Genomic DNA, 236,782 nt, shown 5'->3' with positions numbered 1-236,782 from the left:
TTTGGGTTCCAGCTGGATACTGCCCCGGCTAAACCCCAGGGCCGCCAAGGTGTTAAAGACACATTAGCACCCAGTAGAGATTTCTTCTGGACCTTGAGCTCTGGCAGGGACTCGAAGACTGGGCTGCCTGCTTACGGGTCCCGGTTCAGCCACTTGTTACCTGTGCCTCGACCTCCCCCTCTGTAAAATGGGAATCATAGCCCCACCTGCCTCGAGTTTTGCAGAGTAAGTGGGTTAAAATAGATACATAGATAATTCTAGGAGAATCAGGCCTGGCTCCAGTTAAGCGCTTTATAAAAAATTATTAGATGGCTCAGGAGAGAAGCCAGTCATGTGGTTTATTAGAAAAGGAAACAACTCTTTCATCACAGTGATTCTCTGTTGCTGCCCAGGAGCCCCTGAAATGTAAGTTTCCCACCCAGGGGAAGGCTGGTCCAGAAAGGCCAGCTCCAGAAGCGAGCTGGCCCGTGGTCCTGCAAATTCTCTTCTTGGGGCCTGCCTGGCCCCCATGAAGGGCCCCTTCAAACTCCCCCAGCTTCCATTTGGACTCTGGACTCACTACCTCAGTTTCCTCACCTGGGAAGCAGGGTTTGGGGGTGCTGTTGGCTCAGATGCCAGCCCCAGAGACGCAGGCAGGCTTGCCAAGGCAGCGAGCTCAGGGCCGCCCCCAACATGCGAGCCCCAAGCTATTTCTGACATGGCCCCCCCAACCTAAACACCCCTGCAAGAAGAGCCAGGCGGGGCCCCGGGCACAACTCCCACCCCAGCCCCGCCCGCACGGCCCCACTTTCTGCTGGGGTACAGCCAGCCCAGGCACAGGGGGGCCAGCGAGTTTGTCAGGCGCTCAGATGGTGTGACTGGAGGCAGAGGATTTGCGAGCAGAGCAGGTTGCTCCCGTGTGTGTGCGTGTGCGTGTGTGTGTGTGTGTGTGTGTGTGAGCCCCTGCAACGCCTCTGGGTCTGTGTTTTTACTGCACTTTCCTGTTGGCTTCCAGCTGCCCTGCCAGTTCCGGGGAGGGCCCTGGGCCAGCCGCTGTCCCCCCCCCGCCGCTTTCATAAAGTCCCGGCCAGCCTCGGGACACCGCGCAGCTGCCCAGCCTGGGGAGACTGGACGGCCCGGCCCTTCCTCTGTTTCCCCTGCGGGCAGTTCAGACCATGGGAGGCCCCCGCCGCCGCCGCAGCTTCCTTCTCCTCCTTCAAGGTGAGTATTTGGGGGCCCCGCGGGGAGGGACGAGGGGGCTGTGCGGAAAGCACCCCTGGGCCCCTTGGCGCTCCGTGCCCCGTGGAGAAATGGAAGGTGTGGCTGGCAGCTCCGGGGCCCCGCGGCGGAGGAAACCACATGGCCGGGCGGGCACATGGGGAGAGGGGCTGGCAGTGCTCTCAAGGTGCTCTAGGAGCCCCCACTGCCATGCAGATCTCCGAGCTCTGTCCCAGAGACCCTTTGGGGGCTGCCTCCCTAAGAGGGGAAACTGAGGCACGGGGGAAGGAGAGGGGGCAAAAAGTGAGTGCTGGGACCCTGTAGGCAACTGCTTTTAACAGAGGGCATGGGGGATGCTGGGGAGCTAGGAGCCAGGACCCCTCCAATGCGGGGGGGGTACTCCCAACATGTCCCCCACTGTCTCAGTGACAAGGGCAACCCCAGAGACCCCCACCCTTGCTCCCCCAGACCCAGCCAGGACTCCGCCGTGGGTTGAAGGAATTTTGCCAGCTGTGGGTTTGAACTTGATTTTTCACTGTGACTTTCCCCCACCCCCACCCCTCCTCCCTTCCCGCCCCACCCAGAGCGTCTCTAACCGTTATTGGGACAGCTTGTTGCCTGAGCGACCAGGCAACAAAGAGAGTGAAGAAACGACATTTGGGGTGCCCCAACCAGAGCTTCCCTGGGCCACAGGGACGGGGGTTCCCTGTGCTGGCCCAGTGTGGCAGGCATGAGCGCAGGGACTCCCCCAACATCCCCACCCTGGCTTTCCTCAGGAGCAAGGACGGGAGTCTAAGTGGGACACAACTAATGGGGGGTCGTGTGTCCCTGGGGCCAAGTCATGGAGCCGCTGAGCTCATTTTCCACAGCAGTAAAATCGTCTCCACTTTATAGGGTTAAGTGTTGAGTGAGCTCGACACAACTATTCTTGGTTCACAGTAAGAATTAAGCAACAGCACTTTATTTTTTATTTTACTTTGTCTAATTGCCTTCTGGGCAGGACACTGGTGGGTCTGGGGTCTGGGCTGGGGGTCCTTAGCAGGAGGAGCAAGAGGAGGGTGACTGCCCCGCCCCCTGCCCCCAGGGTCCCTAAGCAAGAACCTATTGCTCAGGGCTGCACAGGCAATGCAAACCAGATGGGACCCAGAGCGGATGACCAGCAGCTCCTCTCCTGGCTCCTGTTTGGGTGACTTCCAAGGCCCCAGATGCAGAACGCCTGGCCCAGCAGCTTGGTGGTGGGGGAGGAGATCCCAGGCCAGCCCCAGTGGAGGGGATGGGGCACAACAGAACCCCCCCCCCACACACACACCATGGTCTGGGGAACTTGAACTCGATTCCACTTTCCTCAGTCCCCCTTTTTTCACCGGATTCTTCCTGAGCTGTTTCTGGGCTCCAAGCCTCAGTTTGTCCATCTGTAGAATGGACATGACCAGAGCCCCTGCCTCCTAGGGCAGTTCTGAGCATGACGGTTGCTATTTGGGGCTTTGGGAGCTGGGGACAAATCAGTCCGGGTCCCACCCTGCTAGGGAAGGTCATTTTGTGGTCTGTCCTGCAAAGAGGAAGTGGGTCGAGGCTGAGGGTAGAACTAGCTAAGCCCTATGGCCAGAGAGGAGGAAGAGAGGGATCCTCATTCGAGGGAGGGGAAGGGCATTCCAGCCTCAGTTTACCTTGGCTGGGAGGACCTCTTGGAGGGGGATCTCTGGACCCCCACTGGCCTGAGGGGTATCCAATTTGGACATAGGGACTAAATGGTTGGGGTACCCTCAAATCTGTACCCCCCACAGCCCCTCAAGCTGTGCTCACAATGGCCAACTCCAGAATTCCCCTGGGAGCCCCATCCAGGGGCAACAGAGTGTGAGTCATCCCTTCCCCTTGGCCCAGGAAGTGACTCATGCCCTCCCGCCCTCCCTCCCAGGCCCCATCCCTCTGCCCACCACCCCGCTTTGGGTCTCCCTGGATAATTGGGGTCTCCACAGCTTGGCCAGCATTCCCAGATTGGCAGAGACACGGACGTCTCCCCTGAGCCCTTCCCATGCTTCCACCTGCTGCTGAGGCACCCTCCTCCCTCCCTCCCTCCTTCCCTCCCCCCCTCCCTCCCTCCCCGTTTCCATTCACCCCCCTCCTTCTAACTGTGTCTCTGTCTCCCAATCTTTCTCTCAATCTCTCTATCTCTGTATCTCTCTGTCCAATCTCTGCCATCTTGGTCTCTCTCTTTCCATGAGTTCCCTATTTCTCTGTCCATCTCTAGCACTGCCTTAACTTCTGCCTGTTTCTCTCCCCCCACCTGTCTGTTCCCTCCTTCCTCTTTCTCCTCTCTCTGTGACTCTGGCTCCTTCTCTCTCTCCCTCTCCTTATTTTCTCTCCATCACTATCTCCTAGTCTCTCTCACTGGTGAACAAGGAGCTCCCCGTCCCTAGAGCCCCTGCTGACTTGAGGAGGACCCCCAAACATATGCCTGGGGAGTAGGGTGCCCCTGAGCAGGAGTGGCAGGAGAAGAGCACCACCCCACCACCCCAACGTGAGCCCACTGTGTCTTCCTGTGTGCCGGGAGCCGGGGGTGAAATGTCACCACTGGGTCTCAAGCCGGTCGTTGGGCTGACAGATGTCGTGGGTGTGGTGTGCACGCACCTTTGTCCCCCAGCCAGGGTGCGGGGGCCGGAGCATCTTACATTCGGGGGCATCTGGTCCCCAGATGAACACCTGGTCCAACCCTTCACCTTCACATAAAGAAACGATGATAGTAAACACTCGGACACACCAGGCAGTATTCACGCGCTTAGTTCTCACACGCCTCTAGGAAGGGCGACCCATCATCATTCCCATTTGACAGATGGAAAACTGAGGCACTGGGAAGAGAGGTCACCTGACCAAGGTCTGGGATTTGAACTAGGGCCATCCATCTCCCGTCTGTCTACTGAACTGTTGTCACAGGTCAGCAGGAGCCAAGACCCCCAGGGGCTCGGGCCCCTTCCCCACCCTCAGTCTGAAACCCATCCCCAGGCGATGGTGGCAGACACTCTGACTGTGGGCACTGGAGTCCAGGTAGGGCTGCTTGCTCTTGCATTAGAGACGGACAGAGCCCAAGCCTGGGAGGGGTCAGCAGCCCCTTTTCCCTCAGATGTGTCACCCTTAGTTCTCTGTCAATCCTTCCCTACTCTGGGCAGCCCCCCAACACACACCCTCTCTCTCTGTTCCAGTGCTGGGCGTCTCGCTGATTCTGTTGGAAGTTGGATCCCAGAAAACCAGTGGTGAGTCTGCTGGGAGCAAAGAAGTCCACAGCCAGAGCCTGGGGAAGGGGCCCTGGGCCCCCACAGCCCAGGCAGGGGGGAGGCCTGCTGCAGGGGGAAGGCCAGGGCTGCCCCTCCCAGCAACCCCTCCTTTGGGGATGATCCTGTCCCCCTCCCCAGCACCTGGCTCAGACCTCACCTTCCCACTGTGGTCACCATCCCCACAGACTGTGCTCGCTGGTGCCCTCCGAAATCCACGTGTGTCAATGCCACCACCTGTCGCTGCTTCCCGGGATTCAATTCTTCGTCCGGGGAGATATTCACCAGCCGCTTGGAGAGCTGTGATGGTACAAGGACTTGGGGTGGTGCAGGGGCGCAGAGATGGTGGGGCATAGCCCAGTGCCCATGGGGGATGTGAGTGGTGGTTGGGGTCTCAGCCTTTGGCCTTGGGACTGTCATCAAGGGCAGAGAAAAGAGAAAGGAAAAGATAGAAAAGTGGAAAATAAGTGAATAAACATGGCTTCCTGGAGAGAGAGGAGCTCTGGAGTCTGTGCTTCACTTTGCCCTTCCCGGACTGGGCGGGAAGATGCAGAGCTGCCACCCCCCACCATTTCAGCACTCCCTACTGAGCTCAAGTCCAGGATGCCAGACAGAGGGCAGAGAAGAGCAGAGCTGACTGATTCGGCTTCAGGAATGGCTTGCTCCAGCTGCAGCCCAGCCTCTACAGCATAGCTTAAGAGTCTAATCCTTTCCCAAAAGACACTTTAAGCGTCGGCCCCGTGCTGGGGAGTCAGGTGTGGGATAGGGATCTCTTCCTGAAGGAACTCATGCCTTTGGGAGGTGACCCTTTACCCTGTTGTGTTCCAGACATCAACGAGTGTGGACCACCCCCGGCAGTGTCCTGTGGAAAATTCGCAGATTGCCAGAACACAGAGGGGAGCTTCTACTGCACGTGCATCCAAGGATATGAGCTTGCTTCCCGGGGAAGAAAGTTCAGGAATGAGAGTGAGAACACGTGTCAAGGTAAGAGCCACCCCGCACTTTCCATCTCCCCGTCCATGAGGTTTGGGGTCACCAGAGCCATTCCTGAATCATCCCACGTCCGCCTGCCTGTTCCTGAGCCTCCAGCACAGAGAGACAGGGTAGTGTGAAGGCCAAGGGCCCAAATCCTGACTTTGCCACTTGATAGCTGTGATAGCTGTGTGTGTGAGACACTGGCCAGGACACTTATTCAGAAATCACCGTTAATGTGCAAGATGTGATAACATTATTGTGATTTGTGTGTGTGTGTGTGTTTTTAAAGAGTCCCTATTTTTTACAGATAAAAAGAAAAGTAGCTTTGCTTTTTGTTAACTGTGTGACCTTGGACAAGTTCTTTCACCGCTCTGTGCCTATTTACCCATCTGTAAAAAGGGGGTGATAATGGTGCTTACCTCATAGAATTGCTGGGAAAATAGAGACAGCAAAGCACAGAATGGTGGCTGTTGGGTTTTGAATGATCCTCATCATGATCTAATGCACCCCCTCCAAGATGGGCACCCCTGGGGTCCGCCCCAGGATGGGCATGGAGACCGGCTGCTCCCGTCCACCCCCCACCACAGTCACATCTCTTGCCGTGGTCTTGCCGGGTGATGCCACAGTGTGGGCCCAGGTGAAGCCCGGCCTCTGTGCATCACCAGGACTTGCCCCCCTCCCAGGGAGAGCAGCAAGCACAGGAAGGGGCTTCGGGTATCCACGGGGGCAGAGAGGGCCAGCAGCGAGTGGGCAGGAGCGACCACTTGCCCAGAGGGAGGGGGTTAGCGCAGAATAGAGAGAGAGAGCAGGGGAGGAGAGCAGAAGTGAGAGGTGAGGACGAGGTAAGCTGGGGGTCCAAAGGACTCTGGGGTGGGTCCGTAGGCCCTCCCCGCTGTGGAGAGAAGAGCCTACAGCCTTGGTCCCCAGCGCCGTCCTGCCCTGCGTGCAGACAGAGGGCTGCAGAGCCTCGCCGGTGGGAGGGAAGGGAGGACCTGCGCGTCCGTGGAGCCCAGGGGGAGGGCTCTGTCCACGGCTCTGCTGCTCCCTAGGGGCCTCTGGGTGAACGCTCGGCCCCAAACCTGTGGCCTGGCCAGAGGACAGAGCCTTTCCGTGACATACGCCTGGACAGGGGGTGCCGTCCCCCCAACTGTGAGCCCCCAGCACGGGTGGTCGCTGTGGTTACGGAGAGGCCGTATTGCTGTATCAGAACAGGCCAGGGCTGAGAGAGGGGCTCGGTCAGGCCGCTGCGCAGGGACACGGGTGCACAAGAGACAGGAGAGGGGCCGCTGTGGACCTCAAGCTGGGTGACAGGGCGAGAACAGTCTGCTGGCTTGGCCCAGGGCCTGCTGCCTCAAGACCTAGCTCTGGGACGGGCTCAGCCTTTGCCGCAGCTGAGGACACATGCCGCCATGTCGTGGCAGTGGGATCTGCTGCAGACGGGAGACCCAGGCCCTTGCTCCACCTTCCCCCAGGCATCAGAGGACGTCCTGGGCACCCACCTGGTGTCCCGAACCTCTCTGAATCCCAAGGCTCAGAACCCTCCCCGGAGGGTCACTTTCGGATGTTTGGACTGCCCCGCTGCCTCCCCAGCATCTTATTTGCATAAAACAAGAGGGGAATGGCATTCAAGATACTTGGCAGGAGGTGCAATATCCATCCTCTTCACCACCATCAGTAACCGCCTGAATGAGACCTGCCCCCACCGGAGCCCACATGGGCCTGGCCGTACCAGGAGCCCTCTCAGGCCCTCGGCCACGACAGACCCAGGGACCCCATCAGGAAAGGTGGGAGGACGGAGATTTGAGGGCGGGTGCGCGGCCGGCCCTGCCCTAGCCAGCATCCCACCTGGAGAAGGCTCTTCCTGACACCCTGACCCCGGCTTCTCAGCCATTCGGCCTTCCTCTGTTTCCCTGCGCAAGGCTCTGTCCTGACCCTCCCTGGTAGCTTTGATTCAGCCTGGATGACCAGGACCCAGAGGATGTTGTGTTTGGGGTGGGCCAGGTGACACCAACCCCCCACCCCACGCACACACATGCACACACACTTAGAGAGTCAGGTGAACCCAGAAGCTTCTGTCTGGACCAGATGACAAGAGAGGCTGTCATCCAGGACCATTGCTCCGGGTCTAACCCTCTCCTGAGGAGGTCAACTCAGGTCCCATGGAGCACTGGACCGCTCAGGGACAGAAGACAGAGGCTGAGCCCCATTCAGCTGGGCCCAGTGTGTGCATCCCTGGTGGGAGGCCAAGGGCCAAGAAGACAGAAACATGGGCCACCTCTCGCCCATCAGCACCTGCCAGAAAAAGGCATCTTCACTGCCCCAAGGCTGCCTGACTGGACATCAGTGACACTGTCCACCCCAGCCTGGTGCCCACTGTCCGGACGGCCCTGACCTGTCTGGCACCATCCTTACTCTCCCTGCCCCACCCAAAAGCCTCGTCCTTGGAGGGCCTGGCTCAGGGGTGGGTCTTGTCCATCTCCGTGGAGCTGGAATCTCAGAGTTTGCATGGATGGGAGTGTCCTGCAAGGATCACCGGGATTCCAAGCACGAACTCAGCCAGTGAGCGGCCACCCTGGGGGAGTTAGGACGAAGGCCATCGCTGGGAGCCATGACAGGTCCCGGTCCGGGAATGCAGCATTTTCCCTGCACTTGGTTCCCAGGAAGGCCCACCCTGGACTTGTCCAAGTCCTCAGGCTGGGACACAGGTGGCCGTGATGTCCCTGCCCCAGCTGGGAGCTGCCCAGAGAGGCCGAGGGAGCCAGGGCTGGCAGACGGGGAGGACTTGGACCACTTCTGGCAACATCTGGAAACAGAACATCTGGGCCACCATGCTCGCCCATAGCACGCCTCCATGTGAATTAGAAAAGGCACCCACTCACCAGAGAAGAGACAGTGGGGCCTTCCAGATGCTTCTATCCCAGGACACAGCTGCAGGCACCCATCACCCTCTCCTTCCCCCTGCAGACGTGGACGAATGTCAGCTGAAACCCCGAATCTGTAAAAGCCGCGGCATCTGCACCAACACCCAGGGCAGCTACACCTGCGAGTGCCCGCCCGGCTTGGAGCTCAGCCCGGGCGACCCGAATCTGTGCACAGGTAGAGGCCCTGGCAGACGCTGTGAGGCTGCGCTGGAGCTGGGGAGGGGCCGAGGCGGATCCCGCAGCCCCAGGAGGAGGGAGAAGACCCTCAGGTTCCAGAAACACCAGGGGTTTGCTCTGCCCAAGGATTCATCTCCCCGGAAGGTCCCACCACAGAGCAGGGAGGCAGCAGGGCCTTCTGGACCTGGGGTTCCCTTGTGGAGCCCCCAGCCTCTGCGCACACCTCCCGGCCTCACCCCTCCTCATCTGTCACATGGAAGCAGAGGAAGATGTCACTTCCAGTTCCCAGAAAGGGAACCTGGGCCAGAGCTGGGGAGGGAGTAGGCAAGAGTCCTTAGAAAGAAAGTTCAGGCTCCATGACTCAGTCTCCCTCCTGGTTTCACAGCCTATAAACTGGGGACCATGGTCCCTGCCGTGCCTCTCTTGCAGGGAAGCCATTGTAAGGTGCTTTGAGGTTGAAGTTGAAGGTCACCAGGCATAGCATGTGCAATAATGGTGGGGTCCTTGGTGCCAGGCAGTAGAAGAGGGGCAGTGAGTGGAGGGGACCCTGACCCTCTGGCTTTGTCCTCAGATGTGAATGAATGCACGTCAGGGCAGAACCCATGCCACAACTCCACCCACTGCCTCAACAACATTGGGGGTTATCAGTGCCGCTGCCGCCCTGGCTGGAAGCCAGTTCCTGGGTCCCCCAACGGCCCCAAGAACACCGTCTGTGAAGGTAGAGCTCAGACGCCACATCCTGGAGACCCACACTCAGAACATCTGATCACATATTCAGTGGCACCCACACAAACCAAGCAGAATGACCCCTGGGGGTGCCCTGCTGTGCCAGGCGTTAATTCTTTTGAGGCTGGTTGGGAAAAGATCTGGGGGGTCTTGGGGACGGAGCTGGGGTACTGAGGAGCAGGCTCCTTGGAGACCCCAGACAGCAGCTAATTACTACCTGGGACAAGGGTATTTCTATAGTCACAACCTGCACATCTGTACAGGGCTCACGTGCTACATGCCAGGCTTCCCACACTTCCCATGACCCCTGCATCACCAGGATGTGGGTTCAGCGGGTGATAGCACCTCCAGCCAAGGGGAGACACTAACACAGGAAAAGGGGGAGGGCACGGAGGGGAACGGGGTCCTGACTCCCATCTTTGTGCCCCCAGATGTGGATGAGTGCAGCTCTGGGCAGCCTATGTGCCACGAGTCCACCATCTGCATCAACACCGTGGGCTCGTACAAGTGCCGCTGTCGCCGGGGCTGGGTGCCCAAACCTGGATACCAGAATAGGCAGCCCAACACCACCTGTGAAGGTACCTGGTCTGACCTGACCCCAGACCCCGCCCTGACACACACAGACACTCTCACACCTAATGAATGGTGTTCTATCCCCTGCAGAGATGTCCTTCCCCACCTGGACCCCACCCCCTGGAATCAAGAGCCAGGTGAGTGGCCCCAGCAGGGACCAGGAGGCAGGAATCCCTCTGTGCAGCCCGCCTGATCCACCCATTTTCCCCCAGCTCCCCCACCCACACATGAGGCTCTCTGACCCCCCTCATGTCCCCTCTCCTCAGAGCATGTCCCACTTCTTTGAAAGAGTCCAAGAACTGCACAGAGACTTCAAGCCAGCCTTGGCTCAGGACACCATGCAGGTAAGGGCAAGAGCTGAGGGGACCCCTGGACAGCATGGGGGTGGCTGAGGGATGCTTCCATGCGGGTGGAGACAGCCCAAGCAGGGGTTACACAAATACAGATGTACATACACACCCCAAAACGTGTACACACACACACACACACACACACACACGGAAGGAATATAATGCCAAAAGAACGGAGCAGTTAGGAATTTCACCTCCATGGTTAGACCACGAAGGTTCAAATCCTCCCCAACACCCCCCTACCCCCACCCATTGCCACTTTCTGCTATGTGACCTGAGGCAAGTGACTCCCCCTCTCTGGGCCTCAGTCTCATCTGAAAGTAATGCCTGCTCTATCTAGTTTGAAGGTTTTACGTGAACTAATAGAAGGGAGGTTCAAAGAAAGAGCGGGGCCTGGCATGCGGTGAGCATGATATGTGTTTGCCTATGTGCTAAGCCGGGTAGGAATGTGGGAGCCCCTGTGTCATTTTAAATATTCTAGGAGCTATGTTAAAATAAACAAGTAAAATTACACAAGTGAAATTAATGTGAAGACTGCATTTAATCCAATAGATTCAAAATATTACCACTGCAACGTGGAGCCACATTTCGGGTGCTCGAGAGCAACCGTTCTGGACAGGGCAGACCTAGACCACAGCCTGGCAGGAAGCCCGCGCCTGGGACAAGTTAAGCACCAGTTACGGTCCATGCGCGCAGGCCCATACTCAACCCCCTCACTTGTCTTCTGACTACTGCACCGTCTCAGTGATTCCCCTGTCACCCCACTGACCCCCAGGCCGCCCCAGGTGGTTCTGCAGTGTGCCCCTTGGTAGAGGGGGCTGGTGAGGTCAGGGTCCTTTGGGCAGCCCCTGAGGGACAGTGACCCACCAGCTGTCACCCGTCACTCCCAGGACCTCATCAAGTCAGTGGATGAGATGCTGGAGGCCCCCAGGGACCTGGAGACCCTGCCCCTGCCTGAGAGGCACCTCATGGCCACCCACTTCCTCTTGGGCTACGAAGCAGTCCTGAGGACGCTGGCCAAGGCCATGCCTGGAGCCTCCTTCACCTATCTCTCCCCTTCGAACACAGGTGAGACCTTGCCCTGTCTTGCCCCAGCCCTGGACCCCATCCCACACCCAGAGCCCCCAGTCACTGCCCCTCTCTCCTCAGAGCTATCCCTGATGATCCAGGAGCGTGGGGATGGAAACATCACCATGGGTCAGAGCCATGCACGGATGCTGCTGGACTGGGCTGTGGCGACTGGAGCCAGGGATTCGGGTAACGGCAGGGAATCCGAGGGGACGCCAGCGGGAGAGGGGAGGGGAGCGGGGATGTGGCTAGGGGTGAGGTTCTGAATATGTAACAACTGGAAATTGAGCTATCGCCAGGGCCCCCGGGCATCCTGGTGGATTGGAGAGCCTGAATCAGAGGTCTCAGGAGGCAGGATGGGGCATGGGAGGAGGGAGGGCAGGAGAAGGTAACCAACCTGTCTATCCCCCAGGCCCCACCGTGATGGGTATCCTCTCCAGCTGCAACATGCAGAAATTGCTAGCCAACGCCTCCTTGGAGCTGGAGCCTGAGAAGAAAGTTGAGCTGAACAAAATCCACCAAAGTCCTTTCCGTAGCGCCGAGCCTAGGCTCCTCTCGGCAGTCAACTTGGTCTTTCTGAGCAACACAAACACAGAGAAACTTGACTCCCCCGTCACCTTTGCCTTCTCCCACCTGGTGAGTATTCAGGTGGGGAGGAATCAGCCCTACTCCTCACCCCTTACTTAGCCAAGGTCACGGTGGTTCCTCTGCAGCCTTCATTTCCCCACTCTGCTCCTTCCTCGGACGGACCTCAGGGCCTTTGCACTTGCTGTGCCCGCTGTTTGGGACACAATTTTCTCCCACGTGACTCAGTCCTTTACCTGGTTCCAGTCTTTGTTCAAATAGTACCTCCTCTTTTAGGCCTTCCCTGACCTCCTTATTTAAAATTACAATTTGTAGTTATGCCCCATCTCCCTCTATGCTGTTCCTTGTTTTAATAGCACTTACTCCCTTCTAACACGCTATCTAGTTTACGTGTTAGATTTATTATTTACATCTGTCTCCCCCACTAGCATGCCAACCCCAAAAGGGCAGGGACTTGTGTCTGCCCTGTTCGTTGTGTGCCAGGCTAGGGGACAGAGCAAAGTAGGTGCTCAGTAAATACTTATTAAAGGAAAAGCAGCCCTCCTTGGGCTCAACCCAAGCCCAGGACCCAAGAATGGCTCCAGGCTAACCACTCCAACCATTCCCACCTGCCCACAGCCGGAGACACCTGGGCCACGGCAGGAGCTGATCTGTGCATTCTGGAAGAGTGACGGCAACAGCAGTGGGCACTGGGCCATGACAGGCTGCCAGACCCTGGGCACCAGGAATGGCAGCACCACCTGCCGGTGCAACCACCTGAGCAGTTTTGCCATCCTCATGGCCCACTATGACATAGAGGTGAGCAGCCAGGGGCCACCCTCAAAAGCCCACAGGTGGCAAGGTTGGCTTAGGTGAGACAGGCAGCTGGTTCTTGATGGTTAAGGCCCAACTGGCCCTATACGGTCACACAGACCAGGTGGCCCCACCCCATGCCCCCCAGCCCCTTCCCTGGGACCACCCCCCCCAGCCCTCCCCATGGCTCAGCAATTAAGCGGTGTGGCCTGGCACTGCAGACCCTGCTCTGACTGTCCACTTCAAACCAGTTGTTAAATATTGCTGAAAGCTCCTAAGGGAGCACAACTTTCTGTATGAGACCTCAGAGACCCATAGGCAAGCTGGTCCGCATGTTTAATTGGAATGGGCCAAGCAGAGTAGGGGCGCTTGTGGTCGAGGCCAAAAGTCCAGGAAGGACAAAAAGGTGGGTTTCAGTGAGTTGACAATGTGACAGGTGTAGAAGGAGTAAAATTTGAGATGAGGGAGAGGAGGATCAGAAAGATGGGACCATCAGTATTAGAAAAGAAGGATGTGGCCTTGAGGCTTCACTGGGGACCTTCTCAGAAGTCTGGGTGTTCAGTGGGGAGGCCCATCAGGAGGAACTGGGGACCCCTGCTGCATCCATGGTTGTTGGGGGGGCCAGGGCGGTATTTAGGATGAGAGACACACAGCAGGCTTGCTCAGGTGTTGAGGGCAGAGGATGTGGGGGGAGGTGAGCGGCATGATCAGAGACCTACAAGGCAGGCCCCAGATGGGTCTGGGTGGTGATGCCCACGAGGGCAGGAAGTCCTCAGGGCGCTGACCCAGCCCCGCGCACCCCATCCTGCATCTAGGACCAGAAGCTGGCCCTGATCACCAAGCTGGGGCTGGTGCTGTCGCTAGTCTGCCTGCTGCTGTGCATCCTCACCTTCCTGCTGGTGCGGCCCATCCAGGGCTCGCGCACCACCGTGCACCTGCACCTCTGCATCTGCCTCTTCGTGGGCTCCGCCATCTTCCTGGCGGGCATCGAGAACGAAGGCGGCCAGGTGAGGTCCGGGCCGGTGGAGGGTCCCACCCTCACCAGAGCGCTAGGCCGGCGAGGCCCGGGAGAGGGGGAGACCCGCCCACTCCCGGGGCTCGGTGAGGACAAGCCCGGGAGGCACGCGGCTCCCGCCCCCGCCCCCCTCCAGGCCGCGGCCCCGCCCGCCCGAGGGAGGGCCCTGCGGAGGCGGCCCCTGGCGGCCCCGCCCCTCCCCGCCCCGCACTGACGTCGCCCCGCCCCCGCCCTGCAGGTGGGGCTGCGCTGCCGCCTGGTGGCCGTACTACTGCATTACTTCTTCCTGGCCGCCTTCTGCTGGATGAGCCTCGAGGGAGTAGAGCTCTACTTCCTGGTGGTGCGCGTGTTCCAGGGCCAGGGCCTGAGCAAGTGGCAGCTCTGCCTGATCGGCTACGGGGTGCCTCTGCTCATCGTGGCCATCTCCGCGGCCGTCAACAGCGAGGGCTATGGCCGCACCCTCTAGTGAGTGCAAGCAAGCGAGCGGTTCGACTGGAGGGCAGGGGACCCCAGTCCGGGCCACAGTGCCCCGCCCCTCCGGGGCTCTGACGGGACCCTCCCCTCTCACCCAGTTGCTGGTTGAACCCAGCCCGTGGCTTCCTCTGGAGCTTCCTGGGACCTGTGACCTTCATCGTTCTGGTAAGTGCCCCCCAGGCCCCCAGCCTGAGGGGCGTGGCCCCACACTGAGCCCTACTAGACCAGTTCCCTCCCTGCAGTTCCAAGGACTCCCCCTAATGCAAATTCTATGCTCCCCGCTCAGTGCAATGCTGTGGTCTTCGTGACTACTGTCTGGAAGCTCACTCAGAAGTTTTCGGAGATCAACCCAGACATGAAGAAACTAAAGAAGGCCAGGTGAGAGCAGGGGCCAGGAGGGGGCTGGCAGGGAGCCTAGGGTGTGTGAGGGGGGCCTTCCCCACTGAAGCCCCGCCCTCCCCGCAGGGTGCTGACCATCACGGCTGTGGCTCAGCTCTTTGTGCTGGGCAGCACCTGGGTCTTCGGCCTCTTCCTCTTCAACCCGCAGAGCTGGCTGCTCTCCTACACCTTCACCATCCTCAACTGCCTGCAAGGCCTCTTCCTCTTCGTGCTCCACTGTCTGCTCAACAAGAAGGTGAGCTGCAGCCGCTATGGGTGGGGTGCGCGGGGGCCCCCGTCCCGGGGCCTGCCCCTTCCCTAACCTGGCACCCTGGGCCCCACAGGTGAGGGAGGAGTACAGAAGGTGGGCCGGCAGGGTCACGGCGAACAGGTACTCGGAGTTCACCACATCCACGTCTGGCACCAGCCACAATCAGACCCAGGTAAGGGCTGAGCCTGGCGTCGGGGTGCTGGGCCAGAGGGCACCCAACCCAGACTCCGTTCTCACAGTGCTCCTTCCTCACCAGGCCCACAGGCCCTCTGAGTCCGGTATGTGACAGCGCGGGTCTGGCCAGGCCGGTAGCTCCTGCGGCCTCAGCAGCTTTTGCACATGCTAAAGACTGTCCCCTCCTCCTTCACCACTCCGCTCCCTCTGCCCTCCTGCCTTGGCCCCCACGTGCATCAGCAGAGGGCAGCAGCTGTAGTCTGGCAGCTAACCCCAGAACACCCAGCCAGGTGGGGAGTTGGACCTGCCGGGCCTGCTTCTGGCGGCCTCTCGGCTGCACTCCAGCCGGGACCCAACGTGAGGGCAGCAGCTGGCCCGGGGCTGCAGCCCGTCCCTGCTACACAGGCCTGGACAGACAGACCAAGGACTCCTGTGCCCGGCCTGGCCTTTCCCCTCATCTGTCTTTGCCACAGAACGAGAGGCCAGGGTGCTGGGGCCCAAGCTGCCCCTTAAGCTAAGACTGAGGCCAGGGGTGGGAGAAGGGCAGGGGCCCTCCTAGCCCCGGCGCCTGAGGTTCACGGTACAGAGGCCCATCTGCCCCTGGAGGCAGAAGGCTCTCGCTGTTGTGAAGGTTGTGGATACTGTATGGTTTTTTTTTAATCTGTATAAACCTTTCAATGTTGACACTTAAAAATTAAATATCACACTGATAACAGAAGCTAGCTGTGGGGGATGGCTGGAGCTCACTGGCCAGGCCTGCTACCTCCGTGAAATGCTGAGAACTGACAGACAGGGCGGGAGCCAGGATTCCGTAATAAAACTTTACTCATACACAAATCTACAGCTTTTGAACAGTAAAAAGGAAGGCCCGCTGATGCCTAGAAAGAGGCCTGGAAGCAGCACTCAGGACACAGGGCAGCTCTGGCCATCAGGAGCGTGGTTACCGGCTCTGCTCAACTGTAAGACACACAGAGGGGAGGCCAGTGAGATGGGGAACAGGGGATCCTGTCTGGGCCCAGGCCCTCGGCCCGCCCGACACTTACTGTATGTGGAGATGTCGATTTCTTCAGGAAGTTCTGCCACGTTCACTTCAAACCTGTCCTGAACGTCATTAAGGATTTTGGCATCATTCTCGTCAGATACAAAAGTGATAGCCAGACCTTTGGTCCCAAAGCGACCTGCACGGGCCACCTGCAGGGTAACAGAAGCAGGGGGTCAGGCCACAGAGACATAGCCTGGGGATCCGATGACAAGCAGGGCCACATCCCCACTCACCCCCCCCCCCCCCCGGGAGAGGGACGTCAGGGAAGTGACACGTCTGTGGAACCACTCACTCGGTGGAGGTAGGTGTCCGAGTCCTCGGGCATGTCATAGTTGAAGACGATGTTGACTCGCTCAATGTCCATCCCTCGGCCAAACAGATTGGTGGCCACCAGGATTCGCCGCTGGAAGTCTTTAAACTGCTGATAGCGTGACAGACTGGATGCAGGAGGAACAAGAGGCGGCCATCAGACACAGGGTTCCTGAGCGGCACTCCCCACGCGGTGCCTGCCTGGGCCTCTGAGGGCGGCACGCACTCACCGCTCCTCCTGGGCCATGCCCCTGTGGATAGCAATGGCCGGGAAGTTCTGCTCCACGAGGAGCTGGGCCAGGGCCATGCAGCGCTGCACTGACTTCACGAAGATCACCACCTGCGAGGGAGGGAGGCAGGAAGCAGCAGTCAGAGTCAGAGCGCCCCCTCCCCCGCACCATCCTCACAAAGACCCAGAACCCCAGGAAGGGCCACACAGTGTCACCTGGTTAAACTCCAACACGTCCAAGAGATCAAAGAGTTTGCGGTTCTTCTCACTGTCCTTGAGCTTGACGTAATACTGTTGCAATCCATGCAGTGTGAGCTTGGTTTCATCGTCTACAAACACCTCCATGGGCTGTGCAGGAAGGGGCAGGCAGGGCTTACTTCCGGGCATCTGCCTGCCCAGAACGTCCTAGCGAAGGACTCCATGCTGTGATGCTTCCCGGAGGGCGGGCTGTCTCCCAGTAAACGCCTCTCTCCCAACAGCTGACCTAAGCCCTGGTCTGACTCAGGTATAGACCAAGCTCAGCTCCCAGTCTGACAAGACACAGGGGGGAAAGCAGGCCCCTGGGCCTCCCAGCATTCTCGTGCAGTGAGGGAAGGGTGGGTGTCCTGGAGCAGCAATAGCTCAGGCCCTAGAACCCAGCAGGGCCAAAGCTGTCAGTCCCAGCCCACTCACGTCTTGCATGAACTTCCTGCAGACAGGCCTGATCTCCTTGCTCAGGGTGGCGCTGAACATCATGCACTGCTTCTCGTGGGGTGTCAGACGGAAGATCTCCTGCACATCCCGCCGCATGTCTGGGTGGGGAGGACAACAAACAGGTGCGCATGAGTGCCTGGCAGACCACGACCCCCACCCGAGACCAGCCCCAGCTCCTCCCAACCTGTGCCAGGGAGCCGTTAGCGCCTTGACGAGGGCGGTGTGAGCCGAGGAGTGGAGGGAGGGGTGAGTCCCAGGTGCCTGAGGGGCTGGACTCGGGGCGAGCACAGGCGCGAGAGGAGCTGCCATCCACTTACACGCTGCCAGAGCGGAGCAGCCGTGCCAGCGCGCCTCGAGCCACGCTTCAGGGAGGGGAGCCTGAGGCAGAGACAGCCGCTGGGGTGAGAGCTGCAGCCGCCTCCCAGGACACAAGCCCCATCTCCCACCGGCCCTGGCAGGGCTCACTGAGGGCAGGCAGGGGGCTAGAACTAACTCAGTAGGCGGCGAGGCCACCCCATTCCAAGGGCTAATACGTACACAGGCCCGGACACGGCTCGTTTGGGCCCTATGGCCCCACTCAGCTTGGGCTCAGAAGCAGCAGGTCACTCTGCCAATGCTAGAACTTTCCCTAAAATCATGTATAGAAAACCTGTGTGCCAGCTACCCACCTGACCCCTCTCTGAGGCAACCTTTGGCCTATCCTGTCAGGGCCCACCTGGCTCTGCAGTCTGGGGGGCTAGGAGGGCTGTGAGGGTGGGGAGGGTGCGGCTGGGTGGGCCTCCGGCAGCTCCCATACCCAAAGAGGACACTCACCCAGCTGCTCCAGCATCTTGTCACACTCGTCCAGCACGAAGTGCTTCACGTTCTTCAGGTTCAGGCTCCTGTTCCGCACTAGTGCCAGGATCCGGCCTGGTGTCCCCACTACGACATGGGGACAGTTCTTCTTCAATACCTCTTCATCCTTCTTGATGGAAAGGCCCCCAAAGAACACGGACACCTACGTGGGTGGAGAGAAAGTTGCTTTTGCCTGTCTAAACACTGAAGGCTCACACCCACTCCAAGCTGATGGCCACCCAGCCTGTAGCCCTACCAGCTTCTGCTCCAGCGGCCCCCTAACCTCCTCCCCCGGCCCCCCCGCCCCGGCCTAGAGCCTGAGAGCCTGGCCATGACTCCAGTGGAAAGCAGCCCCATGGCTGGGACCAGCACAGGCCTCTGGGGGCCATGCATAATTCATCAGACTTTTAAGGAACATAAACCACCGCAAACCTCAAAGGCAGCCTCTGCAGCCAAGCTTGGTAAACACTGGCTGGGCGAGAGCTGGGACAGCGAGGCTGCAGAAGACCATGCAGCACGCCCAGCCTGGCCTGAGGAGACTTACCTTGACACTGGGCATGTACTTGGAGAAGCGTTCGTACTCTTTGCTGATCTGGAAGGCGAGCTCCCGCGTATGGCACATGACCAGGACTGTCACCTGCAGGGCAGGTGGAAGAGAAACACTCAAGTCAGTGTCCTAAGTCCTGCCCCAGCCCCAGCCCACACCAGTGCTCTCCCATGGGGGCCCATGTCCCTCAAGGGTGCCTGCCAGACTGCTCCCCACACCTCCTGCCACTGGAAGGTCCGGTCCAGATGCTCCACCTTCTCCCCACCCTTCACCTGCCATTCACTCCCTGTGTCCCTTCAGCTAATGAGGACTGTCTCCCGCTGCCGGGATCCACAGGGAGACCTAGCTGGTGAGGTAACCCATGCTAACAGATTCCTGAGAGTCTGCTCTCTGGCTGGCCCATGACCACCGAAGAAGGAGGCTGCTCCCGCCTTCATGCCCACGATGCCAAGTGCTGCGACCACACAGCCTCCCCGTGACTCTCCCTCTCCTTCAGTCGACCCTAAGGAAACCAGGGCTCGTGCACCCACACGCAGCCCACGGATGTGTGCCCCAGTATGACAAAAGCACAACACAGGAAGGCACCTCGATTCTCCAACAAAATTCATGTGTGAGGAAGTAACTGTCAGCAGCAACGGTAGTAACAAATCTTTATTCAGTATAATCTCACCTGAATAAACTTGTACAATCTAGAAAAGCACATGACAAATTAACAGCTGTACCTCTGGCAAGGAAAATCATGGGCCCTTTTCAGTTTTCCCTCTCAGGTGGTCATTTCTGGGGGGATTCTGTCACAACTAAGTACGGTACTTAATCTCAAAAGCCCACAAAGAGCACACAGGATCGGAAACGTTTAACACGGGGAGCGGCAGACACTGGCGCCTCAGGCAGCTCGGGCCCAACAGGGACGGCGCCCACCCACCTGTCCGTTTACTGGCTCGATCTGCTGCAGGGTGGCCAGCACGAAGACTGCCGTCTTGCCCATCCCAGACTTGGCCTGGCACAGGACGTCCATGCCCAGGATGGCTTGGGGAATACACTCGTGCTGGACTGAGGGAGAGAGCACGCATGAGCGACCAGAAACCGGATGCTCCCTGGGTGCAGGCTCCTCGCCAGGTGGCTGAGGAGACCACAGTGAGGGCGCGCAGAGGAGGCTCTTGGCAGGGAGAACCAGGGAGGCATACCCTCAGATGGATGCTCAAAGCCACAGTCCACTATGGCCCTCAGGAGCTCTGGCTTTAGCAGAAAGTCCCTGAAGCCAGAGCTGTGGATGGAAACATAGGAACCCTTGACGTCTTTCTTGGGGGGAGCAGGAGTGCTCTCTGGAGGAGCCTGGGGCTCTTCATCTTCCTCATAATCCAGAAGCTCATTTTCCACATCCTGTTCTGCCATGGTGCTGAGAACAGAGGAAGGAGAAGAGCTGAAGGAAGCGAATGAAAAAAACCCACCCATCGAGGGTCACTGAGGGAGAAGGCTGCCCAGCAGCTGCGGTCTGTTGTCACAGGTCCAAGAGGAGCAAGGCACTGGAGCCGTCTTACAAGCCGGCACAGAAAGGACCCAGATGATGAAGCTGATGGCCATCACTCTCTGACCCCTTTCCCTCATACCCTCCCCCCACCCCACACACTCCTGCAGAAAGTCCCACCAGCTCCACCTGGGAAGCACCTCCTAGCCTAGCCTGTCGTGGTCACACCCTGCCCTGCTGTAAGCCACCTCATCTTTCTCTGGGCTCCTGTCCCCCATGCCCACACATGCACACACCCCTCCACCTCCAGGGCCTCCCTCTGCTCTGAGTGAAATCCCCACACTTCCCTATGGTTCTCACATCCCTCCTCGTTGGCCCTTGCACACCTCATTCTACACTACCCCTTTCAAACCACTCCCAGCCTTGCCTGGCTGCTCAGACTCATCAAGCCCCTACCCCCAAGCTTTTGCAGCACATTGACACCACCAGGAAAACTCTAATGAGCCACCTCAGCCCACCTAACCTAAAGGAGCTCGCTCCCCACCACTGCCCAAGGAGTCCACCAGGCCTGCATGGGGTAGGACCCCTGAGACCAGAAGATGTGGCTGCCAGAATGCTGGAGAGACCTGAGTCTGTGAGAGAGCATAGTCTGCCCTGCCCCAGCTCCTCCCGCTATTTGTGGTCTGCACAGGGGAATAATTAAGTACTCTCATGAACAGGCCTCCCACTGGGCCCAGGCCAATAAAAATAGAGCTGAGATGGTAAACAGAATTAATACAAAGCTTGCTCACCTCCTGGCTTTATTTAATCCAATACAGCACCTACTGGGTGCAAGCTACAAGAGACCCAAAAGTGAGAATATGATTTTTTGTCCTCCCAACCCCACCCCAGCCTCCAAGTCTAGAGGGAGGAAGAGCTGAAGCAGTCACTCTTCTTCCTGAGCTGAATGTGGAGGGTCCTGGGCCCACTTTATGGCCCTCCCTCTCTCATTCTCTCCATGACTTCATCCAGCCCCAGGGCTTTAACCACCTCTGTGTGGGAGACCTCCCAAACTTCTGTCTCTATGCGGTGACAGCTCCCCTCAACAACAGCCTCTGTTACCCAGCTTCCTCGTCCACATCTCCCCTTGGAACCTGAACGCAAAATACCCAGAGCAAACCCTCTGTTTCTTCCTGCAGACCTGCTTCTGAAAAAAGGCAATTCCATTCTCTCAATGGCTCTTTCTCTCCCCCTGTCCAGTCAGCCAACAGGTCCCAATAGGACAATTAGGCCACTTCTTGCCCCTGCTACCTCACTGGTCCCAAGCTACCTTCACCTTTCTTTCTTTTTATATATTTACTTAAATAATCTCTACACCCAACGTGGGGCTCAAACTCTGGACCCCAAGATCAAGAGTCGCATGCTCTTCTGACTGAGCCAGCCAGGTGCCCCTTCACCGTTCTTTTTTAAAATTAGAACAGCTTTACTGAGATATTTACATGCTATACCATTCACCACTTAAAATGTACAACTCACTGGTTTTTAGTATTCTTAGTACAGTCAGAAATATGTGCAACGATCACTACAGTTGGAATGCATTACACATTTCACTTGGTCTTCAAAAAGACCATACCTTTCACCTATTATCCTCCCCATCCCAACCCCCTTGGCTACCGCTAACCTACTTTCTTTTCCATGAATTTGTTGTTTCAGACATCTCATAAATGGAATCATACAACATGTCACCATTCATCCAGCTTCTTTCACTTGGCATGTTTTGACACTGATCCACTTTGTGGTATGCATCAGTACCTCATTCCTTGTCATAGCTGAACATTCCCTTGCATGGCTATACCAGTTGATCCACTGTCAGTTGATGGATATTTGGGCACCATCACCTCTTGCTTGGATTATGCTAATAGTCTCCTCACTGGTCTCCCTGTTTTCCATCCCCCTCCATCTTCTCTCCCCACAACAGCCAGAAGGAGCCCATTAAAGCTACGTCAGAGAATGTCACCCCTCTGCTCAAAACCCTCCACAGGCTCCCACTGTGCTCTGAATAAAACTGAAAAGAGTCCTCACCATGACCTACCAGACCCTACACGAACTGACCCCCCCTCTACGCTCAAACCTCATCTCCTCCATCACCCTTACTCACTGGCCTTGCTGCTGTGCCTCAAACCTGCCTCAGCACCTCTGCACTTGCTGTTCCTGCTGCCCACAACGGTCACGAATCCCTCTGCTTTCTTCAGGACTCTTGCTCCGGAAGGGCATTTCTTGCAGGCCACAACTAAAAAAGCACCCTTTTTTTAGGTCATGCCTGTCAGCCCTTTTGCCCAGCCCAGAGCCTAAAACAGATAAGCACTCAACAGCAATGGCTGAATAAATAGAATCAGAATTGAGGCCTCAAGGCAGAGTTTAGGGGCTAGAGCAAGCATATACCCTTATCTGATTCTTGAAAAAAAAGTATTCGGAACAGGAAGGGGTTACTTCCCATGCAGCCAGGCCCTTGTGAGGAATGGAGAGCAAGACTGGCTGGTAGAAGTAGAGGCAGAGGACAAAGCTGGGAAAGCTGTTTAAGTCGAGGACATCCATACTTTGTTAAGCAATAAGGAATCGATGATTAAATTTTTGAGTTGAGTGACTCAATTGTCCCAGAGCAATTTACTCCAGAGTAGAAGATGAGTAGGGAATGAGACCAGCAACAGGGAAAACTAGTCACCAAGAGAGGATTAACCAGGGTGGGGGCGTTATGAGGGAAGAATAAGGTGGAACATTCAACAGGGCAGGGCTATCTCCTGGGTAATCTCTGGGCAGAGAAGAGCTAGAGTCACCTGCTCTGACCTTCAAACCTGAGCGACCAAGAGGAGATGATGCATTTAAAAGATACAGGTCAAAAGAAATCGTTTTGTTCTTATGGGGAGACAGATTCAGGGACAGCCTGAGTTTGAGGCACAAAATCTAAAGCTCAAAACAAATTAGAGGGGGCAAGGACTGCTGGGGTTTGTCCCACCCAGCGGGGGTGGCTGCGACGGCTGAGGCCCCAGGAGCAGATGAACTTGAAAGCTGACACCGGAAAAGTGACAATTCAGACACGCCCACGGGTACCCACTCACTCTCAAAGTGCCCCCAGGGAAGACTTCCACCTCGGAGTTTGCCTCTTGAGACATCTTTTTTGCTCTAAATCTCTGGAACCCCGAATCCCTTAAACGCAGAGCAAGAATATAACAGAGTGGGGGAGGGCAAGTCCCTGGGACCTGAAGAAGCCTGTCGCGTCTACAAGCTCGGGTTACTCCCACCGCAACCCCAGACCCTGGCGCCGCCCCACCCCCCCGAGTCCCTCCCCTAAACGGCCTAGGCGGTCTCCTCGGACAGACAGGCTTTCGCCCCAAGTCGGGTTCGACCTGTGGGCCGCCATGACAGCCTACTCCCGGAAGCGGGCATGCTCCCCGCGCGCCAACAGCCACCGCCCCCCTTTGCGCATGCGCTGTGGCGTTCAACGGCCACTGCCGCGCGCGGCGGACGCCCCAACCGCCCCGCCCCCCCTTGTCTCGCGCCCCCTCTTCTTCCTCCTCCCCTTAACCTCCGGCGTCTCCCCTCGCCCGCTCGCTCGCCCGCAGGTCCGAAGTCTCCGCACCGCGGCCCCGCGCCCCGGGCCCATCGCTCACCTGGTTCCCCGTTCGCCTCCGCGTGCTGCGAGGAGCGCCGTCCGACTGGGGTTACCGGTCGCGCGCCTCAACACGAGCTGCAGCGCTTCCTGCCTCCTACGTCGGCCTGCGGCTCTGCTCACTGGACTGCTGGCTTTTCATTCAAGAGAGGCGGAAGCGATGATTGGATCCTGCAAGAGGCGTCTGGAGGCTATTGGTGAAGAGAGGAAACAGGGCGTGCCTCATGCCTCAGGTTCATTGGTCAATCTAAAAGTAGGCGCCCTGGGCTAAGGCCGACGTGGGCCCGTGCGCTGTCACGTGATTGGCGGTTTGCCTTCGGTGGGCGTCGCCATATTTAGTACTGGCCGCCGAAGCCGGGGATGATTTGCCTTTGGCGAGTGTCTCGCCTTTATGTTACGTGGCTTCTACGTCTGGCATGGAATTCAGGGCCTTTGAAGTGGGCGTTAGCCCGCGGCCACTTGGTTCTCCAGGGTGGAGGCTCTGAAAGAGTCCTGAAAAGGATTGGGAGGTCGGAATGACTCCTGCGTGAAGAGGACAGTTTGCACCCGCCGTTGACGGTTCCCATTTGCTGAGAGTCTTGTCCTGGGGCAGACTCCGTGCTGGTGGCCATGCAGGTTCGGGCCACAAAACCCAAACCAGGATGTTTTAGTCATGAAACTTTTTTTTTTAATTTTACTTTTTCCTTCTATTACATTTTTCCAACCTTACCTGCCCACCCCCCCGGTACTTTACTGAGGTAAAGTTTATAGTAAAAAAAAAGGTCCACTGATTTTTGGAAAATTGGCAGCCAAGTGACAGTTGCCCAGTGAAGATGCAGAACATTTCCATGACCCCAGAAAGTTCTGTTGTGCCCCTCTCAGGTGAACCGCACCTCTTCCGCCTCACCAGGCAAAACACTATGTGGATTTCTGTAATTATGGATTAGTTCTGATCTTGAATTTCATAAAAACAGAATCATGCAATAGATTGCCTTTTGTATCTGGCTTCTTTGGCTCAACAAACTGTTTTTGAGATTTGTCCGCGTGCTGCATGTATCAGTAGTTCTTTTTCTTTGCTGAGTAGTAGTCCACGGTATAGCCACAATATAGCCAATGTAGTTTCTCCATTCACCCATTAATGGACATTTGGTTGTTCCAAGTGTTTGGCCACTATCAATGAAGCTTGTAGAAGTATTTTCATGAACCTAAGTTCACTTCTCTAGGGCAAATGCCAAGGAATGGAATGGTAGGCTGTAGGTCATTTGTGTGTTCAATTATAGTAGATCGTGACAGTTTTCCTAAGCTGATCTGCTTTACACTCCCACTAGGCACCCTGTGAAAGTCCCAGTTACTCCCACTCCTTGCGTATACCTGGTGTCATCCGTCTTTCTCAGCTGTGTTTTGATTTGGGGATTTGGGATGGTGGGGGGAAAGGGAGGAGAGATAAGCTGGTCAAACATGATAATCCTGCCACAGCATTCCAATCTCCCTAAGCCCCTGACACAGTTAAACCTTCCTCCACAGTTTTCCAGGGAAATTCTAGCCTTTCAATTTCATTTAGTGTAGGCTATCTTGGGGTCCATGTTCTAGACAACAAATTCAGAGCTGATACCACCAGAGGTACAACTTCAGTCAAAAAGCCCAATGAAGAGAAAGCAGTCAATTGAGAGGGAAGCTTTAAATAATAAAGGGTAGATATTGTAGGTAATAATTATACCATAATGCTTAGCACCTCCAGTGTGCCCAGCAGGGCCAGGATGAGGGTGAGGCATGCAAAATTTAAGGGGGCACCAAAAACTGTCATCCAAATAAATAATTTTAATACACTATTTTAAAATCAAAATTAACTTTTAAAATCTATGATGAACAAAATACCAAAATGTTAAGTAAAAACAGGATCAGTAACAGTGCTGCATGGAGTAAAGCCGTATTAGTGCCCGAGGCAAAAGGGAAAGATCAGGATTACTGATCCTGTCTTTATCTGGACTTTTTGCATTGATTTTGATTTCAAAAATTATTGCATTAAAGCACTGTGTGTCTTGATTTTTGGCACCCCCTTAAATGTTGTACCTGAAGCGAATGCCTCACTTTCCTCACCTAGTTCCCACCCTGGTGCTCAGTCTTGTTCTGAGAAAGCTAAGCTATCAACTGACTGAATCCCCCACCTGGAGCAGATTAGTGCATATATTAGCATATCCATTGTCAGGCGGGTGACCTGAGGTCCAGAGAGGGTTAGTTCCAGCCCCGTGGTCACACAGATGGCAGGGATCCAAGCCCAAGCCATCTCCCTCCATTAGACTTGGCTACATCCTACAAAGGTGGAGATAGAAGCCAAAGCCAGGTAACTTGGAAGCCCAGAGAAAACCTGTCCCTGGGGAAAGAGGAGGTGCCCCAGGAAAGCAGAGGAGAGGCAAGCTTGGAATAATTAAATCATCTGAGGTGAGTTACGGAGGAGACAGCCAAAGCCAGTTGAGTCCTGTTGACAAGTGTGAAAATTAATAAAGGGAAAGCTCACTAAAATAAAGTTGGGAGGCCAGAAGAGGGAGCTCTCTCACAATACCACTCCTTGTCAGCCCTTTACATTCTCACCTGGAAGCCTATACTTTTACTGCCCTAGCAGGAGGAGGAAAGATTTTTCTCCTGAGCCAGCAACAGCCCAGCCAATGAGAGACAGTCACGACTCAGCCAATGAGAGACAGTCACGACTCAGCCAATGAAAAGCCACTACACTTTGAGGGGCACCTGGCTGGCTCAGTGGGTGGAGCATGGAAACACTCCATCTCAGGGGTTGTGAGTTTGAGACCCGCATTGGGTACAGAGATTACTAAAAAAAAAAAAAAAAAAAGTCTTAAAAAAGAAAAAAAAAGAAAGAAATAAAAAGAAAGGAGGGAGAAAGAAAGAAAAAGAAAGAAAGAAAGAAAGAGGTGCCTGTGTGGCTCAATCGGTTAAGCCTCAGACTCTTGATTTTGGCTCAGGTCATGATCTCAGGGCCGTGAGCCCTGTGTCAGGCTCTGCGCTGGGCATGGAGCCCGCTTAAAATTCTCTCTCCCTCTGCCCCTCCCCCATCAAAAAAAAAAAAAAGCCCCTACACTTTGAACTCCCAATTTATTCCAATGGAATTTTGTTTATAATATCCCCTCCCAACTCCCTCTTTCCACTGTGAAAGTGCATTCTTCCATCTTGTACTCTGGACTTGCCTATGGTTTTGCCATAGCTTGCTTGTCACAAGTTAAAATTCTCTACTATTGCCAAATAAACCGATTTGCTGGTAAAATAACTGATGGTTTAAGGTTAACAAAATTCTGGGGAAACAGGAAAACACCCCAGCACACCCCCATCCATGCAGCCAGGGGGAGCTTCTACTATTCAGAAACAAAACACCAATTTTAAACCCGGAGATGATCAGAGCCTCCTAAAGTACATCCAACCACTCAAGATAAACAAATGTTAACTAACTTTGTCATATTGGCTTGATTCACTTCAGAATTATTTTAAGATATAAACTATCTTAAAGCGTACCCACTCGAAAGAAAGAAAGAAAGAAAGAAAGAAAGAAAGAAAGAAAGAAAGAGAACACCCACTCAAATGGCTAAAAAGAAAAAAAGTGACACAACCAACGGCTTGACCAAGAATTCTCATCCGCTGCTAGCAAGCATGTAGAATGGGGAAAATACTTTGGAAAATGATTTGGCAGTTTGTAATAACCAGGGTTTCTCAATCTTGGCACTACTGACACTTGGCCTGGCACATTCTTTGCGGTGGGGCTGTCCTGTGCATTGTAGGATGTTGAGCAGCATCCCTGGCCTCCCCCCAGTAGATGCCAGTAGGGGTGACAACTAAAAATGTCTCCGGACATTGCTAATGTCCCCCCTGGTGGAGGGGGCAAAATCACTCCAGATGAGATCTTTTGGGCTAAATATCATGACATCATGGCTAAGCAATCCTCCTAGGTATAGATCTAACAGTTAATGAAACACTTTTTGCCCACAAAAAGATATGAACAAGGAAAGTTCTTTCCATAATAATCCCAAGCTGGAAATAACCCAAATGTCCATCAACAAGTAAATGGGTAGGGGCACCTGGGTGGCTCAGTTGGTTAAGCATCTGTCTTCAGCTCAAGTCGTGATCCAGCGGTCCTGGGATCAAGTCCTACATTGGGCTCCCTGCTCAGCGGGGAGTCTCTTTCTCCCTCTCCCTCTGCCTCTCCCCCTTGCTCATGCTCTCTCTCTCTCACTCTCTCTCTTTTAAGTAAATAAATAAAATCTTAACAATCAAAAATTAAAAGACACACCTTATAGTTAAAATGGAAGTCACCTGTGTTCACTTTCCCACTTCCCCTCCACTCCCCCACTACAGAAACAACAACCTAAATAAAAAGAACTATACTGAACTGACCGCTTGTTCTGTGCTTTATAAGAATAATTCATGGGGCGCCTGGGTGGCTCAGTCATTGGGCGTCTGCCTTCAGCTCGGGTCGTGATCCCGGGGTCCTGGGATCGAGCCCCGCGTCGGGCTCCCTGCTCCGCGGGGAGCCTGCTTCTCCCTCTGCCACTCCCCCTGCTTGTGTTCCCTCTCTCGCTGTGTCTCTCTCTGTCAAATAAATGAAATCTTAAAAAAAAAAAAAGAATTAATTCATTTAAGCTCCCCAGCAATCCTATGAGGGCAGGTGCCACTCTGTCATCCCCTCTTACAGATGAAGAAACTGAAGCACAGAGCAGAGGAGTAACTTCCTCAGAATCTTACTGTTGGTATGTAGTGGTGCCAGGAGATGACCTCACTCTCCTCATCCAGGGTGCCAGGCACACCAGGAACACACTACTCCTGGAGTTTTTTAATAAACTTGATACATAGTGTCACTTTCTGTTTTCCAGTAATTGATATAAACAGTATCAAACTGTATCATTTTTTTTTCTACTTTTATTTATTTTTTTTTATCCCCCCTCAACCCAAAGTTTGTGAGTTTAGCTTTGTTGATACATTTAGCCTTTCTGGTATCAGATGAATATTTCTTTTTCTGGCCCCCAGCTGGCTGGTGGGAGACTTGGTTTGCAAAGAGCCTTTTGAGAAAGAATCCTCATTCAGTTCCTCCCCTGCTAAGAAGCCATCAGCGGCTTCCACCATTCTCAGGGTCAAGTTTGAACTCTGGGGAGGTGCTGGACCCCCTCCATCCCCGCCATCTGTGGCATGTGGAAACTGTCCCTACTCCAGGTTCATCAGCACTAAACACTCCAGCCATACCCCATGATGTCCTGTTTGTTCAACCACTTGTTCATCCAGCAGCTATTTATTCGAGCACCTTCCATGTGCTAGACACTGTTCTAGGAGCTGGGGACTCAGCAGTGAACAAGACAATGATCTCTGTTCTTAGAGAGCTGACATCCTGATTGAGACAGACAAGGAAGAAAATAGAGTAAAATCTATTAAAATTTGCAGGGAAGAGAAATGGAGCTATGTGAGGGGTAGAGTTTGGTAGCAGGCAGGGAGTACTCTCAGAAGGCATTTGAGCAAAGATGGAAATGAAGTGAAGAAAGAATGCCAAGATGAGAAGGAAAAACACTGCAGGCAGAGAGGAACAGCAAGTACAAAGGCCCTGAGGTAGTAATGGGCTTTTTTGAGGAGTGGTGAGGAGGCCAGAGTGGTGTGAATGAGGGGAGCAGAATGGAGATGAGGGGAAGAATCAGGACGTGCCAAATTCTCCCTCACCCACTTCTAGGGCTTTGCCCCTGTTGTTCCTTCAACCAGACACCCTATTCCTCTTTATCTACTTTGTGGTTTCCTAATTTGTCCTTAGTGCCAGCCCTTCTGCCTCTTCCACAGTGGGGCAGCTGCCTCCTTAAGGCATGGGTTGTCTTGGGATACCTTTCTCCTGACACCTCACACTGTGTCCACTCACACATTCTGCAAAGATTGAGTGAGTGTAGGCCAAATGTTGAGCAATTTCAGAGAGGAGTGACAGTTAAAATAAATAAAACAGGGCCATATTTATAATAAATATGATAGGGTATGGAAAGGTCTCTCAGAAGAGGTGACATTTAAACAGAGACCTAAATGATCAGAAAAGGCTAGCCTTGGGGAGATGGGATGGAAGGGCATTCCAGACCGGAAAACAGCCAGTGTAAAGGCCCTGTGGTTGGAAGTAAAGTGAGAATATTTGAGGAACAGAAGGAAGGCCAGTGTTGCTGGATGGGGATGAGGGGAGTAGAGGGGGATGCAGCTGGACAGGTGGGCAGAGGCCTGACAAGACTACCCTGTAGACCAGGTAAGGGGCAGGTGTTTTTCCTAAGACCTTCAGAGAACCAGGGACAGGTTAGAGTTTCCGAGGCCCCAAAGCAGACTGGAGAGGGGCCAGAGCAGCTGCAGGGAAGTGCCAGTGCAGTTACCATATTTAGTTGAGATTGCACAATGAGTCCTTGGTCTCCCTCTTTCAAGCCTGAGTGCGGCTCTGTTTCCAGTGCCACCAAAGTCCCCAGCGGGCATCGATAAATATCCACTGAATAAACGAATGTTGGAAGGTTGGAGTGAGAATTTGGCAGGGTTCCCCAGCTCCATCCAGGGAGGAGGGAGCCTGGGACCTGGCAGGCAGCAGAAAGCCCATCCCTGAACACAGTGGCCCAGTCCCTGGGCCAGCTTGGAGCCTAGCTTTGCCACATCCTCCCCACCTGTAACACAGATGGGCTGAAGAATTAGAAGAAGACAGGGCAAGGGCTATAAACACACCAGCTCCATAACTGGGGATTCTCCTCAGTTATAACTGAGGACACCTCACCCTGTGTCTACTCACTCATTCCACAAAACCTGAGTGAGCATAGGCCAAATGCTGGTCAATTTCAGAGGAGTGACAGTTTAAATAAAACAGGGCCATATTTTAAATAAATATGACAGCATAGAACAGTCTCTCAGAGAAGGTGACATTTATTTCTTTTTTAAAGATTTTATTTATTTGACAGAGAGAGAGACAGCGAGAGAGGGAACACAAGCAGGGGGAGTGGGAGAGGGAGAAGCAGGTTTCCCGCTGAGCAGGGAGCCTGATGCGGTGCTTGATCCCAGGACCCTGGGATCATGACCTGAGCCAAAGGTAGACGCTTAACGACTGAGCCACCCAGGCGCCCCAGAGAAGGTGACATTTAAATGGAGACCTAAATTATCCAAAAGTCTTGGGGAGATATGTGCCTCAGTTTCCTAAACTGTAAATTGGGAGCAAAAGAAATAACTCAAAGGGTTCTTTAATTCAAATGATAAATAATCGAGGGACAGCGAGGAGGCTGGTGTGGCTGGACGGAGTGAGCAAGGGGAAGATGTGAAAGCGAAGGTGAAGGAGGTAAATAGTGCAAGGCCTGTGGTCTTCCAGCAGGACTTTGGCTTCTGCTCTAAAGAAAGTGGGAGCCACGGAGGGATCTAGGCGGAGAAGGGACGTGACCTGACTCAGGTGTTCACAGGCATCCTTAGGCTGTTGTGGGGAAAATAAACTAGGAAGTAAAGATCGGAGCCCAGAGTCCCGGGAGGAGGCTACTGCGCTGGTCCAGGTGAGTGATGAGACCGGACCAGGTGGGGGCCTTTGAAGGGGTGAAAAGTGGGCGGATTCTGGATCGGTGTCATTCTCCTCCTCCTCCTCCTCCTCCTTTTTCTTTCTCTGTTAAAACCCTCCAAATAAGAAAAGGAAAAGAAAACATCGCGCCCTGGTCTCTAGGTAACCAAGGTTCCCGCAGCTCTCTGTGTTTTGGCTGGTCCCTGCAGGGCGCCCATGTTCAGGCTCAGTCGCCAGGGAGCGCTCCCCGCCCCGAGCCCCAGGGACCAAGGTTTGGCTCACTCACCGGATTTCCAAGGGAGTGCGGGTGGGCCAAGAGCCAAGCTGCACGCTCTAGAGACTCCACAGACCCTGGAGAAGCTCCGTAGAGGCTTCCACTCTCCTCCTCCGCTCGGGCAAGAGTCTGCATTTATGGAACGCCACCTGCATGCAACAGCTCTGAAGAAAAGGTCTGCATTGTACAACGGGGAAAATTGAGGCTGGGCGGCCACAGGATCCTTAGGGTCCACAGCGAGTCAGTGAAGGAGTCGGGATTCAAGCGATTTTCATAACAACGGCAATGACATTAAAAATGACAGCAGTTATCATTTATTGAGCGCTTACTGTGTTCTCAACAATTGGCATGCACGATCTCATTTAATTTTACCAACACCGAGGGGTGGGTGGGTAAAACCCGTTTCACAGATGAGGCGCTCTTAGGACTTTGGGGCTCCCCCAAGGCATGGGATGTTGGGATTTGAACCCAGATCTGTCCAGAGCTTGTCTCCAGGTAATGGGGGATCCTTCCCAGGAGACCTGAGCTTGCAAAGGAGAGGCGGGGGGATATGAATTGTTCTTGTTTTTAAAGGGGTTTCGGGAGGCCCAAAGGCCTCTGCCACTCCCCGCTTTAACGTGGTTCAGTCTTTTCTTCGGGTTCCCGCGCGCTCAGATGGGGGACCACTGGGCAGAGAGAGGATGCAGAACCAGGCAAAGGCGGGGAGGGCGGCGGGGGAGCAAACGCGGTGATTTCAGTCGCGGACGGGGAGAACCCTGCAGGCAAGACCCTGCAGCCCCGGGGGCCGCCGGGAGCCGCGCCCCCTCGGCCCCGCCCCCTCCCCCGGAGCCGACCTCGGTGGTCACGTGACCGGGCCCGGCGGCCGCTGGGGCCGGAGGGCGCGGCGCGCGGACGCGGCGGCCTGGCCAGGCGGGGCCCGAGCGGAGCAGGCCGGAGCGGGCCGCGCGCTGGCGGGGGCTTGCGCCGCGCCCGCCCCTTCCCCGCCCCGTGCGGGGCGCACGCGCGCTCCTCTTGCCGCCCCTCCCTCCGCGCGGGGACCCCTGGCGGGCGGCGCTAGGACATGGCCAGCGACGCCGTGCAGGTAGGCGCACCTGCGTCCGCAGCCGCCCAGCGGCCGGCCAGCGCCGGGGACCCCCGCTCGCGCGTTGCCGGGGCCCCCGGGGCCCGGGCGGCCAAGGTGGGGGCGTCCCGAGCGCCCGGCGCCCCCTCCTTGGGCCGACACCGTGGAGCCAGCATGGTCCACTTTTCGGCAGGTGGAGGTACGCACCGAGGGGGAGCGGGGAGGTCCTGAAGGCCCCCGCCGCACCCCCAAGCTCCGCCCCTTCCCGAGAATTAGAGGGGGCGCGGCGGAGGCTCTACTCGAGTGTCTGTGGCTGGCCGTGCGTCTCGGTGCCTGTCGCCCCCGCCACTCAACTCGGCACTCCCTTCCCCCCCCCGCCCCGCCCCCCGCGTTCGGTTCCCAGCAAGTGCCACTCCACCTGGGGCAGGTGCCTGGCGCAGTGGCTCGGAGGAGAGGAGGCCGCTCGGTCCGTGCCCCTCCCCCGCACAACAAAGCTCTGGCGGCCCCCCCGCCTTCAGACTGAGCTTTATGATGGTCCCGACGCCACCCAGATTGGCACCTGTTGGCGGAAGTGCCCGAGTCACCTCATTAGGTTGAGGAATGGGGGACCCACACGGCCACCCTCAGGGCTGCCAGGTGGAACCTTATCCCAGACAGGGGATTCTCTTGTACCTGGAACCCTACCTGGGCATGGGTGGCAGGGCTGGGTCACCCCCCACACACACACACGCAAACACACACAGCCTGGCACCAACCTGCCACCAGCCAGGTTCTCCATGTACCACCTTGTGAACATCACAGCCTTGGACTCACCTTCCACATCTGTGACAAGCAAGGCCAGGGTGACTTCTGAGCTTTGGTTCAGAATCGAGGCACATCCTGTGCCTCTGGTGTCCTCAAAATCCCTTCGTTGTCCTGTGGTTGCTGTGTAACTGGGTTTTCGTCTCCTTCTGCACCTGCCCCCATCCCCTCTGTGTCTCCCCCATGCTCCCTTGTCCCCCACCCCAGTCCTGCTGATGGCCTGTCAGCCTTGCCGTGGAGCTGGGCGTATCTGGTGTTGCCGATCACATAAGGTCAGACCTTGGGGCTGGGGTGGGCTGGGGTTTCTGCCTCTACCCCCAGCCCTGGAAGGGCTCTACAGGAATCCTCCGGCGCATGCATGCACTTGGCATGTGTGAAACATGACCCGGGTGGAGGCTGTGATTCCTGGAATGAGGCTGGACCTGTGCTGTGGTCCCCCCCCATCTCTTCCCCACTTTCCTTCCCCCTCCTGGTCATCCCTTTCTTGTGCCTGCTTGGGCCTGCCACCCTGTCCCTCTGTCTGTCCCGACGTATGGCTGTCTGTTCTGTGTCCGGCAAACGGATGTCCTGTCCAGATTCCGGAAACGCCCAAAGCATTGAAATCTCCGGACGTGAGGGTCTAGGTCCCTGGCTGCTCTGGGAAGGAGGGGATTCTGGGAGGTGGACCCTCTGGACCTGGGTCTCGTGTGCCATGGTGGGAAGTGGGGGAGGAGGGATTCTCCAGGGCTGGGCCGGGCTCCTGATCATGGGTTTGCCTTGCTGGCCCATGGGTGACCCCTGCCCTCTGGGTAGGAGTGAGTCACCCAAGGGAAGAGAACCCAGGAGGCTGGGCCTCCCTCCTTCCCTCCCTGCTCTGGGTATTCTCAGGCCTCAGCTTCTATTCCTCTCTGCCTGGACTTTCCCTATTTGAGCTGGCTGGATCCTGGCTGTACCCTGCTCTGCCTGCTAGGGATGGAATGGGGCTGGGTGATGGGGGGGGACGGGTCACCAGCTGGTAGTATTAGGTGAACTTGGGTTTAAATTCCAGCTCTGTCACTTTCTCACTGTGTGTCCTGGACCCAGAGCCTTTGCCTCTCTGAGCCGTGGTTCTGCCACCAGAAAAATGGGCGCGTTCATCAATGAGGGTGTTCATTATCCAAAGGGAGAGATGTAGATGGGCCTGTCCTCTGCAGGTGGGGCTGCTAGGAAGTCCTTACTGGTGGTCATGGTCAGCAGCCCAGGGTGTGATTCTGTGTCCTTTAATGCACGGTTCCTCAGTCTCAGCACTGTTGATGTTTGGGGCTGAATCATTCTTTGAGGTGGGGGCTATCCTGTGCACCATAGGATGTTGAGCAGGCTCCCTGGTCTCGACCCAATAGATGCCAGGAGCATACCCTCCCCACCCCCAGTTGTGACAACCAGAAATGTTTCTGGATGTTGCCCAGGGCCCCCGGAGGTGTGTGTGGGGATACCCCCCCCCCAGCTGCTGCTGTCACCTCTCTCAGCCTGTTTCCTCGCCTGGAAAATGGGGGAGAATAGTGGCAGTGGCTCAGGATTCATGTGATGGGTTGGTAGGGTGTGGGAGTGACACTCTTGGCCTGCACTAAACCTTGCTGGGGGCAGCTGCCCTCCGGGTTGGCTGGGAGCCAACAACGACTTTCCTGTCTGTGAAACGGGTTCTCCTAGTGGGGATTCTCACTTAGTGCCAGGCCTGACACTTAGCTGGTGATCAGATTGTGGGTACTCCCCTTTTAAATCCCAGCCCTTCCTCCTGCTGGCTATGGGGCCTCGGGGCAAGCTATGTCACCACTCCAGGTCTCAGTTTCCTTGTCTTGAAAATGGGGTGATAACAGCACCCACCTTGTGGACTTGCATTAGGTGACCTAGGCGGGGCTCGTAATAACTGCTCTTATTATTAATAGTCATACTTGGCCTTTACTGGGCCGCTGGCTTGTGGGCACCCTCACCCCAGTCCTCCGGCACTGTCTCCTCACGATGTGGGCCTCAGGGAGGTGCCCCTGGCCTGGGTGGGCCCTAGCTGTGGTCACAGCGGTGGGTAGACCAGACTGAGAGGAAGCCGGAAGTTGGGACCGCCTGCATCTGCAGGAAGGGGGCTGCCCATATGAGCACTCATTGGCCGGCATATCAGTGTACATGGGGTAGGCACAGGGGCGTGCACACACTTGCCTGCCTGTTCTGTGCACATGCCTGTAGGTAAACGAGAGGGTGTATGCACCCAGGTGAGCCCCTGGAGCGTGTATACACTCAAGGGAGCCTGGTCTCCATGTCTACACTAGTGAGGTGTGTGCACACCTTAGCAACCTCCTAGGACATAGAGCGAGGGCTGTCCCTGGTTGCCTCCTGAGAGGCAGGCTTAGTCCTGGAGGGGGCACTGAGGGAGAAGGTCCCCTAGATGCCCCAGAGCCCCGGAGCTGGCCCCACGCAGGGGCTGCTGGGAGCTAGCAGGAAAGAGGAAGTGGCGGTCAAGAGGCCCTGCAGGGCTGAGGTTCAGGAAGAGGGCGGGGCCCTCAGCCGGGACCCAGGATGGCGGAGGCCAATCCCCCTTTGGACCAGGAGCTGGAGGTGGGGGCTGGGGTTGGGGTGGTGGGGGCAAAGAGGACCCCAGTGACACAGGCTGGAGGCCCTCCCCTCTGTACCTCTTGATTTTGGACCAAGGGGAGGAGATGGGTTTGGGAGTTTTCTGTTTTGGGAGAATGAAATATGTGGGGTTTTTTGAGGCTCCCAGATCGGGGGAATAGAGAAAGAAGGAGACAGGGCTCTGCTCTTTAGGATCCAGTTATAGAGGACGAGAGGAGGGGAGACAGCGCTTGTCCCAGGACCTCCTACTTTGAGGGTACAGCAGGAGAGAGATGGGGCCTGTCCTCAGGACGTAGTTTGGGGGTATAGCAGAGGGAAGATGAGGCCTGTCCTTGGCACCTCCCAGTTTGAGGGCATAGCAGAGAGGAAAAGGGCCTGCTGTCTGGATCTCAAGCCCATTGTTTTTTTTGGGGGGGGGCGGTGGGCAGCAGAGGCCTACCCTGATACTTCCTTGTTTGAGGAGCTGTGTGGGGGGAAAATGGAGCCTGCCCTCGGGACCTGGTTTTAGGGACAGTAGAGGGGAATTGGGGCCTATACTTGGGACCTCCTAGTTTAGGGGGACAACAGAAGGGAGAGGGGTGTGCTCTCAGGACCTTGTTTTGGGGGGCAATGGGAGATAGGGCCTGAACTTGGGGACCTCCAAGGGCCTGTCCTCCAGAATCCTACTGTATAAGGAATAGATGAAGGGTGACAAGACTGTATTTATGGGGTCCCCTAGTCTGAGGGGACAGGGAAGGAAGAAGGCCCTGCCCTTGGGACCTCACAGTTTGGGGGAATGAGGAAGCAGGGACAGGACCTTGTCTCACCCCCCCCAGTTTTGGGGGTGAGAGTACGTCTCGGAAGCCCCCAGGCCAGGAAGAGGCCAGGCCGAGCTGGCTGAGCGTGGCGGTCCGCACCCTGGACTCCCGGCCCCACTGACCGTGCTCCATCTCCTGCAGAGCGAGCCGCGCAGCTGGTCCCTGCTGGAGCAGCTGGGCCTGGCAGGTGCAGACCTGGCGGCTCCTGGGGTGCAGCAGCAGCTGGAGCTGGAGCGGGAGCGGCTGCGGCGCGAGATCCGCAAGGAGCTGAAGCTGAAGGAGGGCGCCGAGAACCTGCGGCGGGCCACCACCGACCTGGGCCGCAGCCTCGGCCCCGTGGAGCTGCTGCTGCGCGGCTCCTCCCGCCGGCTTGACCTGCTGCACCAGCAGCTCCAGGAGCTGCACGCCCACGTGGTGCTGCCTGACCCCGCGGCCGCTGCCCAAGGTGAGCTGGGGCTTCTCGGGGGTTCCACTGCCGGGGGCTCACCCACACTCTCCCAGAGCAAGGCTAGCCCTGTCTCTGCGGATCCCCAGGGAGACACACCGGGTCCTGACAGCCTCCGGCCTCGACATACAACCAGAAAAAAACACCGAGGCCGACACCCAGAGAAAGGTCTGCACAGTCACACCACCCCCCAGACAACACCCCAGGACCCACGCAATGTCACACGAGTATCTAAGGACTCACGGTTGTACTGACATGCGGACGGCACCCAACGATTCTTTTAAAAATTCCTTTAATGTTTATTTACTTAAAAAATTCTTCATTGTGGTAAAAAATAATGCGTAACCTAAAATCGATCATTTTTAAGTGTACAGTTCAGTGGTGGTCGGTAGGTTCCCATTGTCATGCAAGAGATTACAGAACTTTTCATCTTGCGACTGAAGACCCCTCCACATCACGTCAGCAGCCAGAGACCCTGACACACAGCCAACACCAGCACCCAGACGACACCCAAGGACCTAGACGCTATCGTGTGAATACCCAGAGGCCTCCGTGCTGCCGCCCAGCACCCAGAGGACCGTGCGCGCACGCACACACACGCACGCACACACACGCATGCACACACGCACACATACACACACGGCTGTCCGGCCGGTACAGACGCACATTACCTTCTCTACACAGTCACACCAACACCAAGGACTCACGTACACCTGGGTGCTTGCCCACGCTCATTCCTGCTGGTCCTGTCCCAGGGCTCAGGGGGTTTCCCTGGGAGGGCTGGAGTGGGGGGACCTTCTGGGCCCTGGCCCTCATTTCCTCCTGTCCCTGGCCTTGGGGGCAGAACCCAGGCTGGGCAGAGGGTGGATCCTTTCAGGTGGGCAAAGCCTCGTAGGCAGACGGAGGTGAGGGCCGTTTTGAGTCTGTCCCACCCGCCCCTCTTTAGATGCCCCCCAGTCCCCTGGTGCAGGTAGCCAGGCCTGCTCGGCCACCAACCTGAGCCGCGTGGCCGGCCTGGAGAAGCAGCTGGCCATCGAGCTGAAGGTGAAGCAGGGGGCAGAAAACATGATCCAGACATACAGCAACGGCAGCACCAAGGTAGGGGCAGCGTGCACGCCGGGGAGCAGATGACGGGCTGTGGGGTGGGAACCGGGGTGCCATCTACATCCACCTGCCCCTTGGGAAGCTGGGGCCCTCTGGGGTGGGGACAGAGGGACTGACGGGTGACTCGGAGGCAGGACTGGGGTGTGGGCAGCTTGTGGGGGCATATGAGAAACAGGATGGCTGTGTGTGGTGTTAGACACAAAGCAGAGGCTGTCCCCCCTCACTCTGTTACCCCAGAGACTCGAGGGATGTCCACAGTTGGGGCAGCTTTCAGCCTCTGCTGGTGGCCTCTCTCTGACACACATACACATAGTCAGGTCGACACTTAGATGCACACATGCTATCATCCTAACATCCAGAGACACACCCACGGTCCTAGCAGCATCTAGAGACGCACAGAATCGTATCAACACTTGGGCACACACGTGCGCTGTCATACCATCCAGAGACGGCGTCGGCGTGACAGCGCTTAGAGACACGTGGAGGCTAAGCACCCCGGCCACCTCTAGACACAGAGACACGCACCATCGTATAACACCCAGGACACATGGCACAGGCCAGCAGCACACCTGGACACACACACAGACCGTGCGGTTCACACCCAGAGACGAGTTGGCACACAGACACCCCCACACCCCAGTCCCGGTGTCCCTGGGCGCCACTGACTGCAGGCTGTCGCACACACCCACCCCGTCCCCCTCGGACTCACCTATGTGGCTGTGGTCAGCAGGGCGCCCTCACCCACACGTGTGGCAGCTGACAAACACAGAGCGTCCCGACGCCAGGCACGGCCGGGAGCCCTGCACGCAGGGCAGCTCCTTCAACCCTCAGCCGGTGCCGTTCCTACTCCCGTCGCTGCAGATGAGGGCACAGGCCCGGGGTGGGGGGTGGGTGGCCTGCCTGGAGGTAGCCGGGTGTTAGGTGGCAGGGCTTCCAGCGCCGTGGGCCGCCTCTCCCCTCGACACGCGGGAATGCACGGATATTCCTGCGGTCACACCCGCACGTCCTCCTCTGTGACACCGTCAGCACCGCCTGCGCAGTGTGGCCAGAGGGCCAGCGGTCCGACCCCGGGTCCCTAGCCTTGCCCTCACAGCCCGTCCCCGCCTCCAGGACCGGAAGCTGCTGCTCACGGCCCAGCAGATGCTGCAGGACAGTAAGACCAAGATCGACATCATCCGCATGCAGCTCCGCCGCGCCCTGCAGGCCGGACAGCTGGAGAGCCAGGCAGCCCCGGACGAGGCCCAAGGTGAGCCCCGCGCGCCCAGACAGGCTGCACCCCGCCGGGCGGAGCGCAGCCCCCAGCCCCGTAAGCGGACGCTTCCTGAGCAGGGAGGGGCCCGCTGCGACACGCAGGTTGACCGCACCCAGCGCCGACCGGCTCTGGGCCCGTGGCCCGTTTTGTCCCTGGAAGGTCCGCACTGGGTCAGGTACCGGCAGACCACAGCCCGGGGCCCAAAGCTGCCACTGCCTTTTTACTTGCGTAAATAAAGGTTTACTGACACACAGCCACGTCCATTCCTTGCCTGGCTCCGAAGGCTGCCCTTACGCACGACAGCAGCGCGAGCAGGGGCCGCGGAGCCCGTGCGTTCCACGGAGCTGAGAACGCCCACTCCCTGGCTCTTTAGGAAAAGACATTGCGGACCCCTGGACCTGGACCAGGTGGCCGCCTTGCCATGTCGGCCCCGGCTGTGTAGACCTGTGGGTGTCCACCGTGTGTGTCCATTCCCATGGGAGTGTCTGCATGCGAGTGCCTGGGGGCGTCTCAAGCTAATTGTCCGCCTGAATTGGTGACAGGATTTGAGGTGTTGTGTGCAAGGGTGACAGCCGCTGTGCTCCTCGTGTGTGCGGGTGGTAATGTGACATTGACCAGCGTCTGGCGAGAGCCCTCTTCTGGGCCCGTGGACGGCTGCGTTCTCTCTCGCTGTGTGTGCCCTCCCGTGCTGGAGGGTGGAGGGGCTCTGCGGGGCCTCCCTTACAAGGGCCCTGCTCCCACTCACGAGGGCTCCATCCTCAGGACCTGATCTCTTCCCGAAGGCCCCACCTCCTGACACCTAATACCATCACATTAGGGGTTGAGTCTCAATACATGAATTTTGGAACAAAAACATTCAGCCCATAGCAGTGGGGTCTGTAACCCAGATGACAGCGTGTGTCTTTGGGGTAGGGGAGGGGTCGGTGTGATGGTTCCCCTGGACGGGGAATACCGACACGATGGGCTTCTCAGTGACCGTATACGATGGCGTCATCATGTCCCTGTGCCTCTGGGTGCCAGCGTAAGCTTGACTCCTGGTGCGACTTAGTCTCCGTAAGAGTCTCGGTGACTATCTGGGCACATGGGACAGCAGGCCTGGGGGCGAGAGTGTGACTGTGTTTGTAAGACGATGTGCCGCCGGATATCAGGGTTCCGGTGACGCTGTGCCTATGCTCTCGGTGCCTCGGTGAGTGTCACACACCCGTGAGTGACAACGTGGCTCTCTCTGACGGAGTGCCAGGGTCTGAGTCGGGGTCAACGTCCAGGACAGGGAGACTGTCCTTGGAACCTACAGCCATGGATAGTGTGGCCACGCCTTGTGCCTCTGGCACCAGTGTGTCCTCATGCCCACCCTGTGCCATTGGGTGACCGTGGCCATCCTATGCTGGGCCACGGCTGTGTCCCTGGGGCTTCGTACTGGGACACAGCCGGTCTGTTTCCCTGCACCACTGGGTCTCTGAGCCCGTGGGTATCGGTGATGCTGCCCTGCCTGTGTGACAGTGTGATGGCATTTCTTTGCCTGTCCCTGTACCTTAACCATGTGCCAGTGTGATCATGATTCTCCCGGCGCTGGAGTTAGAGGCCCAGGAGTTTTGCCACCGTGTAAACGCGTCCCATAAGGATGTCTGTGTCCTGTGATCACATCCCTCTGCCCTGTGACAGTGTCCCTGTGTGGCGGCGTGACTGTATCTTGTGAGAGTGTGTGTTCCTCCGCCTGTGGGGGACAGCGTGCTACCCTGGTGGCAAAGTGATGCTGTTACCCTGCGAGTGACAGTGTGATGATCTCTGTGTGACGGTGCCCTTGTTCTCCCAACTGCTTTATATTTCACCTGTGGACGGCCACATTCACTCACCGGGGCTCCGCCTGCAAGAAACGGGTTATTTCCAATCTTTTGCTCTGAGAAAGAAGGCTGCAGTGAATACCCATGTACATGTGTCAAGTGCAGAGGTGTTTCTGGGGGGTAGAGTTCCTGACCTGGGATTGCTGAATCGAAGGGCAGTTGAGTTGTGATTTTGCATGTGTCCCTGTGCCTGCGTGACTGTCTCCTTCTGGCTGTCCAGATGGCCATAGTGTCCCTGTGACAGTCCCTGGGGATGAAATGGGACCCTGCCAACACGTCTGTCCTTTGAGCCTGTGTTGATAGTGTACCTGTGTCTATGACTGTCCCTGTGTGACAGCCCAGCTCTGTCCCTGGGATGGTCCCTGTGGGTGTTTGGAAAAAGAGTGATTGCATCTGGGTGGAAGTGTGACTGACCGTGACCCCTCGCTTGGGAAAAACGTGATGCAGCTTGGTGGTGGTCTGTCTGTCGCCAGTGCCTGTTCCTGCCCATGAGTGCATGTCTGGGGCTGGGGTGGTTGGACCTGGGTCTAGGCTGGCCTCACCGCCTGGCGCCGCCCGCCCACAGGGAGTCCAGACCTGGGGGCCGTGGAGCTGCGCATTGAGGAGCTGAGGCACCACTTCCGAGTGGAGCACGCCGTGGCCGAGGGTGCCAAGAATGTGCTCCGCCTGCTCAGCGCAGCCAAGGCCCCGGACCGCAAGGCGGTCAGCGAGGTGAGGGGTGGGGCTTCAGCGAGGCGAGGGGTGGGGCTTCGGTGAGGGGCGGGACTTTGGCGGGGGCGGGCCCCAGCACAGGGGCGGGAATTGGCAGGAGGGCCTTGAGGGGTGAGGCTTCAGCAAGGGGTGGGACCTCGGTGGGGCGGGACCTTGTCCAGGGGTGGGGCATCAGCCAGGGGCGGGGCCTAGCTTTCTGGGGAGCCCAGGGATAGGACCCAGAAGGTTTGAGGGCTTGGGCCAGGTAAGACTTAGCCAGGCCCCACCCCCAGCCCCACTCTGTCCCTCCCATTACAGGCCCAGGAGAAGCTAACGGAGTCCAACCAGAAGCTGGGGCTGCTGCGGGAGGCGCTGGAGCGGCGGCTCGGGGAGCTGCCCGCAGACCATCCGAAGGGGCGGCTGCTACGCGAGGAGCTTGCTGCGGCCTCATCTGCAGCCTTCAGTGCTCGCCTGGCTGGGCCCTTTCCCCCCACGCACTATAGCACCCTGTGCAAGCCCGCGCCCCTCACAGGTGGGTCCCCACCTCCCCCACCCAGACCCCACCTACGCAGCTCTGTACTCTCGACCTCTCCCCCAGGTCCTGAGACCCCTAACCTAGATCTCTGCTCTCCCTACCCCTGGACTCCCATCCTACTGTTCCTCCATCCTCCATTCACCCCAGCCCTGTAGCCCTGGGTCCCATCTCCCTAGGCCAGACAGCCCCGTGCACTCTGGACTTCTGGTCCCAGCTTGCCCTCTGATTCTGGACTCTTGCCCCCATGCCCACCATGTCCCCATCACTACCTCTCCCTACCTGGCCGTTTTTTCCTCCAGCCATAGCCCCCCAGCCCAGTCCCACAACCCCTCACTCACAGAACCCTCACCTTGAGCCATTGTCTGCCCCCCACCCCGAAGCCAGCCAGGTGCTCCCTCCTTAGACGCCCTCAGCCACTACTTCTCCCTTAGACCAGCCTTACCGTAGACCCCTACCCCCATCTTGAACCTCAGGTCAGCTCCCTGAATCCTACCCTGGACCCCCTAGTCCAACCCGACTCCCCATTGCCTTGATCATCGACCTATGCCTTGAACCTATCTTCTGTCACTAAATCCCAAGCATTCAGAGCCCCTCCCCAGCCTGGCGCACCCCAGCCTCGCCCCTCCCCCTTGCCCCATATTTCTCGCTTCTGGGCACAGCCATCCCAGTATCAGATCCTGATCTGATCTGATACCAGTATCAGTCCACGCTGATTGTCTCTCACCAACTCCCACCTGTATGCCGACCACTTCTGGACATGCCCACTTCCCCTCCCTTTGGCCTGGCCCAGCTGTGGCTCCCCCCCCTGAGCCTGCCCCTCCCTCAGGAACCCTGGAGGTACGTGTGGTAGGCTGCAAGGACCTTCCAGAGAGCATCCCCTGGAACCCCTCACCCTCAGTGGGGGGGCCCGGGACCCCTGACAGCCGCACCACCTTCCTGAGCCGCCCAGCCCGGGGCCTTTACAGCCGAAGTGGGAGCCTCAGTGGCCGGAGCAGCCTCAAAGTGGAAGCCGAGAACATCAGTGAGTGGGCGTTGAGGCCTGGAGGGATGAGATGCCGTGGGGATCCTGGGATGTCACACACTCGTAACACTTTAAAAAACTAGTATATTATAGTCGGTAGGATGGATTCTGTTAAAAAAAAAACAAAAAACAAAAAAACACAAGTGTTAGGGAGGATATGGAGAAATTAGAACCCTCTGCAGTGCTGTTGGGAATGTAAAATGGTTCAGCTGCTGTGAAAAACGTTATGGCAGATCCTCAAAAAATTAAACATGGAATTACCTTATGATCAGCGATCCCACTTCTGAGTATATACCCAAAAGAGTTGAAAGCAGGGACTTAAGTTGATATCTGGACACTCATGTCCTTGGCAGCCTTATTCACAATGGCCAAAATGTGGCAGCAACACGAGCGTCCGTTGACGGACGAACAGATAAACAAAATGTGATATGTGTGCGCAGTGGGGTGGTTGGTAGTCAGCCTTCAAAAGGAAGGGCATTCTGACCCAGGCTGCCACACGGATGAACCTGAGGACATTATGTGGAGTGACATAAGCCAGTCACAAAAAGACAAGTGCTGTATGATTCCACTTCTAGGAGGTACCTAGAGTAGTCCAGTTCATAGAGATGGAAGAAGGGGGAGGGGAGAAGGGGAGGCAAGAACGGAGAATTGTTGTTTAATGGGGACAGAGTTTCAGTTGAGGAAGGTGAAAAAGGTTCTGGAGATGGATGGTGGTGTAATTGTACAACAGTGTGAATTGTACACTTAAAAGTGATTATAATGGTAAATTTTATGTTATGTGAATTTTACCGCAATTTTAAAAACCTAATACGTACAAAAAAGTATGTGGAAAGAATAACAATGGAGCAAACACCCATGTTACCACCACCCACGTCAAGAAATAGAACTCTCTGGAAACCCCCTTGCCCCTCCTCCCCATTGTAGTCCCTTCCTCTGTCCAGAGCTAGCTACTGTCCCAATATATGGTTATCATTTCCCTGCTTTTCTTTGTAGTTTTAGCATCTTTGTACATCTCAAAACAACATAATTTAATCTTGCCTGGTGTTTGGACTTTATATACGTGGAATCATACAGAATGTATTGCATGGTAATGGCTTCTTTCATTTAACACTATTTGGGAGACTTATCCATGTCATTGCACGAAGCTATAGTTCATTCATTCATTTTAACTCCTGTCTAATAGCCCATTGTCTTAGACTGAGCCATATCAAATTGTTGGGGCTTTTTAAAGTAAAATATAGTAATAGTTGAATATCAGTTAATAAGACTATAGTATAGTTTATATATTAATTCTTCTATTAATAGATATTTCTATTTTGGGGCCATATATATCTCTCAATGTATACCTTTTTTTTTTTTTAAGATTTTATTTATTTATTTGAGAGAGAGAGAGAGAGCACAAGAGGGGGCAGGGTCAGAGGGAGAAGCAGACTCCCCGCTGAGGAGGGAGCCAGACGTGGGACTCGATCCCGGGATTCCAGGATCATGACCTGAGCCGAAGGCAGTCACTTAACCAACTGAGCCACCCAGGCGCCCTCCCAATGTATACCTGCATGCATTTTTCCAGGGTAAATTCTTAGGAGTATATTGCTGGAAGTTGCATATAAAGTAAAAGTGAATTTGGATCTCTACCTCACACCATACACAGAAATCCACTGGAAGCTGGTTAAACGCCTTGTGAAAGGCAAAACCATAAAGATTTGTCAGGGTAGCATGGCAGAATTTGCATTCTGGATAAAGGTAAAGGATTTCTTTACTAAGATATGAGCTATGCTCCCCCCCCACTCCAAACATTTTCTGACACCCTCCCCCTCCCCTCATTCCAGGCGAAGTTAGCACTGTGCTCAAGCTGGATAACACAGTGGTGGGGCAGACATCCTGGAAGCCGTGTGGCCCCAATGCCTGGGACCAGAGCTTCACCCTGGAGCTGGAAAGGGTGAGCTAGGTGGGGGGATGGCAGAGCCTGGAGGAGGAGGAGGGGTTCTGGACCTCTGGCACCCCCAAATGATGGCCCACTTCCTCTCCCTCAAGGCTCGGGAACTGGAGTTGGCCGTGTTCTGGCGGGACCAACGGGGCCTGTGTGCCCTCAAATTCCTGAAGTTGGAGGATTTCTTGGACAACGAGAGGCATGAGGTGCAGCTGGACATGGAACCCCAGGGCTGCCTGGTGGCTGAGGTACAACCCCGACCCCTGACCCTGTGAAAACACTTCTTGTGTCTCCTGCTCCCGGTTTTCTAGAAGGGGAAGATATGTTTTGGATGGGTCTCTGAACCTTGATAGAAAAATACATGTAATTAGTTACGTCAGTGACACCACTTAAGCTGGGATTGGTTTTGTTCTGAGGGAAGAAATTTAAAAAAAAAATTGCAAAATTTTGCCAAGCCAAAGCAAAAAGAAAAACCTGGTGACATGTCAAGAAGATTGTTATCAGAGCCACAGTCCAGTAGAGAGAAATTCCTTCTGCAGTGGTGTCAGGGTCAAGGTCTAAATCAGGGTGTCCCGCCCTTGGCACTATGGACAAGTGTGCCCTGGTGGGCTGGATCATTCTCAGTTGCCCTGTGGGGTTTTGAGCAGCATCCCTGGTTTGCACCCACAGGAAACCAGCACCACCCTTCCCCCAAGTTGTGACAATCAAAAATGTCTCCAGACATCGCCACTGTCCCCTGGTTGAGAACCCACAATCTAAATAACATTCCTACCTGACCCCTTGTGGTGTGAGCCAAGCCCCGTCCTACGAGCTTTGCCGGCATTAACGTGTTAATCCTCACAATGACCCACTTCGACCCAATTCAGGAGGGAATCGTCATTAGTCATATCTGACAGAGGAGGAAACAGAGGCAGGGTAGGAAAGCCACTGGCTCCCCTCATTCAGCCAAAATTGTCTTAAAAAATTCTTTAAATGTGCCCCTAACATATATGTGTGCCCTGTTACATATCCATGTCTCCATGTGGGAATTCTGACGGGATCTCATAACCGAGGACCACTGAAGGAAAAGAGCAGGAGAAGGGCTGACTTCAGGGGCAGGGCAGTGAAACTGTTCTTCCGTTAGGAAGACCGGCCAAAACCAAGCAGGAAGGGTGGTGGTGGTGGGGGTGAATTCTGAAGCAGTCCTGCTCACCCTCAGGGTTCACTTACAGCTTTCTGTTTGGTTTTTCCGCCTCCCCCAAGTGCCAGCCAATAGAACTTTCTAGAGTTCTGTTGTGGATGAATCTACAATAGTTGCATTCTGTTGTAGGTGGAAATGTCCTATATGTGCACTGTCTAACATATAGAGGCCAGCCACTGAAGCCTGGCTAGGGTGACCTGGGACCTAAAGTTTTAACGTTACTTACATTTTACTGAATTTAAATGGCCTTATGTGGCTAGTGGCAACCATATCAGACACACATAAAGTCACACAGTTCTGTGACTTTAGCACCTTCTAGAAGATGCTTCAGAGTTGGGAGAATTTAGCTAGACCAGTGGCTTCCCCACATCAGCTGGAGGGCTTGTTGAAACACAGACTTTGGGGCCCCACCCTTGTGTTTCTGATTCACAGTGGGTCCAGGTGCATCTCTGGCAAGTCCCCAGGTGATGCTGCGGGTCTGGGACCACATTTGGGGAATCAAGGCACTAGATGATGTAGGACCTTGCTGGAGTTGCATGTACATCTTGTTGGGTCAGACCCCCGCCTCCGTTCCTGGAGGAGGGCTTGGTTGCCTGCCTCTTGCCTTTGTAAGATGGCACTTCGGGAGGTGGCCCTACCAGGCAATGGGTTGGTTTTATAACCCCTCACTATGTTCCAGCTTCTTAATATGCTGTGTTTGGATGTGGTGCCTCAGTGATTGGAACCCCCAAACCTAAGGGTGTGCATGCCTATGCTCCTAAGGGCTTCCCCGCCACCTAGAGGTGGGAGTTGGTTCTTACCCATTGGCCCCTCTCCCCAGGTTACCTTCCGCAACCCTGTCATCGAGAGGATACCCCGGCTCCGAAGGCAGAAGAAAATTTTCTCCAAGCAACAAGGTGAGGAGGTGGGCAAAGTGGGGCAGAGGCCAGGGGGTCCCAGGGGCATCATGAGCGGTGACCCCTGTCCCCATCTTCCCCAGGGAAGGCATTTCAGCGCGCGAGGCAGATGAACATTGATGTCGCCACCTGGGTGCGGCTGCTTCGAAGACTCATCCCCAATGCCACGGGCACAGGCACCTTCAGCCCTGGGGCTTCTCCGGGACCTGAGGCCCGGTCCGCAGGGTAAGGAGGGGGTCCCTGGGGTCTGGGCTGTCCCTGGTTGCTTGCCAGGGTGCTGGGTCCCAGACACACCCTCCTCCCTTGTTCTACAGTGATATATCTGTGGAGAAGCTGAACCTCGGGGCTGACTTGGATAGCTTGCCCCAGAAGAGTCCTCTGGGTCCTCCTTCCAGCCCACTGAGCCTGGTGAGTGTCCCACTCCTTCCGCCCCGAGGCCTGGCTGGGGCAGCGTCGAAGATTTCCCCTCCAGGCCTCTCTCCCAGCTCGAGGCCCAGAGGCCACCAGGAACTTCCCTGGGTCACGCATCTCTGCTAGAAGCGGGGTCCCACTCTCTGTCCTGAATAAAAACATGAGCTCAGGAGCCAGGCCACCTGGGTCCATGTCCCTGCTCTGCCAGTTCTTAGCTGTGCGACCCACGGCAAGCTGCTCTCCCTTGCTGTGCTCTGTGCACTGGCCCGTAAAACAGGCATGTTTAAAACTCACTTCAAGGATAGAAGTCAGGATGGTGGTTTTCTCTGGCTGGGGGGTTATTGATAGGAGGGAGATACAAGGGAGCCTGTCGGGGTCGTGGTGTTGTGTATCTTCATCTAGGTCAGAGATCAGCACGTGCGCCTTTTCCATAAAGGGGCACGGAGTCCGTATTTTTGGCTTTGTGGGCCAGAGAGTCTCGGTCACAACGACTCAACACTGCCCTTGTAGAAAGCAGCCGTAGACGATGCGTACAGACGCAGTGGGCATGGCTGGGTTCCGGTAAAGCTTTACTGATGGACACTGAAGTTTGAATGTCATATCACTTTCACAGATCACAAAATATCACTCTCCTTTTGATTTTCCCCCAACCCTTTAAAAATGTAAGAGCTATTCTCAGCTCACAGACTGTACAAAACCTGGTTTACCCACCCCCGCCCTATGCGACGCGTACCCAGGAGGACAGGTTTGTAAGAGCAGGCCCCTTGGCCCAGCTCACTGAGTGCATTTGATAACCTCATTTAAAAAAAATGAAAATAATAGTCTATGCTTCTGTATTCTATTTATAATAGTAATAATAATATAATAAGCTACATCCTCAGATGAGTTGGGCAAGACAAAATCCAAAAGTTTAATACTACCAGATGCTGGGCAGGACGCGGGGAAACAGGCAGCCAGCGGAAGGCGTGCACGCTGTTCCATCTCCTTGGGAGGGCATAGCTGGCTGAGCTAAAAGTGGACATCGTCTTGACCCAGGAGTTCCAACCCTGGACGCTCACACACGTGCGCCTCCAGGCAGTTCGCTGCAGCAGCTTTGTGTAGGCGGGAGTGGGCAGGTCAGCGTCCATCTGTGGGAGAGCCGGTGCTAAATAAATGGCAAAGTGGGATAGTGCATGTCTGTGACGAGTGAGGCTGGCCTCCCAGGGCTGGCACAGAGGGATTTCCAAGACAGATTGTCCAGGAGGAGAGGCAAGATGAGGATATCGTCAGTAGTGGGTGCGAGGAAAATGGAGCCTCTTCTGTCACTTTCGCTTGTGTGGGTATAGGATATATCTAGAAAGGTACTCGGGAAATCATTAACGGTGGCTGGCTCTAGGGAGGGTGGCTGGGGCACGAGAGGCCCGTGTGTCCCACCAGACACCTATTTGGACTGATTGCCTTTCTAGAACTGTTTCTGCAGTGGGGGATGATGAACCGGTTGTCCTATGTCCCCATTTGCAATAGTAATTTTGACTCTTTTCAAAGTTACAAGCACACATGTAGTGTGAAGCATTAAGTCGCTCTTAGGGCAAATACCCATAGAGGAAATAGGGAGGTAAATGATAAAATGTATTTACAGCATGGGAAAAAAAAAAAAAAGCAAAAGGGGACAGGGAGTATGTGTGTGTATGGTCGGTGGTGGGTGGGGGTTCTGCTAGTTATTTACTGTGATGGTCAGCTGACCACCCGTGAAGGTGACATCCGAATGCATGCCGAAGGGGGTAGGGGAGGAGCCGACAGTGTGGCTGGAAGGCCGTGAGCAAGAGGGCGGAGAGTGGGAGGAGAAGTGAGGTCAGAGAAGTGATGGGAGCCTTGGTGGCTATTGTGGTTATGGGGTGCCTCTGACTTCCCTCTCTCTGCTGCAGAGTTCCCCGATCCAGGAAACTGCCACCACCCCCGAGCTGCCTTCAGAGACCCAGGAGACCCCAGGCCCCACCCTGTGCAGGTGACACCCCTCCCCCACTCACCACCCCTCCCCCCGCCTGCTGTCCTCGTCCCCACCAGTGTCCTCTCTCCACAGCCCTCTGAGGAAGTCACCTCTGACCCTCGAGGATTTCAAATTCCTGGCAGTGCTGGGCCGGGGTCACTTTGGGAAGGTGAGGCTGGGGGGCAAGGAGTTGGGGGAACAGGGAGTCCCCAGGCTGGCCACGAAGGCCATCGTTGCCCACTGTGGTTCCAGGTGCTGCTCTCCGAATTCCGGCCCAACGGGGAGCTGTTCGCCATCAAGGCTTTGAAGAAAGGCGACATTGTGGCCCGAGATGAGGTTGAAAGGTGGGGACTCAGCCCAGGCCCTCTGAGAACCTCAGTCTTTTCTTCTGGGAAATGGGAGCCAGGGCAGTCCCCTCTCTGGAGCTGCTGTGACAGTGATTCATAATAGTCACTGGCACTTATTAAGCTAGGACTTAAGAGAATAACGTGGAAAGCACCCACTATGCGCTTTATGTTCAGTAACTCATTTGTTCTCGACGACAGCCCTATGAGGTAAATACTGTTATTGTTCCCATTCTGCTGATGACACAGAAAGGTTGAGCAAGTTGCCCAGAGTCACAAAGCCAGTAAGCAGCAGGTCGGGGATTCAAACCTAGGGACTCAGGCTCTGAAGCCTGTACCCTTCACGGCACCATTGTCCTGCCTCTGCTTTGGGTCAGGGCCATGGGTTCAAATCCCACCCCTGCCACAAATGTGCTTAGAGACCCTGGGGAAGTCACTTTGCCCTTCTGATCCTTGTCCTCGCCCTCTATGAAAGGGGAGTTATAATGCCTTTCTTGCAGGGTTGTCAGGTGGATTAAGTGAGAGGATGCATCTAGAGCATTCTACAGTACCTGGCCCCCTGTAAAAAGGTCCAGCAGAGGCACCGAGATTGTCCCTAATCTTCCTGACATCCTTTTGTCAATCAGGAACCCAACTCAGATAGGCTTAAGCAAAAGAGGAATTTATTGGTCTGGGTCCGAAAAGTCCAGGGGTGGACTACCTTCAGGCATGGCTATATCCAGGTGCTCAGATGACGTCTCTCAGTTGGCTTCCCTCTGTGGGCTTTGCTTGCAATTCTCTCATGGCGGCAGAGATAACCCCCTACACCGCAGTGTAAGGCTCATCCACTAGTTTTAGCCCTTCTTCCTTAATAATTCCAGCAGAAACCCTGAGATTGAGCCCCACTACCTTGGCTTGCCCATTCCCAAGCCAGTTCTTGGCCAGGAAAATGGGTGCTCCAATTAGCCCACCCTGGCTGGTCCCTAAAGGGATATGGGGGAGCTGTTACTAGGATGACATGTGGCTTCTGGGTACCTGTTTAGCAGACAAAGCTGCTGGGGTGCAGAAATATTAAGCAACTTGCCCAAGGTTGCCCGGCCACTCGAGGTCCTCAGCAAACAGCTGACGATCGAGGACTTCTTGGGAGTGTGGGAGTTGAGGGTGGGGGTGGGGGGCTGCTGTGGTCTCTGACCCGCGCCCCCTCCCCTGCCCAGCCTGATGTGTGAGAAGCGGATCTTGGCAGCAGTGACCAGAGCAGGACACCCCTTCCTGGTGAACCTGTTCGGCTGTTTCCAGACGCCAGAGCACGTGTGCTTCGTGATGGAGTACTCGGCGGGCGGGGATCTCATGCTGCACATCCACAGTGACGTGTTCTCCGAGCCGCGCGCCGTGTGAGCTCCCCCGCCCGCGCCTCCACCCCCAACAGGCCGTGGCAGCCCCCTTCGGCCCCGCTTCCCCCTCCCCCCGAGCCTCCTGGAGCTTTGGGGCGGGGGGGACCGGGGAGCTTTCGAGGATGTGGGGCCAGGCTTCCGTGGCCTGCGTGCCTCGCTGGGAGGCCTGGCTCCGTCACACCAGCTTCTCTCTGCAGCTTTTACTCAGCCTGTGTGGTGCTGGGGCTGCAGTTTCTCCACGAACACAAGATCGTGTACAGGTGTGTGCCCTTGCGTGTATGTGGTGCTGTATGTACGTGCTGCCCGCTGGGGGCCCTCAGGCTTCAGGCAGGGCCCAGACCCCCCTCATCCCTCTTTACATCCCCCCAACCCATCACAGGGACCTGAAGTTGGACAATTTGCTCCTGGACACCGAGGGCTATGTCAAGATCGCAGACTTTGGCCTCTGCAAGGAGGGTGAGGGGCGGGGCTGGGATTTGAAGGGCTGGCCTCTGGGGATTAGACAGAGTGGGGGAGGGAATGGAGTCCCCAGCCCTACCTGGGTTACCCCCGACCCTGACCCTGGGATGGGGCTGGCTGGCTGGGCCACCCGTGCTGGGCTGGGAGCCCCCCCTCCCCACATAACCTCACGTGGCCCTACTGACCCCAGGGATGGGCTATGGGGACCGGACCAGCACATTCTGTGGGACCCCGGAGTTCCTGGCCCCCGAGGTGCTGACAGACACATCTTACACGCGGGCCGTGGACTGGTGGGGGCTGGGCGTGCTGCTCTATGAGATGCTGGTTGGCGAGGTGAGGCCCCAGGCTGCCCTTACCCTGCCTGACCCTGGGATCCTGCCGGAAACTGCTTGTGCCTAGGGGTGGGATCAAACGGTGCCTCCATGTGCTGTGTGATGGGGACAGCTGGCTTTGCCTCCCTAGCCTCAATTTTTGCATCTGTAAAATGGGGTACTTACCTTCCCACATCAGCCAGCACCCGGGTGAAGGTGTGCTGGAAGCAGAGGGCTCAGGTGGGGCTGGGAGGGGCGTGGCCAGGAGGAGGGGCCTAGTTCATCCTGGCTCTCCCTGGCCCCAGTCCCCATTCCCGGGGGACGACGAGGAGGAGGTGTTTGACAGCATAGTCAATGAGGAGGTTCGCTACCCGCGGTTCCTGTCGGCTGAGGCCATCGGCATCATGCGCAGGGTGAGGAGCCCCCCTCCTGGGGCCTGGGGAGGGGCTCTGGGGCCAGGAAGGGCAAGACTGACACCTCTCCTTCCCCCAGCTGCTGCGAAGGAATCCAGAGCGGAGGTTGGGATCCAGCGAGAGGGATGCAGAGGATGTGAAAAAGCAGCCCTTCTATAAGGTGAGGTCACCCCAAGTGCCTGGCCAACTCCCCACCAGAGACCTGGTCATCCCCCCACCCCCAGGGCCTGTTCATTTCTCCCCCACCAAGATCTAGTCACTTCCCCTCCAACATTACCATCTCTATTTCCTCCCCCCTCCTTCACACCCGCTGACCCTCCTACACCCACATCTACTCCAGGCTGGCCTGGTGGGGCCACTGCCGTGTGTATGAACCCAGGCTCCCTCTCCCCCACCCCGGGGCTCCCCATACTCACACTGTCATCCTTACTGGGCCCCCAGCCCCCCACTTGACCCCTCTGTGTTGTGACCCCTATGCTAATCGCCACAGATGCAGGGCTGGGCGGGCGACGAGGGGCTGGCCCCTCCTGCAGTCTGCCCCTCTCCCCCGCCACGCTGACCTCTTCCTCTCTCTCCCCCTTCTCCCCCACTTAGACGCTGGGCTGGGACACTCTGCTGGCCCGGCGCTTGCCACCTCCCTTCGTGCCCACGCTGTCAGGCCGCACTGATGTCAGCAACTTCGACGAGGAGTTCACAGGGGAGGCCCCCACGCTGAGCCCGCCCCGCGACGCGCGGCCCCTCACGGCCACAGAGCAGGCAGCCTTCCAGGACTTCGACTTCGTGGCCGGCGGCTGCTAGCCCTCTCCCCTGCCCCTGCCCTGACCCAGCTCTCAGTAGTTTTTAAGAAGGCCTTTGGGGTTTGCCCCATCCATGCATCCCTCGGCTCCTCTTGTGTGCAGTAATGGTGGCATGGGGGGTGGGGGTGGGGTCGTGTACTTGGAAATGGGGAGAGTTGGTGGGGGCTGATCCAGTGGGTGGCCAGGGGCATAGGGAGTGACGGGGAGATGCCCTGGGTTCTGGTATGGGGGTCACTTGATGAGGGTTAAGGGAAGGTGGGGACTCCGGGCTCTTACTAGGGTGGGGAGCGTGGGCGGGCTGAGATGGGACAGGCTGGGAGTTGTGTTTAGGGACACTGGAGTTTTGAGGCCCTGCTGGGGTGTGGTTTGGGGGTAGGGCCTTGGGGATGTGTTGGAGGAGCTCAGGGCCACAATGAGAGAATTGTTGCTAGGGTCAGCCCTGGCGGGCGGTAGGAGCAAAAAGCGCCTCGGACTCTGGCTCCGCCGCTCTGCCCTCGACACAGCCCGGGAGCTGGGGTTGGGGCCGTGGCATTCTGCGCATGCTCCAGCGGCTCCAGCTCCGCGTCTGGCCTCCCCGCGCCTCTGCGTGGAAGGTCCCAGAACTGCACACCCCGGAGGCTCAGGCGGCACTTCCATCGCCCCCGCGCGGCCACAGGGGTGCTGCAACCCCGACCCCACACAGGCCTGCGCAGGTCCGCAAAATGGCTTTATTCCCCGAAGGCTCCGCGCTGCGGTCCTGGGCCCGGCCCGGGGTGGTCCGACTTAGCCGCTGGGACTCCTGGCTCGCCTACAGGTGGCTGAGGCTGCTGTGCCTGGAGCTGCGCAGCGAGCTGGCCTCCCAGGCGCTCCTGGTTAGGCGCAGTCCCGCGGGGCTGCCCTTGGCGCCGGCCCTCGGGGGCAGGAGGCGAAGCAGTTGGCGCAGCACCGCCTGGCGCAGCAGGATGTACACCCAGGGGTCCAGGATCTGGTTCCAGGAGGCGAGGCGCACAGCCAAAAACAGCGGCCGCTGCAGGGAGCTGGAGCCCCAGCCCCCGACGGCCAGCACCACTAACACCTGCGGGAGAAGCCGGTGTGAGCGGTGGGGCAGGTGTAAAGAGAAGGGGACTGGCCAAGGGTGGGGCTGGGATGGATGCGAGCGTGGCGGGAAGGCAAGGGAGCTGTGAGGAGGAGCAGAGGCTCACGGCGGACGCGGGAGGGGGGGGTGGGGGGGGAGGCACAGAAGTCTTCGTCAGAACGAACTACGGAAGGAGGGGCGAAGAAGGCGTGGCAGAAGCAAAGGCCTTCCGTGAGTGGGGGCTCCAGCAAAAAAGGAGAGAAGTCCCAGGTATCCTGAAGGACTGGGGACCAAGGGGAGAAGAGAAACGGGGCGGGGTGCTGGTGGAAGGGGCTAGGGAATGAAGCATCCGGGTCTAGAGGAGTGGGGCTGGGAGGAAGGTGGCCTGGGTAGCGTGCACTACAAAGACCCCAGGTAGGAGTAAGAGAAGGGGACGGGGTGGAGGGGATGGGATGTCAGAGAGAGAGGCCAAAGGGCTGTCTCTCCTGACTGGTGGGGCCTCGAGGGGGTGGGGCCCCGGCTGGGGAAGGGAGGGAACCCAGGTGTCTCAGGAGGGAAAAGGGTGGGAGGGGCCCGGCCCGAGGGGCGTGTGCGCCCCTCACCAGCAGCGGGCTCCAGCAGATGCACGACACCACCATGATGCCCACGAGCTGGCCCACCATCTCCACATCGTGAGCGCGGGCTCTGCGCGCTGAGCCACGGCCCGGGGAGCCGCCGGGGACCGAAGCGACGGACGAGGAGGACGAAGCTGAGGCCGAGCGGGGCGCGCGCGCCCCCCAGCGACGGCGGCCGTCGGGGCCACTCGCCGAAGGACGCCGTAGCGAGCGGCGGCGCCAGCGGGCGCGCAGCAAGGCCAGGCCGCTGAGCGTGTTGCAGACGAGCGCGGCGAGCAGCGCGGCCAGGCCGAGGCCGGCGAAGAGGCCGGCGAGCAGCGCCTGGCGCCAGCCGCCCGCGGGGCGCAGGCCGATGAAGCACCACGTGCCCGGGTACTGCAGCTCGTAGCGGCCCACGCGCGCCAGCGGCAGCAGCGCCACCGCCAAGGCCACGGCGGCCAGCGCGGCCAGCGCCAGGCGCGCGCGGGCCGTCGAGACGCGCGCCGCGTGCAGCAGCGGCCGCGTGAGGCCCACGCAGCGCTCCACGGCCATGCCGCAGCCCAGCAGCAGCGGGCACAGGCCGAAGAAGACCATGCAGCCGCCCAGGAAGTGGCAGGCGCCGCCGGCCGGCGGGCGGCCCGCCGCGTACAGGCGCAGCACCAGCGCCCCCGGGATGACGTGGCCCGCCAGGTCAGTGGCCAGAAGGCTGGCGACGAACAGCAGGAAGGTGGCGGCCGAGCGGCGGCGCCGCAGGCGGCCCGCGGCCTGCGCCAGCAGCGCCAGCGCCAGCACGTTGGACACGGAGCCCAGGGTCATGGAGAAGATGGGCAGCGCCGGCGAGGTGCCCGCCCGGCCGGGAGGCGGCACGGCCGACGCGTTGGGAGCCCCGGGCTCCGCGCACGTGGTCGCCTCGCCCGCCAGGCTCAGGTTGAGGGGCCCGCAGAGACTCATGTCAGGTGCTGGGGTTGGGGCTGGGGAGAGGAGAGGAGGGCTCCGTGAGGCGGGCCGGGAGCACAGTGCCCACCATCCCCACGGGACTAGCAGGCAGCGCCACCTCGGGTCATCAGGCCCCGTTGGATGCCATGGCATTCTTCTGTCGCCTCTGCCCACGGCAACTCCAAAGGACCCTGGCTGCCCCATTCCCGACCGCTTTCTCCTCTGCCTCATCAGCCCATCATCTCCTGCTCCAGGCCTCATTCTTGCCCTCACCACCTTCTCTGTCCACCTTGGTTCCCCGGGCTCCGGCCTTCCGTGTCTGTCCCCACCTGTGGGCGTCACGGATCTACCTCTGACACCCACCTCTCATTATTGCACCACAGCGAATTTCTCGCCCCTGGCTCCATCTGACACCCCCTGGCCCATTTCTGATCGGCAGGGCCCCACCTGACCTCACTGCCCCATCTCTGCCCATCACATGTCACCTTTTCTCCAGTCCCATGTTGGATGCTCACAGCCCCACCTCTGCCACCACGGGCACATCTCTCTCCACCGCATTGTCCTTTTCCCCACAGCTACATGTCTGTCCCCACCGTCCCTGCCCCCCACACTCCCATCTCTGAGTTCTGTCACTGGCTCACCCTGGCTCTCCCCTGACCACAGCTGCCTCACCGTGGATGCCCCCCGGCTCCCGTTCCTGCCAGCTCCAGGTCCCTGCCCCAAAGGCCTCAAGGCGGACCCAGCACCACCCGTCCCTTGATAACCTGGAGGTGAGGGCTGAGAGGGCCGAACTGCCTGCTGGCCACATGGGAAAGGCAGATAGACAGTAAGACTGACAGGGACAGACAGATGGGGCTGAGAGTCAAGAACACAGGACACAGAGACTGAACTAGCCACGGCCCCGTCCTTCCAAGCCCTCCTGCCCCACCAGACATCCTCATGCCCCAGTCTTCTTACCCACACAGCTTGGGACTCCAGGTCCCCATCGCCTGCTGCTTGGCCCCCGCTGCCTGTTGCACCCGCGCCCGCTCCACCAGAGCTCTCCGGCAGGCCAGGCCGCTCCCTCTCCCTCCCTCCTGGGGCGGCTCCTCAGCTCCCTGCCTCCTCCCGCTGCCCGCTCTGGCCTCCAGGGGCCGCTCCCGCCATCTCGCACCCAGAGGGGGTCTGGGGTGGCAGAGACCCCTCTGTGCTCCTGGCAATGGGCAGGGGCTACACTGGACCCCAGCTGCCCCACCAGGAAGGGGTCTCCCGGGGAGTTGGCCTGGTTCCCCATGACCCCCACCCCCTGGCGGGGCGGGAGTAGCCCTCTTCCCCCCCCTTTTCCCCCCAGGCGTGGGCCTTTCGCCTGCCTCATTAATAAAGTGGATAAAATCTAAACACTGGAAAATGTGAACATGGCCCAGGGCAGGCTGGGGCGGCTGCAGGGGTGCCGCTGCCCCATGGGGACTGCGAGCTTGGGGGGCGAACCCTGCTTGGGGGCAGCAACACCCTCTCGCCCTACCAAAGCCTGCATGGATGTCGGCTCGGGGGTGGTGGGGGGCAGTGCCTCGTGTGGCCCCGTGTGGACCAGCTTGGGTCGGGCCCAGCTTGGCCAGGAGACCCGCCCATTATTTACACAGGGGCTTAAAGCTCAGGCCAGGGCCAGCAGCGAGTCATACCCTGGGAGGGGCAGGGGAGGAGGCTGAAGGGGGGCAGGGGAACCAAGAGGTCTGGTGACCAGGGGACTCTCTCTTGAGACACACGAGTCCCAAGCCACCTGTGGACACAACTGCAGCCTCACGTCCTGCCCTGAGAAGCAGGGGCGCACGCACACACTCTCACCTTCTAAGACACACCGTCATGCCTCTTAACACCCTACGACCAGATGCCATCAGTCTGTCCCCAGCACAGTGGCAGCCACGCTCCTCAAAGCTTTAGGGTCAGCCTTCGTCATACCCCTGAACGCACTGTGACTGTCACCTCCAGGACTCCCACAGGTGCCCCCATTGTTACTGGCTTTAACTTCTCTCAACACGCCGAAATGCATCCCCCCGAGAAGGCGCTGGGAGATCCGGTCTCGCCTAGCACCGAGACGCACACACCACCCCTCCCTCTGAGACAGCCCACCAGCCCCACGCCGTATCACCCACAGACACCCCGCAACGGTCCAAGACAGGCCCTGCGAATGCACTCCATACACCCACGGCACAAGGAGTCGCACCTCCTGGACATCTCGAGACCCAGCTGGTCAACACCTAGCCCACAAACAGAAAACACCCGGAGACACTCACACTCACAGCCTTGGACACCCCCCGAGCTGCACCTACACGGCCACACTCCACACAGGGGTGCTGCCGGTTACCCCCACAAACACCGTGGAACACAAAGACAGTCATTCATCCCGTTCCCTCAACGGAGTCAAAAACCACCAAAACTCCGATAGACAGTCTTACCGTCTCAACACTGAGACACCCCGCTGCACCCCTTCGCGACCGGAGCGGTTTACCAGCGCAGACAGGAGGCACCCGTGGGTGCCCAGGGATGTTGAGAGGGGCCCCAACAACAGCTGTCTCCATCCCACCCCAAGAACACAACCGCGGCCTGCGCACACACCCCGCGCCCCGCCAGGGCCCCCAGCTCCCCTCTCCCAGGCAGGCCCAGCGCCCTCCTGTCGAAAGTAGCGATGAAAACGGGGAGCGGGCTGACCCCAGACATTCCTGCAGGGACCTCTGGCCTGGCTCCCCTTGCTTCAATTCCTGCCCTTCCCTCCAGGTCTGGCCAGGGTCCCACCCCCCCTTCCCTGATCCCCACTCAATCCTCGAGGATGAAGTGGGTTGTCAAAACAAGCACACTGGGTTTATGTCCAGTGCAAACCATGGTGGGCCATGGATGCCAGCGGACCCCCCGCATCCAGAGTCAGCAGGAACGGGGGCCACGTCATTTGCCCTGGCAGGCCTCCATCTTGGGCCCCCCACCTTTCTTTTCCCAAGCCAGGCTTCCGCATCTCCCGGCCCTGGTGTTGTCCCCTATGGCCCTGGGCTGTAACAGCCTGGTGCCCACTGTTCACATCAGGCTTGAGGTGGCGGGAGGCCTTGTTCGAGAGGGAGCAAGATTTGAACCTCAGTAGGCCAGGAAGCTCCGGCCTTTGACTGGAAGCCTGGTGGCCCGCAGCCAGAAACCTCATCAGGCGGAACGGGTTGGGGGGGGGGCGGTGGCCCAGCCAGGCTCCTAATTCAATTTGGAGCCCGAGGAGGATGGATTTCAGCTGCTACATTCTTTCCCAGCCTTGGCTCACCCCCTTCTCCCACCCCAAAGCTGAAGCCGCCACACAGGTCCAACAGCAGATAGATTCTTTATGTTCAAGACAGCAATTCAGATACAAAAGCCCACCGCCATCGTCCCTCCTGCCCCTTCTGTCTGGGGCTGGGCTGAGGGCGACACAGAGAGCAGGGGAGGGAGGGAGGTTGGGGGTTCACAGCAGACTAGTGTTTCAAATGCGGAGGTAACAGACTCTGAGGTGAGGGGGCTCCTCTCTGGGTGGGGCATGGGGGGAGGGCATTATTGCATTTGCTGAGGGGGGGCATGCCCCCCTTCTGCATTCCCTGCAGCAGGAAACTAGGGAGGTCAGGACCCCCAAACAGGCCCCAGGGAGATGAGAGACCAGTTTGGCAGCTAATGCAGAAAGTGTTGGGGGCGGGGGTGGCCGCCCAATCTGGCTGGTCCCTCCCCCCACCCCCTGCGCCTGACCCGGCTGAGGTAGGTGGGGAACAGGGCAAGGGGGGACCGGGGACCCCAGCCAGGGTGGGAGCTGGGGAGGGGTGGTACCGATTGGAGTGGGGCGGAGGCCTGGCCCCACCTCCACTCTGCATCGTCCTTGGGCTGCTGAGCAAGGTCCAAGCCGGATGCTGCGGTCCAGGCCATGGTGGCCCTCCCACTGGGGGCTCCCACCAAGCGGAGCCAGGTCACTGAGAGGTCTGCAAGGGGGCCTAGAAGCGGCCGACCTTGGCATCCCCAATGGCACCCCAGACGTCAAAGACGAACTCATCAGGGAAGGCAAAGTCACCAAGCCGTTCATCCAGGGCCTCGGCTAGCTCATCCGGGTTCCTTTTGTCCTTTCCAAGCTCCACCATGGTGGCCGCTGGACAAGGGTGGGGGGCGGGGCACAGAATGGAAGCACAGATGACAGAGGTACTCAGGGTAGACCCAGCCCCACAGGACCCAGAAGCCCCTTCCCCAAGGCTCGCACCCATCCCCAGATCCAGGCGTCCCCACTCACCCAACTCCGTGTCCCTGATGCCCATGTAACTCTCCAGCAGGTCATCTACCTTCTCAATCGCCTTCTCCTCAAAGGCTGAGGGCTGGGGGGGTGGGGGAGGGCGGGGTGGGAGGAGGGACAATGACATCACAATAATGTGAATATATTTGTAATTGTACTTAAGTGCGGGATGCTCTTTTCACCACTTTACATGTATTAACCCACAGCTCATTCTCACCACAACCCTGTGACAGTATTACTCTCCCCCTACTTTACAAACAAGGAAACTGAGGCCCGCCTACCCAACAGAGGTCCCAGAGCTGCTACGTGGCAGAGGTAGATTTGAATCTAGTGCCCAGAGCCCCCTCAGCTAACAGAGGATGCAGCCACCTATGGATGCCCAGGGAAGGAGGGCTGGGGCCGGGCTAGAACACTCACCACATCCTCTACTGTGGCGGGGCCGCGGGATCTGAGCCGGAGGGTCCCTCGGCCAGTGCCCAGCTGGGGGCCAGAGCCAGGGCGGCCACCCCCTGAGCGCACACCGATCATGTCTGTGGGAGGCAGGGAAGGGGTGAGGGTCTGGGAAGCCCAATTTCAGCATGCCCTGGGCAGGACCCCAGGCAGCCTGGCCTCAGATACCCCCTTCTACCTTCTCTAAGTTTCTGCAGGCTCTGGGGAGTTGGGGCCTGAGGTGACCCCGGGAGGGCAGGACTCCTGACTCCCGCTTGGCATGGATGCGGGAAGGACAGCCAGGGGCTGAGAATGGAAAAGGCTGGAGGGGAGACAGAAGGGGGCCCTGTTCCCAGGGCCTGAGGGACAGGAAGGGGGTGGGGCCTGGGTCTTGAGCTGTTCTCCCCAAGGCCAAGGGGATCCAGCTGCTGGGCCAAAGACCAGCCCTATCTGCCTGGGGAAGTGTTTGAGAGTCCCCTACCCCCACCTCAGGGGCCTCAGGCCCATTCCAGAGAGTTAGTGAAGTCAGACGGAAAAGTGGGGGTGCAGGAACAGGGCAGCCAACCCTGGCTTCTCAGGACTGGGGGGGCTCGCCAGGGTTGGGGGCGCTTGGCTGGGCTAATGGTTCCAGGAGGCTGGGTGTGGGGGCAACTTCCTCCTTGTCCTCACCCTCCTCCCAGGCTGGGCGGAGAGCCAGCACCCCCTCCCCAGGGCAAGGCGGAGCCCCCCCCACCCCTTCTACTGCAGCTGGCTGGCCTTGGGTGCCACCTGCTGGTGTCTCCCTGCCACTGTGGCCTGAACCCAAGCGAAGAGCAGTGGTCCAGGAGGCAGCCCCCTCACCAAAGGCCTTGCGGGGCTCTGTGAGCTTGAGCGTGAAGGTGCGGCCTCGGGGCAGCTCCTTGAGCAGCCGGGCCACCTCGTAGTGCCGGCAGCCCAGCAGACTCTGCCCGTTGATGGCCTCAATCATGTCACCCACGCTGATGAGCTGGATGTGGTCAATCACGCTTCCCTCCTTAATGCGCTGTGGGGAGAGGAGCTGTCAGCCCCCATGGCTCTGCCCTTGGATGCCATGGGCCATCCTTACCCTCAGGACTCCGGGTGCCCCATGCACCCCAAGCACCTTGATGAAGGCATAGCCGGCCCCGTTGTCAGTGATGGTGAGCCCCAGCGCCTCCTCCGACTTGAACACCTCCACCTCCTTGCGCTGCCCCTTGACGTGGGCAAAGATGAAGTCCTCCAGCCCGATCTGGCCTCCCAAGAGCTTGTCCATGTCCACTTTGTGGGTGTTGAGGGTACAGAACATCACCTGCATGGGCGGGAGACACTCAACCCTCACCTCCTTCCCTTGCCCTTTGCTAACAACCACCTGAGGGGGAGCGGGGGGAGCTGGGAAAGGGCTGGGGGTCCCCACCCCAGAGTGGCCCCCACTAGGACGCAGCTCTGCTGGGGCTGGGATTTCTGTCCTAGCAAAAACTCCCTGCGGCCCCCAGGGCACAGAGCCTGGCACACAATGGGTGCTCAGTAAGGGCTTGTGGAATGAATGCAGGGGCAGAGAAGACCCCCCCACACCTACTGAGACCCCCGCATCTACTTCCTGCTCAATCCTACGGTTGCCCTTTTTGCCTCCCTTCCTTCAGCTCCCAGGTCCTCCGGGTAAGGCCTCCCAATGCATCACAGAGAAATGAATCTCGCATCTGACCTCCAGACCCCGTAATCAACTGGGGCGCAAGCCTCCCCATGCATGCTGGGAAGGTCACATCCAGCCCTGGCCACCCATTTCTGCAGGCCACTGGGGCACAGGCCTCCCGATGCCTGAAGGGCGCTCAGCACCCAGGCTTGGCCTCCAGTTCCCCGTAAGTCACTGGGGAGCAGGCCCCGGCATGTGCAGCTCCAGCGTCTGAGCCGCCGCTCCCGAGCAGGAGGCACGCCCGGGCCTCAGCCCTTCATCAGGGACCCCGGGGCCCGGCTCCCCCGCGGGTACCTCGGCAGCTGGCAGCCGGAAGGCCTCGGCGATCTTGCCGTACAGCTCCTTGACGTTGGTGAAGCCCTCGATGCGGCCCGTGGGACTGCCGTGGGCCAGCTGGGTGTGGAACACGAGGCGGGGCCGCAGGGCCGGGGGAGGGGGAGGCAGGCCCATCTGGGGCCCCCCTGCCCCACCCCCACCCAGGGGCCCCGGCTCCCCCACGCCCAGCCCCCCACGGCCTGGCTCCGCCTCCTCATTTTCCACCAGAGGCGGCGCCTTTTTCCGCCGCCCCAGTCCCAGCGGCATGAGCAGGGAGACGCGGGCACGCTCAGGAGATCTGCAGGGCAGGAAAATGGGCTCAGGGCCTGGGCAGTGGCCTCGGGCCGCCTCTCCCACACTATTAGCACCCTACTGGCCTTATGAGATATTTAGAGAACAGAACAGCCTCGGTTCGAAACCCGGGCCCAGCACTTACATACCTTGTACAGAAGTAATAATGGCAGCTATTACCTACTGAGACCCCAAGCAAACCGCGCTGTGACCTTCCTTCATCCTCACATCGCATCGGGACGTGGGGACTATATTATGTTATGATTATGCCCATTTAACAGATGAGAAAATGGAGGCTCAAAGTGGTTACATTCCTCTTTATTTTTCTATTGGCACTGACACTCACTAGTGCTGCGCTCCAAAAATTTCTGACTCTCCCTTCAAAGCACACAGGCGGGTGACACTTGCTGACCTCCTTGTGACTGGGCAGGCATATGACCACTTCTGACCAATGAGCTGTGAGACACATGATGTTTCTGGGCTGAAGCATTTAATCACTGGAGCAAGAGACTCCGGGGGATCTATATCTCCCAGGCAGGCTGCATTTGATAATGAATGGGACCTCCTGCTGAGCTGCAGTGACGTAGCAGGAACAAAAAAAATAAGCCTGGTGGAGTTCGGCCACTAAGATTTGGGGGGTTGTTTGTTACTGTAGCAAAACCTGTCCTGACTGATTTACTCTTTTTCTTTCCTCTGTTTTCTTTTCTCTACCTCCATTCTCTGTTTCTTTCTTCCTCCCTCCTTTCAAACAAATATTTTTTGCATGCTTACTATATTCCATGCACCACTGTAGATATTGCCTTCAGTAAGATAAGCAAGGTCTGTGACCAGGGCCACTCTGTGCAGTTACACAGGATGTTCACTGTGCAAAAGCACCAGACCAGGGTTGCAAGTGGGACTGAAATTCAGCCTGTGCTCTGCTTGCCGAGCTACATGCCGAGCTGATGTGTCTGCCGGGAGGAAGGGCTGCCTCCTTCCAGTTCCCTCCTAGGTGCCACATATGCTAGCCGGGGCTCTGTCCATGCCGTCCAGAGCATACAGTCCAGAGAAGATGCACAGTGAGCAAGCACATGTGTAAAAGTCTATTCGTGCTATGAAGACAATCAAACAAGACAAGTTCTTCTACAGACAAGGTCAAAGAGGGCTTCTCTGAGCAGGTGAAACTGAACCTGAGACCTGAGTGACAGGAAGAAGTATCCATATGAGGATGTGAGGCAAGACGGCTCCAGGCAGAGGGAACGGCCAGTACGAAGGCCCTGAAGTGGGGACGTGCTTGGTGTGTTTGAGGAACAGCGAGGAGGCCTGTGGGGTTGGAACAGACCTGCTAAGGGGGACAGCAGGAGGAGGTGAGGGCAGGGAGGGGATCGGGCAGAGCGAGCAGGGCCTCGTGCGCCCAGGGAGGACTTAGGCCTTTGCTCTGAGTGAGGCGGCGGCCACGGGAGGGTTCTCAGGCTCACAGATCAGCAAGAGCCCACTGTAACCGCAGTGCAGCGAGCAGTGAGAGACCAAAGGGGTGCGGTACAAGAGGTGACAGGGGGTGTGAGGGGTCGACTTTGTGGGCCTTCCAGACTGGGAAAGAGTTCAGATTTCATTTCGAGTCACACGCCCTAAGTCACAGAAGCCAGCTGCACTCTCGGGTCTGTCTGATGCCCATGCAGAGTGGCTCCCTAAACAACTCCATCTCCCTGGGCCTGGGATGTCTGCTCTGCAAGTGGGGACACTCCACCCACCTGGCCAGGCGAGGTGAGGATCCCATCATGCCAAATTCTATTTTTTGTGTAAAGGGGACTTCCTGCTCCCTCCTTTAAAACCTCTTCCTCCAGGGGGCCGTCCTGGATTCAGCCAAACCCAGTGCGCTGCACCCACTCTCGTGCCTCCATTTGTTCGCGCCCGCATTCCTTCGTCTGTTCTCCCACACCTCCTCCCGTAGCAGCTGCTCCAGCCCCCAGCGTCTCTCACCTCCACTAGTGCAGTTGCCTCCTCCGAGTCTGCAGGCTTCTGCCCTCGCCCTCCACGGCCTGTGTCAACACAGCAGCCAGAATGATCCTGTAGAACGTAAGTCACGTCACACCTGTCCTCTGCTCCGACCCCTCCCAGGGCTCCCACTTCCTTCAGAGTAAAAGCCAACGTCCTCCCCTCTACCCACAGGCCCCAAAAGATCTGCCCTCATCACCTCCCTCCCCTCCCCTCCTCCCACCCTCTGCCTTGCTCGTCCCTCCCAGGCACATGGGCCTTGTCCCTGCCCCTCTGGTACACCAGGGGCAGGCCAGCCTCAGGGCTTCTGCACTTGACTCTGCCCTCTGGCATCCCCGCAACTCATTCGCGCATCTCTTTCAGGTGGGATATATGTTTCATCCACTGTTCTTGTTCACTGTTTTCTGAAAGGGCAAGGAATTCTGTCTGCCTTATTCATCCCTATTTTCTCAGGGCAGGGAACAGGGCCTGGTGTGTAGGAGGTGCTCAATAAATATTTGCTGAATGACTGGATGGATGATTGATCCTAATATTCACTGGCCCACCAGTCCCTGTGCCTGGCTCCGGGGAGAGAGAGGGGCAAGGCTGTAGTCCCTGCCCCAAGGGGGTCTTGTCTCACCAGCAAAAGCACAAGCCCCACCTCTGTGGTCCTCATCCTTTGCTTCCCAGCATAGTGCTGGGGACAGGGTAGGTGCTCCATCTACCCACATAGACACAGAGTATCTCCCTCATCTTTCACTGTGGTTTTGTTTTCACTCCCTTCATAATCAAGGATGCTGAACAACTGTCTTTTTTATAGGGTGGGCAGGGAAGGGCAGAGGAAGGGGGAGGGAGAGAATCTCAAGCAGGTTCCACTACCAGTGCGGAACCCAATGCGGGGCTTGACTCACGACCCTGAGATCATAACCTGAGCTGAAATCAAGAGCTGGATGCTTAACTGACTGAGCCACCCATGTGCTCCATGCTTAACAACTTTTAAGACATTTATTAACTGCTTGGATTTGTCCCTTTGTGAATTGCCTCTTTAAGTCTTTACCCATTTTTAAAAATTGTACAGTTTGTTTTTTATTGTAATGCCTGTCTTTTTTCTTATTGATTTGTGGGAACTCTTTATATATATTCCGGATACTAGTCTTTTATTGGTTACCTTATCTCTCTATTCACAGCACCCATCACAGTAGGCATTTGCTGAATACTTGACAAAAAACAAATTCTGAATGAATAAACCAATGCTGTCTCCTCAGATTATTTCATCGCACTCAGCGATGCTTAAAAAGAAAAAAAAAAAAAAGAAAAAGAAAAAGAAAAAACAAAAAAAAGTCCCAAACCCCTCATCATCACCTCCTCTGGTTCTCCCCCTGCTGCCCCTCACATATCTTAGCAGGATGCTGCGAACAGGAGTCTGGAACCTGGCTTCTCCTCTTACTAGCTGTGTGACCTTGGGCAAGTGTCTTAACTTCTCTGAGCTCCAAGGAAATCATATATGTGCCTGGAACAGTTCCTGGCATGTGAGAAGGGTTCCATAAATGGTGATTTTTTTTTTAACTACTATTTCCATCTGTACCACCTTTCAGTCAGTTGACAAGATTCAAACTTCCTCCTTTACCCAGGGCCTCCACATCCTGATCACCCAATTCCCAACCTCCTTACTCTGCCTAGGCTTGCTGCCCTGGTTCAGGCGAGTTTCCACATCCTCACCTGTGAGGAGGGAATAATGGTAGTGAGGAAAGTAAGTGATGAATGAATTTGCCTTCCAAACTAGAAGAGGCAGGGTGGCCTGGGTTCAAATCCCACCCCTGCCACTTACCAGCTGCGTAGCCGTGGGCAAGTCACTTCATGTGATGGGGCCTCAGTTTTCTCATCCGAAAAAACAAGCAGAATTCCTGTCTCTCAGGGTGCTTATGGGAAGCCAAAGAGATTATGCATACAATCTGATTAGCATTTTGTCTGACATTCGCTATAAGGAAACTGTTACTATTATTGTCATTATTATTATGGCCTCCTCCCCTGCCCCGCCCAGGAACATCCCAGTCCACTCTGCCTGAGGAGGCCTAGTCTAGGCCACCTCCTCCAGGAAGCTTCCCTGGCTTGCCCCAGCCTGTTGGAACCGCCCCTGTGGTCCAGACGGCTCAGGCCCATGAACCTAATTACATGTTGCCCTGGCAGAACTCTTGTCTTTCAGTCTTAGGCTGCTATTTCACGTCGTGTCTCTATTTTAAAATGTAAACCAGATCGCATCACTGCCCGGCTTCGAATCTTACGATTTCCCACCTTACGGAGGAAAAGCTACACACTCCTTAATATGAGTCACAGACCCCTGCAGAACTGCCACTTTGACTGCAGCTGGTGCCCCAGCCACACTATTCCAAGCTCCGTCTAGCCTCAGAGCCTTTGCCTGGGGTGGGCCCCCTGCCTGATCTTTGCAGGGCTACCTCCTTTTTTCATTTAGATCTTGTCTCCAAAGTCACCTCCTCCAAGCCACCCCCCTTACCCACAGATTCTATCATGCCACCCCCTCATATTTTATTCATAGCACTTTTATTCATAGCACATAGCACTTACTACCATCTGCAGATACCTTCTTTATTTACTCGTTAACTTGCTTGTTGCCTGTTTCCCCCCAACTAGAATGGCAGCTCCCACAGAGCAGGGATTTTTGTCTTGTTCACTATTGTGCCAAGAACAGTGCCTGGCACATGGTAGGTGCTCAATAAATGTTTGTAGAATGGATGAACGTGCCTTCTGTCCTCATTCTGACTACTCTCTAAGCCCTCCTATCCTCAGAACATGCCGGGAGTTGCTAACTGCCACCCCCTCCCCAAGTTCCCAGTCTCCGCTCAAACCTGAACATAGGGTTGGAGGAAAAGAGTGTCAGCCTGGGCGCCAAGCGCATTGGCTGGAATCCCAGCATCCCCACCCTCTCTTCCCTGCAAAGGGCCTGAAACTGAACAACCCCACAACCACGCAGAATCACAGCGGGGGCAGCAGGAAGTGGGGAAGGGGGTTCCTGGGAGCTGACATAAACTGGGGGAGGGGGGCCACCACACCCAGCCTCCCCTTTCTAGTAGGATATTGCTTCGGAGAGGAGGGCGGGAGGCCTCTGATTCAGTCTTGAAAAACCGGCTCCTGGGTGTTTCCGGGGAGAACGCCTACTGCCCAGGCCTCAGCCCAGGCTTCCCAGAGGGGCCCAGGGGGCAAAGGATCCCCGGGCCCCCATCTCCCCTGCAGGTGTCACTCTCTACTTAGAACTTAGGTATTCAGTCCTTGTCTTTCCAGCTCAGGGGAGGCAAGGTAGGGCTGGTGTCTGGTGACCCCTTAGGGGGAAAGCAAAGAGCAGCAGGTGTGGCCCACATGTGTGCATGCCTGGAAGTGGAAGCAGCAGCAGGGCAGCGGAGCGGGTCAGGAACACCTGAGCCACGGGAACACTGGGCCACTGGGCCACTGAGCCACGGAGCCATGTAGTCTAGTGTCTGAGACTCCAGTTCTGGACTCTGAAGCACGGGTTCGAGTTCCCGATCTGTCACTTACTAGCTGTGTCACCTTGAGCAAGTCACTCCACCTCTCTGGGTCTGTTGCTTCACCTCTGAAAGAAGTAACAGCACCTCCAATAAAGTGTTTAGACTCAGTGATACGCATGGTAAATACCTGACACGGAACCGTTCAAAAAATGCTAGCCGGAGTGATTTTTTCATTATTGTTATCGGGACCTCGGTCCTCTCCAGGTCCCTCTAGGCCCTGGAGGATTGGGACGAAGCCGGCTCCAGGGAGGTGCCCAGGCAGGGCTCAGAAATGCCGACCCCGCGCCCGTCCCCGTCGGGGCGGGGACTGTCCAGAGGAGCGCAGGGAGCGGGGTGGGCTGTCGACCCCATCCCAGCGGCGGGAGGCGTTTGACCCTGCGCCGGGCGGGGCGATAGGCGCCTCTCTGGGAGGGGGCCTCGGGCATCCTGGAGGCCAACCTAGACCTCCAGCCCTGTCCATGGGGCCGGCCCCACCCCGCTCGATCCGCCGGATCCCCGCTGCTCTGCGACCCCGCAGGTCCGCGCTGGGGTCCCCGGGAGCGGCCGCGCCGCGCCCCGGCCGCGGGGCCACTCACCTGCGCCGCCGCCGCCACCCCGCGCGCGCCCGGCTCGGCCCTCCGCAAACTCCGGCCCGGGCCTCTCCCGCAGCCGCGGCCAGGGAGGGCGGGGCCCGCGCCCGCGCGCCGCCAATCAGGAGCGGCCGTCCGACGTTCGTAGCCAATCCGCGCCGTGCCGCCCTAGCCCGGGTGGGCCCGACGGAAACATTCCACAGGGATCCCTCCGCCTCGCCCGGCTCTTCCCGACCCCCCCGCACCGCGGCGCAGTGGACCTTCCCACCCCGCCTAAAGCCACGGCAGGCTGTACCACCGCAGGGCGCGGAGGGGGGAACCTGAGGCTGGGCCTCTGCCAATCGCGGGGAAGGAAGGAGACGAGCAACCAATGGGAAGCTGGGCCCCCCGGACCACGTGCTGTTGGCTCGGTGTCGGTCTGGGGTGTCCGGGATGGTAAGGGGCGGGAGGGCTGGTCGTGGGAGTCAGGGACCGGGGCTAAGTTTCGGGCAGAAGCAAACTCCCCACGTCCGGAAAAGCTGACCCTTTAGGAGACCTGGGAGGGGGCCGAGGGCAGCCCCCAATCCAATCCTCCTCCCGGTCTGCCCCTGCCCCAGCCCGGCCATCCTCGGAGCGGATAAAAAGGATGCATTCATTCCAGGCGGGCGAGCGGGCGGAGGATCGAGATGAATAGGGAGGGTCCCGAGTGTCCCTGCTTCCTGGGGTGTACAATGGACAAGGGCATTTGTTCATTCATTCATTCATTCATTCACTCGTCAAATATTTCATGTGCCCCTGCTCCGTGCCAGGCGCTGTCCTATCTCTACAGATACTTCAACGAGTAAGCTCAATGTGCTTCTGGTAGAGGTAACAGCGCGTGCAAAAGGCCTGGAAGCCGGACCGAGAGATACAGCATATTTTGGGAGAGTGCAATATCCTAGGAGCTAGCAAATCTGTATGAAACGGTGCACGGAAGGGAAGACAAGGGCGAGATGGACTGCTCGCTTGTTGGTTAGACCAGCGAATATTTACTGAGCACGTATGTGCTAGGCTTCAAAGGGTACCCAACCAATCCAAGCCTCTGCCCTTTCATGACGCTGTCTCCTCCACCTAACTGCCCCCCCCCTCCACCCGTACGCCTGGGTCCGGAGACTGGCACCGAGCAGCGTCTCAGCGCCCACGTGTGAATGAGAGGACAGGTGATCTCACCATCGTCAGGTTTGCCTCCTAACTGGGATTTCTCAGGCAGGAGTAGGTCCAAGAAACAAAGACAAAAACGCACCTCGTACAGACCAGGACTCTCAGTTCCCAGACAGGTGAGATTTCCTTGTTCGGCCTCAAAGCCGGCCGCTGGGGAAGTTGGGGTTGGACCAGGAGCTTGCTGTGTCTTCTGGGAATTGTAGTTCTCTAATGGCTGCGACTCTGCTCAAGCTTCATTGAATGACTGGGTCTCTGCAGTGCCCAGGGTGAGCTGTTGTGCATCCCAGCCCTCCGGAGGGGCGAAGGGAAAGAGGAGAGCGGGGCCTGGGCTTAGCCTCTGAGGGCTGCGAGTCTCGCCCCGCCCAGCCAGCAAACACTGCCACTGCCTGGGCAACAGGCACAGCTATTGTCCTTCTCTTCCTGTTCTGCTGACCTCTGCCATCCCCACTGAGTGATCAGTTGCAATGGCTGGGCCAGTGTCCTCTGTGGGACTGTAACCACTGCCCTGCTTGCGCCTGGCATCTGAGCTGCCCTCTGCACACCCTGCAAAGGACAGTATGTGGGGCCACGGGGACCACAGAGTCCTGAGCAGAACCCACCGGAATCCACCTGTTGACTGATGAGGAGTCCCCAGGGAGGGGTGAGGGGGTTGCCCAAGGGCACAGAGCAGGCCACCTCTAACCAATTTTATACTTCAAAAGGCTGGGAGGCCCAGCTGCTGAGGAGCTCAGACTCAGTGCTACCTCTGCCCCCTTCGGAAAAAATAATCTGGAACGACAGCTAATATATGCAGAAGGGAAGATTGAGTTAGAAAATCCCCATTTTGCAGCCAGTAGAGAAATAATTAATTCAGGCGAGGCTAATCAGTGGAGGAAGTAGATATTCACACAGTCTCAAAGGACCAGCCCACAAATTACTTGTTAATTACAGTGGGGGAAGGATACCTTGGTGGAGAAACCTGTCACAACTTTAACCAAGTGATCAAAACTAACATCACTAGTGATGGGACAGGTCGACCTCACATACCCCTTGCCGTGATGTACTGAGGACACAACATCACCTGCAAAGCACTTGGTCCTGCCCAAAGTGTTCAACCTGGATCTACTCATGAGGACATAACCGGATACTTCTGATTAAGGGACTTTCTGCCAACAAACAAACAACCCAAAACCAAAGAACAAAAACCAAAAATGCCTGGACTCTTCAAGTAGATCTACGTCAGGAAAGGAAAAATCAATCCATTAATTGAATGAATGAATGAATGAATGAAATGCTGGGGAACAGTTCTAGATTGAAGGAGACACAGGTGACAACCAAAATGAATGTATGATCCTTGATTGGGTCCTTGATAAAAATTACAAAAAAAAAAAAAAGGATAGAACAGCTATGAAAGATATTCTTGGGATGATCAAGGATATTTGAATGTGGAGCAGATATTAGATAATACATCCATGTTAAATTTCCTGAATGTGAGCATTGTACTGTGGTTAGATAAGAGAATGTTCTTATTTTGGGGAGAAACACACTGAATTATTTAGTGGTAAATTTGTGATGGCTGCAACTGCCAAATGGCTCACAAAAAATATATGTATATATTTTATATACACTATCAAAATACGGTATACATTAATATTAATATAGAGGAGGGATGGAGAGAGGGAGTGGGAGGGAGAGACAGTGCATACACATGAGCACAAATGTGGCAAGGTAGTAACAATTGCCACCGAATCTAGGAGAGTAGTATGTGGGTATTCATTTTACTATTCTTGTGAGTTTTCTATGCCTTTGAAAATTTCAAAATAAACATTAGGGGAAAATACCCCCAATTTCCTCCCATCTCTGGTACAACACTGTAGTAGGCTCAAAGTGCCCCTTTTTGTGTGTTTTCTTGAAAATGTGCATTGTTTTTTCTTTTAAGATTTTATTTATTTATTTGACACACAGAGAGAGACACAACGAGAGAGGGAACACAAGCAGGGGGAGTGGGAGAGGGAGAAGCTGGCTCCCCACTCAGCAGGGAGCCCGATGCGGCACTCGATCCCGGGACCCTGGGATCATGACCTGAGTGGAAGGCAGACGCTTAACGACTGAGCCACCCAGGAGCCCCTGAAAATGTGTATTGTTTTATGTGGGTGTTCCATTATACTTGGCTTCTTACTTTTCTTTTCCAGTTAGCACTGTATTGCCTTGCTTGCTTGTTTGCCTGTTTTGCAGTAGGCCTTAAAGATCCATCCATGCTGCCCATCTCTTATATCTATTTTCTTCTAATTTCTACTTGGTGCTCCACAGATGTATCCCTCACATCTTACTACTGTGTCCCCCGGGGATGGACACCAAGCAGCCTCCAGCTCCTCACACTGCAGGCTTGGACATGTCCCCTTAGAGACCTGGTGGGAATCTCCCTAGGAGAGAGACCTGGATGCAGAGATGCTGGGTCACAGGACACAATCAATTTGCTCTGTGACCTCCTGGACTCGCTGTCCCCAGTCACGTCTTCTGGCAGTGCAGAGGGGCCCATCAACCCACATCTCCTCCAGCTGTTGGCTTTATCCAGTTTCTAATTTTTGCCACTCAGACTCACTGTCAAGTGACATCAGCATTGCTATCTTTCACATTTCTCTGATTTCCAGTCACTTTGAACATCTCCTCATTTGCTTGATGGCCTTCAGTTTCTCCTTTTTTGTAAATTGCCTGTTCATAATCTTTGCCCTGTTTGCACTTGGGTTGCTCTCTTTTACTTGTTGATTGCATGTGCTCCTCATGGAGTTGAGATCTGCACTGTCCAGTCTGATCTATCTCCTCGAATTCTCCATATGTGGTTATGAGCACTTGAAATATGGCTAATACAGGGGCGCCTGGGTGGCTCAGTCATTAAGCGTCTGCCTTCGGCTCAGGCCATGATCCCAGGTCCTGGGATCGAGCACCGCATCGGGCTCCCTGCTCGGCGGGAAGCCTGCTTCTCCCTCTCCTACTCTCCCTGCTTGTGTTCCCTCTCTCGTTGTGTGTCTCTCTGTCAAATAAATAAATAAAATCTTAAAAAAAAAATATGGCTAATACAGATTGAGATGTGCCAGGGACGCCTGGGTGGCTCAGTTGGTTAAGCGTCTGCCTTCAGCTTGGGTCATGATCCCAGGGTGCTGGGATCAAGTCCCACATTGGGCTCCTTGCTCAGTGAGTAGTCTGCTTCTCCCTCTGCCTGCCACTCCCCCTGCTTGCACTCTCTCTCTCTTTCTGGCAAATAAATAAATAAAATCTTTTAAAAAATTGAGATGTTCCAGCAGTGGAAAATACACACCAGATTTCTAAGACACAGCACAAAGAAAAGCAGATGTAAAAGATCACATCTCATTAATTCATTTTTATGCTGACAACATGGTATAATAATAATAATGTGGATATATTGAGCTACATAAAACGTGTTACTCAAATTCCTCTCACCTGTTTCTTTTATTATTTTAATGTGGCTGCTAGACGATTTAAAATTACACGTGTGCTTGCATAGTTCTACTGGGTAGCGCTGGGATATTGAGCACTTGGCAGGTTCAGTAATGATAAATAATGTTTAGACAGAGCTTACCACGTACCAGACACTGTTCTAAGAACTTTACACTTATTAAGCTGTTTAACTCTCCTAACGACCCTGGGAGGTAGATACAGTATTAGGCGTCGCAAACATATTCTCCAATTCCGCCACGTGATGATTAGCTTCACCCATCATATCCTTCATTGGGAGAAAATTCCTAACTGAAATATAACAGGACTTATCTGCTTGTGGTTTGCACCCATGAAATTTCATTAAGGAGGCTCTTCTCTTAAATCACAAAGTTATTCTTCCATATTTTCTTCTATTCCTTCTACAGTTTTAGTTTCCCTGTGTCTTTTATTCCATCTCTAGTCCACCTCACGTTGTGGGGTAGGATACAGTCTTCTTTTTCTCTATCACCTGTGCTGCTCACCAGCTGTGTGACCCTGGGCTTCACCCTGTGTGCCTCAGTCTCTTCCTCTGTGAAATGGGGATAATAATAGCACACACCTCCTAAAGTTGTTATGATTATGCTAGAATGAAATGAGCTATTCTGTATCAGATGCCTACAGTGGTACTGGGTAGATTGTAAATGCTCAGTGAACACCAGCTGGTGTTATTGAACAGTGTCGAGGTCAGAGTGATGAATGAACACAGTATGTCATAATAGAAATGGATAGAAACAGACGCTTTTATTAAGCTCTTACTATGTGCCGGGGCCTGTGCTGCCTGCTTTTCGTGAATAATCACACTGGATATCACCCCCATTCTATAGAGGGGGAGACTGAGGCTCAGAGAGGGGGGAGCCACTGACTCAAAGTTGAAGAGTGACTCATGGGTATGATGCTTTAGCTTCAACCCCAAGACACGTGACATCCCTCTGGGTGGGTGGGTCGTACCTGCCTCAGTGTGGGGCCTGACAATGAGACATGGGGGGGACAGGGAGGACCAAGGAGGGACAGTGCTGAGGGACAATACCCTGGCAGAGTGATCTCGGAGTTTAATTGCCTGGCTCTTTGTGGCTTGTGGTTGGACTCCCCCTGTCGGCCTGGCAGGAGTGGTCTCAGTGGGATGGACCTGGAGGGGAAGCAAAGGAGGTGGCCTTTACCGGGCTGGGTCCTATGGCCCCAGGTCCCTCAGACCCAGTGCAGGCACCTGCCTTTTGCTGCTGGATTTCAGAAAGTCATGTTAAAACCTGGAAGCACTGCTGTTTTCTGGAGGGCCAATGGGCAGCTCTCTTTTTGAAATGCATCTCTGGTAATTTCCCACCACCGCCTTGGCGCCCACCCGGTTCAGCCCCATCATCCCCAGCAGTTGACCTCTTGCACAGCTCCCAGGTCTGCAACCCTAATAGAAGCCAGAGGGCGCCTCTGAGCTCCTGAGTCAGGTCCTGCCCCTCTGTTGCCGAAGACCCCTGCCAAGAGGCCATCTGCCCTCAAAACACCCTTTGCTGAAGTAGTCCATCTGGAGACAGGCTTAAGCTATGTTGATGTCCACCAATATCTTCCCAAGGAAAGGTGGGCCCCCACTGAGACAAACCACCCAGGCCTCAGCTCCAACTTCCCGCAAAGGCAAATCAGGCCATGTCCTTCCTGACTCAAACTCTTTCAACAGGCTTCCCTTCTGCCTCAGGCATGTAGGCCTGCCTCAGCAGGGCCCTGGCACCTGGCCTGTCTCACCCCAGCCAGGCCCCACCCTACTCTCTCCTACTGTCTGTTCTAGCCGCGAGAACCTAAAATCTCTGTTTTAGTTCAGTCTGTGTTTCCGAGAAGACGATGAGCTTCCCGAGGACCCCCCACATTGCCTTGTCACCGGGTGTCCCAGGGCCTAGCGTTGACCTGGCACTCAGGAACTGTGCCTAATGACTAACCCATGAATCGTGAATTAGGAACAGGCCAGGAAAGAAGGGCTTTCCTGGAGCCAGAGAACCTCCACGTCTACCAGGTGGGCACTGGAGGAAGTGGGGCACGGGGGACCCTTCCCAGGGGGATCCACCAGCAGCCCCCTAGGGCTGGGTTGTCTTCCTCTGCACGTGCTCTAACATGAAGGGTCATAGGATAGATGTTGCCGGTCCTCTTGTCCGAATCAGTTTGTCATTCAATTACTTATTCAACAAACACTCAGAGGGCAGTTCTGGGCCAAGCACTGCTCTCCGCGCTGGTGATGCATAGATTACCAGGGCATGGTTGGCGACCTCCAGGAACCAAGGGTTGTCCTGGAGGGGGACCCTGTGGATCTTTCCTGAGGTTTGTCTCTCCTCCCTTCATGACAAAGGAGGATGTCTGGCTGAATCATCACCGTTTGAGAACTCAGAAGTCAGATGTCGCAGGCAGGCGTGGAATCAGCAGACCAGGAAAGCATTCTCAGGTCTGTGGGAGGGAACATGAGTACATGTACTTTGAGGACTAGATTTTAATAGAAAATATAGACACTTGTTGTTTGTGTTGTGCTGTTTTCAGGTGAAAGTTTGGTGCATTGAAATTTCAAGAGACTGATGACGTTATCTCTGGGACTTCAAGTTATATAGTCAAATGACACTCTCCACGCCCCCATCCTAGCAAAGGAAAATGAAGACAAAGCAAAAACCCAAATGCTTGCAAGCTCCTACCTCACTCTGAGGAAAAGCTGAAGTTCTCCCAGGGGCCCACCAGGTCCTTCACCATCTGCTTTGTCACTCCCTGCCCTCACTTCCTCCCACTCACCCCTTGCTCACTCTGCTCCAGCCTCACTGGGCTCCTGGCTGGTCCTCAAACAACTCAGGCACATTCCTGCCTCAGGGCCTTTGCACAGGCTGCTCCCTCTGCCTGGAACACCCTTCCTTCAGTATCCACCCGAAGAAGTTACCTCCTTCAAGTCTTCACTCATATGTCATCTTCTTGGGGAGGCATTCACTGACCATACTATTTAAAAAGTGCCCCAAACTTTCTACCCCCAATGTTTTATATTTCTGCATCACTCTCCCCACTATCTAGTACATTAGATGTTTTATTTATTTATTTATTTTTTTATTAAATTTTTTTTTTTTTTAAGATTTTATTTATTTGCGAGAGAGAGAATGAGAGACAGAGAGCATGAGAGGGAGGAGGGTCAGAGGGAGAAGCAGACTCCCCGCCGAGCAGGGAGCCCGATGTGGGACTCGATCCCGGGACTCCAGGATCATGACCCGAGCCGAAGGCAGTCGCTTAACCAACTGAGCCACCCAGGCGCCCCATTAGATGTTTTATTTATCTTTATTTTCTTTCTTCCCCCAGTCAATCCTGAGCTCTAAAAGAGCAGGATTTTTTGCCAGTTTTGTTTACCACTGTGTCCCCAGCATTAAGCACAGAGCAGGGCACATAGTAGGGAGTCAATAAATGTTGATGCAATGGACAATTACTTATTATGTGTCAGGTGCTATGTGGTGTACTTCAATAATTAACTAATAAGAATAATATTTAAGAAGACCTGGGACATGGGGTGCCTGGCTGGCTCAGTCAGTAGAATGTCTGACTTTTGATCTCTGGATTGGGAGTTCAAGCCGCACGTTGGGCATACAGCTTACTTAAAAAAAAACTGGGGAACCTGGGTGGCTCAGTTGGTTAAGCGTCTGCCTTCGGCTCAGGTCATGATCCCGGGGTCCTGGGATCGAGCCCCACATCGGGCTCCCTGCTCAGGGGGGACCCTGCTTCTCCCTCTCCTTCTGCCTGCCGCTCCACCTGCTTGTGCTCTCTCTCTCTCAAAGAAATAAAATCTTAAAAAAAAAATTGAAAAGACCTGAGAAAAGCTTTCTGCTAAGTGCTTTAGAAATATCTGCTCATGTTAATTGCACACTTGCTCTGGGCCATGCCTGTAACACAGAGGCCTTCTCAGGGGTTAGCTGTCTGAGCTCCAACTTGGCGGCAGTGAGAAGGCTGAGCTGCGGTGATTGTCCTTTTTACATGGGACAGACCTGAGGCCCTGAGAGATTTTGTCATTTGCTCAGGGGAATGCAGTGAGCAGAACTTGAACTCAGCACCTCCTGAGGGGCCACAAAAGCCCAGTTGATAATGTCATGTTCCTTGCTTCCCTGATGCATTACCTTGCCCACCTTTCACTTAGACTGCCATGAAGTCTGCACCTCATTTGTCTCATTTTTAAAAGGAGGCCACTGAGACTCAAAGTGGTGAAGTCACCTGCCCAAAGACACATGACAGCAAAGTGACACAGCTGGGATTCAAACTGGGGGCTGCTCAATTCTGGAGCCTGGTGCTCTCCGGCATCTTTCGAGTGAGCTGGTTGTCACGATAGCATGGGAGTGAGCCTGCTTCAGGTATAGCTTCCTCAGGCTGGGTGGGGGCCAGGACGGGAGCTGAGTGTCTCAGGGGATCATCTGGGAACTGGGTTCCTGGAGCTCAGCTGAGGGCACTCACCCCCAAAGACGTTGGACTTACCTCAGCCTTTGGGGTTGCCAGCTGTGGACTAAGAAACCTTCACACGATAACTGACACACAGTGCTTATTCTGTGCCGGGTCCTGGTGTGTGAGTGTGGGTGGGTATCTCCATCTCTGGAAACCCTTACAACCCTAGAAGAGGTACTATTATTATGCCTGTTTTACAGTTGAAGAATTTGAGGCACAGAGAGGCTAAGTCACTTGCCCAAGGTCACACAGCTAGAAGGTGGTTGTCCTGGGATTTAAATCTGGAAGCAAAAACGATGGCTAAGGGAGAGGTAGGGGCCACCAAACACTGATCTGGATCTTCACACCCAGGTGAGTAGTCCTGGCAGAATAAAGGTGTACAATAACAGGAATGAAGAAGCTCTTTATTTCCCCCATACGTGAGGGGGCAAAATGCAGTGTACAGTACATACCATTTGTATAAAAAAAGAGAAGTTGGGGGCGCCTGGGTGGCTCAGTCGTTAGACGTCTGCTTTCAGCTCAGGTCATGATCCCAGGGTCCTAGGATTGAGCCCCACGTCGGGCTCCCTGCTCAGCGGGAAACCTGCTTCTCCCTCTCCCACTCCCCTGCTTGTGTTCCCTCTCGCTGTCTCTCTGTCAAATAAATAAATAAAATCTTAAAAAAAAAAAAGTTGATTTGTGCGGCATCTCAGGAAAGGTACATGAGAAACTGGAGACATTCCCTGAAGGTGGACTTGAACTGCAGGGTGGGGGAGAGGATTTTCATTCTGTCCCCTCCAGAGTTTAGTACTGTGATTACATAGCCAAAAAGACCCTAGAAATTTAGAAATTATGCTTATGCTTATATAAACAGACTCTCAGAGAATACCCCAAAGTCTATTTTCTTCTTTTTCTAAAGGAAAAGCTCTCTGATGCCATGGCTTGCCCATACTGCGGACAGCAGGAAAGGGAACTGTAGGCCCAGAGGATGGAGGGGACTCAACTTCTCATCACAGGCCAAACGTACATTGAGTTTCGTACTGTTTAAATCACGTTATAACGCGACCCTGCAGGTATGGTGGATTCAGGTGAATGGGTTAAAAAGAGGCAGCTCCACACGTACCGACACAGAAGGGGCTCTGACATGTGCTGCGAGTCCACGTGGGAAAGTACAGCCAATCTGTTCCAGGGAAGCCGAGGAGGCGAGGGTAAAGTCTGCCAGCACACACACCGGCCACCTCTGGACACACACAGCTCAGTCCACTCTGGCCAAGTAACGGGTCTGAGGGGCAGGCTTTCTGCCCACCCGAGTCCTCCCTGTCCCCTTCACTATGAACAGTTTCCTCAAGAGACCCACTGCCCCACGCACCGCTCTAGGTAGGTTATTTCTAGTTCTCAGAACCATGTGTACTTAGAGGCTTTGTGCACTTCTGTGTCGGTGACTTTGACGCGAAGGTCACAAGGACCTGCTATGTAAGTAGAGACTGGGGCGCAGGGATGGTACTCCTGGGGGTCTGTGACCCCGACCGGGGCCAGGGCCAATTCTGTAGTAAATGTCATCTTGGGTGCCTGAGGCAGTTCGGTAAACCTCTTTTGGCCCTGATGTGCAGGGTCACCTCCCAACTAGGATGGCGTCCTCTGGGCTCACTGCGGCACAGCCTACATCCGGGGACAAAGCCCTCTGCGTTTCCGCCGTCCGACAGCCACCCCTGGCTGTGTGACTGCAGCAGCTGAGAAGCTCAATGTATTTTATTGAATCTTAAAGCATTTTCATTTAAAGATAGAAAACATTCCCATCACTTGCAGAAACTTCTCTTGGACAAGGCAGCTCCTACACCATTTTCAGTGGTTAGATTGTTTCAGTAGGAAGGGAAAGCCACTCCTGGGTTGATTTTAAACACGCTGTTATTTAAGTTTTTACTGCAAGACATTTTGTAGCAAAGTAGCAATACGTTGTTTTAAGCCTATGTAATTACTTACCTTGTAATAAAACCAGTTCCTTAAAAAAAGTTACAAAGGAAAAGCAGCTTCAGTGGCCTGCCAATGAAGCCAGGGCCGGAAATGGGTCTTCTCCAGGGCGGAGTCAGCCCTGGGCTGGAATTCCAGTCTGGTTTGGCCAGGGCCTGCCTGACACCCAGCCTGTTCTAGCAAGAAAGGAGTGGAGGGGGATCATAAGGGCAGACCACGCACCTCCCCTGGGCCCCAGCAACTGGGCCCTGGAAGACGGGGAAGGGAATTAACTCCGGCCCAACCTTCCTAAAACCAGTTCTTAAATCCACAGGGCTCTTTGGGTGCCTGGATCGAGTCCAGATGGGATGACGTTCTCTACTCCGCATGCAGCCCAGGAAGGGAGACTTATCTCTCCCTTGCAGAGGACTCCTGCCTCCGTGCCCACCCACCCTCCCCTTCCCCGGCCCTTCCTTTCCACCCTGCCTGCCTCTGGAGGGACGCCCAGCCACCGCACCAGCCCGTCAGCAAAACCCTCAAACAGAGTCGCAGGACCGCTCCCCTGAGGTTTAGCATCAGTCTTTAATGCTGTCGTGCTGCACATTGACAAGTCACACGCTTTGGTCTCGTGTTGGCAGTGGCAACTTACAATGAGTCTGAAGGTCTGAGCACCAGACTGGCCTGCAGGGAACAGACACTTGTTCCAACCCGGCCCCCCTCCCCAACTCCCAAGGTTCCTTCTGAATTCCATCGTGGCCCTGTACAGAGAGCAGCAGCTGCCGTGGACTGGTTTCCTTTGAGGGCACACCAACATTACACAGAATTATAAAAACATATTTACAGACGTTCCACAGTGCTCCTGCAATCAGAAGCAAAGACCCTTTTATCAAAAGGGATTATATCTAGAGCTGTGCAAAATTCAAAAGGATCAGATCCTTTTGAAAGAGTCCAGAGTTCATTAAATGAAAAATCACCTGGGCCACCTGTAAGCCCCAGGTGTGCCAAAAGATTGCCTTACAGATAAAAGAAAAATAAAAAATAAAAAGTGTGACCCATAAGTGAGTGCACTCGGCCTCAGAGTCAGGGGTCGAGAAGGTCCCCTGCTCTGTCCAGGGCCCCTGGCCCTCCAGGGAGAAGTGTCTGTGCAGCTCATTCACATAAGGCTGGCTCCCTTGGTCCTGCTGGAACAAGAGGTATTGCTTGTGGGCGCCGGCCGGGCAGTTTTGCAAAAACAATCTAAGTTGGTTCTCAATTTGAGATGGCAAAAGAGAAAATAGGATTCTTCAGGGGAAGAGCAAGACGTGGGAGACTATTTTACAGAATACAACACGAAGCGATCACACAACAGAAACTGAGGAGTGTACAGGGCCTGGTAACCAAGACGGCAGGTTGACACCACCTCACAGCCACAAGTCGAGGACTACAGACGCATCAAGTCCAGCTGTGGGTCTGCCTCGCTCTCGCCCATGGGCAGGGCCTGGAGGAGGGTGTGGGCCCATCCCGGGAGGGCTGCAGGAACCAGTGTGACAGACCGGAATGCTTTCTCCTGCTGTCCCCACCACCTGCCGCCCTATCGCTCGAAAAACCACTTAAGTCTAGTGCACGACTTTGAAAGATTGTAATATATTCTCTGGAAAACATTCAGCAGTACGAAAGCCCTCCCTGGGCCCTCCCGCCCTCTCACGGGTCCACAACTGGTGGAACGGTCCGGAAATCCTTGAGCTCTGGAAAGGTCCCTGGTCAGTCCTTGGGAAACACAGGTGACTATATTGGAAGAACTTGCTCAAGTACGGTTTTTGACGTCTGGGGAATCCTTTCAGGGAAGATTACTTCGAACTCAATAATGAGGTCCCCGCGTTTCTCGGGCGTTTTGGGGAGGGGGAGGCCTTCTCCAGGAACTTTTCGCCGCATGCCAGGCCTGATGACATCTTTGAATACAACGGGTATGGTCCTGCCGTCCAGAGTGGGTACGTTCACTGTGCAGCCACACAGAGCCTTAGAGAGCAAAGAGAGAACGTTAGATGGAAGGTAGCTTAGGATGCTCAACTCCTGCCCAGAAGCTTTTTGATGTAGGGGAAGCACCATCAGGCCCCTGTAGCTAGGACCTTGCCCCCAGATCTGGAAAGCTCTGGGAAAACAGAGCCCTGGTCAGTCTTGTTTTTGCTGCATCCTCCCAAGCCTGGCTCCAAAGTGCTCAGACATACCTGTCAACCAAATACCTAACAACTTCAAAAACCAACCATCTCCCTCCACACATACTACTCTACTTATTAGTATCCTACCTCCCGAAGGCTGATCCTGGCTGGGTAAATGACATCAGAACCATCTCTCTTAAAGATATTGTGTGGCTTGTCCTTTAAAACAAAGACAATGTCAGCTGGAATGTTGTTGGAGGTCTGGTCACCTTCCTTGGGGAAGGTGATTTTCGTCCCTTCTTTCCACCCCCGCTTCACTTCGATGGTCAAGATCTTGTCTTCATTGCGAATGCTCTTTCCATCGGGGTTCAGCCGCTTATGGGAGATTTTCATTTTCTTGGTACAGCCGCTATAGATCTCTTCAAGCGAGACCCTAAGGTCGTGGGTGACGGGGGGATCTTGCTTCTTTCGGGTGGGCTCTTGGGCTGGACGGGAACGGCCAAACTGCACGTTGGTGAAGCCACCCATGCCCATGGGGAAGCCAGAGAACGCGTCATCAATGTCCATGCCTTCCTCCCCATTCCGCTGCCCAAAAAAGGTGTCAAAGGGATTTCGGCCACCGAAGAACTCTGCAAACATGGCATGAGGGTCTCCATGGAATGTGTAGCTGAAAGAGGTACCGTTAGCACCACCACCGCTCCCGACACTGTGGCCACCACCCTTTAGACCTGAAAGGCAAAATCAGAAGAAATCAGATGGTTGGTGGTGAGCTTCTCTCTTTCCTCTCTCGAGAAGCTTTCTAAAAATTTTTTTTTTTTAAAGATTTTATTTATTCATTTGAGAGAGAATGAGATAGAGAGAGAGCATGAGAGGGGGGAGGGTCAGAGGGAGAAGCAGGGAGCCCGACGCGGAACTCGATCCCAGGACTCCAGGATCATGACCTGAGCCGAAGGCAGTCGCTTAACCAACTGAGCCACCCAGGCGACCCTAAAATTTTTTTTTTTTTTTTTAAAGATTTTATTTATTTGAGAGAGAGAAAATGAGAATGAGAGAGAGTATGTGCGCATGAGAGGGGAAAGGGTCAGAGGGAGAAGCAAACTCCCCGCTGAGCAGGGAGCCCAATACAGGACTCAATCCTGGGACTCCAGGATCATGACCTGAGCCAAAGGCAGTCGCTTAACCAACAGGTGCCCCCATCGAGGAGCTTTCACTAAGGGAAAAAGACTTGAGAACCATGAAGGGTGGGGGGGTGGAATTTTTTTTTAGCCTGTCAGGAAGAGTAAAGAAGAACCCTAAGCCAGAGTCGGACTCCCAATCACCCCCTCCAGGCACTTCAGTGTGCCAGGACAGTGGCAAGGGGCTCAAGGGCTCCCTGCAGAGGCCACGGAATTTCCACTTCTTGACTGACCTATCCTCCCCACAAAGAGATGAAAACTTACAAAAAAATTCATTAAGAGATCAGATGAAAAAGGCACTCCAGGATCAGTGCTCAGTAAGTGTTTACTCTTAGAAATACTCAAGAGCTAAGAACGTGTGAGGAGCAGAAATGAAAGCAAAACCATAAACGCAGCTTTTCAAATTCTCACACCCTGGCACTAATTGCCACCATCCTTACATAAAAAGCCACTTTATTTCTTAAGACCCAGCCCAGAAACCAGTCTGAGTCATCCACGGGCAAGTGGACAACAAGACAGCTTCCTTCTCTTGGCCCGAGAGGCCTGCGCCGAGGAGGCCGGGCAGAGGCGGGTGCCACGGCTCCCCGCACCTGGGCTGCGCTCGTGTGCTGGCTGCCATCTACGTGCCTGGCACCAGGTTAGGTAAGCACTTTACGGGGATTACCTCACTCCGCCCTCACAGGGGCCCCGGAGCGAGGTCGGCGCTAATCGGCGCGCTCATCCGCAGGCTCGCCGCTCGCAGGTCGAGCCCGACGCGCAGCCAGAAGCCCCACCCTGCGCCCCTGCATGCCAGGCCTGCCACCTCGGCTCAGGTGAGTCCCGGACTGCCGAGGCCGCGGTGCCACGGGCCCGGCTCAGCTTCGGTCCCCCCTCCGTCCGCACCCGCACCCCCGGGACCGCTCGGGGACGTGGGTGGAGGCGCCTAGGGAGGGGCAACCGCAGACATGCTAGAAGCTTCTGGGCATGCAGCGCGGCCAGGACTCCTCCTCCCATCGGGAGGCCGCCAATCCGAGGGCGGAGGCCCGCGTGGCCGGAGGGCGGGGGCCGCTCGCCCACCGGGCCCGGGGCGTCCCCCGGGGATGCCACAGCCCGGCCGCGGGGCCTGGGTTTCTCCTCCTGTCAAACGGCGAGGGCGCGCCCCTAGCCGCGCGCGCACGCACCTTCTTCCCCGTAGCGGTCAAAGATCTCGCGCTTGCGCGGGTCGCTGAGCACGTCGTAGGCCTCGGCGATCTCCTTGAACTTCTCCTCGGCGCCGGGCTCCTTGTTCTTGTCCGGGTGGTAGCGCAGCGCCTGGCGGCGGTAAGCCCGCTTGATTTCCTCGTCCGACGCGCCGCGGGCCAGGCCCAGCGTCTGATAATAGTCCTTGCCCATAGCCCCCGCCTGCAGCCCACCGCCCAGCTGTCGCCGCACCCCGGCTTCGCCGCCGCCCCGTCCCGGACTCTATATACCCGTCCGGCGGAAGCTTCCAGAGCCCGCCAGCCCCCTCCAGAACCTTCCGCCCCGCCCCCAGCGCCGCTCCGACCAATCGCTGCCTCCCAGTCCGCGACGCGCGACGTCCGGGGCGGGGCTGCGCCGCCAACGGCCGCCCGCGCGCGGCCATGCCCCTTCCCACTCCGCCTTCGGCAACGCCTCCCCGCGGCGCGCGCACCGAGCGGCGAAGGCCCCGCCCACCTTATGGGGAGCCAATCACGACCTTCTTTCACTGCCTTCGCTGACCCCGCCGGCTGCGTGTGCTTTCCCCAGCCTGGGTCAATAGGTTACGACACACCGCTCGGGAAGGGGCGGGGCTGAATGCGGCCCCGCCCCTCGAGGCTGCCCCGCCCTTCCCCAGGTGACAGTAGAACCGCTCGCCCGCTTCTCACGGCCTCCCCCCCGCCCCGGGTGATTCTGAGCAAGGTGGCTAACCTTGCCTTGCCCTAGGTACCCCCCTACCCCGACTTCTGTAACAAAGCAATAAAAATACCCACCCGCCCTCTTTTCTTGGCTGTGGGGAGAATGCAATTAGGAGCCCCAGGACTGTCCCTGTCCTCACCTTACAGGTTCCTATAAAGCAAGGTGAGGCCCCGGGACCAAAGCTCACCTCCCCGGAGTGATCTCTCCGGGGAAAAAGGCTCCTCATGCCTTTCACTTTACCATTTTCTCAATACCAGCTGTCACTGAAATCTGAAATTATCTTGTGCTTTGGTCTTCATGCTAAAACACCTCCCTCCCAACCTGCAGTTGCCAGTATTTGGCACCCAGTCGCAGTGGACACTTCATAAGTATTCCTGCCTGTTTTTAATGCACCTGCTTCATTTTTATCCCCACTACATTTATGATTTGGGGGGACATGGATGTGTCATACACCTCTGAGGGTCTATGATCCCCTTTGGCTCTGAGAGTCTGGGGTGCCTGTGGTCAAACGGCTGATGGGGAAAGGAGCCTCAGAAAGGGGTACCACCTGAGAAGGCCATAGGAAAGAAGGGGTAGGTGGTGGTGGTTGAGGTGGGAGGTTCCTGGAAGACCTACTTGGGAGGGCAGGGTGGTGTGACGCTGGCTCTGGGCCAGACAGCAGGTTTCATTCCCAGTTTCAGCACTTCCTGGCTGCATGACCTTGGGCTGGTTACTGAACCATCTGGGGCCTCAGTTCCCTCATCTGTACAATGGGGGTAGTAGTTGTACCTGCCTTGTGAGTCAACATTTGTAAAATGCATAGGACAGACCTGGCACAGAGGAAGTACTATCAAAGGGGTGACTAACCATCTTGCTGAATGATGGGCTGCTGAGCCACCCCCTTTCTGGCAGCACCACAGCAAAATGCTTCTGGTGACTGCCGCCCTGGTGTAAGCTGAGACTTCTGAGAAAGAAGACCATGGCTTTCCCCTGCTTTCCAGTTGGGGGATGCTTGCCATCCTTGGCCACTCACTGACCCCACCAAGGGTAACCATGTCAGTAAGGACTGGATTAGTGCATACACTGGCCAACCTGGGAGGATGATGGGTCTGGGCTGGGCATTCATCAGTATAGTACAGCAGGGGTCCTGAACCATCATAGGGGAGAAATAATTCAAATTTTAAAAAGTTACATAAATAAAAAAATAAGTTACATAAATAAATAGCAGGAGAGTTCTCATCATGAAGGAAAACCCAGCACTTGTGAACTTCCTCATGGTTACATGCTAGTATTTCATAGTATAAATTTAATTTAGAGTTACAAATGTGAAGACCTCCAAAGGTCTTCACAAGGCTTTGGGTGTCTTTGTATTTGGAGGCAAACTTAGGGCTGGGGACTCCCCCTTCCTTGAGTAAGCCTGAGTCATGTTCAGAAATTTTTGTATGCTCCCCAAAATACACAAAATAACCCCAACACCTCTCCTTAGGATTTTTTGTCCTGGACACTCACTGGACACTTCAGTATGTTACTGGAAAAGTGGCCTCCACAGACCTTGAGCTCTCAACTCAGAGAAGATGAGATGGTTAATTTTATGCATCAGTTTGGCTGGGCTATAGTACCCAGATGTTCAATTAAACACTAATCTAAGTGTTGCTGTGAAAGTATTTTGTAGATGTGGTTAAGTTAATGTCTATAATCAGTTGACTTAAGTACAGGAGATGATCCTGGATAGTGGGGATGGGTCTCATCCAATCAGTGGAAAGGCTTTGAAAGCAAATAATACTGAGGTTTCCCTGAGGAAGAAGTGTCAGCTCTTGGCCAAGAGTTTCTAGCCTGCTGATCTGCCCTGCAGATTTCAGACTTGCCCTGCTAGCACCCACAATCATGTAAGCCAATGCCTTGAAATACGTCTTTTAATTCACACACACACACATTCACAAACACATATATCCCAGTTCTGTTTCTTTGGGAGAACCCTGGCTGATATAGGAACAAAGGAGGTGAGTCTAGAGTCAGTCAGCCTCAGCTGAAATCTGGGACCCACTATTTACTTATTTACTGCCTGTGTGATCTTGCACAACTTGCTTGATCTCTTGGAGCATTAGGTGTGTCCTCCATAAAATGGAGATTAGAATAGATCTTAACTCCCAGGGTTGCTATGAGGATGAAATTGAGAGGGGCCAGGAAATGAACATTATAATAACAGCTGACACTGACACGGCCCTACTATGTGCCAAGCTGGCTCCAAGTGCTCCATATGTATTAATTCATTTAATCTTTGCAATAATCCTATGGGGTTGGCCTAGTGTTACCTGCATTTTGCAGGTAGGAAAACCGAGGTTCTGCGAGGTCATGGTGACTTGCCTGAGGTCACCCAGTGAGCAAAATGCTGAAGTGTAAAGTGTTTAGCACACTCAGTGTTTATGGTAAGCACTCAGCTCACATACAGTGTGATTCAGATGATGATAAAGCCTTCCTTTTTAGAAAATGAGTTTTCAACTCTGCTTCTCTTCATCAAAAAGACCTTCAAAAGCACTATAGCCATATGAACCAACAATCCCACCCCTGGTGGAATACCATGTGAAATAAAAACCTACCATGAGAGACCATGGACTCTGAGAAACAAACTGAGGGTTCTAGAGGGAAGGGGGGTGGGGGGATGGGTTAGCCTGGTGATGGGTATTAAAGAGGGCACGTTCTGCATGGAGCACTGGGTGTTATACGCAAACAATGAATCATGGAACACTACATCAAAAACTAATGATGTAATGTATGGTGATTAACATAACATAATAAAATAAAATTAAAAAAAAAATAAAGACAGTGACTCTCTCAAAAAAAAAACAACCAAAAAAACCTATGTTCACATAAAAGCCCATGAGCGATGTTTATCAAAGCTTGATTTGTAATTATCAACAGCCATTAAAACCTAAATGTTCTTCAGTGGGAGAATGGATAAACAAACTGTGGTCTAGCCACATGATGGAATATATTCAGCCATAAGAAAGGACTGAGCTACTGGTACAGAAAACAATGCAGATGAACCTCAAATGCATTATGTTAGTGAAAGGAGCCGGACTCAAAAGGCTGTCTGAGTCCTACTCTTGTGATTCCATTTTATAAGGCATTCTGGAAAAGGTAAAAGTATTTAGGCAGAAAGCACATCACTGGTTGCCCTGGGCTGGGATGTGCTACAAAGGGAGACAGGGGAATTTGGGGGGATGGTGGAAATGTTCCATATCTGAACTGTGATGTTAGTTACACAACTGTATATATTCAGAGCTGTACACTAAAAAAGGTAAATTTCACTGTATGTAAATTATAGCTCAATAAAAAGAAAATTCTATGGACTTAAAAACAAATAAAAAAGGCAAGACAGGGTAGGACTTGGGTAGCCTCTCTCTGGGGTTCCTGACACAGTGGAAAGTTGCTAACCAGCCCTGGCTTGTCCACTCTAGGCTTCACCTTCTCTCACACAGCTCGAACCAGCTCCATCACATACCCTAAAACAAGCCAAGCCAGGTTCCCAGAGAAATCAAGATCCTACCTTACCTGCACCTGGGAAATACAAAAGGCGCTTGTGAGACAGACAGACACACCAGAACTTCAACATTCAAATGACCATGGGTTCCCCCCAAATCTGAGATCCAAGGAGCCCCCTGCTTATCCTTCAGCACTGCCACAGCACCAGACCTTTCTGGAATTTCCCCTTTGGAAATTGCTGTAAGGGGCTTATTACAGTTGGCTCAGCAAACTAGTTGTGACTGTTATGAATTAGCCACTGTGCTGGGGGTGCTGAGGACACAAGCAGGGTCTAGCTGTCCCTAAGTGACAGGCATAGTGCATTATGTTAGTGAAAGGAGCCAGACTCAAGAATGGTTTGAACAAAGTGGCCAGTCTTCATTCTGAAGGTGGATATTATTTCTGCTGACAGCCTGGTTACTGGAAGCCAGATGAGGCCAATAAGGAGTCCCTGCACCTGCAATATCCGTCAAAAACAAAGAGGAATTGTCCTTTCTAAGCTGGATCCTGCCTTTCTATGAGCTTCTTGTGGGTGAGGAGAGGGTGGAAATTATTTGTATGCCCTTGTCGGCGCACAGCAGAGTAGGTTCACAAAATGATTTGGTGCCTAGTGAGTGAGCGTGGGGCTCAGGAAAACAGTCTTGAAGGGTAAATTCCAGAATGTTCTGAGTCTGTAGGAATGTATGTGGACTCTGCCCCAAAAGACACCTGTTTGGACCCCGCACACCTTACCTAGTTGGGATGCAGCAATACAGAAGACACACCAACCCAGGCCACATTAGAGAAGCTGGAAATTGACAGGGCAAAGTAGCAAAACTTGGCTGAACTTTAGGGGTTCAACTGTGCCCCTCAGCGCTACACAATTAGATGTCTCAAGTAAGTCAACTGGTAAGATTTTAACTTTTGGTTTCTAAGTGATTACTCCTCCTGTCCCCCTCAATGAGGGCAGGGAGTGAAGCCTGTCAGGACACAAAGGATCTCAACCCTATAACTGCCAACAGAAAAAAGATCTGTGTTTTCAGAATAAATTTTTTTTTTAATTTATTTATTTGACAGAGAGATAGCACAAGTAGGCAGAGCGGCAGGCAGAGGGAAAGGGAGAAGCAGGCTGAGCAGGGAGCCCGATGCGGGGCTCGACCCCAGGACCCTGGGATCATGACCTGAGCTGAAGTCAGTCACTTAACCAACTGAGCCACCCAGGCGCCCCAAGATCTGTGTTTTTGAAGCACAATTATAAAACACTTTCATGTTTTCATCTCTTTTGCCCAGATAGGCCTGGTGAAAAAGATAGTGACTTTCTGAAGACCATAGCCACAGGTCCCCAAAAGTTGTAGCTTTAGAGGTTTCCAGAACTGAACCTGGATGACTAAGTGCTAAGCACTGACTCACCTTGCCCCACCCTGCTCCTCTGTGAATCAGTGATTTACCTTTGAGGACTTCTCACCACGTCTCTGATGTCCAGCCTCTAAGTTCCAGAGGGTTCCACAGTTGATGAAGGTTCAGGGGCAGGGTCTGGAATGAGAAAGGAGAGAAGGTGAGGGAGGGTGCCAGGTGCTACTTACCTTGTCCTGAAATCTTGAGTGTGTGCAGGAGGCTGTGTGTGTGTGTGTGTGTGTGTGTGTGTGTGTTGGCATCCAACTTCCCCAGCCTGCTCATGACAAATAATCAAAGGAGCAAAAGCATGGCATGACCCCAGACCAGCAGTGTCCAGTAAAGCCAGTGTGTGGCATAACTGCCAACCACAAATGCAAGCCAGTTCTGTGATTTAAAATTTTTTTTTTTTAAGATTTTATTTATTTATGTGAGAGACAGAGGGAGAGGGCACAGAGGGAGAGGGAGAAGCAGATGGGGCTCGATTCCAGGACCTCAAGATCATGACCTGAGCTCAAGGAAGATGCTTAACCGACTGAGCCACCCAGGCAACCTGATTTTAAATGTTCTAACAGGCATTTAAAAAAGTAAAAAGAAACAGGGGAACTTAATTGTAATAATCTGTGTTAATCCAATATATCTAAAATATTATCATTTCAACTTATAATTAACATAAAAGGTTATTAATGAGATTTTTTTTTACAGTCTCCTTTTCATACGAAGTTTGAAATCGGTGCGTGTTTTACATTTACAGCACATCTCAATTTGCACCAGCCACATTTCAAGGGCTCACTAGCCACCTCTGGCCAGTGGTGACCATACTAGACAGCACAGGTAGACAAGTGTCCGCCCCCGGCCTACGGGGCGGGGCTTGCATCCCCCAGAATGGGGCCAGGACTCAGGTTGTAAGCTGGGGGATTCCCCGAGGGCTTTTCGTCATTTCCCCTTTCTTTCCCTCCCATTCATGGCAGATGAGGGTCCCCGCGCCGGAAGGCCTCTCCATCCAGGCTTCCCAGCACACGCCCCCAGCACCTAGCCCTTTCAGGTTGCTCCCCATTACCCAGGGGGCTGCCCACCTGGGAATTCACACAGTCGCGCCTCCCGCCATGCGGATGCTGCCCTCCCTGTCACTCAACTTTTTGCTCCCGCCCCCAGCTGTAAGGTAACCGTCGCTTCCCTTGGTTTCCACAGCGACGTCACCAAGGGGCGGGGAAGGGGCGCGCGGCTCCGAGGCCTCATTTTTTTTTTTTTTTTTTTTAATTTTATTTATTTATTTGAGACAGAGAGAATGAGAGAGAGAGAGCACATGAGAGGGGTGAGGGTCATAGGGAGAAGCGGGCTCCCTGCCGAGCAGGGAGCCCGATGCGGGACTCGATCCAGGGACTCCAGGATCATGACCTGAGCCAAAGGCAGTCGCTTAACCAACTGAGCCACCCAGGCGCCCGAGGCCTCATTTTGATTGGTGGGTGGCCAAGCACTTTTCTGCGAGTCCCGTCTGGCCTGCGCTCCTCCCCCTCGGTGTGTTCCGCAAGCTGATTGGCCAGCCTCATGGCGAGAGCGGCTAGTCCTTGCTCAAGACCAGCCTCGCGGGGCGGGGTCGGAGGTGAGCGCCCCGCGCGCTGATTGGCTGTAGGGGCGCGCGCGGCGGGGAGGGGCGGGGCCGACGCGGAAGCGAGGTTAGTCTCGCGCGGCCGTGGCCAGCGCGTGAGGACTTCTGTTCCTGGTCGCGCGCAGGTAGACAGCGGCAGGAGCGCAGTAGGGGCCGTTTGAGGGAACCATGAAGCACTATGAGGTAAGGAACGAGAAAACCCGCACTGAGCGGCCGCCGCAGACTCGTTCGTTTTTCTTCTTCGCGGGACCACGGGACCCACCTTTCTGCTCCTGTGCCCCAAACGGCGACCGGGACGCGCAGGCGCAGTGGGCGCGCGTTGTGCCCCGCGGCCACTCGTAAATTGCAATGCGCATGTGCAAAGGGTATTTATAATTCTGCAACCCAGGCTGTTTTGGGGTGGCCTTTTCTTGGGGTCTCTGCAGGGCCTGGGAAGCTGGCAGGTTCCTTGTAGCTCCCCCAGCGGGCTGGGACAGACTTGGCAGGGGAAGAACAAAGCTACGGGACGCTTGCTCCCGATTCGTGGGTGTCTTGTACAAGCTTGCACCATGCCGACTCCTCAGGTTTAGGAAGAGGATTTGCAATCAGCCTTCTTGCGCATGACCTTTGGACCCCTTTCCTGGACCGGGGTCCCCGAGAAGCTTAGGCGGTGAGGGAGGTGCAGTTCCAGGGCTGGCTCCCGCCGAGCAGCAAAGCTGATCTTGCTCTTTGATAATCTAAGAGATCATCTCAATTCCTCCGTGTCACCAGGGAGAAATCTCACGGGCACAGCCATTCGAAGCCCAGGTCTTCTGACTCCTAACTTGGGCTTCTTTTCCCCTTAAAACGAAGTCTTCTGATGCGCCTAGCGAAAAGCTGATAATATAATATTAATAATTTAATTATTTGATCATTACTGACTTTCAAGTAACATTAAGTAATAAACTAATTTATTATTTAAACGCATAATAATAATTTAGCATGTGATTATTCTTGTGCTGTGAGATTCTGTTACTTTATTTTGTTGTCCTCATAGGCCTCTGAGATCGGAGGCTATTATTCCCATTTTTATAGATGAAGAGATAGTCTCAGAGATGTCAGATGACTTGCCCAAAGGCCTCCAGATGATAAATGCAGAAGAGAGGGAGGAACTCAGGACTCCAGAGTCTTAGTTGCCAGCTCCTAGGCCATGCTGGTCCCCAAATGAAAACTAGCAGATAGAGAGATCTTTTTTTCTCTCCTCAATTTAAGAAACTGGCAAAATACACATAACATAAAATTTACCATCTAACCATTGTAAGTATAAGTGTCCAGTTCAGTGGCATTACGTACATTCACATTGTGCAACCATCACCACCATCCACCTCCAGAACTCTTTCCTTTTGATTTTGCAAAACTGAAACTTTGTACCAATTAAACAGTAACTCCCTGTTCCCCATTCTGCTCAGCCTTTTGCAATGCCATACTGCTTTCTTTTTCTCTCTCTCTCTTTTTTTGAGTAGGTCCCACACTCAGCGTGTAGCCCAATGCAGGGCTTGAACTCATGACCCTGAGATCAAGACCTGAGCTGAGATCAGGAGTTGGAACCTTAACCGACTGAGCCACCCAGGCGTTCACACCATACTGCTTTCTATCTCTATGAAGTTGACCACATTAGGTGCCTCACATATAAGTGAAAGAGATTCCTTGTTTTTGTTTACAAGTTGAATACCACTACCTGTGTTTGTCTCTTTTATAATTATTATTTTTGGTAATTTACCCAGAATCTTCGAAAGCTTTACCCCAGAAGTCCTCACTCATTTTTGACATAGTACCAGGGGTGAGGAGATAGGATCCAATCTCTGATGCCCCATTCAACTCTATGATTATAGAATAAAGTTCTTTTTTTTTTTTTTAAGATTTTATTTATTTATTTAATAGAGAGAGAGAGAGACAGTGAGAGAGGGAACACAAGCAGGGGGAGTGGGAGAGGGAGAAGCAGGCTTCCTGCAGAGCAGGGAGCCCGATGCGGGGCTCGATCCCAGGACCCTGGGATCATGACCTGAGCCGAAGGCAGTCGCTTAAACAACTGAGCCACCCAGGCGCCCCTATAGAATAAAGTTCTAATCTAGTTTTCCCTCTCAAACCCTGTTACAATCCTGGGGAAAAAGCCACAGTACAAAAGATGCAGGATGGAAGATCCTTGTGGCATCTTGCAAAATGTAGTTTTAGCTGTCTTACTTAGCAGTCAGGTAAAGGAGGCCTCTGAGGACCCTTGACATGAGCACTTTTCTTCCAGAAGCTGGGTACAGCGTGAGGCCCATGGTTTGGACTGGAGAACATGTTCTATCTTACTGAAGTCTTTTCCCTCCCAGAAGGAAGGGGGAGCTTCAAACCCACTGTTCAAAGTGACCTGGGAGGGGCACCTGGGTGATTGATTCAGTTGGGTGTCTGACTCTTGGTTTTGGCTCGGGTCATGATCTTGGGGTCTTGGGATAGGCCCCCCGCATCTGGCTCTGTGCTCAGCGTGGAGTCTGCTTGTCCCTCTCCCTTTGCTCCCCTCCACCCATGAGCATGCACGCGTGCTCCCTCATCTCTCTCATAAATAAATGAATAAATGGATAGAATCTTAAAAAAAAAAAGAAAATGTATTAAACAAACAAAAACCCCAAAGTGACCTTGGAGGAAAAAAATTAGGTATTTTGCTGTGTCGTCTATTATTCTTTGCTAACATTTGCCAAGTACTGTCTGAGGTGATAGCTACAGTTTCTGTGTGAGAGGAGCCCTTGTCTTGCGGCCCAGTTTCACAGCAAGCAGATTAATTTTACTTCAAGTGTTTGTTGCAGATCTATAAAAATAGCAGGGATGCTTTCACTCACATTTAACAAAGTTTGAGTAAAGGTTTCAATGATCTACATCAAAGAATATATTTCAGGGTTCCTGGGTGGCTCAGTCGTTAAGCGTCTGCCTTCGGCTCAGGTCATGATCCCGGGGTCCTGGGATCGAGCCCCGCATCGGGCTCCCTGCTCAGCGGGAAGCCTGCTTCTCCCTCTCCCACTCCCCCTGCTTGTGTTCCCTCTTTCACTGTGTCTCTCTCTGTCAAATAAATAAATAAAATCTTAAAAAAAAAAAAAAAAAGAATATATTTCTATTCAGGACTAAGTCCATCCTTCCACCCCAAGTGACCCCCTGTCCACTGAGGGGATGGCCTTCCTCAAAAGACCTTTGTGGCTCCGAGAGAGACCTCGAGATTATGAAGTGCAGTTTACAAAGGGTAGAAGTGATGCTCAGAAAAGTGTGAATCACGCCGAGTGTCATGCAGTGAGTTAATGAGGGCTGATGTCTGATGTTATGGCAGGTAGGGTTCCAGCTGGAGGGGGGATTTGTTGCTGTTTCAATAACAGTTTACTGTCACTGCCAATTTCCCCTCTTTGATCCAGCAGGAAAAAGTATCCCTTCAGGCCTGAGATGAAGCAGATAGAACAGGTCACCCTTGAGCCCTGGCTGAAGTTGTCTCCTTGGAAGGCCAGAGCAGACCTTGGGATTGTCTTGGGCTCAGAGCAGGGTTGATAAGGGAACTGCTTATCCTGCTTATCCCAGGCTACAGGATATATATTTTTTGTTGCTGTTTTTGCCATTGCAGATGAGAGGTCAAAGTAATGATTCCAGTGGTAACTGGAAAAACAGCTGTTGCATCTTATAAATTAGCCTGTTAATTCCCTGGGAAGATCAGTGCTTCTCAGTCTCTTTGAGCCCAGATCACTGCCTACTTCCTTTAGCTGGGTACCTGGAGATGAGGAAGCCTCATCCTCTCGGGGTCCCCGCTGCCCTCGTTTAGGATCTTCCACTACCACAAAAAGGGTAGTTCTATTGGTGCTTATTTTGCAGATATCCTAGACCAACATAGTACCTTGTCTGAGGCAAGTTTTGCTTCAGCTTCCTCCACAGGAATAAGTATGTGGAAGCTCTGGAAGTAGAGTTCTGGTCTAGGGGCAATTGTTTAGAGCCAGAAAACTGGGCAGGAAGGCAAAAATTAAGGAGAAAGGAGACCGACCTGTCATTGTGTCATAGGTGTGTGGGCTTTGGACAGCCTTGGGGTGGAATCCTAGCTCTGCCACTTAGTAAATAATTGTGTGACCAGGACAGCTTGAGCCTTTCTGTGGCTGCTCTTTGGGGGCAAGTGAACCTGTTTACTTGGGAAAGCAAAGATTAAAGAACATTACGAAATTGCTGGAAATATATCATGAAAGGATATGCATAAAAGCGGAGGTGCTACATATAGCTCTGGTTCATTTATTTTTACTGTTGTGCACAATTCCAGTATATGAAAGAAGATCTCGTTTGATTACCCAGTCCTTTAATAAATCTCCAGACATCCTGTTGAGTGGAAAAAAGCGGGTTGCAAAAGATTCTATACATTTAAAAAAGTACCAAATGAGATTTATATGTACTGCTCATGGATATGTATATAATAAAAGGATAAATTGCAATTAGAGGTCAGAAATGTGTGGGAATTACACAGGGGAACCATTGCTTGGGGAAAGAGGGAGTGGAGAGAGGGGGGGTGGGGAGGGCCTCAGCTATGTCTGTTTTATTGAAAAAAAAAAAGGAATCTAATGTAAATATCTGTTAAATCTGGGAGGTGGGATCTTGGGTGTCTGCTATTTTTTGTACTTTTTTTCTTGTGAATTCTTGTGTCCTTTTGCAATAGGTGAGGCGTAATTAGGGTTTTTCTGGCTATTGAGCCTCTGTTTCAATATGTGGGTCTCTTTGAACTTTTGTACTTTAAATTTGGTGCCTGTTTGCAGAAAGGTGTGTTCTGACACGGGCACTACTTGTTCTCTTCACTCTCACACCCCTCTGCGTGTTGCAACGAAAGAACAGGCCTTCCAAAAATGCCTTTGGGATTGATTTTGCATTTGCAGATAGGCTGGGATGCTGGTTGTGATCCCCTCTTGGGCTGGATAATCCTGCTGGATTAATAGCAGGAACAGGTTCGCATTTATTGTGTCCATCCAAAAACCTGAGAGGTGGGTACTCTTTGTCCCCCCATTTGTGGATAAGGGACCCGAGGCTCAGAAAAGTAGGGAACTTGCCCAAGATCACGTCGTGGTAGAGACGGGATCCAGACCCAGGTCTGTCTGATTCCTCATCCATAGAAGAGGAATCACGTGGGCACAAGTGTTACTTCTACTTTACACATAAAGAAACTGAGGCTAAGAGAAACAAATTCAGTTGCAGAAGGTCACAGAGTCAGGAAGCAGTGTAGCTGGGCTTCCACCTGGGTTTGCCTGTTTGTTTCTGTGCCTGCTGATGCTTCCAGAGGCTGCCGGTGGCAGGGCTGGGCTGTTCCATTGTTCTAAGAACAGAACATCCCTGGGGGGAGGATGGGAGGGGCTCTGTGGGTCAGTGTGGACTGCTGGCAGAGGGTCTCCCTTGGCCCTAAAATTGGATGGACTTGCCCCCCGGAATTCTGGAGGTGAGAGCCTGATTGGGGCTGGCAAGCCAGGAAAGCCGGTGGGGTTTAAAGACCTTTCTTGCGTTGGTGTGCCTCAGGCCAAGAGCCTGGGGTTGGGAGGGGTGGGAAGGGCGGGGCTTAGGTAGGGAGGTGGGGCTGAGGTGGGGAGGTGAGTGGGAGGATCTGAGTGGTGGAAGAGGTGGGCGTGGGTGAGCTCGGGGGTGGGACTCCCCTGAGCCACGCAGAGCCTCTTGAATAGCTGGTTCCTGAGGGGAGGTAAGCGGAGAGTTGACAGCCCTGAGTGGGGACCGTGCTAGGAATCCCTGCACTTTCACTGGCAGGTTTGGCCAGAGACCTTGGGCTGGTTGGTTGAGTTCAGCCTCCGTCCTAACACCTTGCAGACGTTGCCAGTGGCAGCTGAGGATGTTTTAATACCCGGGGACAGCCAGAGCATCATCATCATCATCAAGCCACTACTAATGTAGTACTTATTCTTAGTGCTTTTTATCTGTAACTCACTTTATCCTCATAATAAGTCTATGGGTGGGGACTGTTCTTATCTATGTTTGACAGATGGGGAAACTGGGCCACAAAAAAGTGAAGTGATGTGCCCTTGGTCCCACAGTGAGTGGCAGAGCCAGGGGTCTGCTAGACCAAAGTGGGCTTCACACTGGGTGGGCCCAGGTGCTTGTGCACTCAGGGAAGAATGAAGTATGTGGTCGTGAAGGACATGATCTTTGGTGGCCACCGTGTCTGCCCTTGGGACAGGCATTTTACCTGCTTGAGCTTCAGTGTTCTCACCTAAGAAGCCAGAATAAGGACACCTGTCTCGGAGGGCCACTGGGGGCTGTAAAGTGCCCAGCACACTTGGTGGCCCACAGTCAAGATACAGAGCATTAGGTGGTTAAGGACAAATCATTGGACAGATGTTCGGTCAGTCAAGTTATCTGAGATGCTTTCTGCACGTGACCTCTTTTGAATGACTTCAAACTTGCCTGTGAACAAGGCCATGAGGCTTGATTCATTGAACATGCTGCTGGGGATGGGTTCATGCTAAATAATATGCCCAGAAGATGGAGGGAGAAGCCCGTGATCAGTCTTGGTACACTGTCACACACATGGGAAGTCACATTTTGGGATGATCTACTCTTAATCTATGGGAAGATCCCTGGCGAAATGCAAGCACAGTCAGAACCCACTTTTTGCCTTATTGTGACGAAGAGCCATCCCAAGAAGTGGGTGCTTCAGGTGGGCCTGGTCATCTGATGTCAGTCGTACCCTACTCACTCGAGGTGGGCAGCTTCTCTTCTTGCCCCTCCCGGCCATGTTCCCCACCCCGCAGCAGCCAAAGGGTCTTCTCCCATGTAAGTGGGAAGATCTTAGCCCTTGTGGCTCAAAACCATCCCTTAGAGACTTGTCGTCCTCTGTCCCCTGCTGTCCTCATTCATCACGACACTTCTGGTTTTCATCTCAAACACCCGCAGCCACATTCCTGCCCTGAGCACATGCCAGTTCCTCAGCCAGAAAGGCTCTTCCTCTGTTTTTGCCAGTCCCTTCTTACTATTGAGAGCTCAGCTTCAAAGTCATGCAGAGAGGCCTTCCTGGACCATCCTACCTGGAGTATGACCCCTGCCCCCTCCCCCCAGCACCCCGTTCCTCTCCTTCTGGCCCATCTCTGGCTGTGGTTACACTTTCATTTGGGGACTTCACGGTCAGACTGTGAGCTCCGTGAGGGCAGGGACTCCTTGTGTCTCATTCCTGCAGCTTCCCCAGCATCTGGCCAGTGCCTCCTTGTTGAACGAATGATTGGATGAATGAGTGCATCTTCTCCCTGTGGTCAGGCTCCCGGAGAGCAGAAGGGTGAGTGTGGGGCCGCTGCTGGGACCTGGCTGAGGACTGTGTCTCATGTGTTGGGCTGAGCCAGTCCTTAGTGATCCTGATCGAGGGAAGCTGGTTTCTTGGTGGCCCGCTGGCCACGAGCCCCAGGTCCAGCCCAGCCACGGTCAGCCTGTTCTGCATCATCCTGCTCCTCCTCACACTTGGTCCCGCGGCAGGCTGCCAGCACTGCACCTGCCAGTGGCCTGCCCCTGGCCGCATAGGATACTGGCAGCCTGTCCTGGTCCGAGCGTTCTCCTGTTTGGGGTTCCACTTATCTGTTTCCGTCTGTCATTTACTCATTAGTTCATTTGTTCCAGTGTATTTCTCTGTACCTGTCCTGCACCAGGAATACTGGGCTGAACTAACCACAGCCTCTGCCCTCAAGATCTTTTCATCTAAGCTGAGGCCTGAAGGAGAAGGTTTTTAGGGAAGGGATATGGGGCAGCAGGTGCCGAGGCCTGGAGGCCAGACTTTGTGGGTGTCCCATGTTGAGTGCTGAGGCCAATTGGGCAGAGACCTGTGGACTTTATCCTGAGAACTGTGGACTTTATGAACTCCCTTTTCTGTTGATTTTGCCTGAGTTAAAATTTTCAGAGGGCGGTTTATTTTATTTATTTATTTATTTTTTTAAAGATTTTATTTATTTATTTGAGAGAGAGAGAATGAGAGACAGAGAGCATGAGAGGGAGGAGGGTCAGAGGGAGAAGCAGACTCCCCGCCGAGCAGGGAGCCCGATGCGGGACTCGATCCCGGGACTCCAGGATCATGACCTGAGCCGAAGGCAGTTGCTTAACCAACTGAGCCACCCAGGCGCCCGAGGGCAGTTTATTTTTAAGTCCTTGAGGGGCCCTTGTGTTAGGTGTTTGTTACATAAATGCACAGAGTAGTTGTTCCTTATTACTGACTAGTGGGTGGTGGATGGTGTTTGGGGCTCCTCCCCGCCCCCCCGCGCCTTCCAGTCCTGTGGTTAGTTAGAGATGGGCCACGAGCCTTTCCCAGCCCTCTGAGGGATAAAGGGCCTCTCAGTAGGTCACGGTGACTGGCAGGCTGGCACGGCCCTGTCCCTGCTCGAACCAGGCTCTTATGTAAGCAGCGTCCCCAGGCCATTCATTGGGCCCTGTAGACTGCAGGGCCTGTGTCATTGTCTGGGTCTTTCCGAACTCTGTTTTATCTTTTTAAAGGGACCAGGGAGCACTGGCTGGGGCCATGCCTGTTTTGTGGCGGGGCCCATGGGAACGGTGCCTGTCCTCAGGGTGAGGGCGTATAGGCCGAGTTTGGGGGAGGGCGGTTTAGCACTGGCACTGGAGTGTCATGGAGCGTCAGGAAGCCCGTCAGAGCTTGAGGGGCTCACAGAGCTGGAGCCTCCACTCTTCTTGTGGGGAGCAGCTATTTCCCAGGACTCCTTAGGAGTCTGACTCCGGTGGGGGTGGGGTGGGTTTGGGGGAACATATCTCTTGGTGGGGAGTGAGGGTGGTATCAGAATTCTTGGGGAGATGTGTGTAGTCTGAAACAGTATGTCGTTGAATATTATTCACTGCGGAGACTAAAGTCTAACAGAATCTCCTGGCTGGGGATGGGGATCCACCCACCATCTACTCCAGGACAGGGCTGCATTGAGCCACGCCACCCCTGTCCTAATTCAGGAGAGGTGGCTTTGCCCTTCCCATCTGGGAATCCCGTCATTCAGGGCTCAGCTTGAATGTCACCTCCTCTGAGAGGTTCCCCCTGACCCATCCAGGCCACACTCACCACCCTGGCGCCTCTCCTGTTTTAGTTCTCTGCACGTAGCACTTAGCACTTACTGACAGTTTGTGTATGTGAGACCCGTGCTGTCTGTAAGCCCGCCCTGGCGGGGGCTTCAGTGCATACCTTGGAACAAGTGATGATGTGCATGTCTTTTAGAGCCCCTGGCCTACAGAGCAAGGCACAGGGCAGGCTCAGGCAGTTAGCCACATCGCTGATGCACTGCCCCCCACCCCCACCCCCACCCCCACCGGCACTGCAGTCTGATGATGAGGAAGGACCCTTGCATGCTTGGGTGCACGGCTGCGCCTCGGGACTGGCAGTTCTGGCTCTGAGCATGTGTGGCTAGCTTCACTGTGTCAGCATGGGTTCCTGTCCTTGGGTCATGAAGCTGGTCAGTGCTCATCTTTTGGCACTTTGGAGTTTGGCCCCCTTTCCCCCCACTTTTGGCCCAGAGTTACCTGAACTCTGAGTTTTCATGTAAGGATAAGGTGGGGATCCCATGGGTAGTGCTAAGCCATGGATCAAGAGACCCAAAGAATGTTTCCTGCCAGGCCCTTCCAGGCACAGTCTGAGGAGTGGGCCTAGGGGCTGCACTCTCTGCCACGTTCTGCCTCGCCTGGGGTGTCAGTGGATGGCGCACGGAGGTGCAGTCGTTGCCAGTCTCCCTGGCTGGGCCCCGGAACATGCACCCCGGAGGGAGAGGGCACGGGGAAGGACGTGCATATAGAACTCCTGGGTTCATTCTCCCTTGCTTCATTTCACTCTCCACCAGAGTGGTGAGTGGAGCCAACAGAGGCCTGCGGGGCTCAGGGTGCTGCTCACAGGTAATGCTGCGGGTGGGAAGACAGCCGAGAGCATCTTCCTGGACCCCTCTCTTACCTGCGAGAGCCAGGCTTTTCCTCTTAATTCACCATTCCCTTTAAAGACGCACGTAGGCCTGTTAAACATTCCAGAAACCCTGCACTTCTTTGCTGAAATCCTCTTAACTTGTTACTGCTCTCCCCCCTCCATCCCAGGATACACAGTTTTCCCCCTTGGTGTTCTCATGTTCCTTAAGTGGGGCTGCATCTTATATATATACATCTCATATTTACATAGGTAGTTCATTCCCCCCCCCCCCCCCATTGGCGAGTTGGTTTAAATCAGTGGTGTCTCAGGATCCAGGAATTAGAGTGTCTTTTTCCCCACTTGGCACCTCTGTGCCCTAGTCCAGGCTCCACTGAGATCTCTGGCCTGGGTTGTTTCTGAGACTCACTGCTGTGTCTGCTTCCACACTTGCCTTGGCAGCGGGAGGGATCCTTCTCAAAACCAGAGCAGGTTGCGGCACTCCAGCAGCTTCCTGAAGTGCTTGTCTCTCCAGCCTTCTCCTCAGCTGCTCACCCTCAAGTCCATTCTGCTCCAGCCTCTGCGTGTTCCATAGCCCTGCCAAACTCTGTGCTGCCGTAGGGCCTTTGCACTTCCCGCAGGGAGCCTCTTCCTGGTCCTCCCTTTGGCTTCATTCTGGCTGTGGCTCAAATTACACTTCCTTGGAGAGGCTTTCCCTGACCACCTCCTGTGGCGCTCTGGGCCCCCTGCCCTGCTTTCTTTTCTTCACAGCACCTGGTATATCCTGACCTTGGGTTAGGTGATAGATGATTTGCCCCTGTTCCCCTGAGCAGGTCCAGTCGGGGAGCATGGCCTCTCAGCTGTGCCCACCATTCTGTCCCCGCACCTGGAACGCTGCCCAGCACCCTGCTGTCACACATAGATCTTTCCATTCATCAAGCCCAGCACCTAGCACGGGCCCAGCACATCGAGGGGCTCAGTAAGCGTTTCCGGAGAGAACGAATGGGAACTTCTCAGCTGGCAGAAAAGGCTTGTGGAGCTTCCAGAGACACCGCCCCTGCCCCCAACCTCTGCCTTACGTGCTTTCTCAGAGCTGGAGTGCTCTGTGGGGCTGTTAATGGGCATTTCCGACTTAATATCCAAACCTGAGCCCCAGATTTCCCTTCAAACCTGCATTTCCCCACTCCAGTTAATGGCACTTCCAGCCTTCCGACCACTGCACTCCTAGGCTGTTTGACTCTGCTTGTTCTCTCATCCCTGGCATCCTGAAGTCCGCAAATCCTATGGCTCAGCCATCAGAGGACTTCTGGAATGCACCCACTTCTCATCAGCCCACCCCCTGCCATCATCAGGCCCAGGCCCGGGGTCGGCAGGCTTTATCTGTGAAGGGTCAGATGGTAAATATTTTGGACTTGGCAGGCCATACAGCCCTGTGACATCTTCTCAACTCAACCATTGTGAGAAAAGCAGCCGTAGACGATACATTAAGCAACGAGTGTGGCCATGTTCGATACAACTTTGTGGATACTAAAATTTGAGTTTCATGTAATTTCCACGTCATGAAATAGGCTTCTTCTGATTTTTCCAACCATTTAAAAATGTGAAGACCCCTTAGCTTGTACAAAAACTAGTGGTGGATCAGAGAATTGGCCTGTGGGCCATAGTTTGCCGACCCCTTGGTGTAAGGCATCTTTTATTTTGACAGAATTCTTACTGGGCTCCCTGCTTCCACTCTATTCCCCTGTAGTCCAGAAGGATTCTTTAAGTCAGGTTGAATTCCTGTTCTGCCCAGAGCCCTCCAGGGTTCCCACCTCACTTGGAATAGAAGCCAAAGTCTTAACATGGCCTCTGAGACCGTGCACAACCTGTCACCTCCCCCCAGGCCCCTTCTTGCTCACTCCCTCCAGCCACACAGGCCTCTGCACTGTTGCTTGAACATACCAAGAATGCCGTACCTCAGGGCCTTTGCACAGGCCCTTTCTCTGCCTGGATGCTCTCCTCAGATTTCTCAGTAGCTCTTTCCCCCACTGCATTCAGGGCTTGTTTCAACATTTCCTCAGGAGGCCTTTCTTGACCACTTGCTATAAAACCACACACTCCCCCATCTCCTTCCACTGCCTGTACCCTTTTCCCGCTCTGCTTTCCCTGTGGCACATGGCATCTTCTGTTATGTGTAACTTTATTTGATTGTCCTCCCACCCCCCGCTAAAATGTCACCTGCATATAGGCAAGGATTTCAGTCTCTTTCCACAACTGAATCCCCAGAGCCTTTAACAGTGCCTGGCATGTAGTGGGTGTTCAGTCAATATTTATGCAGTGAATGAATGAGCCTCAGTTTCCCCAAAAGGGGATTAATAGTAAAAGAGATAATTTGTGTTGAGAATGTGTCTGGCACATGGTGAGCGTGTGGCAGGCATTAGCTGTTGGCTGTGTGTATAAGGCTGGCCATGGGGATCCCAGGGCGGGCTATTCCGGAAGAGCTTCTGGGTTGGACTAACCTGCCTGCCACACTGGGCCGGAAGTGCTGGACGCAGGTGGGGGGTCAGCCTGGATGAACTCCTCCTGCTGCTCCCATCAACCTGGGTTTGCAGGGCTCAGTGTTTCCTGTCTCTTCCAGCTTCTTGGCCTGAGATGCAGAGACCAGACATGGTTACCAACCTCGACCTGGCCCGGCGGTGCGGGGGGTGCAGACCTGGGCCATCCCCTGAGTGTCTGGGGCCAGGGACAGTCAGTTCTTTTTTTTTTTTTTTTTTTAATTTTTTATTGTTATGTTAATCCCCATACATTACATCATTAGTTTTAGATATAGTGTTCCATGATTCATTGTTTGTGCATAACACCCAGTGCTCCATGCAGAACGTGCCCTCCTCAATACCCATCACCAGGCTAACCCATCCTCCCACCCCCCTCCCCTATAGAACCCTCAGTTTGTTTTTCAGAGTCCATCGTCTCTCATGGTTCTTCTCCCCCTCCGATTTCCCCCCCTTCATTCTTCCCCTCCTGCTACATTCTTCTTCTTCTTTTTTTCTTTCTTAACATATATTGCATTATTTGTTTCAGAGGTACAGATCTGAGATTCAACAGTCTTGCACAATTCACAGCGCTTACCAGAGCACATCCCTCCCCAGTAGGGACAGTCAGTTCTAAGGAGCAAAAACAGATGGGGTCCTGCCCCTGGGGCTTGTAGCCAGGTGTTGTTGGGCTGGCGACTTGTGCTCCTGAGCCTCATCCTCCCTGTCTGTGAAATGGGTTAACAGTGCCAGTCTAACAGGGCCAATGTGAGCTGGTGGTGACTGGGTGCTCGGTGTTCACAGCCCCCAGGGGGCAGGGCAAAGAAGGGGTGGGGAGCCACTACAGGAAATGGCTGAGGTCCCATTGGGAGGGCCTGGGCTGGCTGAGTCCCTCAGGGGAATGATGTTGGGCTTCTTCCAGAGGGCAGGGCCCATTTGAGGAAGGCAGCCTTGCTTGAGGCTGTCCCCATCTGTCACCTGGGAGCTTTTGAAGCTGTGGGCACCGGCTCCCCCTTCAGAGACCCTGGGCCCCCTCCTAGGTTGCCCAGGCCAGGGCTCCTCAGCTGAGTTGCATGAGCAGGCAGGGTTCTGGACCACCGGGCAGAACTTCTGCCACATGTGCCACGAGAATCATCTCTGTTATGTCCTCTTTCTTACATTCCCACTGACCAGATGGAGAAGCTAAGGCTCAGGCAGGGAAGGCTGGTCTGACCCCGGCCTCAGCAGCACTAGTCTTGCTCAGTGTTGGGAACTGCTCCCGCCGGGGCACTGCTTTTCCACCCATGGTGGCCTCAGCCCACGACAGGAAAACGTGCAGGAAGCATTAAGATAGCTGCTGAGTCTGCGTGGGCCCCTCTGTGTGGTGTCAGGAGGTGACAGGCCTTTCACCCTTCGTACCCTGAGTGTGCTGGGGCCACGGGAGGCTGAGGCCTGGGGAGGAGCAGGCTCAGCCCTTGGGCTCCCCTGCAGGGCACTCCTTGTGGAGGTGATGTGTTCTGCAGAGTCTGGACCTTCCAAGACTAGTGCGCTGGAGTTGGAGTGTCAGCAGGGAGGGGCGTGCCTTCCAGATAATCAGATCCAGGGGCCCCTCCCTCCTTTTTTCCCTGTTAGCATTTAACCCTGCTCTTCAGAGTGGCGGTGGTATTGCATCATGGTGGTGAGGGGGTGGGGGGGCTTTGGGCCCAAGCAGGCAGGTTAGCACTGGCCCTGGCACTTCCTGGCTATGTGCCTTGGGTGAGGGCTCCCTCGTTTCTGAGCTGCCTATCTGGGGTCACAGTCCTTAGCTTACAGACCCAGGTGAGGCTAGGTGGGTTATGCAGGTGAAGGTCTTAGCACAGTCCTTGGCACAAGGTGGGCATCTGATAGATATTACTCGCAGAAGCACTTGCAAATGGCACAGACCCCAGCAGCTCTGCTCTCGGAGGGACAGCGCTCCCTGGAGGCTGGGGAGATGTGGCCTGTGCCCGCTCAGGGAGGTGCGTGGGCTGTGGGTGCCCGTGAGCAGCTGGCGAACAGTCCTGAGATCCAGAGTCCCTGCCATGTTGGTTCAGTGTCCCCTTCAGGTGCGGCTTTGTGTGTTTGCAATGACCAACCTGGGCTCACACAAGCACCCAGAGAATGTTCTCCAGGATGCTGCTGGGCTGCATGGGGCTCCGCCAGCTTCTCTTGGCCCCCATCCCAGAGCCTAGGGACGTTGGCATTCACACACTGACTCCTCTTGTCTGGCTAGTGGGGGTGGGAGGTGGAAACTGGCTGGTTGAGGGCCTGGGAGTGGGTGGTCAGTGTCTCCCGGCCTTTCCCAGCCTTGGTGATGTTCTGTCCCCACCGTGGCACATGGGGAGGCTGGGGCAACTGCCCCGGGCATCTCAGGAAATGGGGTCATGAGCTGAGGCCACTGGGGAAGGAGGTATTTCTGGCGGAGCAGGTGCGGCCTGTGCTGGCTTCTTGGCAGCTGAGCCCAAGGTCTTCTCAGCCACCCTGGCATGAGCAGTGTGACTTTGATATTTCTGGAAAGTGGAAGGGAAGAGGAGCTGCAAGTGCTGAGTCGCCGAGTCCAGGCAAATGTGCCCAAGCCTCTGCATCTGTGAAGTGGATGAGCCGGTTGGGTGCTTTGCTGCTCAAGGCCAGGCCTCCACCCTCTGGGTGCCGCAGCCCTTGGACCCTGAGTGGGGGCCTGTGGGGGCCACGAGTGCCTGGGCCAGTCAGCTAAAGGACCTGTCAGGGCCTTAGTGTCTTTGCCTAGAGTCCTAGGTTGCACCGAGCAGGGCTCGCACCCACAGCGGGCCTCTTGTGCCGCAGGCCCAGGAGAAGATGTTACCCACCAGGGCGCACGCTTCCTCACAGCCCCGGCCGCCCCACACAACGTGACCCGGTCGCAGGGCCCTTTCCTGGCAGGCAGACCTCTGTGGTATGCTGCCTCGCACCATCTCTGCAGGGGCCTCTGCAGAGGGTGCGCTGGCTGGGGGTGCGGCCCCAGAGGCCTGTGTGTGGTGGGGGCTGGCCTTTCTTGAATACACAGGAGTGTGCACTGGGCTCAGGTGTTTACTGCGGCGTGACCTGGGTGTGCCCTCACCCTTTGGAACTTGGCTTCCTCATCTGAGGATGGAGCTAACAGCCCTGCTCCCTCGGCTGCTGTGCAGTTGGAAGGGGAGGATGAGGAGAGGGGTCTGGGAGGCTGCCGCAGCTCCAGGCCTGCTGTTCTCAATGCATACTCATTGGGCAGGGCCCATCTTAGGGTGCACAAAAGTTCCAGGTGTGTAAGTGGGAGCTGATGAGGGCGATCTGGAAGCCAAGCCGACCCTCAGGCCTGTGCCTGCCCCTTGTCCCAAGGGGCCCTGGGGTGTGCACTCTGCCCTGAGGCCACTGAGTCTTATTCACAGATGGGAGGGGGCTGGCTGTGTTGGTAAAGATGGGGACACTGAGGCTTGAGAGGGGCTCGAGCTCCTGGCCTGGAGGCCTTGCGGGCGCTGTTACCTTGGCCCTGGGTGCTCCTGTAGGAGCAGCACTTACAACCTGGGCTTAGGTGGTGCCAGTCTTCCCGCTGCCCCTCCCTTCTGGGGCTCAGGTCAGAAACTTCAGACCCCCCCCCCCCCACTTTTCACTCCTCCATGGACACCTCCCTGCTCCCGTCCCCACTGTTGCCTCTGCCCTGGTCTCCCAATTCCCCAGGGGTGCCTGCGAGCACCCGGTCCCCTCCCTCCTCTACTCACAAACCCTCCCAGGCCCCCACCTCACTCAGGGTAAAACCCAGAGCCCTCCCTGTGGCCCACAAGGCCCTGCATGACCTGCGCCATGCCTTCATGGCTTTGTGTCCTCTCCCTTGTCACTCTGTTCAGGCCACTTGGGCCTTCCTGCTCCTCAGCCGTGCTTAAGCACAGTCCAGCCACAGGGCCTTTGTACTTGGCGTTCCCTCTGCCTGGTGTGCATGCTGTTCCCTCATGTCCCACTGGCCTTTGCTCAGCTGCCCTTTCCTCAGGGAAGCCTTCCCTGACCACTCTGTGGAAAATGGTCTCCCCCCCGCCCCGCCCCGGCCCCGGCTCCCCGCCTCCATTCCGTTTTTCTCCACAACTGTTGGTGACAAAACATGTGGCTGTTGTCTGTCCCCCCTCCGCCACAGCACACGCAGGCTGGGGTGCCATCCTGTGAAGGCAGGGGCTTGGTTTTGTTCACTGCAGTGCCAGAGATGTGGGAGGAAGGGAGGCAGGAATGGATGGAGGAAGGAATGAATGGATGTGGGGCAGTGGCTCCTGAGGCCTCTTGGCTGGTAGGTGGCAGAGCCCGGTTAGTGCTCACTCTCTTGGTCCCATCCTGGTCCCATCCTGCCCTGGAGTTGCCTGCTTGGCAGTTGACGAGGCTGTGTCTTCCCGCAGGTGGGAGTGGAGTCCACGGCCACAAGGGTGCGGTGGAGAGCAGGGCCGCCGGCACAGCCCAGCTGGGAACCGTAGTGGGGACAGCGCTGCAGCCCTGCCCCTCTCACCCACACGTGTCTTGCTGTTGTTAGGGTTCGGGCGCACTGTCACCAGCTGGATGGAGCATCATCACCCCACCCCTCTGACCTTGGAGTCCTGTGGTTGGGCCCCTTCATGGCCATGGTCAGGATCTGGGGAGAAAGGGCCTGGCACCCTGTGTATCTGCCAGTACTATTTTGCAGGTATTGGTCGAGTAGTATTTATTCTTTACAGGATCACTTTTAGGCTGGGCATGTTCATGTACTTTTTTTTTTGGTTGTTATTATCTCTGTAAATCTTACAGTAGTCCTGTGAGATGGCAGGTGGGGGCAGCCCATTTTATAGATGAGAAAATGGAGGCTCAGAGAGGTTGAGTAACTTGTCCAAGGCCACACAGTCAGGAAATAGGTGAGTCTTTTTGACCTCAGAGCCTGGGGAATGTGCACGTGGCCAAGAAGGCCCTTGAGCTTTCCTTGTGAGGAGGCCACTGGGCCTGTGGTAGTGCCTCTGAGGGCCCAGGCCTTGTAGAGCCTGTCACCGTGGAGCCCCTTCTGTGTTGGGATTGCGGGTGAGGAAAGACAGCAGGCTTCCCCAGGAGCTGGAGCTGGCTTGGTCATTGACCCTTTCCCTTGGTGAGCAGTGGCCCAGAGCCTGGGAGGAGGGTCCAGCTGTCAGAATACTGGGTCCGCCAGGGTCACTGGAGCCAGGTGGGCATGTCTGTGGGCCTCACAGAGGCTTCTCTGGAGCTAGGTCCCGGCTCAGGATAGGGAGAGCTCCAGGCAGCAGCTTCCACCCTGCCGCTCTGGGGTTTGGCAAGGTGGGCACGGCCCCCTGGCGTGTGGTGAAGGAGGAGCAGGGAAGGGCCTTGGCTCAGAGGGCAGTGGGGAGGGAGTTTTAGGTCCTGGTGTGTGTGACCTTGGGCAAGCCCAGTTGCCTCATGTAGGTGTTTGCTGAGTCCAGCTCCTTGCTGGGCTGTTCTGGGTGCTGGGAAATGATTGAGAACAGAACAGTCCTTGCCCTCAGGAGCTGGTATGTGGGAGTTGCTATTTTGAGTCAGGAAGGGCCTCACTTGAGAATTTGTCTGAAGGCCCAAGGACGTGGGGGAAGGAGCCCTGCAGGGTCTGGGGGTGAGCGGTCCAGGCAGTGGGAACAGCGTGTGCAAAGGCCCTGAGCCTCTCCTGTAGTTGCGTAACTGCTCTGCTTTCCCACTGCTCTGTGTTTCTCATCTGCTAGGTGGGGTTCATCCCCGGAGCCTTGCTCTGGGCACCGGCACTGGCTCAGAACGGTGCTCAGAAAACGTCACCCTCGTTTCTACCAGTGCTATGTTGATCTGCAACATCTTTTATTTCCATGAAGACAGGGAAGGCCATGGGCGCTGCTGCTCAGCAGTGGCTCTGGGTGCTCCCCTCCAGGCTGGGGAAGGTTGCAGCCTGGTCCCCACCCCTCTTCAGCGTGGGCTGCGGCCCCACCCTTTGTCCTGCCCCCTCCCCCCACCCCCCATGCCCTGACCTCGTGGCATGCCACGAGTTGCTGTTGGCTGGACCCTGGAATCTCAGGCGCCCGGGTGAGAATTTGTCCCAGGCTAGTGGAGCTGTCATCGCAGAGCCACTCTCGGGTCCCAGGCCAGCGCGTCTGCCCTGTCCTTGTCCTCTGTGTCCATTGTGCCCGAGGCTGCGGTGCCACACCCCCTGCTTGTGGTCAGTGCTGGGACCTCAGGCTCAGGCTAGGTGACCCTCCTCACCCATCCATCGAATATAACACTCCTCCCAGCCCTTCCCCTGCCTCCAGCTCCCTTAGGAGGGCTGACCTCTCCTCCTTTCCCCTGCCTGTCTTCTCCCAGGGATGAGGTCTGGGCCTGCTGCCTACCCTTGTGTGCCTAGAAACCCTGCCTGAGGGCTGTGCTCGGCAGCTGCCTGCACCCCCTGACCTGGTCTAGGCCTGCCGTGGGTCCCCATCCCAGGCTGGCATCAGGCTTAGCAGGCCAGTGTGTGTGTGTGTGTGTGTGTGTGTGTGTGTGAGAGAGAGAGAGAGAGAGAGAGAGAGCGAGAGAGAAAGAAAGAGAGAAGGAGGGAGGGAGAAGCACAGGGGTGCGGGAGGCATGCTCAGCACAGAGCAGGGGGTGGGGTGGCAGTGCTGTGGGGAGGGGTGCGGTGCATGGGTAAGCTCTGGGACTGGAGCCTGGGAAGCACAGGACCAGGTCCCCTATGTTTAGGCCCTCAGTGTAAGGGGGTGGATGGGTGTGAGGAACCCTTGCTGCTCCCTGCCCTGGGACCTGTTTTTTGGTGGGTAATTGGGGCCTGCATGTTAGCCCCCCTAAAAATAATTGATTGAGGTGAAATTCACATAAAATTAACCATTTAAAAATGAATAGTTTAGCAGCATCAAATACATTCATACTGTCGTCTGTCCCCCTGCAGCCACCACCTCGATTTAGTTCCAGAATATTTCCATCATCCCTAAAAGATACCAGGTTCCCGTTAGGCAACGTTCCTCACTCCCCCACTTCCCAGCCCCTGTCAACACAGTTATCTGTCTCCTCGCATCTGCCGATTCTGGACATTTTACATAAATATATGACTCTGTGTCTGCCTTCTTTTCCTTAGCATAACTTTTTTTTTTTCTTTTTGCCACTTAGCATAACTTTTATTTCACTTTTTATTTTGAAATAATTATAGACGTACGGGGAATTGCAGAAATAGTACAGAGAGGTCCTGTGTCCCACATCCCCCTCACACCTCAGGGCCTTTCAGACCTCTTTCCGGGTGAAGGCTGCTGGGTCCTGGGATTTGGGGGCAGGAAAGTGGCCCTGAGCTGAGGCAACCCCCACCCCAATGGGTCGGGCCCCTGGGTGCCGCCGCAAGGGCCAGGCTTACCTCTGGGAGGGCGCAGGCTCTTGTCCTCCGGCCTGGGACCAGCTCGGGCGCGTCTGGGGCTGCGGCTGCTGGGAGCGTGCCCCCCTCCCGGCCACCCCTCCCGCCACCCAGCTTCCTCTCCCGGCAGCCAGTCGGGGCCCCCGACTCTCCCCGGGACCCTGGTCTGGTGCCCAGGTTGGGGGAGAGGGGTAGGATTTCAGCCCTCCCCCAGCAGCTGGCCAGGAGGGAGAGGGGCTGGTTGTATTTTAAGCTATTGAGTGGTTCAGCAGGAACTCAGAGGCCTCCTCTCCCAGGAGTCTCGGTGCTGTCTTCCTGCCCCACACGGGCTCCAAAGGCATGTGGGCACTGCCCCCCCCGGGACCCAGGAACTATTAATATACTGTAGCCATGGGGCAGGCCCTATGCCTGCCCACGGCTCTGCTATTCTAGCCCTTTCTGGCACATTCTGCATGTGCCCCTTCCCTCTCCCACAAGTCCCCTCGGTGGGGCCTGGCACTCGGGGCAGTAGGACTGGTTTCCTTTTTCTGGCCCTTCTCTTTGGCTTTGTTATCTGTGTGGCTCCGAGGGGCTCCGTAATGTGTCCCCCAAGGCCACACAGCTGGGCAGAGCCTGCAGTCGGCAGCACACACGCTCCGTCCGGTGCAGCATCAGTAGGTGGCATAGGCCAGGGCTGGGTGTCGGGCCCTCTCCTGTCCATGGTGTGGGGCGGGCATAGCGTACATGGGCCAACAGGCTCACATGCTGCCTGCCGCCAGGGGGGCTGGGATCTGCACCCAGGCCGGTGCCCTTCCCACCGGGTCTCCTCATGCCCAGCCTCATGGCCCCAGGTTTTGGGGCACTGTCAGGCACCGTGCTGATGCTTCACTTGCATTGTCTCATGACCCTTAGAGCCCCTGGAGCGACACGCCTACCTACCTGCCCCCCAGCTGAGGCTCAGAGAGAAGTGAGGGCTGGTCACCCAGGGACTGAATGGCAGGGCCAGACTCAGTCCCGTCTGCTGCCCACTGCGCTCCTGTCACTGGGGGATGTATGAGGGGAGCCCTTTCCTTCTGGGGGTGCTGGCTGCGGTGGGCCCCTCTGCCTGGGCTGTGGGTAGGTGGCTGTACCCTCAGAGAGCCCTGGCTGGGGCCCTGCCCTGGGTTTCTGGTCCTTCTCCTTTCCCCATCCTGCCTCTGACCGAGGCTCTACCAGGGGTGGGAAGGATTCTCAGCACCTGCTGGCCAGTGGCTGACTTGAGGTCAGACCCAGCCCTGCCTGCCACGGCCCCATGTCTAAGAGCATCTGTGCCAAGCCCCCCAGGGGAGCACTTGGGCCTTTTGGGATCAGCTGGCCACTGCTGGGCCCCCCTCCAGCTCCAGCAGTTCCTGTGTTCCCTGCTCCTCCTGGTGCCTTCTCAGACCTGCTTGGGATGGGTGGGCCAGATCCCCCTGAGGGCTCTCTCCCCCCCAGCTCTGCCCCACTGCTCTGCTACTGTCTGGCCACTGTCCGGGGGCTCAAGCAGAGCAGTGGGGTGGGGGTGGCCAGGCTGTGTGCTCTGGGCTTTGTGGGGGTCAGGGCCTAGGCAAGGGTGCTATGTTGGGCTGATGCCGTGGGAAGACTGCCCCAAAGGTGGCCTTGAACAAGGCCTGGGTGGACCTAGTGAGAAATGAGTGGAGAGAGAGGTCAGGGAGGCAGGGGCCGAGGGCTCATCAGTCCAGGCTGGGGATGCTAGCTGGAAACTTCTTGGTTTCCTGACCCTTTCCACACTTAGAGAGAGGCTCTCTGCACCAATAACTCCGGAATCTGTCACCTCCCTGGGAACATAAATGCACAAGGAAAATAATCCGCAGCGTCTCTTACAGCTCAGAAGGGGAAATGGATGATCTATCTCTCGGATTCTCAAAATAGCTGGGATTTCTCCAAGCCCAGTGAACTCTGCGGGCCAGAGCTGGGCGCCGGGGCTTGGGCTGCCCGCGGGCCGCTCACCCTCCTCCCGTGGCTGACCCCACCCTACACTGGGCCGGGGTGCCTCCATGCCTGCCTCAGGGGGTCTTCCTGCCCCCTGGGCTGTTTGGGGGCTGTGTCCACTCGAAAGTCTCACTTTCAGGGGGACCCAGCCCCTGGGGGTTGCCCCCAGGAGGTGTGTGGCACGGCTCCTGGGGGGCTCAGTCTGGGGCAGTTTTATATTTAGCTGGGCCATGGCTGCGGGGCACTCGGGTTACATCTGCACAGAAGGCAGCCGTGCCAGGGCAGGCGCGGGCTCCTTTCCAGCACCGCGGCAGAATTTGATCACGCCGGCCCGGCCCAGAGCTGCTTCGCGTGGGGAGGTCCGTGGTGGGGGCTGACGGCCGGCAGCTGGGGCTGCTGGCTGTAGCGGGCAGAACAGGGCAGCATGGACCTGAACATGAGCATGGTGGCCCGGGAGGCCAGTCAGGGCCTCGGCCCCGGCCCCAGCCTCGGCCTCAATGGCCTTCCCGGGATCGCACCTGCCAAAGCGACCAAAAAGCCTAAAAAGGCCGTTCTCTTCTTCGAGGTGGAGATTCTGGATGCGAAGACGCGGGAGAAGCTCTGCTTCCTGGACAAGGTAGGACCCTGGCGCCAGCTGTACTGGGCCAAGGGCATGGGGCCTGGGTCCCTGTTCCTTCCTGGGGCTTCTGGTTCAGAGGAGATGGGAGCTGTCCAGCTGGACCCTTTGTGTCCCTCCATCCTGTGTCCTGACTCCCCACCTACCCCTCAGCGTACGAGGGATACTTTCCCCAGGCCTGTCGCTGCCACCTTGGGGTGGAGTGGGCACCGATGGCCCTTGGGTGTGGCCAGGAGCTGGCCCCCTGGTGGAAGGAGGCGAAGCAGCCTCCGTGGACCCTGCAGGGCTTTGGGGCCTGGGAAGAAGGTGGGAGTCTGAGACCTGCCCCCTGCCAAGGCCCGGCATGGGGGAAGGGGCTCCTGTCCCAGGGAGTTCTGGCCCCGAGAGGGCCGTCACTGTGAGGGGAGCTGCGGGTGGGGTGAGGAGGAGAGGCAGAGAAGCAGGCCCAGCTTCCTGTGCTCAAACCGTCTCCCAGCAGGCCAGGGGTGTCCTGGCTGCCTTTGGTAAAACCGGGCCCTCAGGCCTACGGCTCTCCCCACTCTGGCAGGGCCCTTGCTGCTCCTTTCGGCCATGTACGCGGGGAGCCTGAACTCCAGCCTTCCCCCTCCCGTAGCAGCTGCCCAGCCCCCCAGTCCATCCCCTCTTACCAGGAGGGGTCCTAATCATGCCCCACCCTGCCCTGACTTCTTTGCGGCTTATGCTTCCCCCAGGTGGAGCCCCATGCCACCATTGCCGAGATCAAGAACCTCTTCACCAAGACCCGTAAGTCCAGGGCCCATTCGCGCTGCTGTCCGTGACCCTTCTGGGCAGGGGCCTCTGGGGGGGACCTGGTCCTGCACTTCTCTTCTCCCCAGGTCCTGCGGAGGTGCCCCCAGTGTGGCCCAGGCTTCTCTTGGCTTGCCTGGGGCAGGTGTCCCTGCGTGGCCGTTGGCAGGAACGCCCTTGCTGGGCTTTCAGAAGGACAACATCCTGCCTCTGCCTGGGCTGTTCCTGCCTCTGTCCTGGAGGCACGGGCCTCAGAGGCCTCGCCTCGTCCCGGGGGGCTCTGTTGTGCTGTGTGCTGTGACAGCCTGTTCTCCCCACAGATCCGCAGTGGTACCCTGCCCGCCAGTCCCTTCGCCTGGACCCCAGTGAGTACAGCTGTCTGCTTGGCCACCCTTAGGCTCCTGGGTGGCGGTGGGCAAAGGTCTGGGCAGCCCTGAGCCCCGGCCTGTCTCTGCAGAGGGCAAGTCCCTGAAGGATGAGGATGTTCTGCAGAAGCTGCCCGTGGGCACCACGGCCACATTCTACTTCCGGGACCTGGGGGCCCAGATCAGCTGGGTGACGGTGAGTCCCAGCCCTATCCGTGGCCTCCTTTCCCATCAGCCACATTGGGGTGACTCACCTGCTCCCTGTACCCCTAGGTCTTCCTGACTGAGTACGCAGGGCCCCTCTTCATCTACCTGCTCTTCTACTTCCGGGTGCCCTTCATCTATGGCCACAAATACGACTTCACGTCCAGCCGGCACACGGTGGTGCAGTGAGTGGGGCCAGGTGGAAGGGGGCGGTGCGGAGAGGGGGGAAGGCCTGCTGGGCCCGCCCCAGCTGAGCTGGCTCCCCCTCCCAGCCTCGCCTGCATCTGCCACTCATTCCACTACGTCAAGCGTCTGCTGGAGACGCTCTTCGTGCACCGCTTCTCCCACGGCACCATGCCCTTGCGCAACATCTTCAAGGTGAGCGCCCGGGTTCTCCCAGCCCCACCCACCGGGATCGTCCCGTTCCCTGTGCATCCCCAGTCCCACCCTCTGTGGGGCCAGGCCTCATCCGAGCCCTGCTTGCTTTCAGAACTGCACCTACTACTGGGGCTTCGCCGCCTGGATGGCCTATTACATCAACCACCCTCTCTATACGCCCCCCAGTAAGTGGCCTTGGACCTGCCCTGCCCCACCCTGTGAGCCTCCCACCCCACCGGGCTCTCCCCTCATAGGCCTCCCCTCTCCGCTTCCTCTTCAGCCTACGGAGCTCAGCAGGTTAAACTGGCACTCGCCATCTTCGTGGTAAGCAGGCTGGGAGGAGGGGAATAGGGCGGGGAGCTGGAGGGGGGGACTCTGGGCTGACCCTGCTGCTCTGACAGATCTGCCAGCTTGGCAACTTCTCCATCCACATGGCCCTGCGGGACCTGCGGCCAGCTGGTGAGTGGCCTGCCCCAGGCAAGGGGTGGTGGTGGGCAGGCTGGGCAGACTGGGCGAGGGGGTCTCACTTGTCCCTCCTGGCCTACCTGCCAGGGTCCAAGACCAGGAAGATCCCATACCCCACCAAGAACCCCTTCACCTGGCTCTTCCTGCTGGTGTCCTGCCCCAACTATACCTACGAGGTGAGGGTCTGCTCTGCTCCCTCCTCTCCCTCCAGGGGCTGGGGTCCCACATGCCAGCCCCTACTAGGGGTGCCTGGCTCAGCAGTGGGAGTATTTGGAGATGGAAGGGCTGGCCTTACTGGGAGTTGGGAGGTGGGTAAGGCCAGGCTTGCAGCTCGAGGGGGCTGGGGGGCAGCCACATCATGCACCCCCGTTCACTCAAGGCCTCTCTGGCATTGGAGTTTGGTTCCCACCCCCTCGCTCTGAAAGGGTTGGGGGGCGAGTTGGCCCTGGGGGGTGGCAAGGCCTCTGGAGGACAGCAGGCACTGCGCACCCTCACCCCCGACCGTTCTTCCCCACAGGTGGGGTCCTGGATTGGCTTTGCCATCATGACGCAGTGTCTCCCAGGTGAGCCCGCTGTCCCTCCCTCTGTGGGTCCCAGCCCACCTGGGCTGTGCAGCTTCTCCCTGACACCCCTGCTCTGCCCCACAGTGGCCCTCTTCTCCCTGGTGGGCTTCACTCAGATGACCATCTGGGCCAAGGGCAAGCACCGCAGCTACCTGAAGGAGTTCCGAGACTACCCCCCACTGCGCATGCCCATCATCCCCTTCCTGCTCTGAGCTGCTGCCGGCCTCCCAGGGTCTGCCAAGCTAGGCTCTCATCCCTCTGCCCCAACGTCATTCTGGGGGAGGAGCGGGGACTACCACTCTCCAGCTCTTGGAATAAAACCTGCTTGTCCCTGCCAAACTCGGACTCAGGCTTTCTTTGGGGGGCTCGGGGGGAGGTTTGGGGACCAGCACACCACAGAGAGAGGCACGGTTCCGGCTGAGGGGCCTGGAGGCTTTTATTTCTCAACTGGTCCACAGGGTGGGGGCAGATCCTCTACAAGGCGACCTCAGGGGCCACCTCGCCGGGTCCCTGGCCTCTGGCCACATCTGCCTCCCTCTGCTCCCGCCGCTTCTTCCGCTGGAGCAGCCGACGTTCCCGCTCAAACTCCTTCATGCGCATCACGTAGCTGTGGGCAGAGCACGGGAACGGGCGTCAGGCTCCGTGGCCAGGCCCTCCCAAGCCCCAGGAAGCCGAAGGGACAGGAGTGGGTGCCCCACAGCTTTCTGGGAAGCCTCTGACTAGGAAAGACCTGTGTGCCTGGCTCCAGTGTGGGGTGTGCCCGAGCCGGTGCTAGCTGGCTGGCCCCAGTGAGCCCCGGGGCAGGAGCCGGGCCTGGCCATTCCTCCAGGGGGCCCACCCCGCAGGCCCCCTGAGACTCCTCTTTCTAGCAAGCTGGGGCCTGGCTGACCGTCCCTCGTCTCCGGGGCAGTGTCCTGCCGGGCGCCAGGCCAGGGCTGGGGGTGCGGGGGCGGGTCTGGGGCTCACTCGAGGTGCTCGCAGTACTCCCAGTCGTGCTGCTCGTGCCTGCAGGCCAGGAAGTTGGGGAAGCTGTCGCGCTTGCACTTGAGCAGCCGGATGAGGTAGTGGGCGCAGTAGTCTCGCTGCCGCAGCAGCAGCTGCGCGTCGTTCATCTGCTGCTGTGTGGCCACCATCTCTGCGAGCAGTGGGTGGGCTGGTTGGGGTCTGACTGCCAGAGACCCGTCCCCCACCCCCACACCTGATTCCCGGGAGCCATGGTTCAGGGGCGCACCCACTGGGATGTGGCACCTGGACTACGGCCACCTTCTGGCAGTGTCTTTTTCTAATTTGCACAAAGACCACACTCCGGACACGGAGGCCCAGACAGGAGAAGGGTCCCCCCCCCCCCATCACCCCAGGGTGCCTCCAAAGCTGTACTGGATCCTTGCCTCCCCTTCCCTGGGTCTCCCTCCCCCAGGCTCACTCTTCAGACAGCCCCACCCTGCAGAGCCCACGCTCAGAAACCACCTTCTCCTGGCGCATCCCCCTGCTGGCCACAACCCAGTGTTGGGCGCGCTGCCCGGGGCACCTGGATCCCAGCTCTGCCCTGCGGGCCACCTCCACTTCCTCTGCTAAGAAGTGGAGTAATGGTCCCCAGCTCCAGAGTCAACAGTGAGCATCGCCTGAGCGAATACGTGTGAAGCGCTTGGGCCCGTGCCTCAGAGAGAGCTGAACTGGCTCCTGGTCCCAGTGCCATGCCTGCCTGGCACACCCACCCGATCGGGTGAAATCACCTTACGAGGCTGACTGGGGCTGTTAGGAACTGGACACCTACCCCAGCCTGCACCCACCTGCTCTCAGTCCAGCAAGGGCGCCCAAGACCCAGCCGTCCTGCATCCGCAGCCCCCACTCCCCTCGACATCTTGATCCCAGTTCCTTCCCATCAGCACCAAAAGGTGTCCGCAGTGATCTTGCACCTTCCCCTGGCTGGCTTCCCTTGCGTCTGCTTCCCAGTCCCGTTTCTCTGTCTCCAGCCCGGGTCCTCATCCCCTGCCCCTGCCCCTGCCCCCCATGCTCTTCCAGCCCCCATACTCCACCCCAGCACTGTCCACACATGGCTCTCACCAGGGCCTCCCGAGATGCCAGGACTCCATGCTTCCTCACCTTCCTGCCTGCTTCTTTCTCAAATGTTCTTTTCCCCACAGCTCCCTGGGGACCACTCTCTGGCCGCCCAAACATTAAATGGTGGCTTCCAGTGGTTCTTGCTAGGAGCTCTCTACTCATTCTCATCCGTGGCTCCGATCGCCACTCCACAGGCGGATGAGCCCCAACTTGGCTCCCCCTGCCACCCTCCCTTCATCTGAGCCCCAGGCCGGGGTACCCACCTGCAGCCCCCTGCTGGCTTCCACGGCAGTGTGGCGCCACCAGCAGCACGGGCCCCGGCATGAGCCACGATTTACACGCACCTACTGTGTGCTAGGTGTGGGAGCTACAGCAGGGAACATGCCACCAGACAAAGGTGCTGCCCTCGAAGGCAGACACAACAAACGGGTGGAACTAGGTTATCACAGAATGTCTGGCAATGATCAGTATTAGGGAGAAAAGTAAAGCAAGGGGGAGAGAGGCAGTGTTGGGGCGTGGGTCACAGCCTTAGATGCAGGCGTCCCTCAGAAAGGCACCTGAAGGTGAGGGAGTGAGTCACACCTGGGGGGGAAGAGCATTCCCAGCGGTGGGACAGCAGGTGCAAAGGCCTTGAGGTGAGAAGAGAGGTTCAGGATGCCCCAGGGATCTCGGCCCAAGCATGTGGGTGAGCTTGGTGGGGATGTCAGGAACTCTGTTTTGGACCCGCTGAGTGGGAGATGCCCACGAGTCTGGAGTTGAGGGTCCAGGCCCAGCTGGAGATAAAAAACTTGGGAGCATCATAAAGCACCTGAAACCAGGGGACTAGCGGTGACCCCCAGGGATGGGTGGGAGTGAGTGGAGACAGAAGGCCCAAGCAGCAAGGCACCTCAACATTTACAAGACTGGAAAGTGGGGAGGAATCATGAGGGCGCATCAGTGAGGTGGGTGGGTGTGCGGGGGCCCGGGCACCAGGTTTCCAGGAAGTGGTAGCGATCAACTTGGATGCCAACTGCAGCAGGTTAGTGAGAACTGAGAACTGACAAGGGGCTCCAGGGATGTAGAGAGTGGGGGTGGGCGGGAAGCTGGACAGGAGCCCCTTCTGTGAAGCGGTGGGGAGACAGCTGGAGGGGATTTTGAAACAGTAGAAATAACTGTTTGCATGGTGATGGGAAAACCAATGTTGCACAAGGAGAAGGGCTGGGCAGCCAACAGGCGAGGGGATGTGACGGGTGGCACAAAAGGGTTCTTCTGGTGCGGGGGCTTGGCTAGAGCAGGAGCAGATGGTCTGGGGTAACAGGAGAGAAGGCCATGTCGCAGGGATGCAGGAAGCCCAGCTGAGCGCTTCTGGTTGCTTCTATTTTCTTAATAAGAGGGTGTAAGTGACCGGCCGGAGGGAAGTGCTGCAGTCTGAGGGAGAAGGTGTGGGACTGTCTAGGAAAGCACGAGAGCGAGCCAAGTGCCAGGGAAGGTAGCAGGAAAACCAGCAGCATGAAGGGTCAGCGAGGGGAGCCATGGGGAGAGCAGTCAGCCGGGCTGGGTGTTCTTCTCTTGTGATGTTCCGCTGCACAGGGACAGATGCCAAGGAGAGCCCAGTTTGAGCCCAGTTTTGGTTTAGCCCAGCTAGCAAGAGGAGCAGAGACCTGTGCGATCAGGGGTGAAGGTAAGGATTCACATAAGGAGGTGGGGGACTGATGGGACGCAGGTTCACGTGGGGCTGAAGGACCATCAGGATTTGGGACACTGGAGAGGAGTCCACCTCCTGACGTTCTCTCTGCACACCACCCGCTTAGAGGTCTCCCTGCCGCTGCCCACCCAGCAAACAGCACCTTCTGACAAGGCAAGTCTGGTCATGTCTCTCTGCTTAGAAGCACTGACTTTCCCCTCTTCTTGTATTTTATCTGGCCAACTCCTACGTATCCCTCTCAGATCTTGCTTCCAGCCACCGCCTCCTGGAAGCCTGCCTTGACACCCCCAGGTGCCGCGCCCGAGACACGCCTGGTTCCGCTGTCTTTCCCACGGGGCTGGAATTCCCTTTGGCCAGTGCCGGCTGTACGCGCGGTGCCCAGCGGAGACGTGGCCAGGCTGGTCTCGATACGCCTGTGGTATTGCTACAGAAAAAGAGCAAGGCGCAGGACAGCATGTGCGGCGTGAGGGGGCCCCTCCTGTTTTGTGTATACCCCAAACAGCAGTGCCCTCTGGACAGAGAAACAGTGGACACGTCCCTTCCGTGATCAACCCCGCGCTGGCTCCCCACCGCCTCCAGGACTCAGCCCGGCTCCGACCGCCTCTCAGCCCCAGACTGCCACTCCTGCCCCTGGGCTTTCTGTTCCACCTGTGACTTCTGCCTGGGATGCCTCCGCACTCAGCCAGGCTCACGCGTGTCCTCTGCACTCTTCCCCAGGCCGAGGTCAAGGCTGAGCGCAGATACAGCGCTGGGAGCCCGCGCCCAACCCTGGGGACCCCGGGATTCGGGGTTCGGGCGTCCGCGTCCCACTCCCGCGGGCCGCGCCTGCGCACTGGGCCTCACCGCGCTCCTTGCGCCCCGGGAAGCCGTAGTCGGGGGGGAAGGTGGGCATCCGCTGGGGGTCGGGCGCCCAACCCTGGGGACCCCGGGATTCGGGGTTCGGGCGTCCGCGTCCCACTCCCGCGGGCCGCGCCTGCGCACTGGGCCTCACCGCGCTCCTTGCGCCCCGGGAAGCCGTAGTCGGGGGGGAAGGTGGGCATCCGCTGGGGGTCGGGCTCCCCCGATGGATCGCTCACATAGCGCCGGGCAAGATGCGCCCCCATGGCTGCAGTCGCCGCAGATTTCCGCAGCAGCCGGGGTCACCTCGCTCCTACCCGGAAGCACTCCCCCTTCGCCAGCCACGGCTTCCGGGTCACGCAGGCTGCTGCCGGGATCAGGGAGATGAACGACTCAGGAGATGAACGACTCTGGCGCCACCTGGCGGTCAGGAGGAGACCGCATGGGTGCCGGGGTCCCCTCTCCGGATCAGGTGGACCCCAGAATGGGATCTTCCTGCTTCTGGAAATGGTCTGGGCGGGGGATGGGGACAAGGTCGGCCAGGGGCCTTTTCCCACCCTCCCTGGGCACAGATGAAAATTATTATTATTATTATTTTTTAAAAGATTTTATTTATTTGACAGAGAGAGAGATAACGAAGAGAGGGAACACAAGCAGGGGCAGAGGGAGAGGGAGAAGCGACTTTCCACTGAGCAGGGAGCCCAAAGCGGGGCTGGATCCCAGGACCCTGGGATCATGACCCAAGCCGAAGACAGACACCTAACGACTGAGCCACCCGGATGCCCCGAAAATTATTTTTCATAGCTTATTTCCAAAAAACCGTTTTTCTTTCAAAACATTTGAATTTCAACTAATGAATCAAGCACTACGTCAAAAACTAATGATATACTATATGTTGGCTAATTGAACATAATAAAAAAACCAAAACATTCAAATTTGTTTTTTAAGAAAAAAAAACCCTGCACAGTACTGATGATATAATTAGTGAACATCAAAAGTTTAAATGCAATTATTCAAAATAAATATTTTAATTGATTAAATTTAATTTAAATAATCAAAGTTATAAATAAAACTATTTAAAGCAGAAATTTTTATTTTATTTTTAATTTATTTATTTTTATTTTTAAAGATTTTATTTATTTATTTGTCAGAGAGAGAGCGCACAAGCACGGGGAGCAGCAGGTAGGGGGAGAAGCAGGCTCCCTGCTGAGCAAGGAGCCCCATGTGGGACTCGATCCCAGGACCCTGGGATCATGACCTGAGCCAAAGGCAGACGCTTAACCTACTGAGCCACCCAGGCGTCCCTTATTTTATTTTTAAAGATTTTATTTATTTATCTCAGAGAGAGAGAGAGGAGCACAAGCAGGGGGAGGGGCAGAGGGAGAGGGAGAAGCCGACTCCCCACCAAGGAGGGAGCCCTACATGGGGCTGGATCCCAGGAATCCTGGATTGTGACCTGAGCTGGAGGCAGACGCTCAACTGACTGAGCTACCCAGGCGCCCCTAAAGCTGAAATTTTAAATCCTTTTGAGTACTTTTGTAAAAATAAAATAAAATGCAGTTCTACTATCCCTCTAATTGCCACTGTAAAGAACTGGTATTACATTTCACGCTTGTTACATTAGGGCTTACATATATGCAAGTTTAAGAGTATATAGTACATTGTTTAGTACTGCCAGATACTTCTTGGCCTCAATATTCAACTGTAACAAATGGTGTGCTGATTTGTTACTCTCCGGAAATCTGCGTGGGAACACAAGAGAAGCCATGCAATGGGTGCTAGGCGCAGTTGGGTGCACCTGTCAGAAAGGAAATTAGATCATGTCATACCTTGGCTAAAACCCTCCTCTGGGTCCCCATTTCATATGGAATAAAAACTGGACCCAGCCTGAAAGTGTCTGACACAGGACGTATGGGCTAGGGCCCCAGAATCTGCATTTCTTTTTTTTTGTTTAAAGATTTTTATTTATTTGACAGAGAGAGAGAGAGAGACAGTGAGAGAGGGAACACAAGCAGGGGGAGTGAGAGAGGGAGAAGCAGGCTTCCCGCGGAGCAGGGAGCCCGATGCGGGGCTCGATCCCAGGACCCCGGGACCCCGGGACCAGGACCCGAGCGGAAGCAGACGCTTAACGACTGAGCCACCCAGGCGCCCCCAGAATCTGCATTTCTAACAAGTTTCCAGGTGATGGTCATGTTGCTGGTCTGGGGACCACCGTTGGGAGAATTGCTGAGCTAGATTTTCATGTGCTGACACGGAGAAGTGGCCACGATATTATTAAATGGAAAAAACACACTGTAGAGAATGGACCAATGGTGAATGAGACTTTCTTTCCAGGGCTTACTTGGAACCTGACCCCAGACCATGACATAGATTTGTGATTCTTGTGCTCTTTCTGACTCCAGGGGGCAGCATTCACATTGCAGTCCTTCTGAATGGCACTCCTGGAATTGTGCAGTGCATGATCTGCATAGCTGTACCAGGCAGCCCTGCCTTGTTCTGGATGTCTCTCCTCCCCCTCTCTTTCTCTGTGCTTCAGCTGCTTACCCAGAGGTCAGAGCTGGGAGGAGACCCAGGGAGGCAAATTATGATCCCAGCTCACTGTCTCTGCATGACTCTGGGAAGCGACTTCCCCATCTCAGAAACTCAGTTTCCTCATCCGTAAAATGGGATCAGTAATACTAGTGCCAGCTAATCTGAGATCCCTTTGGCTCATCTTGTTTACTGTTGGTCTCTCCTCTTGAATGTCAGCTCCATGGAGCAGGGAATTTTGTCTTCTTCACTGCCGTATTCCTGCACCTAGAACGAAAATGGCACACAGTAAGTGCTTTGTAAGCACTTATCGAGTCAACGAATGAATAAATGGAGTGGTTTGGAGGAGTCAGTTAGGCGGTTGCATGAAAAGTGCTCACTGCCTGGCATGTAGTCGGCACCCAATACATGCCTGTTATTATTACTCTGTCCAGGTCTCACTCTCTAACTAGAAGGTACGAGGCTGAATGAGGAAGCCTCATTTAAAATGGAGTGAGGAGGCCAGCAGGGGGAGCTCTCATGCCCTACCATCCTTGGTCAATTGCAGCCCATAAGGGAAAAGAGATACCTTGCATCCTGGGCTTTACCACCCCAGCAGGAGCGTGACAGATTTTCTCGTCGGAGGCAACAGCCCAGACAGGGAGACACAGTCAGAACTCAGCCACTGAAAAGCCGCTACTACTTGCAACTCCCACTTCATTCCAGTGGACCTTTTTTTTTTAATTTCTTTTTTTTTTTATTAACATATAATGTATTATTTGTTTCAGGGGTACAGGTCTGTGATTCATCAGTCTTACACGACATACAGCACTCACCACAACAATACCCTCCCCAATGCCCATCACCCAGCCACCCCATCCCCCCACCCCCCTCCCCTCCAGCAACCCTCAGTTTGTTTCCTGAGATTAAGAGTCTCTTACGGTTTGTCTCCCTCTCTGGTTTTGTCTTGTTTCATTTTTCCCTCTCTTTCCCTATGATCCTCTGCCTTGTTTCTTAAATTCTGCATATCAGTGAGATCAGATGATAATTGTCTTTCTCTGATTGACTTATTTCGCTCAGCATAATACCCTCTAGTTCCATCCACGTCGTTGCAAATGGCAAGATTTCATTCCTTTTGATGGCTGCATAATATTCCATTGTATATATATACCACCTCTTCTTTATCCGTTCATCTGTTGATGGACATTTGGGCTCTTTCCATAGTTTGGCTATTGTGAACATTGCTGCTATCAATATTGGGGTGCAGGTGCCCCTCCAGTGGACTTTTTGTTTATAACAGCCCCTCCCAATTCCCTCTTTCCTTTATGAAGAAGTGGTTTTCAGCTTGGTTCTCTGGACTTGCCTAGAGCCTTGCCACAGGCTGCTCGTCCCCGATTGCAATTCTCTGCTATTCCCAAACACACTCATGTTGCTGGTAAAATAACTGGCTGTTTTATTTTTCAGGTTAACAGAGGGCAACAAAGGGACAAGTCATTTCAGTAGAGGCTGAAGGGGTCCAAGCCACGGATGATTCTGGGTGGGTGGGGGGATGTGGCCCATTTTATCCTGAAGTCCCTGGACTCTGTTGCCTCAGTCTGGCCTGTCCATACTCAGAGTTGGGACCTGGAGGAGATGATATTAGGGTGAGGGTGGTTTCAGGCAGCCTGTGCCGGGGTGGAGGAAGGGACTGGGCCTTGGTCCCCTGTGCCACTCAACCTTCCTATTTTTTCTCTACCAATCATTTGACAAGGAGACTTTCCGGTGTCCCCTGCCCACACCCCCCACGTACCCTGGTTCACTGCTCACGACTTCCCCACCCCTCCTTCCTCCTTCCCTCCCAGTCCTCTCTGGTCCCATCTGGCCTGCCCCCAGGCAGGGGCTGTGTTAACATTCTGTGATCAGAACAGCCTCAGAGGCCCAAGTGGGCTCCGGGGGTGGAGAAGGAAATTCTGGGTGGCATCTGCGCTTGCCACGGTCTGCTGGATGGGAGATCGGAAGCTCTGGGTAATTCAGTTCAGGGGGAGGAGGAAAAACAAGGTCAGCGAGGCCTAGAAAGCCCCTGGGGAAGGCCTTAATCTGCCTATGGGGCAGACAGGACGGTGCCTCTAATCTAGCCTGGGAGCTGTCCGGGGAAGGCAGCTGCCTGCATTGAGGTTGGCTGGTTGGTGTTGGAGGGATGAGTGAGCCTGGAGGGGCTTTGTCTTGTGGGTGGCCTTAGTCAGGGCTTGGCAGGCTGGACAGTCACTCATTCATTCCACAAACACCCATTGGACACCTACTGTGTGCCAGGCAGTGGAGCTGAGCTGCTAATGGGGGGAAGATAAGCAATGGACAAGATAAAGAAGTGAGATATATGGAATGTCAGATGGTGATAGCTATTAAGGAGAATTATAATGAATGGAGTGTATGGACCGGTTGTTTTGGAAAGTCTCACGGAGAAGGGGACATTTCCTGTTTTTCAAACACACCAGGAACTTGCTGTCCTCAGGGCCTTTGCACAGCCCAGAATGGCCTTCCTCCAGATATCCACATATTATCCATGGCCTTCCTCCACCTCCTTCAGTCTATTTCTTTCTTTCTTTCTTTTTTTAGATGTTATTTATTTATTTGAGAGAGAAAGAGAGCGTGAGAGAGAGAGAGAAAGAGAGAGAGAGAACATGAGCAGGGGGGAGGGGCAGAGGGAGAAGCAGGCTCCCCACTGTGAGCAGGGAGCACAACACAGGGCTCCGTCCCAGGACCCCGGGATCATGACGTGAGCCAAAGGCAGATGCTTAACCGACTGAACCACCCAGGCGCTCCCCATCTATTTCAATTCTTAGGCTTTTCCCGATCACCTTTTTCTTCTTTTTTTAAAAATTGAGATGTAAATGACATACGACATTATATTAGTTTCAGGTGCACAACATAATGATTCCACACATGTCTATATTGCAAAATGATCACCACAATAAGTGTAGTTAACATCCACGCAGAGTTACAATTTTTTTTTTTTTTTTGTGGTGAGAATTTTTAAGATCTAGTCTCTGAACACAGAATGATTTCAGGACACAAGAGTTGGGCACACATTCTGTAATGCATGTAGGGAAATGTTTATAGATACATGTAAAAAGATGGCTCTGGAAGTGTTAACTGTTCAGGGAGAACTGAAGGAGCATCACATCAGCCAATGCACGTGCTGACCATTTTGTAATTTTGTAATTCATGAAGAGGTGTAGTTAATGACACGTGGGAAAATACATGTTTTTATGAGTGTTCCCTATTTGGCTAGTTGTGAACTGTGTTAGTGAATGGATGTGTAGGCAATTCTGTAATGAATGTAGAGAATTGTCTAGAAACACATGTAAAAACAGATGTTCCTAAGAGTGTTACTTGAAAACAACAACAAAAGGACTCTTAGCAACTTTCAAATATACTCGATCACCTGCTTAAACATAAGCACTTAGTGTCCTATGTTGCCTCCTGAGCATGACTTTGGCTGCAGCCCACGTATTTCGATATGTAACGCTTTCACTTCCATTCAATTAAAAAACATATTTTTTTAGAGAGAGAGAGCACACATGAGTGGGGGGCAAAGGCAGAGGGCGAAGGAGAGAGAGAATATTTTTTTAAAAAAGATTTTATTTATTTGAGACAGATAGAGAAAGAGAGAGCACAAGCGGGAGAGAGGTAGAGGGAGAGGGAGAAGCAGGCAACCCACTGAGCAGGGAGCCCGACGCGGGGCTCGATCCCAGGACCCTGAGATCATGACCCGAGCCGAAGGCAGATGCTTAGCAAACTGAGCCACCCAGGCGCCCCAGAGAGAGAGAATTTTTTTTTTCTTTTTTTAAAGATTTTATTTATTTATTTGAGAGAGAGAGAGAGAGCGCAAGAGGGGGTAGGGTTAGAGGGAGAAGCAGACTCCCCGCCGAGCAGGGAGCCCGATGTGGGACTCGATCCCGGGACTCCGGGATCATGACCTGAGCCGAAGGCAGTCGCTTAACCAACTGAGCCACCCAGGCGCCCAGAGAGAGAGAATCTTAAGCAGGCTCCATGATCAGCACGAGGCTGGACCTCACAACCCTGAGATCATGACCTCTCAGAAAGCCTGAGAACTGAAAGAAGTCAGAAGCTGAAATCAAGAGTCAGAGGCTCAACCGACTGAGTCACCCAGGTGCCCCCAATTAAAAATATTAAAAATTTTTGACTTCCTCTTTGACCTGTGGGTGTGATTTAATTTCCAAATACCTGTGGATTTTCCAGATATCATTCTGTTATTTCTAATTTAATTCGGTTCTAGTCTGAAAACATGCTTGGTAAGATTTCCATTCTACCATCTTCCTTTTCATTGCGAGGGATTTTTTTTGTTTTGTTTTGTTTTTTTTTGTTGTTGTTCAGCACTATATCCCTGGTACCTAGAACATAGCTTAACACATAGTAGGTTGTCAATACATATCTATTGAATGGATGAATGAACAACTGAATCCCCACTCCCCATTGGACATATCAGAAGACCTTTGCTCAGAGATGTTCTACTCCCCTTAGGTCACACAGCAAGAATGGGGCATAGCTGGGGTCAGCCTGGGCTCATGGCCTTATTATCTAGCTGATGGGACTGGATTGCTCTACTAGATCCTGAGCACCTACTGGCAGGTCCCAAAGGATGGCATTGGCTGTGGCCAGTACTTCCTCACAGTGAGACCATCCAGCCATCACTGCACTTCCTTGCCCTAGGTCCACTCACCTCAAGGGGCGCCCTTGATGGGCAGAGATGCTATCAGTCCACTTGGCTGGTGTAACCCCACCTCCGTCCTCTCCCTCCCCTCTGACCCCACTTATCCATCTGGAGCCTGATGGTCCTGTGTGTGCTCAGCAGACAGGCTCCTTCTTTCTCAGAGGTCTCCATTTCTCCATCTGTAGAATGGGAATGGCTGCATGTACGCCTCAGGCAGGCTGGGGAGGTTCTGCACATTAATTACATCATGCAGTGTTAACAGGGGAAAGCCCAGCCCCTGGGGTGAGCTTTCTCTGGAGAGGGAGGCTGGTCTGTTGCCATCACCCGCCCCCCCCCCCCCCAACTAGGGCTGGGTCACGCTCCTTCCTCATGTGCTGGTGAACATTTTCCGCTTCTGGGGACTGTGGGTTGCTTATATTGATCTGTGAGGCAAGAAATTCTATTTTAAGCTGCTCTTGTTCTGAACTTCTATTACAGTGGCCCAGCCTAATATTCTAACTTGTGTACAGTCTTGATGGGATTTCCTTGTCGCTCAGGCCAATTTGAATTGTGATTCCTTTTGCTTTTAGCGGAAAGCCCCTTAGAGGGGGAATTGGGGTCTTGCCCCTTGCAGTATGGAATAGTGTCCTGTGGTTACCATCATAGATCTCCACAAATTCAGTGGCTATATAACAGTAACGGACTCTTTGATAGTTCTCGAGGTCAGAAGTTCAAATTGTTTGATGGGGTTGAAACATGTCAGCAAGGCTACATTCCCTCGGAGGATCTAGTGGGAGAATCTGTTTTCTTGTCTTTTTAAGCTTCTAGAGCTGCATTCCTTGCCTCGTGGCCCCTTCCTGCATCTTCAAAGCCACCAGCATGGTATAAAACTTCAGAAAAAGGAGAGAGAGGCTTGAGACACAGACACAGACAGGGAGAGGCGGGGTGACCACGCAGGCAGACGCTGGAGGGACGTGGCCCCAGCCAGGAGATGCCAAGAGCTCTGGAAGTTGGAAGAGGCAAGAAAGGATTCTCCCCTAGAGCGTCTGGAAAGAGCATGGCTGTGCCAACACCTTGATTTCAGACTTCTTTCCCCTCCCCCCAAGATAAATTAGATATTACATGTTATTTAAGATGTACAGACTGATGACCTGATATACATGTACATTGTGAAATATTCACCACAACCGGGCCAATCAACATATCTATCACCTGATAGTTACCACTTTCCTTTTTTCTTTCTTGCTTTCTTTATGTGTGTGTATGTGTGTGTGTGTGTGTGTGTGTGTGTGAAGACTCAAGATCTACCCTGACAGTGAATTTCAAGTACACAGTACAATACTCTTAACTATAGTCACATTGTTGTACACCGATCCTCCAGAACTTATTCATCTTACAGAACTGAAACTTTGTGCCCCTTAACCAACATCTACCCAATTTTCTCCTCCCCCAGCCCCGGGCGACTACAGGTCTGCTTCTATGGGTCCCACTATATGGAGGGCAAGGTCAGAAGTAGGCAGACCAGGCAGAGGCTCTTACTGTAATCCAAGTGAAAGCTGCTGATGGTCAGACTGGGAGGCGAGCCCAGCTCAGACGCTGGGTATATCGTGAAGGTAGAGCCAACCAGAATTTCTAACAGATTTGTCAGATTTCCAATATCTAGGCTATCGAACAACCCACCTCAAACCTAGTGGCCAAAAAAAGAAAAAAAAAAAGTCACTTCAGTAGCTCACAGATTCTATGGGACAGCTGGTTTCCGCTCCACAATGTTCTGGGGCCTCAGATTGGAAGACTTAGCAGGCTGGAGGTGACTCTCCTGTCCTGGGGTCAGGAAACATCAGGAGGTGCCTTCACTCATATGCCTGGCACCTGGGCTGGGATGACTTGAAGTCTGGCCTCAGCTGGGACTGTTGAGTGGGTCACCTCCGCGTGGCTTGGGCTTCCTCACAACATGGCGGCTGGGAGCATGTGTTCTGACAGAGCCAGATGGAGGCTGCCTCACTTCCACCCCATTCTGTTGGTTATAAAGGAATCACTAACACCATCGCAGATTCAAGGGGAGGAGAACTGGACTCTACTTCTTTTAATTAAAAAAAAAAATTTTTTTTTTTAAGTAGGCTCTACACCCAACATGGAGCCCAATGTGGGGCTTGAACTCACAACCTTGAGATCATAGACCTGAGCTGAGATCAAGAGTCGGATGCTCAACCGACTAAGCCACCCAAGCAGCCCCTGGACTCTACTTCTTGACGGAGTGGCAAGGTCACATTGCATAAGAACACGTAGCACAAAGAGATACTGTTGCAGCCATCTTTTGAAAATTCAATTTGCCAGAGTCACGGAATGAGAGAAGAGAGGAGTGATGGATGATTCGAAGACTGTAGGCTCCAAAGGCTGATGGCGGTCCTCTGGAGAAGCACAGGCAGGCTGTCTTCATGGGCAGAGTTCTCCAAATGGCTCCAGCCTGGTTATTCTACCGCCTTCACTTGGCTCACAGGGAACTCCCACATCCCTGCTAAACCAAAAGATGCAGCCACTCCTCCTTGCAGCCCTTTCCCCCAAGTCCATGCTTTTGCTTCTGCTGTTTGAGATATGAGTCAAAACCTCATCCCTTGCTTTACCCATGGGGTAAACAGACTTCTGTCTTTAATTTTCACTTTTTAAATAACTTCCAGTCAATGTCAAGGTCAGGGTGAAAAACCTTCCTTTGCAAGTTCTGTGTATATGGTGGTGGTGACCAGCGTCCTTACATCCTGTTGTTCACACCCTCGTGTTTTCTCTTCCCGTCACGACTCTGAGCTGGTCCATGTGAAAAAAATAGTAGAGAGCATAGTTTGTGATTTGTGTGGCTAAATCATAAAAGGGGTCAATGGCTTCCACTGTGGCCTCTGCCACACTGGGGGGATGCTCAATCAGCCCTTTTTAGAGAGTGCTTCATCTTGGAAGCAGATCCTCCAGCCTCAGCACAGCCGTCAGAGACCACAGCTCCGGGGAGCCTCTTGACTTGTCTGATAAGTGGGTATAAAAGAGAGGTCCTGAGGCAGAACCGCCCAGACAAGCTGCTCTTGAACTCTGAGCCACAGAAACTGCGAGACGATAAGTGCTTGCTGTCATTATGCAGTCAGAGATAACTGGGCCAGTGACCTAGCACCTCACTGTGGAATGCAGGAGTACTTAGCACTTATCACTTTAACATTTTGTTGCAAATGTCACTTCCAGGGTGCCTTCCCTCTTTATCTCTCTACATTAGCCCCTGTCCTATCCCCTTACTCCATTTAATTTTATTATTTTTTTTAATTTTTATTTTTTAAAGATTTATTTATTTGACAGAGAGAGACACAGCGAGAGAGGGAACACAAGCAGGGGGAGGAGAGAAGGAGAAGCAGGCTTCCCGCTGAGCAGGGAGCCCAATGCGGGGCTCGATCCCAGGACCCCAAGATCATGACCTGAGCCGAAGGCAGACACTTAACGACTGAGCCACCCAGGTGCCCCTAATTTTATTTTTAAATAATGCTTAGTGACTACTGGAAATAAAATAAAAAACCAAACCATATTGTTTATTTCTATGTTTATGCTATTTCAGTGTCTGTCTTGTCTTGATGGAAAGTTCCTTGAAGGAAGGAGCTTATCCATCTTTTCCACCCAGGGCCTCGCACTCGAATGCAGGGGTTGCTGTCTTTGTCACTCCTGTGCGTGAATCCAAACTGGAAGAAAGGTGTGTGTGTGTGTGTGTGTGTGTGTGTGTGTGTGTGGTTAAGTGTTTCCCCTTAAGGTGGATTTGCATGTACTTGACTTTTGACGAAAAAGGGAACTGAGAGAAGCCCCAGGCACCTGAGCAGGAGGTACAGGAGGCAGAAGCTGTCCAGCTCTGCCTCTGCCTCTCAGGCTCCTGGGTGAGCTGCCACCATGTACATGTATACCAACTCTGGGTGCCAGGACCTGCCAGGTATGGCCCTGGCCAGGCTTGAGCTGGGGGCCAGGGATGGTCGGGACCCAGATTACAGTATTCCCCACCCTGTGGCTGTAAACTAGGGCCTGAGGGACAGAGGGAATGGGCTGGGCTCTCACTTGCCTTTCCTCTGGAAGGGACCAGAGAGGAGGAGGAGGAGGATGGTGATGATTATGAGAACATGGCGCCACCCTACAAGGATCTTCCTCCCAAGCCAGGTAAGAGGACTTCTCAGAGGCCAGGTGAAGGAATGTGTGTTCTGTAGCCTGGGGAAAGCAGGGTCCCCAGGGGACATTAGCTGGGCATTATAGACACACAATCAGCCTCCTGTGTACCCAGCTCGTGCCAGGCACCATGTTGGCAGGAGTATGTGTCTGTGTCTCCACCCTGCCCTTGAGGATCTCTCTGTCTGATGGGAGAGGCAGTTCTGGGCACAGCCTCAGGTGAGCAGGTCTGAGAAGGGAAGGACCAGGAGAATGGGGAAATCTCAAGGGGAATTGAGTGGTGGGAGATTGGGGTCAGAGGAGGGGATATTGGAGTGGGACTTAAAGGATGAGTTGGAGTTTGTTAGGAAGAGAAGCCCAGTAGAGAACTGGTAGATGCAAAGGTCCTGGGACATGAAAGCTGGTGTTTCATAAAACTGTGAGTGCACCAGTGGCTCCCCAACTTCCTCACATTCACACTCTGGGCCCAGATCGACCTTGAGACTTGGGTGCTCCATACCTGGCCCAGGACTCATCAAGAGTCTGCTAAGTGGGTATAAAAGTGAAGGCTTTAAAAAAAAATGAAGGCTTTGAGGTTTCCCCGAGCCAGCTCCCACTAGGGCCCTGAAGGTTGACTGTGCTGTGTTGCTGTCCTTGGACAGTGGCCATTCCATGAGGGGTGGGGTGCTGCATCCACCACTATTTAATCTGGAGTGAGACCAACCTGGGAGGTCCCTGGGCACCGTGGGGCCCAGAATGAGGTAGGAGGTGAACTAGGCTCAGCTGTTTGTCTGTCTCTCAGCTCCCACTTGGTCCCATCCAGTTCTCAAACCCACCACCAGGATGGACTCCTCCATCTGATCATCAGTGCTATCCCTTCCCCAAAGTTAGCCCCCTCCCCATCTCTGATTGCAGCCCAATCTCCACCCCCATCTTTATTTCTAAATCCAAAGTCATCACCCTACTTCAACGCAGCTAAAACCTAACTGTGACTTCCTCCTCCTACCCCAGTGCAGCTCCAGTCCCAATCTTTATCTCTACCACATCCTGAATCACAACCCTAATGCCATGTCTACCACTGTCCCCAACCCATCTTCAATCCCATCCTCATCCCAACCACAGCTTGACTGCAACCCTAGCCCAAACTCATCTGTGTCTTTAACCGAGGGTGAACAGTTGTCCCAGTTTGCTCAGGACTGAGTGATTTCCTGGGATGTGGGACTTCCAGTTTTAAAACTGGGCAAGTCCTGGGTGATCCAGGATGGTCGGTCACTCTATCTTAATCCTCATCATCTACCCCCATCCTTACCCCCAATTAACCCCATCCCTACTCCCAATTACATTCTTGTGCTCAACCCTATCCCTAGCCCTCCATTTTAGTCCCAGTCCTGGTTCCATCACTGCCTCCAATCTGTTTCCGACCCTCATACCAGCTCTAATTCTGAACTTCTCTTCTACAGATTCACTGGCTCCACCAAGGCCTCCGAGAGCAGGTGAGCTGGGGCTGGGGGTACAGGAGACCCAGTGCTGGTTTTGTCCTGCTCTGGGCCTGAGCAACCATTCCTCCCCCTCCCCACCCCAGGAAGGAAAATGGAGAACCCCCCACTTCCCTGCAAGTCCCCAAAGATCAAAGGTGAGAATCTAGGGCTGGGGCCTTTTGGTTTACCTGGATGAAGCCCTGGTCTGCATAACCATTGTCTTTCTGACCCCTTCTAGGCCTGGACCTCACCCCTGTCCCCCGCACATCTCCTCAACTGGGTGAGCAGTGGGAAGACCCTTTAAGAAGTCTGGGAGGGGACACCTGGAAGTCTTCCCTCCAGTTCCTCAATTCTGACCAGAGAACAAATCAGATGGGTTGGGGGAGGTGTTCATCTTGGAAGACAGAGTCTTTCAGCAACTCTTTTTCCCCCAACAACTTTTGAATAAACTTTTCTCTCCCTTTCTCCCAGGTGTCAATCTGGAGCATCCTCCGTTCCAGTCATCCCTAGCTAGTAAGTCCTCATGCCCTCCAGGTGGGCCCCTATCTTCCCTGTCATGATTGCAAGTATGCTTGAATCAGACCTATGACCCCAGAGGAAGACCCTGGGGCAGAGAAAAGTGTCCTTTCAAAAGCTCTTCCTTTCTGAGTCTAGACCAGACCCTGAGGGACCCAGGGAGTCTGCCTGATACTCTTCAGGCCCCACCTCCTACTTGCATAAGGTACGGGAAACATTCTCTGCCGCTGATGCAAAGGCCCTTAAGCATCCTAGAATGGGGAGCAGCTTGGGCAGGGGATGCTGGAGAGTACAAGATAATGCATCATAAATGTTAGGAGCAGTGCTGGGTCCAAGTCATACATGACCTCTCCAAGCCTTCAGGTTAGTTATTTGCAAATTGGGAATAATAGTTACATCTATGTCATAAGGATGAGGATCCAATAAGATAATAAGGATGTGACATGATACTTGGCACATAGTAAGTTCTCTTCAGCATTCTAGGTTAGGTTGTAGTTGTGTTAGGTTACAGTGATGGTGTTGGATTTGGAAGTGGAGATGGGGATGGAGGTGTGGCTTCGTTTGGAGATGGGAAGGGGGCTACATTTGGGAAAGGGGTGGCCCTGGAGCACAGTAAGTGCTCTTCTGGGCTTCTTCAGGGTTCTTTTCCCTTGACCCTCTCTTGCTGACCCCATCTGGTGATACAGCCATGACCACGGATCTCTGTCCCTCTGCTTTCGGAGAGAGGCTCAAGTGTCTCTTCCTCACTCTCTGAAGCACCAATATTGGTCTCTCTGTCCCCGTCCTCATCCCCCAGTAACTCCAGTGACCCACCTCAGTCAGAAGTCCAGGTGTCCTGGGTGCTACCAGGAGGAGAGACTGGTGGTGTATCTGTGCCTGCTGGTGGTGGTGTCACTGCTCCTGGGCTGCACTGGTCTGGCTGTGACCCTGATTAAGTGTGAGTAAGAAGAGGATGGGGCATGGGGAGAAACTGAGCATTGGGCATGGAAGGACTTGGGCTCAAGATGGATTCTTCCTCATAGACCAGGAGATGGTGGAAGAGCTGAAGATATTAACCTTTCAGCAGATGGCGTGGCAAGCAAATGGTGAGTGCTTTCAATTGTCCCTTCATGCCATCCATATTGAACACCCAACATGACCCCTCAAACCCAACTCCAAGACCACTTCCAATCCCATCTTTGCCAAGTCTTGTGTTAGGTATTGGGGCACGGGTAGGATAGTGAACACATCCAGCACAGTTCCTGTTCCTGTGGAGTGTGTGTGCGTGTTTGTGTGCATGTGTGTCTAGACCTTCACTGTCCAGTATGGTGGCCATGAGTCACTGGCTATTGAGCACTTGCAGTGTGGTCATTCCGAACTGAGATGTGCTGTAATTGTGAAATATACACCAATGTCAAAGACTTGCTACAGAAAAAGAATGTAAAATATCTCAACAATATTAATAATAATAATCTTTAATATTGATTACTCATTGAAATTATACTTTGGATATATTGGGATAAGTAAAGAAATAACATTCAAATTAATTTTGCCTGCTTCTTTTGACTTAAAAAACATGGCCATTAGAACATTTAAATTTATGTATGTGGTTTATATTTTATTTCTGTTGGACAGCACAGGCAGGTATTGAGAGCCATTTACCAAATTATCACTCAAATGAGCATACAATTCCAAATCTCAATGAATAGTCCAAAGGAAGATCATTCTATGAAAAAAATCTAATTAGGGATCTTGACCTTATCTTTGGGAGGGTCATACAGGGCTTCCCTAGCGAAAGAGCACTACAGTTGATTGAGGGAAGAGAAAAAATTAATCACGTGAGAGGTTGAGGCTTTCAGGTATATGCAAAGGCCCTGTGGTAGGAGGCAACATCATAAGTACAAGGGAGGAGGATGGTGCAGTTGGACAGGTGAGAGGTGATGGTGGCTTGGATGAGAGTTGTGGCCATGAAGATGAACAGAAGTGGGTAGAGCAGAAAGGTTTAGGAGGTAAAAGTGACTGGACCTAGAGATGGACTGGGAATGGCAGTAAGAGGGAAGGGTGTCAAGCTGGAAGAGGGCACTTTTGTGTGGGACTAGTGGGAATACACACATTAGTTGTAGCAAAGTCTTCTGGGCTGGCACAGCCTTCACCATGTTTGTTGAAGTCTGAAAATTGTTCCATTATATGTGCATGCCTTCTCTGCACATCTCCGATCAAGCCACTGTTCTGCTCAAAATCCACTGATGGTTTCTCACTGCCCAGAGTCCAACACGAAACTCTTTTTTTTTAAATTTAATTTTATTATGTTATGTTAGTCACCATACAGTACATCATTAGTTTATTTATTTATTTATGTTTTATTTTTAATTATTTTTATTATTTTTTTTAGATTTTTTTTATTATGTTATGTTAGTCACCATACATTACATCATTAGTTTTTGATGTAGTGTTCCATGATTCATTGTTTGCATATAACACCCAGTGCTCCATGCAGTATGTGCCCTCCTTAATACCCATCACCGGGCTAACCCATCCCCCACCCCCCCTTCCCTCTAAAATGCTCAGTTTGTTTCTCGGAGTCCATAGTCTCTCATGGCTCGTCTCCCCCTCCAATTTCCCCCCCTTCATTTTTCCCTTCCTTCTCCTAATGTCCTCTGTGCTATTCCTTCTGTTCCACAAATAAGTGAAACCATATGATAATTGACTTTCTCTGCTTGACTTATATCACTTAGCATAATCTCCTCCAGTCCCATCCATGTTGATGTAAAAGTTGGGTATTCATCCTTCCTCATGGCTGAGTAATATTCCATTGTATATATGGACCACATCTTCTTTATCCATTCATCTGTTGAAGGGCATCTCGGCTTTTTCCACAGTTTGGCTATTGCGGACATTGCTGCTATGAACATTGGGGTGCATATGGCCCTTCTTTTCACTACATCTGTGTCTCTGGGGTAAATACCCAGAAGTGCAATTGCTGGGTCATAGGGTAGTTCTATTTTTAATTTTATGAGGAACCTCCACACTGTTTTCCAAAGTGGCTATACCAACTTGCATTCCCACCAACAGCGTAAGAGGGTTCCCCTTTCTCCACAACCTCTCCAACATTTCCAACATGAAACTCTTGGCTTAGCATTCAAGGACCTGGACATCAGACCTCATCCTACTTTGAGCTTTAGCTCCTGTGAGGTTTGCCTTGACCTCTACTGCCTCAGCCTTCCCCAACACACTTGCCTCTCTACCTCGGCTTCCAAGGTGGCCCCTGCCTGTGGAGGCTCCCTCTCCCTCTCACAGATACTGCGTTACCATCTTCCTCTGGATAGTCCACCATCTCCACTCTTCCCCAAGGCTCAGAGATCAGTTCCTCCTCTGAGCCACTCTAGGACTCTCTCTAGGCACTGCACATATCATTTTGAGTTCTAGCACCACTCACTAGAAAGAGGGTGCAGTGGGGGGCACAGATCTTGCTTCTGTCTTGTGTGTTTGCAGTCAGTGGTGGGTGGGTGGGTAGATGGGGGTTTGGGTTTCTAACCTTCCAGCCCATCTCTACTGACAGTGACTGGCATGGCGGGGATAGCTGGCCTGAAGAAGGACATTGACCGCATAAGAACTCACACCAACCAGTCCCTAGTAGAACTTCGGGGCTTATTAGGTGAGTGGAACTTGGGGAACTGCCCTGAGATGGGAGGCATGACAGAGCTGGCACATTGCACAAATCCATGGGGGGCAATTCTCACTGCAGTCTGTCTGAATGGTGCCCCCTGGAATTGAGCTGTGCACAGCCTGCACAACTGTATATGGCACACCATGTACATGACCCTGGCTCTGGGGCCATTCTGACAGCATCTTATTCTGTCCCCAGACTGTACCAAGGTCACCTGCCCAGAGGGTTGGCTACCCTTTGAGGGGAAGTGTTACTACTTCTCCCCAACCACCAAGTCATGGGATGAAGCCCGGAAGTTCTGCCAGGAGAATTACTCTCACTTGGTCATCATCAGTAGCTTTGCTGAACAGGTGATCTGTCCCTTCCAAGCCCTTGAGAATCAGTGGGAATCACATATCCTTCCCTGGTCTGGATGGAGAGAAATTGGAATTGCTTTTGAGCCACTAAGACTTTTAATAGCAAGGTTGAGAGGACATACTCTACTTGAGTTTAAATCCTGATTGTGTTTCTTATCCTGAGTCTCAGTTTTTTCTCTAACCTGGAGATATAATAATGGCTATCTCTTAGCACTTTCTATTCTCCAGGCTGTATTCCAGACGTCTTATATCTTACATTAACGTAATCCTTACAACAACCCTGTTACTTAGTGTGTGAGTCAGGAGAGGTTATGTTCTGCTGAGATAACAGACAGCCCCTGTAACTCAATGGTGAAAGTTAAGGGGCAACTCTGAAAGCTTCCACTTACTTGTACTCACAAAGCAAGTCACATAGGTCCTCCTATGCTTTTAGGTGGTAGGGAAATAATTCCACCTGTGGAGGAGAATTGGCATTTTGTAAGCAACTGCAATGATCTGATGCTACCATGGTTAGATAGCAAAATTTGTACACAGTACATACTATTTGTACTTCACAGATGAGGAAACTGAGGCACAATACAGTTAAGAAACTTGCCTGTGGTCACTTACAGCTAGCGAGTGTCAGAGCTGGGATTTGAGCCCAGATGTTTGCATGGTTTATCTTTCCCCACCTTTTTACTTTAATCTATCTGTGTCATTATTTTCAAGTGGATTTCTTGTCGGCAGCATATAGATGGGTCTTGTTTTGTTTTTTAAATTTTATTATGTTATGTTAGTCACCATACAATACATCATTAGTTTTTGATGTAGTGATCCACGATCCACTGTTTTCGTATAACACCCAGTGCTCCATGCAGTACGTGCCCTCCTTAATACCCATCACCGGGCTAACCAATCCCCCCTCCCCCCTCCCCCCTAAAACCCTGTTTGTTTCTCAGAGTCCATAGTCTCTCATGGTTCATCTCTCGTTTTGTAAATTCAATCTGACAATTTCTGGCTCTTAATTGGTGTTTTTAGACCACTTATATTTGATGTAATTAAATTGATGGCTGAATGGAGTTTGTACTTACAGAACTTTGTGGCCAAGGCTCATGGCTCTCCACGGGTGTACTGGCTGGGGCTGAATGACAGGGAACATGAAGGGGACTGGAAGTGGCTGGATGGGTCACCTGTCACTCTGAGGCAAGTATCGAGGGCTCTTTGGGTCTCTGCTCCCTGTGGGTCTTTGTGTAGTCCGAGCCAGAAGATTCTCTAGAACCCCAGACCAGGCTGGATAGAGGAGGCTCAAGGGTGTTTTTTTGCCGGTAGGGCTTCTGGTCCCTGTACCTTTTAAATTTTCCTCCATTGCAACATCTCCTCCTTTCAGCACAACTGCTCAAATACGTCAGGTCCCCAGGTCAATGGCTGCGGGGAAAAAAGAAAGGAAGGGTGGCGACAGTGCAGAAGGAAGAGGAAGCTTTTGATTTGCCAAGAGGATGAGCAGGATCTCTGTGTCTCTGTGTCTCTGTCTCCGACTCTCTGCACTTTACATATATTAACCCATTTGTTTAATCTTTTTAATAATCCTATAAGGAAAGTACTATTATCATCTCCATTTTATTTTATCCTATTTCTTGTCATCTCCATTTTAAAGATGAGGAGACTGAGGCACAGAGAGGTTAACCAACTTGCCTCGGGTGAGAGAGCTAGCAGGTAATAGTGCCAACCAACCTAACTTTAAAGTCTATACTTCTGGGCGCCTGGGCGGCTCAGTCGTTAAGCGTCTGCCTTCTGCTCAGGTCATGATCCCAGGGTCCTGGGATCGAGTTCTGTGTTGGGCTCTCAGCTCAGCAGGGAGTCTGCTTCTCCTTCTCACTCTCCCTCTGTGCTCTCTCTCTCAAATAAATTAAAAAAAAAATCTTAAAAAAGCAAAGTCTATACTCTTAGCCATTATACTTTACTTTCTCAAGGAATGTACGTATTTATATTTAGGTAAATGTTAACAAATTGTCCCCCATAGTGGTTATACCAGTTTATTCTTTCACTGGCTTGGCTATTTTTCTTCATCAAAAATTCATCTAACTTTTGTAATTTTTGATGGATTAATTGTAGGTGAAAATGGAATCACAATATAGTATTAATTTGCATTTCTCTTATAATGACTGAGATTGGGTATCTTCTCATATGTTTAATAGCAACAGGTATTAACTTTTCTGTGAAGTGTTTGTTCATATCACTGGTATATTTTTATATTGAGATTTTCTTCTTATTTATTTCTTATTTATTTTATTTTTTAAAAAAGATTTTATTTATTTATTTGGTAGAGACACAGTGAGAGAGGGAACACAAACAGGGGCAGTGGGAGAAAGAGAAGCAGGCTTCCTGCAGAGCAGGGAGCCCAATGCAGGGCTCGATCCCAGGACCCTGTGATCATGACCTGAGCCGAAAGCAGATGCTTAACAACTGAGCCACCCAGGTGCCTCATTTTTATTTCTTTTTTTAAAGATTGTATTTATTTATTTATTTGACACACAGAGAGAGAGAGAGAGAGAGAGAGAGAGTACAAGCAGGGGGAGCAGCAGAGGGAGAGGGAGAAGCAGGCTATCCATTGAGCAGGGAGCTTGATATGGGGCTCCCTGGGATCATGACCTGAGCCTAAGACAGACGCTTAACTGACTGAACCACCTAGGCATCCCTTCTTATTTATTTTTAAGAGCTCTTTATATATTAGAGATATTAGTGTCCTGACAGGGGATCTCATTTTTTATTAAAGATTCCTGGAAGAATGGGGCACCTGGGTGGTGCAGTTGGTTAAATGACTCTTGATTTCAGCTCAGGTTATAATCTCAAGGTTGTGAGATCCAGCCCCCTGTTGGTTCCACACTCAGCGTGAAGTCTGCTTGAGATCGTCTCTCCCTCTCCCTCTGCCCCTCCCGCTTGTGCTCTCTCTCTCTCTCTCTGAAATCAATCAATCAATCAATCTTAAAAATAAAAAAAAGATTCCTGGAAGAAGGCACAGCTCTGTGAATAGAGAAGGCGTGGCATAGTGTGGTGCTGTGGGTGCTCAGCTCAGACCCCTTCGTGGGGCGGGTGCAGCCCTCCTCCAGTAGGGGGCACTGACTGCTTAAGGCTCACGGTTATGCTTTCTCTGGAGAGTTGTCCTCAGCCCAATGGAGGCCTGCTCAGCTAGAAGGTTACTCCACTCCCAGTGGGGTCAGCCCATAGCCAATGAGTGGCTGAGAGAAGCCTGGATCCCTTGTCACAAGTCGAGATAACTCTGTGGTGTTATTCATACTCCGCAGCTCCCTGTCGGATCAGGCTGAGGCTAGACCAGACTGAACCCACATCTCTGCTCAACTCCTCCCCCTGCCCCATCCTGCTTCTCTCACTCCTTCTCTCCTGAGAGCATCTCTTAATAAATTCCATGCACCTGAATTGCCAAATCAGGCTCTGCTTTAAGGGAATGTGATCTAAGACACTACAATACCTGGAAGGTTGGGAGGATTGCAGGGGCGAAGGAAGGGTTCTTTGTAAGAGGAGGCAGAAACTGACCAGATGCAGGACACGGATTCAGGAGCAGGAGACTGTCCTGGCGAACGGGGAGGTGGGGCTGAGTTAAGGCAGACAAGCTGGGGTGAAGGGGATAATGTGGCAGCTTCAGATAATTCTGAAAAGCTGAAGAAATGATTAGGATGGAAGAGCCTTGAACCACGAAGACCTTGCCTTCTCTCCCCATATTCTTTCTTTAATTAATAGACTTTATTTTTTACAGAAAATTTGAGCAGCAGGTACAGAGAAATGTTTCATATATTCCTTCTCTCCTGCACATAATTTCCCCTATTATTAACCTGTTGCATTCTGTGTGGCACATTTGTTACAAGTGATGAACCAATATGGATACATTATTATGAACTAAAGTCCATAGTTTATATTAGGGTTCACTCCAAGTGCTGTGCATTCTACGAGTTTTGACAAATGTATGATGTCATGTATCCACTGTCACAGTATCACATATAATGCTCTGAAAACCCCTGAGCTCCACCTATTCATCCCTCCCCATGCCCACTTTTCCTCCCTCCAGCTTTTGGGACCCAGAGGAACCCAACAACATCTATGACGAGGACTGTGCCAGCATGAACAAAGGTGGCACCTGGAATGACCTCTCTTGTGACAAGACTACATATTGGATCTGTGAGCGGAAGTGTTCCTGTTGAACCTCACAGCTGAGGGTGGGTGTGGGTCCATACCCAGTGCTCCTTGGCTCTTGGGGATGAGAACCTTCTGCCCTTCCACGGAAGACTGCCTCTCCATGAGCTGACATGGATACACCTAAGATGGAACCAGGAGCTTGGATGTTGCAAGTCCCCTTGGGTGCAAGTGAGAGCATTTCTAGGGTGAGGATTTGAGGGCTTGTTTTTTTTTTTTTTTTAAGATTTTATTTATTTATTTGGGAGAGAGAGTGAGCGAGGGAGAGTGCACACAAACAGGGGCAGAGGCAGAGGGAGAAGCAGACTCCCCTGCTGAGCAGGGAGCCCAACGTGGGGCTCAATCCCAGGATCCAGAGATCATGACCTGAGCCGAAAGCAGACGCTTAACTGACTGAGCCACCCAGGCGCCCCGTGGGCTTGTTCAATCGGATGGTGTCTTAGTCTGTTCATGCTGTTATACCAGAAAACTGTAAACTGAGTGGCTTATAAACAAGAGAGGTTTATTTATTGAAATTCTGGAAGCTGGAAAGTCCAAGATCAAGGCATAATGTGTAACGAGGGCCCACTTTCTGATTCGTGGATGGCCATCTTCTTGCTGTGTTCTCCCATGCTGGAAAGGGTGAAAGCTCTCTAGGGTCCCTGTTATAAGGGCACAAGAGTTCTACCCTCATGACCTAATCACCTCCCAAAGGCCCATCACATTGTGGGTTAGGATTTAACAAATGAATTGGGCGAGGGCCCATAATTCAGTCTGTAGCAGGTGATTCACTGGAGACGCGGTTCATTTCTGAGCAGACCTTCTTGGGCTATTAGCTCTTGCAATATTAGAACTCAAGATGTAAGTTCACGGCATGGTCTTTGACCACTGTGTTGGTTTGCTGGGGCTGCCATAATAAAGCACCATAGACTGGCTTAAATGAGAGAAATTTATTGTCTCACTGTTCTGGAGGCTGATGTCTGAGATCAAAGTGTCGAAGTGGTTGGTTTCTGGGGAGGTGTCTCTCCTTGACTTCTAGATGACCCCCTTCTCCCTGTGTCTTCACATGGACTTCCCCTTATGTGTATCTGTGTCCTAATCTCTTCTTTTTATAAAGACACAGACCATATTGGATTAGGGCCCATTGTAATGACTTCATTTTCATTAATACCTCTTCAAAGACCCTACCTCAAAATACAGTCACATCTGACATACTGGGGGTTAGGACTTCAACACGGATTTTGGGGGAGATGCAATTCAGCCTTTAATACCCACTAATTGACTGATGTTCCTCCAGTGATTATGACAATGAAAAGCACCCCCTTGGGGGCTGGTACTACCCTGCAGCTGAACACAACGCAACACGGCAATCCCTTTGGACAATCCCTGAATTGTATCCAAAGGTAGGTAGACATTCTCCAAACTGATCAATTTATTGATCAACAATTGATGAGTAGCAGAATCCTTGATGAGTAGCAGAATCCTTGCATTGACTGAGAGCAGGTGATTATGACAAGGAGGCTCCGAGCAGAGGGGTAGTGGGGGAGGTTAGCATTCACTTCATTTCCTGTCCCCATCTCTATTTGTCTCCTCCCACCACCACACCTGCCCCAACTCACCAGTACTGAAACCAGCCCCCCATGTATCCTATAGACTGCAGAGTGGGTGGGCATCCTGTTCTAAGCCCTCTACCCAGGGGTCGTTGGTCCAAGTGACTGTTTATCTGGGTCGGGGGAAGTTTCTGCATCTCAGAAGAGGAAACTTTATCTTCCCCTAGTGTGTTGAAAAATGGGGAAATGGAGCTGTGGTCACGTCTTTGAGTCATGCTGGGGGCGTTCCACAGTGGAGCTGGCTCAAACCTATCTCCCTTCCATATGTCTCATGATTGTCTAATTTTAGGTAGAGAGATAAGTGTGAAGGAGGTCCCCTTTACCACTTTGGGTCCAGGGGAGCAAAGGTTGGGCATTCTTGGTGGATAAAAATAACAAAAACCACGATTTATCAAGCATGTATTGTGTGCTAGATAGAAACAGTAGCTCCCACTGAATCTTCACAATGACTCTGTGAGATTGGAACAATTACCAACCCCATTTTATAGCTGGGGAAACTGAGCCTTGCCCATTGTCATTGAGTGGATAAGTTGCAGAGCTGATATTTGGACTCAATCTGTGCCTCCAATGGTTGATCTCTTTCTGTAGCACCTGCCACCTTTCAAGGGACTGTCTGTAAACCTGAATTATCCCTGAGGACCCCAACCTTGTAGTTCTTATCTTGGCTGGCAATTATGGGAAGGGACCTGAGTGGTGTGGTGGAACAGACATCCTGGGCTGAGGTAGGGGACTAGGAATGGAGTTCTGGGTCTATTGATAATAATCTGTGTGGCTCTCCTGGGGCTATTATGATAATGCAGGTGAGAGAGGAAAGGGACCAGCTAGGAAGAAAATTAATCTATTTTGAAGACGGATCAAATGTGGGGTGTGAGAGAAAGAGAGGAGTAAAGAATTACCCCAAAGTTTTCAACTTAATCAACAGGAAAGATGGAGTTATTAATACCTAGAGCTGAGGAAGAAAAAATGCTTATGAACACATTTATTTATTTAAAATTTTTAAAAAAGATTTATTTATTTTAGAGAGACAGAGAGAAAGCATGCAAGCAAGGGGAGGGGCAGAGGGAGAGAGAGAATCCTCAAGCTGACTCCCTGTTGAGCTTGGAGCCGACACGGGGCTCGATCCCAGGACCTTGAGATCATGACCTGAGCCAAAATCAAGGGTCAGATGCTTAACTGACTGAGCACCCAGGTACCCCCATACATTTATTTATTTATTAAGATTTTTTGTTTTTAAGTAATCTCTACACACAGTGTGGGGCTCGAACCCCCAACCCTGGGATCAGGAGTCGTATGCTCTGCTGACTGAGCCAGCCAGGTGCCCCTGACACATTTAGATTTAGGTGGTTCATGAACTCTTGCTGAAGTTCAAGAATGGAATCTTGTGTGCAGCAGATGTGGTCATGGCCCACTTAGATCCTTGATCCTCATATTTTCAGCTACTTCTAATGGCCAGCAGCTGCCACCAGAGTCTTCCTGGTCTGGCACATGGCAGGTGAGAAGGGCTAACAGGGAAATGCTTTCTGGAAGGGCTCTCAGCCAAAGCCTGGACTTAGTGTACACATACCCCAGCTCCCTCACCCCTCAGATGAGATGAGTTTGAAGTGTGTCCCTGTGCTCACCCAGAGGTCCCCACTGGGATTGAGCTTCCATTGCCTGCAGTGGTAGCCTGTTCGATAACACATCTTTGAACACATCTTGTACTGGCTGCCTTTCTTTCCCTGACTCACTTCTTCACCCTCCTGCTGGTGTTTCTGGGGATCACCTCCAAAAAACTACTTACACTTGAATCCTTGTCTCGGTATTTGCTCTTGGGGGAACCCAAATTGAGACACTCTGGACCAGGAGAAGACAGGCTTGTGATGTGGTTCTGGTTTGCCTGGGATGGAGGGGTTCTGGGACATGGGACTCTCAGTGCTAAAGATGGAAAGTGCTGGGCAAACTGGGATGAGTTGATCGCCCTTATAGGATAGTGCAGTACCAAGAAAACCAACAGAAGAGAAAGCTTCCAGAAGTAAAGGGGATAATGCATATGTAGATCAAACCATCATGTTGTACAACTTTTATCTGTTAATTATAAACAGGGAGCAAGGAGACTGGGGAGCAAGGAGGTGCCAGTAAACCTGGAAAAAACCTGGAAAAAATAAAAATAAACCTGGAAAACTTGGAAAAAATAAAAATACTTGATTATTAAAAAAAGAAGAAGAGAGGACCAATGGAGTCAACTGTGACCCAAATGTCAAGTTAGAATAGATTGAGAAGCCTCCATCTTTAGCACTGAGGAAGCATTTGGGACACTGAGCCATTCCTGGGTGTGGTGGAGGCAGAAATGAGACTGTAGCAGCTGAGTAGTGAGGGGGTGGGAGGAAGTGGGGACAGCAGAGCGTAAACAACGTTTCTAGAATTTTGACTGTTGAAGAGAGAGGGAGAGAGAGAGAGGGAGAAAGAGAGAGGTAATTGCAGCAGGGAGGATTTTTTGGGTAGAAGGGACCTGAATGCCTCCCCCCTACTCTTCCCAAACCCCCTATTATTCTCATGTCAGATCTCCTGGGACTCCCAGACTAATTTTTTTTTCCTTCATAATTTTCTTCTTTTGGCATTTTGCTCTGTGCTTTAAGAGATTTCTTCCATGTGGTCTTCCAAGCCACTGATTAGGCTCTTGACAGTGACCACACTCTTCTTTAATTTACCCAGAAAATTTTCTCTTTTTAATTATTCCATTTTTATTTAGTTCCATAAAGCATTTTGGTGCTGTACTTGAATCTCCTTACATTCTTATTTTATTGTGTTCAATTCTTATTGGAATTATTCTTGTTTTAAGTCATCTATCTACTCCAGCAGCTCTATTTGTTGGGTGTCAATTAGATCAGTTCATCCTTTTTCCAGCTACTAGGACCTCTCAATGTTGTCCTTTCTTCTTGGGGCTCAGACCTGGGGGTTGAGAACTCTAAGCAGGGGCAGTTTCCCAAGTGATGGAAGGAGATGGATTCTCCACCTCCTTGGCACCTCCTTGTTCCCCAGTCTCCTTGGTCCCTTCTAGATTTAGGAGCAGGGTTCCTGTTGAGGGCCAGAGGGATCACACACACACACACACACACACACACACACACACACACACGGGAGTGCTGCTGGCCTATCCCAGGATGTCCATGGACCCCTGTGGGCCAGACTCTTCCTGGAACAGATGGTGTTTGATCTTCAGCCTAGAGTGCTCTTCAGCTTATCTTGGGACTCGCCACCTGGTGCATGGGGGAGACATTTCAACCCCAGATTTTCCTTTGGGGATTTCCCCAGAGATACCACTCTCATCCTTACCCAGCTGCCATTGGTCCCAGCAGACTTTTGCTGAGTAGATATATTAGTGTAGGGGGTAGAGAGGAATTGAGAAATGTACAAGTGGCCATTTTCTTGCATCTACCATTTCTCTTTCTTTAGCACAGGGGCCAGCAAACTATGCCTTGCGGGGGGGGGGGGGTCAAATCTTGAGTGCAGCCTGTTTTTGTATGGCCAGCGAGCTAGACATTGTTGTTATATTTCTAAGGGGGCACTCACACACACACGTATTCTGAAAAATCTAAAATATTTGTTATTCAGCCTTTTGCAGAAAAAGTTTCCTGACCTCTTTTTAGCATATTTAAATACCACTGGGGAAGAACCAGGAGAGAGGATGTCAGAGAGGTGGAAGACTCAATACAGAGAGAGGAGATATCAGTGGAGAAAGGTCCCCAAACAGGCAGGAGGGGATGAGCAAAGCATAGAGGGAAGGATTAGCCTTAAACAAGAGGAGGGACCTCTTTGCCGTTGTAGAAGAATGGAGGAGGGGACTATTGGCATTGATGAGGGAAGGAAGCAAGGGTGGGTATGGATGTGGATGTATTTGTAAAGAACATCAGGAAGTTAAGGTAGTTTCCATCAGCTGGTGTTTATTATCGCTGTGAAGTAGGAGACAAGGTCTTCTGCCTCACATAAAGGGAAAGGTGATGAGGATTGAGGAAGGAAGTGAAAAACTGTAACCTTCCATGAAGGGAAGTTGATTCAGGATAAGAAGAGCAAGTTCCAGGTAACATGGAGAGTCTTGTTTAGATCAGAAAGCATATATTTGTAATGACTCCAAGATGAGTGATTCTGGGATCTCACTGCCCTGATGGAAAAGTGGCTAAGAGATGTGGTCTGTTCATAAGGAAGGATGCTTTGGACTGCAAGTAACATTACCTGACCTAAAGTGGCTTAACAATAGGGGCTTATTTGTCTCACATAAGAGGAAGTCCTAGGTTTGGTTCAGCAGCTCAACAATGTCATAAAAGCCCAGATTATTTTCATCTTTTCACTCTTCCATCCTCAGTGTTTATGTGGTACCTTCTCTCTAAGCATCACATTATTGTATAACAGCCAAAAAGAGGAAGTAATGGTCAGGTTCTTCTTGAATTTGTTTTGTTTTTATCAAGGAGAAAAAGTATTTTCCAGTAGGTGTTTCTTATATCTCATTGTCTAGAATTGGTCTGAATGCACCCATCCTAAAACAATCTCTAGCAAATAGGAATACGATCATTATGCTTAGTTTAGACTAGGGTTTCTCCACCTCAGCACTACTGACATTTGGGGATTGATAATCCTTTGTGGTGTGTATGTGGGAGCTGTCTTGTGCCTTGTAGGATGTTTAGCAGCATTCCTAGCCTTTACCACATAGATGGCAGTAGCATTCCCCGCCTTTCTCCAGTCATGACAACAAAAAATGTCTTCAGACATTGTCAGATGTCCCCCAGTGGGGGGAATCACTTCTAGTTGAGAATAACTGGGCTTAAACCAATCTCAACTGGCCCCATGTGTCCAGGCATATTGCTGTCCCAAGTCTGCAAACAATGAAGGTTCTATTAATAAGGAGCATATGATTTGGTGAAGACTGCTGAGCAGACAATCTGCAGTACTACCATTGTTGGATTGGTCCTGGATTGAAGTTTTCCCAGCTAGTTATAGAATCAGAACAAGGGAGCAATGTGTTGAAAGTATGGGAGAAAATCACTTGACATGGTTGATCATGAGATTTAGCCTGGATAAGAAAGGAGGTAAAGCTGATGGTTTGGGAGAAGCTGATGGTCTGAAGGACTGGATGAGTTTAAAGAGCAGGGTCAGAATGAGTGAGTATAAGAAAGTGAGGAAAGGCCTTGGAAGGGGCTACCTTTTTTACAAAACATCAAGGGAGTATTTGCAAAGGCCATTATTTGGGCATCCAGGGACAAGCACTGGCTGAACACATGATAGTGAAGAGAAATCCAATGAAACACACATTTATTGAGAGCCCAATATGCAGAACAAACATTTCAGGGAGTAAAGGCTAAACCTTTCCTCTCCAAGGATGACATCTGTAATGATTTCCCTTGTCCTCAGCTTTGTTGTTCACCATGCCAACCAGATCCATGGGTGTGACTTTCCACGTGGAGTTGAATGTTCTAGTTTGAATATTTTCTCTTCACTTGCTCTGAAAAAACATCCCCCCACAAAAGATGTTTAGATTAAAGGTAGATGTAAGGATGAAACAAAACAAACCACTACCACCAACAAAACAGAAAGAAAGAGCAGAAGTGGATTAAAGGCAGAGAGTGTTACGGAAGTGGTAGGTTCTTTGCCTACTCAATACCATTTGCTGAACAGCCAAATAACAAAACAGTATTTGATGGCAAGGAGGTGATTTATTCAATGGCCAGAGAACAGAGAAGGGGAGCTCATGTTCTAAAGGCACCTTCTCCCCGATTAGGTCATTGTTAGGGTTTTGTGGGGTTAGGGTAATTAAGGGACTGGTAAGCAAGCTGACCTGGGGTGGGGTGTTTCAAGGAAGGGGGAGGAGGCTTCTAGGATTAGAGTGCCACCTCTGTTCTTCCCTTAAATGGGCACAGTGGGATCTGTCATGTTGCAGGTAGTTATGTTTTTTGTTATTATAATTAGATGGTAATGATCTTGAAGTCATCTGGAGGATTAATATGGCATCTGAACTGGATCAAACTGGTCAAAAAGTGGGTTATTATGGCTTGTTCAGAGCTTGTTAGTAAGTCCCTAGTGACAAGAGCTCCATCCAGCATGCAAGGATGACACAATCTAGCATTTTGGAATCCTACGTCAGGTGTGGCCTTCTGCAGCTTATATGGGAGGACTTCTCAAAAATCCCATATGAAGAATTCTTTGTTTTTTTTTTGAAAAAATTTAAGACATAGTAGCCTGCTCCAGAATTTAAGTTAATTTGTGTCTATGAAGAAAGGCTAGACTCTAAGCCCCATGAAAGCAGAGACTGTGTTGGTCTTATTCCTTTTGTAGGCCCATTACCTACTACAGTACCTTGACACATTGTAGAACTCAACAAATATAGTTTTTACCACCCATATGTTACAGGATGGTTTAAAAGCCCCAAGTCCCACAAGAAAACCAATACCTCCTACAGCAGCCCATGAGGATAGAATTTCCTGGCCTGGTTGAGGAATGAGTCATTGTATGCAGGAAGTCCAAAGCTATCATTCCCCTCCTACTATTTATGGTTCATTCACAGAACTCCCTGCCCAGTCAAACATGACTTTTTACAAACAATATTGCCTGGTTACACAGCTGGCCTTTCAATGTTAACAAGTTTCTAGGGAACAGAGCTAGAAATTTAACCCAAGGGCAAATTTGTCCATGGAAAGTGAAGGGATTTTTTTTTTTTTAGCTTTTTAATCATATCCTGTGCCTAGAAAAATAAAAGCTTAAGAAATTATTTTAATTAAAATTGTAAATGTTATACGCAACTAATGAATCATTGAACACTACATCAAAAACTAATGATGTACTACACAGTGGCTAACTGAACATAATAAAAACATAAAATCAGATACAAATACAAAAAAATTAAAGTGAATGTATTTCTTACAGGTAACTAATATATATAGCCCCCTTTCAAAGATACGATCATCTTATTCAACTTCCACAATGTTAAGTAATGATAATAAAATATCTCCAGTTATTGGAGTGCGGGAAACTTTGGAAATTATTTTGGATTATCTGGGAAGTCTTTCAAAGGTCACAGTTAGCAGCCAGCACCTTTTACAATTTTACTTTTATTGGGCATGATTAAACCTAATATTCATAAAATTTTTTTCTGATCACTTGACATGCCCTAAACCTTTTTTCCTGGTCCTGTTTTCCTTTTGGTCCTTTTTGAAAGATTTAGAATGAATTCTCCTTTCTGCCCTCCAAATAGGGAGAGATGTGTTTTTAGTGACTCAATAATTCTCTAATTTCTCCAAAAAGACAAATAAAGGAAAACTATAGAGAGGTACAAGGTAGTGCATTGAGCCTGAGTTAAATCAATGGAAGAATGGGTGGATACCAGCCACTGAGTTCCACAGAGGTCTTCTTACTAACAGGACCATTTCCTTTCCCAGGCAGTTCCCATTATTCCATGTACCCCTCCCTTATAATTATGTAGAACATCTAGGGTGGAGTCCCTCTCTTTTCCATGGTATCTACTAATCCCACTGGGCTTACATTCACCTCTCCACAGGACAGCAGGATTTCAGAGGATGGTGACCACTCTGCTATGTTGGTGATTGTAAGTCTACCCCCCAAAATATTCTACTTTAGATGGTAGTGGTGCTGGTGATATGTCTTACCCCTATTCCTTTGTATGACAAGAATATATACACAAGCTAGCTTAAGCACTATCAGTGATCAGGGAAGAGTCACTGAGGAACAATATAGTGAGAATGGGAAATGCAAGCCAGGTCATCAGGAAGAGCTCTCTGCCATTCCTGCTGGGCAAGGGAGCTCATACTAAGACGGGGAGAGGGGATTGGTGTGTTAGGGGGGGAAGCATTAGAGCAAGTCACAAGCTCTCTTACTTCACTGGGTTTTGAGTCAGCGCCAAACTTGGTGGAAAGTGTATAAGTCTCAGACTCAGATTTAGATTTCATGATCTCTCCAACCCACTTTCGGACCTGGAATATCAAAGAAAATACTGGAAAGTTTTTGTTAACATTGGTGAATCAGGAAGAGAATAAAAACAGTGAGTCAGGAAGAGAATAAAAACATTATTAAAAAGAGTTTCCCTACAACATGTGGTATATATGTATATGGAATATTATTTATGGAGCCCTAGAAAGGAAGGAAGTTCCGACACAGGCTACAACATGGATGAACCATGAAGACATCATGCTGAGTGAAAGAAGCCAGACACAAAAGGACAAATCATGTCTGATTCCACATATATGAGATCCCTGTAAGAGTCAAATTAGTTGAGCCAGAAAGTAGAATAGTGGTTACTAGGGACTTAGCAGTGGAGAATGGATATGTGGATAGACATGTGATAACACAAATAATTACAAAGGTAATCGAAGTGATTGGCATATATATGTTCATTGCCTAATTCTTTTAACTTTTTTGTATGCTTGAAAATGTTCATAATAACATGTTGGAAAAATTAACTTATTATGTAATGCCATCATAGAGCTATTAAAACATATTAGTATGGAGACTATACCCTCACATGGAAATATGTTTAAGAATTCAGGTATTTAAGTGGTGTGGCAGATTGCATTATGGATTTCAATTATTCACTCCTCTGTCATAGTACACGCTCATGGTGTAATACTTAGCCTCATGATGGGTGGAGGGTTCTTTTCCCTTGACTTTGGGCTTGGGCATATGACTTTCCTTGGCCAATGGAATGTCAGTGGAAGTGATGCAAGCAGGACCACAAGGCTTGAAATGGCCTTGCCCAGTCGGGCTTGTTTTCTTGTGATTTAGCTACTGTCATGAGAAGAACATATCCTAGGTTGCCACTCCCTTTCTGCCAAACCTCAGGATGAGTCACAAGGAGCAGACCTGAACATGATCTGCATCCTGGAGCCAAGCCAAGCTGAATCCAGACAAGATGAGCTGAACTTCAATCATCCTTCAGACTTGAGAATGAGAAAAGTAAATATTTGTGTTTAGGCTACTGAGATTTTTTTAGGTTGTTTGTTACCCAGCAATAGCGACTATTAAAAATGGGAAAGCTGATGAAAAACATATTTCCTTGATGTAGCAATTATTTACTTTCTGAAAGCTGTTAATAAATTGATGTATCTTACAATCAATAACATCTTAAAGTAGAGAAGATATGGATAGTGTTTACACATGGCTCACAGCTCATATGAAAATTTAGAGAACATAGATTTAAATGTTCATTAACGTATATACCTCCAAATATTTATCTTTATGACAATAACAAAAGGGGTCGTTGTTTACCTGCTGGCTGAGGAGGCAATACACCAAGAAGATGAAGAAGCCCTGCAGGCTGTTGATGATGGTGAAGAGGTAAGCCATGACATGGGCAGCTGGACCCACCTGCAGGATGCCCAGGAACCATGTGCAGCCCAGGATGAAGAGCTGAGCTGTCGTTTTGAGTGTCAGCATCCTGAAGGGAGTCATACACAATGATGTGAAAAAGCTAATAATGGACATGGACACCCTATTGTGTGGTTATTAATGGTGAGGACTCTGGAGCTACTCTGGCTGGGTTTAAACCCAAGGCAGAACTAATTGGCTTGTGACCTTGGACAAATTACTTTACCTTTCAATAACTCAGTTCCCTCATCTTTATAATAACCCTATTTCACACAGTTGCTGCCAAGATTAAATGGGACTTTAACATATGTAAAGTATTTAGGAAAGTATGTAAAACAAAATTAGTACATATATAAAGCATTCTAAAACTGGGTGCTCTTTATCTCTCTCATTATATCATTTATAGATGAAGTGTCATATAATTTATTATCCAGACAGGGAGGCTTTTGAGGCAGATGTGGTGCTAATTAACAATTACAATGGGTCAACAGGCATAACTGGGACCATCCCAGGCAAACGAGGATGTAAGGTCACCTTACTTACGTATCTATATATCCCTAATTAGAAAATATAGTAATACATAAGTGAGAAAAGCTAGTTGGGGAACAATTTGCGTAGCGTGATGCTACTGGGTGCATGCCTGTCTGTTCTACAGAACATGCACAGCCCAGAAAAAGGTCTGGGGAAAATATTATACATATCATACACTTTGTTACCTCTGGCTTCCCTGAGAAGTGGAAGGAGAAAAGAAAGGGAGGAGTTAGCTGCTTTCAGATTTTACTTTATATATTTTAAAAACTTTTGAAAAATTTTTGAACAAATGCACTATTTTTGTGATTACAATGAAATCAACAACAAATTACATGTTCACATAAAATGGATGCTGCAAATGAAAAAGTCCTCATCGTCCAAAATGTTGTGAAATAATATCATACAAAATATATTTTAATAGAAATCCTTCCCAAACCTATTGCATCTGTGTTATGTGGCAGAAATTGCTGTTTTTTTTCCCCATTCTCCTCTTTTTCATTTTAGTGCTGGATCCTTCCTTTTTTGAGTTTTATCAAGGACACGTGGCTACCCAGTTAGGACTACATTTCCCGGCCTGCCTTGAAGGTAGGTGTTACTGTGTGATCAAGGTCTAGCCCTTGAGATACGGGCAAATGTGGAACATGCAGCTTCTTCCCATGGATGGGATACTGGCAAGGAAACATCCTGGGGAATATGGAGCAACAAACTAGAAAGGACTCAGGTCTCTGGATTACTTTGTGGAGCTGAGATTCCCCACTAGCCCTGGACTGCTCACCTTTGGACTGTGACATGCGAATGAAATAAACTTCTATTTCACTCCTTTCTTAGGGTCTTTTTGTCACTGAAGCTTAGCCCGTACTACAGCTAATACAGGCTCTCATTAACTGTGACACTGGGTTTGCTAGCTCCTGGAACTTGTTTGTGGGGCGTATGTGTGTGTGGATGTGTAGGAGGGACCAATGGAGCATAAGTAGAGAAAAGAGGGGGTCAGAAAATACCATTTACCCCACCTTACCTTATATTCTGGATGGTTGACACTTCACTGTTGAGAGAGGAAAGTTTCCTTTTTAAAATCCAAAGGACCAGGAGAAAAAGAACTAAATTCACCTGCAGGAATGACACAGATCATGCAGAATGCAAGTTAAAATAATGCACCGTGTCCGCTGTAAATTGCACACAATTCCCACCTCCCTGCACGTGGGATTGAATTGGTAGCAGGTGGAAAAATCAATTCATACAGCGGAGAAAATGTATGCCCCTTATGCTGTCTTGCACCCAGCATGCCCAGTGCTTCTTCTTCGGTCGGGAACCCTGGAGCCACAAACTCACACAGATAATGGCACAGACGGGGCCAAGGAAACTCCAGATGAATCCCTGGTCCAGGTTGAGCCAGCAGCTGGGAACAATGGGAAAAGGGGCACAAAGAGAGATCAGAGAAAGCACATGAAATGAACACTTTTCCCGATGCTTTGCCAACATCTCCTGAAAATGTCAGTGGATGACAATGAAGGCTTTGATTGTTCACTACCATGTGTTAATGCTACACTAAACATTTTACAAGCACAGTCCTGCTGAAGTTTTAGACCAGCATCATGAGGGTGGGACCATAGGGACAACTGTTATCCCTGTTTCGCTAATGGGGGCACTGAGACTTGAGGACTCGAGGTCCCAAATTATGGGAAGGATGAAACTGGGACCTAACCACAAAATGCCTTCTTTCCAGAACCTTCCACACTCTTTTTTTTTTTTTTTAAGATTTTATTTATTTATTTGAGAGCGAGAGAGAGAACATGAGCAGGGGGAGGGGCAGAGGGAGAGGAAGAAACAGACTCCCCGCTGAGCAGGGACCCCCGACATGGGACTTGATCCCAGGACCCTGGGATCATGACCTGAGCTGAAGGCAGATGCTTAACAGACTGAGCCACCCAAGCACCCCAAACCTTCCACACTTTTACTGTCATCTTTCTCGCCTCACCAGGAAAGAGGTTAGAGCTGTTACAACCGAGGGGAAAGGAGAGTGGTTTCGACGTGGATATCCCAATCATCATCGTTAACACTGCCCTTAAAACTGTCCACAGCATAGGGTGAGAGTTGAGCTCACCGATCAGGTGTTCCATAAAGGTCAGACTTGATCACAGCAGAAATGGCCACAATTATAGCTGGGACTCCATAGCCCACGGGGAACATGAACTTCTTCATGAACTTGCTCACACTGGAGTAGTTGACCACTGTCAGGTTGCGTGCAGTGAGGAAGAGATTCAGACCCTCCAGCAGCATCCAGGTGAAGGACGCCAGGTAGAGATAGTGTAGGGCACCCGCAATGATGGCACACAGCACCTGGGGGAGGGGAAAGATGTCACCAGGAGGGACTATCAGGGAGGAGGGTGGCCCCAGGACCTGTACCATACTTTGCCATTGGAGAGAACTCTCATGTAGATGGTTGAGTTGTCAGGAGAGGGTTTGTCTTCTAGTTCATTAGTCAGTGTGAAATAGACTACTTACCCCTCTACCCTCCCCAGAACCCAAGCCCAGTTTATTAAGGTATCATTGCAGCACAGCTCCATGAACTGAGCACCCCTGGGACAGGGCAGGGGCTCCTCTGTGACAATGTCAGTACCTTGATCTCGGTCCGGTTGATGGCCGTGAGGAAGAGCAACTGGGCCAGGAAGAGGGAGATTGAGAGCTGCAGGTGGATCGAGGTGCTGGTGTTCTGGATGGTTTTGCACAGCAGGAAGGTGAGGGCTGCCAGGAGGAGGCACAGCAGAGAGATGCTCAGCCCCACATAGGTGATCACACCCAGCACGGGATCCTTCTCCTGGGACCCAGCAAAGAGGACATCATGGTCAGTCTCCAGGATTAATCCCCCTCCCCCTTGGAATGGGGCATCCCAAACATAGGCATGACTCCAGATGACAGAGAGTGTAAGAAGTATCTGTCAGACTAAGTCTTTCCCCCCCAGCTTTATTGAGGGATACCTAATATACAAAATAGTATGCTAATTGAATGCACACATTTTGATGAGTTTGGACATAAGCACATATCTATGATGCCATCACCACAATCAAGGTAATAAAGGTATCCATCACCTCCAAGATCTTGTGTCTCTTTGCTTTTTTCCTTCTGTGATAAGAAACAACATGAGATCTACTCTCTTAATAAGTTTTTAAGTCCACAATTCTGTCTTAACTATAGGCTCTATGTTGTACAGCAGACTCACCTCGAAATGAAGGAATATGCTAGGCTAAGTCTTGCACCCAAGAGCTGCAGGAAGCCCCGTGTAGCAGAGGCTATTAACCTCTTCACACTCATTGGTATCTGCCCTTTGGCTGCTTTCTGTGAAATCCAGTGACCCTGCCTGAGAGTATTTCTCCTGACACACGAACATGCTTGGACATGCCAGAAGGAATCACAAATACCAGGATGTTAATGCCCCTTGAAAGCTGCCCTCAAGCAATAAAAGTAATGGCATTGGTGGATAAATACCTCAGCTCCCTCACCTTTATGTGGGAAGGCTCTGAGATGCATGTTCTGTGATATCTCCCAGAAGTAACCAATGGGATTGAGTCCCAGTTGTCCATGGGGGTAACTTTCTCTTTAACACATCCTTTACTGGCTGCCTACTCTTCTCTGTCTTACTTCCTTATTGTCCTACTGATGTGTCTTGGGGTCACCTCCCAGAGAAACTACTCGCCTTCAAATTTTTGTCTCAGGATCTGCCTTTAGGAGATCCCAAACTAAGACATCTGTGTAATTCAGCTCTTGGCGACTCATCTCCTTAAAGACAGGAGCCAGGAATCTGGTGAGCCACACAGACTGAGTAAGACTCACAAGTAGGAAATGATAGTTGCCATCCCTTATAAGGATATGCAGATTTTCACTTGTTTCAATATCACTTTATAGAACTTTTTAATCCTTTGCTTTTTTAACCTTAAAAAATTGTGAAATATAACACACATACAGAAAAGAGCATACACATAAATGTATCACATGATTAAAAATTATTAAATGATTTGTAAGATCATTAGTTTGTAGACATTATCCCAGAAGCTCTTTCCAATTGCAAACCACCTTTTTCCTCAGAGGTAACCAGGGTCCTTTTATGATAAGCAGTTCCTGCCTATCTTTATAGTTTCACCACTGAAGTATGCAACCCCTGAGAATATGGCTTAGTTGTGTCTGTTTCTAAACTTTGTACAGATGGAAATATACTCTGCTCCACACAGTCACTCAGAAACCCATGATAACAGAGGCTTCACAATCTGGTAGCTACACCATCTGGAGAATGTTGCTTTCTTGTCACCCTGGGGGGTCCCACATGGGATTTTCTAAGCCTCATCCCAGAAAAGTAGCATTGCTTTTTTTTTTCCTTTCAAATTTTTAATCAAATTCTAGTTAGTTGACATACTGTATAATATTGGTGTTAGGAGTAGAAGATTCATCACTTACATACAACACCCAGTGCTCATCATAACAAGTGCCCTCCTTAATACCCATCCCCCATCTAGCTGATCCCCATCCACCTGTAGCATTGCTTTTAATAGCCCCCCGTGGGAAACAACCTAGATGCACATTAACTGTAGAACGGATAAGTAAATTGTAGTACAGCCATGCAAGGGAACATCATACAGCAATCCCATGTCCATTAAGCACTTACGCCCATTTCTTCCTCCCCCAGTCCCTGGCAACCAGTAATCTACTTTCTGACTCTCCAGGTTTGCTTATTCTGGACATTTCATATAAGTGGAATCATACAACAGGTAGCCCTTCGGCTCTGACGTCTTTCATTCAGCGCGATGTTTTCGAGGCTCACCCATGTTGCAGCACTACTGACTCAGTACTCAGATTGCAGCTCAAATGCTTAATTCTTACGGAGGCCACCCTGACCTTTCTATGGAAAGCAGCATGCTTTCTGCAATCCCTCACTCTAGTCCCTTGTGTTTCCCCCCCTTTTTTAAAAGAGTACTTATCCAGCAGGAGCTCACACAGGATTAGCTGGAGGAATTAAATGTATACATTGTACCTGGCTGGTTAAGGCCATGAGGACAGCGAAACTGGACAGGTGGGTGGAGTTGCATATGGTGTGACTTTTGTTCACTTGGATCAGGAAACAGCCGTCCCTGGACCACTGGCCGTGGCCCCCCGTGCTCTTCCAGTACACGCAGAAGGCCTTCCCTTTATTGGGCTTCCTCTGAAAGTAGAAAGGGCTCATCATGTTCTTCCTTGGGAGGGACAACTCTCAGAATGTCCGTCTACACCGGGGTGGCAAGCGAGGAGATACGCAGCTTAGAAGTGACTCAGGTGATTTCTATTTTAAGTGAAGAGAATGGGTGCCAGGACACCTGCTCCCGTAGTCCCAGCTCTGTTGGGGTTCCACATACCATAAAACAAGATCAAGGCCCTCTGGGAGCCAGAATTTTACAGGATGTCACTGGTTTCAGGATTTTATCCCCCACCATGGAAGTCAGACAAAAAACAAAACAAAACAGTAAATAAATAAAAAAGTCTGTGGCTCATACAGAGTTTTCTCCTAAACACTCTCTAAGACACCAATTCTGTCCCTGACCCCTTACAACACAAAAATTGCTCACGCAATGACAGGGGAAGTTTAGGGAAGAAATGAAGAGGGAGAGAATAGAATTAGCCTTCAACCTCTTCTTTTTGTCCCAAGGGTTTCCAGAGCATCACTTCATGGGGCCAAGAAGATGAGTCACACATTCTCCCGTTGGGGGGCTGTATCTCCTTTGATAATCCATTAGACCATCTCCAGATTTCTTGCTCCACTCCCACTGCCCCATGCCATATATGAAAAATTTCATACTTAGGTTTTATGCATCCGATAGAGAAATCCTACATTTCCTACTCCCCCCATTCTTATTTTGTTTAAAATTAAAAAAGAATTTTATCTATTTTTTCCAGCTTTATTGAGATATGACTGACATATAAATTATGTAAGTGTAAGGTATATAACATAAGTTTTTGACATATACATATATTGCAAAATGAAGTTAGTTAATATCCATCACCTCATGTAGTTACAATTTTTATTTTGTGGCGACAACTTAAAATCTACTCTCTCAGCAACTTTCAGGTATGCAATATAGTATTCTTAACTAGAGCTATCATGCTCTAGTTAATTAAATCCCCGGAACTTATTCTACTTGTAACTGGAAGTTTGTACCTTTGACCTTCTGCACTTTTTCTCTCCCAACCGCCCCCCCCCCAACCAAAAATACCTGTGTCTATGAGTTTGGCTTTTTGAAATTCTACATATAAGTAAGACCATACAGTATCTGTCTTTCTCTGCCTGACTTATTTCACTTAGCATAATACCCTCAAGATTCATCCATGTTGTTGCAAATGGCAGGATTTCTTTCAACTCTTACTTTCATGACAAAGCTGAAAGGCAAGGGAACAGATGAATTTTATTACATCTGGGTCTGGCTACTGACCTTCCTGTCTTTAAGAGTTTGGGCAGAGAAGGGGAAAAGGGAATGAATTAAATAAAATTTTTTTTCCGATGAAGTTATGTAGTCTAATAATTAATGCCAGGCTTTCGTGTGGAAATGAATACCATGTCTCAGTTCAAATTTCACAGAATAAAATTGGAGGTACCTCCAACTAAAATAATCCCATGCACTAGAATCATGCTGCCCAAGAGAAATATCATGTGAGCTACTTGTGTAATTTGAAATTTTTGGCTAGCCATATTAAAAAAGCTAAAGAAACATTTCAAATTAATTTTAATAATACATTTTATTTAACCCACTATATTCAAAACAGTATCTTTTAGTATGTCAATATAAATCAATATATGCAATCAATATAAATATTATTTTTCTTAAAAATATTTTATTTATTTTTTCAAAGATTTTATTTATTTATTTGAGAGAGAGAGAGAGAGCATGAGCAGGGGGGAAGGGACAGAGGTAGAGGGAGAAGCAGACTCCCTGCTGAACAGGGAGCCTGACATGGGGCTCAATTCCAGGACCCTGAGATCATGACTTGAGTCGAAGGCAGATGCTTAACCGACTGAGCCACACAGGTGCCCCTTAGAAAGTTATTAATGAGATATTTTGCATGCTTTTTTTCTTATGAGGGCTTCAAAATCTGGAACTACCAAGTCTAAATCCAGAAATACTAAGTCTTCAAATTCTCAATTCAGATGCACCAAGTTTCAAATGCTCATTTGCTACACGAGGCTCCCGGCTAAGGTATTGATTGGACAGCACAGCCCAGAGGCACTGACTGGTGAGGGTACACGCACATTGTTCGCTCTACCTCCAAGAAACCTAAGCAAGTTCAAATGCAGCTCTGACCCACCTTCACATGCTGAAAACTCAGAATCACAGACTTGGAGAGAGATATGTTCCTTTGGGGTCCAATAGCAGCACTCACTACCTGGGAGTTCAGGTAAACTCGGTCTTTCTCATTTGCCTCTTCAAAAAATGTTGCGTTTATGAGGGTTCCAAGAGAAGAATAAGAAATAAAGGCAATTGCCGTGGGACCTGAGAAAACAGAAAAATGGGGGGGGTCTTTAAAAGTGCCATCAGTCCTTTCCCACACCTACCATGCTCGCACACATGATGTACACACAAGTATACATACGCACACGTAGTCACCTATACGAGGGTCGAATGAAATAGAGATTCTCACCGTCTCTCCCTTTCTCACCTCTGAGACAGACAGTGTGTTTGTGGTCTTGAACCCTTTTTTGTATTGAAGGGGGTAAAACCTGGGGGGAAGAGAACTGGACAAACCAAGAGAGGTTACGCTGATTTGCATCAGAAAGGACATGGCTGTAGCCTTAGGAGAAAATGCATCAAATAAGATGGGAGGAGGGCAAAGAAGAGGCAGATGGAATTTCGAGGGAGGAGGAGAGGAGCCAGAAGGGTCAGCCTTGAAGAGGAAGCTTAGGGAGTTAGGTAAGTTTTCTGTGATGTCATTCCACTTCCTGAAGAGACTTCTGGAAAGGCTGATTTATTTTTCAAGACTTTTAGGATTGGCTTTGCATTCCTTTCAAATGAAGCATAATGTTGAGACTGGACTGAAAGAAATCCATTAACAAGTGGGTTACATGTATGGCTATCTCTTTGTATGTACGTATGAATGTGATCATCTTCTCCCATATATTATGTATGTAAACCAGATCTAGAAAAAAATAATGTGTGTAGAAATTTAGGCCACTACCCCTATCTATCTATTCATTTATTCAACTTTTTTTTTTCTTTTTTTTGATGGAATGCCTACTAGGGTCCAGACACTATTCTGGGGATACAGTGGGGGACAAAGAAACCATTTCTGCTCTTACAGATCTTTCTGGTGCAGGAGAGAGACAAACAAATATAAACAAATCAGTAAAAGTGTATGTCAGGAAACGATCGGTCCTAGGGAGAAAATTAAGTGAGGTAAGGGGAGGACAGAGAGACTTGGAGGATGCTATTTCAGACAGATTTCAGACAGCAGTGTGAAGGGAGGGGGGGCCACATGGCCACATAGAAGAATGCTCTAGGTAGATCTGATATAACAGGGACAAAGTCCTGAGACTTGAACGTGCCTAGCTGGTTCAGGGAACAGGGAGGAGGCCAGTGTGGCTGAAGAAGTGTGTGTGTGCATGAGTGGGAGGAGGTGAGGGCAGGGATGTGATGGGGGCAGATCCTGCAGGGCTTTATGAATCTTGAGGAGGACTTTTGCTTTTATTTTAAGGGAGTTTAAGCAAAGGAAAGCCATAATTTAACATACTTTATTTTTTTTTATTTGGGGGGGTGGGCAGAAGGAGAGAGGCAATCTTAAGCAGACTCCATGACCAGTTCAGAGCCTGACACAGGGCTCTATTTTACGACCCTGAGATCCTGACCTGAGTCGAAATCAAGAGTCGGACACTCAACCGACTGAGTCGCCCAGGTGCCCCAATTTAACATACTTTAATAGACTAAAAAATATATGTGTACAGGCTATATTTATATCATGTATTTATAATTCTATTATATATTAGAAGGACATACACATGACATATATCAGTAGGATAGTGTTATGCGCCAAATCGTGTCCCCCCCCCGCAAATTAAGTTGAAGTCTGAACCCATAGTACTTGAGAATGTGACTGTGTTTGAAGACAGGGCCTTTATAAAGATAGGGCCAGAGGAGAGAGGGCCTGACTTTGGTGCTGTGATGGAAGTGGGCAGTCCTGGGAGGCCTCATGGAGGAGGTGAAAGCTGACCTGGATTGAAGAGTGAAGACGAAGAAATCTGCACGCACAAAGAGAGACCAGGGATGTACACTCAGAAAAAAGACCATGTGAAGACACAGGGAGAAGGTGGCCATCTGCCAGAGAGAGAGATCTCGGAAGATACCAACCCTGCCAATGCCTTGATCTCAGACTGCTAGCCTCCAGAACTGTGAGAAAATGAATTTCTCTTGTTTATATATATATAATATATAATATATACATATAATATATACATATAATGTGTTATATATGTTAGTTACTAACATATATATATATAAACAAACATATATATTTGTAGTTAGTTTGAATATGGTGGGTTATAGGATTATAGGATGTTATGACCATATTCCGATGTCAATAAGTTTTCTTTATTCTTTGTAGCCGCCAAGAAGTCCACACTGCCGAGGCCATATATATGAAGCAGTTAGGATTGTAGAGACAGGAAATAGGGTAATAGGTTTCTGGATTAAAATCCCAGCTTTGTCATTTATTAGCTATGCAGCCCATCCTATTGGAATAAATTCCTCCTAGGTTTCTCTAATCAGGCTTCTCTGGTCCTGCCTGGGGGATCAGAAGCAATTCATTGCTGTTCCTCCGAATTAATGACAGTTTCCATTTGTCAGAATGAAACAGTGGTAGGTGGTTGGAAAAGATGGGCAGGTGATATGTCCATCTGTTCTTGTGCTTAGTAATAGCTTATTTTGGGGCTGAAGTATTCTGGTTAGGAGCAAAAGCACAAGCAGAAAAGAGAAGGGTGGCTGTAGGTGTTCACGGTCAGCTTCCGGTGGCCTGGGTTTTGTTCTCTGAGATGTTTTACAGGGAGGGGGTGTCATGGGATTGTATGTCTCGTGTTACCTCTGATGGGTGTCTGGGTGTAATTCGATAGCACCTCCTTTCAGTCTTAAAGTTGTTACTGTTTGAAGGTCAATTATAGGGTCGCTCTCCACGAGCAGTTCTCAACTGGGGGTGGGGGGGTGATTCTGCCCCCTCTGGGGACATTGGGCAATGTCTGGACGCATTTTTGGTTGCCACACTGGGTGTTTGTTTCTGGTGTCTAGTGAATAAAGGCCAGAGGTGCTGCTCAACATCCTACAGGGCACAGGGTGGCCCCCATGACAAAGAAGTCTCCTGCCCTAGACAGGACGTGAAGGACAGAGAAATGTCCCTCTGGGAGCTTGTCACACATCGGTCAATGGGTTCTTTTCTCTCCTTAGGAACATTGAGACCTCCACCTAAACGTGGATTTAATTCAGAGAACATTCATCACTGTTCTCTATGTAATGAGCCTGTAATGGTGACTCTAGAGAAAAATAATTCATGATTGCCATCCTTATGGGGATTCCAGCATGGTGGGGGAGACAAGGACATGGCAATCCAGCTACAACACAACATGTTAGATGCCAGGATAAGGCAAGTTCAAGAGGCTGGGGGGAGTGCAGAGGAGGGAGGGCCTGACTTTGGTGTTGTGGTGGAAGTGGGCAGTCCTGGGAGGCTTCATGGAGGAGGTGAAAGCTGAACCATGTTGAAGAGTAATAGTTCACCCAGTGGCCTGGTGGTTGGCATTCCTGGTAGAGGAGCAGCCAATGGAAATGCTCGGAGGTGAGACTATAGGGCTCACTGGGGGAGGGTAAATAGTCCTCCACTGGGCACTTTTATGCCAGGTGCCCCTTCAGGCACATGTAATCACATTACGATGTCTGTGACTTACTTAAACAGTTCAGCGGAGGAAGTTCTTATGAGCTGAGTTGTGTCCTCTTTGAATTCACATGTGAAATCCTAATCCCCAGTATCCCAGAACGTGATCAGAGAACATGTGGGGCTGCAGATGTGCTTTGTTTGGCTTGCACTGTGAAGTCTTGCACACTCTACAAATTGTGAGTTTTAGAAGAAACTCCTGGTGACAAGGCAAGCATGAACTTGTGTGGTTGGAGGTTGGCTTCCATCCTCCACCTGGCCCATTCTCAAACGAGGCAGATTCAAGTTCTTATCTTCTTGGGGGAGGAGAGGAAGTGATAGGAACTAATTGTCTCACGACACTTCCTCAGTTCAGCATATGGTTAGTTGTCCACATTTTGATGCCTTTACTCGGGGCCTTTCACTGATAGTACAGACCAGCTGTATCCCACATTTATAGGATTGGATTTAAGACCCCATTTGTCATGCTATAGCAGTTATAATGATAGGGCAGCTATTGTAAGACCAAATTTAAAAATTGAAGGTATTCATGCAACCAACCCAGTTTCTCTTGAAAAATCAGAAAGTCTGGCAACACTGGGACAATTAATAGTAACAATCCATTCCTTCATACACAGGCTGTAGCAAATGCTGTAGGCACCCTAACTTAATTCGCTTGGCACTCTTGGGTTCCTTATATGCCTATGAATTCTCCTGCAAGCAACTGCAACTCTCTGCCTGGGAGCATTCCCTGCAGTGAATGTGTTGGATTGGTACACAGGGCAGAATGGCAGGGCCCTCAACCACTGATGGATCAGAGCGGCTCTCCCTCCTTGAATGGGAGAGTTCAGTGGGATGAGTCACATTTACCACCAGCAGTGACCTACTCACTACCATAATAATACCTGTATTGGCTGTCTCCTCTTCCCTGTCTCATTTCTTTTCTCCCCTACTGGGATGGTTAATTTTATGTGTCAATGTGGCTAGGCCATACTACCCAGATATTGGGTCAAACATGAGTCAGAGTGTCGCTGTAAAGGCATTTTTTTAAGACGAGAGTAACATTTAAATCAATAGACTTTGAGTAAAGCAGATTACCCTCCACCATGTGGTTGGGCCTCCTCCAATCAGCTGAAGGCCTTAAGAAAAAGACTCTCTTCTCCCAAATAAGAGGGAATTCTGCCTATAGCCTGTCTTTGTCTGCAGTTACAACACCAACTCTTCCCTGGGTCTCCAGCCTGCTGGCTAGATTTTAGACTTGCTACCATCCACAATCACAGGAGCTAATTTCTTAAAATCTCTGTCTCTGTTTCTCTCTCTCTTTATCCCCCTGCCCCCTACACCATATTGATTTTGTTTCTCTGGGAAACCCTGACTGATACACCGACTGATGCTTCCTGGAATCACCTCCCAAATAAACTTACACTTTTCTCGGGGACTGCGTTTGGGTGAACCTCAACTGAGACCAGGACAGAACTGCCCCCAAATTGCAGAGAAGTGTCTTCCATGCTGAAGAATAGAAAGCCTTCACTTTGGAAAGATTTTTTAAGGAAAAGACTCAAATGACACAGTCTTAGGGTAACAAACCCATCAGGAAGGAGCCTGTTGGCGACTCTCCTTGTGACTCATACAGTGATACTGATCTGTGTGTCTTCGAGGTTCTGAATACAGCCACCGTATGTACCTTGTATGTTTTCCTGCACAACATCATTGCAGTGGATGTCCACTGAGTTCATGTGGGTGTTCAAGCTGAAGATTTTTCCTTCTTCAGAGCAATTGTCTGTAACAACTCGAGTTTCAATAGCTGGTGAGAAAAGCAACAATCAAGTTTGCCATTATTATAAGCTTTAAAAATGTGCATAGCAACATGGACAGGTTACATTTACTGAATGTCTAGGATGTTCCAGGCTGTACCTTGTCAGATAACCCCATGAGGGACCCTTATCCAAACGAGGTAAGACCCTAACTCCTGAAACAAGTTCTTAACTAAAGTTCTCTAGCACTCATCTTTTTTTTAAAAAAGACTTTATTTATTTACTTATTGAGAGAGAGAGTATGAGCAGGGGGAGCGGCAGGGGCGGAGAGAGAATCTTAAGCAGGCTCCATGCTTGGCATGGAGCCTGATACGGCCCTCGATCTCACGACCCTGAGAACATGGCCTGAACCGAAGTCAAGAGTGGTAGGCTCAACTGACCGAGCCACCCAGGCGCCCCCTCTAGCAATCATCTTTGAAGCAACAATTCTGTTTCTAGGAATTAATTCTCAGAAAACAATCATGGACGGGAGGGTAGATTTAGCTACAAGAAAGTTTTCAGCAGCAGGGATGATAGTGTGAAAAATAGGAAATTATCTAAATGTTCAACAAGGAGGAATTGATTTAATAATTGACAGCTTATCTCTGTAACAGGGAACCATGCTTCCAATGAAAATGAAGTCACAGGAGAATTGCCATCAAGAAACAAGCTCATGAGGGGCGCCTGGGTGGCTCAGTCGTTAAGCGTCTGCCTTCGGCTCAGGTCATGATCCCAGGGTCCTGAGATCGAGCCCCGCATCGGGCTCCCTGCTCCGCGGGAAGCCTGCTTCTCCCTCTCCCACTCCCCCTGCTTGTGTTCCCTCTCTCGCTCTCTCTCTCTCTCTGTCAAATAAATAAATAAATAAATAAAAATCTTTAAAAAAAAAAAAAGAAACAAGCTCATGAAAATATTTAACTTAAATATTAGCAGACGGCTGGAGCCTGGCTGTGAGTTTGAAATTGTTGAAACCGGGTGATGGGTACGGTCGGGTTCCTGCTGTGTCTGTCCATTCACAGATGAGGGAAGTGAAAACCCAATGAGGTGAGGGCACTGGTCTGCCCCATCAGTTAGGACCTGGCCAGATCAGGAAAGATGAGAGCTATTGTAATCTGAAAAATGGTTTAATTTTGAATGAAATGAATGAATGAATGAATGAAATGAATGAATAAGTCCTGATTCCAGTTTCCCAAGAAGGTTGGGCATGGGATTTTATTTTATATTTAAAAATTTATAAAAATTTATTATTATTTTTATAGAGTGTAAACTATCTCATCATACAAATTGGTATAGCAAAACGATTAGTTAGGCACACACCAATCCATTGATATCCCTGGGCTGAATAAAAGCACAGCAAACAGCATTTCTGGAGGCCAATATAGTGATATGTATCAAAGTCTATAAAATGTTTCTTTTCTCCTTGACCTAATGATTCTTCCTCTATGAATTTATCCTAAGAAAATATCAAAAAAATATACACAGATAAATTTTCAATGGTCTGTTCATGGGGTTATTTGGCAACAACCCACATTTCCCAGAATAGGGAAATAAATACAGTATAAATAAATTATATACAATGCAATTTGATAAACCATTGAAGACAATAATGTAGGGAATGGTGATGTATATAATTTACACGGAGAGATGTTGGTGATGTAATAAGTGAAAATTGTATGTACAACGTCACATACACAGCAAATATGCATCTGCATCAGACATGCATCTACATGGTTATAGGATAGGAAGATTGGGTTGTGGGCAGATTTGGCTGTTCTAAATTTAGTTTTGTCTATGTGTTTTTTTCTTTTTTTTTAAATTTAATACTTGGCTTTGCTATGATATCTTATTTATTTATTTTTATTTTTTAAAATAGCGAAATGATTACGAAGATCAAACTATTTACCATAGTCTCTCGTCACGTGGTTGGTTACGTTATGAATATATATGACAAGTATGATAAAAGTATTTTTATTTAAAAGATATGCAGTAAGATGTTCCTTCTGGGATGGAACTGTGATATGTGCCAGTAGGTATTAGGCTTCGGGTTAAAAAAACAACAACAACAACAAAAACCCAAAAAACTACTTTGAAGCCAAAATCCCAGACTCAGGACTGGAAACCATTGGCAATCTTTTCTTTCTTTCTTTTTGTTTTTAGAAGATTTTATTTATTTATTTGAGAGAGAGAGAGCAAGTGAGTGAGAGAGCAGAGAGAGCACGAGCAGGGGAGACTGACACAGGACTCGATCTCAGGACCCCAGGATCATGACCTGAGCCAAAAGCAGCCGCTTAACCAACCAAGCCACCCAGGCACCCCCTTTCTTTCTTTTTTTTGAACAGGTCTATGGAGCTCTGATTAATGCGTAATAAATTGCACATAATAGAGTGTACAATTTGATGAGTTTTATTGAGTGTATACACCTGTGTATATACTATATTCCTGTGAAACCAACACCATAATCAAGGTACTGAACATGTCTTTCATACCCAACAGTCTCCTCAAATTTTCTCCCTCCTCCCCCCTCCACCCATCACTATAGGTTAACTTGCATTTTCTAGAAATCTGTGTAAGTGGACCCAGGCAGGGTATTTATTTTTCTAATTGTGTAACCCAGACTCCAGCTTATAATGAACCCCCTGTGTGCATCAGGCCATATCCTCTTCTTACCCACAGTACTGTTGTGGATTTTCTGGATTTTTTGCTCCGGGTATTTCAAGGCAGTTTCTAGAGCATTTGATTCCACGGTCTGGAGAACATTTGTGGCCCAAGATGCGACTTTGCTCTTCTCTTCCGTTCCCGGTAGAGTGTTATTAGCGAGAAGTGACTCGAATATCTCAACAACATGTTGCAGCTTTGAAGATACAAAGAATAAGAATACAAATCCAATCTGATAGATCCCATACCCTGAGGGAAAGTAGAAAGCACAAGAAAGCAGCTTCTGGAGCCAGAGGACCCGGTTTCAATCCTGATCCACCATTGAAAGGCTGTGTGAACTTGGAAAAATCACCCAATTGCTCTGTGCCTCAGTTTCCCCATATTAGGATAGGGACAATAAAAGGACCCCACAGAGTATTTGGAATTATTAAATGAATTAAGAGATGCTACCTTTTTAGAACAGTGTCTGTGCCTGGTACACACGAGATGAGGGTTAGTTATTATGGACATCTTTTACCAACAGGGAAGTGGTAAGGTTGCCAGAAATAGACCAGTTGTTCTCCATTAGGGTGATTTTGACCCCTCGGGGACATTTGGTAATGTCTGGAGACATCCCCCGCACTGAGGGATGCTACTGGTATCTAGTGGGTGGGGGCCAGGGATGCCGCTCAACAGCTTATGATGCACAGGGCTGTGCCTCCCCTGCCCTCTCCCGAAAGTGACCCAAGCCCAGTGTGTCAGTGGTGCCAAAGCTGAGAAAATGCGAAGTAGAGTTAATAGCGCAAAAGACATTCTAACTGGCCTTTTTAAGTCAAGAAGTTTATCTAAGAAGTAAAGCAAAGTGATGAACCAGAGGAGAGAAGAATGGAGAGCCAAGGTGAAGTTTTATAAATATAGGCATAACCTAACTGTAATACAGGTGATTTGAAAGAAGATTTTTATGCGAACACCCACATCCTTGTACTTAAAGTGTGGTCTTTGTAGCGGCAGCATGAGCATCACCTGGCTGCCCATTTGGAATGCAGCCTCTTGGGGGACTGAGTCCAAATCTGCACCTTAACAAGATCCTGAGGGGATCTGTGGGCACAGACACACTTCAGAGGTTTGGTTCCAGGCTCCCGCAATAAAGTGAATATCGCGGTAAAGCTATTCAAATAAAGTTTTTGGTTTACCAGAACATATAAAAGTTTTGTTTACACTATACTGTAGTCTTTTAAGTGTGCAACAACATTCTGTCTAAAAAACGTACAAACCTTACATTACCTGGTGCTCATCACGACAGGTGCACTCCTTAATCCCCATCACTTATTTCACCCATGAGCACCAGGTGATGTGTGGGAGTGTTGAGTCACTATATTGTATACCTAAAACTAATATAACACTGTATGTTAACTAACTGGACTTAAGATAAAAACTTAAAAAAAAGCCAATTAATCAATAAATGAATAAAAATAAGCAATGTGCAAACCTTAACTAAAAACACTTTATTGCTAAGAAATGCTAATGCTCACCTGAGCTTTCAGCGAGTCATAATCACTGATCACAGATCACCACAACCAGTATGATAATAATAAAAAAGTTTGAAATACCGTGAGAATTATCAGAATGTGCCACAGAGACATGAAGTGAGCAAACGCTGTTGGAAAAATGTCACCAATAGACTTGTTCCATGCGGGGTTCCCTAAACCTTCAATTTGTAAAAATCGCAGTGCAAGTACAATAAAATGAAGCACAATGACATGAGGTATGCCTGTATGTTAAAGTACTAGACAGCAAAGTACTGGATAGGATAGGGACTGTGTCTTGCTCACAAAATGGTACCTAGAACAGTCCTTGACAAATGCAGGTGCTCAGCAAGTGTTCATGGGCTGCATGAATGCTCTTGGGAGGAAAATGCAATCGCACAAAAGAGTTATAAGCAGAGTGATATATCAAAAAGGCTGGAGAAACATTCAGAACCAGGGTTCAAATAAATCTGTTCAAGGTTTTGCTCTTTCGGTCTGAGTCTTTGTGGAAATTCTGAGCTGAATTTGCTAGTTTACAAGCAGCCTCCCATTCCTGCCCAATATAGAAAACATAACTTAGTCCTCTAAATGACAGCTGAAATCATCTTGGTTTAAACTCATTCCTACAGAGTAGGCACCAGAGCATTTGCCCTTCAGAATTGCTATTGTATTTTTTATTTTTATTTATTATTTTATTTTATTATGTTATGTTAGTCACCATACAATACGTCATTAGTTTTTGATGTAGTGATCCATGATTCATTGTTTGCATATAATACCCAGTGCTCCATGCAATACATGCCCTCCTTAATACCCATCACCGTGCTAACCCATCCCCACACCCCGTTCCCCTTCCCCTCTAAAACCCTCAGTTTGTTTCTTGAATTCCATAGTCTCTCATGGTTCATCTCACCCTCCGATTCCACCCCCTTCATTTTTCCCTTCCTTCTCCTAATGTCCTCCATGCTACCACTATTGTAGAGTCTGATCCAGCATGAAGACTTTGTACCTTTTTCTGGCAATGCATTTGTTAATTGAGGTGAACTTCACACAACATGAAATGCACCCTTTTAAAGTATACAATGAAGTAGCAATTTAGTATATGCACAATGTTGTGCAACCACCACCTCTATGTAGTTCCAGAACATTTTCATCATCCTGAGATAAAACCCATTAAGTAATCACTTCCCATTTTCCCTTCTCCTGGGCTCTGGCAACCACTAATCTGCTTTCTGTTTCTGTGGATTTGCCTGTTCTGGACGTGTCATAGAAATGGAATCCTACACTGTGTGACCTTTGTGTCTGGTTTCTTGCACCCAGCATGATGGTTTCAAGGTTTATCCATGTTGTAACATGAATCAGAACTTTATTCCTTTTTATGACTGAATAATATTCCACTGTATGGATATACTACTTTAAAACAAATCCATTCATCTATTGATGGACAACTGATCTCTTTCTTCCTTTTGGCTACCATGAATAGTGCTGCTAGGAACATGGGCGTGCAGGTATCTGTTTGAGTCTCTGCTTTCAGTTCTCTTGGGTATATTCTTAGGAGTGGAATTGCTGGGTCATATGGGAATACTATGTTTAAATTTTTGAGGAAATGGGCAATGAAACTTCATAATGAAATGTTCCTGTTAATTACATGATTATTTGTTCATGACTTCCATGAACACTTGTTGAACTCCCAGTGTGGGCTTGGGCTGATTCCTGCCCTCAAGAAGCTCACTCTCTAGGTGGTGATGACACATCATGGAAATGTTGAGTTCACCAGAGGTAACAATGGATAACCTGGATGGCAGGTGTACTCTGGACCAGGCACTGTGCTAAGTACTCTACATATAGTATTTCATCTAACCTTCCCATCCTTCCAAGGAGGTAGGTGCCATGATGACCCCCATCTTACGGATGAGTAAATCAATCTTGCAGAGGGTGATGGTTAATTTTATGTGTCAGCTTGGCTGGGCCAGTGGGTACCCAGATATATTTGGTCAAGCATGATTCTGGGTGTGTCTGTGAGAGTGTTTCTGGATGAAATGAACATTTGAATGGGTAGATGGAGTAAAGCAGATTGCCCTTCCCAATTTTAGTGGGCCTCATCCAGTCAGTGGAGGGCCTGAACAGAACAAGATGTCTGAGTAAGAGGGAATTATCTCCTGCCTGAATGCCTGACTGATTGAGTGCCTTAAGCTGGGACACTGTTTTTTTGTTTTTTGTTTTTGTTCAGGCTTGCCTGAAACATCAGCTCTCCATGGTCTCAGGTCTCTGGAGTTGAACTGGAATGACACCATTGGTTCTTCTAGATCTCTAGCTTGTTCACTGCAGAACTTGGGACATGTCAGCCTCCATAATTGCATGAATGGATTCTTTATAACAGATCTTTTTTATCTATGTCTCTTATTGGTTCTGTTTCTCTGGAGAACCCTGACTAATACAGAGGGTTGTGTCATTTTGCCCATGTTACTTGTCACTGTGGTGCTGTGATTTGAACCGCTGTCTACACTTCTAACCTCCACAGAAGAACATGGGGAAGAACATGATATAAACTCATATGGAAGGGTTTAGGGAGGTCATCCAGGGGGATGTGAAACCTGAATTGAGTCTTGAGCAGAGAAGGGTAGAAGGAAGCCAGCCAGGTGAGGAACTGGGAACAGAGTTGCAGGCAGAGAGAACAGCATGTACTTGGAGGCCTGGAGCTTGGAGGGCAAGATGTGAATGGTCCCTTTGGAGTAGAGCAGGGTGAGGGTGGGGAGTAGGGAGAGGAAGGGATGAGCCCATTCTGCTAGACTTTAGGTTCTTGGAGACATGGGTCATTCTCTCTGTTAACATTCAGAGTCAGTTTACAGACACTAAGTGATTACTACCTAACAGGCACTTTCTTTTTTTTTTAAATTTAATTCAATTTTATTTAAATTCAGTTAATTAACATATAGTGTATTATTAGTTTCAGAGGTAGAATTTAGTGATTCATCAGTTGCATACAACACCCAGTGCTCATTACATCACATGCCGTCCTTAATGATCATCACCCAGTTACCACATCCTCCCAGCCCCCACCCCTCCAGCAACCTTCAGTTTGTTTCCTATGGTTAAGAGTCTCTTATGGTTTATCTCCCTCTCTGATTTTGTCCCATTCTATTTTTCCCTCCCTTCCTCTATGCTCCTCTGTTTTAACAGGCACTTTCTTGGTCTGTCTTTTGTAACTGCCTACAATATCCATTCCCCTCCCCCTTCCTTTTACTAATTGAATGAATTCCTTAAAATTTTTCCTGGACCATGTTCCCCATATACAGACCACGTTGTCCCAGCTTCCCTTGCAGCTAGGTTTTGCCATGATACCTTAGACTTCTGGGTTGTTGCTTTAAGACAGATCTCCAAGGAAATTATCACAACTTCATTAGCATATAATCAAGTGAGTAGATGTATCCCTTTTCTCCACTCTCCCCCTTCACTTTGTGCTCTAGGCAAATTGCCCTGGACTCATCTCCCCTCTATCCACTGGTACAAATACCACATTGCAGCAACCCAGTTTTGGTCATGTCATTGAGGACAAGGTGCCAGGGGATGGTGGAGCAGCAGTATGGGAAGAATGTGAGTACCCTTAATGGCCTCATGGAGCAGAGTCCTTTCACCAGCCTGGACCGTTAACTCAGAAAGTAATAAAGATCCATCTTTTTAAAGCTGTTGGATATTTGGGCCTCTTTGTTGTAGCAGCTCAGCATACCCTAATACAGTTTCACTTAGTCTGTCTTTCTTGGTCTGGGATCGATCCTATCTTTAGGGGGCAGTATACACACATGCGTGCATGTGTGTGCGTGCACACACACACACATATCCATATGTACATACACACTCTATCTCTACTGTGAGATATATAGCAATATACATATAGTGATAAATAGTGGTATATTTATATATTTCAGTTATACATAATATAAATTATATGTAACATTGTACTATTGTGTTATAATTAATTTCTATTATACTATAATTAAAAACTATTATATTAACATATAGCACATGCCATAACATGTAATATATAATATATATGACATATCACACATTTATGATACACAGATGATATACAGTGTATAGTGGACATATAATATATAGTATCCACATCCACCTGCTAATTTTGGGGTTTGTAAATATTTGTTACCTGGCTGGGTTCAAGGACTGGGCTTCTGTTCACATCCTTCATGCCTTTGGTTGTTGCTGAGGAAGTGGTTTCTGTAAAAAAAAAACATCAAGGGAAGTTTTTGTTGGAACCGAGAGTAAAAGGGTGGAGAAGTGGACAGGAAGGTGAAAAGAGGGGCTGAACTCATACTCTATTTTTTTATTTTAAAATTTTTTATTTATTAATTTTAAAATTCCAGTATCATTAACACACAGTATTCTATTAGTTTCAGGTGTCCAATATAGTGATTCAACAATTCTGTACATTACTTAGTGCTCATCAGGATAAGTGTACTCTTCATCCTCATCACCTATTCCACCCATCCCCTCACTCACCTCCCCTCTGGCAACCACTGGTTTGTTCTCTATAGTTAAGAGTCTGTTTTTTTTTTTTTTTTTAAAGACTTTATGTATTTATTTGACACAGAGAGAGAGGGCACAAGTAGGCAGAGCAGCGGGCAGAGGGAGAGGGAGAAGCAGGCTCTCCCCTGAGCAGGGAGCCTGATGTGGACCTCGATCTCAGGACCCTGGGATCACGACCTGAGCTGAAGGCAGCCGCTTAACCAACTGAGCCACCCAGGCACCCCAAGAGTCTGGTTTTTGTTTGTCCTTTTCTTTCTTTTGAACTCATATCCTTTTTTTTTTTTTGCAAGTTTAACCACTTAAAACATTATATTTTATTTTTTTATTAACATATAATGTATTATTTGTTTCAGAGGTACAGGTCTGTGATTCATCAGTCTTAATGCAATTGACAGCGCTCACCATAGTACATACCCTCCCCAATGTCCATCACCCAGCCCAACTATGGGGCAGCTGGGTGACTCAGATGGTTAAGCATCTGCCTTTGGCTTGGGTTATGATCCCAGGGTCCTGGGATCGAGCCCCGCATTGGGCTCCCTGCTCAGCGGGGGGCCTGCTTCTTCCCCTCCCTCTGTTTCTCCCCCTGCTCATGTTCTCTCTCTGTATCTCCGTGTCTCGAATGAATAAATAAAAAAATCTTAAAAAAAATAAAGTGCCCAACTATTATTGTATTACTGTCAATTTCTCCCTTTATGTCTGTTAAAATTTGCCTTATATATTTAGATGCTCCTATGTTGGGTACATAGATATTTGCAATTGTTATATCCTCTTGTTGGATTGATCCCTTTATCATTATGTAATGACAGTCTTTGTTTCAAAGTTTATTTTGTCTCATATAAGTATCACTACCCTAGCTTTTTGTTTGCTTGTTTGTTTACATTTGCTTGAATACCTTTGTCCATCCCCTCACTTTCAATCTGTGTATGTGTTTAGGTCTGAAGTAAGTCTCTTGTAGGCAGCATATAGATGGATCTTTTTTTTAATCCATTCAACTACCTTATGTCTTTTGATTGGAGCATTTAGATTTAAAGTAATTATTGATAGATATGACCTATTGATTTTCAAAGCCAGACAATATGGGGGCTTGCCTTCCTGGTGCAGGTCCCCAGGTGAGTGAGAGCTTGAACTCCTTGCTGCTCAGGGAGAACCTTTGCACTTGTAACATTCCAGCTTGTTGTTGCCCTACTGGGGGTTTTGGTTCCTGACCTGACCATCTCTTTGCTTCTCCTACCCTTCTTGATGTGGCTTTATCTCTATCTTTAGCTGTGGAAGAGATGCTCTGCTAGTCTTCATGTCACTCTCAGAGAGAGTTGCTCTATATGTAGTTGCAGCCTTGGTGTGTTCAAGGGAGGAGGTGAGCTCAGGATGTTCCTACCCCACCATCTTCCCCTTGTGTCTCCCAGTTACATCTCCCATATTTCTTGTGCATAGATTTCCCTGTCTATGTGGCTTCCAAGAGAGTGTTCATGCCTATACAAGATGGTGCCTCCCCCTGGACACAGATCCAAGGGTGGGCATATAACTCAAACTGGACTAATTGGTACATTTCCAAAGTATTTACAATTAGGTCCAAAAGAGAGTCAGTTGATCTCTCTTTGGTGGTTTGATCATTAACAATGGTAAAATTTGGACTTGTTCGTGGCCATATTTCCTGTCCTGTGGGCTAAGAAGGCAGAGAAAGTCATTTTGCAATGAAAAAGAAGAAAGGAGTAGACCCAAAGAGCTTCAGAGCCTGGGGTGTCTTGATAGCGTGAAGTCTCTGTTTCAGTTCATTCCAGAAGCTCTGCTGTGTTCTTGTTCTTGAGTTCCAAGACATATCCATGCATCCTTATCATAAACTCATCTTTTCTGTTTAAGTTAGCCTGAGTGTGCTCCTCTTTGCAATTCAAAAAATCCTGTCTCAGTCAGCACATTTTCACCCGCATTTCCAAAGTCCACTTGTCTTATTAACCTCATTATTTCTCTAAACTTCCTTCTTTCCTTTTGTCTCCTCTTTCCATCATCCATTTACCTCCAGAAAATGGAAACATGTACTAGCTTCACCACACACACACACACACACACACGCACACACACACACACACACACACAAATATATATATATTTTCTGGCATTAGCCTCAATGAAAAATAAGAAGGGAGACAAGAAGACAAGAATTTCCTTACTTTGACAAGTGTTTTCACTGGAAATCTGGAATTGAGTACCCCCAGAGAGGAGTTTGTATCCAGGATTACAGCGACAGTGGAAACCTCCATCAACATTCTGACATGCAGCATTTGCTCCACAATATATACTAATGGGTGGTTTACATTCATCAATATCTGGAACACAAAAGAGCAATTTGGCCATTAATTTGACAGAGATCTATGGAACATGTAATATGTGCCAGAGGCTATACCCTCTCCACCCAATCTGTCCTGACTTTCCAGGACAACTCAGTTAAGGTAGTGGGTTGTCTTTGTTCTTCCCTTTCCTCTTTGACTTTGGTTGGATTCTCTGAGAAGCAGACACTGAGACAGGAATTCATGTTCAAGTACTTTATGTGGGAGGTGACCCCAGAAAACACTGGAAGGGAAGTGGTGAAATGAGACAGGGAAAGCCAGACAGAAAGTAAAGAGGGAAGTTTCCATTGTGGGCAATTGGGACTCGATTCCTCTGGGACCCTCTGGGAGGCAGTGTAGAGCACACGCTGCAGAGTGACTCCCTGAGGGGTGAGGGGGCTGGGGTATTTATCTGCCAAATCTTTTTTTCTTTTAAGTTTTTATTTACATTGTAGTTGGTTAACCCATAGTGTAATATTAGTTTTGGGAATAGTATTTAGTGATTCATCAGTTACATACAACACCCAGTGCTCATTACAACAAATGTCCTCCTCAATCCCCATCACCCATCTAGCCCATCCCCCACCCACCTATCCTCCAGCAACCCTCAATTTGTTCTCTGCAGTTAAGAGTCTCTTATGGTGTGCCTCCCTCTCTCTTTTTTTCCCCCTTCCCCTATGCTCCTCTGTTTTGTTTCTTAAATTCCACATGGGGGAAATCATATGGTATTTGTCTTTCTCTGACTGACTTATTTTGCTTAGCATAATACATTCTAGCTCCATCCATGTCATTGCAAATGGCAAGATTTCATTCTTTTTGATGGCTGAGTAATATTCCATTGTGTGTGTGTGTGTGTGTGTGTGTGTGTGTGTGTGTGTGTGTATATCTCACATCTTCTTTATCCATTCACAGTTGATGGACGTTTGGGCTCTTTCCATAATTTGGCCATTATTGACAATGCTTTTATCTGCCAAATCTTCACATTCATTGGCAGAGAAGCGCTTGCAGGGATAGTTAACTCTCCAGTACTTCCACCTGTCCTGAGCATGAACTGAGTGGTCTCCAGTACCCAGAGAGAGCCTTAGACTTGGTATGCAAAAGAATGGCAAGTGCTGAGAGCATATAAGTGGGAAACTGACTATGTCTGCTGTTATGAACTGTATGTACGTCCCATCAATTCAACGTGTTGAAACCCTAACTCCCAGTGTGGCTGTATTTGGAAATGGGGCCTCTAAGGATGTAACTGAGGTTAAATGAGGTAATAAGAATGGGGCCTTGATCTGTTAGGATTAGTGTCTGTAGAAGAGACAAGAGAGCTTCTCTACCTGCCTGACCACTGTGTGAACAGAGTGAGGAAAGACCATGTGAAGATAGAGCAAGAAGACAGGAATCTTCAAGCCAGGAAGAGAGGCCTCCTGAGAAAGTGGAACTGCCAGAACCTTGACCTTGGGCTTCCCAGCTTCCAGAACTGTGGAGAAAATAAATTTCTGTTGTTTAAGCCACCCGGTCTGTGGTGTTTTGTCATAGCAGCCCAAGCAGAGTAATACACTTGCTAGATTAACTAATTGAGTTAGAATATCTTGATTAAGTCAATGTGTCTCCAGTCCTGAGCCCCTCTACAAATGTCAGGTGGGTAGTGAAGATGTGTGATTTCCCAATCTGGTATGGCAAATATGAAGTTGGGAATTTTCAGATTGTGATATAGCAGAGCAGATGCTCTCGGTTGCCCGCTCAACAACCATTCTCTTTGGAGGAGGCCGTCTCGTTCCCATCTCCCAGGCACTCTCCCCTCCAGCTTCCTTCCAGCTTTCACGTTGCACCCCTAGCCAATGAAAAGCAAGGATGTTCTTCCTGGGGCGTCTGCAAGAAACCTAAGCCTGAGACAGAAGTCACTACAAAGGGATGAGACTCAGACTGGTGTTGGAAGTTTTGTCTGTAACGCTGTAAGCTTGAAGACAGTTGGTTCTTTTTTTTTTTTTTCTTTTTAATTTTTTTATTGTTATGTTAATCCCCATACATTACATCATTAGTTTTAGATATAGTGTTCCATGATTCATTGTTTGTGCATAACACCCAGTGCTCCATGCAGAACGTGCCCTCCTCCATACCCATCACCAGGCTAACCCATCCTCCCAACCCCCTCCCCTCTAGAACCCTCAGTTTGTTTTTCAGAGTCCATTGTCTCTCATGGTTCTTCTCCTCCTCCGATTTCCCCCCCTTCATTCTTCCCCTCCTGCTACATTCTTCTTCTTCTTTTTTTCTTTCTTAACATATATTGCATTATTTGTTTCAGAGGTACAGATCTGAGATTCAACAGAAGACAGTTGGTTCTGTGATCACTGGGATATTCACTGATGGATCATTTGGAGAAGAGGATGGAACAAAATGTCCCCCACCAAGGCAGGATTGAACCTACTCGTTAGAGCCAAAGAAACGCGAGATGATGCATTCATGGAGAGAGACATTAGCTATGTGGGTCAGTTTGAAGAAAGCATGTGAGAAAGTGCTCCAAACAAACAACAAATTAACAAGTATGAAACTAGGAAGTACAGAAACCTCAACAAAGGGGGAAATGAAGGTAAGAGGAAGCAGGGGTGAGCAGTGAACCTTGAGATAAAGTTAAAATCATGGGGGATGTGGCAGGGGAGATGGGGTTGGGGTGAAATTACAGTATTTTAAAGATCTCATCTCTTTACTGGGGGAGGGGAAGTGAGGGTGAAATGAAACATCTTTTTAAAAAAATGCTAGTATAATTAACATACAGTGTTATATTATTTCCAGGTGGGCAATATGGTGATTCGACAATTCTATATGTTACTCAGTGCTCATCACAGTGAGGGTACTCTCATCCCCTTCACATGAAATGATGGGGAAAACAGTGCATCTTGGAAGGGGGAATAAGTGATGAGTTTAAAAAAATAATAGTAGAGAAAGACATGTTTGATTATGAAGTTAAGAGAAGGTAGCCATGAATGGGGTGGAAAAGTATATTAGGACTTCCAAATAAATAAAGGGAAATGATGGGACGGTTGGGTCGCTCAGTCAGTTAAGCATTGTACTCTTGGTTTCAGCTCAGATCATGATCTCAGGGTTGTGAGATCGAGCCTCTGCTGGGCATGGAGCTTGCTTGGGGTTCTCTCTCTCCCTCTGCCCCTACCTCCACCCTCCACTCATGCTATCTCTCTTAAAAAAAATAAAGAGGAAATGCTGATTTCATGAAAGCATTTCTTTCTTGATGAGGGTGGAGTTCGTAGATTTTTTTTTTAGCGGTGCACATTATTGGCAGTTGCCTCCCCATGATCCCTACGCTGTCTCCCTTCCACTCCCGCCTCTGGGTGGTTTGAAAATTATCCCTTACCGTCACATGTAGCCAAGGGAAATGTGAAGAATTCCTTCCCATTCATAGAAGTGTATCCATGTCTGCATGTACAGTAAGTGCCGTTGACACAGTCAGCATTCTGGGGGCATTTGCAGGGAGCTGCAGGGAGAAGGAGGAACAGGGCAAACATCCGCTGGGGTCAAGAGATGTCCTGTTATCATTTACTTTTGCCTCTGACCAGGACCTCTTGAGGAGCAGGAAGTCTACACCCTTTTACTCTTGTGAGATCTCAGTACATTAAAAAATGAGAGATACCAAACCCAAGTTACAGAAAAAAGAGATTTGTTTTCATGATAAAGACCGAGGTTGGCAGTTAAATTAGTTTTAACACAAAAATTTCAATGTGATAAAATTGTGCTATTCTCAAGATCATTGCAGAATTTATAAAAAGGGGAATGAATTGGTTAAGACCCTGGGTTCGATTCTGACTCTGCCACTTACCAGCCATCTGTCTTTGCACAAATGTCTTAATCTCTCTGTGCCTCAATACCCTCATCTGTAAACTGGGTTATTGTGAAGAGTAAGTGAATTAATACATATAAAGTGTGTTGGGCAATGCCTGGCACCTAATAAGTATCAGCTAAGATTATAAAAATTTGAATTTGTAGGGGTCCACGGGAGGTATATTCTGATATGGGTACACATTATCTTTGTAACCCTATGTATAACTTCATTTGGACAGAGAGACACTAAAGATCTTAATTTGAGCCCTCTTGGGAATGAACTGAGCTGAGGAAGGATCTCGAGCTATGGGTCTAGTGGAGAAAGCTGGGAACTTCAGTGTTCATAGGTAGTGGGGGCTGGGAACCTGATAGGGCCACAGTGGGCAATCTGGCTACTCAGAAGGCGTCCCCTGAAGGTTGGCTAGAAAGACAGAATCTCAGGCCCCACACTAGACCTGCTGAATCAGAATCTAGTGAGATCTCCGAGGGATTAAAGTTAGCCTGAAGTCATCTTCTTCATTTTTTTTTTTTTTTTTTTTGGTGCCTCGCTTATGATCAGAATGGAATGGTTACTGTCATGCTTTGTCTCTCCCCGCTGGAATGCTCACTTCGTGAGGCTGTGTATTTTAGTCACTGTTCTATTCCTACATTGGACACATTGTGGTTACTGAAAACAAACAAATAGACAAAGGACAGTAAAATAAAAAGATACATTAAGGGGCGCCTGGCTGACTCAGTCGGAAGAGCACGTGACTCTTAATCTCGGGGTTGTAAGTTCAAGACTACTTAAATAAATGAAACTTAAAAAAAGATACATTAAAATTTGATGAAATGATGAATTAAAAAGAATGACAGGAGCAAGCATCCCTGAGTTCTGCTCCCAGAACAAGCCCCTTTGCTCTAGCCCCTTGGAGGCTGTGAGTGGTCCCAGGTGTGCCCTTGGTCTACACCCTTCCTGGTCTCTGGCTGTGGAGAAGTCAGGTACTGGGCACTTACCTATGCTCTTATGATCCACGACTTCTGATAAACTCAGCAGAAAACAGAGCCCTGGAACAGGGAAGCAGAAGGGAGACACATGAATTGAATGAGGAAAGATTCCAGGAAAGTCTCCAAGGACGGTGTATCAGTTATCCATGACTGCATAAAGACTATCACAAAATGAAATGGCTTAAAACAGCAACGACCATTTCCTTATCTTTCGTGGTTTCTGTGCTTTGGGAATCTGGAAAAGGCTCAGCTGGGTGAGTCTGGTTTGGGGTTCCTTATACAGTTGTAGTTAGGCAGTGTTTGGGGCTAGAGCACCCGGGAACTGGCTCTGTGCTGCTCTCCCTTCATGTAGCCTCAGACTTGGGGAGTTTGGCCTTCCTGCCAACATGGTGACCTCAGGCATGCAGCCTCCATGGTGGTTCAGAGCTCTAAGTAGGGGCGCCCCAGCCAACAAGTCTACGTCTCCTGTTAAGACCCAGCCCTGGAAACCATGCAACTCCATTTCCACCACATTCTCTTGGTTACAAGATTCAAGTGGATAGGAATCAGTCTTCCTCTTGAGGGAGGACTGGCAAGATTCTAGAAACGCTTCTTGGAAGGAAAGTATTTTTTTGTTTTCTTGGGAAATGCAGGCTGCCTCTACCCTGGTTGATAAAGTGGTATTTTCTCTTCCCCAAACCTTCCCAGCTGCTGGTGGGGTCAGCAGCCATGTTCCTGCTTCTGCAAAGACCTGAAGCTACTGGATGGATGGGTGACTTCTCTTTCCCTTTCCTGAGAAATCCGACAACACTCTGATTGCTAGTTTTCTCCTCACCTTCTTTTCATTCCCTTATTACCTACTAATGTCTAGAATTATTTGCCATTTGCAAGGACAATATTAACAGCTGGTATGGTGCAGGAATCGGCCAATCAGAGTGGACACTGGAGACCCTTCTCTGTTGCAGCAGATGTTATTTTAGCTGCTGAATTGTGGGGAGGTGGGTGGAGTCTCTGGGCAGGGTCTGGGCTGGCAGGAGTGTGGTGGGAGCTGGTTTTGGGCAGTGATTATTTACAAATGGTGTGGGAATATTTCAATACGAACAACCACCCAGTGGCTCTTCTAGTGTGCACTGGTTGAAATTTAGCTCTGGTGACCAGTCACCTTATTTGCAATTTTGGTTACCCCTTGAGAAAGTGGGTCCTGCAGATAAATGGATAAAGAAAATGTGGTGTATATATACACAATGGAGTATTATTTGGCCTTAAAAAATAAGGAAATCCTGTAATTTGTAGCAACATCTATGAAACTAGAAGACATTATTATGAGTGAAATAAGTCAGACACAGAAGGACAAATACTGCACAATTCCACTTACATGAAATATCTAAGTAGTCAAACTCATGGAAGCAGAGAATAGATTGATGGTTAGCAGGGGCTAGGGAGAGGGGGAAATGGGAAATTGCTTTTCAGTGGGTATAAAGTTTTTGTTATATAAGGTGAGTAAGTTCTAGAGATCTGCCATAAAACCTAGTACCTATAGTTAACAATACGGTGTTGTTGTCAAGATATGTTAAAAGAATAGATCTCATGTTATGTGTTCTCACCAAACACACACACACACACACACGCACGCACGCAGAGGGAAATTTTTGGAGGTGATGGATATGCTTGGCACCTTCATTGTGGTGATGATGGTATTATGGATGTATGGTGTATGCATATATATAAAAACTTATCAAGATGTATGCATTAAATGTGTGCGATTTTTTGTGCCTAGATTATACCTCAATATGGCTAAAATTAAAAAAAGAAAGTGGGTCCTGATAATAGAAGGGTCTCTGTTTATCAAGTGGGGTGATAGGTGTAAGTCAGGATGGACTAGTTAGGTGGGACTGGGATAACTTCGATCTTGCGCATGAAGGACTGGGATCAGGTGATTGAGAGACAGTCTGAGGCTGAGAGTCTGGACAAGATGGTGTGTGTGTGTGTGTGTGTGGCGGGGGGGCTTTCCTGGGGAAGCCCAGGAGATGTGGCAACTGGCCGCTCTGAAGCAAGATTTGGAGGAGATGGGAATTTGGGGAGTAAAACGCAGCATGCCCTATGATGCAACCAGTCCTCCATCCTGCCTATAAACACACCAGTGAAACCTTCCTTGCAGAGAGATACTATGTCTTGGAGAGAGGAGTTCCTTGGTGGGGGGCTGGGCAAAATACGAAGGCTGGCCTCTACAACATCTAAGGGGAAAAGAGCTCTTACTACATGCCAGGCGTTATTCTAAGCACCAGGCCCATGAACTTAATTCAGCTTTGCAACGACTTTAGGAGGTGAGTGCTATTAGCATCATCCCAGTTGTGAACATTAAGAAATGGAGGCACAGGGCGCCTGGGTGGCTCAGTCGTTAAGCGTCTGCCTTCTGCTCAGGTCATGATCCCAGGGTCCTGGGATCGAGCCCCACATCGGGCTCCCTGCTTGGCGGGAAGCCTGCTTCTCCCTCTCACACTCCCCTGCTTGTGTTCACTCTCTCGCTGTGTCTCTGTCAAATAAATAAATAAAATCTTAAAAACAAAAAAAAGGAAACAGGCACCGAGGGGCTAAGGTACTTGCTCCATTTCCCAGAGCTAGTCAGCGGCAGAGCTGAGATTAAACTCAGGTGCTGGGTTCCTGCTGATAACCTACCACCCCCCACAACCTCTCTTGCAGAAATCCCACGCAAGCTGCATGCATAAGAGCTGCCGCTGAGATTGGCATGTTTCCAGTGACAGTGACTTGAGGAAAGGGTGCCTTTTCTTCCAGTAGATGTCGCTCCCCAGATGTGACAGTCCAGTAGGAGGTGTGATATGTTACTTGATGATTTGGGGGCATTCTAGACTGATTGCAGGATTTGGAAGACAAAACCCTATGGGCTAGCGGTGACCCTTTAAGAGTGGGAGGGAGGGCAGTACTAACTCTTTTTGGATTTCCCTGTATGAGTTTCTGATTGTTGACAAATTACCGTGAACTTAGTGGCTTAAAAACTAAGTTCTGTAAGCCAGACATCCAAAGTTAGTCTCACTGGGCTGACATTAAAGTGTCGGCGGGACTGCTTCCTTTTGGACACTCTAGGGGAGAATCCATTTCTTTCCACTGCCAACGGTCAGAGGTGACCCACATTCCGTGCTTACAGTCTCCTCTCCATCCTCAGAGCCAGCAGCACCTTCCTTCCTTCCTTCCTTCCTGGCGTCCTGCCTCCCTCTTATAAGGACCCTCATGATTATAATGAGCCTGCCTGTATAATCCAGGATAATCTCCCCATACCAAGATCCTTAGCTTAATCCATATCTGTAAAGTCCCTTTGACCACATGAAGTTGCTCACGACAGGCCACCCCCAAATATGCCGCTTTGGCGTGTTGGTTATTTGGAGTGGAAGTCACCTGAGAAACAGCACATGCAGGAAGCGCTTTCTGACCTACTTTTTCCTACTTAAAATCAGGCCATAAAATTTCCCCTGAGAAAGATGCCCTCCATGTGCCAGGAAGAAAAGAATGTCCTTATCACCAGAGACTGGGAATGAACACTGAAATGGATCTGTACAAACACACTCAGTGAAATAGCCCTTGTTTTCCTCCAGCTTCCCTCCCACAGACCTCCTAGTCACTTTCTCGCAATTCACCATTCCTAGCCCAAACCCCTTTGCCTTGTCATTTCACAAAATCATATCTTTGTCGAAAAGGCACAAAAACTCTGTGCTCTGGTCATTTCCCTGGGTCTTCATTCTCTTGTGAAGTCTCATGTACATGTTTCAATTTAATAAAAGTTGTATGCTTCTCTCCTACTAATTTGTCTTATGTCAGCTTAATTCTTACTTTCAGCCAGAGACCCTAAGAGGGTAGTGGTGAAGTCTTTCCTGCCCTATGCATTTATGGTAACATATTCACAGGTTCCAGGGGATGAGGATATTGACATCTTTGGGCGGCTGTTATTCATCCTTCCGTGCTCCCATCCTTCATCAAAGAAGGTGCCAGTTATTACCAGTTTTGCAACTGCATTCATGGAGCATTTTGAATATTTTTGTTTGTCCAATGAATATGTTCTCAGCTGAGCTGTGAACTGCTTAATGGCAGGGCCCTGGCATATTTCTGAATGAATTTAAATTTCCCTACCTCTACTTTTGTGTAATAATTAATTTGTAGAAGTTGCACTAATACACCTGCCCAAATGATGACTATAGCTCACAGAGCCCATTAGTAACACATATAAGGTTGAAAAGCATTTCCTACTTCCTAAAGCTCAGGCAGTCTGGGCACCACGATGTTTCCTCAAGGCTAGTCTTCAGGGTCTCCTTCCAGTCCAGCCAGTAACCCTGTGCTCAGTAATATGTGCATGCATCTTAAATTAGGGTTTCCCCAGAGTCATGAGCATGCCTGAATCCCAGACTGCTAAGAAACTTTAAAAATCATCCACTGACTCTTTTTGTCCATGATGAAACAGGTGCCTGGAGGTCAAGTGGCTTGGACACTATTTGTGCAAATTGTTTAACTTGTTTCCTTATATGAAACATGGTGACAGCATTGCCTACCACCTGGGGTTGGGTCTGATGACATAAACAAGGGCATGCGTGAAGCACAATGTCTGGCAGGAATCACTCCATAAATGCTAGCTGTCTCCGTTACCATTCTATTTGCACTAGACTCCTATTCTTATTCTTGGCCAGATGCTCATTCTGTTACACTGCCTGTTGCATCCAGTGATGTGGGCAGAGAGTTCACAGGTAACTGAATTCACAAATAATCCCCATTCCAGAAGTGTCCAGGACTCTGCCTCCAGTTGCCAAAAAGCAGGAAACATCTGTTTGAGCTTCTCTTTTTTTACATTTTGTTTAAGCTTTATTGATATATATATATGTATATATACATATATATGTATATATAGGTGTATAAATATATATGTATATATACTTATATATAGATGTATAAATATATATATATATTGAGATATATTAAAAAATTGCACATTCTCTCACTTAAATTTGATTCCATAGATATAGATCAGACACCTCTTATATATAAGATATGGAAGAGGCTGCAAAGGTGAGGGCACGAGGTATTTGCCTTCAAGAAGCTTATATTATTTTGATAGACTTTATGATCTACTATCTGCCTCTGCAACTAAACAGCTGTGAGAATTTAAACAAGTCCTACAACCTCTCCTTGATGCTATTTTGCATCTGTAATGTGAAGGTGTTGTACAATAATGCAGGTAAAACAATTTCAGGCTAAAGTATGTGCTCAATAAATGTAAGGTTGATATTGTGGCTATTGATATTGTTATTTGATCTGGAGCCAGAAGGATGGATGGGACTTCAGAGTTGGGGAACCATCTGCACAAAGGTGGCGATTGAAGCCACGGGATCAAGAGTTTCCTCTAGGACAGGGAGCAGAAAAAGAGATCAGAGCAGAATTCTGTGGGAGGAACATTATGGCAAAGATCTGGAGCCAGGCGGCTTGGGTTTGAATCTTGACTCTGCCATTTACAAGCTGTGTGACCTCAAGCAGGTACTACAATCACTCTGTGCCCCAGTTTTCTCATCCCTAAGATGGGGATAATATTAATATTCTTGGTACAGGACAGAGAAAAAGGAGGGGGAAGGAAAGAATGGCAAGAGAGGCAGAGAAAAAGCACAGAATTATCAAGGAGAAGAGGATGTTAATTAGAAAACAAAACCTTTGAAAATGAAGATGAACAACTTCTTGGATTGGAGCCATCAGGAAAATTTTAGGGATATTGACAGCGCAGTTTGAACAGGGTGGTGAGGAAGGAAACCACAGTCCAAGGGGAAAGAGAGAATGTTTAAAGCAGAGCACGAGAAAGAGGAGAAGGAAAAGACAGCTAATTGTTGAACTGAGTAGCTCCTGATAGCGGGTAGGTTAGGGTACAGTCATTCCCAAGGTCACACATACCTGGAAGGAGTGATGGCCCTCGCATTTCTGCACGCAGGTAACCCTTGCCGCTCAGCTCTTGAAGCTCCTTATTGCTTTTTGCTGACCACTTTTCTTATCTCAAGGAAATCTTATGAGAATCGATACACATAGGTTAGCTGACTAAGGAAATTTCTGTCAGAAAAGGGAACTCGTTCTTGTCTTTCACCATCAGACCCATGGTTCTGCATTTTTGCTTTTTTATTTGTTCCTTTTGTTTTCTGCACTTGTTTTCATATGCTTCTTTGGTGGTAGGTTTTCATAGCTACTGTTGATTGCCTTTGGGGTGACAGAATCAGTCGACCCTAGGAAAGGAATGCCTTTTAGTTACAGAGCATTGTCTGAGGAGTGGTTAGTGACTTTGGGGTCAAAATAAAGCTTAAATAACCCTGTGGTTTTGAGCTGGGTAAGCCAGAATTTAGGGTATCTCTGTTGGTATCTAAAGTTACTGGACGAGTCATTTTTCACAAATGTTGGTATTTTTACCCCCTTAACAGATAACACTCAACAGATCTAGCTAGAGTCTCAAAGTAGACCCAGTAGAGGGTGATAAAACTATTTGGTTATTTGGGGAAATCCAAACTAATTGCAGGATTTGGGAGAAAAATCTAAGTCCTTCCCACTTTCAACAAATATTTATTAAGACAAATATTATTTAGTGACAGGATCTGTGTTACAGCACAGCAGTGAACAAAGTTAACACAATCTTTTCTATATAGAACTACAGAGAAAGGGAACTTGGAGGAAAAGCATGTTTTTGGGGACAGATGGCATTAAGTTTTGGATAGGTTGATTTTGAGGTACTGTGATTTCAACATTCCTTACATATATAGTCTCGTTCACAAAAGAGAGGGCTTTTCCCCCAGTCACTAGATGGTAATTATAGCCATAGTACTAGATGAAATCATGTAGGGAGAGGTAGTAGAGTGAGAAGAGGGCCCTGGTAAGTAATTTAAAAATCAGGGAGTGGAGGAGCAGAAAGTCGAGGAGACAGGCCAGGAGTGGCGAGACAGATGGGGGGAAATGAGCAGAGTATGTTGTCATGGAGGGAAAGGAAAGAGACCAGATTGAATTAAGACTGAAAAATATTCATGGGACAGAGCAGTAGAGAGGTTGTTGTATTCTTATCAAGAGAAGTTCCAGTGGTGAGAATGATGGTGGTGATGATGATAAAGATGACGATGATGAAGGTGGTGGAGATGGTGGTGGTGATGGTAATAATGATGGTGGTGGTGATGGTAATAATGATGGTGGTGGTGATGGTAATAATGATGCTGGTGGTGAAGATGGTAGAGGTGGTTGTGCAGGTGATGGTAGTGGTGGGGACAGTTGTGCTTGTGGTGCTGGTGGCGAGGATGAAGGCGGTGATGGGAGTGGTGATGGTGATGGTAGTAAGAATGGTGGAGGTGATGATGATGGTGGTGATGGTGGTAGTGATAATGATGATAGTCGTGGAAGTCAGAATGGAGGTGATTGAGGGAAAGTGGGAGGTGAAGAAGGGGAGATAGCAAGTATAGTCAACTCCAGAGACACTTGGAGGCAAGTATGTGAGCAAGGAAATAGAGCAGACGGATTTCCTTGGGTGGTTGGGGCATGGGGGAATTTGCTGCCTCTTGGGGTTATCACGACCACAAGTCCTGCATGATAAGTTTGTTGGGCTCTCAACATCCCACCATCCCCTGTGGCCCAGCAGCCATGCAGTGGGGCTTCCTGTTCTTTCTCCCTAGTGGTCCTCTGGGAGTGTGGTGATAGTTGGAGGTAAGAGCTGATCAAGAAAGACAGGTGGTGCCACCTAATGGCCAGGCCTATGCTATTACAGAGTGTTGGTTCTAGAGCCAGACCACCTGGGTTCAAATCTTAGCTCTGCCACGTAGTAGCTGTGTGACTTTGGGAAAGTCACTCAGCATCTGTCCCCCAGGCATCTCTGATCTGAGATAACTTTGATAGTCCCCTAGCTGGTTGTCCTTCTACCCCATTCTTCACCCTGCAGCTGGGAGAGCTTTCTGAAGTATGAATCTAAGCCCATCACACCCCTGCCTCACAGCCCCATGGATACTTTGCAAGCTAAATGTGCTTAGTAGGCTCAAAAAGCCTACCAGATCTGGCCCCAGTCTGCCTCTCCAGACTCATCTCTTACTTCTCTCTTAGCCTGCCCACCTGCCCTGCTGGCTCTCTATTACCCTCACACTGCTTCATAAAGCACGTAAGTATAAATCAGAGTGTCCCTAGCCATTTACCTGTGATACAAAATGAAATTATAATTCCTTTTTGTAACAACATTACAGCATAAAACTCCAGGGGATTTTTCCTGAAAATCAGACCCTCTGAAAATGTCTTCTCAGTTATTTCTGAGAGTCTCCTGCAGGTCCAGCTCACAGATGTCCTTTACGTCCATCCATCCATCTCTCCCTCCATCCCTCCATCCTTCCCTCCATCCATTCATCCCTCCCTCCATCCATCCCTTGCTCCATCCATTCATCCATCCATCCATCCATCCATCCGTCTATCCATCCCTCACTCCATCCATCCTGCCATCCATCCAACCATCCATCCATCCATCCATCCATCCATCCATCCATCCATCCATCCGTCTATCCATCCCTCACTCCATCCATCCATTTATCGATCGATCGATCCATCCATCCATCTATCCATCCCTCCTAGATTTTTCACCTCACTGACAGACTGCTGTCTTTGCTACTGTTGACTTCAATGAACAGTCTGTTCATTGTCTTATGCTGATTCTTACCCCTGACACCCTAGCCCTAGACTCAGGTTGGAAATGCTGTTCTCTCTGCTTCCTCCTGGCACATCTCAGCCAGGCTGTGAGGTTTAATAAAGCTTTAGTGAGGTCAAAGGTAATGTGATCCTGTTAAATCTAAGTCAGATCCTGTTCCTCCTCTGCTGAGAGCCTTCATGACTCCCACTTCACTTATTTATTTTTTATTTATTTATTTTGACTCCCACTTCACTTAAAATAAAAGCCAAAGTTCTCACCATAGCCCATAAGTTCCTATGTGATCTTCCCTTGTCACCTCCTTGCCCTCATCCCCTCCCAGTCTCCCCCACCCTGTCCTCTGCTTTCTCTGCTTCAGCCACACCAGTTCCCTGCCTTTCCTTGAACATTCCAGGCACATTCCTGCCTCGGCTTTTGTACTTGTTCTTCCCTAAATGCTTTCTATATAATGCTGTTCTTCCTAAATGATTTCCTCCAGATTCCTGCACGTAATTACACGGCTCCCTGGCTGACTTCAAGTCATTGTTCAAGTGTCCGCTTGTTGGTGAGGCCTCCCTTTACCTCCCTGTCTAAAATCTCTCTCTCTCTCTCTGTCTCCTTCTTCCTTTCTCCCTCCCTCCCTCTCTCTCTCTCAATCTTTCTCATACACACATCCTCCGTCCACTTTGCTTAGTTATTTCTGTTCATTGTACCCATCGCCTTCTAATATACAAAACAATTTACTTATCTACTTCATTTATTTTGTTTGCTGTCTCTCTGCCCTGCTGGAATGCCTGCTCTACGGGACAAAGAATTTTGTTTGGTTTATTCATTGCTGTAGTCCCTGTGCCTCACGCAGCATCTGGCACACAGTAGATGCTCAATAAATATTGAGTTAATGAATGAATGGACACAAAGATCTGGCTGGAGGGCAGTTATCAGCCACTTTCCGAAGTGGCTGCCCTTGGTGACTTCAAGTTCCTGACTCTCTTGATTAGCTCTTTAGAGGTCTCCTGGTGGTGGAGGGCCAGCAGCTTGGCTCTCAACAATGGGAATCTCCAGGTATCTATATACCTCAGAGTCCAGAGTCAACCTCTATCCTAACCCCAGAGAGCACTGATCTATTCTAGGCACAAAGGGATAAAATAGTGAACAAAACAGACAAAATAACCCCCATTCTCATAAAGTCTTTTTTTTGCACATGATGTTCCCTCTACCTGGAGTTCTCTTTCTCTTTCTAATGCTAGTCCCCTTCCTAGCTCCTCAAGACCAGAAGCATTACCTCCCAGAAAACCTTCACAGTAGTCCTAAAGTTAGTCTATACTAATTGATAGAAAATTCTTCACAGTGCAGCTGTCTTAGGCCAGTTGCCTGTAAGGAGATCCCGAGGTAGGAATTGGGATGCACATTTTGTGTTGGGGGGAGAATTGGGGTCAGATGCACATAATTTGTTGGGGGAGAGTAGGCGCTGGGATGCACACAATTTATTAAGGAAAGATAGGGGCTGGCATGCACATGAGTTTTTGGAGGAGTACGCTCTCGGGAGAAGGGTACTAAGGAAACATGATAGGCGGGGGAAGGAGCTAAATAAGGAGGTAGTCTCAGCAGGAGTCTAGCCTCAGCTTAATTCCTTAGGGGAGCTCTGGAGTGTGCACTGTGGCGCTGGTCTATCTGGAGGCAAAGACTTTTACCCCTGGGCCAATCACTGGCTGTGGTCTGCCCCTTGGGGTGGGGTTGGGATAGGACCTGGCAGGCACAGTGATGGATGGGATCTAGGCAGACCACCAGGAGTACCCACTACGGCGCTCAAAACTTTCTCTGTATGAATGTCACTTTCTCTTTATTTTAAAGTGCTCAAAATAACAGTGATTCCCCATGCACCACATAGCATCATCACATGATAAAACTGGGAGTGAGCAGCTGCCACAGGATTCTTTAAAAATTTTTTTTTAAATTTTATTATGTTATGTTAGTCACCATACAATACATCATTGGTTTTTGGTGTGATTTTTTTTTTTGCTTTTGAGTGTAGTTCATACATAATGTTACATTAGTTTCAGGGGTGTACAACATAGTGATTGAACAAGTTTATGCATTGGCCACATGATTCTAAATTCTTTAAAGTCTCGAGGATTATGATGGCAGTTTGTCAGTCAGGCTTAATTCATGCAAGCGTTGATGTAGATCCTTGCAGAGGATGCCCTTGGTGCCTCCCCCAGATCCTGTTTCCTGGCCTCTTCCATAAAACCATTTCCATGGAAGTGTAATTTGTTTGTTTGTTTGTTTATTTATTTAAAAGTTTTATTTGTTTATTTGAGAGAGAGAGAGGGCGAGTGAGCGTGCGTGGGGGGAGGGGCAGAGGGAGAGGGAGAGAAGCAGACTCCCTGCTGAGCACGGAGCCTGACATGGGGCTCCATCCCAGGACCCCTAGATCATGACCTGAGCCAAAAGCAAGAGTCAGCCACTCATCTGGCTGAGCCACCCAGGCACCTGTAAAGTGTATTTTTTTTTAAAAAAACAAATATTGTTAATTCCATGAATGGATTTCTTTCCCCTAAAGAACAAATGGATTTTTTTTTATGTCCCCATACCCCAGCTTTTTTGAGTTGGCTGTTATCACTCATATCTGCCCCTTCCTCCAGAGAATTGCCTTCAATTGAACTGAAACTGCTCTGGGAAGTTATGACCCGCATCCCTGGGGGGCTTCTTGCAGCCAACGTTGATCTGAGACGGGGGTACAAAAGCTCAGCCCCTTGTCTCTAAGTGGGGGCACCTGTGGGGTGTCACTCATGCTCCAGGGCTCCCGATGGGGTCAGGTTGATATTTGACTGCAGCTCAACCTTTATCTTTGTTCAACCCCTTCTTCTGCCTTATCTTGCTTTCCTTATTCTCTCTCTCCTGAGAGCAGTGCCCAGTAAATCACAAGCCTAGGGAGTCTGACCTAACATAATCCCTCCCTTATTTGGTTATGTCACCAAAATAAAGTAGGAAAAAATAATTCAAGGTTCCTAACTCTTTCTGATTTTGTTCTGAAATAAGATTTAAAAATAATATTATGCCAAGGCACAAACAAGATCCCTTAGCAATATAATTTTATTGACAATGACGGTGATGATGAAGATGGTTAAATCCTATTTGGACCTAGATAGAGAACTTAGTCTTTACATCATACCGCCACCTTCCGGGAAAACTAAGGAATAAGAAATTCAAAGTAGCTTCAAATGCTTGGTGTATTAAGCAGGATTGAAAATGATTTAAACCTTTAGGGTATAAGGAGCTGAGGCAAATCCTACAAAGATATTCATTATCTAGTCTTTTTTATATTACCTTAAATATACTATTATATTCTTTTTTAAAGTTAGTTTCAGAAATATACTGTTTTTTTAAAATTTTATTTTATGTTATGTTAGTCACCATACAATACATCATTAGTTTTTGATGTAGTGATCCACGATTCATTGTTTTCATATAACACCCAGTGCTCCATGCAGTACGTGCCCTCCTTAATACCCATCACCAGGCTAACCCATCCCCCCACCTCCCTCCCCTCTAAAACCCTCAGTTTGTTTCTCAGAGTCCATAGTCTCTCATGGTTCATCTCTTCCTCCGATTTCCCCCCCTTCATTTTTCCCTTCCTTCTCCTAATGTCCTCCATGCTATTTCTTATGTTCCACAAATAAGTGAAACCATATGATATATTCTTATTGCATTTGGGAATTCAGGTCCAAAGATACTTATTGAATTAATAAGCTATATTTAGTAATAGGTGCATGGAACCTGGTTTTCACATTTATTTATCCATCCATCCTTCCATCATCCATCCATCTACCCGTCCATCCATCCACTCATCCATCCATCCAACAAATGTTTAAGATATACCTTCTCTGTGTTTGGTGATTTCATGTCAGACTGATTAATTTTACTCAATCTTAATTTTCTCACATTTAAAATCCTGCCAATCCATTTACTCTTCAGGGAAAAAATATACATCCATGGCATTAACAAAATTTGATTTTCTTCTCTTTATTTGTTAAAAAACACATGTTTATGGAAACAATTCTAGGGAATAAAATCAGAGAGTTGGTGCAGGGCAAATTTGGGAATAGATAAATGCTATGGGATAAAAATAGGATGTTGCTGCCTAATTAACTCATAACGCTGGCATATTTTGAGTAGCTATTGTAAAATATATTGTGAAATTATTTCTGCATCATTCAGTATTGTTTTACCACTTCAATTTTAATGACTTCACCATATTGCACTATATGGAAGTACTTATTCAGTCCCTTACTGATGCACATGTAGGCTGCTTCCAGTTTTATCTTATAGCAAAAAATGCTGCAATGAACAGCCTTATGTATTTTGACACTGAGATCCTGTGTAAATATTTCTACAGGATAATTCACTGGAACTGGGTCGAAGGGTAAACATATTTGAAATTCTGATTAGTCTGTCCCAATGGTGCTTTAACAAGTTTTATGATTTATATTGCCTCCTGCTTTGATGGCCTCTTCTGCACTTCTTTGCTGAGGTTGGGATTCCTGCCTGCCATTTGCGGGGACAGTCAAACACATGACATCTGACACCAGATGGATGATATCCACAGAAGTTTATTCGCCGCATATATTCATAGTCCAGGGAAGGAGGATGCCACACGCCACACGGGGCCCCATAGGGTTGCACTTGGGAACAGAGTGAATAGCCGGGAGCTGTAGGAGGCAGGCTTCGTAGTAACAAGAGGAAGAGGTGCCTCCTGGTTCCCCCCACCCCACCCCAATGGGAAGATGTAGTTGGCTTGTCTGCATCATTCTGCAGGCTGGCAGAGCACCAAAGCCTGATACTCAGGAATTAGCAGCAATTGCATCTGGTCTCCATGATAAGGAGGGTTGTTTGGATAGCAGATCTTTTCCGTGGGAGCAGAGTGGGGAGGCAAACCCACGGTTAGGTCATTCAAGGCCATCCCAGTTTCCCCCAGATTTCAAGGCAGCACATAATACTGGACCTTAATTTTAGGCCTGACACCAAACCTCCCCAGTACAGTATTCCACTCTTATCTGTGGTTTCACTTTCCATGGATTCAGTTGCCCATGGTCTGGAAGTCATCAGAAGATCAATAATAGCCTCACGTTACATCGCAATGCTTGTGTCATCTACCTCACTTCACCTCATCACGTAGGCATTTTGTCATCTCACATCATCACAAGAAGAATAAGGGTGGGTATGGTACAACAAGATATTTTGAGAGAGAGACCACATTCACATAACTTTCATTACCGTATACTGTTGTAACTGTCCTATTTTATTATTAGTTGTTGTTGTTCACCTCTTACTGTGCCTGATTTACAAATGAAACTTTATCATAGGTATGTATGTATAGGAAAAAACATAGTATGTATAGGGTTCGGTACTGTCTGTGGGTTCAGGCTTCCACTGGGGGTCTTGGACCTATCTTGTGCAGATAAGAAGGGACTACTGTAATATAGTCAAGTCTAAATAAGAAAACAATACATAATGCAAAAGCTCACCTTCCAGAAACAACCGGGTTTGATGTTGGTGGGCAGCCTTCCATCATCTATCCCTGTCTGCATATATGCAGAGAGAAGGAGGGCAGACCAGATCAGCTGTAGAGAATACTTGTCTTTCTTTGAGTGCCTCGCTCCTCTTATCACTGTCTGTGCTTCTCACTCTAGAAGTCAGATCCTGCCTTTCCTTCCTCTCCTGTAGCAAAGGTCTAGGCTCCACCAAACAGATGCAGCCTCACCTGGATCCCAATCCAGCAGTGCAGAGAGCAAGAATTTCAGGCGAGGGTAGAAGCAGGCACACAAGGTTTTCCAGGGATGCCCTTGCTAGACAGTCAAGAGTTAGCATCTAGCACCCAGGCTGGCCCATCCGCTCACAGGCTGTGGTGTCTGTGCACGTGGGAAATTGCCTTAATGCCAAGATAGCCTCCGGTTGCATCACTGGGCAAGCCACACTGGAGGTCACGGAATAGAAAGGCTCACAGACCAAACCGAAATGCTTAAATCACATGGTTTACTAAATAATTTAAAACACGCAGTGAGAGGAGGGCCTGGGTGGCTCATTTGGTTAAGCGTCCGACTCTTGATTTTGGCTCAGGTCATGATCTCAGGGTTGTGAGATGGAGCCCTGCATCACGCCCAGTGCGGAGCCTGCTTAAGATTCTCTCTCCCTCTGCCCCCACCCCGCTTGCTCCTGTGCGCGCGCGCACACACACAGACACACACACACACACACACACGCTCTCAAAACAAACACACACAGTGAGAAATAGGAGGAGAGATGGAGTAAATTAGCACACTTAGGGTGTGAGTAGACAGATCAAGCTGACTCATAGGATATAGAATGTTTGTAGGTCTTATCTCTTTCCCTGCATGTCATGCTTCCCTGCTGCCAATGTGATTGCGAGGACAGAGCTGAGGTTTGAGCGAGCGGTCCCCAGACAGAAGGACCAATGACATATACTTGCTCTTCTGGAGAGATGCAGGGACAATACACCTCACCACAACCATAGCTTGCCAAGTAGCCTGCTGAGTGGCCATGGTGTTTTCTGGGCACCAGACATTTGGGTCCAAATTGGTGTTACTGATGGGTGGCTGAATGAAGACCGCATGAATACTGAATGCTTTGTATGCTTTGTATATATGCAGTGAATCAGAATATCACTTTCCATGTCTAACGCATATACGATCTGCTTACTCAATTTTATTTAGCATATCTTATGAATTTTACCTCTGTCTTGTAAGCTAGTAACCTATCTACACTTAACACATCTGATGAGTTTCATGTGTCCCATTTGTATTCTTGATTTCTATAGCAGAGAGTCTCAAACAGTACCCCCGAGTATCACAGTGCCCGACACTGCTGACAGGGTTTTCTCTACATTATTTCTGAAGTTTCATTTGGGGCCCTACTCCTGTTTATATAAACTCCTGGAGTCTCTGAGATATTGATATCCATTATAAATTCATGGTTAATCAGGGAAATCCAAATCAAAACCACATTGAGATACCACCTTACACCAGTTAGAATGGCAAAAACGGACAGGGAAAAAAACAACAAATGTTGGAGAGGTTGTGGAGAAAGGGGAACCCTCTTACACTGTTGGTGGGAATGCAATTTGGTACAGCCACTTTGGAAAACAGTGTGGAGGTTCCTCAAAAATTTAAAAATAGAGCTACCCTATGACCCAGCAATTGCACTCCTGGGTATTTACCCCAAAGACACAGATGTAGTGAAAAGAAGGGCCATATGCACCCCAATATTCATAGCAGCAATGTCCGCAATAGCCAAACTGTGGAAAGAGCCGAGATGCCCTTCAACAGATGAATGGATAAAGAAGATGTGGTCCATATATACAATGGAATATTACTCAGCCATCAGAAAGGATGAATACCCAACTTTTACATCAACATGGATGGGACTGGAGGAGATTATGCTAAGTGATATAAGTCAAGCAGAGAAAGTCAATTATCATACGGTTTCACTTATTTGTGGAACATAAGGAATAGCATGGAAGACATTAGGAGAAGGAAGGGAAAAATGGGGGGGGGGAATTGGAGGGAGAGATGAACCATGAGAGACTATGGACTCTGAGAAACAAACAGGGTTTTAGAGGGGAGGGGGGAGGGGGGATTGGTTAGCCCGGTGATGGGTATTAAGGAGGGCACGTACTGCATGGAGCACTGGGTGTTATACGAAAACAGTGGATCGTGGATCACCACATCAAAAACTAATGATGTATTGTATGGTGACTAACATAACATAATAAAATTTAAAAAAAATAAATAAATTCATGGTTAGCATGAAGTATTTGGAGTGGGTTTCTATTTTTTTGGAACTAAGAACCCTCACTGAAATAGAAAGTAGGACCAGGAGTGGTTGCAGACCACAGATCCTCAATGAAATGGTCATCGGGGATTGGTCAGTGGGGTCTGGTGAGGGCTCTACAGGCAGTGAAAATCCCATTAGTGTTAAGGGGTGGGGTGCCAGTCGCTGTGAAACAGTTAAATAATGACCTCTCATCATCTGGAAGGAGTGGCCACTGAAAGCTTGGGGGAAGTGGCCACTGGCATTGAAGAGCAAGAAGCAGGTGACGAATTTGAGGACTGCTGGGTCAGTTGGTTCCTTCTGTATGTAACAGGGAGCTTAAAGGCATGTCAAGCGCAAAGTCATAAAATATTTGTTCAAGCCACTGTCAGGGAATCAGGGCATTTGTATTACTTTATTAAAATAATCTCATTTCTTTTTTTTAATTTAATTTTATTGTTATGTTATTCAACATACAATACATCATTTGTTTTTTTTAAATTTTATTATGTTATGTTAATCACCATACATTACATCATTAGTTTTTGATATATTGTTCCATGATTCATTATTTGCATATAACACCCAGTGCTCCATGAAGTATGTGCCCTCTTTAATACCCATCACCAGGCTAACCCATCGCCCCACCCACCTTCCCTCTAGAACCCTCAGTTTGTTTCTCAGAGTCCATAGTCTCTCATGGTTCATCTCTCCCTCTGATTCCCCCCCTTCATTTTTCCCTTCGTTCTCCTAATGTCCTCTGTGCTATTCCTTCTGTTCCACAAATAAGTGAAACCATATGATAATTGACTTTCTCTGCTTGACTTATTTCACTTAGCATAATCTCCTCCAGTCCCATCCATGTTGATGTAAAAGTTGGGTATTCATCCTTTCTGATACCTGAGTAATATTCCATTGTATATATGGACCACATTTTCTTTATCCATTCATCTGTTGAAGGGCATCTTGGCTCTTTCCACAGTTTGGCTATTGTGGACATTGCTTCTATGGATATTGGGGTGCATATGGCCCTTCTTTTCACTACATCTGTGTCTTTGGGGTAAATACCCAGGAGTGCAATTGCTGGGTCATAGGGTAGCTCTATTTTTAATTTTTTGAGGCACCTCCACACTATTTTCCTAAGTGGCTGTGCCAACTTGCATTCCTACCAACAGTGTAAGAGGGTTCCCCTTTCTCCACAACCTCTCCAACATTTGTTGTTTCTTTCCCTGTCCATTTTTGCCATTCTAACTGGTGTAAGGTGGTATCTCAACGTGGTTTTGATTTGAATTTCCCTCATGGCTAATGACGATGAACATTTTTTCACGTGTCTGTTAGCCATAGGTATGTCTTCTTTGGAGAAGTGTCTGTTCATGTCTTCTGCCCATTTTTTGACTTGATCATTTGTTTTTTGTGTGTTGAGTTTGAGAAGTTCTTTATAGATCTTGGATACCAGCCTTTTATCTGTAGTGTCATTTGCAAATATCTTCTCCCATTCTGTGGGTTGCCTCCTTGTTTTGTTGACTGTTTCCTTTGCTGTGCAGAAGCTTTTTATCTTGATGAAGTCCCAAAAGTTCATTTTTGCTTTTGTTTCACTAGCCTTTGGAGATGTATCTTGAAAGAAGTTGCTGTGGCCGATGTCCAAGAGGTTACTGCCTATATTCTCCTCTAGGATTTTGATGGATTCCTGTCTCACATTGAGGTCTTTCATCCACTTTGAGTTTATCTTTGTGAATGGTGTTAGAGAATGGTCGAGTTTCATTCTTCTGCATGTGGCTGTCCAATTTTCCCAGCACCATTTATTGAAGAGACTGTCTTTTTTCCATTACATGTTTTTTCTTGCTTTGTCAAAGATTATTTGACCATAGAGTTGAAGGTCCATATCTAGGCTCTCTATTCTGTTCCACTGGTCTGTATGTCTGTTTTTGTGCCAGTACCATGCTATCTTGGTGATCACAGCTTTGTAATATAGCTTGAAATGGGGCAACATGATGCCCCCAGCTTTGTTTTTCTTTTTCAACATTTCCTTGGCGATTCGGGGTCTTTTCTGATTCCACACAAATTTTAGGATTGTTTATTCCAGCACTTTGAAAAATGTCATTGGAATTTTGATTGGGATGGCATTGAAGGTATAGATTGCTCTGGGTACCATAGACATTTTAACAATGTTTATTCTTTTGATCCATGAGCATGGAATGTTTTTCCATCTTTTTGTGTCTTCTTCAATTTCTTTCATGAGTGTTCTGTAGTTCCTAGAGTATAGATCATTTACCTCTTTGGTTAGGTTTATTCTGAGGTATCTTATGGTTTTTGGCGCTATTTTAAATGGAATCATTTCTCTAATTTCTCTTTCTACAGTTGCATTGTTAGTGTATAAGAAAGCAACTGATTTCTGTGCATTGATTTTGTATCCTGCCACATTACTGAATTGCTGGATGAGTTCTAGTAATTTGGGGGTGGAGTCTTGGATTTTCCACATAAAGTATCATGTCATGTACGATGAGAGAGAGTTTGACTTCTTCTTTGCCTATTTGAATACTTTTCTTTTTGTTGTCTGATTGATGTTGCAGGACTTCTAGTACTATGTTGAACTATAGTGGCTAGAGTGGGCATCCTTTTTGTGTTCCTGATCTAGAGGGAAAGGCTCCCAGCTTTTCCCCATTGAAGATGATATTCGCTGTGGGTTTTTCATAGATAGACTTTATGAACTTGAGGAATGTTCCCTCTATCCCTATACTCTGAAGAGTTTTAATCAGGAAAAGATCTGTATTTTGTCAAATGCTTTTTCTGCATCAATTGAGAGGACCATATGATTCTTCTCTCTCCTCTTACTGTGTTCTATCACATTGATTGATTTGGGAATGCTGAACCACCCAATATCTTATTTCTTATAGCCTCAAGTTTGAAATAACTCTAAAACTAACCTCAAAATTTATTTTGCAGATAGCAGAATTACAGCTGCAGAGGCTGCAGATTAATTCACAACCTCAGTGGATTCGTAGTTTTGACAATGTGAGCAGTAGGGAGATTCCACAGTGTCCAAACTAATTCTGGGAACAAAGAGAACTCTTAAACATACTTTTAATTTGTATTTTCAAAAAGATGAAACCAGAACAGTTGAGGAAAAAGGGAATCTTCAGAGAATAAAGAAGAGCTTTAAGAAATTAAAGTTATGGCAGCCAACATAAAAATTCAATAGAAGGATTAGATATAAAGTGGTGACAATCTGCAAGGAGACCAAAAACATAAAGTTTAAGGACTTTTGGAAAGAAAGAAACAAACAAAAAACCAAACAGAAAGGAGGCTATTATTCAAGGAAATAATATAAAACAATTTCCTAGAGCTGAAACACATTCGTTTCTATATTAAACAAGCCTACTGAGTAGATCATAGTGAAATTTTGGAACATGTAGAATATAAAGAAATTATTTGTGAATGATGTGAAATAGAGACCTAATAACTTAATCCTTTAGCCAATTGTCCCAACAGCTTCTGTTCCCCATTGACTTGAAATACTAACACATACTGAATGTCCATATATGCCTGAATCTGCTTCTGAGCTGTTTTGTCTTGGATCTATTTGTCTATGTTTGTGACAATAACACACACATACCCTTAATTTCTAGCCATAACACATTATTCAGTATTCCCAGAATGTGTATATCCCCTATGCTGCTGTGTTCTTGCTTACTCGATACCCGATACTTGTAACATTTCCTATAACCATTTCAATGGCTTGATATTCATCCTTCAAGACTCACTTTCAATCATACCAAATTTCTTGATTTTGCCTCCATATCTCCTTATCAGTTTTTTTTTTTTTTTTCAAATTCTGCTAACATAGCACATACTACACCTTGTTGAGTTAGTTTTACTGGAATGCATCAACCTCATCTCTTTCTCCGTATCTCCCCTCCAATTCTCCACTTGGAACACCCCTGCAGGAAGGCACTTTGTAATCCTAGCACTTAGCATGTAGCAATCAACTGATGCCGTATCAGTATTTATTCAAAGAAATAATACACACATGTGCTTGATATATAAAGACTATCAGGGAACTGGGTACAGTGGTTATTTCTGGGAAAATCTGGAGATGGATTGAGACCCCTCCCATCTGAACTCCTATGTGTATGTATTATGTATATTATATACCAAATACATTAGTTTTTGTTTTTAAAAAATATTTATTTATTGGGGCGCCTGGGTGGCTCAGTCATTAAGCTTCTGCCTTCGGCTCAGGTCCTGATCACAGGGTCCTGGGATCCAGCCCCTTATCGGGCTCCCTGCTCAGAGGGAAGCCTGCTTCTCTCTCTCCCACTCCCCCTGCTTGTGTTCCCTCTCTAGCTGTGTCTCTCTCTGTCAAATAAATAAATAAAATATTTAAAAAGATTTATTTATTTATTTGAGAGCGAGCACTCCAGCGCGAGTTGGGGGAGGGACAGAGGGAGAGAATCTTTCAAGCCAACTCCACGCTGCTGGCGGAGCCCCACGGGGAGTGGGGGTGGGGAGGCTGGATCCCACGACCCACGAGCTCATGACCTGAGCCAAAACCAAGAGCCAAGGCCTAACCCACTGAGCCACCCAGGCGCCCCCATATTAGATCTTAAAAAGAAGAGTCAGATTTTCTATTGTCTTGAACATTTTCTCACATCTTATTTTTAGTGAGAAAGTAAGTTGTAGAAGACATAAAATATATAATCCTATTTTTAGAAGAAATTAGAAAGACTGAAAAATAAATTTTACCCATGGGTATGTTTTTGTAGGGGTATGGATTGAACCAAAGGATCAAAGCGTAGGTGGGCGAAGGTAAGTTAAACACTGAGCATCCCACCTTGCCAGCGAGATCCCACCCCTATCCTCGCCCACCAAGCCCGGGCCCCGCCCATCAACCTAGGCGCCCCCTCCCCCCAGCCTCGTCCGTCAGGCACAGGCCCCATCTCTACCCGCCCCATTCAAGGTCCAGTCCGACCCCATTCCAGAGCCTAACTTCACCCCGCGGGGAAGGAAACTAGGATTTACTCTCCGAGGCCGGATGAAGAAGGGGTCAACATTTCCGTCACCGCCTGAAGCTCCTCTAGTCCCGAGAACTGGAGCCCCGGCCACTTCCGCTCCCGGCGACCTCCAGGCCGGAAGCGGAAGTGCGCGGCGGCCACGGGCGGCGGCGGGTGTGCTGGGCCGCGCGGCGCGCTGCGGTGGGAGTGTCTCCGGCCGATCTGCAGGTGCGGCTCGGCCCCTCGGGAAGGCGGGAGGGCCCTGCGGGCGCGAGGAGGGGCCGGAGGGCCCCGGACCGCCGCCCGTGCGGCGGCGCCTCCTCCCCGCGGTGGCACCCCGCGCCGGGATGGGGCCCGCACCACTCGGCCTCGCAGCCGTCACCCCGACCCCGCGGCCCGGCCCCCTGCCCTCAGGTACCGCCTGTCCGGGCAGACAGGACGGTCGCCCATCCATCAAAAGGGAAATCACGTAGTACAGTCCAGGTCCCGCAGCTCAGGAATGTGGTGCCCCCAGCCGGCCCAGCCCTCACCCGTCCTCCCGGATTTGTAGGGCACTCCCGTACCTCCCTTATGCATGGAGCTGTTTATTAGTAATTCACGTTTAATTTCATAGGACGTTTCATGTTATCTACTCTGCAACTGGAAAGTGAGGTGCTGAGGCTGCATGTGCCGATTGGTTTGAGTGACTGTCAAGTGAATTTAAAAAATGGAATGTTCCCTCTAGCAAGGGATGGCAAGAGTTTGTTGCTGTTGTTTTTTAGTTTTTTTGGTGACTATTTGTAGTTCTTTAGCTTAGGGGCTGTTAATTTAGCTTTCATTTCATTTTTTCCTTTCCCTTTCCTTTCCTTTCTCTTTATTCCTTTCTTTCATTTAAAAGAGCTTTTAATTTGTGAGCATCAGTGTTTTTCACTGCAAGATGAGGGTGTCTTAAGAAAAGCTATTTCCCAGTCATGTCAGAAGTCTTACCATCAAGGAAAAGGAAGATTATTCAGTTCTTTTCCCGGCAGTTCCCACTCTGGTTACCTCAGGCCTGTGAATGAATCACCACGAGGCTTAAAAATATATGGGACTCCAGGAAAAACGATGACATAGCTTTGTTAGTACTGGGAATTGAAATTGAGTTGGTCATAAATGGAGTGTCTTTTTTTTTTTTTTTAATAATAGGGTTAAAACTAACTTTTGAGAAATGAAAAAAATTAATTTTGGAAGAAGAGTAGACTTCAGATTCAAGTGAGGTTGTTTGTTGTCGAAAAGAGCCCAGGTTCTGCCTTGCCATCTTAGAAAGACTTAACATTGTTTCTTAAAGACATCTGAAAGCTAGTGTTGATTTATGTTATATGAACAGGCATTTTAAGTCATTTTTATATTTGATTTTGTGGTGTTACATTGTTGTTCTGTGTGTCTGTGCAGGTGCATGCCTCAGGCTGGCTATGCTGAATTATTTTTGGGGAGTGTTGATTGTTTGGCACATTTCCATTGGGGATGCCCTCTATGAACTGGGCCTTGTACAGAGGAAACAGTGTGATTGAAATAGATACAATACTTGCCTCTGTGGAGGTTTTATCCTCCCTTAAATTAATCATGACCAGGGTGATAAGGAAACCTGGAGCAGGAGAACTTGGGGAGGAGGTCAGGAAAAACCCCTTACAAGGGATAAATGTTTGAATCCCCCAAATGAGCTGCATGTAGCTAGACAAGGATTTAGGAATAGGAGTAGGGAGGAGATTTGAGAGAACATTCCAGATGCACAGCCTCTCAGGCAGGACTAGGCCTGGTGTGTTTCAGGAGTTGAGAGAAGAGGGACAGCTAAAGTAGAGAAAACAAAGTGTGGAATGTATGAGCCAGGTTGGAGAGGTGGGCAGGGCCGTAAAGGCCAGGGTAAACTTTGGACCTTGTTCTAAGGCCATTGGGAAGCCTTCAGTTTTTTTAAAATTTTCTTTATTTTTTAAAGTAGGCACCACGCCCAGGGTGAAGCCCATTGCGGGGCTTGAACACACAACCCTGATATCAAGACCTGAGCTGAGGTCAAGAGTTGGATGCTTAACTGACTGAGCCATGCAGGCGCCCCACCACTGAATCAGTTTTAAGTAGGAGAGTGACAGAGTGTTTGTGATTTAGACAAAACACCTACGCCTGGATTGAGCATGTGGACAAGAATGAATGGAGAGTCCATATATGTTGGTACTGGGAATTGAAACTGAGTTGGCCATAAATAGGGTGTCTGGAAAGTCCATATATGAGCTAGAATCAATTCATGACTCATGCTGGTAGCTGGGGCCTGATGATGGTTGGGGAACTGGCAAAGTTGGCATGTTTGAGAGCATGTAGGATGTGCAGTTGAGAGAATTTGGTTGATGTATTCTCTCTATCACATTACAGAGCAGGGGTTGGCAAACTATGCCAGATCTGACCCAATGCTGGTTTCCATAAAAAAGGTTTTTTTTATGGAAAAACAAATGTGTTTTTTTTGTTTACCTGTTGTCTGTGGCTGTTTTTGTGCTACAACCACAGTTAGATTGTTGGTTTAGAGGCCATTTGGCCCACAAATCCTAAGATATTAACTCTGGCCTTTTGAAGAAAAAGTTTGCCAACCCCTAATATATAAAGTACTCAGTACGCATCAAGCACTGTGCTAGTGGCAGGATTTGGAGTCCTGAAAAAGGTGAACACAGGTCTGTACTTCGGGAATGTACCTTATAGTTGGAGAGGGAGAGGCAAAATCACCTAAGCAAATAAATTAAAAATCACAACTTGATAAGAGGCAGTGGAGGAAAAGTAGAGGCTGTTAGAGGTATTTTGAGAGAATATAAGAGGAGAAATAATCCTTTTATTAGATGAGAGGAACCACTACGGGGGCTGTAGTCTGGAAGGTGGCTCTGGGTGCAATATGTTGCTTATTGGGAAAGATGCAGTGTGAGGGTTTTCACTGGGCTGCCCTGCTGAAGGCCCATGGAAGTGGTATTACCTGGGCCAAACCCTTGTGTGGGGCTCTGCTTCCACCCTCACCCCCCCTTTGTTTTTTTATTACCTTGGTCTCTTTTATTGCAGGGAGGATGCCTGATGAGACCTTAAATCCTGGCGCTGGTGTCATGGTGAGGGGACTGGAGGAGTCGGAATCATTGCGGGAGGGGAGCATGATTATGTACTCTGGGTCCTGTCCCCTCTCTCCCCACCCCCAACTGAGGAAGAAAGGGGAGGGGAAGTGTGGAGCACCCTCTGCCTTGCCCCAGGGGACCTGATAGTCTCTTTCAGTGCCTGAGCTCTGGTGGGAACTGGCTTGGGAGGAGGGTCCCCACAGTGACCCCGGGGCTCTGTGCCTAATTCCGGAGTCTGACTGCAGAATGGGGCTCATTTAGACTTGGCAGCAGCAGAGCTCCACACCTGGGCCATCCCTTGGGAGGCCTACCAAAAATACACGTGTCTGTGTAACTTGAAATTAATTAAAATTCAGTAAAATTAAAAACCCAGTTTCTTAGTTGCCTGAGCCACTCAAGTGCTCAATAGCTACACGTGCTGGTGGCTGCCTTTTTGGGAAGCACAGACCTAGAACATTCCCATCCTCACGGAAGCTCTGTCAGACCATGCTGCGCTACAGGGTTCTGAGATGAAAAGACCATTACGTTTCTCAGATGCAGTGGCAGTCCTATTCTCACAGACATAAAAGATTACAAAGTGCTTAAGTCTTGGGAAGGGGGTCTAGGGATTTCATGAAAATTAAGTGATCAATCCCAAACTTCTGATGCCTTAAATAAAGAGTGTAGGAAAAACTGTCTAGAGTCCAGAAATAGGCTCGGGCAGTCACTGGTGGTGTGAAGTGACAAAGAGAGCCAAAGCTTACACTCTCGGATTTGTCCACCCGTTAAAAGAAAGGAAATCTTGTCTGCTCAGTTGGCCATGTGACCCCTGTCGCGGTCACAGCTGTTCCAGCACAACACCCGCTGTAGAGATGGACAAACCAATGGGCAAGGCTGTGTGCCAGTAAAACTTTATTTATAAAAACAGGAGGCAGGCCAGGTTTGCTGAGCCCTGCTGTGGCGGGAGTCTTCTGAACGTGCTCCTTTCCCCAGTGATAACCAGTTGTCCTGCAGGTGGTCCTTGCTGAGCCAGAATATATGTGTGTTGTTTTAGGAGTCAGTTACCTTCGAGGATGTGGCGGTGGGGCTCATCCAGGGGTGGGCGTTGCTGGACGGTGCACGGAAGAACCTGTGCCGATACGTGATCCTGGACAAGTGTAGGACCCTGGCCCCCAGGGGTAAGGCTAGCATCAGGCTGGTCCTTCTCCCATGCAGGTGTCTAATGCCTCTTAAGGGCCAGCTACGAGGCCAAGGAAGATGTGTGGGCTTCCGCGGGAAAACAGCTCCATCCGTTGTGTTATATTCATTCTTTCTATAGTCAGAACCTGCATGGGTCTCATTGAACTTGGCCTTGGGTTTCAGGGCTTCATCCCTGTGGGGCAGAGAGGAGGGTGTTTGTGGTGTGGGCCCTTGTGAAAGAGCTTCACTGAGTTCATTGGAAATGGGGCACGATCACTTTGCTAACCATGGTACTCGCTCAGCGCCAGGAGCTAAAGCCCACGCGGAAGCGGGAAGCCCACTGCAAACCCTCCCTGCCTCCCTCAGCATGTGTGTCTTTGTCCAGGAGTGGGGATTCCACCATGCAAACCCAGTGTGGGCTCCCCGGTGGGGCCAGAGGAAGAGCTGAGGGCTCCACGGGTGTGGGTGAGTGTGTGGGGGGGTGCCCACCGGGTGGGGGGGCGGTGTGCTGGGAAGTATCAGTCTGAGAGCATTTCAGAGGCCTTTTATCGCAAGGGGAAATGAGACTCTTTGGGGTGTCTCATTTCTCACTCACTTCTCAAGTGAGTTCCTGTAGTGTTTTTTCTCTTCTGCTAGCCTTCTCCTACTTCTCATTGATCTCAGAAAACGATCTGTTCAAATCTCTCTCTCTCTCTCTTTTTTTTATTGAGATATTCGCATACCAAAGAATCCACCCTTTTAAAGTGTACAATTCACTGGTTGTCAGTATATTCACAAAGTTGGGCCACCTTCACCAGTCTCGCTCCCCTCCCCCCCATCTGCTTTCTGTCTCTATGGATTTGCCTGTTCTGGATACTTCATATAGAGAGAATCACACAACATGTGGCCTTGGGTGTCTATCTTCTTTTGTTAGTGTGATGTCAAGGTTCATCCACATTGTAGCGAGTGTCAGAGCCTTGTTCCTTTTTAGGGCTGAATACTGTTCCAGTGTATGGGTAGACCATGTTTTGTTTGTCCATTTGTCTATGGACAGACGTTTGGTTTGTTTCTACTTTTTGGCTCTTGTGAATAGTGTTGTGAACGTTCATGTACCAGATTTTATGTGGGTATGTTTTCATTGCTCTTGGGTTGACACTTAGGAGTTGAGTTGCTGGGTCTTTTACTGAACTTTTGGGGGAAGTTTACTGAACTTTTTGGGGAACCACCAAAGTGCTTTCTCAGACAGGTGCACGCACCATTTTACATTCCCACCAACAGTGGTTGAGGGTTCCAGTTGCTCCACATCATACCCACACTTATTGTCCAATTCCTCATGAAAGTGAACATTTCTGTGTGTGTTCTTTGTCTAATTGCTTCTTACTTATTTCTCTGATAAGGCTGTCTTTCTGGCGACATCTGTCTCAATCCCCAGAAGACATAGTTTCTCATCCCTGCCCCACCCCCGCTCCTGTCACTGCCAGATTCCACACACAGCTGTATTCTTCAGAGTCTCCCTTTGCTCACTGACGCCTTCTTCCCTTTTAGTACCGTCCCAAGTTTAGGCTCAATATTTAAAAAACAATATTTTAAAACAATAAATACTTAAATATTTATTTTGGTCAATTTCATATCACTATTTCTGAAAGAACTTAATTCTTTTTTCTAATTCATTTTAGACTGGGAATCTCAACTTAAATCCAAAGTGTCGACTCCTGTGCAGGATATTTTGGAGGAAAATTCATCCCATGATATGCAAATGGTAAGATTCATGGGGGATTATCCTTATTCCCTCTCTTGGGAGAAGTTGAGGAATTTGTGAGTTGGAAATGCACACCAGAGCCGGGGAGACATTTGGGGCATTTCCTCAAGGACATTCCCACATGGTCTGAAGGGAGTGGCCATGACTCCTGAATTTGGGTAAGCCCTTTCTGTCACTCAAGACCCTTCTTCGAATGTTCTCCCAAGTAAACATTGCCATCAGTGTGAGTCAGACATTGATTGTGTGCAGTATGATTTACTCCTCAACAGTCATGGGAAACTCCTGCCTTTTGGAGAAGCCCCATGGAAATCACGAATGGGAGAAAGCCCTCAACGTCCTTGAGCCCTCAACCTGCCTAAGCGAGGTGTACCTCTGAACGTGCTAGAAACGTGCCTCGACAGGGAGGGGAGCAGCCCTGGGCGCTCTGCGGGTGTTGGCGGGGTTTTTGTCGTCACTCACCCCTGGCCAGGAACAAACTCTGCCTGGAGAGTTGATTCAGCCGCATCCAGAATGGCTTCAGGAGGTACTCTAACCTAGACCTGACAAGAGAACTGTGGGAGAGAGGGTCACCCTGACTGTAAGGGACATGGGAGAGCTGTTGCGGACCCCTCTCCACGTAGGAGACAAATCGAGATCTCACAGCAGAAATAAGCCCCTGTCAAAGCGTGGAAGAGCCTTTAGAGCTGGCTGGCGCATTCCAGTGTACCAGGGAACAGACTGAGCCCCGCTGCTCCCACCTTGGCCCTGAGTTCCTGCCTCCCCACACTGGAGGAATTTCCCAGGTTTGGGTTCCCGTTCTTGGGGATTTCAAAGGTGAGGGTTAGGGTGTGGATAGAGGGACACGTAGAGCCCAGTTTCACCCCCAGGCTGGGCCTGTTTGTCCCAGAGCCAGTGAGATCTCTGGGCTCCCTCAGTCTGTGCCCCTCCACCTCTGTCATGGATGGTGTCAGACTCATGGTGAAGAGACGCCAGCCCAGTGGATGGGGTGGCAGGGCCTGGATGGTAGAGACCTGTTTCATTGCTTTGCTCTGAGCATGCGGAGCCTCAACCCTGCATAGCCTGGTGTGGGCTGCCGGGCAGCTGAAAGCCTCACCCCTACATGGCTCGCATCAGACCCCAGGGCAGCTGAGACACTCCTCACTGCTCAGGTCCTCCTCACCGTTGGTTCACATTTTTGTTTAGGTGGAGAATGTCCTCCAATAGCTGCTTGGGAAAGGGCGTGTTGCTTTGGAGACCCTGAGGTCTGAAAATACCTCACTGGAGCTGCTGGATTGCAGGGGCCTCATCTGACAGGATCGTTGCAGTAACCCCATGCAGAGCACTCTGTGCATCATCACAGAGCCCTCAATTAATGCTTGTGCAGTGAAGGCGCGAACACAGGTACTCCAGGCCATCACCGCCCCCCTGTCTTGATTAGCAGGTGGACCCTGTGAGGGAGGGAGGGAGGAGGACCCACAAGGGATAGCTGTCCTCTCAAGTTTCTGTGGGCTCTTTCCTTTTAGTATGGATTCTAGCACCTTCCACAGAGTTTCACTCCCAGCTCAGCAGTGAGCACTGAGTGTGGGAGAGGAGGGGCTTCTGCTGCATCTGAGCCTCAGGAAACAAACGAGTGGTCACAGAATGTTCTGAGTGGGCACAGGAGGTCTACCTGGACACACACGTGGAGAAGCTGAGTGGGTCATCCATGAAGACACACAGCCCATAAGTGGTACAGTCACATTTGGAGCTGGGAGTCAAATCCAGGATGCAGATCTCTAATTGCAGAGATTGCTGTCCTAGCTGCCAGGATCTACCGGCTGGGAATCGTACAACCCGCCACATGGTTAAAGGTGCTGATGGTTCAGCTAGCCCTTCCGGGCATCAGTGGGCCTCATCCTCATCCTCAGCTCTGAGGCCTCCCTGTCATGTGAGGATAAGGCCTTGTGGCCTCCCCCTCATGGCCAGCTAGGCCAGGGGAGGACAGGAACATAGAGGGCTGGAGACTGCTCCCAGAAGAGCCCCAAAACAGGCTGAGGAAGCGGTCTCCAGGCTCAGCCCTTCTACTGTCCTAGCCCCCCTTGCCCCCATGCCGTGTCCCCTCCACGCTGTTTCAGGGCAAGGGGATATTGGCTTGCGTGAGCGTTGGATAAGGACAGGTTCAGAGGATGGGCTGTGGATGGCAGGGCAGATGTAAATAGCTCTGGCCAATAGTTTGGTCCTGCGACTGATGGCTGCCAAATAGACAAACACAGGCTAAGAAAACAGAACAACATTCATATTCAGAGCCGAGGGCTCCTAGCCTTTCTTCAGTGAAGCGTATTGCAGTGCCTCTGAGAGCCTGTGGCCTAACCCCCTAGCCTAACCCCCAGAACCAGAAAGGGTCAGGTTCACCTCTGCGTCTGTGGCGTGGTCAGTCCTTGAGCCCCTCAGTGGCCGGGGCCCACGGTGGGGTAGGGGGAGTCACCAGGTCTGAAGCTGCCAGACCTGCATACCTGCCTTGTGACGGCACTACCCCAAATCTGAGGGTCCTTCAGGCCCAGAGCAGCCTCAGTGCCACCTCTGTCCTGCTCAGTCCCCTCCGTGCCTTCTCCTAGGGGCCAGGGCTGGACCTGAGGATGCAGATCAGGCCCACAATTGGAGACAGGGGGACACCTTCGATTCCAGAGGACCATCTGGCTCTCTGGGTGTCACCTCGGTCTTCTGGATATACAGTAAGCCAGGGAGGACGTTTGCTGTGAGGGCCCAGTGCCAGCCAGGAAGGCCCGCGGTTCAGGATTTCTGCCCATCACCTGCCCTGAGGGACCTGCCACATTTTCTTCCCATCCATCACCAAGTCCTGCGAGCTTTTCCCCCCCGAAATATAATTTATCTCTGACTGCTCCTGCTGTCCCCACTGCCACCACCCTGCCCAGAGCCACTGTTAGTTCTCTGGGACCCCTGGAACTGCTCCCTACAGGCCCCCGTTTCTACTGGGCCCCACCCTGGACACAGAGGCTAGAGATAGCCCTTAGAAATGCAAGTCAGGTTCCCTGAGGGAAAAGCTGCCAGTGGAGGAGAGTTCAGATCCTTTCTCCCACCACAGGGCTTCCTTCCGGGAATAACTTACTGACCATCCTCATGCGTGGAGGTCCACCTCCTCGTCCCCCCACTACCCCTCAGCCTGCTGGCCATCCACGCCCCTCTTTGCTCCAGCGTTTCCCCCCGCTGCTGGAGGCTCCTCAGAGGTTGCCTCCCCCCAGCCCGGGCCCCCTCTCCATTCCTTTTTGAAGTTGAAATTCTATCACGGTGATTAGTTTTGTACCCACGGATTGGATTAATCTGGACAAGCTACATTGGGTGTGTCTCAGTTATCAGTGTGTTTCCAGAGCAGGGTCAGTCTTGCAAATTCGGTCAGGGTGAGGAGCTGGGAGCGTATTCCATTGACCGTGTGACTCTGATCTGTCCCTGTCACGCTGTCTAGGGGCTGAAGGCGGCCGTGCAGATTCAGAGGGCGGCCATGCCCGTGCCTGCACTGGGTGTTCCTGAGCTGGGGACGGCCGGGGGTTCTGGTGAGTGAGCGCCAGTGGAATTGGCAGCCTGGGGGGCCCTGCCTGTGCTCTGTTGTGTCCGGGAACTTGCCCCGCCCCCCCTTTCCTCCGACCGCAGGCATTTCCCTGTACTGGAAGGAGAGAATATGTAAAGTCCTGTCACCGTTCTTTATGCATTCAAGAGGAAAGGCACCTTTTCAGGATTGTGGGCTGGGAATCTTTTTGGTTTTTTTTTTTTTTTTTTTTTTTTTTGGTCTTTGGTCTTTCTGTTAAGAAAGAGCAGATCCCCTTCAGCTATGGCCAAGTCCAGACTTCTTTTTGGGCAAGGTTAAATTCTCCACAGTTATGTCGATGCTGAAGATGACAGTTGAATTTACTGTAAATGGCATATGTTTTAACTGAGCTTATAAAGAATGAGGTTAAAACAAACCATATGTCCTGAGAAGTGGGGGAAAAATTAATTCCGGGGGACAAATAACATCTTAGCTATAATTTCAAGGCATTTATCTCCTTCCATCTTGCCTTCTAGGGAGAATAATAAACTTTGTTTCTGAACAATATCATTCAGGCTTGCATTTGGAATCTCTCACATCATTGACAGGAAGTAATTCTTAGATTATGTTATGTGTTGCTCTTCTATGTATTTTTGGTAAGCTTTCTGGCCAAGGCTTTGCCTTGAAGTACTCTTGAAGCACTTGGAGTACCCTGTGCTCTTGAAGTCCTCTTGAAGTACTTGGAGTACCCTGTGCTCTTGAAGTACGACTCTTCAGGTGCTCTAGCTGGCCACCCTGTGGTGAGGTGGGCACTGGGAGACAATCTCAAACAAAACATTGGCCACCTCCGCGTGGAGCTCACAGTCTGCCTGGGCGGTCAGATTTTTCAACGAAGACCAGAATACAATGGAAGCATGTAACACGAGGACTTTATCTTGGGGGCAGAGAGGAGTTTCTGGAAACTGGAAGTCAGACCATGGGTTCTCAGCTGCAGCACCACTGACATCGGGGCCGGATCCTTCTCTGTGGTGGGGCCATTCTGTGCACCGTAGGATGTTTAGCGGCATCCCTGACCTCCTCCCACTAGACGCCAGTAGCGCCTCCTGTATTGGTCCACCAGGGCCACTGTGACAAAGTACCACAGACCGAGTGGCTCAACCACAGAAACTTGTTTGCTCACAGTTCTGGAGGCCAGAAGTCCGAGATCAAGGGATTGGCAGGGTTGGTTCTTCTCAGGGCTGTGATCTGTTCCAGGCTTATAGGTGGTTGTCTTCTTGTGTTTTCTTTTTCTGTATGTGTCTCTGTTCAAATTTTGTTTTCTTATAAGGACACCAGTCATATTGGATTAGGGCCCACCCAACTGACCCCATTTTAATGACCTCTTTAAAGACCCCATGTCCAAATATGGTCCTATTCTGAGGTACTGGGTATTTTTTTTTTTTTTTAAGATTTTATTTATTTAGTTGGCAGAGAGATAGAGAGAGAGCACAAGTAGGCAGAGTGTCAGGCAGAGGGAGAGGGAGAAGCAGACTCCCTCCTGAGCAGGAGCCCAATGTGGGGCTCGATCCCAGGACCCCGGGATCATGACCTGAGCTGAAGGCAGACGCTTAACCGACTGAGCCACCCAGGTGCCCTAGGTACTGGGTATTAATTAGCACTTCATCCTATGAATTTTTAGAGGGACACAATTAAGCCTGTAACAGCCCCTAGTCATCACAGCTGAAAATGTCTCCAGAAGCTGTGGCTGGTCCCCACCCCCCTGCCCACCAAGATCATATGCTGAAGCCCTAACCTCCCATGTAACCATATTGGGTGGAGGCTGGGCCTTGAAGGAGGTGGTTAAGGTTGCAGGAGGTCATAAGGGTGGAGCCCCAATACCATAGAACTGATGTCCTTGTAAAAAAAGGGAGAGACACCAGAGCTCCCTGCCAAGTGAGGACACAGTGAGAAGACTTTTGTGTATAAGCCAGGAAGACCGCTCTAACCAGCCCGACCATGCTGGTACCCTGCTTTCAGACTTCCAGCCTCCAGAACTGTGAGGAAGTAAGTTTCTACCATTTAAGCTGCCCTGTCTGTGGTATTTTGTTATGCAGCGGAGCTGACTGAGATACTGGACTTTGCCACGTGTGCCCTGGGGGATGAGTATCGACTTAGACCATGATATTTACTGTATCATTTAGTGTGGCAAGATGTTGGGGTGTTGGGAGAAGGCTTGGGGGGAGGATTTCAGGCCTAGGAATGGCATCTGTAAAATTCCTCCTGGGGGGGAGGCAGGCAGGCAGAGAGCCTGGTGTGCCCGGGGGCCCACGGAAGGCTGTGTGAAGGGAGCAGAGGGAAGGGGAGAGTGGTGTGAGCTGACTGCAGAGGGTTGGGCTCCAGATCATTCAGGGCCTGGAAGCATGGGAGGAAAATCCGGGCCTGCGAGCTTAAGCTGCCGGGAGCCAGGGATGTGTTTGGGTGAGTGGTGCCGTGCATCTGCAGTCTTAGCAGGACCCTCCAGCACCTGGGAGGTGGCGGGGCCTCAGGGAGGATCCGAGCGGTGGGTGGAGGCAGTGAGGAATGGGGTGGCAGTGGCCTCGACCAGCGGTGAGTGCGGAGTGGGTGTGGCGGGTCCCTGAGACCACGCCCGCTTGTGGCCATTCGCTAGGACTCCTAGGCCTCGGCCCACAGTCGTACTTATGGTGGTGATTTATCACAGTGAAGGGGCGCAGAACTCAGTCCCCTGGAGCATTAGGTGAAGTCTGGGGGAGTCCAGGCACAAGCTTCCGGAGTCACACAGGACATGCTTAATACCCCCAGCAATAAGCTGTGACAACATGTGTGAGGTGATGTCTACCAGGGAAGCTCAGGAGAGACTTGGCGCCCAGGCTTTTCACTCGGGGCTGGTCACGTCGGCACCCTCTGCCCAGCATGAACCTGACTCCTGTCAGCAGGTGCTGGACTCCTGGAAGGAGAGCAGGCGTTCAGCACAAACCACAGTGTTCATAGAAACAGTTTAAAAAGAGTGAGCCCCTCTTGCTAGTTAGGGTGGAGGGAACCCTCTGGAGATCCATGTTCCCAAGGGCCAGCAGGCAGGCCTGTTGTGTTAATTCTTGTCTACAGGGTAGGGATTTGCGGAATGATTTAAGACATAGGCAGGAGGTTGATTTGAGATAATTTGGTGAGTCCTGTATGCTTTCATTTACCAGACAATCCAGAGCATTCATGTGCCAAGCACAGTGCGGGACGGGCGGGGGTGAAAGGAAAGGGAACCCAGGCTTGTTCTTCCGAAGTTTCTAATCCTGCGAGGGTGGCAGAAAATGCACACCTAAGGAAGCCAGTAACCATGTGGTTACAAATAGGCAGGGGCTGTGAGGAAAGGGGGAGGGTCCTTCTAGAGAAAAGAAGGATACTGAGGAGGGGAGGCACTCTGAGGGAGTGAGTGACCTTTCAGTGGATTCAAAAAGGAAAGGCCTGATGTGGCGTGAGCCATGGTGGGGACCGGGGTAGGAGGAAAGGGAGTGGGGTGGGCGGGGGTCGGGAGAGATGAGTGCTCTCTGTAGAGATGTCATCACTGAGGTGGTGTTTTTTTTTGGTTTAGTTTTTGGATTTTGGTTTGTTTTTTTTTTTTGGATTAATTGTTGGGGTCTGCAGAGTGTCAGGGGCAAGATTTCCCATCTGAGGCAGGAATGTCGCTTCCTGAGATCAGGGACACTGGAAGAACAGCCTTTGAGAGTAAGGTGATGAGCACATTTTTTTGAGGGGGGATGAGACAACAGAAATTCATATCTCACATTTCTGGAGGCCGGAAGTCTCCAGTCAAGGTGTTTGGCAGGGCCGTGCTTCCTGTGAAGCCTGTGGGGAGGCTCCTTCCTGGCAATCCCTGGTGTTCCTTGGCTTGTAGCTACATCGCTGTGTCGTCACAGGGCCCTTTCCCCTCCTGTGTCCCTGCTTCTGTCTTTTCTCCTCTTCGTAGGACACTAGTCATATTGGGTGTGGGGACCACTCCACTCCACTGTGACTTCGTCTTAGCTAATCACATCTGCAAAGATCCTGTTTCTAAATAAGGTCACATTTTGAGGTAGTGGGGGGTTACAACTTCATAATTTTGTGGGGACACAATTCAACCCATAACGGTCAGCCCTCTGGTCCCCCTCCCCCAAATTCATGTCCTCTCCACATACAAAATACAGTCAGATGATCTTGACACCCCCAAAGTTTTTACCCATTCCAGCATCAACTCTAAGTCCCAAATCTCATCAACTCAAAAAGTCCCCAAGTCCATATGAATCATCTAAATCCGGCATGGGTGAGACTCGGGGTGTGGTCTCTCCCAGGGACAAAATTCTTCTTCATCTGTGAACCTGTGAAATGAGAAAACAGGTCCTCTGCTTCCAAAAGACATTGGTGGGACATGCGCAGGGTACACGCTCCCTCTCCCAAAGGGAGAGAAAGAAGGGGTTATGGGTCCCAAGCAGTCTCGAAACCCAGCAGGGCAAGTTAAGGCCTGCAGCGGCAGCAGCCCTGCCCCCCAGCTCACTGTGGTCGTAAGGCGAATTCCCCAGACAGATGAGTGGGGACCTGAGCTGATGGTGTGGACGTGGGTCTGGAGTTCAGGGGAGAGAATCAGCCTGGGGGTTTGGGCCCGGTCAGCCGGGCTGGGACCTGATGCCCAGAGCGGGCGAGGCTGCCTGCCAAGGCAGAGGCTGAGGGAAGTGAGAAGGGTGAGGGATGGAGGAGGGTGTTGTACAGGAGACAGAAGGAGCTGGGGTGTGGTCACTTCAGGGTGGAGGGCTTAGATGACTGCACGCATTGACTGGATCCCCACCAAGGATGGGGGGTCACTGGTGGTCTGAGTGAGGCGCCTGTCCTTGGAGTGGTGATGATCGTGAGTAAGCAGGAGGTGAGGAAATGGACGGTGGGTTGGTTGCCCACAGTGGGGAACAAAACAGTATGTAGAGGGAAAAGGAGAGTGTTTTGGCTTAAATTGTGGCCCCCCAAAAAGGCATATTGAAGTCCTAATTAGCTGCCGGTACCTATGACTGTGACTGGGACCTTACTTGGAAATAGGTCTCTGCAGCTGCCATCGAGTTAAGGTGAGGTCGGGATGGGGCGGGGGTGGGGGCGGAATCTCATCCAGTGTGACTGGTGTTCTTTTAAGAAGAGAAACATGCGGGGCACCTGGGTGGCTCAGTTGGTTAAGCGTCTGCCTTCGGCTCAGGTCATGATCCCAGGGTCCTGGGATTGAGCCCCGCATCGGGCTCACTGCTCAGCGGGGAGCCTGCTTCTCCCTCTGCCTCTGCCCCTTCTCCCTGCTCTCTCTCTCTCTGTCAAATAAATAAAATCTTAAAAAAAAAAAAAAAAAAAAGAGAAACATGCCAGGAGGAGACAGGGACACAGAGGGGAGAGGACAGCCACGTGATGACAGACGCAGAGATCAGACGGACGCAGCTGCAGGCCAAGGAGCACCCAGGATTCCAGACAGCCACTGCCAGGAGCCAGGAAGAGGCGAGGAGGGATTCTGCCCAGAGCGTCAGAGGGAGCGCGGCCCTGCTGACACCTTGGTCTTGGACTTCTGGCCTCCAGAACCGAGAGAGAATACGCATCTGTGGCTTTAAGCCTCTCAGTTTGTGGTACTTTGTTACACCAGCCCCAGGAGGGGAATATGTGGGGTCAGAGATTGGACATGGCTCAGGTTTTCTTTTTTTATTATCTGCAATTTATTTTATTTATTTGTATGATATGCATTATTTTTTATGTCAGGATTGATGTCTGAGGGGGAGGGTCCCGTCGCGGTGGGAGGTGAGGGCGCAGGGAGACGAGATGGTGTGTGGGGGGTCACTTGCTCGTCTGTAATAGGCTGAGCCAGGAGGCCCCGGGTCGGGGGTGGAGGGGTGTGGTTGATTTGAAGGCAGGAAGGGGAGATGCTGCCTTCTCACAGGCAGACTTGGGGTGTGGGCAGCGTCTCTGTCCCCTCCTCGCGGTAAGTCCTGGGGTGCTGCTGGCCCTGCAGAGTGGGGCAGAGGAAGGGGCTGAGCAGCTAGGGAGGAATGCTGACCCAGGGCTGAATCAAGGGGCAGCGGGGGCTGCGCCAGAAACTCCAGAGTCTGTTGGTGAATTGAGACCTTGACTCCAGGATTTGGAATGGAAAAAACATGCACGTGTATGTGCGTGTTTGCACGTGTGTCTGTGTGTGTGTGTGCATGTTCTTCTCAGTATGGGTGTGTGCATGTGTACGTATGTTTTGTGTCTGTGTGTGTATGTGTCTGCCTGTTTGAATGCACGCACGTGTGTGTGTGAGTGTGCACGTGTCCCTAAGTGTGTGAGTGCGTGCAAGTGCATGTGTGTGTCTCTTGTACGTGTGTGTGTCCCTGTGAGTGTGCGCATACGTGTGTGCACATGGGGTCACTCACAGTCGGGGTGGGTGTGCCCTGTGGGTGTGCTCACGGGGCCTCCTGGCCTTCCCTCCTTTCCTATAGCTCTGCTTGCCCAGGACCCCGCCTGGCTCCAGCAGGAGGGCACAGAGGACGAAGCTGTGGCTCCGGGGGTACTGATCACCTGTCCGCGGGTAAGTAAGAAATCCCTGTTGCTCTTCTTGCTTGGGCCCTTGTCCTCTTCCCTTGGACTAGAGCTTCTCGACCCCACAGGGCTGGTCTCCAGGCCTCCAGGCACTGGACCTCCCGTAATATGTGTCAGGGGGAGGTGCATGGGCCAACCCAGGCAGCAGTCCCACTGCTTCATTCAGACCTTCTCTAGCTGTGGAGTGCCTCGTTCTGCTGAGCATCAGGAGGGAAAACAGCAAGGATGTGAGCTGTCCTTGCCTCCTAGTCTTCACGGTCTCTCGGGGCAAACGGTTGTCATTTACTGAATACTTCTCTCTTGCCGGCAACATGCTCAGGTCCGCTGGATCCTGGAGCTGGAAGGGAATAAAACTGCCAGGGCTTCCTGGCTAGTTACCAGCGGCTCAGTCCTTTGATGCCACATGTCTGGATGCTGACCCTCAGGGAGGAATGAGTAGGTAGAGGAGCATTCTAGTTCTGGGGTCTGAGTCAAAGGTCTGAGAATCCTCTGCATGGGTCTCCCTTCCCCAGGCCGCTGGCCCCCTCGCCAGCCTCCTGAGTACTGGTGGGGGTGGCCCCTGGCTGAGCTGCGACGGGTGTGTGTTTCAGGAACCAGTCACCTTTGCGGATGTGGCTGTGTTGTTCACCCCAGAAGAATGGATGTTTCTAGACTCTGCCCAGAGAAGCCTGTACAGAGATGTGATGCTGGAGAACTATAGGAACCTGGCCTCCGTGGGTAAGGCCAGGCTTGTTGCCTTATCTACACACTCCTGCAGCACCTGTGGGTTCCTGGAGGTGTGCCGGTTTGGGAAATCAAGAGGTGAAAAAAACAGACAAATCCTGCTCTCATGGTGCTTACAGTCTAGGGGCTCCCCTGTGGAAATGAAGGTATCTTTGCTGCTGTTTCTCCATGGTTAAAAGTTTCTGGGCTTTTCAAGTGTGTCTCTGAGTGAGGCCCTGGGTTTCGGGGACTGGAGAATCCCATTGTCCTTTGGGACCCAGTGAGGGAGCTTATACTTTGGTTCCTTAGTGTAAGAGCCCTGCCGTGCCCGTGGGAAGGCAGGCAGGCTCATTTTGCTCTTCCCACCCCTGGCGCCTGAAGACTTCAGCATGTCAGCCCTGGTCAGTGGCAGGCGCGGTCTGCTCACACCCTGCGTCTCCCCGTGTGCAGGAGGTCAGCTAGGCACACCCAGTACGTTTCCCATTTGGAGCCAGGAGAAGGGCTGTGGCCCCTGAGAGAAGAAGCTTCCCAGGAACCCGTCCCGGTGAACAGCAGGCAGATCAGGGAGCAACAGCTCTGACCGAAAGATGAGTGTTAGGTTTGGAAATTGTCAGTAAGGGAAACACTTCGAGAGCCCTTGACGGGTGCTGCTCTACTGGATTCCACCTCCTTCCTTTTTGTCCGTAATACTCTACTCTGGCTTCATAGAATGATTTGTCCTACCTCCTCTTCACATTTATCATTTCCATGTGTGTAGTTTATCATGTGTGGATTTTATGTGTATATAGCGTGTGTATGCTTTATCCAGTGCCTCCCCAGGGTATCTTCTTGCCAATACTTTCTCTCAATTTCAGTCTCAATCTTCATAGAACTCTTTCTCAGTAACTTATCTACCATCTCCGTTCCTTGTTCCTATGGTTATGTGACTCCTTACATGGCCAAATACCTTAAAATTTCCTTTACTCTTTGATACATTCTTCCTCTTCACAATTTCCTCCCATAGTTAGAATCAGTATTTATTTTTTATTTTTTTAAAAAAGATTATTTGTGTGTGTGAGAGAGAGAGTATTTGTGCACATGAGTGGGGGGAGGCGCAGAGGGAGAGGAAGAGAGAGAATCTCAAGCAGACTCCCTACTGAGCACGGAGCCTGATGCGGGGCTTGATCTCACAGTCTTGAGACCATGACCTGAGCCAAAATCAAGAGTCAGACACTTAACTGACTGAGCCACCCAGGCGCCCTAGAATCAGTATTTAAAAAAGAAAATCCACATGTTCTCTGCTTAGTTTTTTGGTTGCCTTGGTCCCACAGTTTCCTTCCCCGTGTACTTAATTTTTCTATCCTTATTCATTCCAGAACCTCAGCATCAACCCCAAGATCCAATTTCTAACCAAGATATTTTTGCAGAGATTCCATCCATTGGCATGAAAAGGGTAAGGTGCCCAAGGATTCTTCTTGATCCTCTGTTGTAGGACAAGTCTGGGGTTGCTGTAGATTAGAAAAGCAGCACAAAAGGCCAGAGAGAGAGAGAGAGATTGAGAGAGAGAGAGAGAGAGAGAGAGAGAGATTCAAGGCAAGTGGTGTTCACCCAGGGGAAAGCAGGTTCTTGGGAGAGAGTCTGTGAATGTCATGAGTTGGGGAAAACCCTCCATGTAGATCAAGGCATGTGTTTCCCAGAGTTTCCACAAGCAGCCATGTTTGTAAATGTGAACAGACATCAAGTGTTTAAAACTTAATTTGCCTTTAACTCGGCAAAACTCTGCGTCTAAGAGGCCTCACAAACGTAACAAAAATGACAGCTCTCTGTGGCAGAGCATCCACTTGAAGGGACTCAGGGTAGAAATGGTCCAGACGCACTAAAATGGTAAAAGCTTCAGCTATAGAAATGCCTTTTCCCTACACGTAATTCACCTGGGGGAGAGTCTGTGAACGTAATAGAGTCTTTGGTCTTCCTATTTTCCTCACTTGACAGGAGCAACCCCAGACTGGAGAAAAACTCTATAAATACAGTGAACTTGGGGAACCCTTTCACGGCATTGAACCACTTTTTCAGTACCAGAGAATTCACGCTGGAGGCGACCCCTATGAATGCCATGAGGGTGGAAAATCCTTCTTCCAGCCCGCTCACCTGACTGTACCTGATAAGATCTGTCATGGGGACAAAACCTATGCATGTAACAAATGTGAGAAATCCTTCAGATACAGCTCCGACCTGATCAGGCACCAGAAGACTCATACCACGGAGAAGTGCTTTGAATGTCAGGAGTGTCGGCAAGCCTTCAAGTACTCCTCGAATCTGCGGCGCCACCTGAGGACTCACACTGGGGAGAAGCCCTTTGAATGTGCTCAGTGTGGGAAAACCTTCACAAGGAACTTTAACCTGATTCTGCACCAGCGAAACCACACGGGCGAGAAGCCCTATGAGTGTAAGGACTGTGGGAAAGCGTTTAATCAGCCGACCTCTCTGAGGAGCCACCTGAGGACTCACACTGGGGAGAAGCCCTTTGGATGCAGTCAGTGTGGGAAAGCCTTCAGGGAGCACTCGTCGCTGAAGACGCACCTGCGCACTCACACCAGGGAGAAGCCGTATGCGTGTAACCAGTGTGGGAAGCCCTTCCGGACGAGCACTCATCTCAACGTCCACAAGAGGATACACACCGGGGAGAAACTGTATGAGTGCGCTACTTGTGGGCAGGTCTTGAGTCGCCTCTCAACACTCAAGAGTCACATGCGAACTCACACTGGAGAGAAGCCCTATGTGTGTCAGGAATGCGGGCGAGCCTTCAGTGAACCTTCATCCCTCAGGAAACACGCGAGGACCCACACCGGCAAGAAGCCCTATGCCTGTCAGGAATGCGGGCGAGCCTTTGGTCAGTCTTCACACCTTATCGTGCACGTGAGAACTCACACTGCGGGGAAACCCTATGAATGCAATCAGTGTGAGAAGGCCTTCAGGCACAGCTCTTCGCTTACCGTGCATAAAAGGATTCATGCCGGGAGAGAGAACGTTAGGAACGGTGGCCTGCCTTTATCAGTGTCCCATCCGTATGGGGGGCCCCTTGCTGACTGACTTCCAAGTTTTAAAAGTATACACGTTCTGGGCTGTAATCATCTCTCGTAGTACTGGTTTAGCTACGTCACATGTTTTGATGTATAATATTTTCATTTTGGTTAAAATCTAAGTATTGTCCTAGTTTCTATTATCACTTATTCTTTGGCCTGTGAGTTATTTGTAATTAGATTTTAAAATAACAGGACATGGGTTTATTTTTATAGAGGTATAATTACTTACAGTGAAATGCATAAATCTTAAGTGTACAGTTGGAGGACTCTGACAGGTGCGTACATATATACATGTAACCAACACGCCATTTAAGATAGAGAACATTTCTATCCTTCTGGAGAGTTCCTGCATGTGTATGGGTGTTTTTTTTACTTTATAACTTTCTGCTGTTTGGTTTCTAATTTAATTACATTGTGAGCAGAGAATGTGGTCTTTATGTTATTGAATGTTAGGTATCTGTTTTTAGTGTGGTGTATCCTGTTAGTTGCCTGTCAAAATTGCCCCTTCTTCCTTACGAAAGGACTTACGTTTTTTGGTTCAGATTGGTAACGTGCACTGTTAAAAAAACCTCTTATCTCCCGGTCCTTGCAGCTGGAGGAGGGGCCGCGTGCCCAGTCCTGGCCTTTCTAAGTCTGAGAAGTCATTGGTGTGATACCTGGGAAGGATGTTGCAAAGGACATTTAGCTTGATCCCTCCACGTCTTGCCCTTTGTACAAACAGACATGATGTCTGGTGCTAGAGGAACCATCCCATGACCATGAGAGTAAAAGCTACAGGCTGAGGAGAGTGTGGCCAGAAGTCACACCAACCTGTTTCCCCGTGGTATCTTTGTGTAGCTGCCCTGGACTGTTTGTTTGTGGACATCTTGTGACATGAAAAAGATGCACTTCTTACTGGCACACGACATTGCTGTTTTGGGGCTGGGGTGGGAGAGGGTAGGATGGGTTTATTACCACCAAATGCAGTATCTCACTGATGCACTTAGTATAGGGTCAGTTTTCATAAATGCTTCATGGGTGGTTGAAATCAACGTATTGTATTATACATATGTCCACTAGATTTGAGCATATTATTTGTGTTTCAAAATCTTCTACACATTTATACATATTGGTCAATATCAGTCTGGGCTGCATAACAAAATTACCATCGATTGAGTGGCTTATAAACAACAGAACTTTTTTCTCATAGTTCTGGAGACTGGAGTCCAAGATCAAGATGCCAGCAGATTGCTCTCTGGTGAGGCCTGCTTCATGGTTCATGGATGGCCGTCTTCTTGCCTGGTCCTCACATGGCAGAAGGAGAGCAGGGGAGCGCTGGGGGGTGTCTTGTAGAAGGGCACTCGTCCCATTCATGACGGTTCCACCCTTATAACCCAGTCACCTCCCGAAGTCCCACCTCCTAATACCATCACAGTGGGAATTAGGCTTCAGAATGTGAATGGCGGGGGGCACAAACATTCAGTCCACATCCGTCTATGATCTGTGTACTGAGACAGCTATGTTAAGCTCTCCCACCATGATTGCTGAATAAATTTTGTAATTCTGTCAATTTTTAAATTTATATATTTTGAAGCAGTCAAATGAGAAGATTTTTGATATTTAATGTTTTCAGCAAATTGTTCCTTTTATTCTTCTAGTGACCATCTTTCTCCCTAGTGATGAATATTCAACTATTCATTTTCATAACAGCAAGTCATTGTTTGGAGCTTACTGTTAGCAGAGAGTAGATACGACCCTAAGCTTTGAATCTTCTAAGTTACTTATTTTGCACAATGACACTTTGAGGTAGATACTCTCATCATCCCCAGTTTATGGATGAGGAAACTGAGGCCAAGCCAGTCGAGGTGAGTTAACCAAGGTCATACAGGTGGTAAGTGATGGAGTCTGGCTCCAAAATGCAGGGGCTGTACACAGTGCTTTACTCTGGGGGACTTTTCTTCCTTTGTATCTGTTCTCAGTCTCACAGGGGTCTGTTTTTGTGTGTTGTTGGGTTTTCTTTTTTCTTTTTCTTTTTAGAGAGGGACGGAGAGAAGAGGGAGGTGCAGAAGGAGAGGGAGAGAGAGAGTCAAGCAGGCTCTGTACCCAGTGTGGAGCCCAATGCAGAGCTCGATCTCACAACCCTCAGATCACAACCTGAGCCAAAATTGAGTCAGATGCTTAACCGACTGAGCCACCCAGGTACCCCTGTTTCTGTGTTTTAAAATTCTAGGGGCGCCTGGATGGCTCAGTCGGTTAAGCATCTGCTTTTGGCTCAGGTCATGATCTCCAGGTCCTGGGATCCGGCCCCACGTCAGGCTCCCTGCTCAGTGGGGAGTCTGCTTCTCCCTCTGTCTCTGCTCCTCCGCCCCCGCTTGTGCTCTCTCTCTCAAATAAGTAAATGAAATTAAAAAAAAATCTAACAATTATAACTTGTGTAAAAGTTAATAAATCCTAGTGCACGCCTTGTGAATTTTATATATGTCTACACCACCATATCAGGATATTAAACATTTTATCTCCCCGGAAGCTTCCCTTGGGCCCTACCCTGGCCAATAAGCCCCATCCAGAGGTAATAAGTGTTCTGATTTCTGTCACCATAGATTTGTTTTTCCTGTTCATAGAAATGGAACCCACACTCTACCCTCTTGTGGCTGGCTTTTCATTTAATATAGTGTCTGTGAAATTTATCTTTGTCACATTATCAGTAGTTTATTCTCTTTAAAAACTGTTGGGTAATATTCCATTGTCTGAATATCCCACAGCCAAAACATTCCATTCTGTTTATGGACATTTGGGTTCTTTCCAGGTTTTGCTCTTAGGAATAAAGCTGCTGTGAATGTTCTTGGACAAGTCTTACTGTGAACAAATGTCCTCATTTCTCTCAGGTGTAGCCTGGAGCAGAATCGCTGGGTCATTGTGTAAGCAGACTGTGAGCTGTGGTATATACTGCCAACAGTTTTCCAAAGTGGTTGAAACAGTTTTTACATCCATTATCAATGCATGAAAGTTTGATTTGCTTCACGTCCTGATAATGCATGCTACTGTTAGTTTAATTAAATTACTTAAAAAATTTTTTATTGTTATGTTAATCACCATACATTACATCATTAGTTTTTGATGTAGTGTTCCATGATTCATTGTTTGTGCACAACACCCAGTGCTCCATGCAGAACGTGCCCTCTTTAATACCCATCACCCCACCGCCCTCCCCTCTAGAACCCTCAGTTTATTTTTCAGAGTCCATCGTCTCTCATGGTTCGTCTCCCCCTCCGATTTCCCCCTTTAAATTGAATTTACATATAGCATATTATTAGATTTAGAGGAAGAGTTTAGTGATTCTCAGTTGCATACAACACCCAGTGCTCATTACATTAAATGCCCTCCTTAATGCCCATCCCCAATTACCCCATTGCCCCACCCGCCTCCCCTCCAGCAACCCTCAGTTTGTTTCCTATAGATAGGAGTCTCTTATGGTTTGTCTCCCTCTCTGATTTCATCTTTTTATTTTTGTCTCCCTTCCCCTGTGATCCTGTTTTGTTTCTTAAATTACACATATGAGTGAAATCATATGATAATTGTCTTTCTCTGATTGACTTATTTTGGTTAGCATAATACTCTCTAGTTCCATACATGTAATTGCAAATGGCAAGATTTCATTTTTTGATGGCTGAGTAATAATCTATTACACACACACACCTTTATCCATTCATCTATCAATGGACATCTGGGCCCTTTACATATTTTGGCTATTGTGGACATTGCTGCTATAAACACTGAGGTGCATATGCCCCTTTGGATCACTATGTTTGTATCCTTTGGGTAAATACCTATTAGTGCAATTGCTGGGTCGTAGGGTAGCTCTATTCTCAACTTTTTGAGGAACCTCCATACTGTTTTCCAGAGTGGCTGCACCAGCTTGCATTCCCACCAGCAGTGTAGGAGGGTTCCCTTTTCTCTGCATCCTCACCAACATCTGTTGTTTCCTGACTTGTTAATTTTAGCCATTCTGATGGGTGTAAGGTGGTATCTCATTGTGGTTTTGATTTGTATTTCCCTGATTCCAAGTGATGTTGAGCATTTTTTCATGTGTCTGTTGGCCATTTGTATGTCTTTGGAGAAATGTCTGTTCATGTCTTCTGTCCATTTCTTGACTGGATTATTTGTTCTTTGGGTGTTGAGTTGGTAAGTTCTTTATTGGTTTTGGATACTAGCCCCTTATCTGATAAGACATTTGCAAGTATCTTCTCCCATTCTGTCAGTTGTCTTTTGACAGACAAAATCTCCAGTAAGGGATTCTCTAGTGTCTTCTATGCTTTTTTCAAGCCCAGTTTGTATCATTTTAAAAAAATTTAAATTCAATTAGCCAAGTTCAGCTTGTATCTTTATAATAGTTGCTTTGAATTCTAGTTCTGATGTCTTACTTGTATCCATATTGATTACACCCCTGGTATTGAGTGCTGCCTCTTATTCTTTGTTTTGGGGTGAGTTTTTCTATCTCATCATTATGTCCAGAAAATAATAGATGAAAGAGAGAGAAAATACAAAAATAGCAACAACACCAGAAAAATACAGACTGAACAAATTGGGGGATAACAGAAACAGAGAGAGAGAAATCAAGCCAGAAGTTGAACAGAACACAAGAATAAACTAGATCCTGGCAGTATTTTGGTTTGTTTGTTAGAAGAAACTAGATACCAAAATAGGAAAAAAGAAAAAAAAAAAATGAAACCAAAATGCAAAAGGAAACCAAAAATGCAAAAATATACATAATGTAAATATAAAAATAAAAATTGAAAAAGACTTAAAAAAAGAATTGATAAAATAAGAAATTAGTTGAAAAGAAAAAAATGTAAAACTGAAAAACTAAGGAATAATAAGAAAACCATGAATGCTATATACTATTTCCCCCGAGAGTTGGAGTTTTGCATCTCTCTATGATCAGTAAACTTGGCGCTAGCTGGTTGTTCCTGCTGGTCTTCTGGGGGAGGTGCCTGTTGGGTTGACTCAGGGGTCTTTGCTCAGGTGGAATTGCACCCCCCTTGCCAGGAGCTGGCTCAGTGTAAGTGGCTCCAGATTGTACTATGTGATGCTGTTTTGCTCCCTGAAGGCTTTTAGCACTAATGGGGGAATGGAAATGGCTGCACCCCATCTCCAGCTGGGTAGCTGAAAGGTTGCACCCCTGCCTCTCAGTGCGCCCTCACAGAAAAGTAGTCAATCACTCTTGTCTCCCTGGTTTCCATCCCAACTATGTGTTCACCCAGCCTGTAACTGAGCATTTCTATCTCAGGCAGGTGACCCCATTTGGAGTCTCCAAACTTTACGGAATTCTGTGGCTCACACCCGTGCAGCTTCTCCTGGGGGCGGGGTGGGGGGGTCTCACTGTGGCTCTGCCCTTGCCTGGACCCTGGCCAGAGAGTGGTCACCTGACCCAGCCGGGGTTTGTGGTTTATGGTAACACCATTGTTTGCAGCTAGCTTCCCTGCTCTGATGCCTGGGAACTCTGCCACACTCGGGCACCCCCATTCTTTCTGTGACCCTGGGGATCCTGAGACCATGCTGTCACACTTGGAACCACCACTTCACCACCTGAGCCCCTTTCAGGCAGGGACCTCCGCCACTGGAGCAGACTTCTAAAAGTTCTGATTTTGTGCTCTGCTCTTATAGCACTTTGCAGTAGCCTCCTTAAGCAGGCTCCCTCTCCACACGGTATCCTCCAATATATCGCCTCAGATTAATGTCTCCGCACCTCCTACCTTACAAAAAGTGATCACTTTTGTATTTGTAGAATTGCAGCAATTCTTTTCTCAGATCTCTGGTTGATTGCACAGGTGTTCAGAATGATTTGGTAACTCTCTAGCTGAATTCCAGGGACCAGACGAAATTAGGGTTCCCTACTCTTCTGCCATCTTAACTCCTTCTCCTGTTTAATTTTAGCTATGTTAGTGGATGTGTAAGTGGTTTCTTGTGTTTTAATTTGCATTTGTGTGTGTGTGTGTGTAATATTGTAGTAGATGATTGCCACAATAATTCCTCCTACCCCTCAATGTACATCTATTTTCTTTTTTCTTTTTTAAAATTTATTTATTAAAAATTTTTTTATTATGTTATGTTAATCACCATACATTACATCATTAGTTTTTTGTACATCTATTTTCAATGTGACTTTGCTGCCCCTCCTATCAAGAGGTAGGATTTATTCCTCTATGTCTTGAAGATGAGCTCGACCGTGCGACTTTCTTTGGCTAATGGAACATTATGAAACATGGTGGGAGCAGATGCTTGTAAAACACACACTGGGGTTTGCCCTCTTTTAGTTATGGTTAGAGTCTTTTTTTTAAAGATTTTATTTATTTATTTTGAGAAAGAGCCAGTGAGAGAGAGAGAGCACACACTCAAATGGGGGAGGGGGAGAAGGAAAGAACTTTAAGCGGTCTTTTCACTGAGTGTAGAGCCCACCCCAGGGCTCAATCTCACAACCCTGAGATCATGACCTAAGCCAAAATCAAGAGCCAGACACTTAACTGAATGAGGCACCCAGGTGCCCCAAGTTATGGTTAGAGTCTTAGGAGCAAAGTGTGAAGAAACGTGGACCGACTGCTCCTCTAGGTTGAGAGACCACATGAAGAGGGCCTCGCTGATGGTGGGCACCAACCACCAGGCATGCAAGTGAGGCCATCTTGGACCATCTGGCCCCTGGCAAGCCTCCAGGTGACTGCAGTGGCATGAATGACCCTAGGTGAGACCATCAGTAGAACTGCTCAGCTGAGTTCAGCTCAGATTGCCGACTTACAGATTTATGAGCACATAATGTAACAGACACAGAAGTTAGTATCAGAAAGTGGATGCTGCTGTAACAAAAACTTAAAATTTGGCATTGACTTTGGACTTTGGCAGCAAGAAAGCATGTTTAGAGGGGTGAAGAAATTTCAGCTTAAAATAAGGTGAGGGACGTGCTGCCAGGTGTTAGAAGAAGCCTATGTGGTTATGTGGTATGAGAACCATTAGCAAAACTATTTTTGAGACAGACCATGAACTTGTGGATCTGGTAGAGGAGGCGGGCTTTCCCCATCTCTGGCCCTACCCCCAACCTCCTCATGACTGCCTGGTGCTGGTCCCAGAAGAGCCTGCCGGTGGGTGAGAAGTTGCCTTGTGTCTGATTCTCCCGGATTCTCTACCCTCACACCAGCCCATACCTGGCCTTTAGGAATTAGTTAAAACTTCTAGCAGAAATCTCCCCTCTTGTTTGGTGGCGCTGTCTGCATCCCGTGCTACAGGTAAGCCAGTTCTCCTATCCATCTCTCTTCCCCTAGATTTCCGGCTGGTGGGTTGTCTGTGACCTCAGCTCTCTGATGGGTTCAAGGAAGTTATGTTTTTGTTGATTATTCAGCCTTTTCCTGTTGCTCTGGTGGCCTGGCAGGTTTCTACAACCAAGGTGGAAGCCGGAAACCAGGTTCTTCCCTAAATCACATGTCTTTTAGGAACTGGTTATTTACGACATCACCTTCCTCTTTTCTGTAAATTCCCTTAAAGCAGAGATCCCATGGAGCTTGTTCAGCGCAACTTCCTTTAAGCCCAACACTGCACTGGGCAGAAAATAAGCTAACTGAACATCATCATCATCATCATCATCATCATCATCATCATCATCGTCATCATCATCATCACCACCACAATAAAAGAAAATAAGGCTTCGGCGTGCTTGCCGAGTCTATGTGAGTTCATACCGAGCAGCTGCTCCCGGGTAACCCATCAGGCTGCAGGATCCTGTGGGCTGCTTCCTCTCACCAACACCAAGTCAAAGCCGTGGCCGCTGAAAGTTCCTACCACCCAGCAGTCTCCACGCTGAGTGCAGACAGCACAGTGCCTGGCATTCGTGGGGCACTTTCTAGGCATCTGGGTCAATCTGAGGCTGTACTTGCAGACTTAGGAGACGCTCCCTCCTCAAGTCCCTCTCTTGTGTGTTGCCAGGCACCCAGCGAGGCTCTCCATCCTGGTTGTTTTCTCTGCACCCTCTCTGGTTATACAAGAGAGCAATATAACCATATGATTTCACTCATACGTGGAGTTTAAGAAACAAAACACAGAAACATAGGGGAAGGGAAGGAAAAATAGAATAAGATGAAAACAGAGAGGAAGGCAAACCATAAGAGACGCTGAACTCTAGGGAACAAATTGAGGGTTGCTGGAGGGGAGAGAGGTGGGGGATGGGGAAACTGGGTTTTGGGCTTTAAGGAGGGCACTTGAAGTAATGAGCCCTTGGTGTTGTATGCAACTGATGAATCACTGAATTCTACTCTGAAACTAATAATACAGTGTATGTTAATTAAGTTGAATTCAAATAAAAAGTTAAAAAGAAAGAGAGAGAGAGAGAACGACTTAGTAGAAAGAGCTCAGGCTTTGGCAGTCAAGAGCCCGGAATGTGTTTCTTGGCCCTGCCAGTTCTGGTTTTGTGATGTCAGACATGTTTTCTCGTTTAAGAAGCCATAGATCGATGCTCATCTCACAGAATTGTAGGAACCCTTTCATGAACTAGTTAGGAAGCTTCCTTGTGGGGGGCAGTGTCGTATTCTTTGTTCCCTCATCAATAGGAAACCCAAAGCACCACCAAATGGGCTGGCTGTACAATCGCTGGTAATGCTAAGGAAAGAAAAGAAAAGAAAAGAAAAAAAAAGCCAAACTGTGGGCCTGATAATAAAATATGAGGAAGACAGCATCCATGCTAGATGTTTCTCATGTCCGTGTATCAAGGGAAGCCACACATATGAATTCTCCTGTGGTTCATTTGAACAGGAAATATTTTTTTTGCTTACAAGAAAAGATAGAAAGTTCTCCGTAGCTGAGCTAGATGGCCTCTGACCCATGAGAAGCAGCTCTCTGCCATTTCCCTCTGGGTAGAATTATAACAGCATGTATGGTCTATTTCAGTCTGTTTGGAAATATTTAAGAACAGGAAAAATCAATCAATGGTGAGAGAAATCAGAATAGTGGCTACCTTTGGTGGTTACCAACTGGAGGATGAGGTAGGAACTTTATGCCTTGATTGCTTGGTCACATAAGTTTGCACACATATAAAAATTCATTGAGTGGGGGACTTCTGGTCTATGCTCTTCACACACCTCACTGAATGTGTCTTGTTACCCCTACCGCCCAAATGATGTGAGAACTATTTACCCAGTTGGAGAATCTTTTCTGTTATTTTGCTTTTCCCCCAACTTGCTTTTGTGCTATCCTGAGAAATGAAAGAAAAGAGGGGAAAACAAAAATAAGACTTTATTTTTATTAGTGTCTCAGGGAAAAGAGGCTGGTACTTGGGTTAAAGGAAAGAGTACTTATGTGGGGATTTTTCATTTTTCTCCCCATATAATTATTGCTATAAGCTGAAATCCCATAAACCTGTAACCTCTCGCTCCCCAAATACGTTAAGAAAGATCAGATGTGGCTTACCTGTTGGCCATTGAATAATTTGAAGGGCAACAGTGTAAAATTGAGGAGGGCCTCCTTGAGAGGTCAACTGTAGTTTCTCTATGACTTTTTTCTCTCTGGTGCCTGGTGGAGTAGCTAACACACAGTAGGTGCTCAATATATGCTTTCTAATTTGTTTCTTGATTTTGGGGAAACATTTATCACTTACGTTAGCCTGCTATGGGAAATGCAATTTTTGACTAGCGGCTGTGTTTACTGGGTAATTTCCACCTGTCAAACGTTGGTCTAAATGCCGTTGAAGTTGTAAAAGCAATAGAAAGCCAAGCTAGTGCCTTCACAGAGTTTAAAAGTTTAGACATTTACATAGAATACAGCACTGGGGGGCGCCTGGGTGGCTCAGTCGTTAAGCGTCTGCCTTCGACTCAGGTCATGATCCCGGGGTCCTGGGATCGAGCCCCGCATCGGGCTCCCTGCTCCTCGGGAAGCCTGCTTCTCCCTCTCCCACTCCCTCTGCTTGTGTTCCCTCTCTCGCTGTTGTCTCTCTCTGTCAAATAAATAAATAAAATCTTAAAAAAAAAAAAGAATACAGCACTGGGTGTTATACGAAAACAATGGATCGTGGATCACCACATCAAAAACTAATGATGTATTGTATGGTGACTAACATAACATAATAAAATAAAATTAAAAAAAAAAAGAATACACTCCAGAGTCCACGATGTAAACCAAATGTAAAATCACATCCAAAATAGGAGGCTTTGGGTGTCATATTTTGGGAAATGCTACCATGAGAAAAGGGAAAAGAAATTGCTTGAGGAGCTTAGAATTTCAATCTGGAAAGGAAAAATGTGGAATAGATTGTTGGATACAAATTCAGTCACGACTGATTTCATCCATCGTTGAAAAGAAGCAGATTTCAAAGTGTAATACCTACGTGAGCGTCTTCTTGCTCCCATTATTAATGGCAGGTAACACTTAGGGAGCACACACTATGTGGTAGTTACTCTCCTGGGTGGTTAACGAGTATCACTGACTGAATTCACACAGCAGCCCTGTGTGGGAAGTGCTGCTATTAGCCCAGTTTTATGGATGAGGAAATTAAGGCTTAGGAAAGCTCCGTGACCCTGAAGGATGCACGGATGGTAAGCGATAGAATAAGATTCAAAGCCAAGCAGGCTGGCTCCAGAGCCGATATCCTAGATTCACATCCAAATTCTGGACTGTATTAGTTTTCTGTGGCTGATATGACAAATCATCACAATCTTGGTGGCTTAAAATAACAAAAACAACAGAAGTTTCTTTTCTCACAGTTCTGGAGACCAGAAGTCTGAAGTCCAGGAGCTGGCATGGCCAGAGTCCCTGTGGAGGCTCTGGGGAGGGCACTTCATTGCCCCCTCCAGCTCTGGGGGCCCCAGATGCCCCCTGGCTTGTGGCCGCCTTAGAGGCTGCTTTTAGGCCAACGGGCTTGGGCAACAGAACGCAGAAAGGGCCACAGCGACCCACTGTCTGAAGACAGGCCCGTCAGGCGGCCCACCTCAAAATATCCGCAGGCCCTAACTGACCAACGGGCTACTTACAACCAGGCACAGTTCCCCAAAAAGGGAAGATTCCATATGTTGCCACACCGCCTCCCCCGCCCCCTTTAAAAATGACCCCCACCCACTGCCTCTTGGCAGACAGTCTCTGCCCTGCTGTCCCGCCCGCCGCTCCCTTGTGGTGTATTCAGTGAACTTCTATCGCCTTTATTTTGCTTTGGGTGAATTCCTGTCACCACCTGCGCCACCAGCTTCCACCCGATCGTCACCTCATATTTAGGGGGCCCCCCTCCGATCGAGACACTTGATTCGGGTACTACGGACACATCACCCCAACCTCTGCTTCTGTCTCCACGTGGCCTCCTTCTGCGAGCCTCACGGAGTCCTCCCCTCTCTGTATAAGGACACCAGTCATTGGATTTAGGGCCCCCCCGGTGAGTCCCGCATGGTCTCCTTTCCAGATCCTTATGTCTCCTTTTCAGATAATGAATATATACTACTTTGTGAACAAAATGGTAAAGTTCTGCAAGAAGAAAGTCATAGTGAAGATAACTGATTCGGGCTGTACCGCTTGGTAATAAAGGGACCCAAGCAGGATAGAACAAAAGCCCAACACTTATTAATCACTTACTGTGTGCAAGGCTTCCTGCTCCACGTGTACATTTAGGGACTCACCTTATGAGTAGGGACTCTTAAAATTCCCATTTTGCCGATTAGGAAACAGAGGCTTGCCCAATATCACAGCTGTAAAGTGTCAGAGTTGGGGGCTGAACTCAGGCCGTCTTGTGCAGTCTCCCCCCTGGAACCTCATGCTGTGCCACACAGGGAAAGGCAGGAGCATTCCCGGGGAGAAGGGCAACCAGTGAAAAGGAAGGAATCTTGTCCACATGGGAGAACCAGGAGAAGAGAATCATACAGGGCCAGATCCTTGATGTGACTCACAGGCAGGAGAGTCTTGGGTCAAGAACAAATTGTAGAGGAAGAGAGAAAAGGCTGCTTTTTCCTTTTTCCTTTTTCCTTTTAGCTATTTCAACATCTCAATCCTGAGAGCATACTTCTATAATCATGACACTCTATTGTCACTTTTATTATACCCATTTTACAATTGAGCAAACTGAGATTCAAAAATTTAAGTGGTGAAACTAAAGCTCCATGTAAGGGGAGGAGTGAGGACTCCAAATTTGGGGCTGATTTCAAAACCCACTCTTCACTTGTATGTCCTGGAACAGGGAGATCAGTAATCCAAGGAGAGGAATCCTGAAAGAGAAAGCAGATTTCTATTATGGTCTAGCTCTGGGCAATGACGGGCTGATCTGAAGACTTTCTCCTTTAATATTTACCCCCTCTGCTGGAGAGGTGTTTTTTTTTTTTTTTTTTTTTTTAAAAGATTTTATTAATTTGAGAGAGCAAACACGAGCCGGGGGGAGGGGCAGAGAGAGAGGGAGAAGCGGACTCCCTGCTGAGCAGGGAGCCCTA

At 50.6% G+C, this 236,782-nt stretch overlaps 11 protein-coding genes and 3 long non-coding RNA genes across 27 annotated transcripts; 6 read left to right on the top strand and 8 right to left on the bottom strand.

Moving 5' to 3' along the window:
• The first annotated feature begins 1,033 nt into the window (after positions 1 to 1,033).
• ADGRE5 (adhesion G protein-coupled receptor E5) lies at positions 1,034 to 15,660 on the top strand. Of its 3 annotated transcripts, XM_036066524.2 has the most exons (20): positions 1,034 to 1,200; positions 4,395 to 4,445; positions 4,652 to 4,771; positions 5,292 to 5,447; positions 8,403 to 8,534; positions 9,108 to 9,254; positions 9,694 to 9,840; positions 9,926 to 9,972; positions 10,102 to 10,179; positions 11,076 to 11,253; positions 11,335 to 11,442; positions 11,666 to 11,889; positions 12,457 to 12,636; positions 13,446 to 13,637; positions 13,884 to 14,110; positions 14,218 to 14,284; positions 14,406 to 14,497; positions 14,585 to 14,753; positions 14,842 to 14,940; positions 15,025 to 15,660. In XM_036066524.2, the coding sequence occupies exons 1-20, from the start codon at positions 1,155 to 1,157 to the stop codon at positions 15,052 to 15,054; spliced, it is 2,490 nt and encodes an 829-aa protein (XP_035922417.1). In that variant the 5' UTR covers positions 1,034 to 1,154; the 3' UTR covers positions 15,055 to 15,660. The 3 variants fall into 3 exon arrangements, with proteins under 3 accessions (XP_035922417.1, XP_035922419.1, XP_035922418.1); XM_036066525.2 differs by lacking the exon at positions 8,403 to 8,534 and having other exon boundaries at positions 1,037 to 1,200; XM_036066526.2 differs by lacking the exons at positions 8,403 to 8,534; positions 9,108 to 9,254 and having other exon boundaries at positions 1,036 to 1,200.
• An 89-nt stretch (positions 15,661 to 15,749) lies between these two features.
• DDX39A (DExD-box helicase 39A) lies at positions 15,750 to 23,855 on the bottom strand. Of its 2 annotated transcripts, XM_036066528.2 has the most exons (11): positions 23,709 to 23,855; positions 19,781 to 19,992; positions 19,519 to 19,646; positions 18,594 to 18,686; positions 18,029 to 18,212; positions 17,195 to 17,313; positions 16,739 to 16,870; positions 16,524 to 16,633; positions 16,277 to 16,421; positions 15,986 to 16,133; positions 15,750 to 15,899 (listed from the first exon to the last, which is right to left on the bottom strand). In XM_036066528.2, exons 2-11 carry the CDS (start codon positions 19,986 to 19,988, stop codon positions 15,883 to 15,885), a joined length of 1,284 nt encoding a protein of 427 aa, XP_035922421.1. In that variant the 5' UTR covers positions 19,989 to 19,992; positions 23,709 to 23,855; the 3' UTR covers positions 15,750 to 15,882. The 2 variants fall into 2 exon arrangements, with proteins under 2 accessions (XP_035922421.1, XP_077910597.1); XM_078054471.1 differs by lacking the exon at positions 23,709 to 23,855 and having other exon boundaries at positions 19,781 to 20,156.
• A 6,725-nt stretch (positions 23,856 to 30,580) lies between these two features.
• Positions 30,581 to 32,269, bottom strand: LOC118519215 (uncharacterized). Its single transcript, XR_004909057.2, has 2 exons — positions 31,498 to 32,269; positions 30,581 to 31,327 (listed from the first exon to the last, which is right to left on the bottom strand). It is a non-coding gene; the product is annotated as an uncharacterized LOC118519215 (long non-coding RNA).
• A 130-nt stretch (positions 32,270 to 32,399) lies between these two features.
• PKN1 (protein kinase N1) lies at positions 32,400 to 53,760 on the top strand. Of its 2 annotated transcripts, none has more exons than XM_036066530.2 (22): positions 32,400 to 32,566; positions 36,862 to 37,165; positions 38,112 to 38,263; positions 39,380 to 39,515; positions 41,928 to 42,073; positions 42,371 to 42,584; positions 43,414 to 43,608; positions 45,435 to 45,544; positions 45,640 to 45,783; positions 47,536 to 47,611; positions 47,695 to 47,836; positions 47,926 to 48,019; positions 49,927 to 50,006; positions 50,082 to 50,157; positions 50,241 to 50,332; positions 51,526 to 51,702; positions 51,900 to 51,962; positions 52,082 to 52,158; positions 52,352 to 52,494; positions 52,778 to 52,885; positions 52,965 to 53,045; positions 53,480 to 53,760. In XM_036066530.2, the coding sequence occupies exons 1-22, from the start codon at positions 32,546 to 32,548 to the stop codon at positions 53,681 to 53,683; spliced, it is 2,835 nt and encodes a 944-aa protein (XP_035922423.1). In that variant the 5' UTR covers positions 32,400 to 32,545; the 3' UTR covers positions 53,684 to 53,760. The 2 variants fall into 2 exon arrangements, with proteins under 2 accessions (XP_035922423.1, XP_035922422.1); XM_036066529.2 differs by lacking the exon at positions 32,400 to 32,566 and adding an exon at positions 35,835 to 35,908.
• Positions 53,761 to 54,469: 709 nt separating this feature from the next.
• On the bottom strand, positions 54,470 to 56,296 carry PTGER1 (prostaglandin E receptor 1). Its single transcript, XM_036066534.2, has 2 exons — positions 55,339 to 56,296; positions 54,470 to 54,736 (listed from the first exon to the last, which is right to left on the bottom strand). Exons 1-2 carry the CDS (start codon positions 56,278 to 56,280, stop codon positions 54,470 to 54,472), a joined length of 1,209 nt encoding a protein of 402 aa, XP_035922427.2. The 5' UTR covers positions 56,281 to 56,296.
• LOC118519217 (uncharacterized) lies at positions 55,494 to 57,642 on the top strand. Its single transcript, XR_004909059.2, has 2 exons — positions 55,494 to 57,035; positions 57,231 to 57,642. It is a non-coding gene; the product is annotated as an uncharacterized LOC118519217 (long non-coding RNA).
• Positions 57,643 to 59,579: 1,937 nt separating this feature from the next.
• Positions 59,580 to 70,835, bottom strand: GIPC1 (GIPC PDZ domain containing family member 1). Of its 2 annotated transcripts, none has more exons than XM_036066539.2 (9): positions 70,565 to 70,835; positions 67,024 to 67,114; positions 65,202 to 65,288; positions 62,931 to 63,249; positions 62,070 to 62,255; positions 61,790 to 61,970; positions 60,938 to 61,050; positions 60,521 to 60,602; positions 59,580 to 60,382 (listed from the first exon to the last, which is right to left on the bottom strand). In XM_036066539.2, the coding sequence occupies exons 4-9, from the start codon at positions 63,216 to 63,218 to the stop codon at positions 60,231 to 60,233; spliced, it is 1,002 nt and encodes a 333-aa protein (XP_035922432.1). In that variant the 5' UTR covers positions 63,219 to 63,249; positions 65,202 to 65,288; positions 67,024 to 67,114; positions 70,565 to 70,835; the 3' UTR covers positions 59,580 to 60,230. The 2 variants fall into 2 exon arrangements, with proteins under 2 accessions (XP_035922432.1, XP_035922431.1); XM_036066538.2 differs by lacking the exon at positions 70,565 to 70,835 and adding an exon at positions 69,310 to 69,407.
• A 4,524-nt stretch (positions 70,836 to 75,359) lies between these two features.
• Positions 75,360 to 91,812, bottom strand: LOC144379014 (uncharacterized). The gene is made up of 3 exons (XR_013440988.1): positions 91,459 to 91,812; positions 90,439 to 90,523; positions 75,360 to 76,374 (listed from the first exon to the last, which is right to left on the bottom strand). It is a non-coding gene; the product is annotated as an uncharacterized LOC144379014 (long non-coding RNA).
• Positions 80,871 to 85,084, bottom strand: DNAJB1 (DnaJ heat shock protein family (Hsp40) member B1). 2 transcript variants are annotated; one of them, XM_036066535.2, is made up of 3 exons: positions 84,778 to 85,084; positions 82,590 to 83,170; positions 80,871 to 82,302 (listed from the first exon to the last, which is right to left on the bottom strand). In XM_036066535.2, exons 1-3 carry the CDS (start codon positions 84,986 to 84,988, stop codon positions 82,072 to 82,074), a joined length of 1,023 nt encoding a protein of 340 aa, XP_035922428.1. In that variant the 5' UTR covers positions 84,989 to 85,084; the 3' UTR covers positions 80,871 to 82,071. The 2 variants fall into 2 exon arrangements, with proteins under 2 accessions (XP_035922428.1, XP_035922429.1); XM_036066536.2 differs by lacking the exon at positions 84,778 to 85,084 and adding an exon at positions 84,282 to 84,414.
• A 207-nt stretch (positions 91,813 to 92,019) lies between the features above and the next one.
• On the top strand, positions 92,020 to 117,329 carry TECR (trans-2,3-enoyl-CoA reductase). The gene is made up of 13 exons (XM_036066542.2): positions 92,020 to 92,174; positions 114,200 to 114,250; positions 114,961 to 115,012; positions 115,336 to 115,380; positions 115,473 to 115,576; positions 115,654 to 115,769; positions 115,857 to 115,962; positions 116,075 to 116,147; positions 116,243 to 116,286; positions 116,364 to 116,421; positions 116,515 to 116,603; positions 116,945 to 116,990; positions 117,075 to 117,329. The coding sequence occupies exons 1-13, from the start codon at positions 92,160 to 92,162 to the stop codon at positions 117,200 to 117,202; spliced, it is 927 nt and encodes a 308-aa protein (XP_035922435.2). The 5' UTR covers positions 92,020 to 92,159; the 3' UTR covers positions 117,203 to 117,329.
• Positions 117,330 to 117,401: 72 nt separating this feature from the next.
• NDUFB7 (NADH:ubiquinone oxidoreductase subunit B7) lies at positions 117,402 to 121,930 on the bottom strand. Of its 2 annotated transcripts, none has more exons than XM_036066543.2 (3): positions 121,727 to 121,930; positions 117,957 to 118,125; positions 117,402 to 117,597 (listed from the first exon to the last, which is right to left on the bottom strand). In XM_036066543.2, the coding sequence occupies exons 1-3, from the start codon at positions 121,836 to 121,838 to the stop codon at positions 117,465 to 117,467; spliced, it is 414 nt and encodes a 137-aa protein (XP_035922436.1). In that variant the 5' UTR covers positions 121,839 to 121,930; the 3' UTR covers positions 117,402 to 117,464. The 2 variants fall into 2 exon arrangements, with proteins under 2 accessions (XP_035922436.1, XP_077910547.1); XM_078054421.1 differs by lacking the exon at positions 121,727 to 121,930 and adding an exon at positions 121,579 to 121,720.
• Positions 121,931 to 132,597: 10,667 nt separating this feature from the next.
• On the top strand, positions 132,598 to 153,721 carry CLEC17A (C-type lectin domain containing 17A). Of its 4 annotated transcripts, XR_013440971.1 has the most exons (14): positions 132,598 to 132,716; positions 132,857 to 132,937; positions 134,383 to 134,415; positions 134,505 to 134,555; positions 134,639 to 134,680; positions 134,872 to 134,913; positions 135,713 to 135,853; positions 135,939 to 136,001; positions 138,455 to 138,550; positions 138,761 to 138,912; positions 139,991 to 140,100; positions 142,979 to 143,291; positions 144,380 to 144,485; positions 152,215 to 153,721. XR_013440971.1 is itself a non-coding variant. In XM_036066540.2 (12 exons), the coding sequence occupies exons 1-12, from the start codon at positions 132,677 to 132,679 to the stop codon at positions 143,109 to 143,111; spliced, it is 984 nt and encodes a 327-aa protein (XP_035922433.2). In that variant the 5' UTR covers positions 132,598 to 132,676; the 3' UTR covers positions 143,112 to 144,022. The 4 variants fall into 4 exon arrangements, 2 of the variants coding, with proteins under 2 accessions (XP_035922433.2, XP_035922434.2); XR_004909056.2 differs by having other exon boundaries at positions 144,380 to 153,721; XM_036066540.2 differs by lacking the exons at positions 144,380 to 144,485; positions 152,215 to 153,721 and having other exon boundaries at positions 142,979 to 144,022.
• On the bottom strand, positions 149,959 to 189,145 carry ADGRE3 (adhesion G protein-coupled receptor E3). The gene is made up of 16 exons (XM_036066532.2): positions 189,006 to 189,145; positions 183,099 to 183,149; positions 181,639 to 181,758; positions 178,125 to 178,280; positions 175,580 to 175,650; positions 169,925 to 170,108; positions 167,152 to 167,271; positions 161,889 to 162,073; positions 159,589 to 159,756; positions 157,186 to 157,383; positions 156,670 to 156,905; positions 155,898 to 155,964; positions 155,584 to 155,675; positions 153,939 to 154,107; positions 152,552 to 152,647; positions 149,959 to 150,165 (listed from the first exon to the last, which is right to left on the bottom strand). The coding sequence occupies exons 1-16, from the start codon at positions 189,028 to 189,030 to the stop codon at positions 150,157 to 150,159; spliced, it is 1,947 nt and encodes a 648-aa protein (XP_035922425.2). The 5' UTR covers positions 189,031 to 189,145; the 3' UTR covers positions 149,959 to 150,156.
• A 15,533-nt stretch (positions 189,146 to 204,678) lies between these two features.
• ZNF333 (zinc finger protein 333) lies at positions 204,679 to 227,198 on the top strand. 4 transcript variants are annotated; one of them, XM_036066545.2, is made up of 10 exons: positions 204,701 to 204,785; positions 207,606 to 207,649; positions 210,466 to 210,548; positions 211,731 to 211,928; positions 213,122 to 213,238; positions 213,988 to 214,075; positions 220,506 to 220,594; positions 221,196 to 221,322; positions 222,663 to 222,739; positions 223,279 to 227,198. In XM_036066545.2, exons 4-10 carry the CDS (start codon positions 211,860 to 211,862, stop codon positions 224,374 to 224,376), a joined length of 1,665 nt encoding a protein of 554 aa, XP_035922438.1. In that variant the 5' UTR covers positions 204,701 to 204,785; positions 207,606 to 207,649; positions 210,466 to 210,548; positions 211,731 to 211,859; the 3' UTR covers positions 224,377 to 227,198. The 4 variants fall into 4 exon arrangements, with proteins under 4 accessions (XP_035922439.1, XP_077910540.1, XP_035922438.1 ...); XM_036066546.2 differs by lacking the exon at positions 207,606 to 207,649 and having other exon boundaries at positions 204,679 to 204,785; XM_078054414.1 differs by lacking the exons at positions 207,606 to 207,649; positions 213,122 to 213,238 and having other exon boundaries at positions 204,679 to 204,785.
• Positions 227,199 to 236,782: the final 9,584 nt, after the last annotated feature.

This window comes from Halichoerus grypus, chromosome 1 (assembly GCF_964656455.1).
Source record: "Halichoerus grypus chromosome 1, mHalGry1.hap1.1, whole genome shotgun sequence".
Lineage (NCBI taxonomy): Eukaryota > Metazoa > Chordata > Mammalia > Carnivora > Phocidae > Halichoerus > Halichoerus grypus.
Note: the sequence above shows the minus strand (reverse complement) of the source record. Positions and strands in the feature narration are given on the sequence as shown.

Excerpts from the sequence above, each read along its gene's own strand:
- ADGRE5 (XM_036066524.2), top strand. The coding sequence starts at position 1,155 with ATGGGAGGCCCCCGCCGCCGCCGCAGCTTCCTTCTCCTCCTTCAAG. Across the intron at positions 11,443-11,665 it reads GACTGGAGCCAGGGATTCGG|GCCCCACCGTGATGGGTATC; the intron begins GTAACGGCAGGG and ends TCTATCCCCCAG. Across the intron at positions 14,285-14,405 it reads CTGTGACCTTCATCGTTCTG|TGCAATGCTGTGGTCTTCGT; the intron begins GTAAGTGCCCCC and ends CTCCCCGCTCAG.
- DDX39A (XM_078054471.1), bottom strand. The coding sequence starts at position 20,048 with ATGGGTGGGTTTTTTTCATTCGCTTCCTTCAGCTCTTCTCCTTCCTCT. Across the intron at positions 18,687-19,518 it reads TCGAGCCAGTAAACGGACAG|GTGACAGTCCTGGTCATGTG; the intron begins GTGGGTGGGCGC and ends CCTGCCCTGCAG. Across the intron at positions 16,422-16,523 it reads GGCATGGCCCAGGAGGAGCG|TCTGTCACGCTATCAGCAGT; the intron begins GTGAGTGCGTGC and ends TCCTGCATCCAG.
- PKN1 (XM_036066529.2), top strand. The coding sequence starts at position 35,870 with ATGGCGGAGGCCAATCCCCCTTTGGACCAGGAGCTGGAG. Across the intron at positions 37,166-38,111 it reads CCCCGCGGCCGCTGCCCAAG|ATGCCCCCCAGTCCCCTGGT; the intron begins GTGAGCTGGGGC and ends GCCCCTCTTTAG. Across the intron at positions 42,074-42,370 it reads ACCGCAAGGCGGTCAGCGAG|GCCCAGGAGAAGCTAACGGA; the intron begins GTGAGGGGTGGG and ends CTCCCATTACAG.
- PTGER1 (XM_036066534.2), bottom strand. The coding sequence starts at position 56,280 with ATGAGTCTCTGCGGGCCCCTCAACCTGAGCCTGGCGGGCGAGGCGACC. Across the intron at positions 54,737-55,338 it reads TCTGCTGGAGCCCGCTGCTG|GTGTTAGTGGTGCTGGCCGT; the intron begins GTGAGGGGCGCA and ends CTTCTCCCGCAG.
- GIPC1 (XM_036066539.2), bottom strand. The coding sequence starts at position 63,218 with ATGCCGCTGGGACTGGGGCGGCGGAAAAAGGCGCCGCCTCTGGTGGAA. Across the intron at positions 62,256-62,930 it reads TCCGGCTGCCAGCTGCCGAG|GTGATGTTCTGTACCCTCAA; the intron begins GTACCCGCGGGG and ends CCGCCCATGCAG. Across the intron at positions 61,051-61,789 it reads AGAGCCCCGCAAGGCCTTTG|ACATGATCGGTGTGCGCTCA; the intron begins GTGAGGGGGCTG and ends TGCCTCCCACAG.
- DNAJB1 (XM_036066535.2), bottom strand. The coding sequence starts at position 84,988 with ATGGGCAAGGACTATTATCAGACGCTGGGCCTGGCCCGCGGCGCGTCG. Across the intron at positions 83,171-84,777 it reads TGACCGCTACGGGGAAGAAG|GTCTAAAGGGTGGTGGCCAC; the intron begins GTGCGTGCGCGC and ends TTTGCCTTTCAG. Across the intron at positions 82,303-82,589 it reads CCAGGATCAGCCTTCGGGAG|GCTCTGTGTGGCTGCACAGT; the intron begins GTAGGATACTAA and ends TTGCTCTCTAAG.
- TECR (XM_036066542.2), top strand. Across the intron at positions 115,770-115,856 it reads AGCCGGCACACGGTGGTGCA|CCTCGCCTGCATCTGCCACT; the intron begins GTGAGTGGGGCC and ends TCCCCCTCCCAG. Across the intron at positions 116,287-116,363 it reads TGGCACTCGCCATCTTCGTG|ATCTGCCAGCTTGGCAACTT; the intron begins GTAAGCAGGCTG and ends CTGCTCTGACAG.
- NDUFB7 (XM_036066543.2), bottom strand. The coding sequence starts at position 121,838 with ATGGGGGCGCATCTTGCCCGGCGCTATGTGAGCGATCCATCGGGGGAG. Across the intron at positions 118,126-121,726 it reads CCCGGGGCGCAAGGAGCGCG|AGATGGTGGCCACACAGCAG; the intron begins GTGAGGCCCAGT and ends CACTGCTCGCAG. Across the intron at positions 117,598-117,956 it reads GAGTACTGCGAGCACCTCGA|CTACGTGATGCGCATGAAGG; the intron begins GTGAGCCCCAGA and ends CTCTGCCCACAG.
- CLEC17A (XM_036066540.2), top strand. The coding sequence starts at position 132,677 with ATGTACATGTATACCAACTCTGGGTGCCAGGACCTGCCAG. Across the intron at positions 134,681-134,871 it reads CCGCACATCTCCTCAACTGG|GTGTCAATCTGGAGCATCCT; the intron begins GTGAGCAGTGGG and ends CCTTTCTCCCAG. Across the intron at positions 138,913-139,990 it reads TCAGTAGCTTTGCTGAACAG|AACTTTGTGGCCAAGGCTCA; the intron begins GTGATCTGTCCC and ends TTGTACTTACAG.
- ADGRE3 (XM_036066532.2), bottom strand. The coding sequence starts at position 189,030 with ATGCGAGGGCCATCACTCCTTCCAG. Across the intron at positions 170,109-175,579 it reads CAGTCCTTGAACCCAGCCAG|CTGCAACATGTTGTTGAGAT; the intron begins GTAACAAATATT and ends GTATCTTCAAAG. Across the intron at positions 156,906-157,185 it reads TCAACCGGACCGAGATCAAG|GTGCTGTGTGCCATCATTGC; the intron begins GTACTGACATTG and ends CCCCTCCCCCAG.
- ZNF333 (XM_036066546.2), top strand. The coding sequence starts at position 211,860 with ATGCAGAGCACTCTGTGCATCATCACAGAGCCCTCAATTAATGCTTGT. Across the intron at positions 220,595-221,195 it reads TACTGATCACCTGTCCGCGG|GAACCAGTCACCTTTGCGGA; the intron begins GTAAGTAAGAAA and ends TGTGTGTTTCAG. Across the intron at positions 221,323-222,662 it reads TAGGAACCTGGCCTCCGTGG|AACCTCAGCATCAACCCCAA; the intron begins GTAAGGCCAGGC and ends TATTCATTCCAG.